The sequence below is a fragment of the Elephas maximus genome, chromosome 16 (genome assembly GCF_024166365.1).
Source record: "Elephas maximus indicus isolate mEleMax1 chromosome 16, mEleMax1 primary haplotype, whole genome shotgun sequence".
In the NCBI taxonomy this organism is placed as follows: Eukaryota; Metazoa; Chordata; class Mammalia; order Proboscidea; family Elephantidae; genus Elephas; species Elephas maximus.
Window position 1 is genome coordinate 3,532,013 of NC_064834.1, and position 288,358 is coordinate 3,820,370.

The window sequence follows — 288,358 nt, forward strand, 5'->3', positions numbered from 1 at the left end:
TTTATATTTGAGAGACAGTTTTGCTGGGTATATGATTCTTCACTGGTAGTTTTTTTCCTTCCGTGCTTTATGTAAGCCATCCCACTGCCTTCTTGCCTGCATGGTTACTGCTGAGTAGTCCGAGCTTATTCTTATTGACTCTCCTTTGTAGGTGACTTTTCAATTATCCCTAGCTGCTCTTAAAACCTCTCTTTATCTTTGGTTTTAGCAAGTTTGATTATATGTGTTGGTGACTTTCAAGATCTACCTAATGTGGAGTTCAGTGAGCGTCTTGGATAGCTATCTTCTCATGTTTCATGGTATCAGAGAAGTTTTCTGCCAGCAAATCTTCAACAATTCTCTCTGTATTTTCTGTTATTCCCTTCCTGTGCTGGTACTCCAATCACTTGTAGGTTATTTCTCTTGATAGAATCCTACATGACTTTCAGGGTTTCATTTTTTAAAATTCTTTTATCTGATTTTTCTTCAAATATATTGGTGTCGATTGCTTTATCTTTAATCTCACCAGTTCTGCCTTCCACTTGCTCAATTCTGCCCTTCTGACTTTATATTGTCTAATCTGTGATTTTATTGTTAATCTTCTGAATTTCTGATTGCTGTCTCTCTGAATTCTTACAACTTATTAAATTTTTTCATTATGTTCTTGAATAACCTTTTTAATTTCTTCAACTGCTTTGTTCCTTGGCTTGTTTTGCATATTGCTTGAATCTCCTTCTCGATGTCTCTAAGAGTTCTGTATATCAATCTTTTTTATTCTGCATCTGGTAATTCCAGGAAGTCACCTTCATCCAGAAGATCCCCTTTTTTGGGGGGAGCTTGTTGAAGTGATCATGGTGTGCTTCTTTATGTGATTTGATATTGACTGTTGTCTCTGTGTCATCTATAAGTTGTTGCATTAGTTTGTTTACTTACTATATCCTAGTTTCTTGATGTTCTGTTTTGCTATTTCCAAATAGGTTGTTTGACTGACCTAGTTTATTTTCGCCTTCGAAGCACTAACATCCTGTCACCAGATGGCTAGAGCTACTACCAGGCATACGAAGCTGGGAGTCCATTCACTTTTCTTGTATGGATTCAGCTCAGGTGTCCAGGTAGCTGGTCATCAAGTGTGTGGTACAGGTTCTGTCCTACAGTCTTAGAGGTGCTGGGGTGATTGGTGCAGGTACTGGTTTTTGGTTGCTGCAGGGGTCACGCTCTGAGCAAGGCAGGGTGCTGACAGCCCTCCGAGTGTCTGTGGAAAGCACATCCCTCCTCCCTAGAGCACAGAGGTGGGTGGGTTCTGCAGATAGACCTTGGGCACCCAATGTTTTTGGTTGTAAGGACTGAAAGCTACCAGTTATCCTTGGACCCCTGTCACAGGTGGCTGGGTAATCTTAGGCCCCTGATGTGGGTGAGGACCCTGTTTAATAGGCAAAGTGGTGTCAAACATCAAACACCCAGCTCTCCAGTGCACAGCTGAAACAGTTGCAGTCTGCCAGCAAGGGCCTATTTTCCTGTCTCTCTTTGAATTCTTGCAGCTTATTAAATTTTTCATTATGTTCTTGAATAACCTTTTTAATTTCTTCAACTACTTTATCTCTTTGTTCCTTGGCTGCTTCTGTGTATTGCAAGATCTCCTCGATGTCTTTAAGAATTCTGTTTGTTAATCTTTTTTATTCTGCATCTGGTAATTCCAGGAAGGCAGCTTTGGGAGCTTGTTGAAGCAATTATTGTGTGCTTTACGTGATTTGATATTGAGTCTTGTCTCTGTCATCTGTAAGTTGTTGTATTAGTTTTTTTCTTACTATATCCTAGTTCCTTGCTTTGTTTTGCCATTTCCAAATAGGCTGCTTGACTATTTTATTTTTGCCTTCGAAGCTCTAACATCCTGTCAGCAGATGGCTAGAGCTGTTACCAGGCATATAAGCCTGGGAGTCCATTCACTTTTCTTGTATGGATTCAGCCCAGGTGTCCAGGTAACTGGTCCTTAAGTGTGTGATAGAGCCTCTATCCTACAGTCTTAGAGGAGCAGGTGTGATTGGTGTAGGTACCGGTACCCAGTTGCAGTAGGGGGTCATGCTCTGAACAAGGCAGGGTGCTGACAGACCATCCCCCAAGTGTCTGTGTGGAAAGTGCATCCCTCTTCCCTAGAGCGCATGGGTGGGTAGGTTCTGCAGACGGCCCTTGGGCACCCAGTGCTTTTGGTTGTAAGGACTGGGAGGTACCACTTATCCCCGGACCCTTGTCACGGGTGGCTGGGTAACCTGAGTGGAACCACTAGTTCTTAGGCCCCTGACGTGGGTAGGTGAGGACCCTGTTTAATGGGCAAGGCGGTGTCAAACATCAAACACCCAGCTCTCCACCGCACAGCTGAAACAGTTGCAGTCTGCCAACAAGGGCCTATTTTCCTGAAATAGGCTCACACAGGTCCATGCAAGGGGAGAAAGGTAGTCAAAGTCCATGGACCGTGTATGCCTGGACAGGAGCCACTTCTGTCCTGAGCTCCCCAGCCTAGTGGAGGTGGCAGATGATCTTTTCTCCAGTTGTGAATTTATTCCTTCTCCAGTGCCAGAAGAATGGCTCAGGCCCAGGGAAATCAATAGCCACTGAAGCTGGCTTGAGGGCTTGGGGGTGCAGTAAAATATACGGAAGTACTTAGGTTTTACTGTGAGAGCTGTTCTTCTCTGGTTCCGGATATATGAGTAGGCTGTGTGGCTAGCTGCTTCTCCCTGAGGAAACTGTGGCCAAATGCTACCACCAGCCCACTGAGCCGAGGGTTCCCAGTGATTCAGGTCCAGCAACTCCTCTCTGCTTCTGAACCATCTCTCCCTCTCCCTCCAGGTCGGTCTGTTTTCTAAGCTTGCTTTTTATATTCAGGGCTCCTAGCTTGCCATAATCATTTCACTTGTTTTTTTGGGTCTTTGTTGTAAGGGGGTTCACTGGAAGCATCTGACTACTCTGTCATCTTTCCCCACCTCCCTTCTCTGTCATTTTGATGTATGTGTGTGTGACATGCCAGTCAAGTCTTTAAGACATACTGATTTACAGATGAAATATGTCTGGGATAAACTTCAAAATAATTTGGGGTGGGTAGTGGATAAGAATATGGAAACAATGAGACTTTGCATGAATTGATAGTTGCTGAAATAGGTGACTCGTAAATGGACGTTCATTATTATTTTTTTTAATGTCTGAAATTCTCTTTAAAGAGAAAACAGAAAGAAAGCCATTTCCTGACCACCCAGTTTAGGTCGTATAGAGGCTTATAATTATCACCATTTTATCTACAGGCATTGTATTTCACACTACAGTATAAACTTGATAGCAGGGACCCAGTCTACCTTGGTCATAATTATAACTCCAGAGCCTAAAAGCGACTGGTATATATTTCACACTCGAATTATCAAGTTTATTCACAACTTAGATTCCACATACTGTAAAATATAGCTTTATTTATGTGCCATTAAGAAAAACCATGATATACTATCAAATTTTAGTATTTTTGATTTCAGAAATGCTACATTGTGAAAACGTATTCATTGTAGAACTGGTGAAATATCTGTGGAATAAATTAATTCTGTGATATAACGTAAGGTCAAGATCATGGTGAAGATGCCTTCTTACATGTTCAGGAGGAGACTAGAGTATATTTTTGAGGTGACCAATTCCCATTTCTACAGTGGATATATTTCTTCCCAAATACTGAAAATTTATGCCCAATTTTCTAAGTTACTGCTACAAATCTTAATAGAAAATGCAACATTCTGACATGATTATCTCTAGCCTTTCACCCCCACCAAGGTCCTCGTATTTTGAAAAACTTTCATAGTAAGTAAAAGTCATTTGTTAAGCTAGTATTTCTTTATCTGTCAATTACACACATACTATTCAGACTGAGGTAATATCATTCCAGTCAAAGTAAACAAAACAAAACAAAACAAGACCTGACCTCTTACCTAGTCTGTATGGACACACTGGAGGGAAATGTAATATTTCCATCAGGAAATCACCATTTAACCTACAGTGCTGCTTCCTCAGAGCCTAGGGACCCACAGAATCTGGTTCCTGGATTCCTATATTAAGTCAAGAAAGGGCATTTGGTCAGCCCATCTTATGTTATTATGAGTTAGGCCGCTTGCTTACACAGTTTTCAACAGAGAACATTTTGTAAAGGAGTTCAGCATGGTGCAAGCCCATCCTACTCATGTTTCCAAATTGAGAGCATAAAAATTCAACTGGGTTTTCTAGGTGGAACTGGAACAGAGTAGTGAGAAGAAAAATACTGTTTGTGGGGTTTTAGAGCTCAGTGCAGGAGGTAGGTTATTCACCTATACATCCCCTGAGCACACAGCTAAGTGAGCAGCCTGGAGAAAACACTCCTAAACGTCTGTGACTATGTGAGAGGGAGGAAGGACAGGGCTCTTACTGTAGTAGAGCCGTGGGTTGAACAGTGGTCTTCAGGCCCTTCAGGACATCTCTGTCCCTGATTCCAGCTCTCTTGAGAGAAGATGAAAATTAGGAAAAGGGAATGAACACCAGAAAGACAACAGGCCCTCAGGGACCTGGCAGGGAAGAAACACTAATGCAGGCGGAATTCTCCATACCTTTAGAAAGTTCCTCATAGCAGTGACTGTCTCTACATGCCAGGCTAACATCTAACGGGGAATAACAAGTCTACACACAAAAGCTTTCACCACATCTCTAAGGCACGCTCTCAAAAATTTTACATGACGGCATGTATATGAAACCTCAACTGAAAAGTGGCATTATAATTTGAGAAAAAAAGTAGTGACGAGATCAGGATTTCTTTATTCTCTTCCTATAAAAATCATGTAAACATTAGCACAGACTTCTCCTTACCGCCAAATTCAAAACCATTTTGACACATTAACCCTAAGTTTAAAATAAACAGTCAGGAAGAACAAAACCAGCTATCAGATGAACACACAGAGTTTTGGTTGTCTTGATTGGTTTGGTCAATCTTTCATTCTGAAGGCTTAGTGCAGTCTGTTGGGGAGGCAGTAAGGGCACTCTGCTCCTGGAACAGAGAATACCAGTGGTTCAGCGGACTTCAGCCAGCATCACATTGTGGCACACCCCCTCTCTGCTGCCCTGAGAAAAAGGACAGGATTAAATACTCTGAGCTTAAGTTTCAGCAAGGGCAGTCTCCCCTTTCCCTCCAGCCGCAAGGTTGGGGGCATTATCCACAGGCGTGAGAGAAGAAGTATGGGTCCTCTAAATCACAAAGTGGATACACTAGATTCAGGCCATCCTTGTATCAGAAAAAAGCCACGAATATGCAGCCACACAGACTGGAGGAGAGGTTAGAATCTTTGCAACTGCCTCTCTTCCTGTTAAGGACGTTTTCAAGAATACAGCCCAACGAATTCTTTGTCCTAATATATTTTTGGAGTGGGACAGCTTAATCAATATTTGGCTTCTGAAGCAATATATATTGGTAACAAGTACCTGGTATAGCAATCATGGAACTTGGTTAAATCTCCATTTCCATCTCCCTTTTAAATACCAATTTGGGTGTACCTGCCATAAATGTCACTTTAGCCAACGAGAGATAAATCTCTCAAGAGACAATTTAATGCACCCTGCTGGTAACTAGTCACTCATGATGAAGAATAAGCCATAGCAAGAACCTGGCAGAGAACGAAGTCAGGCAGGGCCTTTGCTCTATTGAATCCTGACAGAGATGACAGTTAAGCCCCCTTTTATAATGAGCTCCAGGAGCCCAAGATGGTGTACCCTAACCCTGGAGTGTCAGTTAACTCATGAAAAAGGGCTAAAATACATAAAGCATATTTCACCTAACATACATAGGTGCTCCACAAATGTTTCCTGATCAACTATGATAATAGTGGACATTTACTAAGCATCAACTATGTGCCAGACCCTGTATTCAGTGCTTTACATAAATTATCTCCTCGTAGGTGCTACTAGCTCATTTTCAAGATAGTTAACCAAGGATCTGAAATTCAGTTTATTCAGACAACATCAAAATGTTACCTAGGGGTGTGGCTAGCATTTGAACCCAGCTTGTCTGATTTAAAATCCTATTTCTTTCCATCTACTCCACATTGTTTCCTGAAACAGTTATTGTACATTTGTGTGAGCCAGAGAGTAAAAAGCAAGTGAACTATATTAAAAACCTAAGAACTCTAAAAATGTCCTTTTATGCCTTGGTAAATTAAAGAAAGGAGGGATAAACAAAATGAAATACAACAGTAAATCTCAAATGAAAGAATAACAACGTGCTGTTAAAGAACTCAGAGTAATGCAAATGTTATTTAATGTCTGATTATCCCTCCCCAGAAGGGCGCTTGAGAAGCTAACCATGTTCTACCTACCTTCCTCTCTCCTCAACAATGGACATTAAGTATGCCCAGCCCCAGAAACACTGGGATAAAGAACTAGTCAGGTCTTATTCATGGAAACCCCTCAAAAGCAAGAAGGCAGTTTGGTAGATTGCCTAGTTGCTACTCCTATTTAGCACCAAGAGCCAAGTCTTAGCTTCTATGTTCTGGAATATTAGGTTGGGTGGTCTTGTTACCTGGATTGATGGTTTGTCTACCACACAAACCATTGTATATTTTAAAGAACTATTGACTTAGTCTTGAGACTGGATAGAGAGGAAGGATATGGGGATGGAACACATAAAGAAATGCAATATAATCTTGAATGCTTAACCAAAGGATAGAATGGCTTAGAAAGGAAAGAGAAAATTTTGGTGCTAGCAGAGATGAAGCCAGACTCCTTGTGCTTTGGAAGATGATTAAAAATCTTAGTTTCTATGGTAAACAACTTGTCATTAACAAGTAACTGCCTTTAAGTGCCAAATTCCTCTATCCTTGCAATCTCTACACCAACAAAATTGCTACAGACACTGGCCAAGGCCCCATTTTTCTTTTCCAATCCTGGTAACAGGAGTTTGGACCATCCACCATAGCTCTTTATTAATATGAGTTGACTTCTATTAGCTTTTCCTGATGGTAAACTGAATTTCAATAGTACGTTTAGGATTATTCTGGAAAACTGAGTCAGTGCTTTTAAGATAAAATTCTATTCTCAAATAACACAGAATTGGTACTGGCTTATACTTTAACCCCTGAAAGACATAATTATTTATGTTCGTTGTCAGTTTTAAATGAACACAATTGTGAATAAAGAATTTTAAGCAGAGTTCCTAATAAAGCCTAAACCTAATCATTTTCCATCACTCCAGTTTTATTAAGATTTTACGTGCTTACATGTAGACACACTTAAAGAACATATATTTATATATATAAAATTTAAATGATATGGGAATTTCTGACAAATGACTTGTTAATAAAAAATTTATTAACTATATAACCTTTCAATACCAGAGAAACATCAATATGTACAAACCAGCATGAAGTTCCTAGTTCTCATACTTTGGTTATGTGAATATGCCTTGAGCACCATGGAACAAACATTAATCCTAATTTAAAAAGAAAAATAATCCCAACAAACCAAAAAACCCTTCAACTCTCTTGAATCTGTTTTCTTTACACCATATGGAAAAAAATCCTCTTTTATTTTATTTCCTTTCATCTTGGTCAGTTTCCAAAAGTAGTATCAGGAAAAATTGATTGGAGGGAAAAAGGCAGACCATTAAAGGTAATGGTGATGTCTCAAACTATTTCTGGCAATTCTTTTTTTTTTTTAAAAAACTGTTTTAACCTAGAAGATTTCCTTATGCAACAGGTATGAAAAATTAAAAAAAAAAAAAAGAGTAAGCCCATTATTTTCAAAATTAAAAAAAAATAATGCAATCACAACACGAGTTGGGGTAAGAGGCGCACAGGGCAATCTTCAGCAAACTCAGTTAAAGGGCTTTTTGGGTTACAGCTCATTCCCTCATCTGCTAACTGTAGAGGCAACTGGTATAATATATAGGCATCAAAGAGAGACCAGATGGGACTGAGCAGTCTTTCATGTGATTTCACATGAACTCGGATGGGTGAAAGAAAGAAAAATTAAAGAATGAAGACTGAGACAGAAGAAAATGGAAACAAAACCTAAGTATGTCATGTAAGTCAGGATGGAGAGGGCTTTGACATACAAACTGAAAATCTCATGTATGCAGAATGGATTGTATCCTTGACTACAAATGTGGATTATATACACATTTATATTAAGTTAAATCAGTTCATATATTACACCTAGCAATTCAAATAGAACATTTCTGGTGAGAGGTGGAAGGAGGCACCATTCCCTTGGATCCTTAGGTCCCTGTCCTTTTCCCAGGCTGATCGAAGGCCTCTGTGCAGGACTCAACAGCATGGTATATGAATGGATAAAGCTTGATATCTGGTCCGGGGGTGGAGCAGTTTCTGCATTCTTCATTGTAATATCGTAGCAACAGCTTATATACTTCTCCTGGAGAGGCAAACCAATTTGCACATTAAAGTATATAGATGGAAAAAACTATAAGAAATAAGAAAACACTCTAGTTTTATCTTAATAAATAGCATATGCTCAAATTTGGCTTTTGAAAATATAGCATGAATTTCATATGCCTGGAAGGATTTCCTGACATAAAGCTAAATTTTTAAAAACACTCCTAAAAAGCTACTTAATAGCTCATGATTAGAATTGGCTATATGTGGTGCCTCACCTTGTTTGGGGAGCTCATGGCAACCCTAATGATACATTCGGCTCCCTAGGTAGTAAGGCCTTTCAAGTCCAGCTGAAACACACTGTATGTGCATGTTGGCGTTATCTGATAAATACGACTCAGAGTGAGGCCTCTTAGGTTTGAATTTACCCTTGCCAACTTCCCCCTTTTTGTTTTCTGTACACACCAACGCAGAAACTCCAGCTTCTTTGCCTTATTTTAATAAGCTGACATTCTCGTTCAAGATGGCAGATGGAACTCTGCCAGAGTAGAGAAACAGGCCTCTGCAGCTGTTTACCCTCCAAGAGCTTTGCCCTCCCCTCTCAATGTCACCTTCCATTTCTTCTGATCCACCCAGATCCATCCAGATTTGGCAGGTGCTCCTCCTGGATACTGCACTATCCATCTAGATACCAAACGTGAGGACGATCTCCTACTTACCAATGGTCAGTTTCCTCTCAGTAAGGAAAGTGTGCACGCTGTAAATGTCTCTCATCAATTCTGAGTCCCCAAAGGTGAAATAAACCACATCTCGTTCAGCTGCAGCCGCTGCCAGTATCTGTATTAAGGCTGTGGCAAAGAGAAAAGACAAAGTTATATATGACACTTCCCGTCAAGATACCTTAGGTCTTTCCCGGTGTGCCACAGTTTGATCCCAGATTAAAGATTTATACACCCAATAGACATGTTATTAGAAATGCAAAATACACGATGGGTATAAATCATGTCGTTGTGTGACTTCAGATATGCTGTTGAAAATATCATTAAACTATGGGATTTCCACACAGGTGCTTTCTCTGAGTCACAAATAAGGGAGGGTGCATCTGAGCACAACCAAGTCACTGAGGTGGTATTTTTTTCACTTATATTAATCCAGAACTAAAATTTTTTTGTTTGCTTGTTTGATTTATTTTAATTATTTTGTCTTATGTAGTAGGTGGTCTTCTGTATCACAGGAGCTCCCTGCCTTCCCTTGACCAATGTATGTGGAAGGTTCTGGTGCTCTCATGGATGCCACAGCCACACTCTCAGAGTGGGATGAAGAGCACACTCTCGTCCCTCCTGCACGCCCACCTCCACGCCAGTTACTGCCACACAGGGGCAATGTGACTGAAGACACGCCCAGCAACTCCCTGATGCGCTGGAATAGATTGAGAGTCACTGTGCCCAGGAATCAGAGTTAAAAATCACTGAGCCTAAGGTATGTTTCCAAAAAATTAGGTTCCTTTAAAATCATAATCTCAATATATAGAATTCATTTTAAATAAGAACAACAAAACTGAAGAGATATAATCAATGCCCTTCTGCTAGTTACATTTCTTTTCCTTTATAAAGTGGGAAGCGGGAATCAAAACATCACGGAGGCTATCTTTTTGTAGTGTTTGACTTTTAAGAGCACGTTAACATTCTACATATTCAAACCATGAAATTCAAACAGAATGAGTGTGGAGGTGGGGCCAAGATGGCGGAGTACTCAAATGCTTCCAGTGAACCCTCTTATAACAAAGACTAAAAAAACAAGTGAAATGATTATATTATGACAAGCTAGAAACCCTGAACATCAAAAGCAAAGATAGAAAACGGACTGCGCAGCAGGGGATGAGAAAGTTCAGCAGTGGAGAGGACTTCCTGGACCTGAATTGCCAGGAACGATCAGGCTGCAGTGCGCTGGTGGTGGCGTTTGGGCGCAGTTTCCTAAGAGAAAAACAGCCAGCTGCACAGCCTACTTACATCTACGGAACCAGAGAGCAGCGCTCTTGGCAAAACCTGAGTACTTGTGTATATTTTATCGCACCCCCCAGCCCTCAAGCCGGCTCTAGTGGCTATCGATTTCCCGGGGCCTGAGATAGATTCTGTTGTGTGTCCTGAGCCATTCTCCTGGCACTGGAGAGGGAATAAATTCACAACTGGAGAAAAGATAATCTGCCAGCTCCACTAGGCTGGGGAGCTCAGGACAGAAGTGGCTCCTGTCCAGGCATATATGGTCCATGGACTTTGACTACCTTTCTCCCCTTGCATGGACCTGTGTGAGCCTATTTCAGGAAAATAGGCCTTTGTTGGCAGACTGCAACTGTTTCAGCTGTGCGGTGGAGAGCTGGGTGTTTGATGTTTGACACCGCCTTGCCCGTTAAACAGGGTCCTCACCTACCCACGTCGGGGGCCTAAGAACTAGTGGTTCCACTCAGGTTACCCAGCCACCCGTGACAAGGGTCCGGGGATAAGTGGTACCTCCCAGTCCTTACAACCAAAAGCACTGGGTGCCCAAGGGCCGTCTGCAGAACCTACCCACCCATGCGCTCTAGGGAAGAGGGATGCACTTTCCACACAGATACTTGGGGGATGGTCTGTCAGCACCCTGCCTTGTTCAGAGCATGACCCCCTACTGCAACTGGATACCGGTACCTACACCAATCACACCTGCTCCTCTAAGACTGTAGGATAGAGGCTCTATCACACACTTAAGGACCAGCCACCTGGACACCTGGGCTGAATCTATACAAGAAAAGTGAATGGACTCCCAGGCTCATATGCCTGGTAACAGCTCTAGCCATCTGGTGACAGGACGTTAGAGCTTCAAAGGTGAAAATAATCAAACTAGCTCAGTCAAGCAACCTATTTGGAAATAGCAAAACGAAGCAAGAAACTAGGATACAGTAAGCAAACAAACTATTACAACAACTTACAGATGACAGAGACAAGACTCAATATCAAATCACATAAAGAAGCACACCATAATTGCTTCAACAAGCTCCCAAAACAAACAAACAAAAAAAGAGATCTTCTTCATGGAGGTGCCTTCCTGGAATTACCAGACGCAGAATAAAAAAGATTAACATACAGAATTCTTAAAGACATTGAGAAGGAGATCAGACAATACGCAGAAGCAGCCAAGGAACAAAGAGATAAAGTAGTTGAAGAAATTAATGAGACAAAAGAAAGTCAGAGGAGCAGATATTGAGTGAGTGGAAGGCAGAACTGGTGAGATTAAAGATAAAGCACTTGGCAGCAATATATTTGAAGAAAAATCAGGTGAAAGAATTTAAAAAAATGAAGAAACCCTAAAAATCATGCAGGATTCTATCAAGAGAAATAACCTACGAGTGATTGGAGTACCAGCACAGGAAGGGAATAACAGAAAATACAGAGAGAATTGTTGAAGATTTGCTGGCAGAAAACTTCTCTGATACCATGAAACATGAGAAGATAGCTATCCAAGATGCTCACTGAACTCCACATAAGGTAGATCTTAAAAGAAAGTCACCAACACATATTATAATCAAACTTGCTAAAACCAAAGATAAAGAGAGGTTTTAAGAGCAGCTAGGGATAATTGAAAAGTCACCTACAAAGGAGAGTCAATAAGAATAAGCTCGGACTACTCAGCAGTAACCATGCAGGCAAGAAGGCAGTGGGATGACTTACATAAAGCATTGAAGGAAAAAAAACTACCAGCGAAGAATCATATACCCAGCAAAACTGTCTCTCAAATATAAAGGCGAAATTAGGACTTTTCCAGATAAACAGAAGCTTAGGGAATTTGTAAAAACCAAACCAAAACTACAAGAAATACTAAAGGGAGTTCTCTGGTTAGAAAACCAGTAATATCAGATACCAACCCAAGACTAGAACACTGGCGAGAGCAATCGGATGTCAGCCAAGATAGGGAAATCACAAAAATAAATCAAGTTAAAAAAAAAAAAAAAAACGCTCAGAACAGGGAAACAGCGATGTCATTATGTAAAAGAAGACAAGAGTAAAACAAAGAGGGACTAAGAAATGTAGCCATAGATCTTTCACATGGAGACGACAAGGCAATCCAAGGAAATAAAAGTTACATTTAAACACAGAAAAATAGGGGTAAATATTAAGGTAACCACAAAGGAGACTAACAATCCTACTCATCAAAATAAAGTACAAGAAAAAAATAGAGACTCAGCAGTAACAAAATGAACAGTAACAAATAAGATGAAAAGACAATATATAAACTACTCGGCACAAAAAATTAAGTAGCCAAAAGAAACTGTCAACAACACACAAAAAAAGACATCAAAATGACAGCACTACTATCCATAATTACGCTGAATGAAAATGGACTAAACACACCAATAAAGAGACAGACAGTGGGAGAATGGATAAAAAGACATGATCTGTCTCTATGCAGCCTACAAGAGACATACCTTAGAGGCAAAAACTAACTAAAACTCAAATGATGGAAAAAAAATATATCAAGCAAACAACAATTAAAAAAGGGCACGAGTGGCAATATTAATTTCTGACAAAATAGACCTCGAAGTTAAATCCAACATAAAGGTTAAGGAAGGACACTATATAATGATTAAAGGGACAATATACCAGGAGAATATAACCATATTAAATATTTATGCACCCAACGACAGGGCTGCAAGATACATGAAACAAACTCTAACAGCATTGAAAAGTGAGGTAGACAGCGCCACAATTACAGTAGGAGACTTCAACACACCACTTTCGGTGAAGGACAGAACATCCAGAAGAGAAGCTCAATAAAGACATAGAAGATCTAAATGTCACGATCAACCAAACTGACGTCATAGACCTATACAGAACACTCCACCCAACAGCAGTCAAGCGTACTTTCTTTTCTAGTGCACACGGAACATTCTCTAGAATAGACCACATATCAGGTCATAAAGCAAGCCTTAGCAGAATCCAAACATCAAAATATTACAAAGCATCTTCTCGGAATATAAGGCCATAAAAGCAGAAATCAGTAAAAGAAAAAGCAGGGAAAAGAAATCAAACACTTGGAAACTGAACAATGCCCTACTCAAAAAAGACTGGGTTATAGAAGACATCAAGGATGGAATAAAGAAGAGTCTGGCGAGGTTGAAAACACTTCCTATCAAAACTTTGGGGACACAGCGAAAGCAGTGCTCAGAGGTCAATTTATATCAAAAAATGCACACATACAAAAAGAAGAAAGGGCCAAAATCAAAGAATTATCCCTACAACTTGAACAAATAGAAAGAAGGCAACAGAAGAAACCCTCAGGCACCAAAAGGAAGAAAATAATAAAAATTAGAGCAGAATTCAATGAAATAGAGAACAGAAAAACAATAGAAAGAGTGAACAAGACCAAAAGCTGGTTCTTTGAAAAAATTAACAAAATTGATAAACCACTAGCCAAACTGACGAAAGAAAAACAGGAGAGGAAGCAAATAACCTAAGAAATAAGATGGGCAATATTACAACAGACCCAACTGAAATTAAAAGAATCGTGTCAGATTACTATCAAAAATTGTACTCTAACAAATTTGAAAACCTAGAAAAAATGGGTGAATTTCTAGAAACAGACAGCCTACCTAAACTAACACAAACAGAGGTATAACAACTAAATAAACCCACAACAAAAGAAGAGATAGAAAAGGTAAATAAAAAACTCCCAACAAAAAAAAGCCCTGGCACGGACAGCTTCACTGCAGAGTTCTAGCAAACTTTCAGAGAAGAGTTAACACCACTACTACTAAAGGTATTTCAGAGCATAAAAAAGGACGGAATACTACCAAACTTATTCTCTGAAGCCAGCATATCCCTAATACCAAAACCAGGTAAAGACACCACAAAAAAAGAAAGTTACAGACCTATATCCCTCATGAACTTAGATGAAAAATCCTCAATAAAATTCTAGCCAATATAATTCAACGACATATCAAAAAATAATTCACCATGACCAAGTAGGATTCATACCTGGTATACAGGGATGGTTCAAAATTAGAAAAACAATTAATGTAATCCATCACATAAATAAAACAAAAGAGAAGAACCACGTGATCATGTCAATTGATGCAGAAAAGGCATCTGACAAAGTTCAATGCCCATTCATGATAAAAACTCTCAGCAAAATAGGAATAAAAGGAAAATTCCTCAACATAATAAAGGGCATCTATACAAAGCCAACAGCCAACATCACCCTAAATGGAGAGAGTCTGAAAGCATTCCCCTTGAGATCAGGAACCAGAGAGGAATGCCCTTTATCACCACTCTTATTCAACATTGTGCTGGAGGTTCTAGCCAGAGCAATTAGGCTAGATAAAGAAATAAAGTGCATCCAGATTGGTAAGGAAGAAGTAAAAGTATCTCTGTTTGCAGATAACATGATCTTATACACAGAAAACTTACTGAAACTAAAAGAAGACTTCAGCAGAGCATCAGGATACAAGATAAACATACAAAAATCAGCTGGATTCCTGTACACCAACAAAAAAGAACATCAAAGAGGAAATCACCAAATCAATACCATTTACAGTACCCCCAAGAAGATAAAATACTTAGGAATACATCTGACCAGAGACGTAAAAGACCTATACAAAGAAAACTCCAAGACACTACTGCAAGAAACCACAAGAGACCCACATAAGTGGGAAAACATACCTTGCTCATGGATAGGAAGACTTCACATTGTAAAAATGTCTATTCTACCAAAAGCCATCTATAGATAAAACACAATTCCAATCCAAATTCGAAGGACATTTTTCAATGACCTGGAGAAACAAATCATCAACTTCATATGGAAGGGAAAGAGGCCCCAGTAAGTAAAGCATTACTGAAAAAGAAGAACAAAGTGGGAGGCCTCATTCTACCTGATTTTAGAACCTATTATACCACCACAGTAGCAAAAGCAGCCTGTTACTGGTACAACAGATACACAGAGCAATGGAACAGAATTGAGAATCTAGACATAAATCCATCCACATATGAGCAGCTGATATCTGACAAAGGCCCAAATTCAGTTAAATGGGGAAAAGACAGTTTCTTTAACAAATGGTGCTGGCATAACTGGATATCCACCTTTAAAGTAATGAAACAAGACCCATACCTCACAGCATGCACAAAAACCAACTCAAAATCAATCAAAGACCTAAATATAAAATATAAAACAATAAAGATCATGGAAGGAAAAAAAAAAAAGGGACGTTAGGAGCCCTGATATATGGCATAAACAGTATACAAAACATTACTAACAATGCAGAAGAGAAACTAGGTAACTGGGGGCTTCTAAAAATCAAACACCTATGCTCACCCAAAGACTTCACCAAAAGAGTAAAAAGATTACCTACAGACTGGGAAAAAGTTTTTAGCTATCACATTTCTGATCAGCGTCTGATCTCTAAAATCTACATGATACTGCAAAAACTCAACCATAAAAAGACAAATAACCCAATTAAAAAATGGGCAAAGGATATGAACAGGCACTTCACTAAAGAAGACATTCAGGTAGCTAACAGATACATGGGGAAATGCTCATGATCATTAGCCATTAAAGAAATGCAAATCAAAACTACAATGAGATTCCATCTCACTCGAACAAGGCAGGCATTAATCTAAAAAACACAAAATAATAAATGTTGGAGAGGTTGTGGAGAGATTGGAACACTTATATACTGCTGGGGGGAATGTAAAATGGTACAACCACTTTGGAAATCAATTTGGTGCTTCCTTAAAAAGCTAGAATTAGAACTACCATAGGATCCAGTAATCCAACTCCTTGGAATACATCCTAGAGAAATTAGAGCCTTTACACGAACAGATATATGCACAGCCATGTTCACTGCAGCATTGTTTACAATATCAAAAAGATGGAAGCAACCAAGATGCCCATCAATGGAAGAATGGATAAATAAATTATGGTATATTCACACAATCGATAAAGAACAATGATTAATCTGTGAAACATTTCATAACCTGGAGGAATCTGGAAGGCATTATGCTGAGTGGAAATAGCTGCAAAAGAACAAATATTATATGAGACCAGTATTATAATAACTCCAAAAATGTTCTAAACAGAGAAGAAAATATTCTTTGATGGTTACAAGAGCAGGGAGGGAGGTAGGGAGAGGGGTTTTCACTAATTAGACAGTAGATAAGAACTATTTTAGGTGAAGGGAAAGACAACACACAATAGAGGAGAGGTCAGCACGATTGGACTTAACGAAAAGCAATGAAGTTTCCTGAATAAACTGAACACTTCAAAGGCTAGGGTAGCACCAGTGGGTGCTTGGGGACCATGGTTCCAGGGGACATCTAAGTCAACTGGCATAATAAAATCTATTAAGAAAACATTCTGCATCCCACTTCGGAAAGTGGCATCTGGGGTCTTAAATGCTAGCAAGTGGCCATCTAAGATGCATCAATTGGTCTCAACGCACCTGGAGCAAAGGAGAATGAAGAACTCCAAAGACACAAGGTAATTATGAGCCCAAGAGACTGAAAGGGCCACATAAACAAGAGACTACATTAGCCTGAGAACTGAAAAACTAGATGGTGCCCGGCTACAACTGATGACTGCCCTGACAGGGAACACAACAGAGAATCCCTGAGGGAGCAGGAAAGTGGTGAGATGCAGACCTCAAATTCCTGTAAAAGGACCAGACTTAATGGTCTGACTGAGACTAGAAGGACCCCAGAGCTTCTGTTAGCCCAAGAGAGGAGCCATTCCCAAAGCCAACTCTTCACACAGGTATTGGACTGGACTATGGGATAGAAAATGATACTGATGAAGAGTGAGGTTCTCGGTTCAAGCAGACAGATGAGACTATCTGGGCTGTTCCTGTCTGGAGAGGAGAAGAGAGGGCAGAGGGTGTCAGAAGTCGGCTGAATGGACACGAAAATAGAGAGTGGAGGAGGGAAGGAGTGTGCTGTCTCATTAGAGGGAGAGCAACTAGGAGTATATAGCAAGGTGTATATAAATTTTTGTATGAGAGACTGACTTGGTTTGTAAACTTTCACTTAAAGAATAAAAATTAAAAAAAAAATCAGTCAAAACCAAATTAAAAAAAAATATATATGTATGAAGGGGAATGGGAGAGGAACCCACAATTGAAAGCAAACGTCACTGAAGGGAAAGGAACGGAAGAACTGATCCAAGTCATTTATGAACAAAATATTTGATTTTATACCCTCAGTGATGGGGAAGGAGCAAAGAATTGCTAACAAATCCCCAACTCTTTTCACTACGTTTATCATGGTAGCACAGGGAAAGCAATTCTGGAGCTACCTGTAAATGTAGTAGAGGGCTGTGCAAACGAGGGAGAGTATTGAAGTTGTTGGGAACCAGGATTCTCACTGTACAAGGGGCATACAAACATGCAAGGAGGAAAGACAAAAAGGGACTCCATGGGGGTAGACTGAAATGGTGCATACTCATGACATGTACATTTGTGTGTGTGTGTATATACATGCATGCCTTTCCACGCTTAGTCTGCTGACAGGGCTCAGTAAAAATGAGTACACCTAGCACCCACATCTTGGTCTCTAATGCCACCCCCCACTTAAAGGAACTCAGTTCCTTAAGAAATGGCTGATTCAATAGCTGGGACAGGACAAGTACAAGTCCAGAATACTTTGTTATACCATAAAGAAGTGCTCAAAAAAAATTACAGAGGATAAATTGATGGGAGCTTGTCACAAGGATACAGGAGCCTACTTTAAAGGAGCACCCATTAGCCAAATCTGGGACAAACTGAACAACAAAACATTAAATACAGTAATGAAGTACAAACCACTGAAAATAAATGAAATCCTCAGTCCGCAATGATAACACATAGATAAATAAACACAGGTAGAGGGGCAGGGGCTCTTGCTCACAGTAGACCACCAAGGAATCACTAGTAAACGTGGAGGGAGTGCTGGAATTGAAACATCTTTCTGCAACCCTCATGATAAAGACTGGGCAGGCAAAAATCATTAAGGGGTGCTAAACCTAGGGGAAAGAAACTTCTTAAATTGTGCTTTAGGTGAAACTTTACAGAACAAATAGGTTCTCATTCGACAATTTATACACAATTTATTTTGTGACTCTGGTTGGAATCCCTGTGATGTGTCAACACTCTTGCCTTCCACACCCCAATTCCCCATTTCTGTCCGTCCACTTTTCCTGTCCCTTCCTGCCTTCCTGTAATTGGTTTTGGGCAGGTGTTGCCCTTTTGGTGTCCTATACATGACTGAACTAAGAAGCAATTCCTCACATGCGTTACTTTTTGCTTTACACACCTGCCTAAACTTTGGCTGAAGGGTGAACTTTGGGAGTGGCTTCAGTTTGGAGTTAAAGGGATGTCTGGGGGTCATAGTCTCAGGGGTTCTTGTAGTCTCTGGCCCCTTTTTTCTGTGATTTTGAATTTTGTTTTATATTTTTCTCCTGCTCTGTCCAGGACCCCTATTGTGATCCCTGTCAGGGTGGTGGTTGCTGGTAGCCAGGCACCATCTAGTTCTTCTGGGCTCAGGCTGGTGGAGGCTGTGGCATATGCAGTCCATTAGTCCTTTAGACTAATATTTCCCTTGTGTCTTTGGTTTTCTTCATTCTCCTTTGCTCCAGGTGGGATGGGACCAGTAGATGCATTGTAGATGGCTACTCACAAGCTGTAAAGACTCCAGACACTACTTACTGAAGTTGGATATAGAACACTTTCTTTATGAACTGTTATGCCAACTGACCTAGATGTCCCCCACAACCACGGTCCCTGGCCCTCAGCACCAGTAATTCAGTCCCTCAGGGTGTCTGAATGCATCTAGGAAGCTTCTAGGACTTTGCCTTGGTCCCGTGGAGCTGATTTCCCCTATACTGCCTACTGGCTTTCCCCTCACCACAGTTAACACTTATCTACTACCTAGTTGATGATTTACCCTCTACAACCCTCCTCTCTCGTAGTCATCAAATATTATTTCTTTCTGTGTGTAAACCTTTTCTTGTTTTTATAACAGTGGTCTCATACACTCTCATACACTATTTATTTATGACTTATTTCACTCAGATTCATCCATGTTGTGAGATATTTCACGGATTCATCATTGTACTTTATCACTGCATAGTATTCCATTGAGTCTATGTGCCATAGTTTGTTTATTCATTCACCTGTTTATGTACACTTAGGTTTTCATTTCTTTGCTTTGTGAATAAATGCTGCAACGAACATGGGTGTGCATGTCTATTCACGTCTTACTTCTCTAGGAGACATTCCTAAGAATGAGATTGTTGGATTGTATGGTATTTCTTTTTCTACCTTTTTAAGGAAGCGTCATATTGTTTTCTATAGTGGCTGTGCATAAGAGTTCTAATCTCGCCACAATGTTTTCAAAACTTTTTTTTGTTTTAGTGCCAGTAATGTCAGGGTGAGATGGTATCTCAATGTGGCTTTGATTGGCATTTCTGTAATGGCTAGTTGGGAAGCCCTGGTGGTATAGTGGTTAAGAGCTCACTCAGGCTGCTAACCAAAAAGGTTGGGAATTCAAATCCACCGGCCTAGCCTCTCTTTGGAAACCCTACAGGGCACTCCTACTCTGTCCTATAGGGTTGCTATGAGTTGGAATTGACTTGATGGCAACAGGTTTTTTTTTTTTTAAGGTTAATGATTGAGAGCATTTCCTCATGTGTCTTGTTAGCCACCCAGATGTCTTCTTTGGTAAGGTATCTGCTCATACCCTTTGCCATTTTTTAATTGGATTATTTATCTTTTTGTTGTTGAGGTGTTACAGTATCTTATAGATTTTAGAGATTAGACCCTTGTCAGATATGTAGTAGCTAAATTTTTTTTCTGTCTGTAGGTTCTCTTTTTACTCTTTTGGTGAAGTCTTTTGATGAGCACAAGTGTTTAATATTTAGGGGCTCCCAGTTATCTAGTTTATCTTCTGATGTTTGTGCACTGTTATGGTTTGTATCCTATTTATGTTGTATATTAGGGCCTCTATTGTTTTCTTTTTTTTCTCCCATGATTTTTATATCTTCAGGTTTTATATTTAGGTCTTTGACCCATTTTGAGTTAGTTTTTGTGTATGGTGTGAGGTAAGGGCCGTGTTTCATTATTTTACAGATGGACATCCAATTATGCCAGCACCATTTTTTAAAGAGACTGTCTTTTCTCCATTTAATGGACTTTGGGCCTTTGTCAAAGATCAGCTAACTGTAGGTGGATGGATTTATGCCTGGCCTCTGAATTCTGTTTCATTGGTCTGTGTGTCTCGCTGTACCAGTACCAGGCTGTTTTGACTACTGTGGCTATATAGTAGGTTCTGATATCAGGTAGTATGAAGCCTCCTACTTTGTTCTTTTTTAATAATGCTTTACTTATCTAGGGTCCCTTTCCTTTCCATATAAAGTTAGGGATTAGTTTTTCCATCTCATTAAAGAATGCTGTTGGTATTTGGATCAGGATTCCAATATATTTATAGATGGCTTTGGGTAGAAGATTGACAATGTTGAGTCTTCCCATTCATGACTATTGATAAGCATTGTATATTTTTCCATTTACGTAGGATTCTTTTTGGTTTCTTGCAGTAGTATTTTGCAATTTTCTTTGTATAGGTGCTTTACATCACTGATCAGATGTATGTATGTATGTATGTTATTTTTTTACTGTCAATTATAAATGGTATTGCTTTCTTGATTTTCTTTTTGAAGTTCTCTTTGTTGGTGTATAGGAATACAACTGACTTTTATATGCTGATTTTGTATCCTGCTACTGTGCTGAATCTTGTGGAATCTTTGGAGTCTTTATGTATAGAATTATATCAACTGCAAATAAGGATAGTTTTACTTCTTTTTCAATCCAGATGCACTTTGTTTCTTTTTCTTGCTTTACTGCTCTAGCTAGAACTTCCAGCACAATGTTAAATGGGAGGGGTGATAAATGGCATCCTTGTCTTGTTCCCTTTCTCAGGGGTAATGTTTTCAGCCTCTTTCCATTGAGAATGAGGTAAACTGTTGGTTTTGTATAATAGAAGGCAAATTCTTCAACATAATAAAGGGCATGCCCTTTATTATGCTGAAGAATTTGCCTTCTATTCCTATTCTGCTGAGAGTTTTTTTCAGGAATGGGTGTTGGGCTTTATCAAATGTCTTTTCTGCATCAACTGAGATGATCGTATGATTGTTTTATTTATGTGGTGGATTACACTGACTGATTTTCTAATGTTGAACCACCCTTGCAAACTTGGTATGAATCCTGCTTGGCCGCAGTATATTATCTTTTTGATATGATGCTGAATTCTGTCAGCTACAATTTTGTTAAGAATTTCTGCATCTGTATTCACGAGACATACTGGTCTGTAATTTTTTTCTTTTCTTTTCTTGTGGTGTCTTTGCTTTGGTATAGGGTTACGCTGGCATCACAGAATGAACTAGGAAGTATTCCTCCATTTCTATGCTCTGAAATAAGTCTGAGTAGTACTGGTGTGAGCTCTTCTCTGAATGTTTGGTAGAATTCTCCAGTGAAGTCATCTGGGCCAGGTCTTTTTGGGGGGAGGGGAGGTTATTACCTCTACAATCTCTTCTTTCCTTATGGGTCTGTTCAGTTCTTCTACCTCAGTTTGTGTTAGTTTGTGCGGGTAGTGTGTTTCTAGAAATTTGTCCATTTCCTCTAGGTTCTCAAATTCGTTAGAGTACCATTTTTCATAGTATTCTGTTATGCTTCTTTTTATTTCAGATGAGTCTGTTGTAATTTCCCCCATCTCGTTTCTTATTTGCGTTATCTGCTTCCTCTCCTGTTTTTCTTTTGTCAATTTGGCCAGTGGTTCATAGATTTTGTTGATCTTTTCAAAGAACTAACTTTTGGTCTTGCTGACTCTTTCAATTGTTTTTGTAGTCTCTATTTTATTTATTCTGCTCTAATCTTTATTATTTCCTTTCTTCTGGTGGTTCTAGGCCTCTTTTTTGCCATTCTCTCTTTGTTCAAGTTTTAGGGCCAACATTTTGACTATGGCCCGTTCTTTTCTGATGTGTGCATTTATTGCTATAAACTGACCTTGCCTTTGCTGTGCCCCTATTATTTGATTTCTTCTATTACCTAGTTGTTTTTAAGCAAGATGTTATTCAGTTTCCATGTATTTGATTTTTTATCCTTTTTTTTTCCTGTTATTAATTTCTACATTTATGGTGCTGTGATCAGAGAGAATGCTTTACATGGTTTCGGTATTTTGGATTTTACTGAGAGTTGATTTGTGGCTTAAAATGTAGTCTATTCTGGGGAATGTCCCATGTGCACTGGAAGAGAATATGTACTTTGCAGCTGTTGGGTGGAATCTTCTATATATGTCTATGAGGTCCAGTTGTTCGATTCTGGCCTGTAGATCTTCTCTGTCTCTGCTGAATTTCTTTCTAGATGTTCTGTCCTTTACCGAGAGTGGTGTGTTGGAAGTCTCCTACTATTATTGTGGGACTGTCAATTTCTCTTTTCAGTGCTGTAAGTTTGTTTTATGTATTTTGGGGCCCTGTCATTGGGTGCACAGATATTAAGGTTATTTCTTCTTGGTAATTGCCCCTTTAATCATTGTAAAATGTCCTTCCTTGTCTTTTATGGTAGATTTTGCCTTAAAGTCTATTTTATCTGAGATTTGTATTGCTACTCTTGCCATTTTTGGTTACCACTTGCTTGATATATATATATATATATATATAGCATATATATCAAACAAATGGTATATATTATATATATATTTCCATCCTTTGATTAATAAACTTATATCTTTGTGTCTAAGATATGTGACTGTAAACAGCATATTGATGGGTCGTGTTTTTTATCCATACTGCCATACTTTGTCTCTTTATGGGTGCATTTAAACCATTTACATTCAGTATGATTACTGATAGGTATGGGTTTCTTGCTGTCATATTTTGCCTTTTTTTTTTTTCCTGTGGTGCTGACGTTTTGTTTGTTCCTCTTACTTTCCTGAGCTGAGTTCCTTGCTTTTGTGGATTTTTTCTTTGGCTACTGTAGATTTTTTGTTTACTAAATCTTTGTTTTTCTTTTTTATTCCGATGAGTATGTTTGTTAACTTTGTTTGTGGTTACCTTGAAATTTACCCTTATCTTCTTAAGTTTGAACTGTCTCTTATTATTTGATATCACCTTGAATTCCTCTCCATTTGAAAGCTACACAGTTTTATTCCCCCTTTTATTTTGATGTTTTTGTCATTTACAGATTGAGGTCTCTGTTTCCCTGTTATAAGCCTTTTTGCTTTGTTTTATTATTGATAGTTCTTTATCTAGGTTGGAATCTAGAGATGCTGTCTTAGGCTCCGGTTGTTGTCTGATGTTTTTAGTTCTCTAACCAAAGGACTCCCTTTAATAATTCTTGTAAGTTTGGTTTGGTTTTTGCTAATTCCCTTAATTTCTGTTTATCTGGAAATGTCCTAATTTTGCCATCATATTTGAGAGAGAGTTTTGCAGGATATATTTTTCTTGGTTGGCAGCTTTTTCCTTTCAAGGTTTTATATATGCCATCCCACTGCCTTTTTGCTTACGTAGCTTCTGCCAAGTAATTAGGGCTCAGTCATATTGTTTCCCCTATGTAACTGACTTTTTGCTTCTTTTGAGCTGCTCTCAGGATTGCTTGTGTTTGGTTTTGGCAAGGGTGATTATTATGTGTCTTGGTGGCTTCCTTTTAGGGTCTATGCAATATGGGGTTTGTTGAGCTTCTTGGGTGTTCAGCTTTTTGTCGTTCATGATATTTGAGTTTTCTCCCAGCAAATCTTCAGTAATTTTCTCTGTGTTTTCCATTTTCTTCATCTTCTGGAACCCCAATAATGTGCATATTTTTGCTCCTGATTGTGTCCCACATCATGATTAGTTTTTCTTTATCCTTTCCTCTGATTTTTCTGGGAAGTGGCATCTATTGATTTGTCTCCAATCTCGCTGATTGTGTCTTCCATCGTTTCAGATTTGCTCCTAAAACTTTCTATTGAGTTGTCCATTTCTGAGATTTTGTTATCTTTTGGATTTCTAGTTTCTGTTTTTGCATGAATTTTAACTGTTATTTTCATGTTTTGTTCTTGTATTATTTTCCTGAATTCTTCTACTGCTTTGTCTGTGTTTTTCTTGATTTTGGCTATGTTTCCTCTGGTTTTGTCTGTATTTTCCTTATCTCTTGGACAGCCCTAAATATTAGTGCTTTGAATTTCCTATCAGGTGGTTCTACTGCCTTTTCTTCTACGGAAGTTAATCTGATTTTTCATTTTGGTCATTTGCTGGAGACGTCTTCCTTTTTTATATGTCTTGGTATTGTCTGCTGTCTCTGAAACATTAAGGTATTATTTTCTTTATTTAGTGACTGTATGTTTGTTTCATCCTGCTTTTCTGTTTTGTTTTGATACATCAGGGAGGGTGGGCCAGGTGTGTGTTGCTGCTTGCTTGTCTGTGGGCATGATAGTTCTTACCACCTTGTTTGGGTGGGCAGGGCAGCAACAGGCAGGGTGAGCCTGCTTCACTGTACAATGGTTTGGGGAGTTGGCTGAGGGCAGACTAGGTGAGCGCTGTCTCTCTCCTGATGTTGGTCCAGTAGTGTGGGAGATTTCTCAGCCCCTCACCAGATAGGAGTGGGTGTTGAATGGGAAGTGGTGTGGACTTGCTTCCCACTGTTCGGCCGCCGGTCAAGTGACGGGATGGTCAGTGCAGGCCCGGCATGGTGGTTAGCACACTGCGGATGCTCTAGCTTTGGTGGCAAATTGGGGCCCGTGGGAAGGGGTGGCAGCGTATGGAGCTATTTGGCGGGGAGAAAGAAAAGATTAAAAAAAAAGTAGCCGACAGGTGGGGGCTGGGTGGGCATAGAGGCCGCCAGGAAAGGCAGGAAGGTGGCGTACGAGGCTAGGTGGGAGGTAGATAGCAAAGGAAAAAAAAAAAGAAAAGAAGTGGAGGTGTGGCGGGGTGGGGAGGTGGCGTACGGGGCTAGGTCCGAGCAAGAAGGAAAAGGAAGAGAAAAGAAAAAAAAACTGGCAGCACACTGGGGGCTCGTGGGTGGGGGAGGAGCAAACCCAGGGAGGCTGCATGCTGGTGGCTCTCTAGCCGAGCAGTGCAGCATGGCCCATTGAGAAGGGGCAGAGCTGGCATACAGGAATTGGAAGGGAGAAAGAAAAGGAAATCAGAGAGAGGAAAAAAAAAATATGGCACTGAGGAAGCCCATTGGTGGGGGGCAGTGGGGCAGACTGGGGGTGATGAGGAGCCAGTGTTTCTCTCACTGAGTGGCACGGCACGGCCTGTTACGACAAGGCAGAGGCGGCATACGGGGCTAGGTGGGAAGGAAAAACAAAGGGAAAGAGAAGAAAAAAGGAAAAAAAAATACAATGCTGAGGGAACCAGTCAGTGGGGTTGGGGGAGACCCGAGTAGTGGTGAGCCAGTACGTCTCCAGCTGAGTGAAGGGTGGAGGTGGGGCACAGGGCTAGCTGAGAAGTAGGAAGAAAAATGAAAAATAAAAAAGGCATGGTGGGAGTCGGCTGGTGGGGAGAGGGCGGATGTGGGGCAGCAGTGAGCTGGTGTCTCTCCAGCTGAGTGGCCATGGCCTGGTGGAAAGCAGGAGAGGCAGCGTAAAGGGCAGATGGGTGGGGGGGTTACATATTCCTTTGGTTACTGGGTGCTCTGATTCCTGTTGGGAGCTCTGTGAAGTTGCCTTCTTGTACCTGTTGTCCAAGGTTCTTCCTGGCTGTGCTCCAGGATGGCAAACCTGTGCCATATTAGCTGGCAGGGAACTTCCATTACATAGCTCTCCTCGTTCTCTGTTCTCTGCCAGTCTTTTCTTCCATCTGGTGCTTGATCTAGTTCTTTATCCCTTCATTTCATGCTTATGGTTCCAGGATTGACGTTTTGTATCTGTTTTACTTAGATTTTGCTGTCTTTGCTGCAGAGGAATGGCATGGTACTCCCATCTATAGCGCCATGCTGGCTCTGCCTCTCTAGGGGAAATTTTGTCTTAAAGTGTCTTCCCACAGATCGGTCATTAGTTGCAAGGGAGAAAAACACTAACTATACAGTTGAAAAGTAGGGCAACACCTTGACTGGGTGACCAAAATGAACGTCCCCATAGGGTTGGATGGGCACCAAGTGCCTCCAGATGTGATGTCATGAGAAGGACACGACACCACCTGTGCAGGGTGTGACTGAGAATGCACAATCTCAACCTGATCATGAGGAAATATTAGACAAACGTAAAATGAGGAATACTGTATTTTTCTAAAATATCAATGCTTTGTCAAAAGACAAAGAAAGGCTATGGAAATATTCCTAATTAAGAAGGAGGCTAACGTGTCCCCCAGTGGTGTAAATGGCTAAGTGCTAAGCTACTAGCAGAAAGGTTGACAGTTTGAACCTACCCAGAAGCCACCTGGAAGATATGACTGGAGACCTGCTTCCAAAAGGCCACGGCCTTGAAAATCCAACGGAGCAGTTCTACTCTGCAGACATGGGGCTGCCATGAGTAGAAATCGACTCAACGGCAAATAACATGGGAGTCTTACTTATCCCTGAGTTTTATAGCTAGCAAGGTACCTGATACATAGTAAACGTTCAATAAATACTTGGTAAAGGGAGGAGACTAAAAGACAAGACAACTAAATGCAATACCTGACCTAGACTAGACCCAGGAGTGCAGGGGAAAAATGCTACAGAAGGTTTTGTTAGGTAATCTGAAAAAACTGGAATATGAGCGACAGATTAGATAAGAGTGCTGTATCATTACACATTCATAAATTTAATAACTATACTGTGTTTATGAAAGAGAATATTTTATTCTTAGGAAATACACACTGAGGTATTTAGGAAAAAAGCATAATAAAAATTCTATGTATGTATACATGTATGTATACGTACATATATGCATAAAAAATAAAAAAAATTTTTGGCATAATTAATTTTTTTGAAACATTTCATAAATTTGAAATTATTTTCAAATAAAACATTTCAAAAATTGTGGAGGAAGGCATTTTTTTTTTTTCTTCTAAGTTCATTGGTAAATTTGAAATAGCTGAGCAGTCCCCAGATTTAGGGGAAAAATCTGTGACATTATAATGGAGGTAAGACTCTAAAATAGTATCCAAGTATTTCCTAATTTCCAAACTAATATTTATGGAATGTCTACAACATGTGAGGTACCATGACTAGGCCTCATTAATCTCAGAGTGTTGAAAGAAATTCATCTCAAAATAGAGATAGGTTTTAATTAAAACTGCTCAACCAACTTATGCACACATTAAAGCTTCAGTACACTGAATTTTAAAAGGTTCCTAATTAACCTAAACTACACATAAAAATGGAAACCAATGGTCATCCTCCTCTGCCAAGAGGTATCATTTCTTACCTTTTAGTGAAAATTTGGTTTTAAGTATCTCCTACTAAAAAAAAAAACAAAAGTCCTTTTAGTCCTATTTCCTCTTCTACATACAGAATTATTAGACCCCTGGGTCAGCTGCCATTTATGAAAGTGTAATATTAGTAAAAACATTAGAAATTTATCTTCATATAGAATTTATTTTTAAAAAATCCTCCACAGACCATACTGTCACCACGGGCAGGTTCTTGTTAAACTTGAGGCAGCTACTGAAAAGGCTGGATTTTAATCCTATATAGATCCTAATATGAGAAAAGTACAAAGTAAAACCAATTCACATTACATTCTCGATTCACATCCATTTCTGTGTGGGCACATGGTGTGACACAGACATGTGTTACAACAACTGGGATGGCTACTACCCAGCTGTGTGCGCTCAGCCAAGTGACTTAGCTCTCCTGGCCTCATTCTTCTCCGCTGTGCAATGAAGGGGTTGAATCAGATGATTCCTAAAGACTCTTTCAGATTTTAGGATTCCATAATCTCTGTTGTAATTTTTCTCTTCACACTGGACTGACTCCAAGTATGATATAAAAGCATCAAATTCTAACTTTGAGGACAGCTGGGTGCCAAGATAATCACTTAAATTAACCTGCAGGGAGCTTGGTTTTAATTTTCTTTTTGGCATCGGTGTTAGCTGTGAAGAAAATATAAATACGACTAACATAAAAAATCATTTCATAGTGTCCTGCTGCAACAATGAGCCAAACACAAAATGTGTAAAAGGACGGATACTGCTACCACCGGTGTGGTCTGGAGACACTGGTACGGCAAACTGAGCTCCTGGAGCATGCTGAACACTGATCCAGGAGCTTCACGAGCCCCAACTCAAGATCTGCAGTTACTAATACGTTTTTCCCTCGCAAAAGTGACTGAAGTAATTATTAGTATTCTCATTTTGAAAATAAAGAAAATTGGGCACTAAAAGGTTGTTTATATTATTTAAATGCATGCTGGCAAGGAGGCTAGAATAGTATGGATTTAAAAGTACTACTGATGTCCTGGAGCCTTGGTGGCACAGTGATTAAGAGCTTGGCTGCACACTAAAAGGTCAGCAGTTCAAATCCACCAGCCACTCCCTGGAAACACTATGGAGCAGTTCTACTGTCCTATAGGGTTACTGTGAGTCACTCGACAGCAGCGGGGTTGGTTTTTTTTGTTTACTGATGTCCTAGTGAAAGCCACTCTTTCATGAGCACTTATCCCCTTGACCCTGCAGGCTCCAGCCCTGCTCACCAGCCCCTTACATACCAAAGGCTTTGGCTTGTTGTTTCCACAGCACAGCACTACTCCAGGTCCTCTTATTCTTTAATTGGTCTTGTGTTCTGGCTACTGTCCCTAATTTTGACACCGCCTGTCCCTTCCCCCATCCCACTACTACTTACGTTACTAAAGGTTCAAGCTTTGGTCCTCTGACCTACTTCAAATACATCCTCTCTTTAAAAAATTCAATCACCTTTTCTAGAATGATGAATTGGGAATCTAGACTCCCAAGTCCAGATGCAGATCTAGAGCACACAGCCAATATGGATTAAATGATCAAGAGCACAGACACCTGAGGTGAGGCTGCCTGGGCTAGAATTCTGGCTCTGCCCCTTGCTATCTATCTGTGGGACCTTCAGCTAGTTACTTACCTCTCTGTGCCTTGGGTGTCTCACCTATGAAGATAAAAATAAAAGCCCACCTAATAGGCTGTTGTGAGCTAATACATGTAAGCACTACATTTAATACAATGCCCAGAATATAGCATGTACCCAACATGTTCTTAGCTAATAATAATAATAGGAAAAATATGTTAATTAGCTTTTCAGGAAGACAGGGCCAAGTTTGGAGGCTGGTTCTGATACTTAGCAGCTGTCTCTCTTTGGACAGCTTGACTTAAATGCTCTACAAATCTTGGATTCCTCGTCTTAAAAACTGAAGGGTAACTGCAATCTAAACAAGAAGATACAGGAATTCTTAGACCTGGCTGATCATCAGCAACTCCCAGAGAGTTAAACAAAAATCCCCAGAGTCAGTGCCCAGATCCACTAACTTGGCCACATCTCCTGAGGGGCTGATAACAAACATTCACTTATTCCAGAAGGCTCTGAAAACATACTATCGTACAAGGCCCCATTCTAGGTGTTGGGGCCACAGAAAAGGGCAATACAGAAACATTAAGGAAGAAATACTCTTACTTGTACATATAGGAACAAGTCTAGGAGAGAGATGGAGAGTGATCTGTTCTGATAGAGGGGGACAAAGTGATGAGGAACCTGTGGCAGACAAGCTGAGGGGACTGGCCCACCAGTCTACTCCTCTATCTCTCATTTTTGGTGATGGTCATCCCTTCTGCTCTTCTACAACCATGCCTCCCACAAACCCCAGCCAAAGAGGTAGGCCAGGCCAATCACAGACTAATAGAAAGTGGTGTCTTTGTATTGTCTAGGTCCCACATCTTAGATTAATGATATTCCTAGAGTTTGGCTATCTTGATTCCAAAATAGCAAAACAACTCACAAAGATATTACTTAGATTCAATATAAATGGGATCACCAGGTATAGAAGAAAATGGATTTATAAGAAGCTTCTACGTCTCAGAAAATCTTTCATTTAATACAAATACATCACAGAAATGAATTGGAAATCCCCTTAATATCAATCTCTCATTGATTCCCTAGCTGCAATGATTTGGTTCAAAGGATGGGAAAGCGATCCAAGTCAGTGGAATCAGAGTACTTCTATAGGAGTTTATAAACCAAGGAGTCCTTTTTCCCTCTTGGGTCACTTGGCTACACAGTTCTAAGCCTGGAGTTATTTGCTCCTGTTTTCTGACATGTGGAGATAACCTGATGGAACAGAAGAGAACAGGGCCATCATATCGAGAACACAGCAGGAAAGGGAGGAACCAGTGCACACACTGACTAGAGGGAGCATCCGATCCTAGGATCCCGTCTTTCCTGAGGCCAACTCTGCCCTTCTTGGTCACATCAGCCAGTTATGTCCTTACGGGGTAAGCTGTAAGCTACATTAGTGTCTCTTGCAACTGAAAGAACTAAAAAGAATCCTAACAAAAAATTTTGGGGGACAGGGGGTGGGTGAGGAGGGTTAGGAGACTTTCTGGAATGGTTAACACTGGAGTTAAGTCTTAAAAAAACAAAAACAAATAACAACAAACAAACAAAAAACCCAGAAGGAATCAGGCAGATAAAGATAGGCAGCTTCAGAAGAATGTGCAAAACCCTAGATTAGTTAATGGCACATAGAGGTTGTTGAATAAATTTGTCAAATAGAAATTCATTGAGTAAATATTATTTACAGGAAACCCTGGTGGCGTAGTGGTTAAGTGCTACGGCTGCTAACCAAATGGTCAGCAGTTTGAATCCGCCAGGTGCTCCTTGGAAACTCTATGGGCAGTTCTACTTTGTCCTATAGGGTCGCTATGAGTTGGAATCAACTCGACAGCACTGGGTTGTCTGCGTTATATATGATTTACAAGTCACTTTTAGGTACCGGAGGTAAGGAGCAGGGATAGAAAAGAAAACAAAAAGGACTACAATTGTTTTAATTATGGTAAACTGGCAATGGAATAATCCTTTCTACAAGTCAAGTAACATACTATGGAGATGTAAAAGAAAATAAACACTGAAGGAAATGCATGAAGAAATTAACAAAAACACAAAAGAGAGAACTTTAAAGCAGCACTCAGCCCTTGACAAACAAGCAGATGAAGTGAAAATAAAGAGGGTCTGATTTAATAGGTATAGAATCTAATGGACTAATAGAATCTAAGTTCTACACCTTTCAGAGGCATCTTTACAAGTACCAATGTAATATCTTCAAAAATTGACTATGCTAGGGCACAAAGAGCTCAAAATATTCCAAAAAAGTAGAAATGTTATTATCTACATTCTTTGATTACAATAAAATTAGAAATAAGAGATAAAAGGAACATTTCTCAAAAACAGTCAAACATTTAGAAATTTAAAAATCTCCTTAAAATCTCAAGGGTCAGAATAAGGTAAGGTGGGGTCTAGTAGTGCACTTGAGGCAGGAGCCCACCCCATAGCCTCTGCTGAGTTGGGATATAAAAAAGAAAACAGCTGCCATCAAGGCGACCCTAGCTCCTGGCCACCCTGTATGTTTCAGAATAAAACTGCACCACAGGGTTTTCAGTGGTTCCTTTTTTGGAATTAGATCACCAGGCCTTTCTTCTGAGGAATCTCTGGGTCAACCTGAACCACCAACCTTTTGGTTAGCAGCTGAATGTTAACTGTTTACACCACCTAGGAGATGGGATGCAGAAAACTGCAAACAATGTTGCTCTCATCCTTACTGGAAAAAGTCAACTTCCAGGCAACATGGTACCACAGATAAAAGCACCATGCTGTCCCTCCACAACAAAGACCCAAAAACTAAGTAAAACGGACACAAACGTCATTCCTGGAACCCGAAGCGTCAAATGAATAGATAAAGAACTCAGCCAAACACTGAACGGAGTAAGAAACTGACAGAGAACAGTGAGGAGAGACATGTGCGGGGGTCCACTATCAGCTACCACAGCGTGATTCGCCGTCTGGGACTCCTGTCAGGGACTGGCGGACAGAGCGCGGGAAGGCAGATGTACAGAGCTCCCACCCGGCAGGAGGCAGCACCCAGTAAGCAGCAGATGTACAGAGCTCCCACCCGGCAGGAGGCAGCACCCAGTAAGCAGCAGATGTACAGAGCTCCCACCCGGCAGGAGGCAGCACCCAGTAAGCAGCGACACACGCTTTCCCACGCCCCATCCTCTCCCTGCTGCTCTAACTCCGCGGCGGGTCGTGGCTGGCAGCGGTGGCTCGGCCGGCCAGGAAATGCAGCATCCGTGCCGCCTGGATTCACCCTCCCCACACTGGAGGTTAGCAGACAGGGAGTAGGGTAAGCAGCTTCATGAAGCTCCAGCAGGAGACAGAGCCCCTGACACCAGAGATACACGCTTTCCCTACCTCCCCACGCCGGCCTCCTCTGCTTCCTACCGGCCACCCTCCTGCTTCCGCCCTGGGCCGCTTGGGTGCACCCCACCCCCAACGGCCGGCTCTCTGAGTGCCATTTGTCCGTCGCTTTTCCTTCTGGTTTCTTCCATGCCTCCCACCACCTCCCCCGTTCTCTTGAACACCTGGCTGTGTGTGCCGTCTATGCCTCACCTCGAAAGGCTGTGCAGTGCCGCTCAGCTGGGGAACCACCGCCCTAGCCCGCGACCACACTGGTAGGATCCTGGTGCTTTTTTTTTTTTTTGCTTTTTGCTTTGGTTTGTTTTTCTTTTTGCGGCTTGGGAGCCTCTTTTAGCCAGACTGCACTGCACGGCTTAGAAGCCACTTCCTCAGTCTGTACAGCCCCTGGGGGCATTTCTTTTTTCTCTTTTTGTCGTTTCAGTCTTTTTTCATGTCTCAGGTCTTGTCTCTCTATACTTACTTTCTTTTACTGTCTCCTTAATACCTGCTGCTGTGTGACATCTATACCCCTTCTAGCAAGGCTATACCATGCAGCCTGGAAGCCACTTCCCCGGTCTTTGCCGCCGCACTGGTGGGACCACTGGGGGCTTTACTTTTCTTTCTCTTTTCCAAATTTTTATCTAGTTTTTCTTTTTTCCTTTAGTTTTTCTCCATTTCTCAGTTTCTCATCTCTCCACTCCAATGACAAGCTCCCTTAGCACTCTTCTTGTTTTGTTTTAGGCTCCTGTTTTTCTCCGTCCTTTCTCCTCTTTCCTATACCCATATTAGCTCCACACATCATAACCTCCTCCCTCCTTCCTGCCTACCTGCACCATGTGTGGGTTATCACACCCCCTAGCAGCACAAGCACAGCCTGCCGGAACCTGTCCAGCACTGATTCCCCACCCACGCTGTCGGCCCTAGTACATGCCACAAACAACCCATCCCAGCCCCTCCCCTTCAGCTGGGCCTGCCCTGCTGCACCACAGCAGAGCAACTGACCCTGCCCATTGGACAAAGAGGTAAAAAGGATCGTGACCACAGACTAGCAAACAACAAAGATTCCACAGCCCAGCTCCCTAGACATAACCAAATAAAACAAAAAAGCAGGATAAAACAAACATCTACAATCAATAAATGAAGAAAATAACTACTGAATGTCCCAAAGACAGCAGACAATAACAAAACATACAAAAAACAGGACAGGATGGTTCCAGTAGGCATCCAAAATAAACCACCAGATGACTTTCCTGTAGACGAAAAGGCAACAGAACTACCTGACAGGCAACTCAAAGCTCTAGTATTCAGAGCGATATAAGAGTTGAAGCAAAAACCAGACAAAATGAAGAAAAAACAGACAAACTCATGGAAAAGGCAGACAAATTCATGGAAAATGCAGACCAAAGAAGCTGGAAGAATTCAGGAAAATAATACAGGAACAAAATGCCAAAATAAATTCACAACTAGAAATCATACAAAAACAATTAGAAACCCAAAAGATAAACAACAAGATTTCAGAAGTGGACAGTGTCACAGAAGGGCTGAGGTGCAGATGTGAAATGATGGAAGACAGGATCAGCGAAATTGAAGACGAACATTTGAATACAACTGTTTGAGAAAAAAATTAGAAAAAAGAACAAACAAAAATGAAGAAACCCTGAGAATTATGTGGGATACAATCAAAACCAAAAATCTGAGAGTGATCAGAGTGCCAGAGCACAGGAAGAAAACTGAAAACAAAGACAGGATCACTGAAAAATTGCTGACAAAAAACTTCCCTAATATCATGAATGATGAAAAGCTGACTATCCAAGAAGCTCAATAAGCCCCATATAAGATAGACCACATGCTAGCATAACTGGATATCCATCCGCAAAAAAATGACATAAGACCCATACCTCACTCCATGCACAAAAACTAGCTCAAAATGGATCAAAGACCCAAATATAAAATCTAAAACGACAAAGATCATGGAAGAAAAAACAGGGACAACGTTAGGAGCCCTAATACATGGCATAAACAGTATAGAAAACATTATAAAGAACGTAGAAGAAAAACTAGATAACTGGGAGCTCCTAAAAATCAAACACTTATGCTCATCCAAAGACTTCACCAATAGAGTAAAAAGACTACCCACAGACTGGGAAAAAGTTTTTAGCTATGATATTTCTGAATAGCGCCTGATCTCTAAAATCTACATGATACTGCAAAAACTCAACTGCAAAAAGACAAATAACCCTATTAAAAAATGGACAAAAGATATGAATAGACACTTCACTAAAGAAGACATTCAGGTAGCTTACAGATATATGAGGAAATGTTCATGATCATTAGCCATTAGAGAAATGCAGATCAAAACTACAATGAGATTTCATCTCACTCCAACAAGGCTGGCATTAATCAAAAAAAACACAAACAAATAAATGTTGGAGAGGCTCTGGAGAGACTGGAACACTTATATACTGCTGGTGGGAATGTCAAATGATACAACCACTTTGGAAATCTATTTGGCACTTCCTTAAAAAGCTAGAAATAGAACTACCATACGATCCAGCAATCCCACTCCTTGGAATATATCCTAGAGAAATAAGAGCCTTTACACGAACAGATATATGCACACCCATGTTCACTGCAGCACTGTTTACAATAGCAAAAACATGGAAGCAACCAAGGGGCCCATCAACGGATGAATGGATAAATAAATTATGGTATGTTCACACAATGGAATACTATGCATCGATAAAGAACAGTGAGGAATCTGTGAAATATTTCATAACATGGAGGAACCTGGAAGGTATTATGCTGAATGAAATTAGTTGCAAAAGGACAAATATTGTATAAGGCCACTATTATAAGAACTTGAGAAATAGTTTAAACTGAGAAGAAAACATTCTTTTGTGGTTACGAGAGGGGGAGGGAGGGGGGTGGGAGAGGGGTATTCGCTAATTAAATAGTAGATAAGAAGTACTTTGGGTAAAGAGAAAGACAGCACACAATACAGGGGAGGTCATCACAATTGGACTAAACCGAAAGCAAAGAAGTTTCCTGAATAAACTGAACGCTTCAAAGGCCAGCGTAGCAGGGGCAGGGGTCTGGGGACCATGGTTTCAGGGGACATCTAAGTCAATTGGCATAATAAAATCTATTAAGAAAACATTCTGCATCCCACTTTGAAGAGTGGCGTCTGGGGTCTTAAATGCTAACAAGCAGCCATCTAAGATGCATCAATTGGTCTCAACCCACCTGGATCAAAGGAGAATGAAGAACACCAAGGACACAAGGTGATTACGAGCCCAAGAGACAGAAAGGGCCACATGAACCAGACACTACATCATCCTGAGACCAGAAGAACTAGATGGTGCCTGCCTACAACTGATGACTGCCCTGACAGGGAACACAACAGAGAACCCCTGAGGGAGCAGGAGAGCAGTGGGATGCAGACTCCAAATTCTCGTAAGACCAGACTTAACGGTCTGACTGAGACTGCAAGGACCCTGGTGGTCGTGGCCCCCAGACCTTCTGTAGCCCCAGGACAGGAACCATTCCCGAAGCCAACTCTTCGGACATGGATTGGACTGGACAATGGGTTGGAGAGGAATGCTGGGGAGGAGTGAGCTTTTTGGATCAGGTGGACACTTGAGACTAGGTTGGCATCTCCTGCCTGAAGGGGAGATGAGAGGGTGGAGGGGGTTAGAAGCTGATGAAAAGGAACAAAAATGGAGTGGAGGGAGAGAGCAGGCTGTCTCATTAGGGGGAGAGTAATTGGGAGTGTGTAGCAAGGTGTATATGGGTTTCTGTTTGAGAGACTGACTTGATTTGTAAACTTTCACTTAAAGCACAATAAAAATTTAAAAAACAAACAAAAAAAGATACACCACAAAAGAAAATCACCAAGACATGTCAAAATCACACTTGTTAAAACCAAAGACAAAGAACCCTGAGAGCAGCTTGACAAAAACGAATAGTCACATACAGAGGGCAAACAATAAGACTAAGGTCTGACTATTCAGCAGAAACCATGCAGGCAAGGCAAAAAAGGGATGACATATAAAATCTTGAAAGAAAAAAACTGCCAACCAAGAATAATATATCCTGCAAAAATCTCATCCAAATATGATGGTGAAATTAGGACATTTCCAGATAAACAGAAATTAAGGGAATATGTAAAAACCAAAACAAACTTAGAAGAATTATTAAAGGGAGTCCTTTGGTCTGAGAACAAAAAACAACAGACCACAGCTTGAATCTAGGATGCAAGATTGCACCAGCCAGATACCAACCTAGGAAATAAACTCTCAAGGACTACTCAAAACCAGAAGAATTACAACAGGGAACCAGAGATGTTAATCTGTAAATGACAATAACGTCAGAACAATAAAAGAGGGAATAAATGGTGTAGGTATAGAACTTTCTAATGGAGAGGAAGGCAAGCCATTACTGAGTAATTATAGACTGATTATAGGAAGATAACGGTAAACTTCAAGGTAACAAACACAAAGAAAGTTAACAAGCCTACTCATCAAAGTAAAAAAGAAAAACAAAGTCTCAGGAAAAACAAAATCTACAAAAACAAAAGAAATGAAAAACAAAAATTCCACAAACAAAAGGAATTCAGCACAGGAGAGAAAGAGGAACAAAGAAAGTGTCAGCACTGCACAATGCCGGCAATGAACCCACACCTCTGAGTAATTACACTGAATGTAAGTGGCCTAAATGCACCCATGACAAGACAGAGAATGACTGGATGGATTAAAAAAAAGCAGAATCCATCAATATGCTGTCTAAAAGAGATACACCTTAGAAACAAAGATGTAAATTTATTAAAAATCAAAGGATGGAAAAAAATACATCAAGGAAACAGCTACAAAAAGAGCAGGAGTAGCAATACTAATCTCAGACAAAGTAGGCATTAAAACAAAATCCGCCATAAAAGACAGAGAAGGGCACTATATAATGATTAAAGGGACGATTGATCATGGGTACATTACCATAATAAACATCTGTGCACCCAATGACAGGGCTCCAACATACATAAACTTTAACAGCACTGAAAAGAGAAACTGACAGTTCAACACACCACTCTTGGTAAAGGACAGAACATCTGGAAAGAAACTCAACAAAGATACAGAAGAGCTAAAGGGCACAATCAGCCAACTTGGCCTCATAAACATATAGAGAACACTCCACCCAACAGCTGCAAAGTACACATTCTTTTCCAATGCACGTGGAATTTTCTCCAGAAAAAACCACATCTTAGGCCACAGAGCAACCCTCAACAAAATCCAAAACGCTGAGATAATAATAAGTATCTTCTCTGATCACAGCACCATCAAAGTAGAAATTAACAACAGGAAGAACAAAAAACAAAATCCATTACATGGAAACTGAGTAACACCCTGTTTAAAAACCAGTGGCTAATGGAAGAATCAGAGATGGAATAAAAAAACTTCTAGAATCAAACGAAAATAAAAACACATCATACCAAAACCTTTGGGACACAGCAAAGGCAGTCCTCAGAGGTCAGTTTATAGTAATAGATGTACACATCAAAAAAGAAGGGACAAAATCAAAACATTAACTACACAACTTGAACAAACAGAAAGAGAACATCAGAAGAAGCCCACAGCCACCATAAGAAAGGAAATAATAAAGATCCAAGCAGAAATAAATGAAATAGAGAATAGAAAGACAATAGAAAGAATCAACAAAACCAAAAGCTGGTTCTTTGAAAGAATCAACTAAGCCAACAAACCACTGACCAAAATGCCAAAAGAAAACATGAGAGGATGTAAAAACCCAAATAAGAAATGAAATGGGGGACATTTCAACAGACTCAACTGAAATAAAAAGGATCATAACAGAGTATTACAAAAAACTATACTCCAACAAATTTGAAAACCTAGAGGATAAATGAACAAATTTCTAGAGGCACACTACCTACCCAAACTAACACAAAATGATGTTGAAAATCTGAACAGACCCACAACAAGAGAAGAGATTGAAAAGGTAATAATACTAATAAAAAAAACCTCCCAACAAATAAAAGCCATGGCCCAGATGGTTTCACTGGAGAATTCTACCAAACATTCAGAGAAGACCTTACACCAGTACTACTCAAACTATTTTCAAAACACAGAAAAGGAAGCAGTACTTAAGAATTTATTCTATAAAGCCAGCATAACCCTGATACCAAAACCAGGCAAAGACACCACAAAAAAAAAAAAAAGAAAATTACAGACCAATATCTCTTATGAATATAGATGTAAAAATTTTCAAAATTCTAGCCAATAAAATTCAGCAGCATATCAATAAAAAATACACCACAACCAAATACGATTCATACCAGGTATGCAAAGATGGTTCAATATTAGAAAATCAACCAATGTGATCCACCACATACATAAAACGAAAAAAAAGAATCACATGATCATCTCAATAGACACAGAAAAGGCATTCAACAAAGTCCAAAACCCATTCCTGATAAAAGCTCTTAATAAAATAGGTATAGAAGGGAAATTTCTTAACATAATAAAGGGCACCTAAGCAAAACCAATGGCAGAGAGGCTCAGAACATTCCCCTTGAGAAGAGGAACAATACAAGGATGCCCTTTATTGCCACTCCTATTTAACACTGTGCTGGAAGTCCAAGCTAGAGCAATAAGGCAAAGAAATAAAGGGCATCCAAATCAGTCATGAAGAAGTTAAACTGTCCCTATGTGCAGATGATATGATACCATACATAGAAAACCCTAAAGACTCCATGAGAAAACTACTGGAACAAAGATTCAGCAGAGTAGCAGGACACTAAAAAGTCAGTTGAATTCCTATACACAAATAAAGAGAATAAAAAGGAAATCAGGAAAACAATACCATTTATAAGAGCCCATAAAAAAATAAAATACTTAGGAATAAATCTAGCAAGGGATGCAAAAGACCTATACAAAGAAAATTACAAAACACTACTGTAAGAAACCAAAAGAGATCTATGTAAATGGAAAAACATAGCATGCTCATGGATGGGTAGACTCAACATTGTGAAAATGACAATTCTACTTAAAGCTATTTACAAATTCAATGCAATCCTGATCCAAATACCAAAAACATTTTTTAAAGAGATGGAAAAATGTATCATTAACATTATATGGAAAAGGAAGAAACCCCAGATAAGTAAAGCACTATTGAAGAGGAACAATAAAGTAGGAGGACTTGCACTACCTTACCTGAGAACCTACTATACAGCTACAGTAGTCAAAACAGCCTAGGTTTGGTACAACGACAGATACATTGACCAATGGGACTGAATTGAGAACCCAGATGTAAATCCATCCATGGCCACCTGATTTTCAACAAGGGCCCAAAGTCCATCAAATGGGGAAAAGACAGTCTTTTTAACAAATGGTGTTCGTAAAACTGGATGTCCATCTGCAAAAAAAATGAAACAGGACCCATACCTCACACCATACACAAAAACTAACTCAAAATGGATCAAAGACCTAAATATAAGGCGAAAAACTATGAAGTTCACAGAAGAAAAAAATAGGATCAACTCTAACCAAAACCAAAACCAAACCCAGTGCCGTCGAGTCGATTCCGACTCATAGCGACCCAATAGGACAGAGTAGAACTGCCCCCTAGAATTTCCAAGGAGCACCTGGCGGATTCGAACTGCCGACCCTTTGGTTGGCAGCCGTAGCACTTAACCACTACGCCACCAGGGATCAACTCTAGAGGCCCTAATACACGGCTTTAACAGGATACAAATCTCAACCAACTACACATAAACTTCAGAAGATAAGCTAGATAACTGGGATCTTCTAAAAATTAAACACTTACGCTCATTAAAAGACTTCACCAAAAAAAGTAAAAACAGAACCCTCAGACTGGGAACAAAATTTTGGCTATTACAAATTGGACAAAAGCCTAATCTCTAGAATCTATAAGAAAATCTAAAACCTCTAAAACAAAAGACAAATAATCCAATTTAAAAAATGGACAAAGGAAATGGACAGACACTTGAGCAAAGAAGTCATTCAAGGGGCCAACAGACACATGAGGAAATGCTTGGGATCACTAACCATTAGAGAAATGCAAATCAAAACCACAATGAGATAACATCTCACCCCAGTGCCACTGGCACAAGTCAAAACATCAAGAAATAACAAGTGTTGGAGAGGCTGTGGGGAGATCTGAACTCTTATGCACTGCTGGTGGGAAGGCAAAATGACACAACCATTTTGGAAAACAATATGGCACTTCCTTAAAAAGCTAGAAATAGAAATACCATATGATCTAGCAATCCCACTTCTAGGAACATATCCTAGAGAAATAAGAATCGTCACACGAACAGACATATGCATACCCATGTTCACTGCAGCATTGTTCACCATAGCAAAAAGATGGAAACAACCTAGATGCCCATCAACAGATGAATGGATAAACAAACTGTGGTACATACACACAGTGGAGTATTATATTATGCAATGATAAAGAGCAGCGATGAATCTTTGAAGCATCTCATAACATGGATGAATCTGGAGGGCATTATGCTGAGTGAAATAAGTCAAGCACAAAAGGCCAAATATTGTATGAGACCACTACTGTAAACACTCATGAAAAGGTTTACACACAAGAAGTAATCTTTGATGGTTATGAGAGAGGGGAGGGGTGGAGATGGAAAAACACTAAATAGACAATAGATAAGTGGTAATAACTTTGGTGAAGGGTAAGACAGAACACACTACTGGGGAATCCAGCAACAACTTGTACAAGGCAAGGTCATGGAAGCTCCACAGATATACCCAAACTCCCTGAGGGACTGAATTGCTGGGCTGAGGGCTGTGGGGTCCATGGTCTTGGGGAACATCTAGCTCAAGTGGCATAACATAGTTTACAAAGAAAATGTTCTACATTCTACATTGGTGAGTGGTGTCTGGGGTCTTAAAAGCCTATGAGAGTGGCCATGTAGGATACTCCAATGGTCTCACCCCTTCGGGTACAAGGAATAATGAAGAAAACTAAAGATACAAGAGAAAGATTAGTCCAAAGGACTAATGGATTACATCTACCACAGCCTCCACCAGGCTGATTCCAGTTCCACTAGATGGTGCCCAGCTACCACCACTGACTGCTCTGACAGGGATCACAACAGAGGGTCCCCTACAGAGCTGGAGAAAAATTCAGAACAAAATTCTAACTCAAAAAGAAAGACCAGACTTGCTAGCCTGACAGAGACTGGTGAAACCCTGAGACTATGGCCCCCAGACACCTTTCAGTTCAGTAACGAAGTCACTCCTTAAGTTCACCCTTCAGGCAAAGATTGGACAGGCCCATAAAACAAAATGAGACTAACAGGGTGCACCAGCCCAGGCGCAAGGACTAGACCGCAGGAGGGGACAGGAAAGCTCGTAACAGGGAGCCCAAGGTTGAGAAGGGAGAGTGTTGACATGTTGTGGGGTTGTTAACCAATGTCACAAAACAATATGTGTACTAAGTTTTTTATGAGAAACTAGTTTGTTCTGTAAACCTTCACCTAAAGTACAATTAAAAAAATAATAAATATTAAATATATATATATATATGGGAAAGGAGAATGTGGGTGAGGGTATAGATGAAAAAATATGTCTCTGAATTGATAAATTGTTGAAGCTTGGTGAAGGGTAAATTGGGATTCATTATACTGTTCTGTTCACATTTATATGAGTTTGAATTTTTTCATAATAAAAGGATTTAAAAAAAGAAAAAGTCAAATAATCTACAGTATCAAAACATCTCCTTACAGCCTAGGAAACACTACTGGGCAGTTCTACTCTGTCATATAGGGTTGCTATGCGTTGGATTTGACTCAATGGCACAAAAACAACATTTATTGAGCACTTGCACAGTGCCAGGCCTTACTCTAAATCAGTGGTTCCCCACCATGGGTGACTTTGTCCTTCCAAAGACATCTGGCAATGTCTGGAGACATTTTTTTGTCATCACAAGTGGGAGGAGAGGGAGGAGTGGTACTGGCGTCTAGGGCTCAGACATCAGGGATGCAGCTTAACACCGTCTCAATAAAGAGTTATCCAGCCTAAAATGTCAATGGTGCTGAGGTTGAGAAACCCTCTTCTACATGAATAAACTCATTTGATCTTGTAAAGTGACCATTCTTTTTATTCTCATTTTACAGATGAAGAAACTAAGGTACAGAGAGCTTAAATAGCTTGCACAAAGGTCACACAGCTTGTAATTGGCAGCCCTGGGATTCAACACCAGGAGTCTGACTTTGGAGCTCACTTTCTTAACTATTATACACTGTTTTCTCAATAAAACATAACCAGAAAATAGATAACTATATAAAAATGTGGTAACGGTTAAGTTGGTAGAGTATAACAACTAAATGGAACAGTATAAACATTATTGTTAATGTTTATAAAACAGTATAAACAAATTACAAAATTCATGTACAAGCATATGAAATATATTTAGCCATATTTCTAATAAAATACAAATTAAAAAATTTACACATGCATATGTTTCCCCTCCATGAAAAAAAATTTTAAAACATAAATATCTGTTATTTTAAGTAAAACTGAGGATACAAAATTACATGTATATGATCATTATAAGCAGATAAAATATGAGGGAAAAGGGAACTATGTGATGTTTGAGTAGAGGGATAACATTTCTAAAATTTTACATCTAGTCTAGGGTCTAGAACATAGAAAGCTGTAATGCTGTATTTTTATGCTAATAACACGTGCCTTAAAGCTTGTTTGCCAACCATGCCCCTCCCCTGGTTAGGTATTTTTGTAAGCATGTTATACTGATTTTTTTACAGCAACATACAAAAAAAAAAAAACTGGTACAGTGGCACTTATGAAAATATCTTGTGGGGGGGGCACATATGGCAAACAAATGTAGAAGGCGTGTGTTATTTGCATGAAAATACCGTAAATGTCTAGTGAATGAATGAATTTATGAACAACCTTCTCTTAATAGCCGTCACAATAATGTACAATTATAGCAGTTCAAAATTAAATTGTTTCAAATTACAAAATTCATGTACAAGCATATGAAATATATTTAGCCATATTTCTAATAAAAGAAATACAAATTAAAAAATTTATACATGCATATGTTTCCCCTCCATGAAAAAAATTTTTCATGATTTTTGTTACAAAGATATATGCTCACAACAGAATAATACAGTTAAAAAGAAAAGGAATACCTATATCACCCACAAAAAGACAACCATAGTTAATCTTTGACAGCTCTGGGCTGGGTTAGTTAATCTTTGCACACAAACAGGTACTGTATTTTTTACAAATATCATGCCCATGGAAATAACACACCCACCCATATAATGCTTAGGAAAATAACGTGAGGAGTGAGGCAGGGAGGTGTTGTGCCATTAGCAAAAAATGTGTTACGTGCCCATTATTGGCATATAGATACGGTAAACATAGAGAACCTTGAATTTGTGTGTGTGATAGTATATACTCATGATTGAATTTTAGAAAAGTGGTTTACATGACATATATGGTATTCTTCCCCATCTGGTGATATTCCAAGAACATCCTTCCAGGTCAACAGATATACTTCTGCAGTGGTTTTTAATGGCTACGTAATATTTTATTACACAGATGTACCATAATTTCTTTCTTTTCAGAATCACAATTTCAGTAACCATTCCCCCAGTGAAGGATATTATGACTGCTTCTAATTTTTAAACGATTATTCAGGTAATGAAGGGAGGGAATTGTCAAAAAGCCACTCCAAAGTTTTTAAAAATCTCAGTAACTGAGAAAATGAACTAGGTAATAAAAATCTTTGAATACTATGCTTGATAGTCACTAGAAGAAGCCAAACCGCAGTCTGAGACAAAGACTTTTATGTTATAAAGCAAAGAAACCAATACATTTATAAACCTTCTCCAACTGTCCATCAGGAATGACCAAGGCTTATGGCAGACCTGGTTTCTGGATTGATGACATGAATCTAGTCATTCGTTTTACTTAAGAGGAAAACAGAAAAAAAGTATCTGTCATAAGATCAATAAGCCCAGAATGAAAAACAGGTTTCCTCAAATTCAGGATGATAAGGAATGTCATAAAAAATACAGAAATTCTTTCTTTTACAGACTTTCAAAAAACAGAGAAAAGTATCATGCAGTTTTTATTTCTGAGCTTGACAAAAATGTAGGTGAAAGTCTTCAGAATAAGGGGATAGAAGAGATTTTTCTAAGCATGCCATAAAAATTCGAACACATAAAAATTAACTCTGTATAGCAATAACGTAACAGGTGAAATAAATGAAAACAAAACTGAGAAAAATACCTGCAACATATGACAGTTAAAAGATTAATTTTTTTTTCAATTTTTATTGTGCTTTAAGTGAAAGTTTATAAACCAAGTCAGTCTCTCATATAAAAACTTACATACACCTTGCTATATAATCCTAGTTGCTCTCCCTCTAATGAAGACAGCACACTCCTTCCCTCCACTCTCTATTTTCGTGTCCGTTCGGCCAGCTTCTGACCCCCTCTGCCCTCTCATCTCTTCTCTAGACAGGAGCTGCCCCCATAGTCTCATGTGTCTACTTGATCCAAGAAGCTCATTCTTCACCAGTATCATTTTCTATCCCATATGCAAGTCCAATCCCTGTGTGAAGAGTTGGCTTTTGGAATGGTTCCTGTCTTGGGCTAACAGAAGGTCTGGGGGCCATGACCTCTGGGGTCCTTCTAGTCTCAGTAATATTTCTTAATATGCAAAGAATTATTACTAACCAGTGAAAAATCAAAACTATACCCAAAGACATAAATGGGCACAAGAGGTGAAAAAGCAATTTTCAAAACAAACAAAAATAGCCAATAAACAAATGAAAATTGTTAAACCTCAGAGTAATTAAAAAAACCCATCTTGGTGACATTGCTCAAGCAGGGAAGAAAGGGTAAACTGACAGAGCCTTTCGGAAGGGCAATTTGCAACAGGTATAAAAACAGAAAGGAGTCCCAAGTGGTGCTGTTAACATGCTCACTGCTAACCAAAAGGTTGGTAGTTTGAGTCCACGCACAGGTGCCTCAGAAGAAAAACTTCATGATTTGTTTCCGAAAATCAGCCCTGGAAAACCCTACAGAGCACAGGTCTGCTCTGACACACGTGGGGTCTCCAGGAGTCCGAACAGACGCCACAGCAACCGCTTTTCTGGTTTATCAGAACAAAAACAGTCTGTGTCCTCTGATTCAGCCATTTACTCCTGGGAACCACCCCGAGGAGGTGAGTGTGTGTGTCGTATCAATCACTGTGCACTGCAGCACTGCAGGGTGACTGTAACACAAAGCAGGCAACCAACAGAGCAGCAACACACATGTACATGCATCAGAATACCACAGAGCCCTTAAAAAATACTGACAGTAAATCAGCATTTCTTGGTTTCAAAAGCTATCCACAAGATGGTAGGGTTTTCAAAAAGAGGAGGTTAAAGAATAGGATATATGATTTGATCTCATTAATGTCAGATGATTACAGAGATGTCCAAAAGGATGCCCACCAAAAAACCCACAGTGAATTCTAATGATTTTCACAAGCTTCATGGGATCATTTTCAGAAGAATAATGAAAAGTTTTTTAGGGGGAGGGAGAGAGGGTTTACATTATAACATACTCAACTGTCCTACCCCCAATAATAAGACGGGCTTTTTCTAGATCTACTTTGGCTATCGAGACCAGCTGGCTGTTTTATGTTGGCTTTTATTGTTGAATTGCTACTTTGGTAACCATTCTAACCAAGGACACAATACTTTTTTCTATAACCGACACTTTCAAAAGTAAAGCACAGGTCATAACCTGGTGAATGGCCAACAGCTTTTGGATCGGGTCTTGTGAATCTTCTACCATCACCACCCAAACGCTTCCTGACCTGCACTGCTGCCTCTCCCCCAAGCTAGACTCCCACGGCGCCACGCACAGGAAGGAAAAAAAGGTAGTGTCAAATATTCTTTTTCTTTGTGGTACCTTATTATGACAGAACAATGGAAACTAGGTTTGAAGGACTGACTTTCTTTCTCCAGTAAAAGTGCTGTTATCCTCCGTGTAACAACTCACTCACCTTTTAATCTAGAATCACCTCCAAAGGCCCCACAGCCCCAGTTTCCCGTGGCCACTGCAGAAAGATTCTCTGAAGAAACTCCAGGGCGGACAAATCCACAGTAAGCCTGAAGGATAAAGGAGACGTCAAAGCACGTGAGTGGACAGACACTAGCAGTGTTTCTGACTGATGTTCTAGGAGCGGTAGCCATTACCAAGTTTATGTTATTTCTTTCCTTTTTTTTCTTCAGGGACTAAGTAGAGGGAAAAACAGAGATAGAAAAGCCTGGAATTAGATAAAGATGAGATTAAGAAATGATAGATTCTAACATTTATTTGTTTACTGCTGGGCAAATCAAATACCTTACACCAATACCTGTCTCAGTTTCTTTTTTCCAATTCAAACCAACACAAATATCAGAGATAGCTTAAGAATTGATGGGATCCCAGCTACCAATTCCATGAGCCAAAATGGAAGGAAGGTGCTTGGGACAACACATTTGATGGCCATTTTCTCATCAAGGCAAAGAATTACTAATAAGCTTTCTCAGCACGCTCTCTCCCTGAATTACTGGGATTAGGTTAATAACTGTGATTAGTTTTTAAGGGTGTTTCCTGCAACTAACATGCTTAACAAAGAGCAAGCAACCACCTACTAAAAGGATTCTTACACTGAGTAAAAAAATAACCTTCAGATCCTTTCCAGCTCCAAGTCTCTGCTTTCACAGTTTTGTTTTAAGCTAGAATATTAAAAAATTTGTCGGTAATCTGAGAAAAGTGCAATACATCACAAGGATGCTGGCTGAGTATTATTTACATGAACAACTGATTTTGTATATGAGTTTATGGTCTCAAAGTGTCTGATTTCCATTTCTTTGCTGTCAGCCTAGTTGGCCTTTCTGCCTCCTAAGGGTTCCTAGTTTTCTGAAACTATCAGACTATATTAAAAGGTTTATTATAATAGCAAAGCAAATCTCCCCTGGGTTCTCTCAAGGACCAAATAAAGCCTAAAATATAGCTTACATATAACAGTAAATAAAATAAAAAGAATGATCTGTGACAAATGCTTCCAGGGAAAAACCCAGAATAAAGAAAGGTGCTTCTATGAAAGCCACACAGAGATACAGTAAATTGCTCTCTGAATTTTCCACAAAGGTATAAAAATTTATTTTACATCCTGTCTGGATGGATTAACAAGGCTATTCCTTCCACCTCCTCCTAGACCGTAAATCCTGACGGATATTAATTGTAAGCTGGTACCAGACCATTACTCAAGGCTTGTGTTACAGAGCTTACACAAGAACTCACAAATTACCTGCATAATCAGATGCATGGAGCTTCTGAAAATCTCTTTCAGGTCAAAAATATCAGAGAGCTCATTTTTTTTGAGCAGGTTCTTCAAAGATAAAGAGTTGCTACCATAATGCCCACAAGGGAGATAACAAACCTGCTGTCGGAACAGACACAACTTTGTCACTTCATTTCCTGTCAAGTTCTTCTAACTCGTCTGGATGAAGAGGAGGCTTGCTTAACCTCTCAGCTCATGTCTCTGCTTCATACTGTTAAAAATGCCTTTTCAGCCTTTTCCTCACTGCTGTCTCTAAGCAACTGGGCTAACTTTACTCCAACAGGCAAACACAGCTTAGTGAAACTACAGAGCAAAGGCAGGGAACCGTCTGACGCAAAATCGAATACAAAGTATTAACCAAGTTTTCCTGAAATGGTCTTGAAAAATGGCCATAACAAAAACAAACTACAGAACTGAAATTAAGCTATATTTAGTGTTCTAATCAAATAAAAGCAAATGAAACTGTGAAAAGTTAATCAAATAGAAATAAAAAACCAAAACCACTGCCGTCGAGTCGATCCCAACTCATAGCGACCCTGTAGGACACAGTAGAACTGCCCCATAGAGTTTCCAAGGAGCGCCTGGCGGATTCGAACTGCCAACCCTTTGGTTAGCAGCTGAGGCACTTAACCACTACGCCACCAGGGTTTCCTCAAATAGAAATAGAGGATATAAAAACGATGGCAGGATAGTTAGGTGTAAACAGTAAGTGGTTGTAAATTATTAAATACAAGATTCTTTCACTCTGCTAAAGGCAAGCATTTCTAAAGTCAGAAATAAGAGACAGAGAATCGGTAAGCTTCTCTGAGTCCCCTTTAAAGGGACAACCAAGTCTTGTTCCTTCTAGTAAGAGGCGGTATCTCTTAGATGCCACCACCTGGGCAGGCCATGAGTCAGGGATCATTTCCTTTTACGGTGGGAACTGAGCTCCTCGCTGAGGAACAAAGGTCAGATCAAGGTACTGAGACCTCAAAAGAGCTGCCAGGTTCTCACTTCATAGGAAAAGGTGCTAGGAGTTCTCAAGAGCTCTGCACTGATCCACACAGTTCTTTTCCCTCACCAGAGCCAGAGTACTTGAGGACAGTGATGGGAGGGGTGAGAACAGGGGAAAGCCAGCTCCAGCTCTATCCACCAATGCTAGAGCAACTGATTTTCACTAATAACTTTAAATGCAGGAAAAGCAGCAGCAATCAAACCTCAGAATAGTAAGTAGAAGCTGCCAGTACCAACACACCTACATCTCACAGAGTTATACTGAAGAATGAGCTTTGACGGGGAGGGATAAAGAGGAAAACATCAAGCCACTCTGGAATCCTGAAGGAAGCCAGAGGCAGGAGGAAGATACCGGTATCCAGAGTTAAAAACTAGAGAACAGGAAATGGTTAAGACAGAGACGCAGGAAGGAAGCAAGAAATGTGGAAAAGGCACCAAAGAAAACAGGTGTAAAAACCTCCAGGCTCAGAAGTACCTACACATGCGTGCCTGTGTGTATACACACACACACACACACTCACTCGTAAGTAAGTACTCTGGCTTTGGTATGAATTTTAGAAGGCCCATCTAAATATAATTAAACTATGTCTTTCATTATCATATAAATACATTACACTGTTTGTTAGGTTAATAACTGAACAATTATTGCTCCTAAAGTGCTGCTTATTCATAGGAAATGACGATACTGCATTTGTCTAACTTAATACCCAGTTGGTACAGACACTGATCTCCTCAGGTTTTAGTATGCCATGATTTCATGAAACAAACATGATATAAAAAGGCCCTTAATGGTCTTTTGGAAGGTAAAGTAATATGAATCAAGAGTCTTAAAATTATCCTTGGATTCAGTATTAACATTTTTATACATTTTTTCTAACGATAGCAAAAAATGGTCAACTGTACAAAGATACTTATTTCTACACTATGAATGACAGAGAAAAATTTGCAACTACCTAATCATTAAAAAATAAGAGTTAAAATCAGCCTATACCAACTCAACCAATTTTATGATTGTTAAAATTTTATTATGAAGATTATTGGGAAGAGTGAAAAATATTTACAATCTAGCGGTAAATGAAATAGATAAAATACAAAATTACAGGAAACTTCTGAACACAATTATATGAAACTAAATATTCCTGAGCAAAGATCTAGAAAGTGAAGACCACGCGTCTGAAAGGCAGAATTTTAGGCCACGCGTCTGAAAGGCAGAATTTTAGGCCACCTTTTGGCTTTAAAATAACTGTAACATTAGTAAATTGGTTTTGCTGTGTTAAAATGCAATATAAAATGAAAGAACTATGCAGGCCTCAGTTTCCTCACGTGTAAAGAAAGTCAAAGACCAGATTAAGTACACAGTTGTTCTGACTCTGTATACTAAGGGACTAGGGAGACTCAAGAGATAATGACACGCTTTCAGCAAATATTCCTGAAAAGTAAAGTGACACATACTTTAAGAGAATATTATACATGATTAGATGTTGAACTTCTTAGAAACATCAGCAAGCAAGTATGATTACATTTGACCAAGGTCTGGTATAATAACAAGCCCTTTCCAAATCTGGGGTAATTTCAACAAATAACAACAAATCAATAAAAATAAAAAGCAAACAGGGGTGATTCTCTCCAGGGGCAGTATCAGCACTTTGTTTAATTCTGATCCAGAAGCCTCCATGAAATATATTCATTATTTGATCTTACCTGAATGAGCCTAGGAGCCCTGGTGGTGGAGTGGTTAAGGGCTCGGCTGCCAGCCAGAAGGCGTCAGTTTGAATCCACCAGCCTCTCCTTGGAAACCTTTTGGGACAGTTCTGTTCTGTCCTACAGGGTCGCTACGAGCGGGAATGGACTCCACAGCAAAGGGTTTGGGTATGGAAATGAGCCTAACATGGCTAAATACAACTCTTCAGAGCTGATTTCCTTCTTCCTGTGCAGAGCTATTTGCTGCTCTTGCAGGCGGGAGTCATCAATCCTTCCAACCACAAAGATAATTTTTGTCTAGTGTCACTTAGCTGATCGCTCAGACGACTGAACATTGCTCCACAGTTTCAGTCACAGAAAAGGAGACTGACTCCTCCCTTTTAAAATCAACTCTACTTGCAAGCCACGATGTGGGCCCAAGACACTACACAGCCTGGATGGAGCGACTCTTTGAAGAGGCAGTAAAGCACTCTGTGGGACTGCCCTTTCAATTACTATCTAGTGAACAATGCCTGGAAGTAGTAAACAGGCCTCAGAGCTCAGAAGTCCATACTGAATTCTGATGGTCAAATTGGTCTTACATACTGTTGCCTAGTGTAGAAAAATGCAGAGTTTCTATTCCTGTCCACTCTCTATCTAGCATGACAAAAAAAAAAAAAAAAAAAAGTAGAATTACACAAGTCGTCTCTGAAGAGATTTCACACAGACTTGTGCTTTAAACCCACATTTACAGACTGTAATGAGATGTACAGCATTTAATTTAGTATTCTCTCCAAGGTGTGCTGTCAGTTCATGGCAAGTTCCCTGTTGCTTGTACCAGAATTCAGAATTCCATTTTAATAGGTGAATTAATAAATTATGGGATGCTTTAATTTAGAACACCCAAAGTTATTTGGATTAGTTTTCTAATTAAGTTGTCAATAACAGTTAACAAAAATTATTTCTTGCTTTTTCCTTCTTCAATAAAAAAAATTAGAAAACAAATTCTTTGCTAACAGAACAATTTTTGGGTGAATAAAGCAGTGAATGAAAGGATACGCATCTATCAAATGCCTTCCCACGTGCCAAGTACTGAACTCAGTGCTTTCTCAATGTTAGCCCATGTGTTTAATAAGGCTATATGCCACCTGTGGTATGTCCTTGTCTCGTAGGAATTTAATAAATAGATTTGGGGGAAAAACCTTCAAATTTCTTTGACAAAGAAAATCTTCTGAACCCAGGATTCAAAGAGAAAAGAATAGCGAGGAAAGGATTTAACATGTACCTTGCTCACAGTGAAGAATATGACTGAAAGAAAAGAGATGACCCCAACATATGCTGGTAGGAAGGAGATCATGTGCTGACCAAATGCAGGGAATATTCTCAATGATTTGACTGAGCCAGGTGAAAAGTCTGGCTTTGTCACTGCCTAGCTGTGTAACCTTGGGCAAGTTATTTAGCTTCCTGAGGCTCAGTTCAATAAACTGAGTCTCTAAATTGGAAATAAGAACAGTAGCTACACCTCACTGGGTGACTAGGATTAACTCAGACAAAGTATTTAAAGTACTAAGTGACAGATATGGTAAGCAATCATTGAAAGACTGTGATTACTTTTACTATTGTTACTTCTATAACCAAAAGCTACCCCAAATTTACCTGCATTTGACTGAAAACAACGTTTTAAGAATTATAAATCAGACCTAACTGCATATTGACATAAATGATTGCAGGCTGAAAACAAATACAGAACTATATTACTATATATTAAACATCAACCCATCTGCTTCAGATGGTTTCGTCTGTTGTTACACACTTGATTTGACACTGGATTCATTTGGCTTATTCAGGACTGGAAGAATGTTGCTGTGGTGTGCCATCGAGTCCATTCCGAATCATAGCAACCCTACAGGACAGAACAGAACTGGGTTTCCTAGGCTGTAATCTTCATGGGAGCAGATCCCAGGTCTTTTCTCTCGCAGGGCTGCTGGGAGGTTCAAACTGCAGCCATGGCATCACCCGGGCTCCTTTTACTTGAAGAATAGAAATTATCAAACATTTTGTAACATTTGATGATTTGAGATAACGTACTTACATAATTTCCAAAAACTTCCTAAAATTGTGTTAGCTTTGTCTAAGAAGTTATTTAATTAATCACTGATCAATTCCTTTAACAAATATTTTTGAGAAGCTCCTACAAGCCAGGCAATGTTCTGGTCACTGACTACTCGAATGAGATAAAACTTCCTCTCTTGCCAGGTTATTTAGAGACTCATTCTTCTTGTATAGTGTGCATCACAAGGACTCTATGGTTTACAAATAAATGTTTTTCAATATTGCTAACATTTAAATTAATTTAACCGATTCACATATACCAAAGCTTCAAATCTTTAAAAAGCCTTGTGTCTTTGAGGACAGGTAACTGAAGGTCAGTGCTTTACAAGTAAATGATCTAGCTCCCACAGAGAGATATATGCAGGAATATAGACTTTATCCGTTAAAAAAAATCGGCATTTAAGTTTGTGTTAATGTGTGACTTTGGTAAAATATGTTATTTTCCTTTTCTTATATTTCACTCCAACCTACCTACTGCTTATGTAAATGTCTTCTGATATCAATGACCATGTGAAAAATTCATATGCATGCACTTAAAAAGTAACACTTTATAAGATAAACAGGATCACCAGAGAGTAATGTGCTCTCTTAAACAATCAACTATATGAGACCAATCGGTCAACATGTAGCCAAAAGCAAAGATGAGAAGGCAAGGATGGGGAGGGAAGCTAGATTAATGGAAACAGAACAAACAGAATGGAAATAATGAGAATGCTGGCACATTGTGAAAGCTGTAACCAACGTCACGGAACATTCTGTATAAAATTGTTAAATGGGAAGCTACTGTGCTATGCAAACTTTCACCTAAAACACAATTAAAAAAAAAAAAGTGACACCTGATGAAAATTTAAAGATAATCTTATTCTACTTGATATGCTATATCATAAAAACATCATGGGCTTGTAGACAACTGCTTTAAAGCAAGAGTTCTGGAATAGTGAAAGCAGGCTTGTGTTTAAAATGTACCTAATTACTAGCAAAAGATAACTATTCCGTATAAGCAAACCTCTGACTTTCAGAGTCAGGTAAGAGAGAGAAATCCAGAATTGTTGATATACCAAAGAACGGTGTTTCTGGATAGCTTTTCTGAGGAATTACTTTATTTTATTTTATTTTTAATAAAATATGTCTGGAAACTTTGGGAAATAACATATTATTCTTCAAGCTTTTTATGAAATTCCCTTAAGAACTCCAAACATTAAAACAATCTAATAAATTATATATAAGAAAACATGCCCAACAATGAATTAGATTCTCAAATGGATTAAAATGTAAGATAACATATATACCGTAATTATATTTAAAATACCTACTAAATAGTAAGTGTATTAAAAGCCTTTTTATATTATTTGTTTATTCCACTAACAACAGGCAAGGCAAGGCTGTTGAGTTAGGACAGCAGAGCGCCACCGACAGATTACTTTTGTGGTGAGAACCAGGGAGAAGATGTGAGGACGGTGTATTTACTGCCCGACTCGTCCATCAGAGAACTCTGGCAACCCCCCTGCTATGGCACAGTCCAGTCTGCTGTCTGTATGAGTCTTCACGTAGGGACTGACACATGTGGAGCCACGCAAAACCATAAACCTCATCATCTTAACAAATAATCTCATAACCAAATTCTACTCATGGGGGTTAAACAATGATTTTCAGAATTGGTCAGTCTTCTTGGCTGTAAGAGTATTTGAGGAACTAAAAAACAAAAAAGCCTCAAACGTCTTGTTAAGGCCCAAAATTCACACTCTATTTTTATGATCAAGTGTATTATGGTTAACGATAGTGAAAACATGAACTAACAATAGGTACAGCTCATTTTTGTATTTCTGTAATACAATTAAAACAAAGAAAATGATTATATTAGCACTAAGTGTCACTAAAAATCCTAGGTTCTATCATAAATATGCTAATAAACAATTTACATCTCTCTAGTGTCTATGGATTTTACTTACAACAGAGCAACATTAACTTGACTTTTCTGATTTATCTGTTTTCATCCTGATAGCATACCTTTTAGAGAAAATATTGTTGAGCAGGTCTGAAAAAAATTTTCAGGGTTCATTCATTTCTATACGGTTTTAAAATGATAATGTTCAAAAGCAGCTAGGAGTACTTGAGATAAACGTATGTGTGGGGTTTAATATCGAGCAGCAGTAAATCTGGCAGCCTCTGCCAGTAATCAAACAATTACTAAATGGGAAGTACATCTTGTACAAGCTGACACAGCCATTAAATCAGGAGAGCTGCTGGCAGACTTATTGACACTGCAAGAATGACCAGAAAGCATTAATTTCAACATTAATAAAATGGCAGCACATAGATGACAGCTGCCAGAGGAACTAAGAAATAAGGTTACCGGCCTTGTTAAGCTCGCGTCTGATTTTCTCAGGCACAAACTGATCGAGGTAGCGTCTGAAGTGAAGTGCGTCAATGGCAACAATCTCAGTGCAGCGCCTCTGCCAGTCGTCCCTGGACAGGACAGAGAGGAGAAAGACCAGGAATGGGTGAGGCCACTCACAATAATACCCTCACATTGCTTGGTTTTGAGATTGTGGCAGTGTTTGAAAGAGTGGAATGTTAAAAAGCCTTAAAAGAAAGAAACAAACCAGTGTCTACAGGTCTCAGCAAAACAGAAGGGCAGGAAGCACCATTTGATTTTTACATTCAGAGGCATACACATTGTGGACTGCCTGCCAGGTGTTAAAACAGTAAATGAAAAATTACCAGGAAGTGACACACTAGGACATGCTGTACACAGGTTCATTCCCTACAGTGAGTCTCAGGGCTGAAAGGATTCTGGGGCAAACAAAAGGAATTTAGTTATTTGTTCTCCTCTGATACTAAGACACGGCATCTGCATCTCAACAAGAGCCCACTGCTCTGCTTTTAGAGATCTGCTTCAAGTCACAGGGTTTGTAACATCACTACATATTGTCGTGGAAACGATTCCAAGAAGTCAAGTGCTAGAATGAACGTGTAATGACTCAACACAATATTCTACCTACTGTGGTCAACTGCCGACCATGAAAGACAATTTTTAAAAAAATTGTCAAAGATGGCACAGCAGACAATGACACATTGCCTGTGGAAACAGGAAGGTCTGGCTGAGATGATAATTTTAGAAATGTGAAATTCCAAATATTTCATCTCTTTATTAAGTTTCAATACTAACATGCCAACCAACGTTTCACACTGCAGAACAGTAGTGCAAACCTTCATGTTAGTCTGTAAGTAATTACCAGGAACAAACATCTGTGTAAATAATTGTTTGCTGCAACTGCATATTTTAAACAAAATAAAGGGGGAAAGAAACCAGGGTTTGGCACAGATACGGTTACATGGGGAAGAGCTGATTCCTTCTGCCGCTATGACATAAAAACACATGCTCTCGGGCAGCATTTTTGCAAAAATTTACCCCTAATGAAGTACACAATTTAGTGTGGAAGCAAGGAGGTCAAAGTATAAAAATATATTTCAGTAAGAGCTAGGAGAGGCAGCAGCAAAGTTCACTGCAGGGCCTGCCGTCAGCTGGTTTGTGGAATTAGGCAAATCGTCCCAACGCAGGTTTCTCCTGTTTACCTAATCTAATAGTTCTAATTATAACCTATCCTAATTAGATTTCAAAGTTAACCTCCACTGCTTCCAACTGGCAGCTTAGAGGTCAAGAACTATAGAGAGCCCTACCCTTATGAGCTGATTTCGATACGTTTTTGGTTTTTATTTTCCTTTTGGTATATGGAGAGGATAATGCTGTTTTAGCCAGCAATGAACCTGTAACAACGAGTTTAAAAAGACAGTTCAATGGTTGAGCTAAGAGTAGACGGAGACAGAGTGCACTCTGGGTCAAACCCACATTCCTTGTCTTATAGCCATGCAGTACCGAGGTCAGCACGACTCACCTCTCACCCTCGTCTTCATGGCTCCGCGCCCAGCGGTATGTTTCAGCATAGCCCGTGTACTCGCTGTACTGTTCAGTACCTGAAACAAACCATCTGTCACTATCTTTTTCACAGAGACTGTCCTTAAAAGCTGTGCCTTCTAAAGAGTCACTGTAAATAAACCTATTCCTCCCTTCTGAAATGATCTCATTGGCAAATGTCGATTAAAAAACAAAACAAAAGCCTGGTCTTAGTGACTTGCTATTATTTCCCTCAGACACCTCCAAAAGCCACGGTGACGTTCATCATATGAAGAGTGACTGACTGCATCCATCAAAGTAGAAAACAAAACACGCTCTGTCACAGTCACTGCTTTTCTTGGACGAGAAATGCATAAAAACCGTGTTTTATAAAAGCCCACTGTCTTCAATGTCAGTACCCTGATGGTAATACCTTATTTACATTGTTGAGAAAAGAAATTCTATACAAATACATTCCCTGCTAAGAAAAGTGACATTAAAATGAAGCCTAGGAGTTGCCTGCCAACAAGCAAGCTACTTTAAAAAAAAATAAATAAAGGACTTTGTAAAACCAGGATATTGTGGCCTGAAAGGTGAGGAAGGGAAATAAGCATCATTAACACTCATCTGATGAGAACACGCACCAAAGTCTCCACGCGGCACGGATCTCTAACTCACCAGGCCTGGGCCTGCCTACCAGCAGGGATGGCATGTAAGTGCTCCACTATCTCTGCATAAATGCACTCCTAACCCTGCCGTCAACCTAATAATCACTTGACTTTTCAAGAGTCAACAGCACAATAAAAACTGAAAACCCTCAGCAAGGTATTTTTCACATATCAAGAAAAAAAAAAAAGAGGAAGAAGCAAAGCAACATTGAGAAATATGATTAATGATTTTCTTTTTTTTAAGCACATTTGTCCTAATCCTGGCAATAAATAAAATGCAGGCAGACTGACCTTTTCAGAACTAGTTAAAGTTTCAAAGTATGTAAAATATATAATTAGAGATTAAATACAAAGCGAACAAAGAGTAACTTGACAGCGGAGAAACCTAGTCTTAAACTTTAACTGAGTCATGGCACCTGACACTGCAGCTGTTGGAATTGACTGCCATCATCTGTCTCCTCAAAAGATGTACTGGTCAGGACACATTATCACTCCAATGGAACTCCTGCCATAAATGAATTACCTACATCTAATTATGAAGAAACATTAGAGAAGCCAAAATGAGGCACAGCCTACAAAATAACTGGCTTATACGCTTTAAAAAATATCAAGGTGAACAAACACAAGGAAAGGTGAGAAACTGTTCCAGTTTAAAAGATACATGACAACTTAATGCAAGGTGTGATCGTGAATTGGATCTCGGAGTGGAAAACAGCTACAAAGGACATAATCAGAAATACCTGACAGAATTAGAATATTGACTGTCGTTGTCGTGTGCTGTCGAGTCAATTCTGACTCACAGGGACCCTACAGGACAGGGCAGAACTGCCGAGCTTTTGGTTTGCAGCCTGAGCTCTTGACCACTGTGCCACCAGGGCTCCTTAGCCATCCCTTAGCCATCCCAGTGGGAGTGAAATGTAGCTCACTGCTGTTTGATATGCAGTTCTCTGATAGCTAACAATGCTGAGGATCTTTCCATGTGTCTGTCGGCCATCGGAATATCCTCTTTAGTGAACTGTCTGTTCACGTCCTTTGCCCAGTTTCTGACTGAGTTATTTGTCATTTTGTTGTTAACTGCAGAAGTTTCTATGTATTGTAGATAGTAGAGCCTTGTCGGTTATATCACTGACAGCTTTTTAAAAATAATCCTAAAATAATTTATATCTTAATTCCTGTAAACTCAGCTAGAATTTTGGGCAAGATGTTCATATTACAAATCAAGAAAATAGCTACAAAATTCACGTGGTCTTCTGTGAAGTCTTTCCCGGCACCATAACTAGTGTCACTGTTCCTTTTCTATACTTCCATGGTACTTTCACATAACATCAATACAGCATTTAATATGTTAAACTGTTATCTGAAAATCAACTATATTTCTAAATGCTAGCAATGAATAACCCGTTAATCCATTGCTGAAGAGTCCATTCTGACTCAGAGCAGCCCTACAGGACACAGTAGAACTGTCCCATAGGGCTTCCAAGGAACAGCTGGTGGATTCGAATTGCCGGCCTTTTGGTTAGCAGCCAAACACTTAACCACTGCACCACCAGGGGTCCAATAAACAATCAGAAACTAAAATTATAAAAACTAAAATTTACAGTAGCAACAAAAAACATGAAATACTTAAGAATATATTTGAAAAAAAATGTACAAGACCTATACAATGAAAATTATAAAATATTGCTGAGTGAAATTACAGACCTAATTTCATTAGAGATATATCCTTTTCATGTGTTAGAAGATATAATATTGCTAAGATATCAATTCTCCCCAAATTTATCTACAGATTCAAAGCAGTCCCAATCAAAACAGCAGCCAGCTTTTTCGTATATATTGACAAATTCATTCCAAGATGCAAAGGAACTAAAATAACCAAAAGAACTCTGAAAAAGAATAAAGTTGGAGGGCTCACACTACTTGATTTTAAGAATTATTGGAAAGCTACAGTAATTAGAACAGTATAATATTAGCAAAATAACAGACAAATAGATCAATGGAGCAGAATAAAGAAGCTAGAGATGAGCCCACACATATGGAGACAACAGACTTCTGACAAAGGTAAGGCAGTGAAGAAACGACAGCTTTTTCAACAAAGGTGCTGGAAATATTGAAATAGCCAAATACAAAATAATGATCTTGGGTCCATACCTTGTACCACACACAAAAATTAACTCAAAATGGATTGTAGAGCCTAAATGTAAACCCTAAAACAATAAAAATCCTAAAAGAAAACATAGGAGAAAGTATTTGTTGGGCAAAGATTTCTTAGGTACAACATTAAAAGCGCAATCTATAAAAGAATAAATTGAGCTTCAAAATTAAACATTTTTGTTCTTCAAATGACACCGTTAACATCCAAGGCACAACGACTGGTCTCTACTCACCCGGAACAACAAAGCAAGAAGGAGAGTCAGAAATAGAAAGAAGATATGGAACGCAGGGCTAACTGACTCCATGAACAACTACTTCCTTTGCCATGAGACCAGGAAGAACCAGGTGCTGCCCCGCTTGCAATTACTGAACATTTTGATCAAAGGTTCCACAGAAGACTCCTCATCGACGGGGAAACTGCAGAACAGAATTTCAAATTCTCATGGACTCGAGACTTTCTGGAGCCACAGAGGGTGGATAAACCCCTGAAACTATTGGGGCGAGGGGGGTGACACTGTTAAGAGAATGAAAAAAACAAGATACAGACTGGGAGAAATTATTTCATTATTCAAAATTATTATAGATTCAAAATATACAAAGAACCTTCAAAACTCAATAAAAAAAAATAACAACCCAATTAAAAAATGGGCAAATGATCTGAACAGACACTTCAATGAAGATGAGAAAGTGGAGGAACTGTCACTCTTACACACTGCTGGAAGGAGCCCTGGTGGTGCAGCAGTTAAGTGCCTGGCTACTAACCAAAAGATCTGTGGTTTGAACCCACCAGCTGCTCTCCAGGAGAAAAGATTTGGCAACCTGCTCCTGTAAAGGATTACAGCCTAGGAAACCCTACGGGGCAGTTCTACTCAGTCACATTAGGTTCCTATGAGTCTGAATTGGCTAGATGGCATATAACAAGAGCAACAATATACACTGTTGGTGGGAATGTAATGGTACAGCCAATGTGGAAAACAGTCTAGCAGTTTCTAAAAAGACTAAACATGCTTCCACTATATGATCCAGTCATTGCACTCCTAGGTGTTTTCCCAAGAGAAAGAAAAGCTTATGTCTATACACAGACTCGTGTGCAAACATTCACTGCACCTTTACTTGTAACAGCCAAAAACCAGAATCAATCAAACGTCCATTAACAGATGAATAGGAAAAAAATTCTATTCCGCAAGAGAAAGGAATGGGCTACTGATATATGCAATGACATAGATCAACGTCAAATTAATTATGATGAATGAAAGAAGATGGAAGAATGTATTAACGCTATTATTCCATTTATGTTAAACTCTAGAAAATGTAAATTTCTCTGTACAACAGAAAACACACCAGAGGTTGCTTGGAGGTTGGCGGTAGGAAGGGGTGAGAGGCAGAGGTTATGAAGGGCCACAAGGCAACTTTGGGGGGGAATGGAAATAGGGCAAGTTAAAATGCCACAAAACTCAACAGTTCTTACCAAGGTTCAGCTGGTTTGCCTTGAACGAATGCTCCCTGGATTGCTGCAAGCCTTTGGTTAATTTCCATCAAAGTTCAGAAAAAGTTGATTCTGACCATTTTTGCCAGTGTTCTTATTGTTTTTATGGAGGAGACAATTTCAGAGGTGTTCACTCTGCCAATTTTTACTGATACCTCCATATCCTGTAAACACCTGCTGGTAAAGTGGCTTTTCACAAGCTGTTCTAAATCATTTAGACATATTATTTCTTAAAATCTCTGTGATTCTGTTGTTTTGGTGAGGTAAAACAAAAAATAAAAATTGTTAATTGTCTGTGTTTATGCTAGAAATTGGCTGGATCCTCAGCAAAGAAATTTCTTCTCGGATAGCGTCTCAGCTCCTTGAAATTAATGATTTGAAGCATTTCATCCAGAATGCTAAAGTTGTGATCCAAGTTGTATTAACTTGGAAAGACAAAACCCCTTTAGCCTCAACCTTGCCCAATTCACATATTGGCCATCTTTCTGAATTTGTTGTCTGTTATGTATGCAGATACAAAGGACGATTCAAGCACACTGGGGGCGGAGAAAGTGCAAGGAATTACAGAACAAAAAATTAAAAATAAATTGTAGCAATGCTGGGCAACTAAACTAAATACTTTGAATTTTGGTTTCATACTGCTGTAGGGAGCAATAAATAAGTCTGGAATGTGACTGTCCCCATCATTTGGTTATATCCAATACGACTTTAAAAGATTTTTAATTATGGGATCAAACATACAATAACAACTTGAAAGATCAGACAGGAAACTTAGGGGGCAGTGAGTTTATGTTAACGGGGGAGGAACAACTCAGAAAAGCAGGGTGAGAATGGTTACGCAACTCAAAGAATGTGATCAGTGACACTGAATTGCACATTTAGAAACTGTTGAATTGGTTATGTGTTTTGCTATGTATATTCTCAACAGCAACAAAACAAATAACATGTTTAAAAAAAGATTTTTTATTTGTAGCAGTTAAGCTAAACTTGAGCTGAAGACTCAGAATAAAAATATCCCATCAGTTTTTAAGATGAATTTACATCCTTGAAATTAAAAACCTGATAAATGCTGAGCATTTAAACTCCTAGCTAATTTGTTTTCTTTGCTTCATTTCTGCTTCACTGGGAAAGTAGTAGGTCTCTTGTCATCTGCCATTAATGCTGCTGAAAACAAAGGCTGTCATTTCCCCTGGGAACATTAGAATTTTTTTCTATTTTTAAAGATAGTTTGCCTCCAGCCTAAAAAAGGACCCCTCTGGAGTTATGTCTGTCTCTAACCTACCTGCAACCACTGTAAACAAACAGAAAACTGCAGATCCAGGACCCACCTTCAGATCTGTGGTTACCTCAGGCAAAGGACATTTGGGGTGACTTTTAACTCAGCATTTTTTTCCAAATCCACTTAACTTTATTATAGTGCCTCCTAATTAATATCTGAGATGTGATGTTCCCTTAATGGAAACGGCCATTTCATCATCTATTTGCTGTCTGGATTTCTGCCATCTCCCTTCTTAGGAGCCCCTCAACCATGCACTGCAATCTCTCTGCCTGGTCAACTCCATTCCTTCAGTGACGCACCCAGGCTCAGCTAGCTAATGGCTGTGACTGGGCTGCCTGAAACCTGTGGAATGGCTTGAGAAATTGGAAATAAATTAAATTTATCGTTATTGTGGGGCATCTGCTTGGTATCAGACTTTTAAATGAGTATGAAACAGGTCATGCAAACAGGCAAATGCTTTTAACCAGGCAGCATATTCCCTCTATTTGCTAGGATTCTCCTTGGAGTAGCCGTGAGTTAAATTCGTTCAGTAAGTATGCATAGAGGGGAAGGAATTAAAGCTCTAGACTTTACTTTTCATTTTCTTTTTCATCCCTCCATACCATCCAGCAAATAGCTTTAATACCAAACAGTGTAACAGTAGCTCTGGGTGACTGTTGTGCTGTTTGGAGAATATATAAAGCAGATACATAGACATAAAAGTTTTCTGTTTGGTGAATATATAACCCTATTCCCCTGGGCTGTTTCTTTAAAGCAATTACAGGCAACTGTTTAACGCTGTGGCCACCTGAGGCAGTTTGGGTTGGGACAAACAACTTGTTCTGTTGCAATCCTGTCGATTCCGACTCATAGCGACCCTATAGGACAGAGTAGAACTGCCCCACAGGATTTCCAAAGACCCCCTGCTAGATTCCAACTGCTGGCCTTTGGTTAGCAGTCATAGGTTTCCCGGGACAACCAACAGACTAATGAAAAACTTTAAAATGGAAAGCTAAGGAATGAGATGTCCATAGGAGGGTTTGAAAAGCTCTAAAACATTCCTGAGAATATAGACCAACAAGCTCAGGGCTGTGCTTACGATCAGGAAAGACCTGAGAAAATCGAAGCGCTCACCTCTGGCTGATCTTGACACTGTGTAATCAGGAAGCGAAGGCTAAGGCAGAGCTGTCAACTGCCAGGTAGAGTGCTGAAGGCATGCTCCAACTTGCAACACACACATATGCAAAGTCCCTTGGCAAAGTCTGGAAGACTTATTGGTTCCAGGCATTTAAGAAAATCTCTGTCCAATCATTAGCTGACACAAATCTAACCGCAGAGACTTCAGTAGCCACACATTACAAACAATACAGACTCTACAGACTTAGTTCAGGAAAGTCAATAAATAAACAGCAACAACAACAAGCTCTGGGAAGAGAGAAAAATCCGATTTCCACAGTACCACATTACATTATTTTAAATGTCTACTTTTCAACAACAATAAAAAAAATGAGACAAGCAAAGAAACAAGAAAGTTCTTGTTTATACCTAGGAAAAAAAGCAGTCAATAGAAACTGTTCCTAAAGAGGCCCAGATGTCTTTAAATCAGCTATTTTAAATATGTTTAAAGAACTAAAGGAAATTATATCTAAAGAGCTAAAGTATGACAGTGATGCCTCACAAATAGAAAACATCAAAAAAAGATACAAATTATATATTTAAAAAAGAACCAAATGGAAATTCTTAGAGTTGAAAAGTACAATAAATAAAAGAAAAAACTCACTAGAAGGGCTCAACTGAAGATTGCAAAGGGTAGAAGAATTAGTGAACTTAAAGACAGGTCAACTGAGATTATTCAGCCCGAAAACAGAAAGGAAAAAAAAAAAATGAAGAAAAATGAACAAAGTCTCAGAGACCTATGGCAAACTATCAAGCGTACCAACAAATGTATAATGGGATTTCTAGTAGGAAAGGAAAGAAAGAATATTTAAAGAAATAATAGCCAAAAACTTCCTAAATTTGATGAAAAACATTAAACATTTAAAAAGCTCATGAACATGAAGTAGGATAAAGTCAGAGTCATAATCAAAAGTCATAATCAAACTATTAAAAGAGAAAGAGAGAATTCTGAAAGCAAAACATAAGGCATAAAACTGGGCTACTCTTCTGAGGGTTGCTGCAAATGCACCCGAGGCAGAGTGTGACTTTAAGATTAGACCTTGGAGGTCATGGACGCTTCACAGACACATCCAAACTCCCCGAGGAGCTGAACTGCTGGGCTGTGGGGACCATGGTCTCGGGGAACATCTAGCTCAACCGGCATAACATAGTTTATAAAGAAAATGTTCTACATTCTACTTTGGTGAGTAGCATCTGGGGTCTTAAAAGCCTGTAAGGAGCCATCTAAGATACTCCATTGGTCTCGCCCCTTCAGTAGCAAAAGACAATTACGAAAACTAAAGATTCAAGGGAGATTAGTCCAAAGGGCTAAGGGACCACAACTACCATGGCCTCCACCAGCTGAGTCCAGTACAACTAGATGACGTCCGGCTACCGCCACTGACTGATCTGACAGGGATCAACAATAGAGGGTTCTGGACAGAGATGGAGAAAAATGTAGAACAAAATTCTAACTTACAAAAAAGACCAGACTTACTGGCCTGACAGAGACTGGAGAAACCCTGAGAGTATGGCCCCCAGGCACTCTTTGAGCTCAGTAATGAAGTCACTCCTGAGGTTCACCCTTCAGCCAAACATTAGACAGTCCCATAAAATAAAACGAGACTAAAGGGTCATACCATCCCAGGGGCAAGAGATAGAAGGCAGGAGGGGACAGGAAAGCTGGTAATTGGGAACTCAAGGTCAAGAAGCAAGAGGGCTGTTAACCAACGTCATGAAACAATATGTGTACTGTTTAATGAGAAACTAGTTTGTTCTGCAAAACTTCATCTAAAGTACAGTTAAAAAAAAAGTTTATTAAGAAAAAGAAAAAAAAAAAAAGAGATTAGACCTTGCAGTCTTAGTTTTGCCATATATCTCTTTGGAGGTTAACTTTGAATACACACTCAATATAACTCACAGGGAATGGTTTTCTCCCATTATGGTCTTTTGAAATAACAATAAACCGAATTTTCTGACCCAGGTGGAACTTTAGTCTCCTACACCTAATATCAAAGCAGGAACAGATTTCAAGATGAAATAAGAAACCCATTTTTGCAAGAAAAAAAAAAAAAAAAAAACACCAGCAGTAGAAGGCTGATTATGGTTTATATATAATACTTTTTTAAGCACTCAAATAAAAGGCTTAACTTACCTATGGTGGCCGATTAAGAGTCTCTTAAGAGCTAATTTTTTTTTTTTTTTTTAGTATCTCATTCACAGCAAAATACTCTAATATATTGACACCTCAATTTGGAGAAATTTAAGTGAAGAAAAACAATTTTTAGTCTCTATAACAGGCCTTAAGTATAAATTTAACTAAATTTCCCCCTTTTCTCCTCCCACATTAACTTAAATCAAGGAGCTGCAATAATATAATCACACTTTCTCTGTTAGGATGAGAATCAGGGTAAATGTAATACTGATTTATTTCCCTTTTATAAAGCTCACTGTTGTACTGACTTTCTTCAAACACTATAACTGAGCTTTTTATATTTATATCGTGTCTTCACACTGAAGTGTAACAAATGATTTCCCAAACGTAAAGGAAGAAAAATAGAATATATGCTCAAAGGCATGCCACTGTTCTTTCGAAGAGCAGTATTATATCACAAAATGTAAAACTGAAGGGTAACCGAATCATTTTTATCCCTAAAGATACCAAAAAAAAAAAAAAGAGTAGGAGTAAATGTCTTTCTCAAAATTAGGTTAGAAAAACAAGACTGTAACAATTTCAAAAGGCAGGAATAAATAAAAGAACGTTAAAATACTGACAACTAATGCCCATGGCAGAGAAAAGCCGTATCTGAATGGAGAAAACTAATGCATTGTCCAGACTTCCAAAAACTAACCTGTGATGATAAGACATTCATTGTGATCCAGCACCTCCGTGAAGAGTCGTGATACAATCAACTCAGGATTGATTAAAAATCGGATTTCTTCCTGCACAAGTCCTGCACTAGTTACACCACCTCCAACAAAACGATTTGCAAAATCCACCTGTATTTGGGAAAATGTGGCATGTTGAATGATGTTAAAAACTCACATACATGATAGAGAGGCACACTTCCTCTAAGCTCTAATATCTTCCTTTCCTCTAAAATACAATCCCTAAATTAGCAATCTTCCCAGGGAAGACAGGTTACTGTTGCTTGCACTCTTTCATCTCATTGCAATTAACATTTCTGTATGTTTCTCTGTACCCCAAAACTTCGGGAGGAACCTGGATAATGGAGCTTTTAGGTACTTTTACCTAGGAAGCCTCAATGTAGTTTATGAACTTCTACTTATAAGCCTTATTAGTGCCTCAGGAGCAACAAATCAAGGGAGATCTTTATCTGGGAAAGGTTTTAAGACCATTTCCCAATCACTCACTCAATTTCCCTTTATGTATTTCACATGACTTTAATATAATTATCTTTCTTACATAACATATAACAAACACTTGTCCTGTACAAACGAAGGTTCAGTGATTGATCTTTCCTTTTATAAGCTTTTTCTTCTGTGGAAGAATGAAAGAATAGAATTTTTGTCCTTCTGAATTTAGCTCCAAACCCCAAATTGTATGAACATTACAAGCTATATTTTTAAAAAACTATACCTTCCTCCCCAAAAAGGAAAGAAAGACAGAAAACCCAGTTTCACAACAACAAAGATTCAACTAAAATATTTCATATTTAGTTTAAATTTATACGTTAAGTTTCCTGTGGAGTGCTATGACAGAATCCCCAAGCCCCTACTAATAAAAGTGAGTTACGTAATCCTTGGTAGAAAGCAAATTCAACCCACCAGCATTATTTCAGTTTGCCTTAAACTTACTAAGCACTACAATATGTGTGATACTACGCTATGCCCTATGGGGCAATATATAAAGAATGGTTTCCATCTTTGCTTTAGATTACTCAATTTGAGGAGTGAAGATTATACACACACACAAAACTTGTGTATATACATAGTCATACACACTAATAAAACAATTTATTAAGCACAGCAAAGGGGGCTTATATGCTTTCAGACTCTTGTCAAATATAAGATTGCTTTAAGCTTAGTTGTGTTTCCTGAGGCAATTATGATACTAAAGGATATATGAAGCCTATTTTACAAAAGAGTAAAACAAAAATATGAATCTTTTGATACACAGAAATACATGTGAAAGACAAATTATTAGAAGGCAAAATAAAAACAGTCGTCTTTTACCAAAGCAGAATTTGGAAAACTGAAAAATACCACTGGTCAAGTTCTTGAAATGAGTTACCACAGGGAATAATATATTTGGGTGTATTTTCTGGGGTACTAAATCAATGCCAAAAAGAAGTAACTCTTTAGTGTACACAGAAAAACAATTTTAGCAAAACTAGACAGTTGATTAAATTAGTTATCTACTACATATGAAATCTTTATGCATTGGATCAACTATGGCTTAAACTGTTCAACAAATACTCACTGAGTATTGCGTGGAACCAGGGAAAACAAAGATGAATAAACCTGGTGCCTGGCCTCACAGCATTTACAGTCTAGATGGGAGTTGGCCACAGAAGCATAATGATGACTATTAAAGAATCTGATACTTTCCAAGTAATACAATTAATTGGAATTGGAATATGAAGGGAGCATAGGGAAGCTTTACAGAGAATGTGGCATTCAATCCAGATTTAGCTGACACGTAGGCTAAGGAAATAATATGCACAAGGACACAGAGAAAAAAACAAAGGTAAGTAGCTATATAAAAGGAATGCTCAGCGATTCCTCCTGCCTGCCTGCAACGCAGAGTATGCGGAAGGTTACAGTTGACAATGAGGTGGGAAGAGCGGTCTGGGGTCTAGAATGCCACGCTAAGAATTTTCTGCTTAATTCTGAAGGTTCTGGGAAAGACTCTAAAAAGGAAAGTAACAATTGGATATGTGTTTTAGGAAGATAATACAGGCAGGACTTTAAAGAATAGACTGGAAAAGTATAAGATGAAAAGCAAAAGGAATGGTTAGGTGACTACTGAATAGTTCAGACAAGTACTACTAGAATCTCAGACAGGCAGTGGGAAAGAAAGTAGAGGAAAGACAGGAGGCCTAGCGAAGAATTAAAACGGTCAGCACATGAGAACTAAGGCTGGCTGAGGACCTACTGTGAATGCAAAGCAGAAACAGAGAAGGTTTGGGATTGGCTAAACTTAATTTTTACTGGAACAAGGTACAGAACTAAAATAAAAAGATAAGCTCTATCCATCTTATGTACTACTTGGTAATGATCTATGAAATGCATTCAACGTGTGTGCTATTGTTCATTCTTTGAACAAAAAGGGCAGCATTCATTACTTGAAAAGTGTGCATAGAATAAACGCACTAAACTCAGTATGCCTCTAAAAGCAGGGGTCTTTTAGAAAATCGAAGTTTCTAATACTTAAAAAAGTTCTAATAAAAGGTTCTCTAAAAAAAAAAAAAAAAAAACCACAGGTGAGAAGCCTGTTCCAGTACATGAAAACAAGCATATAAATGCTTCTGTATTTTTAGCCAGTCATTTTCTAAGTCACTTTAAAGCTACTTGTTCAGATTACTTAGTTTCTGAATTATAACTTGATGAAAAGAGAGAAATGATAACACTGCTTAGAGAGGTCTTGTTGTTGCCATTCAGCATAATGTAATTTATATTCCACACAAGGAGCTTTGAGCATTGCAATACAATATCCCCTGATCTCCTGGGGATACATGGCATGGGCAGGGAGAACAATTAATAGTGCTAGCAGCCTTTATGGTATTCTTTTAATCTACTGAGGGCTCACATTTCATCTATAATTTATTCCAGGGAAGAGGGGAGAATCTCAACCTTGAATGTTGCTAAGTAATTCCTTGTTGAATTATAGTGTAATAAAAGGTCAGGATCTGTGTGGCGCTAACTAGCAGTGGTTTTGTTCACTTCACGTGCATTAAGACTCCCTCAGTTAATCCATGACGTTAACGTAGGAAAAAACTTCACCAAAAAGGAAATGTGAGAAGTAAGTGATATTCATTTAAGCATATTTCAAGCATATTTTTAAATAAAAGTACCCCTTTTTTTCAAAAGTATAGAACATTATTAATTAAGCTATCCTAAATACTGTTTATGAGCTCAAATTATCACTGGAAGAAGGTGATTTAACACAAAACATGCTTTGTCTCTTTGAAGATTAGAATTACACATACGTCTAAATTTTTTCTAAATAAAAGGCTATGCTAAAAAAAGAATCTATTTCACTAGACACTTGGAGCGTAAGTATAAATAACTAGCCAAAATACACAAATCAGTGTAGTCATTTTACAATATACATTATGTATTCAAACAAATCAGCCCGTTCTCAGGCAACTGCTTTCTCCAGCTTCTGACCTGATAAAAGGCATCAAATAAAGAGCTAAGAAGAAAAATCTGTTACTCCCAGTATAAATTTTGTGCAAGCTTTTTTCAATAAAAATTAAATTTACAATGCTCTTATAAATGGGACAAGAATACAAAACATTTTGTCTATGATTAGTGAATTTAAAAAAAATCACTGTAAAACAAAAGGAAAACGTGCTTAGGTTAGGTGTTGCAGCATTTTTTTACAGCTAGATAGGTACACAAAGTGTTCTGTTAACCTCTTTTTCCAAAAATATTTTTTTAGAGTAAAGGCAATAACACAAATTAACAGGAAAGATTTAAGGGTGGACAAAATTACCTGCTCTAAAACTAGGAAATGACGTTAGTAAGCACAGTTGGCTCTTGTACCTAAAACAGTTATATATGGGAGTGAGGCCTTTCTTATCAATCAATTTTAAACTGTCTGACTCTGAGACCTAAACAAGGCTGTTGGTGACAGAAAACATCTCAAGTTGGTCATCATTTGGGGAGAGCAGGAGCCTTTAAAGAAAAAGAACAAAACCGCCTGGTGACAGCTCGTCAAGACCATACCCTAGAAACTTCCTCCACTGTCAACCTACAATCAGTGTCTGAACCGAGAGGCCTGATGTTGTCCAGATCCTGGGATTTTCTGTCAAAGGTTCTTTTCAAGAGGCACATGTGAGAAACAGAGAGCGTGCACTGACAATAACTACATTACCAAGGCTGTCAAAGTGATCTGTTTGGTGTTTTCTCCATCCTGCTATTATGCTTCTTTGCATTAAATCAGTTTAGGAGATAAATAAACAGCTTCTCAAATTTTTTCTACTTTCAGAAGCTTGACAAGAGAAAGTCCCAAACGCACGCACACTGCTATGATTCACCTACCTGGAGCATGCCTTGGCCATTTCCTTCTATAGTGCCTTCATAAGTGACATGTAACCGAGTCAGGGGCTTCTCACATCTATAATTTAAAAAGATACTCCCTTATTTGTTTGTTTAACAGCAAGTAATTCGCTACAGAAAAATCTGAAATTATAGGTAACAATAAAAGAAAAAATGCAACCACCCAAATATAAAAACCAGAAATAGATGCCTGTTAACATTTTTGGTGTAGATTCTCCAAAGTTTTTTCCTACTCAAATATGTAAATATACACATTTAAGTTAAAATGGGATTATAAACTCTTTTGAAACCTGTTTTTCTTCTACATGATATCAAAGTTTCTCCTCTTTAAGATAGTTGAAAAACTTCTCAAAGTAGAAAAAAAATTAAGGTCTATAAAGTTTTATCATTATTAGCAACCTAAAAAAAGAGCCATAGGAAGATTGGGCAATGAATCATACATGATTCTCAGAGGGGCTCTCCTTTCAGCAATTTGCAGACGTGTATGTGTGTTCGTGGGGTGGGGGGGTTGATGAAAATACCTACCACAGAAATTCCAATCTATTTCTATATTAATAAGGTTGACAGATGAACTTAGTGCCTACAGAAGGCAGTTATTTTCTTTCCTTTTTATAAACTATGGTCACTAAGGTGTTTAGCTGGCTTACATTTAAATTGAAAATCAATTTCATTTTATTGACAGCATTTTATGACATTTTTCCTTCTTAGAGTTTTTCCCCTGTTCATTTACTGAATAAAAAGTATAAATTATAATTGAATATAACAGATGAGAGCTAAGCTAACCTATGGAAATTATACTAGGATGGTAATAATTCTAGGGGGGATTATATATTTTAAAACAATTTAGAAGGTTAGCTGAGGAAGCACTATTTACTCACTGAAATTTGTTCCCTTCCTGGTTTCAATGAGTCTAAACGCATTTCTGGCAAAGCTCCAGCCCGACTGACTGGTACCTTAAAGTCAGGAGATAATTCAGTACAGGTTCTGTTCAAAGAACTTCATTTGCATTAATTAATTTAATCATCACAACAACCCTATTTTTATCTCCTTTTACAGATGAGAAAACAAAAGCACAGAAAGCACTTAAGTAACTCGTCAAAGGCCGTAAACGAAGCCTGAGGATTTGAACCCAGGAAGCCTAATACCACGGTCCAAGCTCTTAACCACTATGCTACAGCTTCTGAAAAATTACTCTGCAAATCTCATGTAGAAAGTAGTACCCAAGTTTTTTGTTTCTTTTTTTTTTACTTCCTTTTCTTTAGGTCCTACTTCCCTAAGGATATTACGCAGAGGGAGATCTCCTATGAGGATACTACTGGAAAGATAAAGCACGATCCAGAAATCTCTGGTTGTCAGTTAGAACTTCAAGGCAGAATCCCATCTGTTGTCACCTGTTCCTCACTACTAAAGCTGGCAACTTGTACTGAAGTTGTCAATAAAATTATGAAACTGCTAGAAACTTTTTTTTTAAAAAACATCCTCCAACTTCCTGGTAGGTCTTCCCTTAGGATGGCAGCAAATCCCCCACATCCCTGCCCCAGGAATCAAAGACACACACTATTCTGGCTCTCAGTGATTACTAAGGCTGGCTAAGGTGTTTACTGAACAGTTAGGGTTTAACTCTAACATGCCAGGAAGCTCAGAATTCAGGAAAGCCTCAGATCTCCTGGCACCCATTTAGCCCCTTACTCTCAGAAACACCAACAATCCTCATCTCTTCTTCATCCTCCCTCTTTATGTGAATGCATGTTCTGGCTCAGTGGAGTCTGGGAGACTGATTTTAATTACATTCTCCAACTTACTTACGAAGCGGCTAAAACAAAAAAGAGATCAATGAAATAAAAAAGAGTTAGAAAAGGCATCAAGTTAAACTCTGTCTATCAAAGTCAAGGGGGAACATCTTGGTCTTACTTAGGGGCAAAGCTATGGCACCTTGCTGACACAGCAGCCTTGCTGGTCTCTGCATCTCTGCCTGTCCCTTCTCTCCCAGATGGTGATGTACAAATGGGCATCCTGCCACACTAAGCCAAAAAAACAAAAACCCGTTGCCATTAAGTCAATTCCGACTCATAGCACTCAGGACAGAGTAGAACTGCTCCATAGAGTTTACAAGGAGCACCTGGTGGATCTTAACTGCTGACCTTTTGGTTAGCAGCGGTAGCTCTTAACCACTATGCCACCATGGTTTTCATGCTAGTACCAAGTAACAGTCAGATGCAGAGTGGAGACCCTGAGCTGAATGAAAAATAAGTTCTCTGACTGATCTTTCAAGATCTACACCAAAGTGACGTGAACGTCTGTGTTCCTATTAGAGACTAACAGAAAGAGCTAAGGAAAACAATCCTCTGTGCTCTCTTCTGGTTAGATAACACAGTAGAGTGTTACTTTCAGTTCTAGGCACCATATCTTAACAGGGATCAATAAACAGGAGGCATATCAGAGATACAGTGTTTGGAATCTGTATTATACATGCAATAGAAAGAATAAGTTTAGTATGGAGAAGAAAGGACTGTGTATACTGGCAGAGGTAGGGCAGGTCCAGAAAGTATTTTTAAAGAATGTCTAACATTAAAAAAAAAAATTAGATTTATTAATTGTAGCTCTAGAAGGAAGAATCAGGAATAGTGGGGAAAGAGTCATTTGAAAGACAGACGTTTAGTAAATGAGAGAATTAGATAATAATACACACAGCTAACACTGGACTTTTTTTTTTTTTTTAACACTGGACTAGGCTGAGATAAAATGGTGAATTTCCCATCACTGGAACTGTCTAGTCTCCATCTGTCACAGGTATTACAGAGGCAGCTGATATTTTCAGTAGGCAGCTGGACCAGGTGACTTCCTGGGGTCTCTTTCATCTCTAATACGCCATGACTACAAAATGCTATACCTGTTCTCTTCCTTTCCTCGCTAGTTTTTTTTTCCTTCAGGTTGCTTAACCTTTTCTCTACTTTCTCTATTAATAATCACCTCAGCCATGCCTTCAGCCTCCTGAACTAAGGTACTTTGTCTTTCAACTCACAATTAAATATCTTTGATGGATGCCTTAAGAAAAATAAGGGAAATTAATTTTTATTAATTTCCTTCATCACTAATTTCAAACAAAACAATTACAAACTACGATAAAAGCTGTTAGCAAGTGAAAAGGAGAGGCACTGGTTAACATGAATGCACACTTAAATACTCATATCCTCACATGTTTGTAGAAAGTTTGTCCACACTTTCAGTGCACTGGGGATTTGCTCTAGGTTAGGAACCATGTGAATATTTCAGGGCACGAAGAATGTTTCAAATTTGAATTAAATCATATTGGTTATTGATATCCTTAGTATTTGCAGATAAAAAAATCCAAGAAAGAGCAAATTAGCAACTTCTATAAAATCTGCCAGTAGTACACATGGACAGCCAAATTTCAAAATCCTTGTCACTCTAGACAAGCACAGTCTACATCATTTTAGTTTAATAAAAAAGGCTTCCCAAAAACTGTATTACAGAAATAAAAAACAAACAGTAACCAAATTTAAAAAAAAAAAAAAAAAGAGTAAGGAAGAACATTTAAATATTGGTGTTCCATTTAATATTAGTATCTTCACACATCAAACTCCTCAATTTTAATACGATTTTGTTTCAGAAGAGCAAACTAAGTCAACAGGTTAGAAGTCAAAAGGTTGCAGACTTTCACTCAAAAGGAATGACTTCCAACTATGAGCACTGTCAATGAATCACTTATAGGAATGAACTCCATGGCACCAGGGCAATTAGAGATTGAAAGGGGCAGTAGGGTAGAATCCTCTCATGGTAAGACAGCCCTTCTTTTATGATTATTACCTTTCCCATTCTGGAAAATCTTCAAGACTCTGTCTTGTAAATGTCACCAACCCAGTAGGTTCTACAAAAGCAAAAAAAAAAAAAAAAAAAAACACTCTAAGTTTTAATTTTAAAAAGATTATATATATTCAGTAAAAGGGTTAAGTCTAACAATGGCTATAAAACTAGTCAAGAAATACCAAACCTAGTGCTGGAGTACAACAGAAGATTGACTTAAAACAGTATATCCTTACATTAGGTTTTTGTTTGGGTTCTATAAGACAGTAAGTCCTTGCTAAACAAAACCATACAAATAAAAACACCACGGTAGGATCTGATTGCCAGTACTTTCTTGTCATGCTTTCTAAAATGAATACACTTTTTTAAAAAATCCTTGTTTTTACAAAAAAGATGCATAATGGGTACAGGTTATGCAATTAAGACAAAACTGAATTCGAATGTGTAGATTCTTTGTCAAAGAAAAGCCTTAACCCTATGCCCAGAGACTAGTGAATGGATATACATTTACGTGATTTAAAGTAACGTAAAATAAAATGTTTACGATTACAAAATAAAATCATTGGCATGTTCTCTGGAGTTAACAAAGGAAATCATTAGCATGTCCTCTGGAGTTAACAAAGGAAATCATTGGTATGTCCTCTGGAGTTAACAAAGGAAATCATTGGCATGTCCTCTGGCGCTAACAAAGGAAATCATTGGCATGTCCTCTGGAGTTAACACAGCTAAATCTTGGGCTTAAACAATAAGCTGTTGCTCTACTTATCGGGAGACACCTTAGGCAGAAGGAGAGATTACCGTGTTCTAGGAGTTTATAAAAGAAAGATTACATATCTTTCAAGAAGCAATATATTTGAGAGGATCAAAATGAAATACTATTGACACAGCAAATAGTTTTAGAGGATAAGATCTTTTTTTTTTTTTTTTGGTTAAATTTATTTTATTTAAGCCAGTGGCAAAAACAACAAATAAATCAGCCGGCCAGAATTAATTTGTTTGATTCAAATCCGGGAACAAACTAAAAAGGCCAGGCCATTTCTGTTTTCTTCTGTTTAAAAGAAAGCTCTTAGGCAGAGAGGTATGTCAGGAACTATTAGTGATAACGGTGGTACAGTCCCAGTGAAAGACTTGCAACCATTTCATTCCTAAGGACAAGTCCTCATTTCTTTGCTCTCACTCACAACAATAACAACTCAAAAATGATATGGACTGTAGTTCTGGGAAGACGGCAGTGTAAACAGACCATCGTTTTGACCCTCCCCCACAAATATAACAGGAAACACAACAAGGAAATAGTGCTCAGCTTTGACAGACCCTGAATCAGGGAGCAGTGAGGAACTGCAGACAGCAAGAATCAGTGAATAAACAATGAGCTGCATATGGTAGGAATCACCTTTCCCAGCAGCCCTGCCTTTCCCCCCAGCCACACAGGCTGCTGGCTGCGGTGAACGGGGGGAAGTAGCCCCAGAAAAGGAGCCTGCTTCCCTAACCACCATAGTCCTTGCCTGTACAAAAAGAAAGCAACCCGAAGTTCTGCTCTAAAATGAACAAGACAGACCTCCTTGGGGGTCCGTTTGGAGTGTACAAGCACTTCCTACAACCGGACACTGTCGACTGCAAGTCTAAAGGGAACTGCTATACAGAAAGACCCTGCAGTGGAGTCTGCTCTCATAGTCATCACTCTACCTGCCTCCCTGTGTAACCCAGAGCTCAGGCCTCTGAAACCAGCAGGACAGCCCTCCCTGGGGATCAGTTTGGGTCTCTCTGTTCCCCCTTCCAGCTGATGACTGCTGACTGGGGCTGCTGTGTGTTAGGAAGCAGGCATTTTGAGTGAAGGCCACATCCACAGCCAACATACCATGGGGCGGGCTCTGACAGCAACAAGGCAGACCTCCCTTGGGGCCCAGCTGGAGTGTGAAAACCCCTCCCCCAACCAGTAACTGTTGGCTGCTGGACTGATATGAACTCCTACAGCAGGTCCCTTACCGTGCAGGTAGGAGGTGGGTCACCTAAGTGGAGACTGCTCCCTCAACCACCACAGGGATACTGGGGCTCCAAAACCAATAAGACAGATCTCTCAGAGACCCTTCTGGGGAGTGCCAGTCCCTCCTCCTCCTGAAATGGAGGGAAGTCTGCCTGTGCTTCCCCTGAATGCCAGCTCAGATATAAGCAGCCCCCACAGAGCAGGGAAAGAAGCCTCGGGCAAACTGGAGGGCAACACCCAGCCCTGAAGGGGGCTCCTTGGGTAGGGGTTTTCTAACTAAAAATGCGGTTGCAGAAACAGACAAGAGAGTAATAACCACAGAGAGGGGACTGCACCCACTGGTGGACAGACTAATTAGTACACAATATCTTGCCTGAATTCCCACAGAATCCTTCACTATTGCAACTCAAGGCTTGAATTTTTTCTTCAGTTCTTTTAGCTTGAGAAACGCTGAGCGTGTTCTTTCTTTTGGTATTCCATTTCCAGCTCTTTGCACATGTCATTATAATACTTTATTTTGTCTTCTCTAGCTGCCCTTTGAAATCTTCTGTTCAGTTCTTTTACTTCATCAATTCTTCCTTTAGCTTTAGCTGCTCTATGCTCAAGGGCAAGTTTCAGAGTCTCCTCCAACATCCATCTTGGTCTTTTATTTCTTTCCTGTCTTTTCAGTGCCTCTTGCTTTCTTCGTGGATGATGTCCTTGACGTCATTCCACAACTCGTCTGGTCTTCAGTCACCAGTGTTCGATGCGTCAAATCTATTCTTGAGATGGTCTCTAAATTCAGGTGGGATATACTCAAGGTCATATTTTGGCTCTCGTGGACTTGCTCTGATTTTCTTCACTTTCAGCTTGAACTTGCATATGAGCAATTTATGGTCCATTCCACAGTTGGCCCCGTCCTTGTTCTGACTGATGGTATTGAGCTTTTCCATCGTGTCTTTCCACAGATGTAGTCGATTTGACTTCTGTGTGTTCCATCTGGCGAGGTCCATGTGTATAGTCGCCGTTTATGTTGGTGAAGGGAGGTATTTGCAATGAAGAAGTCATTGGTCTTGCAAAATTCTATCATTTGATCTCGGGCATTGTTTCTATCACCAAGGCCATATTTTCCAACTACTGATCCTTCTTCTTTGTTTCCAACTTTTACATTAAAATCACCAGTAATTATCAAGTGTCGAGTTGCAATAGTGAAGGATTCTATGGGGAAAATATTAAACGACACAAAAAAGCACCAAAAGAAGATGGAAGGAATACACAGAGTCATTATACCAAAAAGAATTAGTCAATGCTCAACCATTTCAAGAGGTGGCATATGATCAGGAACCGATGGTACTGAAGGAAGAAGTCCAAGCTTCCCTGAAGGCATTCGCGAAAAACAAGAATCCAGGAATTGATGGAATATCAACTGAGATGTTTCGACAAACGGATGCAGCGCTGGAGGTGCTCACTCGTCTATGCCAAGAAATATGGAAGACAGCTTCCTGGCCAATTGACTGGAAGAGATCCATATTTATGCCTATTCCCAAGAAAGGTGATCCAACCGAATGTGGAAATTATAGAACAATATCATTAATATCACACACAAGCAAAATTTTGCTGAAGATTATTCAAAAATGGCTGCAGCAGTATATTGACAGGGAAATGCCAGAAATTCAGGCTGGTTTCAGAGGAGGACGTGGGACCAGGGATATCATTGCTGATGTCAGGTGGATCCTGGCTGAAAGCAGAGAATACCAGAAGGATGTTTACCTGTGTTTTATTGACTGTGCAAAGGCACTCAACTGTGTGGATCATAACAAATTAGGGATAACGTTGCAAAGAATGGGAACTCCAGAACACTTAATTGTGCTCATGAGGAACCTTTACATAGATTAAGAGGCAGTTGTTCAGACAGAAAAAGGGGATACTGATTGGTTTAAAGTCAGGAAAGGTGTGCACCAGGGTTGTACTTTTTCACCATACCTGCTCAATCTGTATGCTGAGCAAATAATACGAGATGCTGGACTATATCAAGAAGAACGGGGCATCAGGATTGGTGGAAGGCTCGTTAACAACCTATGTTATGCAGATGACACAACCTTGCTTGCTGAAAGTGAAGAGGACTTGAAGCACTTACCAATGAAGATCAAAGACCACAGCCTTCAGTTTGGATTGCACCTCAACATAAAGAATACAAAAACCCTCAGAACTGGACCAATGAGCAACATCATGATAAATGGAGAAAAGATTGAAGTTGTCAAGGATTTCATTTTACTTGGATCCACAATCAACAGCCATGGAAGCAGCAGTCAAGAAATCAAAAGACTCATTGCATTGGGCAAATCTGCTGCAAAGGACCTCTTCAAATTGTTGAAGAGCAAAGATGTCACCCCGAAGACTAAGGTGCGCCTGACCCAGGCCATGGTATTTTCAATCACATCATATACATGTGAAAGCTGGACAATGAATAAGGAAGACTGAAGAAGAGTTGACGCCTTTGAATTGTGGTGTTGGCAAAGAATATTGAATATACCATGGACTGCCAAAAGAACAAACAAATCTGTCTTGGAAGAAGTGTGGCCAGAATGCTCCTTAGAAGCAAGTATGGTGAGACTGCATCTTACATACCTTGGACATGTTGTCAGGAGAGATCAGTCCCTGGAGAAGGACATCATGCTCTGCAAAGTAGAGGGTCAGTGGAAAAGAGGAAGACCCTCAACCAGGTGTACTGACACAGTGGCTGCAACAATGGGCTCAAGCACAATTGTAAGGATGGTGCAGGACCAGGCAGTGTTTCGTTCTGTTGTGCGTAAGGTCGCTATGAGTCAGAGCCGACTCGACGGCACCTAACAACAACAACATCTTGCCTGAGTGGCAGTGCCAGCTGGTAGAGAGAATGACCACATTGTGTTCTCTGGTATGTTTGGGACAGATTGAAAGTTGAAAACTGAGACCTGCAACTTTCAAATCCTAATTATACCAAGGAGAGAGAACGAGCTATCACAGAGACGGAGAGGAAATGGTAAGCAAAGGCTGAAGGCTTTGCCCACCTAAGAGTTTTTTACAGAAAGTAGAATGGGCAAAAACATCAAATATTGGGGAAAACTGACAAAGTTAACACCCTTGAAAATTCCAATGCCCAACAAAAGATCATAAGACATACAAAGAACAGAGAAACAATGGCACATCCAAATGAACATGACAAAGGGAGTTAAAGTGCATCTAGGGATGACCAAATAATGAAAAAAATAAAAAAGGAAGACCACAACAACATTAAAGAACTAAGGGAAAACACAGACAAAGAGCTAAAAGAAATGACAAAAACTATGAAGAACAAAAGCAGGATCTAAAAAAAGAGATACTGCAACTGAAAGGGATGATAATTGAAAATGAGAAATGCAACAGAAGGACTTACTAACAGATTTTATCAGGCAGAAAAAAAGAATCGGTGAATAAGAGGATAAGATAGTTAAAATTACACATGCTGAGAAGCAAAAGAACAGAGGCTCAAGAGGGCTGAACACATTTTAATAGAATTATGGGACAACAACAAGAGACCTAATATATGCACCATGGGTATTCAGGAAAGAGATAAGAAAAAGGACAGAAGGAATACTTGATGAAAATTCCAATCTAACAAAGAACATGAATCTACAAATCCAAGAAGCTCAAAGACCAAAAGCAAGACTAACTCAAAGAAATCTGCACCAACGTGCATCATAGTGAGGCTCTCAAAAAGTAAAGACAAAGAGAGAATCCTAAATGCAATTAGAGAGAAGAAAACAGTCGCATGCAAAGAATTCCCAATAAGTACCAAATTCTCCTCAGAAACACTGGAGGCCAGGAAGAAATGGAATGATATATCTAAAGAGTGAAGAAAAAAGACTGTCAACCAAGAATACTATACCCAGCAAAACTATCCTTTAAGACTTAGGGTGAAATTAAAACATTTCCAGGCAAACAGGGACTGAGAGAGTTCATACCCACCAGTCCAGCCCTACAAAAAAAACTAATGGGAGTTCTGTAGATGGAAGGGAGAAATCACTAGAAAGTAATTCAAAGTCATAGGTAAAAGGAATAATCCCTAATAAAGGGAAATGCACGGACATATATAAGGGCTGGTTTTTTAATAAGGTATTCATGCTTAGTAATTCTAAATATTTTAAAAATTGTTTTATTTATTTTTTTATTGTGCCTTAGATGATTTACAGAACAAGCTAGTTTCTCACTGAACAGTTAGTAAACATTGTTTTATGACACTGGTTAGCAACACTCTCCCTTCTCAACCCTGGGTTCCCCATTACCAGCTTTCCTGTCCCCTCCTGCCTTCTAGTCCTTGCCTCTGGGCTGGTATGCCCCATTACTCTCATTTTGTTTTATGGGCTTGTCCAATCCTTGGCTGAAGGGTGAACTTCAGGAGTGACTTCATTACTGAGCTGAAAAGGTGTCTGGGGGCCATATCCCAGGGTTTCTCCTGTCCCTGTGAGGCCAGCAATTCTGATCTTTCTTTTTGAGTTAGAATAATTCTAAACGTTTTTTCCTTCATGTTTTTTAAGAATATATAAAAAGCAGGAATAAAATTATGTTAAAGGGCACATCAAATATAAAGACATAATTAGTGATAATGACAGCAAAAGAAGAGAGAGGAATAGTATAGAAATACCATTTCTTTTGTTGTTGAAGTTAAGTTGGTACCAACTTGCTCCAGAATGTTAAGAATCAAGTTGCTAAGTAAAAACCATGAAAATATATTACAAAATACACAAAAGGAGAAGGGAACCAAAAAGGCCCACTATAAAACAAACAATCATAAAATCAAGCAGTTGTAAAGGACAAAGAAAAGAGACACACAAAAAAGAAACAACAAAATGGCAGAAGTCACTTCTTATCAGTAATTACAGTGAATGTAAATGGATTAAATGCTCCAATCAAAAGGCAGAGAGTGGCAGAATGGACCAAAAAAAAAAAAAAAAACTATACCCTATTTACAAGAGATATACCTTAAACTCAAGGACACAAACAGATTGAATGTGAAAGGTGGAAAAAGTACTCCATGCAAATAATAACCAAGACAGCTTGGGTGTCAATCTAAGTATCAGACAAAGTAGACATTAAGAAAAAATCTGTTAGAAGGGATAAAGAGAGTGACAGTGATAAAAGGGTAAGTTAATCATATATATATATATATATATATATATATATATATATATATATATATATATATATAATAAATATATATGCACCCAACATCAAGGCACCTAAATATATAAAGCAAACGCCAATAGACCTGAAGGGAGAAATACAGTGCTACAATAGTTGGAGATTTCAATACACCACTTTCAACGTTGGACAGAGCATCTAAAAAGACGACCAACAAGGAGGCAGGGGACATGAATGATACTATAAAACAACTAGGCTTAACAAACATACATAGAACACTCCATCCCAAAACAGCACAATATACATTTGACTATAGTACACAGGGATCATTCTCCAGGACAGACCGTACGTTAGGTTACAAAGCAAGTCTTCATAAATTTAAAAAGACGGAAATCACACAAGGTATTTTCTCTTACCACAACGGAGTGAAGCCAGAAATCAACATCATAAAAAAACCTGGAAAATACACGAACATATGGAAATTAAACAACACACTATTAAACTACCAATGGATCAAGGAAGAAATCACAAATTTCCTGGAGTGAAATAAAAATGAAAGCTCAACATATGAAACCTTATGGGATGCAGTGAAGGCAGTATATGAAGAAGGAAGAAAGATTTCAAATCAACAGCCTAACTCAACAACTCCAGAAACTGGAAAGAGAAGAACGAACTAAGCTTAAACCTACCAGAAGAAAGGAAACAACAAAGATCAGAACAGAGATAAATAAAATTGAAAACAGAAAAACAAGAGAATCAATAAAACCAGAAGTTGGTTTTTTTTTAAATTGACAAATATTTAGCTAGACTGACAAGGAAAAGATGAAATAACCAAAATAAAAAAAGAGGGGATATAACTGACCTGATAGAAATAGAGAATTATGGCAGAATATTATGAACTGTATGGCAACAAAGTAGATAAATGAAATGGACAAATTTTTAGAAGCATACAACCTACTCAAACTGAATCAAGTGGAAACAGAAAGTATCAACAGATCCGTAACAAGTGAAGACAACATCAAACCAGTGATCAAAAACCGCGCAACAAGAAAACAGTCCTGGACCAAACGGCTTCACTAAGGAATTCTACCAAACATTTACAGAAGAATTGACACCAACATTGTTTAAATTCTTCCAAAAGACAGAGAAGCAAGGACTAGTCCCTAATTCATTCTATGAAGCAAACATAACTCTGATACTCAAGCCAGATGAAGACACCATTCTAAAAGCAAATTACAGGCTAATAGTTCTTATGAAAATAGATGTAAAAATCCTCATTAAAATACCAGCACACAGAATCCAACAGCATATTAAAAGAGCCGCACTCCATGACCAAGCGTGATTTATTCCAGAAATGCAGGGATGGTTCTACATTAGAAAATCAATCAACGTAATACACCACATCAACAGAACAAGGGAAAGGAACATTGCTACTTACACAGACGCAGAAAAAGCACTGGATAAAATCCAACACCCTTTCTTAGTGAAAACCCTAAAGATTGGAATAGAAGGGAAATTCCTCAATATGATTCAAGGCATATATGAAAAACCGACAGCCAACATTATACTTAACACAGAGAGAAAGACTGAGCGCTTTCCCCTTGAAATCAGGAACAAGACAAAGAGTGCCTGCTCTCGTCACTTCTATTCAATGTTGTATTAGAAGTCCTAGCTAGAGCAATAAGACAAGGAAAAGAAATAAAAGGTATCTAGGTTGGAAAACAGAAATAAAATTATCTCTATTTGTAAATGGTATGATGCCAAACATAGAAAATCCAAAAGAGTCCATAAGAAAACTTCTGGAGCTAATAGAACAATTTAATAAAGTTTCAGGGTACAAGGTCAACAAAGAAAAATCAGTTGGATTTCTATACACCAGCAATGAGAAATCTGAAAAGAAAATTAGGGGAACAATTATATTTACAATAATATCGAAGATAATAAAATGCCTAGGAATAAATTTAACCAGGGATGTGAAAGACTTAAACAATGAAAACTATAAATGCTGTTTAAAGACATTAAAGAAGACTTAAATAAATGGAAAGATGTTTCATATTCATGGATTGGAAGACTTAATATTGTTAAGATGTCAACGCTACCCCAAAAAAAAAAAGTGATCTATAAAAACCAAAGCTGTTGCCGTTGAGTCGATTCCGATTCATAGTGACCCTATAGCTGCAAGAAAACCCCAAACAGCTTTCTTTACAGAAATACAAAAACAAATCCTCAGGTTTATACGGAACGGCAAGAGGCCCTCAATGCTGAAAGAGAAGAACAATGTAGGAGGGCTAACACTTCCTGATTTTAAAACATACTTTACAGCTACAGTAATCAAAACAGCCTGGTACTGGTATAACAACAGACACACAGACCAATGGAATAGAACTGAGAGTCCAGAAATAAACTCACACATTTATGGCTAACTGATTTTTGACAAGAGTGCTAAGTCCATATGATGGGGAAAGAAGAGTCTCTTCAATAAATGGTGCTGGGAAAACTGGATTTCCACATGCAGAAAAATGAAGTGGGATCCATGCCTTACACCAAACACAAAAACAAATTCAAAACAGATTAAGGATCTAAATGTGCAAACTAAAACCATAAAATTCTTAGAAGTAAGAGCAGGGGTAATGCTGTCAGGTCTAGCTTTTAACAATGGATTATGTAATGTAATAACAAAAGTACAAACAGCAAAAGACAAAATAAATAAATGGGACCTCATAAAAATTTTTGTTCATCAAAAGACTTTACCAAAAAAGTGAAAAGACAAGCTACTGCCTGGGAGAATATCTTCGGGAACCAGATATCGGACAAGAATGTAACAATCAAAATACATATAAAACTTCAAAACTTAACAACAAAAAGACAAATAACCCAATCATAAAATGGGCAAAGGACCCGAACAGACATTTCACCAAAGAGGATATTCAAAGAGTCACCAAATACATGAAGAGATGCTCAGCGTTGTTAGCCATAAAAACAAAACAAACTTGTTGCTGTTGAGTGATTCCAACTCACAGTGACCCTACAGAACAGAGTAGAACTGCCCCATAGGGCTTCCAAGGAGTGGCTGGTGGATTCAAACTGCAAATATTTTGGTTAGCAGCTGAATTCTTAAAAACGGTCCCACTGGGGCTCCAAGAACTACCATAAAAAAAGAAACCCACTGCCATCGAGTCGATTCCAACTCATAGCGACCCTACAGAACAGAGTAGAACTGCCCCAAAGTTTCCAAGGAACGCTTGGCGGATTCGAACTGCTGACCTCTTGGTCAGCAGCCACAGCACTTACCCACTACACCACCAGGGTTTCCAAGAACTACCATATGACCTAGCAATTCCACTCCTACGTATATAACCAAAAGACTTGAAAGCAGAGACTCAAACAGATGCTTGCACGCCAGCGTTCAGTCCAACACTATTCACGATAGTCAAAAGGTAGAAACAACCGAAGTTCCCATCAACGGATGAATGGATGGATAAACAAAACGTGGTACATACATATGACAGAATACTACCCGGCCAGTAGGAGAAATGAAGTGTTGATACCTGCTACAATATGGATGGAGCGGAAAGACATGCTTAGAGAAATAATCTGTCACAATTAATAATCAATCACAAAGGACAAATATTGTATGACCTCGCTTGTATAAAAAGATAATAAAAGGCAAATGTATAGAGAACAAAGTTTATTAATCATTACCGGGGTAGGAGAAGAGGGAAACGGTGGGTTAAGGGTGAAGGAAACATTGCATTGATTAGGGGTAGGGATGCACAGCCAATTACTGTAATTGCTGTCAAAACTTTGTATGCCTGTAAAAAGTTGAACTGGCAAAAATTGAATGATAGAGATAGCTACAACAATGACAAAAAAAAAGAGTAGCTGTTGAGGCTACTTCTGTATAACCAAAAACCTCCTCGGATTTGGTTTCTTGGTTTGGAGGTTTAGGGTCATGGTTTCATGGGACAACCCAGTTAACTGGCCAAATAACATGTTTAGTGCTTCTGTTCTACCTTCCAGTTTGTTGTGTAGTGTCTGGGATTTTAAAAGCTAGCAAGCAGCCACCCACGGCACAACAATTGGTCTCTACTGGCTGGGAGCACCAGAGAAAGAAGGAGAGTCAGGAACAGGAGGAGGATATGGAATGTCTGGCTAATTGCCTCCTTTGCCACGAGACCAAAAAAACTGGATGATGCCCGGCTACCATTACTGAACATTTTGATCAAGGTTTCTACAGAAGAATCCTGATCAAAAGGGGGAAAATGCAAACAGAATTTCAAATTCTCATGAACTCTAGACCTTCTGGAGACATGGAGCCTGGATGAACCTCTGAAATTACTGTCCTGAGATAAAAATACCCCCTGAAGTCTTAAAACCAAACAATAGTTTAACTTAACTAGTAAAGAATCTCTGCCTTGAGGATCATGCTCTTTTAAGAACTATCTACATGGGATCAAACTGACAACAGCAACTTGAAAAGATTAGACAGAAACCTTAGGGGGCAGTGAATTTGTGTTAATGCAGGAGGAACAACTCAGAAAACGAGGGTGAGAATGGTTGGATAACTCGAAGAATGTAATCAACGCCAGTAAATGGCACATGCAGAGACTGTTGGTGTATGTTTTGCTGTGTATATTTTCAATAACAACAAAATTAATAAAATTAAAATATAAATAAATCACATGGAATATTTACATTAGAAAACAGAATTTGGTTAACATAAGTCTTAATACATTCTTTAGATATTTAACTTTCTTTAAAACCAACGATAAACCCAAAAAACCAAACCCTCTGATGTTGAGCTGATTACGACTCATAGCAACCCTACAGGACAGAGTAGAACTGCTCCACACCGTTTCCAAGGAGCGCCTGGTGGATTTGAACTGCTGACCTTTCAGCTTTTAATCACTATGACACCAGAGTTTCTAAGACAAATGATAGGCATAATTAAAAACTGACAAGTTAGAAAACTATTCAAACAATAGGGAAACAATCCTATTGGAAACTAATGTCAGTCTCACCATTCAGTAACTTAGCAGAGTAAGTAAGAACATTAAAGAGGTTCATACATATTAAGAGAGACCAAAAGTAATTTATCAATCGATGTTGCTAGCAAGGCAAGAGAAAAGGCAGAAGAACATAGTTTAGATATAATTATTAACAAAAATGCCCGGAAAGCATACCTGTTATCTTTCTTCTATATAAAAAGGTAACTTTCACTCCAGAATAGGGTATTTTGGCTAATCAAATATTTCTCTTAATCACAATATATACTGCATGTGGGTCACCAATTTTAAGAACTTTCTCTAAAAGACAGTTTAAAACTATACTGTAAATAATTTAACTCAGAAGGTTCTTTAAAATCTTTCCATCTCAAGAGTCTCATTACAAATATATAGATATTTGACAAGATTGAGAAGTTGGTCCTGATGGAATTAACATCTTATTTTATCAATCCTAAAAAGCATATTTGCTCATATATTCAATTTCTGAAACTGGGACACATCTTTTATGATTGAAGGGCTCTTGCCATTGCTGTTGATCTGGATTAAAGGAGGATTTTTCCAGAGAAGATGTACTACCTCTGCGTTTGCCAGTCATGTGGGAACACCACTGACCTGACGACAGTCCTAATCAAGTCCTCCGTGGCAGGATTTTGGGGACCACACTGGTGCTGTGGGTTCAGATACCAAACGGTGGCTTGTGGTTCAAATTCTCAGAGAAGGCTTCCTTTCCTCTCTCTACCAAGGCCAAGTCTGCGACCTGCAGGTTTTTTGGTTGTCCCGTTTCTGCGCGGCCAGGTTATTTTCTTCTCGCTTATCCTTAGACAAAGGGTACCAGCTTTGTACCAAAGGTCTCCTGTTACACTCCCTATCTTGAGTGGCTCTTTTTCCTTCTTAACGATATATAAAGTAATGGTACTTCTTACCATTTATGATGTCCTAGATTAGATGAAATACAGTACTTTAAATAGGTTTCTAGTGTCTATACTCTAGGCGCCAGAACGTCTACACAACGAATCATCACATTGTAAACTTTAATTACCCTTGATATTTTCTACTTAAGTCCTTAGCTTTACATCCTGAAAACCTACAGCAATGTTACACTACGTTTCTATAAAGAATTAACATGTATAGCGAAAAATTCAGAAAATGTTTATTTATAATTTATTTATTCCATCTAATTCCTAATACTAAAAACAAGATAACTTATGATGACTTTCCCAATTCTAATTTAAAAAACAAACTTTTAGCTTTTTCCTCAAAATACCTGGAATCTTAAAACTTAGAAAGGCAAGTTAGTTTTTAGAGAAGACATACTTGATTTGACTTTGAATTACAGAGTTATAACAATGGAAGCCATTCTGCAGTGAAACCCGTGAGAGCCGGCGCTTGATGGGACTGCCTTGTTTTTCCAGGTCTTGCAAGTTTTCTACCTTTGACGGGGAGCAGTCTTACAACTTTTCTGTCACTTGTTTTAGTGGAATATATTTGAGTTTTCCTTCTCTGACAGTTTTCCACCTTACCCAGGTTCTGGCTTTCACAGGTTTAACTGTATTTAAAATATCAAATGTGTTGTCATCTTTCTAACAAATTATTACAAATGAGACTACATTTTCGTTAATAATTCATTCAGTACAGAGGACGAAACTGAAACTCAGTAAGGTAAGAGATAAATACTCCTCACAAAGATGCATAGGATCATCCGCCTTAAATACCAAAATCTTAATAATTTATTCTTTCCGAAAACTTAAACTGTCCAAGAGCAATACATTCGCAAGGAAAAAATGCCAAGTACACAGTAATGCAACAGAATTACACAGCAAAGAAAGGATATGAGAAAAATGACCTCAGATTGGAAAAAATTGTGTGTTTTAAGACAATTCCACAATCTGGATGATCAGACGGGAAAGAACCCATTTCACTTGACCAGGGTTGACCTGTCCTACTTAGCAAAAGGAAATTTTTGAGATATTTTGGTTTCCTTTATAATCAACTTGCAGGAAAGGCCATCTTTGATAACAGCTGACATTTATTAAGTACATAACTTCTCATTAAATGTTTGCAAATACCCTACAGGATAATTATCATTATTATTTTATTATACAGATGAAGAAACTGAAGCGTAGAAAGGTTAAAAAACATATCCATGGCCACCCAGCTCCTAGGATAAAAGTGGCAATAACAACCTATATCAGCTGGTGACTACCATTACCAGTTAGACGTTTACCGCTATCGCCTCGGCTGCTGTGATTAGCCTCTAGGAAAGCAAGATGGTCAAGTTCCAACAGAGAAAGACAGACACGAAGACACCAAGAATAAGGGATCTACAAAGAGCTCAGAGGGGGAACAAACGACAAGGATGGGTAGGAAGGCAATAAATAGCTGACCTACACAAATCAACTTTAATTATTATAGTTAATGCTTCCTTAAATAAACAGCAGTCAAAACATATTTACCTATCAATGTACTTTCTTTTGAAAATATTAGATTTTATTCATTAACAATTCTGCCATGTATGTTACACTGGTTGGATTTCAACGTACATAAACCCCTCAGCACACTCACAGCACACATTTATGCATACACACAACACGTACAGATTATAATAGTGAATTATTACTGTTTAAACATGATTCGGGCTGAAGGTGTGTTGTGAACACACAATGTTCCTGACATGTCACTTGATCTGAACTGTCCCCATCAGTGAGAAAAATTATAATAAAAATAAAGGAAATTTACTTTTCTCTGTGACTCTTCTAAAGTAGCAGAAGAGTGTTTTAAGCTTCTCTGGTTTCCTTGATGATCGTCCTTCAAACAACCTGAAAGAGAATAAAAATAAACGAGAGTGGAAGATGATTTAAAATGCCTTAATGATTCAAAAAAAAAAACCTAAATCTATATTTCCAACAAGGAATAAAAGAAACAATTTTCCTAGAAGTCAAGTGTGTAACGATACAGAGCTAGAAACTCCTTTGGATTCAAATGGCATCTGGAGAGGTCTGAAACCAACTTCACAAAGGCTTCTTCAAAGTTGTTCAGGCCAGACGCTCTCTCTTAACAACCTCCTTTCTCCAATACAGTCTGCCCAGGGAGAGGCACCGTCTGGTCCCCCGAAGTCAATTAGGGTCAGCAAGTTAATGGATGGCTGTTGCTCAAAGGCAAATACTATTTATAATTCATAGTATTACTAGGTAGTTAAATGACTCAACAAAAATGGCACCTGAAAAAAAATCTGCATTTGTGCTGGACACAGGAGAAATGGGCAGGTATGACAAGATATTGGAGGACTGACTAGCCTTGGTAATTAAACAAATACGCCCTTTGCATGGTAACAAAAACAGCAAACAGGGCCTACCCCCTGCCATCTAGCTTCCAGAAACCTGGGCTTGCATTACTTAATTCAGTTTTCTTTGAAATGACAAGGCATTGTTATTGGTAACACATAATGCAATTTATCCTGAGGAAAGAAAAGCAGGGCTGTAGAAGCATGGGACCTGAGTAAGTAGTTCACTAAAAGATTTCAAACACAAAAGCGTGCTTTTGGGCCTAAGATCTAATTTTTCAAAGGCATTTAAAAACTACAGAGGGATTCAGGGGCTGTAAATGATGAAGTATTATTCATCTGCCTCTAGTCATACACTCTGGCTTTAAAACCAGAAACCCTCCAAGTCAAAGTCCACTTCAGTAAGTGCTAAAATGGGTAAAATTTTTCATGGTTAGAAAAACAAACTTATGTAACTATACAGAGAGGGAAAAACTAATTCCGTGAGCAAATCCTACTGAGCAACTGAAATGAATGAGGAAGGAAGAAAACGCAGCTTTCAGGTGATCTTGTTTTAATGATCTAAAATTCTGTATTGAGGGTCAACTTCTGAAAAAATAATTCCTAGGAATAATTATTTACTAAAAAGAATACTAACGTCAGATAAAAAAGATTTTAACCAAATCTAAATACTCAATACCTTAAACATAATGTAAGAGTGCCTGTGAAAATTTTTACTCATCTAAAAAAACTTATCTTTTAAAAATGTTTTACACGTATACTCTTAGAATCCCGCTGCCTGCTGAGAGGAAGGCTCTCTGAGAGTGCAGCTTTCAGTGTGGTGTCTTATGTAACGCGTCAACTAGAAGAGCGCTGAAGTCAAAATGAAGAGGCCACTTTGCAGTTTGACTGAACATCCTGTACCAAATAAATGACGGTTTACTAAACGAACACCTTGGGATCTACTGTAAAAGCCCTTTCTGGGCTTACTATTTAGTAGAGAGAAGCAGGATGGATATAAAAGCAGCCCCCACCCACGTGTAGAGATGAGCTGGTGGACTACGCACCTCAGTTAAGCGGAAAGTTGCTCCTCAACAGACCTGTTACCTGGCTGCTGCCCTGAAGAAAGAGTTTCCCAAAACATAAACAGAAAATACGTCCCTAGCTTCTCTGTGTGTTCAATCGTTTGTAAAATCACTTGGAAGTTCACATAAATCATAACCATGGTGAAAATTATTAACCTCAGGAGCCACTCAAGACTGCAGATTTATTACCCGAGCAATACGGACTTTACTGAAAGATTATGTGGCTGCTACTATCACTCACTACAAACGAGCACCACTGTTTATTTTGCAGGCCCTGGTTCTGGTAACCTGATAGGTAGAAATCAAACAATCCTAATTTATCCTGTTTACAGTTACTATAAGCCTAATTTCAATCATTACATAACCAAATATGCTTTCCCATCTTCCTAACTGAGCAGGGAAGTGGGGGGAAGATGGAGAGAAAGTTAGGGGAGGTTAAAACAAAAAACGAAAAAAAACAAACCAAACCCAGTGCCATCGAGTCGATTTCGACTCATAGCGACCCTACAGGACAGAGCAGGACTGCCCCATAGAGTTCCCAAAGAGCGCCTGGCAGATTTGAACTGCCGACCCTTTGGTTAGCAGCTGTAGCACTTAACCACTATGCCACCAGGGTTTCCTCGGGGAGGTTAAGTAGGTTTGAAACCCCATGCCAATTCTTACACTTGGTTGTCGTGAGATTTTAAAGTAGTACGTCTAGCCATCCAAATAAAATGAATTATCCTGGTATGCCAGTAAACAAAACAAAATAAAAAAGACAGAAATATGCAGGCAAGCTGCATGCATGAAAGTCTTACAAGGGAGATGTACTGTCTGAGGGACGCATATAGGGTGAGGGAAGAGGGGCAACACAGAGACAGGGGCTGAGAAGGGAGCCTGGGAAAGGGGAGAGACAGCCGGATGGGGCAGGGAAGACAGAGAGAGAGGAGAGAGATACAGAAAGAAAGGGGGGTGAAGACAGACAGACAGGTAGAGTGGGAGACAGAGGGACTGCATGAGAGACAAAAAATAAGACAGAGGGAGAGACACTCAGACAAGCACAGAGAGAAAGACTCAGAGAAAGGGAGAGAGTCTCATAATAAAACAAGCACCATCCAATTCTTTAACTTGCCAATGCCTTTTTGGGGATGTATATTTTCTGATTTCTGGGTATGTATGTTTGAAGACATGCATGTAAATATGCACATAAACTCAGGCCAGAATAACCCTTCTGCAGCTTGGGAGGACATTCTGGTATTTACCTGAATGATAATTACAGATTTTAAAAGAAAGTAAGTAGAAAAAGCCAGTCAGGCAACCTCACTATGTTCTAAACAAAGCTGTTTTTATTTTCAAGGGAAGAAGTCAATCAAGGGTCAGATACTTATTAACTGGTGTTTTCCTATTTTTCTATCCATACATATAGAGAAACATAGTTTAATAAAATCCTCCCCTGAAAGGAATATTGATAACATTACTGGAATTGGATTCTAGACACACACACACACAACTCCCATGTGATTTCAAGTTAAGGATTAATCTCATTACTACATAGTAAATCAAGCCCAAAGCACTATAACCTCCACTTTAAAATGGAAGCAAGTGATAACAGGAACCCAGCCAGAAAGTCGTTCCTGGCTTTTCTGTGAGGCACTCTGCCATATGGCCCGCTAGCATGTTCAATCCAGGGAAGAGGCAGATGTAAAAGCCTGCAATGGACAATTTATCTCTGACTATCTAGTTTCCAAGCAATCTCAGAAGCATCAATGCTAATCACATTGGAAGCCTTTATATGGATGCTTAGGCCCTGAAAAGCAAGCAGGGGAAAAGGTCAGGAGTATTTAACATAACTAAGGAGGGCTGGAAGAACACAACAAAAAAGGGGGAGACTTATTGAATTTATTGCCATCAGCCTCCCAGCACATATTCTTATTCAATCAGCTAGCCAGCCATACCTCTTTTCAGATTAAATATACTCACAAACACAACTCCCAGTGGTCAGAAATAGTAATCACAAAGAGCAACTATGCAAACAACAACAACAACAAAATCCTATATAGTCAGCTTACCAAATGGCTCATCACATTAGGTACTTAATCTTTCAGAGGCCACAAGACAAAGGACAACTCCTGGTTGCTTTTCATTTCTGGAACTCTAGCAGAGTGCTTTGCTTTTGAGAGCAGCTAGACACAATGGAAACTCTATGGGGCAGTTTTCTCTGTCCTACAGGGTCGCTGTGAGTCGGAATCGACTCGACGGCAGTGGGTTTAGAAACAATGGAAGGGTCCGAACAGAAGACAGTGTTCAACAAGTCCCAGTTCTGCTGACAAGTTGCTTATCCTCTTTAAACTTTATTAGTATAATATTAGCATACAAGCTTTCCTACCGAGAAACTTCACAGACAGAATCTAAGTGAGCTGACCACAGACAGCATCAGCGGTCACTTACAGTCGCTGCTTCTGGTGCTTGCTAGTTTCGGCTTGTTACAGAAGACACCGTCCCACAGTAAGAGGCAAGTGTTGACATCCTGGCACTGGGGATCCCTACAACTGGGGAGACGATCACAGGCTTGTCTGCCTTCATTCATGCTCAACGTTCTGGTGTCCAAAAGAAAATCGCAAGAGCCAGGAGGAGAATAGGTCTGATGTCAAATCTTCAACGGACCTACTAAAACATTATATGGCGAAAATGCTATTGGGATAGTGCAAGCTAAAATCCCTCATGGTTACTCTGGACTGACAAAGGACTCTGGTTTATTTTATAGATCAAGAACTATTTGTAAGAATAGTCCTAATTAGTAGTTCTAATTTCTGACTAGCTATGAGGTGAGAAGCACTAATCTAGTTCATTCAAAGGGAAGCTGTATAGCACACTGGTTAAAAGACATGGATTCTAGAAGCAGACTATATCCTGAGTTTGAATCTCAATTCCACCACTTACTATGTTAATTTGGTGATTACCTACCCTCCCTAAGCCTCTGTACTTACTAACTGTGTTAATTTGGTGATTACCTACCCTCCCCTAAGCCTCTGTACTTACTAACTGTGTTAATTTGGTGATTACCTACCCTCCCCTAAGCCTCTGTACTTACTAACTGTGTTAATTTGGTGTTTACCTACCCTTCCTAAGCCTCTGTACTTACTAACTGTGTTAATTTGGTGATTACCTACCCTCCCTAAGCTTCTGTCCCCTCATCTGGAAAATGAGAATCATAATAATACCTAATCCATACAGTTGATATAAGGATTAAGTAAAAAATGATTCACACTGGCACATGGTAAATGCTTAATAAACATTCGCTATTGTTTTATTGTTATTAGGAGATATTGTCATACAAAAATTTCAGATAATGCAGAGTAAGCAGAGGTGCTTGGACTGAGACAAGGCATTACAACATAATCAAGCCCAAACCCAGTGCCGTAGAGTGGATGCCGACTCAGCGACCCTATACATAAAAAAAAATACATAATACCCAGCAAAAAATCAATGCTCGTTTACATGAAATGCTTGCATTATTCTAATTCATATTCCCTTCCTTAGGAAAAATTGTATGGGCTCTTTTTCCATCAGCCTAATATGCTGACCTCAGAGCCAATTAGCTTTTGTCTTCAGGATAAATTACAATGGCACAATGAAAAAGATAAAGCACCAATACCAAGAAGTCCCAGCATTTTCCTGCCAGATTTTTTGCTGAAAAAAAGATATTTTAAAATTAAAGTATGCATTAAAATTAATATAAATTCTACTAACTGGAAGCAGAAACCAGGAAGCCACCAAAGTCAGGACTTCTCAAGACTTGTTGACATCTACCCGCCAGTCATCCCAAACCCGTGGGTCCATTTTATCATTAAGAAGGCTGTACACTAGGATCCCTAATACCTGGAATAAACATTATACAAAACATTACTAACAATGCACAAGATAAACCAGGTAACTGGGAGCTCCTAAAAATCAAACTCACATGCTCATCTGAAGACTTCAGCAAAGGGTGAACAGATTACCTACAGGCTGGGAAAACGTTTTTAGCTATGATATTTCCGATCAGCACCTGATCTCTGAAATCTACACGATACTGCAAAAACTCAACCACAAAAAGACGAATAACCCAGTTAAAAAAATAGGCAAAGGATATGAACAGACACTTCAGTAAAGAAGACATTCAGGTAGCTAACAGATACATGAGGAAATGCTCACGATCGTTAGCCATTAGAGAAATGCAAATCAAAACTACAACGAGATTCCATCTCACTCCAACAAGGCTGGCATTAATCCAAAAACACAAAACAATAAATGTTGGAGAGGTTGTGGAGAGACTGGAACACTTACACACTGCTGGTGGGAATGTAAAATGGTACAACCATTTTGGAAATCGATTTGGTGCTTCCTTAAAAAACTAGAAACAGAATTACCATACAATCCAGCAATCCCGCTCCTTGGAATATATCCTAGAGAATTAAAAGCCTTTACAGGAACAGATATATGCACACCCATGTTCACTGTAGCACTGTTTACAATAGCAAGAGGATGGAAGTAACCAAGGTGCCCATCAACGGAAGAATGGATAAATAAATTACGTATATTCACACAATGGAATACTAAAAAAAAACACTGTTTACAATAGCAAGAGGATGGAAGTAACCAAGGTGCCCATCAACGGAAGAATGGATAAATAAATTACGTATATTCACACAATGGAATACTATGCATCGATAAAGAACAATGATGAATCCATGAAACATTTCATGACATGAAGGAATCTGGAAGGCATTATGCTGAGTGAAACTAGTCAGCTGCAAAAGGACAAATACTGTATAAGACCACTATTATAATAACTGCAGAAACAGTTTAAACAGAGAAGAAAATATTCTTTGAAGGTTACGAGAGGGGTGATGGAAGGACAGAGGGAGAGGGGTTTTCACTGGTTAGATGGTGGATAGGAATTATTTTGGGTGAAGGGAAGGACAACACACAATACTGGACAGGTCAGCACAACTAGACTAAACTAAATGCAAAGAAGTTTCCTGATTAAACCGAATGCTTTGAAGGCCAGAGTAGCAAGGGTGGAGGTTTGGGGACCATGGCTTCAGGGGACATCTAAGTCTATTGGCATAATAAAATCTATTAAGAAAACATTCTGCATCCCACTTCGGTGAGTGGCTTCTGGGGTCTTAAATGCTAACAGGCAGCCATCTAAGGTGCATCAACAGGTCTCAACCCACCTGGAGCAAAGGAGAATGAAGGACACGAAAGACACAGGGTAATTATGAGCCCAAGAGACAGAAAGGACCACTAAACCAGAGACTGCATCGGCCCCAAACCAGGAGAGCTAGATGGTGCCCGGCTACAACCGAAGACTGCCCTGACAGAGAGGCGCAATGGAGAGTCCGAGAGAGCAGGAGAGCAGTGGGAAGCAGACCCCAAATTCTCGTAAAAAGACCAGACTTAATGGTCTGACTGAGACTAGAAGGACCCCGGAGGTTATGGTCCCCAGACCTTCTGTTAGCCCAAGGCAGGAGCCATTCCCAAAGCCAACTCTTCAGACAGGGATTGGACTGGACTATGGGATAGAAAATGATACTGGTGAAGAATGAGCTTCTTGGATCAAGTAGACACATGAGACTATGTTGGCATCACCTGTCTGAGGGGAGATGAGAGAGCAGAGCGTGTCAGAAGCTGGCCAAATGGACATGAAGACAGTCGAGGGAAGGGGTGTGCTGTCTCATTAGGGAGAGAGTAATTAGGAGTATATAGCAAGGTGTGTTTAAATTTCTGCATGACTGACTTGATTTGTAAACTTTCACTTAAAGCACAATAAAAATTTTAAAAAAGGGAAAAAAAGAATCCCTGTATATCACAAATAAATCTCTCTAAATAACTGGAAAAAAAAAAAAAAAAGACGGCTGTGAGCACTGCAGTCTCCCAGTTATCAGAGAACTCTCCTCTGAACAGGAAAAGAATGGAAGGAAGAGGTGCAGTGGAGGAACGGTAATGATGTCTATGGGGGTGTACTGAGGAAGGAAAAAGCTACTCTTGAAAAAGGGTCAGAAAGTCTGTGGGGGTCCATCCTCTAAATCAAATTACAATAATAACAAAGTAGAAGGATTCACATTTTCAGATTTCAAAACTTACTACAAAGCAACAGTAATCAAAACAGGGTGGCTACCGGCGTAACGACAGACATACAGATTAAAGGAACTAAATTGAGAATCCAGACAGAGATCTATATATCTATGACCAAGTAACTTTTGACTAAAGTGCTAAGTTCATTCCATGGGGAAAGAACCGTCTTATCAACAAATGGTGTTGGGACAACTGGATTTCCGCATGCAAATTAATGAAGTTGGACCCCCTACCTCACACCATATAAGCAAATTAACTCAAAATAGATCAATAACCTAAGCATAAGACATAAAACTCTTAGAAGAAAATATAGAGGTAAATCTTCAGGACTTTGCATTTGGCAATGAATTCTTAGATACAACACCAAAAGCATGAACAACAAAAGACAAAATAGGTAAACTGGACTTTGTCAAAATGAAAAACTTTTGCTCATTAAAGGACATTACCATGAGAGTGAAGCAATCATTTTCAGAATGGAAGACAATATTTAGAAATCATATGTCTGATAATGGTTTAAGCATCCAGAATATATAAAGAACTCCTATAGCTTAACAACAAAAAGATAAACCAACTTAAAAACAGGCAAAAGACTTACATAGACATTTTCCAAAGAAGATATACAAACGGCCAATAAACACATGAAAAGTTGCTCAAAGTCATTAGTCATTAAATTAGTCATTAGAGAAATGCAAATAAGACCCACAAAGAGGTACCACTTCACATCTACTAGGGTGGCTAAAATAAAAAAGATATACATTAACAAGTCTTGGCAAGGATGTTGAGAAATTAGAACCCTTATCCATTGCTGGTAGGACTGTAAAATGGTGTAGCCACTGTGGAAAACATTTTGGTGGTTCCTCAAAAAGTTAAATACAGAATTACAGCAATTCCATTCCTAGATTTATTCCAAAAGACATGAAAACAGGGATTAAACGAGATACTTGTACACCACTGTTTATTGCCAAAAGGTAGAAATGACCCAAGTACCCATCAACAGGTGAATGGATAAACAAAATGTGATGTATAAATACAATGGAATATTATTCAGCCGTAAACAGAAGTGAGGTTCTGATACATGCTATAACGTGGATGAACCTTGAAAACATTATGCTAAGTAAAAGAAGAAATACTATAGATCACATTTACATGAAGTATCTGGTGTTGTTTTAGGTGCCGTCAAGTCAGCTCCACCTCATAAAGACCCTATAGGACAGAGTAGAACTGCTCCATAGGGTTTCTAAGGAGCGCTGGCGAATTTGAACTGCTGACCTTTTGTTAGGTTAGCAGCCGCGCTCTTAACCACTACACCACCAGGGCTCCACAGGAATATTTAGAACAGACAGATGAGAGACTGAAAGTAGATTAGAGGTTGCCAGAGGCACAGGGAAGAAGGGATTGGGGAGTTACTGCTTAATGGATACTGAATTTCTATTCTGGGTGATACAGTTTTGGAAATAAATAGTGGTGATGGTTATAGGCCAGTGTGAATATAATTAATGATAGTATATTAAAGAAATAATAAATAATGACAGCATTAAATTTTGACTCATGGAATGAAATAAGTATCTCTGCATCCACTATGATATAAAAAATGGCTAGATAGGGACAGCTTCTTCCTTACGGTAGAATTCCAATTAATAAATGTAGGTGGAAAGAGGGAAATAGAAAAATCACAACAGGTAAGCATCACAGTAAAAACCATTACAGATAAGATCAACCAGTGGATGCTAAAATCACTAGAGGCAGGGAAGGGAGATGTGAGGCAAAACAGGATTTGCATAATACCAAAGTATCTCCCCCGAGACATTTATTAATCCCAAAGGGGAAGGCAGTAATTTTATAGTGGAAAAACTGGCAGACACCATCTTAGCCAAGTGATCACTGGTAACAAGACATATCCCTTGATTCACTGAGAAGAACATAACATCACTACTGTGGTATTCCTGCCAAAATGTAGAACCACATTCTAATTTTCAAAAAGCATCGTGAGGGACATTCTCCAAAACAGCTTATCAGTAACTTCAAGTGTCAAAGTCATGAGAGAAAAGGCAACAGAAAGGAAGAAATTGGAGGAGACTGAGAAAAACAATTAAATGCAACGTGGGACACTGGAAAAAATCATGGGACAGAAAAAGGCCAGTAGAAGAAGTGGCAGAACTGAAATACGCAGTTTAGTTAATAGTTTTGTACCAATGTTAATATCTTGGGTTTTGATAATTGTACTATGGGTTAATATAGGATGTGAAAATAAGGTGAAGCTGGGTAAAGTATATTTAGGCATTCTCGGTAGTATTTCTACTACTTTCCTGTAAGTGTAAAATAAAAAGTTTTTAAAGAAACTACATTTAAAAAAGTGAAGTAAAATATGTGCTCCACTCAGCTTTGAAGACAGAAACGGTATGGCAGCCACAAGTGTGACCGTGCTCTATGACAGGCCCTTCCCACTCTATAACTGCTCACAGGCAGGACTGCGTGGAGGAGGACACTCTGCATAACATACTGGGAAAGAGGGGTATATTATAATAACTTTCTGAAGACCCACCCCTGACATTAGGGAAGAAAACTCACATTCTGTTCACAGATGTTATAAAGACAATTCTTAAACTGAAGAAAGAAGGACTGAGATGGAAAAAGAGAGAGACAGAAATGATACTCATTTGCCAAGAAGCTTTCTTAAACAATGTTTCTGTTCAAGTAGGTGAAGGAGAGAGTACTCATCTGGGAAAACAGCTGGGATCTAAAACTTTATCAATATCCTCACAATTAAATAATTCAATTCTTTTAAATGGAAAATGGAAAAGTTGAGTTTCATTTTGCTTTTTATCTTGACAAGTGTATTTTTCAACCTTAGTTCCATGAGTCTCACAAGACAGTCAGTCTCATGACTATATACTCACATTTTTTACATTTTATAAGACCTTCACTTATCAAAGAGCTTTTACTCCAACTTTAACATTCTGTCAGAATATAAAGATTGTAACAAATAACAGATGTTCCCATGAATAATCAAACTGAAGAGGTGTAATGGATCCAGAGCACTCGAGGAGGAGGACATCTGCGAGGATGCAAAGAACATGGGCCTTGTAGTAGACGGCCCTGAATTAAACTCCATCACTGTGACTTATGGCTACTAGGTTCTATGTTAAGTTCTTCAACCTCCACGAACTTTAATTATCTTGTTTGCAAAATGGCAAAAACATCATTTAACTCACAGTATTATAAAGACCAAATGAGATAACTGTACATAAAATGCTTGGCCCATGGCCAATTACAATGTAAATATTATTAGTTCCTTCCACTCTTCTGTATTTCATTGTTAAAAAGGTGTTCTCTGAAAACATACCGATTGAAGTTAATATCTGGGTAACTAGAATACTCCGATTTCATCTTAGCATTTCGTCGTGGAAAGGTGCAGAAAAAAGCATTAGCTAAAAGGCTGGCGATCTGTTCCTGTGACATTGTGATGGAATGATTCATCTTCTGCTTCAGGAGTGGTAGTGGCTGACAGAGGAAACAAACAAAAAATACAGACGAGAAGAGCAATAATTAGTTTAGCAATTTCAAAAGCAGAAGCACCAAATTGCATTTGCTAAATTAGGGCAGAAATAATTTCGGGCCACTCTTGAATTCTTAAATCAGCAATACCATTAAAGTCAAGGGATGTTTATCAGGGATGACTGGAAAAATGTTCTTGTTTGACAAACTGCAGATTGCTAATCAATGATAATGATAGCAAAGAGAACACAAAACACTGCTTATTAGTGAAAAACAAGATTGCATTAGCAAGAAGTAAAAATATGTTGCACGTGTAATGCAAAATTAAAATGAAACAGAAAAGTGCAATACTGAGTTTACCACTGTTGCTTACACTAAATTTTGTTCTCACTTACATTAAAGATTGTCAGAAATTTTTCTACTTTACTCCTAAATAAGATGATCTAAGGAAAATATTCAATAAATAAGTCTTTCCCTCTTTTTCTAAAAATCACACTTCACATTGACAATTTCTTCATGAGACCCAAATCTAATTTTATTAAAGCAATTAATGGAACATGGGAAAACCATCAAACACAACTGGGTATAACCCGAAATAAGATGGGTATTCACTGAATACTCAAAACATTTCAAGTCAAGGAGGATTAAGGCATTTTCCTAAGAACTCTTTACATCTGAAGTATCTTCTAGTCGGGCCAAAGCCAAATTCACTGAGCCCCTTATTTTCAGCAGAATCCACAGGCCCTCAGCATTGGGCTCAGTGGGTCTTACCTTATTTTAAATGTATAAACCATAGGAAGATTTGATGGCAAAATCAAAGACCAACTGCCAGTTTACAGATCAATTAAGTTTCAAAACGCTCCAACATAATATTTAGAGATGCTTTTTATTCTCCTTTTCAGTCATACCAAGAAGTAAGGCTACTGGATATCCGCACTAATGTCAAGCAGCTTGTAGAGAGCTGTCCTAACCACACCTCGAGAACGAACATCCGCAATCAAACTGAGCAGAGGCGGGCCAGGCCATTCAAAGCCACAATGCCGTAACAATTAAGCTTCTTTTCCAAATAATAGGAAACACACATCATTGCTACAGTAAGAGTTTGCTAGGAAAAAGACATGGTTAAACTTACAGTTCAACCATTTCTCCTGGAAAAAATAAAAAGTAAACAAAAACAAGCAAAAAGTAAAGGATTTATTTTCCCTACCAAGAAAACCAAACCCATTGCCGTCAAGTCAATTCTGACTCACCGCAGCCCTACGGGACAGGGCGGAACCGCTTCGTGGGCTTTCAAGGCTGTACTCTTGTACGGAAGCAGACTGCCACACCTTCCTCCCGTGGAACAGCTAGGAGGTTCCAACCGCTAACCTTTTGGCTAGTACTCAAGCACGTAACCACTGCACCACCAGGGATCCTTATCTTCGCTACAGGACAGAGCAGAACCGCTCCGTGGGGTTTCAAGGCTGTAATCTTGTACGGAGGCAGACTGCCACATCTTCCTCCTGGGGAACAGCTAGGAGGTTCGAACCGCTAACCTTTTGGCTAGTACTCAAGCACGTAACCACTGCACCACCAGGGATCCTTATCTTCACTACAGTATCCAAAATTCTCTCTCCTTTCAGGTCTTAAGGATCACCATTTCTAAGAAAGAGGAAACAGCTCGTAACGGAAATCTCCACTTTCCACCCTATACATTTACTCACAACCCAGCACTGAATTTTAAAAAGGGGACAGTGTGTCAATGATTTAAAGCAAACTCACTTGGTTTCAGTGAAAATTGAGTTTTTTAAACTACCGTTTTCCAAGTTATCAAGGAAAATGACTAAAAAATTAATGGTGACTGTCATGGATTATGTCCCCTCCAAAATCAGTGTATCAGTTTGGCTGGGCCACAATTTCCCAGCATTGTGTGGTCTTCCTCCACTTTGTGATTATAATTTTACATTAAAAAGGATTAGGGTGGGGCAGTAACACCACCTGTACCCAGGTCACATCCCTGATCCAATGTAAACGGAGTTACCCTGGGGTGTGGTCTGCACCACCTTTTAACTTTCATGAGATAAAAAGGAAAGGGGAGCAAGCAGAGAGCTGGGGACCTCATACCACCAAGAAAGCAGCGCAGGGAGGAGAGTGCATCCTTTGGACCTGAGGTTCCTGCGCTGAGATGCTCCCAGACCAAGGGAAGACTGATAACAAGGACCTTCCTCCAGAGCCGACAGAGAGAGAAAGTCTTCCCCTGGAGCTGATGCCCTGAATTTGGACTTGTAGCCTACCAGACTGTGAGAGAATAAACTTCTCTTTGTTAAAGCCGTCCACCTGTATTTCTGTTATGGCAGCACTAGATGACTAAGACAGTGACTATTTTAGGTTTAATGAATTATAAGCACAAACATTTCTTGTTTCCCAAATAACCAAATATTACAATTTTAAATACAGTAAGTCATTTCTGTTCTCTTGGGGGAGGGGAAATGCCTGAAAAGCTTATGCTTGGAGAAAACGTGAGGATGCAAATCTTATCAAGATAAATAAGGGTCTAGTTACTATGAACCAAGATCTTTAAAAAAGTCCCTGTCCAATGCATCTAAGAGATGGTATGCACATATGTTCATATATATAATAAAACGCACAGGGGGCCCTGTTACAGATGCTTCTTAGACACAACCATACACCTTGAGGGATTAGATTTCTAGGTTTGTAGGATTAGGACCATAGTCTCATGGGACATCTCAGTCAACTGGCATAACATAATTCCTGTAGTTCTACATACTAGTTTGGTGAGTAGTGCCTGGGGTCTAAGAAGCTTGTGCACGACCTTCTAAGATACAACTACCGTTCTCTACTTGCTCCAGCCAAAGAGAAAGAAAGAAATCAAAGACTCAAAGAACATACTAGTCTACAGGACAAACAGCCTACACGAACCATGGCCTCACCTACTCTGAGACCAAAAGAATTAGATGATGCTTGGCTGCAACTGTTGACCATTCTAATCAGGGCAACAATAGATGAACTCAAAGAATGGAAGAAAAATGTAGAACAGAACATCAAATTCCTAAAAAATAAGTAAATAAACCAGACCTACTGGACTGGTTGAGACTGGAGGACTCCCTAAGACTACTGCCCTGAGATACTCTCCAGGCCTTGAACAAAAACTAACCCCTGAAGTCACCTTGTAGCTACATAACAAATTGGCCCCCAAAATAATATTATTCCTAAGTACCGCGCTCCTTTAAAAACCAACTATATGAAACCAAATGGTGAACAATTACTTAAAAGCAAAGATGAGAATGTAAGGGAGCAGGGGAAGCAGTGAATGGAAATGAACAGCCAAAACAGGACCAATGACAACGTTCATGCATTGTGAAGAATGTAACCAATGCCACTGAACAACTTGTGTAGAAACTGTTGAATGAGAACCTAAACGGCCGTGTAAATCTTCGGTGAAAACACAATAATATACTATTAAAAAAAAAAAAGAGTCCCTGTCCAAAATCTGTTCCCTTTAATTTCCTTTTCATAAGTCTAAAACTTACCTTTTGGATTTGGCCTAGAATACTTTAATGTGATGGATCACTGTATTTAAATTGCACTTTCACAGTAAAGATTTGTTTTTCAAGAGGACAGAACAGAGATTAAGATGTTTACCCCATTAATACACTAATGGGAAAACAGAGTTGTTCTAAGCCAGGAAGAAGATGGGGAGCCTTGAGTCTGATTGTGCTTCTACTGGGCTACTTGTTACAACTTAGAAATGTATATACTTTTGAATCAATATCTGTTTAAGTAAAATAAGGAAACTTTTTCTCCTAGGAATAAAAGGAGAGAAAAAGTGATTCATGTCTAAAGGTTGTATAACAGTGTCAATTGTGAACTATATATTAAATTCAAAAAACATTTAATGAATGTGTCCCATGTTAAACCTGGGGACACAAAGAGGATCTGCCTTCAAAAAGAATATAATCTAGTGAGGGGAGATATATAAAGACATAAATTACAAAACAAGGTGCTAAGTATGGTTTGAGTGATACAGGAGGGACTAATCTTGGCTGGCAGAGTCAAGGAAGGCTTTACAGTGGACGTAAAAATTAGGCTGAGCCCATGGGGTAGTGAGAGACTTCACTAGGTAAGAAAAAAAGCAAAGAGGGTAAGGAAAAAGAATGAACATGGAACATACGCAATCAACTAACTTCCAACATAAACAAGAAGATGAGTTTAAAATATATTTTCCCTTTCCAATAGAAAAATGTATTTCGGACACATGCATTACTGAGGTGAAATTAAACTCACCTGAAATTGGGAATACCACAGTAAAATGCTAACAAATATGGCACACTGAAAAGCATTCAGTGGTCTTTAGTTGGAGGTGGCATCTCCCCCAAGCAGGCATTTGGACATGTTGGGGTGTTGGATTCTGCATCCCCCAATGATAGTGCTTGTAGTTTTTGTGTTGTTCCAGTGACATACTGCAATGTGCAGGGGCATCCCACACATTAAGAAATTGTACCACCCAAAATGTCCATACAGTGGGTCCCTGTGGAATAAGAGTGTTAGCAAAGCCCTAGCTAACATTCATGCAGCAAGAGGGTTTGCCCTAGAAATAAAAGACGAAGGCAAATTCAAGACATCTAGCCACTGTTGTAAAAGAAAACTATGAAAAGCAAAACAAGCAGCCCCCTATGATGGTTTGAAAATATGTCCACAAGTTCTTTCACATTCCACCCTTTAAGAGGTGCAATCTAATTCCCCTACTCTTGAGTATGGGCTGGACTTAGTGACTACCTTCTAATGAATAGTGGAACTGACAGTGCGTGATTCAGCAACTAGATCATAAACACACTGCAGCTTCCTCACTCAGAAACTAGGTCATAAAGACACTGCAGCTTCCTTGCTCTCTCCCTTGCATCGCTCACGCTGAGGAAGTTAGCTGCCATGTTGTGAGGATACTCAAGCAGTCTATGGAGCAGCCCATGGCAAGAAACTGAGGCTGAGAAGTGGGCTGTCAAGTCTTCAGAGGACTTATACCCCTGGCCAACATTTGACTGCAAGCACAGAGAGATGCTGAGCCAGAATCACTCCATTAACCTGCTCCCGAATTCCTGACAGACAGGAACTGTGAGATAATATACGTTTGTTGTTTTAAGCCACTAAACTTTGAGGTAACTTAATACATAGCAATACGTAATTAATATACTGCAAATAAAAATGAAATAATAACAGATATAACTTCTTCTATTTTAAAAACTTAAGAAAATATCATGAACTCATTTGTTATATGACACACCACTTTGGGGGGGCATTAGGAAAGGCTGGGTGGGTGATCTTGAGGCATTTTGATGACTCCCCCTCATTGCCAGTGAGTCATTCCAACACATAGCAGCCCTGTGAGGACAGAGCAGAACTGCCCTATATGGTTCCCGAGGCTGTGATCTTTACAGGAGCAGACTGCTAAATCTTTCTCCCAAGGAGCAGCTGGTGGGTTAGAACTACTGACCTTCCAGTCAGCAGCTGAGTGCTTTAACCACTGTGCCACCTGAGCTCCTTATTTTGAAGAAAAAATGTTCTAAATCCATTAGTACGTTTTGAAATAACAACTCCTTTTTTTTAAAGTTAAGAGATTATTTAAAGAGAAAGAGAAGTCTGAGTAAGATAACTTCCACAGTGTAAACTGAAGCTCAGAAATTGAATGTTGCATTTTTAATGTCTTTCGCAGCATTCTTTCTAGCCTCTAACCTTTTCCTTAATATAGCAAAATTGCCATACTCTTTGGCAAAAGCTGTTTCCCATCTCTCTCTCTCTCTCTGACCTTGGCCATTAGAGTTTAAAGAAATTCAGCTGTTTTTGAGGCTCAAGAAAGCTACTGAGGAAGTTATATCCACTAACCTGGGTGCAAATACTGGGCAGACAGAGTGCAATTTTCACCATATCAGGCAAAATGGACTGATATAAATGTTGAGCTTCTGTTTCTTCAAGTACCTGAATAATCAATAAAATATGTTGCCGGTGAATGTTAACCAGTAAATAAATGTTTATTATGAAATTAAATTACATACGTGCTTTTCATAGACTACCGTAGGCACACTATCAGCATCATCAATCACACATAAAACTACACTTAAAATCATACTAACAAACTTACAAATTTCATTTCCACATGTACGTAATTCAACTTAATGCTCTCTGAACATGAATGAAGTATTCTAAATATCAAATACCTCTCACATTAACATTCACAATTAAATAAAATACTCAAAAATGAAGAAGAGCACATTCTGCCCTTGCCTACATCAACTAAAAACCACTAGACCACCAAGGACTCACTCAGAAGCCTTCAAGGACCCATCTAGAATTTTTAAAAATCACCATAAAAGCCACACTAATTATTTCAGAGCATATTGTATGTGTCAAATCTAACCTACTGGGGACTAAACAATGAGGTTTTCTAATGACCTGAGAATTTTCTCTTCTAGGAACCCTTAGGGTCACTATGAGTCGGAATCGACTCGAGGGCACTGGGTTTCTGGGTTAGGAACCCTTGGGAAGTTAACATCACAATTCCCATATCATAGCTTGGAGTACAACGAAGGCAACATTCATGGTCCATTTTTGTCTTTTATAACTTCCCATCTCTACAAGGCTTTAGAAATTACTTCAGGCCTTTTAAAACTCCAATTTTTCTCTAAACATCAGGGTATTTCTTTAAAGGTACTGAAAATGACAACATTCTTAATTTTGAAATACTACATACACTGTCAGGGTTGAAGTAAATCATTTATCTACTTGAAATTATATTCGGACTAGAAGAGGTCTCAGTTATAGTCCATCTGATCCTGTCATTATTACAGAGAACAAAATATGGAGGCCAAGGAAGTTACCTGATCTTCCTAGGCTGATGGGGTCGATTAGCAACAAAGTCAGAACTAGAAGCCCCAGTGTTCTGGCCTCTACTCGATGGCTCTCCCCACTTCCCTATGTAACCAACATTTGAGATTAATGAAGATGCAGACTCTTCACAAATACCTACAGATTTTCTTTGCTATTCTATCAGGAGATAAGCTGAAGTAAAGGAATCTTTGTTCATTTATCTATGACTGGATGAGGTGTATGTGTAAACAGAAATAGTTATATAGAAAATGTACCTTCACTCTGGTTTACAGGCCAGTTTCAACACTAGAATTTTCTTTACACCAAAGCTCTAAAACCTCCCTCTTTAGGTTAGGATAATGGGAAAGGTGATATTCACAATGAATAGAAAGATGTTTGCAATTCAGAGTTTGGGGTTCAATTAATCATAAATATATAGGAATTTGAGGAAAACCTTCCATGAGATGGATTGACATGATGGCTGCAAAAACGAGCTGAAATATACAAATGATTGTGAGGCTGGAGCAGAACTGGGCAGTTTTGTTTTGTCATACACAAGGTCCCCATGAGTTCACATCAACTTGACGGTAACTAACAACAGCCCATAGAAAACTAAGCAAGAGGAAAACATTAAAAAAAAAAATGTTTTTTTTAAAGCAAAAGAGTTCAAAGTGGTTAAGTAGTTGCCTTTTATAATAACCCTCTTTAATTGTGATAAAAATCAAAACTAAATTAAAAAAACTCATACATTCACAGAAGGTATTCTACTATTTTAGAGGCATGCACTAAAGATACTTGCCTTCCTGGACCTGAAGATACATAAACCATGTTAGTGTATTTGTTTAAAATATTTGAACTTTCTGCTTATGACTTATTTTTACTTTTTAAAACTTTTTACTTTTGAAATAGATTCACAGGAAGTTAAGAAAACAGTACAGAGGTCCAATGTACCCTTCATCTAGTTTCCCCCAAATTTATGTAACTACAGCACAATATCAAAACCAGGGAATTAGTACCAGTACGTGTGTGTACAATTCTATGCCATATTACCTACTGTATGTGTACATTTGGGTAATCACTACTGAAACTGAGATACAGAACTGCACCATTACCACAAAGCTCTCCTTCCTGCTACCCCTGCATTGCCGTGCCCACCCTTTCCTCCCCGCCATCCCTAACGCCTGGCAACCACTAATCTCTTCCCCATCTCTATAATTCTGTCATGTTATATACATGGAACCTTACATATCCTTTTAAGATTGGCTTTTTTCACTCAGTGCAATGCCCCTGAGACTCACTCCGGTTGTTGCAAATATCAATAGTTTGTTTCTCTTCATTGCTGAGTAGCATTCCATGGTATGAATGTACCATAGTTTAACCATTTACCTACTGAGAGGCATTTTAGTTGTTTCCAGTTTTTGGCTATTACAAGTAAAAGTGCTTTTCCCATTCAACCTGCCTACATCCTTATAATAATTTCTTGTAGACTGCATGTAGTAGGTGTGTTTTTATTCGCTTTGTAAATCTCTGCCTTTTCAATGGTATTTTTAGGCCACTTATATTTAATGTAATCTTTGACCTGTTTGGATTTAAGTCTGCCATTTTATTTCTTTCCTCTGTTTTCCTTTTCCTGCCTTCCTGTGGGTTACACAAACATTTCTTAGAATTCTATTTTTATTTAGTGTTTTTGAGAACATCTCCTTGAACAGATATTTTAGTGGCAATTCTAGGCATAACAATATATATAACTTAGCCCCACCTACTGGTGTCAACATTTTACTAGTTCCAGTAGAATATAGAAATCTTACCTTCCTTTAAGTCCTTTTACCTTCCTCCAGTAATTGTCTTAAATATTTCCTCTAAATACATTGAGAACCACAACAGACAATGTTATAATTTTGAAAGCAGTGAAAGGGAAATGTCAAACTCAATTAAGAAAACTTAATAAGTCTTTTTTATTTACCCAGATATCTACTTTTTCTCTGTTGTTCTTTCTTCCCTCCTGATGTTCCAAGATTCCTTCTTTTTTCATTTTGTTTCAAGAACTTCTGTTAGATACTCTTTTATGGTAGGCCTGCTGATGGCAAATTCCCTTACTTTTCCTTCATCTGAACATGTCTTAATTTCCCCTTCATTCCTGAACAATATTCTCCCTGGATATAGAATTCTGGTTGACTATTCTTTCCTTTCAGTCCTTGAAATATGTTCTTTCACTTCCGCTAGTGTCGTGCTTTGTGACAAAAAATTTCACTGTCACTTGAATTGTTTCTCTCTTCTAAGGTGCCTTCCCTCTCTTAGCGCTTTCAGTATTTTTTCTTTACCCTTAGTTTTAAGAAGTTTCATTGTGGTATGTCTTGGAGTGGATTTCTTTGGATTTGGGGGTTATCTCAGGTTCTTTAATTTGTACGTTTGTGTCTTGCCAAATTTGGAAGTTTCCACCATTATTTCTTCTAATACTTCTCGGCCCCACTCTCTTTCTGGAAAATCCAATGATAGAAATGTTAGATCTTTTGTTACACTCCTACAGGTTCTTAAATTGTCTTCATATTTTTCTTGTTTATTTTTTCCCTGTTTTTCACATTAATATCTATTTTTCTTTTTCAAGCTCACTGATTCTTTCCTCTATCCTCTTCATTCTCTACTGATCCCATCCACTGAGTTTTTAAATTTTTAGTCATTATACTTTTCAGCTGTAAAATTTCCATTTGGTTCTTCTTGATAACTTCTTGTTGGGACTTGACGTTTTTTTCAATTCTTTCAAGCATGTTTGTACTTGCTCATTGAAGCTTTTTCATAATGGCTTCTTTAAAAATCTCTGTCAGGTAATTTTAACATTTTTGTTAAGTCAGGGTTGGTGTCTGTTTACTGTCCTTTCTCATTTAAGTTGAAATTTTCCTGGTTTGTGGTATGACGACTAATTTTTTATTGAAATCTCGATATTTTCAGTATTATGAGACTGGATCATATTTCAATTTTTGTTTACACCAGTGATGGACAGAGAGGGCACCACATTATCGCCAGCTGGGGTTGGACATTCTGGTTCCCCACTTGGCCTTTGTTGACCCCAGGGGCAGGGAGTGGGAGAGGCACCTTCTTACTGCTGGGTAGAGGTGAGAGTTCAGGCTCCCCACTAGGTCACTGCTGACACTACTTTGATACCCTGTGTTTCCTGTGAACCCATAGTCCGTAGCTACTCTGCCTTCTTTCTCCACATATCAGAGTCTTTTTATGTTTGTTTTACATATATATTGTACAGGACTTTTGATTCTACTTATGGAGGGGGGTAGGGAGAATTGCCTATCTGAACATATTTAAACATATTTATCTGAACATACCGTTGGGTATCTATCCTTGTCTTTTAAAACGGACATATGAGTAGCTGGTGCCATGCTTTGCTGACTGTCCCAAGCTTTACAATATCACTTATTTATCTAGTGAAACATTACTGCATTGACCTTTCTCACAACTGTCAACACTTCAGACCTGTATTTAAGGCTTTTTTGGAAGTGCAAAGGAGAAAAAAAGACATGGCATTCAAGAACAGAACCAATTCAACTACAGTTTAGGAGAGAATTAATAATTTAACAAAACACGACCTTATGCCTTCTAACATATTATTAGTATCTTTGTGAAAATCTTACCTTTTACCAAGTTACTTATTAATCTGTAAAATGTATTAAAGAAGTAAAAAGTTTCTTAAAATTACAAATACTCACTTAACTTTATGAGAACCATAAGCCCTTGGTCAAAAATGGTATAATAATTAAGAAAAGTAATCATTCATTATTTATTATAATAATTATTATAAGAAAAATAAGTATTTAGATGATGGTAAAAAGCAAAGCTTCATTAAATTCTCCCAAAAAGGCAGAACAAGATGATGACGTGAGTAGATGGTCCCATTTACTCCCCCAGCAACTAACACACTGAACGACAAATAAAAAGACACACAGAATGAGATCTCATAACTCCAGGCAGTAGCTGGGGTGTTGGGAGAACTGAGGTGAGTCCAGAAGCAGGGGAGAAAAGGAACAGGGATGGCACAAAACCTGGGAGAACCTATGTGCTAACACTGGAAGTACTCACTCATTGCAGCCATTTTGGGATGGGCTGGAAAACACACCATACAGAGAACACAGAAAGGCGCTAATCTGAGGAAGCTGTAGCCTGACTTTGTTAAGGCAGTGCAAACTGGTAGTGTGAGCTTGCAGGCTGTACAACTGGGAGGGGGAGAAGGGAGACTGTGGTGCTATGAAAGAGTTTTGTTGAATCTCACTGAGGCCTGAGATGGATGGGCACTAGGACCAGAAGGACCTGCAAGGGCAACAGGGCAAGGGGAATACTTCAGACGGACAGATGTCACAGAGGGAAACGTCAGACTCCCTGCCCACAGAGGGACACTGTGGGAAAGCCTACACAGGGATGCCCATGAGGGAAAGATACAGAGAGTCCCTAGCCTTTGCCATAGGGAGACTGAGCCCTACTACTTAAGTCAGTGTCTGCAACCAAATAACTCTGCCCTCCTGCACACACGTATTGAATTCAAGAGCTCACGCACCCAGTATTCCTGAATCAGCACTGAAAAAAGCCTAAGGCTAAGAGTACTCGCTAATGGATCTCAGGAGATGATACCAAGCCCACTGCCACTGGGTCGATTCTGAATCATGGCGACCCTGTGGGGCATAGTGCAGTTGCTCAGTGGGATTCCCAGGATTATTTAAGTCTTTGCAGAGGTGGGCTGCCGCATCTTTCTCCCACAGAACGGCTGGTGGGTGCAGGCTATGGCCTTATGATTGGCAGCTGGGGGCCTGGCTGCTGTGCCATCAGGGAGCCCAACCAGAAAATTTTTGAATGAAAGCCAGCATACAAAATTTAAAGAAAAAAAGATAAGAAAATGACCCAAGTTCAACAAAAAACAATATCATACAAAATCACAATAAAAGAAGGACCGATCAAAAACAAAACATGATGAAGAGGAAATTTCTTCTGTGCAGGCCAGACTAACTCAAATCATCGATGATTTTCAGACTATGTGCTAAATATGATTAAAGAAACCAAAAACACACAGGAAACAAACTAGCGGGGATCAGGAAACAAATGGAGGCACAGATTGAGAGACTCAACAAGGAAATAGAAAGCATCAAAAAACAAAACAAAACAAAAAACCCAACAAACAAACAGAACTACTAGTCCTCAAGAATAAAGCCAACTGAAATAGATAAGAGAAACACTAAACAGTAGAGTCAAAGAGAAAATAGAATAAATGAACTAGAAGACAAAAAAACTGACCTTATCAGGTCTCAAGAGAAAAGAAGAAAGAAAAACAAAGAAACACAAAAGGAAATACGGAATTCAATTAAGAAATCTAATGTTACAATTACCAGAATCTGGAGGCAGGGCCAAGAGGACACTTTCTATGGTCCCTCTTACAACAAAGACTCAAAAAAAAAACAAGTGAATCAATTATACATGACAATCTGGAAGCCCTGAACATCAAACACAAAGTTGAGGAATCTGAATGAGTGGCGGGGGGCGGGAGAGATGGTTCAGAAGCAGTGAGGAGTTGCCAGACCTGACCCGGTGGAACTGGCACCTTACAGGTCGGATTGGTTGGTGCGAGCAGTGAGGCAAGCAGTGGCACTGAAGATGCGTTTTCCATATCGGGAGAGACTGAGCAGTAGAGAATCTACTCAAGCCTCCAGAGCCACTGAAAAGCTGAGCTCAATCAGCAAAAAATAAGTACATGTGTCCAACCTACTGTTTGGATCAAAAAACACCCCTTGAACACCAAGGACACAAGGTAATTAAGAGCCCAAGAGACAGAAAGGGCCACATAAACCAGACGCTACATCAGCCCGAGACCATAAGAACTAGATGGTGCCCGGCTACAACCAATGACTGCCCTCACAGAGAACCCCTGAGAGAGCAGGAGAGCAGTGGGATACAGACCCCAAATTCTCATAAAAAGACCAGACTTAATGGTCTGACTGAGACTAGAAGGATCCCAGAGGTCATGATCCCCAGACCTTCTGTTAGCCCAAGACAGGAACCATTCCCAAAGCCAACTCTTCACACAGGGGATAGACTGGACTCTGGGAGAGAAAATGATACTGGTGAAGAGTGAGCTTCTTGGATCAAGTAGACACATGAGACTATGTGGGCAGCTAGTGTCTGGAGGGGAGATGGGAGGACAGAGGGGGTCAGAAGCTGGCCAAATGGACATGAAAATAGAGAGTGGAGGGAAGGAGTGTGCTATCTCATTGGGGGAGAGTAACTAGGAGTATATAGCAAGGTGTATACAAATTTTTGTATGAGAGATTAAATTGATTTGTAAACTTTCACTTAAAGCACAATAAAAATTGAAAAAAAAAAAAGCACCCCTTTGGGAAAAATCTCTCTCCCATTTACCTGCCCCCTCCCTGCTCTGCACTGGGTCCCAGGCCGGAAACACAGATTGCTGTGTCCCCTGGCCTAGAAGTAAGATCCATTATGTGCTCTGAGCCATTCTCCCGGCCTTGGAGACAGAACAAAGTAACAAACAGGAAAAAATAATCTGCCAGCTCCCCTAAGCTGCCTAGGCACAGACGTAAGGGGTAAACAGACTTTGAATGCCTTTCACCCCTGCGTAGACTGTGGGCCCACTTCAACAATGTAGGCCCTCATTAGCACAGTACAACAGGGATACGCCTGAAGCCTAACTTCAATTGTATCAGCTATATTGAGTGGCAGGTTCGTAACATTTGACACCGCTCTGCCTATTATGCAGGGTCCTCACCTACCCACATCAGGGGCCTGAGGACTGGTAGCTCCACTCATGCCACCTAGCCACCCATGACAGGGACCCAAAAGTAAGTGGTGCCTCCTAGTCCTTACAGCCAACAACATTGGGTGCCCATAGTCCAGATGTAAAACCCACCGACCTGGGACATACTTTCCTCATAGACACTCGGGGGGGCTGTAAGACCCCTGCCTTGCTCAGTGTGTGACCCCTAATGCGATCAGATACCTGTGCCCATACCAATCATCCCTGCCTGTCTAGGACTGTACGTGAGAGGCTGCACCACAAACTTGGTGACCAACTACCTGGACACCTGAGCTGAAGCCATACAAGAAAAGGAAACAGACACCTGGGCTCACATACCTATTAACAAATCTAACTACCTGGTGACAGGTGCCAATAATCAAACTAGCTCACAAAAGCAGCTTATTTGGGCATATCAAAACAAAACAAGTAAGTAAACATACAATAAATATAATAACTTATTGATAGCTCAGAGACAACAGTACCTAATCACATAAAGAGGCAGACCATGATGGCTTCAGCAAACTCCCAAGACAAAGAATCAAGAAATCTTCTGGATGAAGAGAACTTCCTGGAATTATCAGAGGTAGAATACAAAAAATTAATACACAGAGCTCTTCAAGAGATCAGGAAGGAGGTAAGGCAAAACCCAGAACAAGCCAAGGAACACACAGACAAAGCAACAGAGGAACATAAGAAGATTAGAGCAGAGCATAATGACAAATTTAACAGGCTGCAAGAACCCAGAGAGAGACAGCAAACAGAAATCCAGAAGATTAGCAATAAAATTTCAGAATTAGACAACTCAATAGAAAGAGGGACAGAATTGAGAAGAAATGGAAGTCAGTGTGATACTGAAGATAAAGCACTTGACACCAACTTATTTGAGGAAAAATCAGAAAATGAAGAAACCCTAACAATTATGTGGGACTCTATCAAGAGGAATAACCTACGAGTGATTGAAGTACCAGAACAGAGGAGATAACAGAAAATACAGAGAGAATTGTGGAAGATTTGTTGGCAGAAAACTTCCCTGATATCATGAAAGATGAGAAGATATCTATCCAAGAAGCTCATTAAACCCCACACAGGGTAGATCCCAAAAGAAAGTCACCAAGACATAATCAAACTTGCCAAAACCAAAGACAGAGAATTTTAAGAGCAGCTAGGGATTAACAAAAAGTCACCTACGAAGACAAAGGACAGTAAATAGAATTATTGGAATCCCAGAGTACCACGACAGTAAAAGTAAAGAAACAATTTTCCAAGAGATAATCAGAGAGAATTTTCCAGACCTGAACAGAGGACCAAGCCTGCAAATATAAGAAGCTACACGAACCCCACCCAGAAGAGACAGAAAAAGATCAATTCTGCACCATATTCTAATAAGATTCTTGAAAACCAAAGAAAAGGAGAGAATTCTGAAAACAGCAAAAGAAAAAACACAATATAACATACCAAGCCCTTTCATAAGAAAGAATGCAGATTTCTCCAAAGGAACTTAAGAGGCCAGAAGATAATGGAAAAACACATGTGAAATACTGAACGAAAACAAGTGCCAACCAAGAATTTCTTCACCCAGCAAAGCTGTTAGTGAAAAACAAGGGGGAAATCAACAAATGGACAATCATAAGGGCCAAGTATATGACAGTCTCAGGGAATAAACTCAGTAACTAAATCCCATAAACAATATAACATCAAGTTTGTAGGAAGTAAACATCAACGTAAATTTACTGAATATAGGTTATATATTGATGTTAATGGAGACACAAACAAAAATGGGGGAGGGAGAAGCATATCAGGAATAGATTTATTACGTTAAAGTTGCATGGTAATTGCTGTTCATGTTAGACATTGTTGCAATTGTAAGCTCTGTATTGTAATATCAAGAGAAATCATTCAGAAGAAAAGAAGAAAGCAAAAGGGCTCATTATAAGAAAGCAGCCAAACACAAAGAGAAAAATCAGAATAAAAAAACAATAAAGACGTAAAACACTCAAAAAACAAACAGCAAAATGAGTTAGGTAGACACTTTGTTTTCAGTAATAACCTTAAATGCAAATAGTCCAAATGCCTCACGCAGAAGGCAGAGAATGGCAGAATGGATTAAAAAAACCATGATCCATCTTCTTGCCATCTATAACAAGCACACCTTAGACGTAAGAACACAAAACCCAAAAGAAACCCACTGCCGTCGAGTGGATTCCAACTCATAGCGACCCTACAGGACAGAGTAGAACTGCCCCATAGAGTTTCCAAGGAGCGCCTGGTGGATTTGAACTGCTGACCTTTTGGTTAGTAGCAGTAGCACTTAACCACTACGCCACCAGGGTTTCCGTAAGAACACAGGCTGAAAATAAAAAGATGGATAAAAATATTCCATGTAACCAGTAAACAAAAAAGAGCAGGTGTGGCCACACTGATAGCAGATTAAACCAAAAAAAAACCAAACCTGTTGCTGCAGAGTAGATTCCAACGCAAAGCGACCCTACAAGATAGAGTAGGATTGCCCCATAGGGTTTCCAAGACAAGGCTGGTGGATTTGAACTGCTGACCTTTTGGTTAGCAGCTGAGCTCTCAACCACTAAAATAGACTTTAAATCAAAAACTACTACAAGAGATAAAGAAAGACATTAAATAATAATAAAACGGTCAATCCAGCAAGAAGACATAATAATTATAAATATATATGCACTTAATAGCAATGTACCAAAATACATGAAACAAATACTGGCTAATATGAAAGGAGAAATATAGACAAATCCACAATAATAATAGGGGACTTTAACACGCCACTTTCAATTATACACAGAAAATCTAAAACGAAGATCACTAAGAACGCTGAGAACATATATAAAACCATAAACCAAGCGGACCTAACAGACAAATAAAACATTCCACCCAGCACCACAAAAATAGACATTATTCTACAGTACACAGGGATTATTTTCCTGAATAGACCATATGTTATGACACAAAACAAGTCTTGACAAATTGAAAAAGAGTGAATCATACACAGTAGCTTTTCTAACCAAAAGCACGTGAAGCTGGGAATCAACAATAGGAAAAATAAGGGGAAAAAATACATGGAAATGAAATAATACACTACTAAAAAATGATTATTGGGTCATAGAAGAAATCAAAAGTGAAATTAAAAAATTCCTAGAATCAAAGGAAAATGAAAACACAACATGTCAAAGCCTTTGGAACATAGAAAAAGCAGTACTCAGACAGAAATTTATAGCAATAAATGCCTATCTTAAAAAGAAGATCCCAAATCATCAACTTCAACAAACATAAAAGGAAGAACAAAAGAAGTCAAAAGCAACCAAAAAAAAATAAAAGGAAATAATAAAGGTCAGGGCAGAAATCAATGAAATGGAAAAACCATAGATCTTAAGAACCAGCAAAACCAATAGCTGGCTCTTTGAAAGGATCAATAAAATAAACACACCACTGGCTAGATTGACAAGAGAATAAAACCAAAAGAGGCAAATTTAAGAAATTAAATTGGAGGCATTCCAACCTATCCATCATAGATAAAGAAAACTGTAACTGATAACTATGAAAAATTGTACTCCAACAAATTTGAAAACCTAAATGAAATGAATACACTCCTAGAAACATATTACCTATGCAAACTAACACACACAGAGGTAAAAAATTTAAATAGGACTTGAAGCACTTACTAACGAAGATCGAAGATCACAGCCTTCGGCATGGATTGCACCTCAACATAAAGAAAACAAAAATCCTCACAACTGGACCAATGAGCAACATCATGATAAACAGATAAAAGATTGAAGTTGTCAAGGATTTCATTTGACTTGGATCCACAATCAACAGCCATGGAAGCAGTCAAGAAATCAAAAGATGCATCGCATCGGGCAAATCTGCTGCAAAGGACCTCTTCAAAGTGTTGAAGAGCAAAGACGTCACCCTGAAGACTAAGGTGCGCCTGACCCAAGCCATGGTATTTTCAATCACATCATATGCATGTGAAACCTGGACAATGAATAAGGAAGAGCTAAGAAGAACTGATGCCTTTGAATTGTGGTGTTGGCGAAGAATACTGAATATGCCGTGGACTGCCAAAAGAATGAACAAATCTGTCTTAGAAGTACAGCCAGAATGCTCCTTAGAGGCAAGGACGGCGAGACTGCGCCTTACATACTTTGTACGTGTTGTCAGGAGGGATCAGTCCCTGGAGAAGGACATCATGCTTGGCAGCGTATACGGTCAGCAGAAAAGAGGAAGACCCTCAATGAGGTGGACTGACACAGTGGCTGCAACAATGTGCACAAGCATAGCAACGACTGTACGGATGGCGCAGGACCGGGCAATGTTTCACTCTGTTGCGCATAGGGCCGCTATGAGTCACAACCTACTTGATGGCACCTAACAACAACAACAGGCCCATTACAAAAGAAGAGACGGAAAACATCATCAAAAAAACTGCCAAAAAAAACTCCCAGGACCAGGTGGCTACACTGGAGAATTCTACCAAACATTCAGAAATTCAGTACACAGCAATCCTACTACTCAATCTCTTCAAAAACACAGAAAGAGCAAACACTAATGAACTCTTTCCATGAAGCCAGCATAACCCTGATACCTAAACCAGGCAAAGACATAAAAAGAAAATTGAAGACCAATATTCCTTCTGAACATACATGGCGGAAAAAAAAAAAAAAATCACACACCGTGATCAAATGTGATTCATGTCAGGATTACAAGGGTGCTTCAACATTAGAAAATCACTCAATATAATCTATCACATACATAAAACAATGGAAAATAATCACGCAATCCTATCAATTGATGCAGAAAAGACATGCGATAAAATCCACAACCCTTTCCTGATAAAAACTCTTGGCAAAATAGAAACGGACGGGAAATTTCTCAACAAAATTAAGGGCACGTATGCAAAACCAAAAACCAACATTGTATTCAATGGAGAAAGGCTAAGAGCCTTCCCTTTGAGAATGGAAACCAGACAAGGATGCCCAGTATAATCTCCCTTATTCAACATTGCACTAGAAATCCTAGCCAGGGCAATAAGACAAGAAAAAGTGTCCAAATCAGAAAGGAAGAAGTAAACCTATAGTTGCAGATGGCATAATCCTATACGTATCCGTTGCCATCAAGTCGATGCCAACTCAGAGCAATCCTACATACAACAGAATGAAACACTGCCGAGTCCTGTGCCATCCTCACAATAGTTGTTATGCTTGAGCCCACTGATGCAGCCACTGTATCAATCCATTTCGAGGGTTTTCCTCTTTTTCACTGACACTCTACTTTATCAAGCATGATGTCCTTCTCCAGGGGCTGGTCCCTCCTGATAACATGTCCAAAGTATGTGAGACAAAGTCTTATCATCCTTGCTTCTAATGAGCATTCTGGCTGTGTTTCTTACAAGACAGATTTGTTTGCTCTTCTGGCAGTCCACGGTATAATCAATGTTGTTCGCCAACGTCATCATTCAAAGGCATCAATTCTTCTTTGGTTTTCCTTATTCATCTTCCAGCTTTCACATACATATGAGGTGGCTGAAAACATCACGGCTTGGGTCAAGCACACCATGTTTGCTTCTTAACACCTGAAAAAGATCTTTTGCAGCAGATATGCCCCATGCAATGTGCCGTTTCCTTTCCTGACTGCCCTTCCATGGGTGTTGACTGTGGATCCAAGTAAAATGAAATCCCTGACAACCTCAATATTTTCTCTCTTTACTGTGATGCTGCTTATTGGTCCAGTTGTGAGGATTTTTATTTTCTTTATGTTGAGATGTGATCCATACTGAAGGCTGTGGTCTTTGATCTTCATCAGTGTTTCAAGTCCTCTCCACTTTCAGCAAGCAAGGTTGTGCCATCTGATAACGCAGGTTGTTAATGAGTCTTCCTCCAATACTGATGCCACATTCTTATTCACATTGTCCAGCTTCTCAAATTATTTGCTCAGCATACAGATTGAATAAGCATGGTTAAAGGATACAACCCTGACCCACACCTTTCTTGACTTTAAACCACACAGTATCCCCTTGTTCTGTTCAAACAACTGCCTCTTGGTCTAAGTACAGGTTCCTCATGAGGACAATTAAGTGTTCTGGAATTTCCACTGTTTGCAACATTATTCATAATTTGTTATGATCCACACAGTTGAATGCTTTTGCATTGTCAATAAAACACAGGTAAACATTTTCTGGTATTCTCTGCTTTCAGCCATAATTCACCTGATATCAGCAATGATATCCCTTGTTCTACATCCTCTTCTGAACCCAGCTTGAATTTCTGGCAGTTCCCTGTTGACGTACTGCTGCAACTGTTTTTGAATGATCTTTAGCAAAATTTTACTTGTGTGTGATATTAATGATATTGCTCAATAATTTCTGCATTCTGTTGGATCACCTTTCTTTGGAATGGGTACAAATATGGATCTCTTTCAGTTGGTTGGCCAAGTAGCTGTCTTCCAAATTTCTTGGCAAAGATGAGTGAGCACTTCCAGTGCTGCATCTGTTTGCTGACACATCTCAGCTGGTATTCCGTCAGTTCCTGGAACTTTGTTTTTTGCCAATCCCTTCAGAGCAGCTTGGAACTTTTCCTTCAGTACCCTCGGTTCTTGATCATATGCTACCTCTGGAAATGGTTGAATGTCGAGCAATTATTTTTGGTAAAGTGATTCTGTATATTCCTTCCATCTTCTTTGGATGCTTCCTCCATTGTTTTAAGTCAAGCATGTAAGGACAAATGTTGCATGATCCCTCTTTTATAAGAATAGATAAATACATAAAGAGACTAAGAGTCACTGGTGGTTACGGAGCAGAGGGGAAAATACACTTTAGATCATAGACTTTTTTTTTTTTGGTGATGGGAAAAGTGGCAACGAACGTAGATGTAGTGAGCACAAAACAATCAAAGTAAAAACGAGTGTTTGAGCGCATACGGGTGGCTATAGGCCTATTGATATATGGGTAGGTACAAGTATGTACATAGGCAAGAACAGAAAGAAGTATCTATAATTAAAAAAACGTACAAATACAAATATCTAGGTGCAGGCACATATATTCTTTGAAGACACAAATATAGATACTACATAAACATAACTAAACGCCTTCCAAGACTGGTTTTCTGGGTTTGAAAGCTTAGGACCACAGTCTTATGGGAAAACTCAGTCACTCACCTAACGTAGTTCACAAAAATCATGATCTCTATCCTAGTTAAGTGAGTAGAGTCTGGGGTCTTAAAAGCTTGCAAGTGGCCATCTAAGACACAACTACGGGTCTCTAGTCACCAGGAGCAAACAGTAGGAAGGTAACCAAAAGCTCAGAGAAGAAACAAGTCTATATGAGCCACAACCTCATCTACCCTGAGGCCAGAAGAACTAGAAGGTGTCCAGCTACCACCACTGGCCTTTCTGAGCAGAGTCACAATAGATGGTCCCAGACAGACTGGGAGAAAAATGTGGAGCATAGCTCAAATTCTAAAAAAAAAAAAAGAACAAAACAGACAAACTGGAACAGTAGAGAATAAAGGCTATCTCCCTGAGACACTCTTTAAACCTAGAACCAAGCCTATTCCCTCTACTGAAACAGCAGAGTGGCACACACAAAAAAAGGATATTACCTATAAGATCAGTGCTCTACTTAAAAACCATCAGTGTAAGACCAAAAGGTTAACAATCACTTAAAAGCAAAGATGAGAAGATAAGCGACAGGGAAATTAGAGTACTGGAAAGGGAACAAACAACACAAACAGAATGTTGACACACTGTGATAAATGTTACTAATGGCAGAAATTGTCAAATGGCAACTATCTCAGCTATCCAGTGCTGCTACAACAGAAATACCACAAGTGGATGGCTTTAACAAAGAGAAATTTATTCTCTCACAGTGTAGGAGGCTAGAAGTCTGAATTCAGGGTGCCGGCTCCAGGGGAAAGCTTTCTTCCTCTTTCGGCTCTACAGGAAGGTCCTTGTCACAAATCTTCCCTTGGTGTAGGTGCTCCTCAGCGCAGGGACCCCAGGTCCAAAGGATGCACTCTGCTCCCAGCACTGCTTTCTTGGTGGTAGGAGGTTCCTCTGTCTCTCTACTAGCTTCCCTCTTTTGTATCTCAAAAGAGATTGGCTTTAGCCAAAACTTAATCTTGTAGATTGAATCCTGCATCTTTAACATAACTGCCAATAATCCCACCTCATTAACATCATAGAGGTAGGATCTATAACACATAGGAAAATCACGTCAGATGACAAAATGGTAGACAATCATTTAATACTGGGAATCACGGCTTAGCCATGCTGACACATATTTTGGGCGACACAATTCAATCCGTAACAGTAGCCTACCTTCTTGAATAAACTATCACCAAAAATTCAATTAAAAGAAAAAAATACTCCCACAAGTAAAGCCCTGCCCTCTACTGGATGGTCTACAGGGTTCTGACAGGGTTCTGTTCCAACCACTCCATCATAAGTCAGTTCTGACATAAGTGGAATACTTTTTTTTTGAATTTTTATTATGATTGCCTTTCATTACCAGTATCTTTACAAATCCGATCTTTACTGTGTTTGGAGTTTGAACACATTACATATAAACGTACAGATTTATTTTAATACATACATACATACAAAAATAAGCAAATCATAAAAATTTACTCTGACAATGAAGAAGAGTTGGCCGATGGTGCTATTTTGTCAAGTGTAGTAGTAATTCCACTTGTTGACGTTTATGGATCATCTGGATTATTCCTGGGAACACAGATGGTGTTTGTAGCCAGAAAATCAGTGAGAGTTGTCTGTATGGTCCTTTTCTTTTTTCATGTATTTTGTAGCAACATCTCACTGCTTCCCAAATCTGCCTAATCAACTTTAGCAAAGTGAACAGCATTTGGGTCCATGTTTTTAAGCAACTGAAGCCTCTGATTCAGTTTAGAAAAAAACTTCAGCTAATCCTTTCACTAGGAGCCCTGGTGGCACAGCAGTTAAAGCACTCTAGTGCTAAAAGGTCAGCGGTTCGAACCTATCAGCAGCTGCACGGGAGAAAGATGTGACAGTCTGGTTCTGTAAAGATTACAGCCTTGGAAACGCTATGGGGCATTCTACTCTGTCCAACAGGGTTGCTACGAGTCTGAATAGACTTGATGGCAGGGGGTTTGAGTTTGAGTTTGAATCCTTTCACTGTAAAAATTTTTGACGACTTCTCTCCTTCCTCTTCCTCATTGTTTCCTTCTTCTTCAGCATGTCTTTCATCTTCAAAATACAAGTCCTGATCTTTCAATTCCCCGTCTTCAAGATACATGAATTGTCCCACACTGGTGATATCAAGTTCTAAATTCAGCATTCTTGCCATATGGATGATTTTTCTACTGATCTCTCCATTATATTATCCTGATTAAATGCTTGGAGCATGTTCACAAAACTCAGCAATTTTTTTCCAAATCCCCGGCATGCATTTTCCTATAACTTCCTCCCAGGAAGATGCAATGATCCAGGTACAGTGAAGAATATTACAATGAGGTCAAGTCAATGTCGTAATAATGAAGTTAGAGTCATAACAGCTGTCAAGCGTGCACGCAGTTCAACTGTCGTATGTTGCTAGAGTTGAACACTGCCCCACTTTCTGTTACGACTCCCTACCCTGTTACAGACACAGACTTCATTGTAGGCCAGGCCATACACCCTGCTACACAGCAGTGTTTCGAACGGTAAATCATAACATTAAACATCTGCAAGTGACCACCTGAGAATGATAATATCACCATATTATGTGCGGCAACACTGTATGTAGTACATATTACCAATGATGAGATGTACCAAGAAAAAAAAACCAAAACAACTGTCATAAGGGTGGTTTGTTGTAAGTCGAATATGTGATAAGTCGGGGACTACCTGTGTATGTATTCCAGTCCCACAAATTGATTATGTATGTTTCATTCAAAATCGATACAATGAGTTTCAAAATTGTCATACTATTTTGCCCATCTCCTCTTTTTAGATTATAGGTCTATTCATTCATTCAGCTGACCACTCAATAAATGTTTCAGTATCTATATTTCAAGATCTATCCTGAAGTACAACACTGTCAGTAATAGCATAATATACATACACCTACAAGGGAGCCTAGTTAATATGACATTATTTAAATTCACCCACCAACCACTAAGGCCAAAGATGAAGAAATTGAAGACTTTTATGAGCTTCTGCAGTCTGAAATTGATCGAACATGCAATCAGGATGCATTGATAATTACTGGTGACTGGAATGCAAAAGTTGGAAACAAAGAAGAAAGATCAGTAGTTGGAAAAGATGGCCTTGGTAACAGAAAAAATGCTGGAGATCGAATGACAGAATTTTGCAAGAACAACTTCTTCATTGCAAATACTTTTTTCACCAACATAAACAGTGACTATACACATGGACCTCGCCAAATGGAACACAGAGGAAACAAATCGACTACATCTGTGGAAAGAGACGATGGAAAAGCTCAATAGCATCAGTCAGAACAAGGGCAGGAGCCGACTTTGGAACAGACCATCAATTGCTCATATGCAAGTTCCAGGTGAAACTGAAGAAAATCAGAGCAAGTCCATGAAAGTCAAAATATGACCATGAGTATATCCCACCTGAATTTAGAGATCATCTCAAGAAAAGATTTGAAGCATTGAACACTAATGACCAGACGAGTTGTAGAAGGACATCATACATGAAACAAGAGGTCATTGAAAAGACAGGAAAGAAAGAAAAGACCAAGATGGATATTAGAGGAGACTCAAACTTACTACCAAACGTCGAGCAGCTAAAGCGAAATGAAGAAATGATAAAGTAAAAGAACTGAACAAGATTTCAAAGTTGAGAAGACAAAATAAAGTATTATAATGAAAAGTGCAAAGAGCTGAAGACAGAAAACCAAATGGGAAGAACATGCATGGCGTTTCTCAAGCTGAAAGAACTGAAGGGAAAATTGAAGCCTCAAGTTGTAACAGTGAAAGATTCTATGGGGAAAATATTAAATGACGCAGGAAGCATCAAAAGAAGATGGAAGGAATACACAGAGTCATTATACCAAAAAGAATTATTCAACATTCAACCATTTCAAGAGGTAGCATATGATCTGGAAGCGATGGTACTGAAGGAAGAAGTCCAAGCTGCTCTGAAGGCATTGGCAAAAAACAAGGCTGCAGGAGTTGACAGAATATCAATTGAGAAGTTTCAACAAACAGATGCAGCGCTGGAGGTGCTCACTCGTCTATGCCAAGAAATATGGAAGACAGTTTCCTGGCCAACTGATTGGAAGAGATCCATATTTATGCCTATTCCCAAGAAAGGTGATCCAACCGAATGTGGAAATTATAGAACAATATCATTAATATCACATGCAAGCAAAATTCTGCCGAAGATCATCCAAAAACGGCAGCAGCAGTATATCGACAGGGAACTGCTAGAAATTCAGGCCGGTTTCAGAAGAGGACGTGGAATCAGGGATATCATTGCTGATGTCAGATGGATCCTGGCTGAAAGCAGAGAATACCAGAAGGATGTTTACCTGTGTTTTATTGATTATGCAAAAGCACTCAACCGTATGGATCATAACAAACTATGGATAACACTGCGAAGAATGGGAACTCCAGAACACTTAATTGTGCTCATGAGGAACCTTTACATAGATCAAGAGGCAGTTGTTCGGACAGAACAAGGGGATACTGATTGGTTTAAAGTCAAGCCTCCTGCCCAAAGATACTCAGATCCTCTTGCTCCACGGGTTGGCAAGCCCACTGCAGCCGTCTTGGGATAGTCTCCTGTTTCCCGCTGTATCTCACCATCTTTAGTATTACAGCTGTGTCCCCTGGGTCTAGGGGGTTCTCAATGCAGGGACCCTGGGTCCAGACGATGTGTTCTACAGGCTCTTCTTGATGATAATGAGGTCTCCCTCAATCTCTGTGGGACTGGCCCTTTTATAACCTTACTGCTCCCACCAAGACTATGAACTGACCAATCCCCTTGGAATGCCAATCACCTAATCTGCATAGTAATTGACCAATCCCTGCTCCCTTATAAGGAACCCCTGCCCCACACCATCAGGCTACCACTGTTCTAAATTTTTTCACCATAGATTGGTTTTGCCACTTGTAAAACTTCACATATAGGAAACATACAGCATATACTCTTATGTAAGCTTTTTTTTATAAACTCATCACGATGTTTTTGAGATGCATCTACAGTCATGTGTTGCTTAACATTCACGACACAGTCTGTGAAATAGGACATTACATGATTTGGATGTTGTGTGAACACCATAATATATGCGGCGTAGAGTTGACCTCAAGGAATGGCTGGTGGAAGGGATCTTCAGTCTGCATGGAGAACATACCCCACACATCGAGTGTCTATCATAGGTTATTCTCCGTATGGGTTGGTCGGACCTCAAAGGCAAGGCCTAGATCTTGATATCTGGGTGGATGTGATAACAGAAGGACCTAGTCAAGATGATCACGAACTTGGCTGGCTAGCACTGCCAGCCCCAGGTACAAAGCTCAGAGAAGGGCCCTGCTCCAGAGAGCGGCACCCATCAGGCTCCAGAGGCAGCCCAGGAAGCCAGCACTCAGCAGGCTCTGGATACTGCACAGGTCTGAGTTACCAAGCTTTAAAGGTAGTTTGTGCCTCAGGGTAGGAGCCATGCAGAGGTTAAAGTGGAAGCTTTGCCCTGAACCCTGTCCCGCTTCTACTCCCTGGGTTAAAAATGATGGGGTGGGGTTTTGTTTTTTTTTCCTGTGTTAAGTGTTTGCAAACATAAATTTAAAGAGTTCTAATAAATAATCAAATTTCAAAACAAAAAACGATATATCTATATGGAGTCAGACGTTGCCTGAACAGACGTTATGCGGCGCATAACTATATCAGTAAGGTGTTTCTGGGTTTTGGCTATTATGAGTGAAGCTGCTCTCAACATTCTTCTAGAAGTCTTTTTGTGTACATGTACTGTCATTTCTTTTGGGTAAAACAGATAGGAATGAAATTAATGAGTAAAAAACCCAGAATGGATAAAAGGGTAGGTATATGTTTAGTTTTCTACAGAACTGCCAGGCCTTTTTCCAAAGTGGTACTGCCATTTTACACTTCCCAAACAATGCATGAGAGTTCAGTGGCTCCACACCTCTGCCCACATGTGGTGTTTTTAATGTAAGCCTCCTGGGTAGGGCCTACCATCCATCTGTCAGTTTGTCTTACTGTGGTGGCTTGCATGTTACAGTGATGCTGAAAGCTATGCTACCAGTAATTCAAATACTAGAAGGGTCACCTATGGTGAACAGGTTTCATCAAAGCTTCCAGACTAAGACAGACTAGGAAGAAATGCCCGGAGATCTACTTAGCCCATGAAAACCCTATGGATTACAACAGAATATTGTCTGACTCACTTGCCTTGGACATGTCATCAAGAAGGACCAATCAGTAGTGAAATATTAGGTGAAGCAGAGGGCCAAAGAGGGCATGGGAGACCCTTGGTGAGATGGATTAGCACAAGAGCTACAATAAGGACTCGAACATGTACGTGATGGTCAGGATGACACATGACTGGGCAACACTTTGCTCTGCTGTACATAAGGTCACCACAAGTCAGGGCTGTCTCCATGGCAGCTCTACCTCGTGTACATGTATGAATATTTCTTTCTAGATACAAATAAACATTTTGTAAAAATTTTCTCCCTATCTTTGGCTAACCTATTCATTTTATTAACATCCTCTGATGATAAGTTTTTACTAGTTTTTTCCTCTATGGTGAATGCTCTCTGTGTCCTAAGAAATTCTTTGCCTACCCCTAAGATGTTTTATTCTAGAAGCTTTAGAATTTTCTATGCTTTCTTCTAGAAGCTTTATAGTTTTAGCTTTTACATTTGGAATTATTTTCTGTATGTGCTATGTGGGGAGGGTTGAAGCTCAGTTTTTTCCTTATATGGATATCCAGTTTTTTCAGCACCACTCATTTCCCACTGGATTGCTTTGGCACCTTTGTTGAAAATCCAACGATTGTAAAAGCATGGATTTCTTTCTGGGTTCTCACTTTGTTACATTGATCAATTTGATTTTTTTTTTTTTATCAATTGGATTCTTAAGCCAGTACCACACTGTACTCATTTCCTAGGGCCGCCCCAACAAAGTACCAAAAACTGGGTGCCTGCAAACAATAGAAACTTAATCTCTCTCAGTTCATATAGCCAAGAAGATGGGCTGGATTGAAGAATGTGACATCAGGATTGGAGGAAACCTCATTAACATCCTGAGATATTCAGATGACACTACCTTGCTTGCCACAAGTAAAGACAACCTGAAGCACTTACTGACGAAGGTAAAAAGAGTACAGCCTCCAGCATGGATTATGTCTGAACATAAATAAAACAAAAATCCTTACAACTGGACCAATGAACAACATACGAATAAACGGCGAAGAAACTGAAGTTGACAAAGATTTTATTCTTCCTGGATCAATACCCATGGAAGCAGCAGTCAAGAAATCAAATGATGTATTCCATTGAGCTAATCTACAGCAAAATACCTCTTTAAAGTGTTAAAAAGCAAAGATATCATTTTGATGATTAGGGTGCACCTGGCCCAAGCACGGTCTTTTCCATTGCCTCATAAGCATACAAAGCTGAACAATAAAAAAGGAAGACCAAAGATAAACTGTCACATTCAACTGGTGGTGTTTGCAAAGAATACTGAATATACCATCAACGGTCAGATGAATGAATAAATCTGTCCTGGAGGAGGTACAGCCAGAATGCTCCTTAGAAGCAAGGATGGCGAGACTTCTTCTCATTTACTTTGAACACGTCATCATGAAAGACCAATCACTGGAGAAGGACATCATGCTTGGTAAAGCAGATGGTCAGCAGAAAAGAGGGAGATTCTCAACGAGATGGATTAACACAGTAGCTGCAACAATGGGCTCAAATATAGCAATGATTGATTATGAGGATGGTACAGGACTGGGCAATGTTACGTCCTGTTATATATAAAGTCCCTACGAGTCAGAGCCAATTCAATGGCACCTAATAACAACCGTTTTGGAGACTAGAAATCCAAAATCAAGGTGTCAACAGGGCCATGGTCCTTCTGAAGGCTCTAGGGAAGAATCCTTCTTTGTCTCCTCCTAGCTTATGCTGGCTCACAGCAATCCTTGGGGTTCCTTGGTTTATAGATGTATCACTCCGATCTCTGCCTCTGTGTCTGTCTCTGTGCTCTCTCCTTTTTTTTATAAGAACACCAGTCTTTGGATTTAGGGTCCACTCTAATTCCAATTTGGTGGTGTAGTGGTTAAGTGCTACGGCTGCTAACCAAAGGGTCGGCAGTTCAAATCCACCAGGCGCTCCTCGGAAACTCTATGGGGCAGATCTACTCTGTCCTATAGGGTCACCATGAGTCGGAATCGACTCGACGGCACTGGGTTTGGTTTGGTGTCTAATTCCAATGACCTCCTCTTAACTGATCACATCTGCCTGCAAAGACCGTACTTCTAAATAAGGTCACATTCTGAGGTTCCAGGTGGACATAAATTTTGGGGTGGAGGGGACATTATTTAATTCACTACACACATTGTCTTGGTAACTGTAGCTTTATTGTAAGTGTCCAAAGCAGTTGGTGTAAGTCTGCCAACTTTGTTCTTTTTTCAGAATTGCTTTATATATACTAGCTCCTTTGTATTTACACAGAAATCTTAGAATCAGCTTTGCATTTTCTACAAAAAGTCTGCTTGGGAGTGCATATGGGGAGAACTGATATCTTAACAACATTGAGTCATCCAGTCTACAAGCTAGGCATATCTCCATTTATTTGGATTTTCTTTCATTTGTCTCAGCAATGTTTTATGGTGTTCAGGGTATAAGTCTTGTTAAATTTTTTTTTTTCTATTTTATGTTTCTTGCTGCCATTTTAAATGAATTTTTTAGATTTCATTTTCCATTTATCGACAGTATACAAAATTACAGTGCTTTTTTTTTTTAATTGTGCGTTAAGTAAAACTTTACAGAGCAAATTAGTTTCTCATTCAACAATTCATACACCAATTTTCTTGTGACACTGGTTGCAATCCCCGTGATGTTTCAACACTCTCCCCTTTCACGCCCCAGTGTCCCGTTTCCATCCGGCCATTTTCCCTGTCCCTTCCTGCCTGGCTCATCGTGGCTTTTGGGCAGGGGCTGCCCTTTGGTCTCGTGTACACGATTGAACTAAGAAGCATGTTTCTCACGTGTGTTATTGTTTGTCTTAAAGACCTGTCTAATCTTTGGCTCAAGGGTGAACTTCACGAGTGGCTTCGGTTCTGAGTTAAAAGGGTATCCAGGGGCCACAGCCTCAGGGGTTCTTCCAGTCTCTGTCAGGCCACGTAGTCGGGTCTTTTCTGTGTGAGTTTGAATTTTGTTCTACATTTTTCTCTTGCTCTGTCCAAGACCCTCTATTGTAATCCCTGTCAGAGATGGTGGTGGTGGTAGCTGGGCACCATCTAGTTCTTCTTGGCTCAGGGTAGTGGAAGCCGTGGTAGTTGTGGTCCATTAGTCCTCCGGACTATTATTTCCCTCATGTCTTTAGCTTTCTACATTCCCCTTTGGCTCTGGACGGGATGGGACCATAAGATGTACCTTAAATTGCTGTTCACAAGCTTTTCATATTCCAGATGCTACTCACCGAAGTTGGATGTAGAACACTTTCTTTATGAATTTTGTTACACCAACTAACCTAGGTGACCCCATGACCATGGTCCCCAGCCACCACACCCAGTAATTCAGTCCCTCAGGATGTTTGGATGTGTCTAGGAAGCTTCCATGACTTTGCCCTCGTCAAGCTGTGCTGACTTTCCCTATGCTGTGCGCTGTGTTTCCCTTCACCAAAGTTGACACTTACAATACAGTGAATTTTTATATATTGACCTATGTCCTTATTAATTCTAGTAGTTGTCTTCTGGATTCCTTAGGTTTTTCTATGTAAACAATCATGCCAATTGCAAATAGAAACAGTTTTACTTCTTTTCTGATCTTTATATGTTTTATTTCTCTTTCTTGCTTTATTGCACTGGCCAGGATGTCTAGCATGATGTTGAAAAAAATGAAGAACATGGGCATCCTTGCTTTTCCCTCCATCAGCATTCAATATTTCACCATTTAGTATGATTTTAGTTGTAGGTTTGTCATTGATGCTCTTTATGAGATTGAGATTCCAGTTCCAGTGTGCTTACATCTTTATCGTGAATGCGTGCTAAATTTTCTCAAATGCTTATTGTATAATTACTGGAATAATCTTTTGGTTTTTCTCCTTTATTATATTAATACAGTAAATTACATTATTTATTTCCAAATATGAAACCCACCTCACATGTCTGGGATAAGTTTTACTTGGTAATGACACTTTTTTGCATATTGCTGGATTCAATGTGCTAATATTTTATAAAGTCTTTGTCAGATACTAGCAACAGGCATTCATTGGTTTCATAAAATGAGTTGGAAAGTGCTCCTTCCTCCTTTATTTCATGAAAACGTTTGCATGAAACTGGTGTTATATCTTCCTTAAGTATCTGATAGAATGTTTCAGTAAAAAGATCTGGTGGTAGCCTTTTTAATTTGGCGTATGTCATATGTGTTAAAATACCCTCCACTATCTGTCATGAGATCATTATTCAATTATCTTTATTTTTAATATCTAGGATAAGTTGTTGTTGTTGTTAGTAGCCATCATGTCAGTTCTGACTCATGGTGAATACCACATGTATAGTTTCAAAGCACTGATCCTTTTCCAGTTCTATCTTTAGCCGTTCTGACACCTGTGTGCTATACTCTACCAAGACTGAACTACATGCAAAAAAAAATCCAAACCCGTTGCCATTGAGTTGATTCCGACTCATAGTAACCTTATAGAACAGAGTACAACTGCCCCACAGGGTTTCCAAGGAGCGTCTGGTGTATTCAAACTGCCAGTCTTTTTGGTTAGTGGCCATAGCTCACCCTAGTTCTTAGGCACTGCGCTGCCAGAGTGCTGCTCCCTGATGTATATCACACTGACTTCATCACTCACTGTGGTCAAATCCTGTCCTCTCTGAACTCGTTTTGACACCCGTAAAATGAAAATACCTATCTCGCAGGAGTTGTGGTCAGAATTAGACGGACAGAGAAGCTTTTCAACAAATAGTAGCTACTATTTTTTTTTTTTTTTTATTATATTGGTGGTACATATTTTACCCGCTGCCTTGTATAACATTTTACTACAGTTAAACTGCTCATTAAGCTTTAGGACTCAGTTCACACTTCCCTGTGAAGCCCTCCCTGGCCTGCCTAATTGCCCCTTCCTCTGTGACTATACAGCCACATGCACTTATTAGAGTTTATTATAACCAGGTACATATTTTTTTCTCCTCTCCCCTAATCTGTAAACACTGCAAAAGCAGGGATTCTGTTTTTTACACCTTGTATTCCCGCTACCAAGCATAGTAATTACTACTCATTTATTTGCCGAACAAAGAGTTGGTGGGAAAAAAAAAATGTTTTTATCCTGGAAGTGAGACTGAAAGGATAAGGACATCTGAGGAATCTCAAAGAAAGTAAAAGAAATCTCACATTCAAAACACTAGTGGTACACTCAGGGACTAGATGCTAGGGCTTTTCTTCTCAGATTCTCAAGGAAGGGTGTTTTAGAGAAATGGTTGTGGTGCATGAGCACCGGACAAAAAAAACCCGCAAGGCCCAGATCTGCATTTACTCCATGTTAACACAGAAAAATCCCTAAATTCTTTATTTCTTCATCCATAAATAAGGATAAGTGTACTATAACTCTAACTTACGGGGTTGCAATGGCTCAGATATAGCAGTGTTTTATGAATTCTAAAGCCTCATATACAAAAACAAAGTATTATCATCTAATGGGCCAGTTAACTCATAACCTTTAAGGAGCCGCCTTCTTTCATCACCCCCACATTCAATTAACTGCCAAGTTCTATCGACTAATCCAGCAGGGCCTCACATACTCATTACCTCCTCTTAATTACCACTAAGCTACTCTGATTCCATCCCTCATTCAGTCTTACCTAGACCGGGACAATGACCTAACTGCTGCCCTGCTAGTAGCCCACATTCAGCGTCTGCTCAAGCACACCCTGGTGCATCCCTGCTCCCCTTGAGGGCTTTCACTGCCTTTCAATACAGTACAAACGCCTTGAACTAAAAGTCAAGTTACCTGGCCTAGATGCTTGTCTGCCTTATGTAACATATATACACTACCTTCTATAAACCTTACACAATAGGCAGCTCAGCAATTCACTCTTCTCTAGCACCTACTTGTACTTCTAGTCCTGGCTTTCCTTCTCATCTCTAAAATTTACCTAACCTTTTCATGTCTTGCTCAAACAACATTTTTCTCCGAAGATGATCCAAATTTCCTCCTGCTTCTAATTTATCCGTATTTTTTTCATAAGACACTTAAGACTTTCTGCTTTATGTTATAGTTATTTATGGACATCCCTTCTAGCCCTTACTAGAAGTTCTCTCAAAACAAAATTTACTGTTAATTTTTCAGGCCTAGAACTAAACCAAACCAAACTCATTACAGTCGAGTGGATTCCAATTCATAACAACTCTACAGGACAGAGTAGACCTGCCCCATAGGGTTTCCAAGGAGCAGCTGGTGGATTCAAACTGCCGACCTTTTGGATGGCAGCCAAGCTTTTAACCACTAAGCTCCACGCCTACAACAGTGATACTCACATACAACAGTCTCAGTAAAAATACTTGTTGAATTAACTGACACTTTCTATCCCGGTTTACTGATTTTACGAGGCTCATCTTCCTCTTTTCCACTACCTACCCTAATCTCTGTTGCTTAGCAAAAATCCCAGTTTTTAAAAAAGTAAATTAAATTAAATACAGGCTGAGGTTTTTATAATATGCCTAAAGCTTACTGGAGCTACCTCTAAGGTTTCCCAAGCCGAAGAGACAGGCTCATATTTCAAAAAAATAAAAGATGTAACCTAAGTCGGATTTATTAAGGTCTTCCAAATCCACCTATTCTTCAGGTGTGTTTTTGACAAAAATAAACAAATAAATAAACCTTAGAGGAAAAAGAAAAATTATAATACTAAATGATGTAAGGGTAAAAAAAAAAAAAACTGGAGAAGGTGAATGTTTCTAATACTTATCTGTGCATGACTCAGGCTGACACTTTGAAAAGAATGTGACAACTTACAAGAAAACAAACTCACTTATTCCCCTTAATTTCTGAAGGCTCATGCCAGTCTGACAGGCCAACCACAGGGTAATCTCTCATGTGTATCATCCATGACAATTATGGCTTCAATAAAAATGTTCTCCAAATTTTAATATTGTCAAATTTTAACAAAGTCCAAATGGGTTTCAGGTAATGGTCTAAAGCTTTCATATTTAAGAAGGCATATTTTACAAATTAGCAGCTAATTGGTGGACCTAAATAATACTGTCCAAAATTTTTATCTTATGGCATCAAAAGACAAACAAAATTAATTTGGTGGCAGAAGACAAGGTGATGTGAAAGGCTGAGTAGTTAGCACGGGCCAGCAGCAGTGACACAGGGAAAAGAACCATGCTGAGCTCTCCTTGCTTCTTCTGGTTTGGTTTTGTTCTTCAAATAGCTATTAAGAGTTTCCCTATGAATTTTCAAAGTGCTATGAAAACAGTGATAAAAATCACAGCTTATTATAAGCATCTGAAATGATTCGTTCTAAGAATGACAAATGAGATACACAAAGTCTTTAAAATACTTGTGCTGTAACTTACACTAGCAGTAATATGCATTTGTCATTATGTTAATGGGACAGCTGTTTAATGTGGGATAAGTCAGGTTCCTACAGAAACTTCCAATTCTTCCCCAGCACTAGTTGCTAGCAAAAAAGAAAAAGGAAAAAGAGTGCTACGTGATGAAATTTCGTTTTACTTTTAATCTCCACTCCCGTAGCCAAGCTCTCATGGGCCAGCACAGGGAAGAGGAAGAAGGAATGAAAAGAGAAAGAAAGAGTCTTTTGCCAGTCTTCACCCAAACCCCACTTCCAATTTCTGCCTACCACTCTTCTGTTTCCAAGGACAGAAATCTGCACTAGTCTCTCACGTCAGAAAACATGCTGGTGGTGACCTAAAATTTGCAGGCTTTTGTGGATGGGTGTGGAAATTTCATCATCACGTCCTCCTAATTCCAACTAATTAACAACTATCAAGGAGTCCTGGTGGTGCAAATGGTTAAATGTTTGATTCCTAGGCAAAAAGTCGGCAGTTTGAACCCATCCAGAAGCGGCTCAGATGACAGGCTTAGAAATCTGCTTCTCCAACGTCACAGCCTTGAGAACTCCATGGAGCAGCTGGACTCCGCACCCATGGCAACTAACAACAATAATCCGGGAATACAGCCAGTTTGGGAAGAATATCTTTACCCGGTTTTTGAAACAAAATATGCCTCTAATCAAAACCAGCCACACTATTTCCTACAAAAAGTTTCATTAGATTAAACACGGAAGAACAGAACTGTGTAGATTTATGAAACGAGGGAAGCTCCTCTCTAAACATATTTACTGCGTAATCATTCTTTTTCATGCTAATAATAAAATGCAGGGCGTATTCTCACCTTAGAAAAGATAAAACATTATAATACACCCTCATTATTCTCTGTCTCTGATGAAGAATTTACTTCTCAATACCGCTAAGGTAAATGATTATTCTTTAGCGAACAAGCCCACACTGCCACGAGACGCTCTGAGAGGTCTTCCCACCTCGCCCTTCTCTTACTGTGTGACTACATGGCCGTATCCATTAATCGCCTCTGCAAACACCACCAAACCACAGTGCTATTATATATATATATAAATTATATATAAGCCCATAAAAAAAAATTTTTTTTTACTTTCAATACCATATACTCACACTATTAGCCATCTGCTATAGACAAACTCAGCCTGACAAGATTTCAGAAAAATAGCTAATGGTAATGGCCTAGAAGCAAAATTGATTTAACCTGTCCAAGAAATGCAAGTGAGCAACTACTTTAATCTTTTATTAGAGTTTACATTTCCAAATTTAATGAGAAGGGTACTGAACTATAAGAAATGCTTCAAAATTCCTCAATTTTCTAAGTAATTTTCAAGGTAGTTCATAGTTTCTCATACTCACAAAACTAGAAAAAGAATTTGCCATACAAATCAAGTAACATGCATACATACGTGTACTGAATTTTTAATTTACTTCTTAAATCATCCAGTATAAATTATCAGTATTGTAGTCCAAACTTCACTCTTAAGGCTAAAACAATTTTCCCAAAGGTTTTAGGGTGCCCCCTGGTGGCAGATTCTTTGAAGAAAAAACAAGAATAAAAACGAATTACTAGTTAAAACAAACGCTGTTGTAATAAAAAACTGACCAAATTCTACTCAGCAACCCACTTTTTTCAGATAATATCCAATCTAGGAAAAAAAATCAAAATACGATTTAAAAAAAGTGATGAGAATTATCCGATGCTTCCTGTCAGGAGGTCTGACCTGTAGTTTCTAGGCAGAAAGATGTCAGACCCAAAAAGGGTGTCAAAGGTTACCGATTCCAGTGCTACCCCACAGGACGTTCTGCAGTATGTTCTAGATCTGCACATTTTCTGCTGCAGAAATTTTTTTTTTATGGTGCCTTTCATGTAATCAAAGAGCATCTCAGGCAACAAGATACCATGCCACTCAGCTTAACTAAAAACTTCTTTAGCTCTTTAAAGAACAGTGGCTCAGCTGGTAAAAATCTCACTGCATCACGCAGTTAATCATTAGCCATCATTACTAGAGCAATAAATCATGGATGAGTACTTTTCACTACTAGGACCGGCACTCAAACATCGAGAAAGACAATCGGCTCAGTCCTCCCTGGATGCAGCTACCACGGCCCTAATGGTGTACTCCCTGCATCAAGAGGATAATGGAGCTGTTTAGTCTTTTCAGCTGAGTGTACTGCTTGTCTATACAGGCTACATGTAGAAACAGTATATAAATTTGAAAAACAGATCTAACATTCTGTTTTCATTTACTTATTACTTTTATCTTCAGATAATATTAACCACAGTAGCCCTTCCTGTGTTAAATATGTGTTAGAAGTTTATTCATAATACAGAATTTATTTTTAATGAGTAGGGATATAAGAACAGTAAATGTAAATTAATTTAGCATCATGTCAAATTGTGTAAATAAAATAAAAAACAAACAAACCAGAGTTAGTTGACAGAGAGATAAATCACGAGAGAGATTAAAATATGGAATGATGATCGCTCTGCTAACAGCAGATTTCTGGATAATCAATGCCACGGCTACACTGAAAAGGAACGGTTCCCACTGCTATTTGAATCTAACGAATAAATGAAAGGCTGGAGTTACAGGACTTTAATGTACTAGTTTAATTTCATTATTAGAATACACAGGGTGGGTTTTCACTTGTGGGTATATAAAGCTTCCACCCTCCTCCACACCCACAGTGTTTCACAAACGTCAGACAACCCAAAATAACCACTCTAATTTCATTAGTGATACCGTGCACGGAAGGCTCAGGTGGGGCTGATTCTCCACAGTAACTCAGAGAGTTTATACAGCAAGGCGTCTCTTTCCCACTGAAGCAATCAGTCCCATGAGACACAGCACTATCTAAAAGCAATCATACGTATAAGAACCTCAACATACGCTCCAATCCAAAGGCACACGGTGACTGAATCAGAGGGAGATATTCCACATATTTCATACGAATCTAAAAGGCACGTTCAATCTGTTTTAATATTTTAGTGACTCCAATCAGCTCCCTTTGCCTCTTAAATATCTCATGAATTAAATCGAGCTGTAAAGTAATGCAGACCTCATGAATTCCAGAGACTGTGAGTCACCAAGAGAAGATGTCCAAAAAGGTTCAATTTCCACTGAACTCTCAAATCAGAGGTTTGAAAGCTAGAGAGATAAAGACATTAGCTGTAGTCTTACGAGACATTCAAGGCTGCTTTCATTTGATTAGGGGTCTGCTCCAGGCTCTTTACGGCAAATGCAACAAGGACACTTTAAACTTTTTAAGCTTTGAAGAAAGACTCAGAAAACAGATTAACTATGAAAAACTCCAAATCAGAAGCTAAAAAGCAATGTTTCTACATATATTCGGAAACTTACTTTTGCATTACCATTCAAAAAAAAAAAGAAGCTGCCACAGAAGGCCATGATCATCATTGATTACTGGCTAAAGAAATCCGTTCTGTGATTTGAAACAGTGCTTACAAACAATTGCTGCCTTATGTCAGCCTTTCCCAAATGGTTCTAAAGAACGCTGATGTTCCATGAAATGTTTATAGAGATTCTGATAGGGGAAAAATGAAAAGAGATGAGAAATGAACAGGAAAAAAAAATTCCCTAATATCTTTGTTCTAAAATGTTTAATATAAAAAAACAAAGTACATCTGATACAGTTATTATTATCATCATGAGATGAGCTTCCCTTAGTAGTACCCATGCTCCAGGAAGCGAGGACGCCCACGCAGCACCGCTCATGCGTGGACACACTGGGTGACGCTCTAGTGATACAGAAACACACAATTGCGCGGTATGCTACTTAATGATAGCTGATTTCTATGATCTCTGCCTAATAATTTCAATGCACTACAATTTAACTTTTAATTACATAAAAAGATGAATCAAAGCTAAAACACCTTCTTCTATCCAGTGATTTATGTACATGATAGATACAATCTACGGTCATCTCTTTTTATATAAGCTTACACTGTTTTTCCTGAGTTTCTACTCATGTTCTTCTGTCAATATTTTATACTTTTTAAAGTTTTCATGGTCACATGGGTTCAAAACGTGTTATTTTATTTATTCAGAGGTACAGAAGTATATGACTCCATTTCTGGAACAATGAGTTATGTTGTACCAGTTTTCAGAAATTAAGAACCAAACATAAAGAACTCTGAAGGAAAAGATCACTTAGGTGCAGTAATTTGCTCCACTGAATTTATATACTTCAAAATTCAATATGACCCTATTTACCTTTTAAAATTAAGTAGCAGATATACAAGAATGCAAGCTCATTACTGATAGATTTACACACCCTCACTTAAGGGAAAGAGGCTGTAAAAGCCATTCTCTGACAAATCACAGGACAGCGGCTGATATGACAACACACAGTTAATATTTTCACAACCATAACAAAGGCAAAAGATGCATAATTTCTAAGCTACAATAAGGAGCTTGTTTTGTGTGTCTGAGGTATAGACTACATGCTATAAAAGTAGAGCACACATTCACAGACTGTACTTACTTAAAAAGCTGTGGCTTCCAAAGAGTACACGTTACTAGCCTAGTCACACCACAGGAGCTCTTGTGGCACGACGGTTAAGCACTTGGCTGCTAACTGAAAGGTTGGCGGTTCGAACCTACCCAGCAGGCCCAAGGGAGAAAAAGACCTGGCAATGTGCCCCTGTAAGGATTACGGCCTAGACGACCCTACTGAAGGAGTCCTACTCTACCACATCAGGTCGCTATGAGTTGAAAATTGACTCAGTGGCACCTAAACACCAAGTCACACCAATGAAACCTTTCTACTTTAAAGTCTAAATTTTTCAGTTCTTTATTTTTAAATATTTTCTTATTACTCTACTCCTGTCTCTAGCCCTCTACTTCCAGCAGCCACAGACACACCAAAAAAAAAAAAAAAAAAACCAAAAAACTCATTTAGCTATTTATGGCAGTCTTTATGGATAAATAACCAATAGAAGGAAGAAATAAGATGCCTATTCATTCCTATCTTTTAGATGCCAGGCATAAAACTAAACATAGGAAGCAAGATGAAATAGTCATTAAAATTCTCAGTGTGGACATAGCCCTTACTATTCTATTTCTAGGTTTTCTTTCAATAACTAATCTGTTTGCTGAAAACATTTGCTATGCAAATCAGTTTTAGAACATAAAGCTCTTTATACTAATTTAACATTGTATATTTATTATGAAGTACATAAAATACACATGTATAATCTAATGAATAACTATAAAGCAAATACCCATTTTTTTAACTACCATCCAAGCAAGAAATAGACAACGGCATCCCAAAGACAAAAGTAGCCTGTCTCTAACACCACCTCCCTGCCATTCTTCAATCACAATAGCTTTAATGCACTACCTACAAGTTAATTCACTAAGGAAAAAAAATAGTACTACAGGTGTCTTTAAAATACCTCTAAAATGCATTAATAGAAAACCTTTTCTTATATATGAGACATTTTGTTAAACTTTCCCGTGAAAAATGCCAACAGTAAGTGTACTGATTCATTTAGAATATAAATTATAGACAAGTGTTTGTTTGGATTTAATTTTGCGGAACACCACACAGGAGGGCCATAAAACAAAGATTATTTGTTCCTAGCACTTCCAACAGCTGGCAGTGAGGAAGACCAATATTAACACTCAAGATGCAAAAAACACCAAATAACTGCCAGTTCAACTTAGTAGCACCTAAATATATAACTTAAATTACAAACTAACAGATCGATCTTGTGATCTTTGCTTGGCTCCAGCAAAACAATACAAGCTTAGGGAATACTCCTCACCTCCGCCCCAAATGAGGATGCCCAGAAGCAGGCATAGAAGAATTCCTGGTCTTGTACTTCCTGTACTGGATATTAGTGTGTAGGCAGTAACAGTAACAGGGAATGACACGGTTGATGTTAATTCCTCAGGTTTTAAGTAACTCTGAATTACAAAATCTCACAGAATTCATGAAAAAAGGTGTTAAGGAGACAAATACCAACAGTCCCCAAATAACTGCAAAATGTTAACCTTGATATTATGTTAAGTTTGAACTTGATTTTTTTTTCCTTAGCAAAGCAAGTCACTCAGAGTTGAATGTGGCATTTAAGTAAAGAATTTCCAAATTCTGTTACTAATACTTAAGAATCCTTTATAAGGAAGCACTCTTACTCCAGAATGTGGACATAGATAATGCAAAGCAAAGACTGACCTTCTCTTCACTTACTGACTCGTTCGTTGTCCAACATTTCACATTTACGACAACAGTAAAAAATCTACAATCCAACTAATTTCTGCATTAACGATGTATGTCTGGCAGTAACGGACACCGAGGTACAAGGCGAGAGTAATGTCGCCTGTGATGATTAAGGTTATGTGTCAACTCGGCTGGGCCATGATTCTCAGTGGTTTGGCAGTTAAGTAATGATGTAATTTAGCAGTCAGGTAATGCAGTCCTCCTACATTTTGCGATCTGACGTTGTCATCCTCCACGCTTGCATAACGTCCATTTTGCATAACGACCTGGTCTTTGAAACCCAACCATGTCAGTAAGTGAGGAGAGGCTATAATTCATTTACCATTTAAAACCTAACGAAACAACTGTTTCCGTTGTATTAAACAACTCCTTTTCCTTTCTCCAATCTCACCCACATATATGGTCTAACAGTGGGTGGAGAAGCAGGTTTACTTCATGTCAGTATTCATTAGCTCCATCTCACTAACCAGGTTAAGCTTGGGCAATACTATCCCCAGGGGCCGTGACCTGGCAAAGTTCTATATTAATATTCTGGAGATTTAACGGGCAGGACAACACAACTGAATTAAACATCCAAGATCTTTTGTTCAGCACACTGACAATGGTAGAATAGCAAAGAGTCACAGGGAAAAACAACCTTGTTACTATATACAAGTTACACAAATCGATTTCCTTAAATCTCTAACACAGGAATGGCTGAGCAAATGATATATTAATTTGATGGAATATTACAGAACCATGAATAACTAGATAACAGAAAAATTTTATGTCACAGCAACATTTAAAATATACATGTGTACCTAGCTATAACTATAAAATACTATGTATGTGGGCAAAGGCTGAATAAAATGAGATGAATATGTGGTACAATTGTGGGGGCTCCTCCAACCTTCTGTATGTTTATTAAGTAAATAAAAATCAGAAGGTCAAAAAAGCAATGACTCTTTCTCTAAAAACCTGTAAAACTATCATCAGCACCTTGGTAATCGCTTCATATTTATGATCTACATTAAACATACCAAAACTTGCTATATATCACTCTTCTGGACAAGGTCACTAGCTAAAGGAGAAACAAGGTCCTGTCTGAGTTATCTGATTAAGAAGAGGGGAAAAATGACTCCTTTATCTCACAGCAAGGTGACAGAGGTATTTTAAAAAGTAGCATGTTTTATTGCCATTTCAAGGTACCAAATTTAATATTTCTTACTAAAATTAACTACTGCAACCAGTGGTGTCACTCAGGGACCACATCGGGTGACAGTATCAGAGGGGGTCTCACCAAAATGACTGCCTTTTTTGTGCGATCTTTCAAAAGAAATTCATTATTTTTTATAAAAATATCCCCATAGTTTCCTGTAACAAGAAAAACTTTTTTTGTAAGCCCAACCTACATGTATCAATATACCTAACAAGGCTAAGACGCCGTGCTAATTTACATATTTAGCCTTCTAATGCACTCCAGCCAGAGCTGTCATTAGTACCCAATTATAATGACGGGCGAAGCACGTGGTTTCGTTGCACGCACTACAAGTATACATTGTTTCCACGGCTGCGGGTATGTTTGTAGCCGCACATTTAATAGGAGGAGGTCCATGGAAGGAAGGGGTGACACCACCCCTACTGACACCACTGACCGTTAACCAACTTAAGCCCAGGAAATTACAAAATGCAAATGGATTACCTATGTTCTATTCCAATAATCCTAGTGACAAAGAAGAGAGCAGCGGTTTGGTCAATATTCAGTGCATCAGGAGTTACATCTATGTAAGACTGTGGGGCGTGCAGGTTCAAGGGTACTCTGAGAGTCTTTTTCGTTATCCAATCTCCTGAGGCAGGCAAAGCGTTCCATCACTTTATGACTGCCTGTAAACACCGCAGGGTTGAAAACCCAGTAAGGCGACCCTGAAATTACTGGTACTACACCAAGACATAGAACTAGTTTGGATTCTACTAACATAATTATAAAAATTGCTCTTCACAGCTAGCTTTTTTTTGCATAAATTGACAAGTCGACCCTAAAATTCAGATGGAAAGACAAAGGATCCGGATTAGCCAAAACAACCTAGAAGAAGAGGAAAGCTGGAGGTCTCACACATCCCGTTTCAAAGCTTACTACAAAGCTACAGTAATCAAGACTGTTTGGTATTGCCGTAAGGACAGATATACAGAAGAATGGAACAAAATTGAGAGAAATAAACCCTCACATTTATGGTTAACTGATTTTTAACAAGGGTGCCGAAACAATTCAATGGGTATAGCAGTGTTTTCCACAAATGGTGTTGGGACAACTGGATGTCCACATGCAAAAGAATGAAGCTGTACCTCTACTTCACACCATATACAAAAATTAACTCAAAGTGGATATACATAGAAAAACAAAATTGGACTTTTAACTCATTCTATGTACAAAAATTAACTCAAAATGCACCATGGACCTAAATATAAGTGCTAAAACATAAAATTCTTAGAAGAAAACACAGGAGTAAATCTTTGTAGACTTGTAGTAATTTCTCAGACATGACACGAAAACAGAAATGAGAACAGGAGAAAAATGTAGAACAAAATTCAAATTCATAAAAAAAAGGCCAGACTTACTGGTCTAACAGAGACTTGGAGGAAGCCCCAAGACTATGGTCCCCAAACACCCTGCTAACTCAGAACTGAAGCCACTCCCGAAGTCCACCTTTCAGCCAAAGATTAAACAGCCCTATAAAACAAACAATAACACATGTGAGGAACGTGCTTCTTAGTTCAATCGTGTATACGAGACCAAATGAGCAACGCTCGTCCAAAAGTAAAGAAGGCAAGAAGGGAGGGGAAAACTGGATGAGTGGACATAGGAACCAGGGTGTAAGGGGAAAGGGGGAGACTACTGACACACTGCGGGGATTGCTATCAATGTCACAGAACAATTTGTTTATAAATTTTTGAATGAGAAACTGATTTGCACTGTGAACTTTAACCTAAAGCACAATAAAAACAAACAACAAAAAAACAGAAATGAGAAAAGAAAAAGAGATAAATTAGACTTCATCAAAATTTTTAAAAAATTCTGTGCTTCCATACACCATTCAGAAAGTGAAAAAGACAACCCAAAGAAAGGGAGAAAATAATTTGCAAATCATATACCTGATAACAACAACAACAAACCTGCTGCCACCTAGTCGATTGTGACTTATGGCGATCCGACAGAACAGAGTAGACCTGCCCCATAGGGTTCCCAAGGGTGTAAGTCATCACAGGAACAGACTGCCACATCTTTCTCCTACAGAGCAGCAGGTGCGTTCAAACTGCCCAATTTTAACAGTTAGCAGCCAAGCACTTAACCACTGCACCATCAGGGCTCCTACATATCTGATAAGAAATATAACAAACCATTACAATTCAACAACAAAAAACAACCCAATTTTTAAAAGGACAAAGAATTTGAACCGACATTTCTCAAAGAAGGCAGACAAATGGCCAATAAGCGCATGAAAAGATGCCAGAGAGACGTATTTCAAAGCCATTATGAGCTACTACTTAACACCCGCCAGGATGACCATAATCGCAAACACACCCTTTAGCATCCACGGCTGAGGATGTGGAAGAACAGAAACCCTCACACACTGCTAGTGGGAATGCAAAATGGGACGGGCACTTTGGGAAACATGGCCTCATCTCAACAGGACAAAAACAAAAATCCTCACAACTGGACCAATAAACAACATCATGATTAATGGAGAAAATACTGAAGTTGTAAAGGATTTCATTTTCATTTTACTTAGATCCACAATCTATGATCATGGAAGCAGCAGTCAAGAAATCAAGCGATGTATCGCACTGGGCAAATATGCTGCAAAAGATCTTTTTAAAGTATTAAAAGGTAAAGACGTCACTTTCAGCACTAAGGTGCACCTGACCCAAGCCACAGTTAGTGAATAAGGAAGACCAGAGAAGAACTGATACCTTTCAATTACAGAGTTAGTGAAGAATATTGAATATAGTGTGGACTGCCAGAAGAATGAACAAATCTGTCTTGGAAGAAGCACAGCCAGAATGACCATCAGAAGCAAGGATGGGGAGACTTGGTCTCACATACTTTGAACATGTTATCAGGAGGGACTGGTCCCTGGAGAAGGAAATCATGCTCGGTAAGGTAGAGGGTCAGGGAAAAAGAGGAAGACCCTCAATGAAATGGACTGACACAGTAGCTGCAACAATGGGCTCAAACGTAACAATGACTGCGGAGATGGTGCAGGACGGGGCAGTGTTTCGTTCTGTTGTGCACAGCGTCACTGTAAGTTGGAACCAACGTTCAGAGCCTGAGAATTCATGTCATTTAAATCAGAGAACTCTCTTATCCCCCACCACCCTAGCTGCTGGAAAATTACTTAATCCTAACCAAAATCTGGAGTCCCTGAGTGGTGTAATCAGTTAAGCACTCAGCACTAGGTCGGCAGTTCAAACCCACCCAGAGGCACTCTGGAAGAGGCCTAGAGATCTGCTCTGGAAAAATCACAGCCTTGAAAACCCCATGGAGCAGCTCTGTTCTGCACGCGTGGGGTCGCCATGAGTCGGAAACGACTCAACAGCAACTAACAACCACCACCACCACCAAAACTGGCTTTTCCAAGAGCTTTGAACATCTTACGAGTACACTTTCTTAGGCAACAAATTTAACAAACATGTTTAGCCATCACTCTATACAAGGTACTACATTTTTACGTACTACCACATTTTAGAAGAAAATATGCTGAGGATGGCATGATGAGAACTGAAAACCAGAACAACCTTCCAGGAAGGTGCAATGGTGGTATGTATCAAAGGACTCAAAATCAACGTCCCTTTTGGTTCAATAATTATATTCCTATGAATCTATTTTAAGGAAATAATGATACCAAAGATTCAGGTGCCAAGATGTTCACTGTAAAATAATAACAAAACAATCAATTCAATATGTGCAAGGGAATAGAGTTACATTTAAAAAAATAGTAAGAGTGATTACTTCTAGGTGGCAAAATCATGGGTAACTTTTGTTGTAGTTTTTTGTATTTTGCAAGTTTTCTGGGCTTCAGTTATGTTAATGGTGAAAAAAATTTTATTTTTTTTAAAGAGGCAAAGCCAACTGATTTCAGAAACTGGAACGTTACAATGTATTTGATTATCACTCTAGGCTTTTGAAAGTTATTTCAGAAACATTAGTTGGCAGGGTCCTTAAAACATGCTGGCAAGATAAAGGTCCACAGGTGGTGCAAACAGTTTGCACTTGACTGCTAACCCAAAAGTTGGGCCCCAATCCACCTAGTGGTACTGCAGAAGAAAAGTCCTGACAACCTGCTTCCATTAAGACCATAGCCAAGAAAACCCCACGAAAAAGTTCTATTCTGTAAAACACGGAGTCACTATGAATAGGAATCAACTTGACAACTAGCAATAACAACAAGGCAGATAAGGTAGTTACTTTGCCCATTTAACAAACGAGAAAACTAAGGCTCAGAAGTCATGTGACTTACCCATGGCGACCCAGAGTTGAGACTAAGAACCCATAATCCTCATGCCTAATTCTATGCTCTTTCCTCCACCAGTGCTGCTCCCCAAGCCTGCAGCAGCAGCAACACACGTGGGAACTTGTTAGAAATGCAAAGTCTCAGGCTCCACCCCAGAACTACTCAATCAGAAACTTGGAGAGGGTGACAGGCAGCAATCTGTGTTATAACAAGCCTTCTAGGGGACTCACACACACGCTTAGATCCACTTCCTTTCAAGGAAGCCTCACAAACACTTTGTGAGACAATCAGACATTTCTAAGAAAAAAAGAAGGGGTTTTTATTTCCACCACTGTCAGCTGCATTTTTACATTTTCAGGCTCCTCCAAATTAACAGGAGGTATTAACAACATGGATTCACAAAAATCTTAATGTTTGATTCCTACCAATGAAATTAACCAACCACTTTTCTTTTGAATTAAATTATTACCAGCAGTCCTGGAGGAACAGCACAGCAAGGTCATAGGAAATGAACTGATGAAAACCCTGGAACGTCACTGGCTAAAATGCTCCGAGAAGAAGGAGAATGTTATATGTGGAGGTGTCATTTGCATGGACAGGGAATGGGGACAGGAATTGGAAACATAATTTTTATTAACTTGGACCATTACTTCTAGAAAACGTTCTCCTGACCTTGGTAACCCTGAAGACCAATGACTGACTGATCTCCTGTTGAAATCAAGTCTGTAAATATTTACTCAGCACTTCCTAAATATAAGGGACAGTAAGTGCTATGAGAGACACAAGCTGTGTATCACACAGTCTCCACCCCCAGGAAACTTTTAATCTACTAGGTGATAGTAATTTTTCAGGAATAAAACTAGGCAAAGAGAGGGAGTACTACAAGATAAATAAAAAAAATTGTCATGGAAATTCAAAGAAAGGTGACACCTCATCTTATTCAAAGAAAGGGGCAGACAGGGAAATGTGAGTCTACGGAGATGGAATTTCAAAAGAAAAAGGTGGAGGAAGGTGGCAGATCAGATTTTCATCCCCAAAGGAAATGCAGGGTGTGTTTGAGAGTGTCGTCACCTCACGACTGCATCCAACAGCAGGAAGGACGACTGTCTCAGACTGCCTCGCCACTGACAGACCATATCACCTCCGTCAGGAAACTTCACCTCCAAATCACAACTTACTCATTTGTGAAAGAGAAAGCATAATAATTACCTATCTATCTCAAGGTTATCGTAATTAATGAGACAGACCACACAAAACCATTACATACACCATAAAGCATTACAAAACTCTGACGCAGAAAAAGGACAGAGAGGGAAATGCCCTGACATAAAAAAAGCATAAGACTTGTTCAAAGCTCAATTCTCTGTTACATAATCAAAATTGCACCATACTGACAATGTCTCAGTTCGGAATGTTCCCATTTCCAAAGTTACTTTCGGTTTTTAGTATTAGCAAATGAGGCATAAATAATTTAGAAGACTAAAAATAATGTGAGATGAGCAGAAGAATCAAATTATAAAAATTTTTAAAAATCAGATTAGGTTACATCCTACTTTGGTATGCAGTGTCTGGGTCTTAAAAGCTTGCGAGCGGCCATCTAAGATACATGTATTGTTCCTATCATGTTTGGAGCGAAGAAAACCCAAAGACACAAGGGAAATAATTATCCAAAGGACTAATGGACCACTTGAACCAGAGCCTCCATCAGTCTGAGCCCAGAACTAGATGGTGCTCAGCTACCATCATCAATTGCTTTGACAGGGATCTCAACGGAGAGTCCTGGACATAAAAAAAAAAAAAAAGCGGGAGAAAAATACAGAACTAAATTCAAATTCACAAAAAGCACTAGACTTACTCGTCTGACAGAGACTGGAGGAATCCCTGATACTACGGCCCCTGGATACTCTGCTATCTCCGATCTGCAACCACTCCCAAAGCCCACTTTCAGACAAACATGAGACAGGCCCATAAAACAAATAATAACACATGTGAGCAAAGTGTTTCTTAGTTCAGTCAAATACATGTGACCAAATGGGCAACTCCTGCCCAAAAAGCAAAACGAGAAGGCAGGAAGGAACAGGAATTGGACGAATGGACACAGAGAACCTGGGACGGAGAGGGTGAGAGTGCTGTCACATCACAGGAATTGCAAAAAATGTTACAAAACATATATTTGAATGAAAAACAAACAAAAAAATGGATTCTGTATACAAGTATTCTTTTATTTTTACTTAGCAAAATTATATCGTCATTTATTCAGCCAGTCTGGGAAACATTTTGGCAGTTTCTTCTAAAACTAAAAATACACTTACCATATGGGCAGCAGTTTCAGTCTTGGGTATTTACTCCAGGATAATAAAAACCTATGTTCACACAAAAACCTATACACAGAAGTTCAAAGCAACTTTAGTTGTAGCAGCCCAAAACTGGAAACAACCCAAATGTCCTTAAACGAGTGGATGGTTAAACAAACTGTGGAGTACTACTCAGCAATAATAAGGAACAAACTCCAACTATTGCTACATTCAACAATTTGAATGGAATTCAAGGAAATTATGATGAGTGACAAAAGCCAATTTGGAAAGGTTAAAAAAAGGTTAGAACAGATGAGTTGCCTGCCAGGGGTTAGGAGGGCGTGAGTGTGGCTATTAAAGGGTGGCACCAGCAAACGATGCGGTAATAGTTACATCAAGACACACTTAGGTGCAACGTAACCACACAGAACTGCGCGCACGCACACACACACACACACACACACACACACACGAGTACTTATGTAACTGATGAAATCTGAACAAGTTCTAATGTCAATGTCCTGGTTTTAATATTACACTATACTTATGCAAGAGATCAACATTGGCCAAGTGTGCTGAGGAGTGCACAGGACCTCCCTGTACATTTCTTTGGAATTTTTTGTGAATCTGTAATTTCAAAAAAAAATGTTAAAAAAATACATACATAAACTGACATTTTTTCAAAATGGATAATACCCATTCTACTAAAGGCATCAGGAAAGTAATATTCTTACCCACTGCTGGCAATATGGTAAATTACCACAAGCCCTGTGAAAAATGATTTTTCAGCATATATCCAGCACCATGAATGATCTGAGTCCTTTGACTCAGCCATCTAATTTCTGTAAATCACCTAAAGAAATAACATCAAATATGGAAAAAAATATATGTACACATATGTAAAGACGCTACTTAGGAGCCCTGGTGGCACAGTGGTTAAGCGCTTGGCTGCTAACCCAAAGACTGGTGGCTCTGAACCCACCAGCAGCTCTGCAGGAGAAAAGACCTGGCAATCTGCTCCTGTAAAGATTACAGGCCTATGGGGCAGTTTTACTCTGTCATATAGGGTTGCCATGAGTCAGAATCAACTTGACTGCACCCAACAACAAAGATGTTACCACTGTAATTTAGGTCAGAGCAAAACTGGATGCAACCTGGATGTCTGAGAATGTGCAAATTGTTAAATTCTCAAAATCTAGTAAAAAAAAAATTTTTTTTTTTTTTTTAGTCATGGGATATCATGTGTAGCCATTGATAATGGTACAAGAATATAACCAAAAAATGCATTCTATGAGAGAATAATGCAAAATTTAAAACTAATTCCTAATTGTATCTACTTAAAACATGCATATAAAGTAAGTAACAGGAAATTCACAAAAATAAAAACGAATAATTGTTTTTGGTTATTTTTTCCAAACTTTCTTATACAGTTGTCATACTATTTTCATAGTTAAAGAAATAAGCATACTTTTACCTTATCCCAGAAATCAACCAAAGCTGTAAAGTCCCATTTCTTAGAATATGCCACATTGTATTTCAGTATAGCGTCCTATGGAAAGAGCATAAATAAAATCTCATAATACAGCCAAATGAAATCTAAGGTATAGCGTGTCTTCTTTATGAACTACTTCCAGTAAATTTCTTAATGCTAGACAAGCTTCCTCTTATAATTAGCTACTCCATGTCAGTAGCTGTGGACGTGTAAAATGCACACGAATTCATTATTCGCTTAAGAAAAATGAGATTAGAAAGGTCAAGTAACAGGGGAAAAACATCATAATTGCACTGAAGCATGCATTCTCAATGGAATATTATTCCAATCAGATAAAAACTGTCTCTTGGGGGACTTTAAAAACAAAGAAAAAAAGCAAACAAGAAAACCCCACGGAACTTAGTTCAATGTGCTCCAAAGGGTTACACTACATATACAGATAATTAGTATATTTGCAGTACTAAAATTTTAGGGGAGGGGGCAATTAGAAAAAATTGTCTAAAAAGACTCCTGTGGGGAGGGCAATAATGAAAAACAGACTGAGAAACACAGCCGTAAGGCATAAAATGGGTCTCTTCCCTTTATTACCAGCTATGTTCATAAGCTACATATAAACAGTCGTCATCCACCAGCAGTTCACATCGTTACTATTTGGGAAAAATCCGAATAGTGCGCCATCTACCGGTGTAACTTCTAACTGCCTGAACAGGCCAAGAAAACCCCCTGGTTTCCAGAGAGGGGTACGCATAAGACAAACCATCAGGTGTGCAGAAAGCACTACTGTTTATCATTACATTTGATCTCATCCTTTTTAATTTCTACTTTGATCATATTTTATAACATACATATTATATGAATAAATAATAAACATGAATTTATAAACAACTATTTGTATTGTCATTACACACTCAAAATTTTTTTTACTGGGAGAATACACAAGTCTGAAAATCACTGCATTAGGTTGTTACTGTGAACCTTCCCATCTTCCTCATCACTGATAGTTTTTGGAAACTAACACTCTGCCAAAGAGCTTCCTCAAAAATACTGCAGGCCATAAAAATAATCACGAAGCATCTAGTAAAAAGAAAAAAAAAACAAACAAAATATATATTAATTACTTGGAATCAGGGAATATACAAATTCCTTCAGAAAGGAAAAGAAAAAGTATGGACCATAGAGCAGCATAGCAAGAAAGAGCTTTTATTTTTCTCTAACAAGCCATAGAACAGAAGTTTCCATAAGAAGCTAAAAGATGTTAAGTAATTTTCCTATTCTGATTTCAGAACCTCACATAAAATATAAACCAGCAACGTCCATCAGCAGGTGCACGGATGAACAACGCACACACCTGAACGCCTACTACTCAGGCGCATGGATGAACAAAGCACACACCTGAACTCCTACTACTCAGGCGTACGGATGAACAATGCACACACCTAACGCCTACTACTCAGGCGCACGGATGAACAAAGCACACACCTGAACGCCTACTACTCAGGCGCACGGATGAACAATGCACACACCTAACGCCTACTACTCAGGCGCACGGATGAACAAAGCACACACCTGAACGCCTACTACTCAGGCGCACGGATGAACAAAGCACACACCTGAACGCCTACTACTCAGGCGCACGGATGAACAATGCACACACCTGAACGCCTACTACTCAGGCGCACGGATGAACAATGCACACACCTGAACGCCTACTACTCAGGCGCACGGATGAACAATGCACACACCTGAACGCCTACTACTCAGGCGCACGGATGAACAATGCACTCACCTGAACGCCTACTACTCAGGCGCACGGATGAACAAAGCACACACCTGAACGCCTACTACTCAGGCGCACGGATGAACAAAGCACACACCTGAACGCCTACTACTCAGGCGTACGGATGAACAACGCACACACCTGAACGCCTACTACTCAGGCGCACGGATGAACAACGCACACACCTGAACGCCTACTACTCAGGCGCACGGATGAACAAAGCACACACCTGAACGCCTACTACTCAGGCGCACGGATGAACAATGCACACACCTGAACGCCTACTACTCAGGCGCACGGATGAACAAAGCACACACCTGAACGCCTACTACTCAGGCGCACGGATGAACAACGCACACACCTGAACGCTTACTACTCAGGCGTACGGATGAACAAAGCACACACCTGAACGCCTACTACTCAGATGTATGGATGAACAATGCACACACCTGAACGCCTACTACTCAGCAGTGAAAAAGAATGAACTCAACACGGGTGAATCACAAAAATCTTCATTCTGAGTGAAAGAAGCCAAACACAGTAACGTTCCTCCCATATCACTGTTTCTGTGAAATAAACTAATCTACGGTGAAAAAAAGCAGATGAGTGGCCACCTGGGGCCAGTACAGCAACAGGGATGGACTGCAAAGGGGTAAGGGGAATCACCGGGGGGCTTTCAGGTGTACGGAACTGTCAAAGCTCATCAAATTACACACTGACAAAGACGTACTTCCTCATGTGTAAGTACTTCTCAGCGCTGATGAGGAAATAATTCTAAACAGCTTTCACACTAATTCCTTAATGGGGTTTTACAACTATCATTAACTTCTAACTAATAGTATTTACTTTTACGTCAGTCTTCAAGTCTCAAAGTAACTTACCATGAGGTCTCTTGTCATTAGAAACACTATTCTGTATTCTTAGCTATCTACTATTGAGTCTTTTTTAGTTCATAACTCATAATAAGCACATTTAGTTAAAGCACAAAGAAGTTCGTTCTGTGTAAATTATCAGACATATCATTTATAAAAATATTACTGTTTAAATCAACTTTGAGGATACTGTTTTCCTTTCTTAAATTCTGAAAGGATCTAACCTCTCTTAATCTAACATCTAATGGCATGTAAACAGCACAAAGGCGATCCTAGTCAGTGAGATTTAATGTTTCCCCTCCCTCTCAGCAAAGGAAACAATTACCATAAGCAGATAGAAGAAAATCTGGATGGATTACTCTGTTCTACCGTAAAACAAACAAGAAAGGGAAATTCAGATTAAAGCAATTACCCCTTCCTAAAGCAATCATGGGGCACTAAGGAGGAGTTACAGAGCTGAGCTGACTAGAATTTAGAACAATACAATTATTCCGTTCATGCTTAAAGAAAAAAACACCGCAATTCTTTAAAATAAACCCTGCTTATAAGGCCATAAAGGCCCAAAGACACTGTTTCTCAAAAAAAAAAAGTCTGGGCAATATTTTCAGGTGGTCTGCTTTTGCATTTGTGAATTTATAATTGGGGTTTTGGAAAACCAAAGCTAAATGACAACACACTGTCAGAATAAAGAATCGGTACTCCAGACACGTGAAAACAGTGAAAAGACAGGCCATCGTAACATACACTGCGGTACAGGGATGTCAGGGAACCCTAGTGGCACAACAGGTATGTGCTTAACTGCTAATCAAAAGGTTCCTGGTTTGAATTCACCAGCCACTCTGTGGGAGAAAAGGCCTAGCAATCTGCTCCCATCAAGATTACAGCCTAGGAAACCCTATGGGGCAGTTCTGCTATCATATAGGGTTGCTATGAGTTGGAATCAACTCAACGGCACACAACAACAACAGGACATGTCAAATTCTATAAAGTCTGGATCAGAGTGGTCAGCACCACGTTTATTTACTGCATTCAGATTACATCTTTGCATCCACCGACAGTTCATCGTTAGTAACAAAAGTAGTAAGTACAAAATAAATACATTTGTCTTTATACGGTAGTTTTAAAAAATCTCTCAGCTTACTATTTTGTGGTTTCGATCAATGGTTAAAAAGAACGTCGGTTGCAAAAAAAGGCACACAGAACACAAATTGTGTTTGGTGTGATGAAGAACACAAATCGAACAATGGCTCATCATGCTTAAAGTTGAAAAAAACCAAAACGATGTAGCTGTATAAGCAGTACGAGCACGAGGAGTTTACATTTAGTTTTATGTCTGCACACATGTAATTAACATTATACTAAAGATAAACAAACCCTGACAGACCTTGAGATTTTTTTTTTTTCCACTTAAAAGTTCAGTTAAAAGAAGTACAACACAAGATCGAGAAATACCCTCCCTAGGAAATGAAAACATTCGAAATACATTATGGTACAACATCAATGTTATTCACGTTAAAAAAAACAGAAGACACAGAAAGGTATAAGTATAGGTGGAAAACATCGTGTAACCCCAAGAAACTATATACGACAACCAAGGCTCTCAAAGAAAATGCTACCCATTTTTAATGAAGTACAGAAAATTCTGTTACTGTTTATATTCATAAAAAGTTTGAAATTTTACAGGGTCACAATCAGCATAACAACAATTGTAAGGATGGCGCAGGACCAGGCAGTGTTTCGTTCTGCTGTGCACAGGGTTGCTATGAGTCGGAACCGACCAACGGCACCTAACAGCAACAACATGGTCACGATTATGACTTTGAATTATGGTTGCTGGCAGGGAATATTAAATATACCATGGACTGCCACAGAAGAATGAACAAATCTATCCTGGAAGAAGTACAGTCAGAACGCTCCTTGGAAGTGAGGATGGCGAGACTTTGTCTAATGTACCTTGGACATGTTATCAGGAGGGACTAGACCCTGGAAAAGGATATCATGCTTGCTAAAGTAGAGGGTCAGCAAAAGAGACGAAGACCCTCAACGAGCGAGAGAGACTGACACAGTCGATGCAATGATGGGCACAAACATAGCAACGATTGTGAGGATGGCGCAGGACCAGGCAGTGTTTCATTCTGTTGTACATGGGGTCTCTACGCATCGGAACCAACTTTACAGCACCTAACAACAACAACATGGTGCCACAAAGAAAAAAATTCATATTTTAGATACTAGAAAAACAATCTAATGGTTGCCCTAGAGTCTCAGACAAAATATTTTTTAAAAAATCAAAAAATACTGCCAAAAGAAAAGATTAGTAAGTAAATTATTAAACTGCTAGAAGCCAAATTAAGAGCAAAAGAATGCTAATGTATACTTTAATCACTAGGAAAGTCAGCTTCCCTCTGGGCAAATACTGCTGAAGCCATAATTCTCTCCTGACTTATATTTAAAAGCATTTCGGCAACATGATAATTTTAAAAGAAAAATAAAAGAGAAGCTTGGACTGAAGGAAATTGGATGGGGAATCAAGAAACTGAGGTGTTATTCCCGGTCGTCGGAATTATTCTGTGTGGCTCCAGGCAAGTCATTTACAACTCTCAGTTCTTCTACTCATTTCCCTGTGATGGAATGGAAACCCAGAACGTCTCTAAGGAGAGTTCCTCCAGGAAGCAAGCACCCTGAATATAAACAATACTGTTACTTGAGTCTATTAAAAGCAAAACATCTTTGAGGGAGGAAACATAGGGCCCACCTACAGGAACTTTGTTTCACAGACAGGCATGGCAAAAAGAACATACCCTCAGGTTTTGGGGCCGCGTAAATTTGTTGAGAAGTGAGGTCTGAATGAGCTCCCACCGGCTCCCTGCAGTTCGCTCACCATTCTTTTAGGAAAAAGAAAAACAGGAAACCACATCTAAGTTCATTTGCTTCATAGAATCAGAAGTCAAAAAGGTTAAGTACTAAGCCATCTTTCAGAGACTAACAGAGTATCAGTTTTGTTCTCACCTCATCTTCCACAGGGTACAAGTTTTGTTCTGAACAAGGCATTTTAATGTGCTTGCTGTCCCACAAATCTTTATAATGTGTTGGAAAAGGTTTAGGAACTTCTCCTGCTCGCAAAAGATCCACCTGAAATAGAGGGTAAAAAAAGAACATTTTAAGTGCATAAAAATTAGGAATATCTTCTACAAAATAATCTACAAAAGTAGCCGATACAAATGCTATACTATAGTAGAGACCAGGCCCTGGGGAAAGCTCCGAAGTCCTCTTGCCACTGCTCCCACCTCCTGCCTACACTGAAGCAGTTCCCAAAGTCACCCCATCCAGACCCAGGGCCCTCAGCAACCCTTGCCTGCATCACTGTCAGTAACCTCCTACCCCTCCCCCTAACTCCAACTGCTCCCACCGACATTCATGCCCTGGAACCCACCTCCTTGCTGGGGAACAACAGTAACTTCCTAAAGTACTCACAGGTTTCCAACCCTTTGATGGCTACCCTCTCATCCTCTGCCTCTGTGTAAGATTCCATACTGACTCCACACGACGTTCCTAGTTTTTCAGCACGCTCTTACCCAAATGCTCTTCATTCTAGACAAGCCGGCAGACTTATAATTTACTGAATACAGTAAATTCATTTTTGTACCTACATGCCTTTATCCATAATATTCTCTTCTTGATATCAGTTCTACTAACTACCACCTCCCCAATACCCCTTTATCTGGTTAAACACCTATTTTGACCTTCGCAGCTCAGCTCAATTTAATTTCCTCTAAGCCGTCTACAGAAACTTTTTTAAAGACAGTTAGTTTACTTTCTCCTATTTTATTTCATCATTAAGTTACTATAGCGCACTTGTTTTTCATTTCCCCATAGCCTTTAAACTTCTTAAGAAAAATAACTATGCTTACTTTGTATTCCAAATATTTAGGCCAGAGCCTGGCATACATGTATTTATATTTATGTGTGTACATATGTGCACATAAATACACACATGTGCTACTAATAAGTATTAATGTTTGAGGAAAGAGATGTTTTAAAACATAAAAGTTGTAAATTTTGTCTATTCTGAACATTTCATATAAACGGTCCTTTGTGTCTGGCTTCATTCACTTGCTATTATGTTTTCAAGATTAGTTCATATCGTAGCATATGGCTTTACAGTAATTTTTACTTATTCTAACCAGGGCTTCCGATCAGTTTGCCCTTACTTAGAATCTTTTATCCAAGGTTTCATATTACCTCTTTCTGCTCCCAGTGTATCCTCGCTTCAGTTCCCCTTCCACAGAGCTGTCTGATGCCCTTGCTATAGCACAGCTACTGCCTATACGACTATTGCCTACAGGCTCAAGTCCAGTTCCCAGTGGCTGAAGTCCTCTAGGACATGGCCCAAGCCACTTTTCAACTCTTCTCTCTCACCATTCCCCATCCAAATTCTAAGCTCAGGCAAAACTACTATTTTACATTTTTGAAACAAATACTTGACAACTCTATAGCCTTTTCTTATAAAGCTTACATATCTATCTGAAATTCTCTTATCTTCCGACCTCAAAAGTTTCTGCTCATCTTTTAGAGTTCAGCTCAAACTTCACAACCCTGTTCAATATTATCCCACCTCTAAACATGAGAAAGAATTCTGAACTTCAAAATACTTAATCCAGTATGATATGCATGATAAAGGGATCATGTCGTATTTTTTTAATTCCTATGAAATCTAATTGTGAGTGCCTTCCAATCCCCCACGTGTCTGTCAGTTTGTCATATTGTGGGGGCTTGTGTGTTGCTGTGATGCTGGAAGCTATGCCACTGGTATTCAGATACCAGCAGGGTCACCCATGGAGGACAGGTTTCAGCTGAGCTTCCAGGCTAAGACAAAGAAGAAGGACCTACTTCTGAAAAGCATTACCCAGTGAAAACCTTATGAATGGCAGCGGAACACTGTCCAATATAGTGCTGGAAGATGAGCCCCCCAGGTTGGAAAACACTCAAAAGATGACTGGGGAAGAGCTGCCTCCTCAAAGTAGAGTCGACGTTAATGACGTGGATGGAGCAAAGCTTTCATTTGCTGATGTGGCATGACTCAAAATGAGAAGAAACACATGCAAACATCCATTAATAATCAGAAACTGGAATGTACGAAGTATGAATCTAGGAAAATTGGAAATCGTCAAAAATGAAATGGAATGCATAAACATTGATATCCTAGGCATTAGTGAGCTGAAATGGACTGCTATTGGCCATTTTGAATACGACAATCATATAGTCTACTATGCTGGGAATGACAACTTGAAGAGGAATGATGTTGCATTCATGGTCAAAAAGAACATTTCAAGATCTATCCTGAACTACAGTGCTGTCAGTGATAGGATAATATCCATACGCCTACAAGGAAGACCAGTTAATACAACTATTATTCAATTTTACGCACCAACCACTAGGGCCAAAGATGAATAGAAGATTTTTATCAGCTGCTGCAGTCTGAAATTGATCGAACATGCAATCAAGTTGCATTGCTAATTACAGGCGATTGGAATGCGAAAGTTGGAAACAAAGAAGGATCAGTAGTTGGAAAATATGGCCCTGGTGACAGAAACAATGCCAGAGATCGAATGATAGAATTTTGCAAGACCAACGACTTCTTCATTGCAAATACCTTCTTTCACCAACATAAACAGCGACTATACACATGGACCTCGCCAGATGGAACACAGAAATCAGACTGACTACATCTGTGGAAAGAGACGATGGAAAAGTTCAATATCATCAGTCAGAACAAGGCCAGGGGCTGACTGTGGAACTGACCATTAATTGCTCATATGCAAGTTCAAGGAGAAACTGAAGAAAATCAGAGCAAGTCCACCAGAGCCAAAATATGACCTTGAGTATATCCCACCTGAATTTAGAGACCACCTCAAGAATAGATTTGACACATTGAACACTAGTGACGGAAGACCAGATGAGTTGTGGAATGATGTCAAGGACATCATCCTAAAGAAAGCAAGAGGTCACCGAAAAGACAGGAAAGAAAGAAAAGACCAAGACGGATGTCAGCGGAGACTCTGAAATTTGCTCTTGAGCGTCAAGCAGGTAAAGCAAAAAGAAGAATTGATGAAGTAAAAGAACTGAACAGAAGATTTCCAAGGGCAGCTCAGGAAGACAAAGTATTATAATGACATGTGCAAAGAGCTGGAGATGGAAACCAAAAAGGAAGAACATGCTCGGTGTTTCTCAAGCTAAAATAACTGAAGAAAAATTTCAAGCTTCGAGTTGCAATAGTAAGGATTCCATGGGGAAAATATTAAACGACACAGGAAGCATCAAAAGAAGATGGAAGGAATATACAAAGTCATTATACCAAAAAGAATTAGTTGATATTAAACCATTTCAAGGGGTGGGATATGATCAGGAACCGATGGTACCGAAGGAAGAAGTCCAAGCTGCTCTGAAGGCATTGGTGAAAAACAAGGCTGCAGGAATTGATGGAATATCAATTGAGATGTTTCAACAAACAGATGCAGCACTGGACATGCTCACTTGTCTGTGCCAAGAAATGTGGAAGACAGCTTTCTGGACAACTGATTGGAAGAGATCCACATTTATGCCTATTCCCAAGAAAGGTGATCCAACCGAGTGTGGAAATTTTAGAACAATATCATTAATATCACACGCAAGCAAAATTCTGCTGAAGATCATTCAAAAACGGCTGCAGCAGTATATCGACAGGGAACTGCCAGAAATTCAGGCCTGATTAAGGAGAGGACGTGGAACCAGGGATATCACTGCTGATGTCAGATGGATCCTGGCTGAAAGCAGAGAATACCAGAAGGATGTTTACCTGTGTTTTATTGACTACGCAAAGGCATTCGACTGTGTGGATCATAACAAACTATGGATAACACTGCGAAGAATGGGAATTCCAGAACACTTAATTGTACTCATGAGGAACCTTTACATAGATCAAGAGGCAGTTGCTTGGACAGAACAAGGGGGTACGGATTAGTTTAAAGTCAGGAAAGGTGTGCGTCAGGGTTGTATTCTTTCACCATACCTATTTAACCCGTATGCTGAACAAATAATAGGAGAAGCTGGACTCTATGAAGAAGAATGCGGCATCGGGATTGGAGGAAGACTCCTTCACAGCCTGCGTTATGCAGATGACACAACCTGGCTTGCTTAAAGTGAAGAGGACTTGAAGCACTTACTAATGAAGATCAAAGACCATTGCACCTCAACATAAAGAAAACATAAATCCTCACACTTGGACCAATGAGCAACATCATGATAAATGGAGAAAAGACTGAAGTTGTCAAGGATTTCATTTTACTTGGATCCACAATCAACAGCCACGGAAGCAGCAGTCAAGAAATCAAAAGACACACTGCATTGGGTAAATCTGCTGCAAAGGACCTCTTCCAAGTGTTGAAGAGCACAGATGTCACCCTGAAGACTAAGGTGCGCCTGACCCAAGCCATGATATTTTCAATCACATCACATGCATGTGAAAGCTGGACAACGAATAAGGAAGACTGAAGAAGAGGTGACACCTTTGAATTGTGGTATTGGCGAAGAATATTGAATATACTACGGACTGCCAAAAGAACAAACAAATCTGTCTTGGAGGAAGTGCAGCCAGAATGCTCCTCAGAGGCAAGGATGGCGAGGCTGCATCTTACATACTTTGGACATGTTGTCAGGAGGGATCAGTCCCTGGAGAAGGGCATCACGCTTGGCAGAGTAGGGGGTCAGCAGAAAAGAGGAAGACCCTCAACGAGGTGGATGGACGCAGTGGCTGCAACAATGAACTCAAGCATAGCAACGATTGTAAGGATGGCGCAGGACCCGGCAGTATTTCGTTCTGTGGTGCGTAGGGTCGCTGTGAGTCGGAACTAACTCGAAGGCACCTAACAACAACAACAACGATGAAATCTAATAGAGACTACTTAACAAATAAGATGGATATTTTTAAAAACACAGTAAGTGAGGGAGATATTTTAAAACTAGATTATGGTAATAGATGCATGGCTTAGTACATTCACTAAAACACATCAAACACTCAAAATGAGAAAGTTGATAAACAAAGAACCTAATGTTTTCTTTAAAATACTGAAAAATTAAATTTCACCATCAACTGATGATTCATCTTGATTCGTTAAGTACCGTATTAAATAAGCTATCAGTATATTTCTAAATTCTGAAGACTTCTCAGTACTGTACATATACAAAAAAGAGAAGAACTGTTTATGCCTTTGTCTCTTTTTCACTTTAATAAATACCACAGTAAACCAGAATTTCAGCCTCCTCTCTTTTTAGACAAGAAGTAATACCCACACGAACAGTTACTGTGTGATTGGCAGAGGGTCTCAGGAGAGGCAGCCGGGGTCCACACCTAGGCATCCTCCTCATCTCCTCAACAGGAGTTCCAAGCCATTTCTTATCTGGAGAAAGGTGAGGCGGAACGTATTTAGGGATCTTCCTTTCTGTTCTTTGATGTCTGATTTCACACTGTTCTTTTCTAAGACCAAGAAAAATGTTATCAATCACAAATTATTTATTGTTTAAATTCCCATGAATACACAAATACAATCTTACCCAGAACTTTACTGTTAAGCAAGCTGAGCTGGCTCTCTCTCCTGAGTTCTGTTTACAAGCAAAAGTAAAACATAAAGCTTATAGTAAAACCCAAGGACTTGTTCTCAGTCTGTAGAAGGATAATTTCCAAACCCGTAAGAATATGGACACTGTCAGGTAAGTCATGGTTCCCTGTATCCACTGCAGATGCTGAGCTGTCTTTCAGGCCCCTAAGCAGCAGTTTTAACTGACGTGAACTTTCCACCACGTGCTAGAAAACTCTCAGAATTATGATTCTGAGAATGCATTTTAAAATTCCATACGGGTTAACAGCAAAATACAAGCTTTGTAATCAGACAGACTTGGATTAACATCCCAGCATCACCACCTACAAGTTATACGATTTCAGTACATTCTTTAACCCAAATCTACGTTTTCTCATTTGTAAAGTGGGTACAGTACTAACCACCTGGCAGGGTTGTCAGAGCATTAGAGGAAATGTCACTTGCAAAGGCCTGTGAAAATAGCCCAGCCACTACGATCAATCTGGAGTCCCTGGGTGGTACAAACAGTTAAGTGCTCCACTACAAGCCAAAAAGTTGACACTTCAAACCCACCTACAGGTGCCTTGGAAGTCAGCCCTGGCAATCTGCTTCCAAAGGTGACAGCCTTGAAAACCCTACACAACAGTTCAACTCTGCACGTATGAGGTTGCCATGAGTCAGAACTGACTGGACAGCAACTAACGACAACTATCAACCTAATATTTTCACGTTCTGACAATTCTATAAATTTTAGAAAGAAGCTCATGAAACTAAAAAAAAATCTGATTTCCAGTATTTATCTTACCTCTTGTTTTCGGCCTTTTTAGAATTTAAAATTTTGAGTCTACATTTAAATTAGCATAGACAAAACAAGAAACCCAGCTAAGTATTTTTTTGCTTCACTATAAACCAAGACTTTGTTAAACCTCCTTACAGAATTATAAAATGAATTACACTATTGGAGAGAGATCCCTGATGGAAAAAATTACCTTTTGTCCTCTGCTTTGGATGTTCTTGGAAAATGATCTGTGATTTTAGAGTCCTTTTTTCCATGTTGCTTAGAATTTCTACATTCTACATTCAGACTAGGAGTACTTCCAGGTAGTCTGGTGTTTAAATCGTTGATTCCAGGGCGACTCTCTCCACCTTCGAACTGGAAATGTAATCTTACTTCCCCTCCCTTAGTAGAGTGCCGCTTCTTCGTTTCAGTGTCAGTTTCTCTTGCTGGAAACCTTGAAGGTTTATGTGCTGTTTGGGAGGAAGGTCCGTCTTCCTGTTCATCAAAACCTGGACTTGTCTCTTCATCTCCTTCGGAGTCCTGACAACTATTTTTGGAGTTATCTACATCCATTGGTGAGTCGGGTTCACTTTCCTTTTCAAGTGGAGGAGAATTTCCTAGGCTACTTTCCTGTCCACTCAATTTTTTGGCATTTTTCGGTCCAGTACCGATGTCCTCTGAACCAACACCTGACAGTGGACTCTCTGGCACGTCGATCTCTTCTTGCTGACAGCTGGCACAATCTTCCACAGCATGGGAAGACTTGCTGAACTTCCGGCTGATTCTGGCTCCTCTGGCCAGGTCATCTTCAGCAGTCTGCTTTGCATTTGCAAGCTTTACAGGTGTCAAAAATTGTTGATTATCTCTATCTTCTTCACTGTCCGTGTCACTGTGGTCATCGTTTTGAGGTGACTGACCAACATTAGCATTACTGAACTGCTCTGGTACCAGAGTTACTGTTAGAGGTTCACCCTCCAAAAGCTGCTCCGTATGCTTGCCTTCATTTTGCCACTTACACACAGTTGCGGTCTGATGCTGGTTCAAATACTGTGTACTTTTTTCAATGGGTGACTTAGCAAGATTTAACTGAGAGACGTTTTCTAATTTTTCCATGTTATGTCGGTAAAAGTTATCTTTTTGTATAGAACTCATCATGGATTCTACTCTCGTATTGTTGTTCTCTTTACTACGCAAGCTATAAGAGAATAGAAAGAACTAAAAACGACTCATGGTACAAGAAGGATCACTGGCCCAACCACACCCCCACAATGTCCCAGCAATAATTAAACTGTGTGTGGTTACCTGGTGGCGTAGCGGTTAAGAGCTACAGCTGCTAATCAAGAGGTCAGCAGCTTGAATCCACCAGGCACTCCTTGGAAACCATATGGGGCGGTTCTACTCTGCCCTATAGGGTAGCTGTGAGTCGGGATCGACTCAATGGCAACAGGTTTTGGTGGTTACCTGAGCTCATATCACGCCCAATCATGACTCCATGTCTTAGCACATGGGCTATAATGCCCTTCCCCCAACTGCGAGCCTGGCAAACAGCTGCCCTTCCTTCAGGTCTTAAACATTGCTCACTTCCTTGTGCAGCCTTCCCTGATGGCCCACAGGTAAAGCTGATCATTTCTTCTACATGCTAACTACCGCTGTACCCTGTTCATACCTTTACTGTTGCACATAACATACCATGCAATAATCACGTGTTTTTGTGTCTGTCACCACCACTACACTGCAAGTATCTAGAAGTCAGAGACTATTCCTCTGTCATCTCTGTACCCCAAGGATACTGGGGAGTCCCTGACACATAGGAGACTCTAAAAATTTATTAATTACAAATTGAAAGAATGAATGAGATAAAAAAAAAACGGGAAAGCAAAAAGGAGAGAAAACAGCATAAAGCCAAATAAAACATTCACGTATGACATTATTTATTTCTCTGTATAGGCTCATTCCTATACCTTTCTGATTCAGCACTCTTGGTTCCTCTAGAGTCCATCCAACTGGTAATAGTCGTTTGTTTGAGAACTGTTTAAAAAAAAAAAAAAAGTATATGTATATATCCCTTTAAAGAGAAAATATACGATATTACACATGCAAGGTACTGTGCTACGTTCTATGGATAAAACAAAGATTAACCACACCCTTCCACACTCACCCCCATGCATCTATCAGTTTGTCGCACCACGCTCAAGTAATACGAGCTGAGACAGAAACACAAACATAAGTATATGTGGCACAGGGTGGAAAGTGGCCAGCCCTGAAGAGTTGGTATGGTCTAAGGGAGAAGAGCACGGGCTCTGGAATCAGGCCACTGGGATTCAGATCCAGGTTCTCCCACCGGCTTCCATCTTGCGAGAGGTCATTTCTGAGTCTTAGATTCCTTATCTGTATAACATGCAAATTAGCAGTACCTGTCACGGTTATTGTGAGGTTTACATTAAATAATTCATGTAAAGTGTCTAGGGCCCTATCCAGTCAGTATATGTAAGGTACTCAGTGAACTACTTGTATTATTAAAAGAAGTCCTAATGAGGGATTAAGATATTTCTGAGGTAAAGACTTTCTCTGTTCTGAGGGCACAGGATTAAGTGGGGATAACTGGTTAAGGTTTCCTGGAAGAGGTGGTGTTTGAATTTTGCCTTGAACAATAAGCACGTAGTCAAATAGGGAGAAAATCATAAGCAAAGGCACCAATGGCAGGGAAATACAAAGAATTTAAAAAGAAAGCAACAGTAAACATGGTTGAAAAGGCAGGAAGGACCATATGACAGAGATTCTTGGATGACTTACCAAAAAAAAAAAAAACAAAACCAAACCCAGGGCCGTCGAGTCGATTCTGACTCATAGCGACCCTACAGACAGAGCAGAACTGCCCCACAGAGTTTCCAAGGAGTGCCTGGTGGATTCACACTGCTGACCCTTTGGTTAGCAGCTGTGGCATTTAACCACTACGCCACCAGGGTTTCTTGACTCACAAAAGGAGGTACAAAATAATGTTGGAAATCACACTTAGAGTTGTGATTCCAGAATTGAGATCTACAAGCCCCACAGCCATGTATAAGACAGAGAGCCTGGAGAGCAAATCTGTGGGGCAAGAAGGAAGAGCCTACTGTCAGAAACTACTGCCCAAGCTACGGGTCTGAGCCAGTGGTTCCCAAACCATCCCAATCAACAGAAGACTAATAATATAAGGATCCCAGGGCCTCACCCCAGATCTGCTGAACCAGAATGTATATGTGTATACACGTACAGAAGTATGTGAGGAGTATGGGATAGAAGTATGTGAGGAGCGGAAATCTGTATTTTTTCAAAAAGTGATTCTGATGCCCAGTTAGGTTGGAGAACTACCGGCCAAGGACCAAAACTAGTTCCTGTAAGAATGGAAAGCAAAAACTGAGAAGTGAGAGTAATTACAGACTTCACAATGATAGGAGAAGTTAAAGATGTTACTAAGCTTAGGCTCAAGAGACCTGAAGGATGGTGACGGCATTAAGTAGAAATTCAGAATACAGGAGAACTGAGTTTGGGGGAAAATATGACTGGGTCAATTCTAAACATACTGAATTTGAGATGTCAAAGAGATAGCCAGATAGAAATGACCAGCAGACAGCAGCAAAAGTAGAAGTGATGCTTCAGGAGAGAAAGAGGCAACACAAATAAGTACATGCCCCATTTCATATGAGCATCAGAAATAAGTGTACTGTCAAAATTTAATACACTGGATATGGATTAAATGTATGTAACATTTTAGAAGAAAACACAAAATCCTAAGCATTCTTAACTACTCTTCAAACTGCAATGTAAGAATCTAGGCACCTTCTCAGGTCATAGACTCATTCTTATTTGCCTGTGTCTCCTCAAACACCAAAACACTCCTCAAAATAGATTCTGACTCAAACATGAAAATCAACAGGTTACAGATCACTGAGATAACGGCAAAATTAAAATGAATTTCATATTTGGGGAGAATCTTATACCAGAAAGACATTCAAGTGCCATATCATTTATACCTTTGACAAAATACTAATATTCCAACTAGTAAAAATATTTCATTAGTATTTTTAAAATAGCTTCTAACAAAAGAATACTGAACTTGATGTTTCTCGATTGTTAAATACTACCACCCTAGTGATTGTTATTGATTCTGTAGCAAACCACGCTTCAAAGAAAAAATTAGCTTTACTCAAAAGGGAGTAAGAAAGCAGATGAACCACTCGATTCTGAGACTTTTTCTATAGTTGCATCTTTTTATTTTTATTATTATCAAACACAAGGAGCCCTGGTGGCGCAGTGGTTAACTGCTCGGCTCTTAACTGAAAGGTCAGTGATACTGACTCACCAGCAGCTCCACTGGAGAAAGATGTGGCAGTCTGCTTCCATAAAGATTACAGCCTTGGAAACCCTATGGGGCAGTTCTACCCTGTACTATAGGGTCACTGTAAGTCGGAATTGGCTCGACAGTAATGGGTTTTGGGTTTTATATCGAAACAGCAAGTACAGTTCAGAAAAAAATCTTCAAATTATAAACTGGTAGTATGTCAAAAATTGTATTTTCGAGTCAGTTTAGAACGTAAAAAACATTTTCCCTCAAGTGTAAGGATTAAATACCATGCAGAGGCTACTAGGTTCCTAACATGCCTGAGAAGCTACAGATCCCAGTGACTACATACAAAGTTAGTTCATAATGAACTGTGATGAGTGTTCCAGTGTGGTTCAGGAAGAGGGTCTCTCCTGCAGCCGACACTGAGAAGCTGTGCTCTCTCTAGCTTCAGACCTCCTGTGATGATTGCTAAAGCCCAAAAAGGGCATGGAGGAGAAGGAAGAGATGACAAACTGACATATTCTGCTGATAAAATGTTTCTCAGTCTAGGCAGTCTTCCCTTCCTCTTGAGGGTCCCAGAGGAAGAGTCACCTACTTCTCTTTCCAATACCACTACTCAGGCTTCCAAGGGTTTTCTTTCCCAACACAACATACAACCATTTTACAGACTTATCTCTCTTATCCCTGAAGCAAGCATAATTATGCAGAGGATTCCTGGAGTTCTTGTCTTAACTAGTCACTACAAGTCAGAATTGACTTGACAGCAGTGGGTTTAAACCACAGCAAACAAAAACGGAGGCACTAGGAAGTGATGGAAAAGATACCAGGTCTAGAATCAAATAATCTTGAAGTCTTTCCTCAGACACTTAATAGCACCACCTCAGTCAAGTTATTACAATACCTCCTTCCAAGGGTTATGTGAACTAATGAGAAAAAATATTATGCGTATCGCCTCAGGAAGCAGACACTGAACAAATTTCTACCCAATCTCTTTCTCACTGAGATCAATAGTTCTCCAATTTTATCCTGACTTCCCACCATTTACACATACCCTTATCAGTAACATCACTCAGTAACCAGAGTATTTCAATGAGCAAATCATTCAATTAGCCACTACAGACACAGGCAAAAGGCACACATGCAGTAAAATTCACCTGCATTTCAAAGGAATACCCAAACTCCAGTCTCTTTTCTACAGCAGCAGCAACAGCCAAGAAGGGATGTGGTGAGACCAAAGAGCAATGGAAAGTGGGAGAGTTTTAAGATGAGGAAAGGAGTCTGAAGATGCTTTTAACTGCACTGAGGCCCAACTGCTGATAATGGGATTGTGGCCAAGCCAGCTGCCACCCTGCCACCACTGCCTGAGACCAGGACCATCTCTGGAGAGGGTAAAAAAAAAGGGAGGGAAATTCTAGGTAGTTGTGACAGACAGAAAATAACTGGGTAAATCATTCCCCGTTATAATGTGACTAGAATGCTGAGTTCTGTCTATACGCAGATTTACAGATTTCAATTAATACAAGAGACATACCCAGAAGGATAAATAATACAAAATTTAAACATGGCTGAATAAACATCCATTTGCCTACTTCACCCACTTCTCCTTGGATAATCACATATTCTTTCTTATTTTTAAGTAACCAATTCGTAAAAGAATTCCAAGATACAAAACAATAGTTTCTGATGCCAATTTAGACTTTGAACATTCTGTTAATTGGTGTCCTGTGCCAGGTATACAGAAAACATTTACACGTGTGAAATACAGCCCAAGTATTAATTTGGTTCTGCTTCTGCAGAAAACTTAAGAACCAACAAGTGAGGACTGACTGACAACCTTCCCATAACTAACTCCTCCTCCTTTACATACAAATAAAATCAATGGGACTACAAATCACATGGTCTCAGAAGTCAGATACAGTGCCTGGAGGTCTTCCTCAGTTACCCTACTCCTACATTCTTCTTCACCAAGTCCTCTGAAATCTACACCCTAAGTCTTCTATTCTTCCTCTCCATAGTCAAAACAGTACTATCATTAAAAAAACAAGTACATCACTTATCGGACAGCTATATTTGTTTCCTGCATCTGGTCCTCCCTGTCTACGGTCTTAATTTCTCTAATTCATAAACTACAAATGACTAGAATTTTTCAATTGAAATAATACAATGTAAGAATACATAATATATAGTAAAGACATTATTTCATAAAGCATCTGTTTCAGATATAAACATAACTTACCATGAGATTACATATATATATATTTCTTACTCTGTACCAGATAAAGTGTATGCTGTGGACTGCAGTCAGAAAGGAGCCCTGGTGGCAGAGCGGTTAAGAGCTCGGGTGCTAACCTTTTGGTTATTCGGCAGTGTGAATCTACCAGCTGCTCCTTGGAAACTCTAAGGGGCAGTTCTACTTTGTCTTATAGGGTCCTTACGAGTCAGAATCGACTTCAACATCAATGGGTTGGGTTGGGTTTGGATTTTGCAGTCAGAAAAGTCCAAAAGGTACTGCCTAAGCCATACTTTCTAAAATATTAATCAAATGGTAATTCCATGCTTAAAAACTCTTTAAGGGCTTCCCATAGCCACAGAATAATGACCAAACTCCTTAAAACAGCACTCGAATTTGTCCATAATCCCACCTTCCCAGCTTCATCTGACTCTCTATTGTCCTATGCTCTAGTCTACCAAACTTCACATGTGCTGTTCTCTCTGCCCCTATAATTTTCTCCCCTTGATTTATTCAGTAATTCTGCTAATTCTTCAAGGTTTAGTTCAAGTCTACTCCCCACTGCCTCTTAGTCATGACAGACCTAAGCGTACACTCCCCAGATGACCGCCTAACCTCTGCCCAGCTCCTTACACTGTTGAGTGATGCATTCTTATTGAAACACTTCCCTGCCTGACACAACACAGGCCAGGTTTTCCTACCTCTCTGACCACTCCTATTCAGTCTACCCTTAAATGCTGGTGTTCCTAAAGGTTCTTTATTAGGTCGCCTTTACTTCTTTCTACACACTTTATATGATCTTATCTAATTCCACAGCATTAATCATCAAGTTTATGCCAAGAACTCCCAAGTCTGTATCTTCAGCACATTTATAATTCTTCTGAGGTCTTATAGAATAAGATATCCCATTCTCTCCTGAATCCAAGGCCCACATCCACATCTAAGCCACCTTATCTCCTGTCTAGACTAAGTCCTTAAGTAGTCTTGGCCTTCCACTTCTGCTCCTTTCCAATCTGTTCTTGATTTTCCACACACCAGGCACAGGGACCTTCCCCCGTCACTCTCCCTCCCCTCCCCACCCCCAGAAATCTGATGAAGTCACTCCTGTACCTAAAACCCTTTGATGGCTTCTCATTGCCTTTAGAGATAACGTTCAAAATCCTTACACAGGCCCAGCATGAGCTGACGTTTACAGTTCCATCTCTCACTACTCTTCCCTGTCCATTCTCTGTACCAGCCAAATTCCTAGAACACTTTCCCACTTCTTCTGACTTCCCTCCCTTCATCTAGCTAACCGCTACTGATTCTTCAGGCCTCACCATAGCATCTCATCTTCTGGGAGACTATCTTTGATCCCATAGTCTAGGTTAGGTACTCCTCCTGACTCCTACCATAACGATTCGTGTTCTGTACATCAGAGCACTCATTACCCTTTATTATACTAACCTGTGTAACTGTCTTCCTGTCTTGATAGATTTTAGGATTTAAAGACAGAGGTCAAGTTCCTCTCATCAAGTACTGTACACAGGAACTAATACAATGTCACCTAAGACCTACAGCTCTGCACCTCAAAAAAAAAAAAGGGTCCCAGAATCTGAATGAAGCTTCAACAGCTTTTTACCTACAGGCTGAGGCACACCGCTGCTTCACATACACAATCAGACCTCCTTGACCCCTAGGGCAATCTCTCAGTCAAACCAGAAGAAAGCAAACAGGTGGAGTCTTCTGCCACTTTCCGCGCTATGAACGTTTGCTCATCAGGGTTTCTCACACTACCAATCTTACCAAGAAAAATACGGTCCCATTTCCCCACTAGTGGCCTTGTTGGCTTAACAAGGGGACCTCAGAGTGATGCGTGTTTAAGACCAGAAAGGAGCAACTGGAGCCCCTGGGTCCTCGGACTGAGGTCAGGAAGAGGTTCGGGCCGGGGCGAAGGAACAAGACTTTAATTTCCCCACGTACCAAGCGAGGTGGTGCTGCCTCTGTGCGGTCCCGCCCGCCCGGGGACGCAGCCTGGCGAGGACGGTGGGGCCCTGCACTGCACGGACGCGTCCCTGGGGTCGAGGACGCGCCCCTGCCTGCCGGGGAAGCTCCGGGCGTCCGAGCGGGCCGGCGGAGAGCTTGCAGCGGCGCCCCAGCGGGGTCGCTTGGCGCAGGGCTCCCAGCCGGGGCCCGCGCTCATGCTGGGATCCGCAGCACACAGTCCCCGGGCCGCCCGGGCAGAGCCTCATTCACAAACCCCGAGAGGGTCGGGCTGCGCCTCCTTCTCGGCGCCTCCCCGCACCATTCCCTCTCCGCCACTGCCCGCTTCTGCAGCTGCTGCTCCGCTGGCCTCCCACGCCGGGCCCCAGCCAGCCGCCTGCCTTCCCTCGTCCACAGGAACCCCACCTGCCTGCCTCGGGACGCGCCGCTTACAGTCTGCCTTCCTTCACTTTCCCACCACCGGAGCGCTGCCGTCAGGCGCTTCTGGCTTCCGGGGCGTGCACTGTCGCAAAACGGAAGTGTGGTGCTTAACGGGCGCCGTCCCCCGGAAGGTCAGCGTGTGAGGGAGCCGGTGGTAGGCCGGAGTTCCCCGCGGTTACTGAGGGGCCGCGGCCGAGCAGACGACGCCGGCCTTGGGGGTGGCGGAAAGCAGACGGGAAGGGAGCTGCGACACCATGGAGGGCGGCGGGGGAAGCAGCAACAAAACCACAGGGGGCTTGGCCGGGTTTTTCGGAGCCGGGGGAGCAGGTTACTCGCACGCAGATTTGGCCGGCGTTCCCGGTAAGTATCGGGCCTAGCCCGCGAACATTTCTGACTGGTTTCTGCGGCGACGCTAAACATGCCGCTCCTCCTTTTTCTTTCTTTCCTTTTTTTTTTTTTTTTGCTGTCGTTCAAAAGCCTCAATCCCGTGGTGGGGTCAGGGTGTCAGCACAGCAGCTATTTCAAGACCGAACGAGCTTTGAGGGCCGTGAATTCACGAGGTGTGCTTTCTGAGGTTGACCTGGACTCACGAGATGCAGCCTGAATTCTTCCATTTATATCCAAGCATCGTACCTTTTTCCTCACACACATTCCTTGTGTGTGGGGCCGTGTACTTGGCCCTGTATTAAAAGCAGGGTCCGGCTCTGCAGGTAAATGCATCCCATATGTCGGCCTCGTAGTTATTAGCACAAAGTTGCATGTTTTAAATCCCAAAGTACTCGTTAGAACAAAACTTTCAATATTAATGCATCTAGGAGAGAAAGAAACACGATTTGAAACATACTAGGAAAATCTGGAGGTGCTCAAAAGTGAGCTGAACTTCAAAGGTGGATTATAGACATGAAGAAAAAAGCCAGTTAAGGGTGCTAGAAAGGGAAGTGCCCAAGCTCAAGAGTGCAGAGACATGAATATCCTAGCTGTGCCCTGTCCTTAACCCTAGCAATATGTATTCCAGGTCTTGGGACTTTATGGCAATAGGTGTCCAACTGGAAACATAGAAGCTGGACCTAAAGACAGTAGGAAGTTGATGATAGATGGGCCCTTTGCAAAAGTGTTTTCTTTTTTGAGAATTTTTTATTTCTGTTGACCTGTTTCTGTAGAACATTATGCTTAAGAAAAACAAAAAGCCGTTTTATAACCATAGTGTCACTTGTGTCAAAACTGGGTCTAGAATATGGTTTATCTATAATGAGTCTTAAAAGCTCTGAGTTTTGGAGCACAGAGAAAACTAATATGACAAAATATTGTTGCATTAATTTGATTAAGATTTGAAGATAAATTGAGGGTTTTTGAGAGTGAACACCATTCATTGAGCACCTACAATTACCGAGTGCCTTTCTGGGTTTGGAACTCACAGCAGTTTATAAAAAAGCTATTATGAAGCATGCATCCTACAGAGGTGAGCCAAGTAACCTAAGTAGAAAACGTTTTAGTTAGTGATAAGTGCTAAAAGGAAGAAATCAGGATCATGAGGTGGAGGTGGAGGGGGGAGCATTTTAGAATGGCTGGTCAGGGAAAACAGCTCAGGAAAGTTGACACTTGAGCTTTGACCTGCATACAGACCCATCTGAACAGTTTTTATAGCCTAGTGTGTCTGCAGTTTTTAAGGATGTTGGAGGGGGTAGGAGATAATGAGGTCAGAGAGGCAGGGAATGGCAGCCGATGTAGGGTTTTGTAAGCCACAGTAAGGAATTTGGATTTGATTATATGTGTAGAGGGAAGCCATCAGAGCTGATTTCCTTTTCTTAAAAACCGCTCTGTTTGCTGTGTAGAAAATACATTGAAGGAGCAGGAGGAAGTAAAGAATCCAGTTAGGTAGGAGACTCTTGTAGTTAGGTTGAGACTTGGTGGTAGGACTAGGGTAATGGCAAGAGAGATGGTGATAAATATCATAATTAAAGAAATACAGTAAAACCTGCAAAAGCTGAAACCTGTGTAAGGCAGAAAACTGTCAGAGAAGGAAAACTCAAATATTTTTCACTAAAACAAGCAATAGAAAAGTGGCAAGGCTGCACCCTGTCAATGGCAGAAAACTTGTGAGACCAGGAAAAGCAAAGTTATCCCGTCAAGCTCCGGCTCTCACAGGTTTCACTGTGTATTAAAAGTAGAATTAACAAGACTTTCAATTGATGAAAAGATAAGAGGTATGGGTACTATATAGATCTGCAATCAACTGATGTACAGAAGGATCCAAAAATTAAATTTAAAATTTAGGAAAGTTGGTTTTCCTTGATACATTTTTCTCTTTAAGATTAGTAGAATTCAGGTCTTGCCCTCTGAAAGTTTGCATTCTCTTTTGCCCCCAACCCCAATCCCTATAATAATGACCGAAGAATTCTCTACCTTGCCGTGGTAAATCAAGGCAGCAACTGTCAGCACTAAAGTCTAAAGGAACTGCCTTGAAATATTTATGTACAACCAAAAACCCGATCCAACCACTGTTGTTCCATGGAATTTGTCTCTTGTCAGTGTTATTTTGCAGTTTGTATAATCGTCAAGCATTTTTTCAGTAAAGTAGAAAGGAGTTAGCCTTATAATTCACTTGGGCTATGCTTTCTGCTACTTTGGTATTTAACCTGTGTTACTACCAGTATCTTCATGGTATGAGACTCTGGGCTACCATCTGACTCATGGTGACCCCAGGTGTTACAGAGTAAAACTGTTCCATAGGGTTTTTTTGGCCATAATCCAGAGGCATCTTGGAAGACAGGCCTGGAGATCTGTGACCAAAAGATCACAGCCTTGAAAACCCTGTGAAACAGTTCTGCTCTGCACACCTGGGGTCAGCATGAGTTGGAATTGGCTCGATGGTAACTAACAACAACAACATTTTTGGAAGCTGATTGCCAGGCCTTTTTTTCATGGTACCACTGAGTGGGTTCAAAACGCCAACCGTTCACTTTGTAGTCCCGTGCAAACTGTTAGTGCCATCTAAAACCACTGCCATTGAGTTGATTCTGACTCACAGCGACCATATAGGGCAGAGTAGAACTGCTCTGTAGGGTCTCTAAGGCTGTAAATTCTTTATGGCAGCAGACTGCCACATCTTTCTCTTGCACCATAAAGACCTTGAAACTGCTATGCAGGGAGGATAGGTGTGGGATGAAAAATTGAAAAAAATTCTTATTCTGTGAGTCTGTAAATCAAAATTTCAAAGACATGTAATAGTCAGGAGCTGAATTAACTGTAAATGCAATGACTTTAAAGGATTTTGTTGTAATATGACATTTTGTTTTCTCTCTAGTAACTGGTATGAACCCTCTTTCTCCTTATTTAAATGTGGACCCTCGATATCTTGTGCAGGTAAGATTAAGACTAGGCCTTTTATAATTTTCCTACTGTGCTGCTTTATCTTACCATTTAAAAATACAGGTAGTCCCCTGTGTGTTCTAGTTACGATGACCACGCTTACAACCATCCCTTTTTTTTTTGGTACATCTTATCGTTAGTAATGTGTTGCAGCACTTAATTTGCTGATGTTATCATTCTCAGATGTTCAGTTTTATGATGTACTGTTCAAAACACTGCTGGATTTATAAAGGTACTGATGATAAAAGGTAATAACAGTGAAAACCTAAAAAAAAAAAAAAAATGAAGTATTCAACTTACACCAGAACTGACTTAAAATGGAGTCCTTAGAATGGAACCCCATCATAAGTTGGGGACTACCTCCACTGCCAAGTACTGTGTGATGACTTTAGGAGACACCAAGTCTCTGGTCTTCGTTCCCCCTTTTCTCACAAACTGTAGCAAAATCATTTGATTAACTCCCTTTAGAGGCTTATTTGTTTAAAACCAACAAGGATTTAAAAAGAACAAATATTGGGATAGGTAGGTACAAAGTTAGAAGAAATTGTTAATCCCAAGTTAAAGGTAAATGAGGATGTAATGCTGAAGAGGCTTAATATTACTTAGAAGTCTGTGAGAATAAGAGTAGTCTGATGAACTCAAAGATTTGACAGTGGAGTTAAAGTTTTAAGGTTTACGTTAGGCTCAGCATTCTAGCTTTTTTGTTTTCTGGGTGTTCAGTTGAAAAAGATCCTGAATTACACAGGTAAAGTTGCAAATGGCAGATTTTTTTTAAGCTCAGTTTGTAATATCAGGGTACTGAACTAAATTGATCCAGAAGATTCAAAGAATAACGGTCAGCTGTCCCAGGAATGCAAGGTTGATGGAATATCCAAAAATCAGCATACTTTACCGTATCAGTATATGATAAAGGACAGAAACCACATGCTATATCAGTAGGTGCTGAAAAAGCATTTGATAAAATCCAACACTGCTTTATGATAAAAACACTCAATAAGCTAGAAATAGAAGAGAACTTCCTCAACCTGATAAATGGCATCTATGAAAAATCTGCAGCTAACATACTTAATGGTGAAGGACTGAATGCTTTCCTCCTAAGCCCAAGAACAAAACAATGATGTCCACTCTCTTTACTTCTGTTCAGCATTACACTGGAGGTTCTAGTAAGGGCGGTTAGACAAGAGATGAAATCAAAGGCATCTAGATCAAAAAGGAAGAAGTAAAATTATCTTTATTTGCAGATAACATGATCTTGTCTATAAAAAATCTTAAGGAAACCAGAATATAAGATCAGTATATATTACAGTGATATTTCCACGAATACTCTGAAAATAAAAACAATTCCATTTAAAGTAGCATCAGAAAGAATAAAATGTTAGGAATAAATTTAACACAAGTGTAAAACTTATAGTGAAAACTATAAAACATTGAAAGAAATTACAGAAGACCTTAAAAAAATGGAAAGACATTCTGTATTCTTGGATGATTTAATATTATTAAAAAGGCAGTACTCCCCAAATTGATCTACAGATTCAGGCAGTCCCTATCAAAATCTCAGCAGAAATCTTTGCAGAAGTTGACAGGCTGACCCTAAAATTTATTTGGAAATGCAGAGGACTCAGAATAGCCAATAGTCTTAAAAGTTTGGAAGACTTACCTTTCCTGATTTTAAATCTTACTACAAAGCTGTAGTAATTAAGACATGGTGATGTTGTCGTAAGAATATATATATAGGTCAGTGGAATAAAACTGAGAGTCCAGAAGTAAACCTTCACATTTATGGTAAGTTGGTTTTTGACAATAGTGTGAAGACCATTCAATGAGGAAAGAATATTCTTTTCAACAAATGGAGCTGGGACAACTGATTATCCATATGGAAAAGAGTGGGGTCGAACCCTTACTTTGTACCATATACCAAAATTAACTCAGAATGGGTCAAAGACATAAGAGTTAAAACTATAGAATGTTTAGAAGAAAACATACAAAAATCTTTGTGACCTTGGAATAGGCATCAATTTAGGTTTGACATGAAAAAACAAGTAATAAAAAGCTGGTAAATTGGATTTAATCAAAATTTAAAACTCTGGTGCTTTGGACAGCACCATTAAGAATGGGGAAAAAGACAGCCTACAGACTGGGAGAAAGTATTTTAAAATTGTGTATCTGGTAAAAGACTTCTATCTACAGTATTTCCTTAAAAAACAATAATTCTTAAATCCATCCATCTGTGGACAGCTGATCTTTGACAAAGGGTCGAAGCTCATTAAATGGGGAAGAGATAGTCTCTTTAACACATGATGCTGGCAAAACTGGATATCCATTTGCAGAAAATGAAACCAGATCCATACCCCACACCATACACAGAAACCAATTGAAAATGGATGAAAGACCTAAATGTAAGACCTAAAACTCTAAAGATCATGGAAGAAAAAAAGGGAACAACTCAAGGGGTCCTAATATATGGCATAAATACAATACCAAACATAACAAAAAATGCACGAACAGCAGAAGGTAAACTAGATAGCTGGGATCTCCTAAAAACTAAATGCTGATGCTCACCAAAAGAGTGAAAAGGAATTCTACAGACTGGGGAAAAATTTTAGCTGCTACATATCCAGCAATGGTCTAATCTCTAAAATTTATAGAAAACTTCAACACCTCAACAACAAAAAGACAACCCAGTTAAAAAATGGGCAGAGGACATGAATAGACACTTTGCCATTCAGGCGGCTGACAGACAGATGAAGAGATGCTCGTGATTGTTAGCTGTTGGAGAGGTGCAAACCAGAACTACAATGAGATATCGTCTCACCCTGGCAATAATGACACTGATCAAAAAAACAAAACAACAGATGCTGGCAAGATAGTGGGGAGATTGAACTCGTGTTGCTGGTGGAAACGTAAAATGGTACAACTACTGGAAAACAGTATGGCATTTCCTTAAAAAACTAGAAGTAGAAATACCGTATGAACCAGCAATCCCACTCCAAGGCATATATCCTAGAGAAATAAGAGCCATGACAAGAATAGACATAAGCACACCCATGTTCATTGCAGCAGCATTCACAATAGCAAAAAGATGGAAACAACCTAAGTGCCCATCGACAGATGAAAAAATATGTGTCAACTTAGCAAGGCCGTGATTTCCAGTATTATGTGGCTGTCCTCTATTTTGTGATGTGATGTAATTATCCTGTGTGTTGTAAATCCTAACCTCTATTATGTTAATGAGAGAGGCCACAGTCTACAGGATTAGGTGTATTTTGAGTCAATCTCTTTTGAGATATAAAAGAGAGAAGTGAGCAGAGAGGAAATGGACCTCATACCACCAAGAAAGAAGAGCCAGGAGTGGAGCACGTCCTTAGGATCCAGGGTCCCTGTGCTGAGAAGGTCCTAGACCAGGGGGATATTGATGATGATGATGACTTTTACTCAGAACCAACAGAGAGACAAAGCCTTCCTCTGGAGCTGGCACCCTGAATTCGGATTTCTAGCCTCCTAAATTGTGAGAGAATAAATTTGTTTTTTAAAGCCATCTGCTCACGGTATTTCTGTTAACAGCAGCACTAGATAACTAAGACACTGTGGTACATACAATGGAATACTACACAACAATAAAGAAGAATAATCCGGGAAGCATCGCACAACATGGATTAATTTGAAGTACTGAGTGAAATAAATCTACCTCAAAAGAACACATATTGTATGAGACCACTGTTATAGTCAAGAAAAGGTTTACACACAGAAAGAAACATTTTTTGATGGTTACCAGGGGTAGAACAGAGAGAGGAAAAATCACTAACTAGAGAGTAGACATGTGTAAACTTTGATGAAGGGAAAGGCATTACACAATTTGGAGGAAGACAACATAGTCAAAGCAAGGGAAGACACAGAGGCAAACAAGAATAAAAGGCAGCAGAGATAAGAACAACATACACATTCGTGCAACAACAGTAATAATAATTTATGAGTGGGTACATATATACTGAAAGCGTGTGGGAGGGCTTATGGGAGTACACCCACGTGCATATATGGATTTGTCTGTGAATATTTCTACATATGTGTTTGTACGTGTTGCATATATATAACAGAGCACACAGGGAAGTCACGGAAACAGCCTAGACAACATAAGTAAACACCTCACGGGACTGAGCTCCTAGGAGGACCATAGTGTTGGGGGACATCTAGGTCACTCGGCATAACACAGTTCATAAAATGGTGTGTATCTTATTTTGGTGAGTAGCGTCTGGGGTCTTAAAAGCTTGCAGCGGTCCATCTAAGGTACTGCTGTTGGTCTCTCCATTCAGAGCAAAGGAGAGTGAAGAAAACCAAAGACTCAAGGACCTTAACAGTTAGTCCCAAGGACTAATGAACCTCATGAACCGCAGCCTTCCCTAGCCCGAGACCAGAAGAGCTAGATGATGGTTGGCTACCACTACTTACCACTTTGACCAGGATCACAACAGAATGTCCCCATTAGAGTTGGGGCGGGGGGGAATGTACAATAAAACTCAATTCCATAAAAAAGACCAGATTTACTGGTCTGAGAGAAAGAGACTGGATGAACACCTGAGACTGTGGCTCTTAGACACCCTTCTAACTTGGAACTGAAGCCAACCCCAGAGACCACCTTTCACACCTGTAGATAAACAACACACATGAGTAAAGTGCTCCTTAGAACAGTCATCTACACAAGACCGAAAGGACAGCATATGCCCAAATCGAAGATGAGAAGGCAGGAAAACTGGATGAATGGAAATGGGGAACTCGGGCTGATGACAGGGAGACTGCAGACACATTGCAGGGATGGCAGCCAATGTCATGGAACAACTTATGTATAAATTATTGAGTGGGAAAATGATTTGCTCTGTAAACCTTCACCTAAAGCACAATTAAAAAAAAAAGAACTCTTACAACTCAATAATAAAAAGACATCCCAATTTAAAAATGGACAGTGGATCTGAATTGACATTTCTCCAAGAAGAAGAGAAAAAAAATCAACGTTGTTGTATGCTATCAAGTCGATTCCGACTCATAGTGATCTTGTATGACAGAGTAGAATTGCCCCGTAGAGTTTCCTAGGCTGTAATCTTTGTCTCAGCTTATCGCCAGTCAACATGAGGGAAATGCAAATGAAAACTGAGTGAGATACTACTTCACACCACTAGGATGGCTTTTTTTTTAATGGAAAATGACACATATTGGCCGGGATGTGGAGAAATTGGAACCTTCATGCACTGCTGGTGGGAATGTAAAATGGTAAGGCTACTTTGGAAAACAGTCTGGTAGTTTCTCAAAATATTGAACTTGATTGACCATAGATTCAGCAATTCAGCTAAGCACATACCCAAGAGAAATGAAAATGTATGTCCACACAAACACTTGTGCATGAATGTTCATAACACCATTATTCATAATAACCAAAAAAGTAGAAACAAATGTGGTATGTCTGTTCTAGGGAATGTTACCTGGCAGGGGAAAGGAATGAAGTAATGATACCGGCCTGGCACAACATGGATGAGCCTCGAAACATTGTTAGGTGAAAGAAGCTGCTCCCAAAAAACTGTATTATATGCCATTTATATGAAATGTCCAGAACGGGCAAAAAAGTAGATTAGTGTTTGTCTCAGTTAAGTGGAGATGTGGAGGTGACTACTAACGGGTATGGGGTTTCTTTTGGGGGAAGAAAAATGCTCTAAAATTGATTGTAGTATTGTTGCAAAAAAGAGTAATGCTGGAAATTATTGTTGCCAAGTTGAATTACTAACAATATCTGACAGCTGCATTCTTTAATTAGGAATTAAGGCATTTGCATTTCCCTTACAGTGTTGAACATCTTTTCATCTGCTTACTGGCCATTTTTATATCTTCTTGGAGAAATGTCAATTCAGGTCCTTTGTCCATTTTTAAATTGCAAAATTGCAGTGTCTTTTTATTACTGAGTTGTAAGAGGTTTTGGTGTAGTGGTCAAGAGCTACAGCTGCTAACTAAAGGTCGGCAGTTCAAATCCACCAGATGCTCCTTGGAAGCCCTATGGGGCGGTTCTACTCTGTCCTCTAGGGTCGCTGTGAGTCGGAATTGACTTGATGGTAACGGGCATAACGGGCAAGAGGTTTTTGGTTTTTGTTTCCAAATGAAGGTAGGGTGATGCTGAGGATCTTGCCGGTTTAAAGCTTCATTGTCTTGCAGGAAATGCTTTTCAGGCATTATCTCTTAATGCTGTGTGTTCATTGATATTATTTTGAAATTATCTCTCTGTCATTTATTTACTCAAAATTTCAGGATTAATCACATGTATTTTGCTTCAGCATTGAATGCAAACTGAAGGGTTATACCCTAGCTCCAGTTGTAAATATAGTGACATTGTTACACTGCATTGGCAGGTGGGGCTTACTAAGAGAGACATAAAAGTAGATCCTGTATCAGCAAAAAGGCTGTGGTTCATTTCATTTCATTGCAAACATTTATACTAGCATTTTCCATTGGAATTCTAGAGGGACTTCAAAATTGAAGTGTTTTCTCAACTTCACGGTGTCTGTTGTAAATAGCTGTGGAAAGCTTAAATTTAAATAACCATACATTAATAAAAATTACGTTTTGTGAAACATTTTTTACGTACTTTTGAAGAATGCACACATCTTAAATCAACAAATATAGTGATAATTGGCAACAGCTTTTATCTGAAGCGCTGTTTGTGGTTTCTCTTGCTTGTGCTTTTGTATTGTCACTGCTTTTGCATTCTGACAAAATGCTTTAAATTATGTTAAGTAATAAAACCTCCTCTTGCTAGCCCAGCTGAGCGTCTAGTATAAAAACAAGGGGAATTTAAAGATTTCCAACATTCCTAGTGTCATCAAATTAAAATTGTAAAGATTTCACATAATCTTAGCCTCCTGTTTCCAAGTTGGAAACAGGAAGGATTGGTAGTTGGAAAATAAGGCCTTGGTGAAAGACACGATGCTGGAGATAGCGTGATAAAATTTTACAAAACAAATGACTTATTCACTGCAAATACCTTTTTTTGTACAACGTAAATGGCGACTATACATGTGGACCTCACCAAATGGAATACACAGGAATCAAATTGACTACAGCTGTGGAAAGAGATGATGTAGAAGTTGAATATCATCAGTCAGAACAAGGCCAGGGACTGACTGCGGAACAGACTATCGATTGTTCATATTCAAGTTCAGGTTGAAGCTGAAGAAAATTAAAACAGGTCCCCAAAAGCCAAAATGCAACCTCAAGTATATCCCACCTGAACTTAGAGACCGTCTCAAGAATAGATTTAATGTATTGAATAATAATGACTGAAGACCAGACAAGTTGTGGGATAGCATCAAGGACATCATACAAGAAGAAAGCCAAAGGTCATTGAAAAGACAGAAAAGAAAGAAGAGACCAAAATGGATGTCAGAAGAGACTCTGAAACTTGAGTCTTGAATGTAGAGTCCAAAAAAAGAAACCAAATGCAGTGCCGTCAAGTTGATTCCAACTCCTAGCGACCCTAATAGGACAGAGTAGAACTGCCCCATAGAGTTTCCAAGAAGCGCCTGGCGGATTCGAACTGCCAACCCTTTGGTTAGCAACTGTAGCACTTAACCACTACGCCACCTGGATTTCCGAATGTAAAGTAGCTGAAGCAAGAGGAAGAAATGATGACATAAAAGAGGTGAATAGAAGATTTCAAAGGGCAGCTTGAGAAGACAAAGTATTATAATGAAATGTGCAAAGACCTGGAGTTAGAAAACTAAAAGGAAAGAACATGCTTGGCATTTTTCAGGCTGAAAGAGCCGAAGAAAAAATTTCAAACCTCAGGTTGCAATATTGAAGGATTCTATGAGCAAAATATCGAATGAAGCAGGCGGTATTAAGGGAAGATGGAAGGAATATATAGGGTCACTGTACCAAAAAGAATCAGTCGAAGTTCAACCGTATCAGGAGGAAGCATAATGTCAAGAACTGATGATACTGAAGAATTCTAAGCTGCGCTGAAGGCATTGGTGAAAAATGAGGCTCCAGGAGTTGACAGGATACCAGTTGAGATGTTTCAGCAAATGGATGCAGCTCTGGAGGTGCTCGCTTACCTGTGCCAAGAAATTTGGAAGACAGCTGCCTGGCCAACCAACTAAAAGAGATCCATATCTGTGCCCGTTCTAGAGAAGGGCGATCCACACGATGCATAAATTATCGAATAATATCATTAATATCACGTGCAAGTAAAATTTTGCTGAAGATAATTCAAGATTACACCTCAACACAAAGAAAACAAGAGTCGTCACAAGTGGACCAGTAAGCAACATCCTCATAAACGGAGAAAACGTTGAAGTTGTCAAGGATTCATTTTACTTGGATCCACAATCAACGCCCATGGAACCAGCAGTCAAATAACACGACGCATTGCATTGGGCAAAACCCCCAAACCCAAACCCACTGCCGATGAGTCGATTCCAACTCATAGCAACCCCATAGGACAGAGTAGAAGTGCCCGATAGAATTTCCAAGGAGCGCCTGGCGAATTCAAACTGCCGACCCTTTGGTTAGCAGCCCAGCCGTAGCACTTAACAATTACGCCACCAGAGTTTCGCAAAAGACCACTTTAAAGTGTTAAAAAGCAAAGCTGTCCATCGCTTTGAGGACTGAGGTGCACCTGACACAAGCAATTGTGTATTCATTTGCCTCATAGGCATGTAAAAGCTGGACAATGAATAAGGAAGACCAAAGAAGAATTGATGCCTTTGAATTAGGGCGTTGAATGTAGACTGCCAGGGAGAAAAAAAAAAGAACCAAACCAAACCCACTGCCCTTGTGCCGATTCCAATTCATAGGGACCCTAGAGGACAGAGTAGAACTGCCCCATATGGTTTCCAAGGAGTGCCTGGTGGATTCGAATTGCCAGCCTTTTGGTTAGCAGCCGTAGTTCTTAACCACTATGCCACCAGGGTTTCCATACTGCCAGGAGAAGGAACAAATCTCTCTTGAAAGAAGTACAGCCAGAATGCTACTTAGAAGGGAAGATGGCACGGCTTCATCTCACGTAGCTTGGACATAGTATCAGGAGGGACAAGTCCCTAGAGAAGGACATCATGCTTGGTGATACAGTGGGTAAGTGAAAAAGAAGAAGACCCTCAGCAAGATGGATTGACACAGTGGCTGCAACAATGGTCTCAAACATAGCATCAAATGTGAGGATGATGTAGGACCAGGCAGTGTTTCATTCTGTTGTACGTAGGGTTGCTGTGAGTCAAAATCAACTAGATAGCCCCTCACAACAGCAGCCTCCTGACTATATCATTGGGTTCATTGCTGCGCATTCTTGGATTCATTTCTCTTCTGTATTTGAAACAGCGGTACTGACGGTATTTTAATGGTCCTAGGGTCACTAGGAGTCAGAATTGACTGTATGGCAATGGGTTTTTTTTGTTTTTGTTTGTTTTTTGGAGTGTCTTACAGTGCCAGTAGCACAAGTTTAACATTAACTTTTGAATGTAGCCTACGTGCAGTGTATTAACATACTTTGATATCGACCTGTTAGGTGTATATTTCTTGCAGGTTTTAATTTGGCTTGCCTTTCTTCCATAATGTGAACTGTTAAACATATTTTTAAAGAAACCAAGAGCCTTAATTTGATGTAATATAGTTTAGCCAGGGCCCAATTGTCTTTGCAGATTTTTCCTAAATGCAACTTGGTACATTTTTATTGCCTTAAAAGTTGAGCCGTATGACATGTAACCTTCATGTTGTTTTCAAGTAGCTTTGTATGTGAGTTGATACACGTTTGCTTTCAAGCCCCATAGCATTTTAATTATGGTTGACGCTAGCTGAAGAGTGAGTTGGTGCTGATAAGCATCTGTGCTTGATAATTTTCATCACAGCCATCTTTTTTTTTTTAATTTCCTGTTTTTAATTAGCTATCCATTTCTGGATTGAAAGATAGTTACTTACCTACTCTGATGAACTTTAGAATTTCTAAAAACCCCCGGCAAGAAGTACGATTTGATTAACTTAATTACAAATTAATTTGAAAGTCAGGAAGCACCCAAAATTTACAAAATTATGTACATATAAGTATCAGGTATCATGACGTGAGGTCTTTTCTGAGTTCGCTTGTTGTTCCCCCACCATGGCTGTGTGATGAGCCTAGACATGCTTGTTCACTTGTGGGATTATTTTCGGGGAGGATGTACGCACACTCCAGAAGTCAAAACCGGCACCGAGCTACGATTTCCTAATCAGGAGTGCTTTTTCCAAAGTTTAGTAGTTGCCAAAGGATGTGGGAGAAATGTTACTCTCTAATGTGTTAAATTTGACACATTTGTGTGTTTTTTATTGGGGGGGCTGTGGTATGGAAAGCTTGGAAAAAATATATTGTGTTCTGCATAAAAGTGTGTTGACTCTTCCAGTTCAGTTGCCATGTTATACTCTTAGAGTAGCGTTTCTTTTTTTCTTCATTTAGGAGTTTTTATTTATAATTCATTTCAAAACAATAATAAGCCCATTTTTGGTTTCATCATGTCCTAAACCCATGATTACATAAACATTTTTAGTGAAAAATAACCATTCCAGAACAAACAATATTTAGTGAAAAGAGAGTGACATGTTTGCTTTTTTGCAGCTCTTTTTAACGAATGGTCTAGTAGACAATTGCCTTTTCATGTATGCTTCTGTGATCATTGAGTTACAGTGTTATTTGGGAGAAATACATGAAGAAAGTACAGCCTTACACTAATAGCTGAGAAAGAAGCCAAAAACCAAGCCAAACCCGTTGCTGTCAAGTCAATTTCAACTCTAAAGGAGTGTTTTATTAGCCTTTGCAGATAATTATGGATACTTTTTGACACTACCCTAAAACTTAACAAGTCACATTTTCTTAAAGGTTAGTTGCAGTATAGAATCTCAAACTATATCAATGAGCTTTTTGTACTTTGTCGTAGTAAAATCCGTTGCTATGTCTTGCATTTTGATTGGATTTTTTACCCATACATAATTTTATGACATCATGCATAGGTCATTTGAAAAATAGTGGTTTGTTGAATTCCGCACAGCTTCCAACTGCTGACATTTCATTATTTGATACTTAAAAAAAAATCACATGTTTACTATGACCATTGTGCTGTGAAGGTTAACTCCAGCAAGCTTGGAATTGGCCTGAGCTCTTTTGCAGTGTGGTAAGATTTTTGGGTGACCTTCAAGGGCTTCGTGACAACTTTTGTGTTTGCATTTACTAGAAAGAGGATCAGTAGTTTTCTCAGGTTCTCAAAGGGTATATGACCCTCTCCCCCAAAGAATTAAAACTGCTAAGATTATTTGCCCTTACATAACTAATCCAAACTGCTGTGCTTTTATGGTTTTTGCTTATTTTTTTTATGAACAGTTGCTCTTAAAAAAAAATTATTTTATTTTATTTTACTCATAGTGAAATGGTGCCCTTTAAATAGTTACTACAGGATGAAGGTTATTTTCTCCTTCCAGACTATTAGCTGTTCCTTCTCGTAGCTTTCAGTGGACCTTTCTCTAGAGGACCGTCTGTTTTCTCTTTCACTTCAGATGTATCTGTAGGTCAGGCAAATGACATACCCTCTCTGAGACTTAGATAAGGAGACAAGTTCTAAATGAGAGTCCTTCCTCAGAACTGAGAACATCACTACAAATGTATACTTAATTTCATTTTGATTCAGGTGTTGCTGTTATTGCAGAAAGTTGTTCTTATTTGGTTAAGCAGAGTTTGAGTTAATTTAAGGTTTTTACTTACTGTGAAAAATTATTTTGAAAAATTAAAAACCACTTTTTTTTTTTTTTGCAAGTATTGTCTTGAGGGGGGCTCAGCTCAGTTTTTATTATTACCGCTTTAGGATACAGATGAATTTATTTTACCGACTGGAGCTAATACAACCCGGGGCAGATTCGAACTGGCCTTCTTTACCATTGGAGGGTGCTGCATGACAGGTGGGTTCAGTAATCTTTGTTTAATTGCTCTCAATCTAAGTAGTCTGAGGTGCTTAAAATTAAAAAAAAAAAAAATTTTTTCTTTAATCAAAAACAATTAGAATATGTTTCAGAGTTCTTAAATCATTATTTTTTTATATTGAAAAAAAAAATGCTGTTTGTGAATATAAGAATGTGTATTTGGATGAATGTTGTTATGATTTACCAGGGGCTGCATTTGGGGCGATGAATGGTCTACGGCTAGGATTGAAGGAAACTCAAAACATGGCCTGGTCTAAACCAAGACACGTACAGTAAGTCTTATGTCATTATCTGATGTAGTGATGTTTGAATATTAACCTCTGTTGGTTTGATGAGTACAGCCTTGAGATTACAACTGTTTAGAGTGATGGCTTATATTTTTGTCTTTTTTTTTTTTTTTTTTTTATCTCACTCGAAAGGAACTAAGGGAACAGGGTACTGAGTCCAAGCTTTTAAAAGGAGTGGTGTTTTTAGTCTCTCAGTGTCCCTCAATTAGCTAGTGCTACCGCAACCCAAATTCTCAGCTCAGCGACACCTGTTCCATTTTCCGGGCCTGTATGGCATGCTCATAAGACCACCTCACAAAGAAGGAAGTCCCAAGGAGGTGCCTAGTAGGATGGGTATTTGGATAGTTCAAAGGGGCATGCAGAACCAAAGGGTGTGATAGTAAAGAAATAAGCCTGTAAGAGTGATTGCTACATCTGCTGTCATTTGACTTTTTTCTGACTGACTTCATCCACCATTTCTAAAATGGAGAGCTGCAGAGCATTTCCAGGAAACTCCTAGAGCTCAGAGGTGACTCCAGAAGAAGAGTCTTTTCTCAGGAAATTGAAGTTAGTGTAAAAGGGAAAGTTTACAATCACAAAAGGGTTGGAAAGCATATATAATGTATATGTTCACCTTAAGAAATGAATGAAACGTGACCAGTTGCTGTTGATATTCCCTAAGTAACATTTTTTGGCTTTGCATTTTTATTAATGGAGTCATGTGGTATGTATTCTTCAGTGGCTTATGGTTTTGTTTTAGGTCAATTTCTAAAAGTCCCTCTTCCTTACACATTGTTTAGCCAGCAGATGGCAGCAGGTGTGCTAGTATTAGACCTGGGCAACCCGAAAGCCAGTCAGGTTTTTTGTTACGTGGATCCATATCCTGGCTTGACCACCCCAGATCATTGGGTATTTTTATATTTATATTTCTAATATTTCTTGTCTATTACTCCAGTAAGTTTTTTTGAACTTTTTATGTTACAGACAGTTTTTAATATACACAACAGTAGACAGAAGAGTCTAATGAGCACCTATGAATCATCACCCATCCCCAACAGCCGTCACCTTGTGGCCAGTGTATCTCATCTACTACCATCTATATTATTGTGAAACAAACCCCCATTTCATGTCATCAAATTCTTAAATGTCTATTTGAAATCGAAGGTCTCCTAAAGCAGCTAACCTGCTCTGTTTCTTAATAACAGTTACTAAAGTATTTCAAGAAGACTGAATTGGCTGTCTTTTTTAAATCAAATCTTTTAAATCTTAATATACCATTTTTGTATAATTCTGATCTGCCAGCATGTAGTAGTGGAAAGATGAGGTTTAAGCTTCGAATCGTAGCTTTATCACTTACTGTTTTGTGACCTTGACCAAGATTTCTCTCATCTATGCGTTCAAGGGTTATTGAGAAGTGATAGAGAGTGAGAAGAAGGTGAGGGACTGCTAAATGGAGCTATGTTGCCAAATTGCATTCCAAAGAATTTTACCAGTTTGCAGGGCCACCAGCAATAAATACATTAATGAAAATTAAGAATTTTAAAAGCAGGTTACAAAAGAAGAAACAATGTGCTGAAAAGAAAATATATTAATAAACATGTAACATTAGAAACAACGTACTTCTTCCAGATACACTTTTTAACAAATACAAATTTCTGTCATGTTGGCGCTTCACATGAATTAGGAGTTTTTTACTCTTTGTTGTTATAGCTCCGTAATTTCCAGCAGTAGTCAGCTGTCCGGACAGACCCATTGCTGTGATGGTGTTACATTGCTGGGAGAAGAATTTCTTGTCTTCTTCATCTGGTTGCCTTTGTCACTGTTCTGGTGGCATCTGGCACTGGTGAGAGGCAGAACTGTGCTTCCTCGAGAGTGTGCTAAGCGTTGGCCTTGGCTGCTTAGTTCTAGTCTGGGAGCAGACACAGATTGTGTTTTCTCTGTGCATAGCAGTTGGATGGCTTTTACTTTCTCTTTGATGACTTCTGATTCTCTTTATAGGCTACTTTCATATTCTAAACTTTGACTCCACTTTATATTCTAAGTATATGCTTTATACTCCTCTCCCAAAAAGAAAATCAAGCTGGTTTGTCATAGTTATAATGACATTTCTTACATAGATCAATTTCTGTAAACTTGTTTATAAAATATCTTCTAGGCTGTCATTCACAGCCACTGTAAAAAATCTGCATATACCATGAAACCTGTGAGAGCCGAAACTCAACGAGACTGCCTTATTTTTCTGAGCCTCAGGAGTTTTTCGCCTTCAATAGGATGCAGTCTCAGCCTTCTTCTATTGCTCATTTTAGTGGAAAATATTTGAGTTTCTATCTCTGACAAGACTCCGCGTTACATAGGTTCCAGCTTTCGCAGGTTTTCCTATATTTAATAAGAAGACTTTTCCTCAGTTACTGCCCAAAATGGTGGAAATTTTAACCTAACCTTCATGTATATACAGTGTAAAAGCCATCTTTATTGAATTCCAAGAAGGTATTAAGATTCATTAAAAATTAAGGAAAATTTGGGGCTTGGGTTTTATATATTTTAAAAAGCTGCTGTTATGGTTTGGAAACCCCGGTGGCATGATGGTTAAGTGCTATGGCTGCTAACCAAAATGTCGGCAGTCCAAATCCACCAGGCGCTCCTTGGAAACTCTTTGGGGCAGTTCTACTCTGACCTATAGGGTTGCTATGAGTCGGAATCGACTCAGCGGCAACAAGTTTTATTATGGTTAAAAAATTCTTGAGAAATAATCATTCTAAATACAGGTTCTTCCTCTTTCTTCCCTGGTAGGATTTTGAATATGGTGACCAGGCAAGGGGCACTTTGGGCTAATACTCTAGGTTCTCTGGGTAAGTAGAGAGATGGCTTGATAATAAATTGTCAGTGGAAGGAAAGAACGTGTAAGTATCATAAACAATTTAAACAACCCAAATTCTGGTCCTAGGGTATGAAAAAATTGTTTCAGCCCACTCTGGTGACTAGTGTAGATGCTACTTAGGAAAAGACCGTGAGCTGCATAATGAGATAATTCCAGGTGCTAATGCCATACCAAAATCCATCAAGTCACTCCTGACCCACAGTGACCCTATAGGACAGAGTAGAACTGCGTCATAGGGTTTCTAAAGCTGTAAATCTTTATGTAAGTAGAGTGGCTGGTGGGTTCGAACCACCAACCTTTTGGTTAGAAACCGAGCACTTAACCGCTGTGTCACCAGCGCTCCTTTTTGCTGATACCATACCATACCTTTTTAATCTTTTTAAAAACTATATACCCTTCTATCCAAACACCAAATAAAATCATGTTTTCAGTAAAGGAAAGCCAGATAATTTAGGCCAAGGCAAAAGGGCTTTGTATGCTAGGAGAGGTTCAAGGTCCTGTAATGAGACGTGACTGAGTAATTGTTGTTTTCCTGATAGCCTGTTCATCAGTCTTTTTACAGAGTAGATTTCCCAGGCCTGATTGCTGGGTTGCAGTAGGTCCTTTGTAGATAATAAAAACATTTGCGGTTCCAGGCAAAGGAGTAATTGAGTTGTACTTAGTGCATAAGTCAGAACCCAGTGTTTTCATACCATGTTATTTCTTATGAATGATTGGCTCGGGCTCTTTCAACGACTGATGACTCACAATAGACCGATTTGTGGCTCTTAGGCCCTAAAAGCCGAGTGTTCTTTGTGAACTTCGTTGAAAGTCTGAAAATCTTTTAATTGGGACAGATTAAGTAAGAGGAAACTTAGACATCTCATTAAAAAGATAATAAGAGCCTCCATAGTGACTCTAAGACCCTACCCTTGTCACAGGATTTGGAAGCAGTACATTTTCACACCATAAAGCCAGATTTGCGTTTTGGGTCCTAATAGGTGGCTCCTGCCATATGCTGCCGACACCTGGCTTGCCCTTACTGCTTTGTTCCTTTTTGTTTTCTTGTTTCTTGTTCTGCCTGGGACTTTCCCAATTTTAGCACTGAAGGTTTAGCATCCCAAGAAACCACTTAGCCCTGGGCAGACCAGGATGGCTGGTTACCCCTGGGTGTTCCCCTTGTAGTATGATTACTCACAGTGTTCTGGTCACGTTCAGCATCAGTTAAATAAGTTGAAACAAGTTGAGCTTTTACAGAAGTACAAAAACATCACTACAGGAATGGTAAGGCTGAGCTTGGTGTAATTTGTCAGGGGGTCAGATTGGCTACAATTGCGAGGAAAGGTTTACTGCATTCATTGCTGATAAGAATCTTTAGAGATGCTAGGAGAAGAGGGTGGTTTGGGGGACAATCCTATTAAAACTTAAATAGTACTAGTGTTACAATTTTTAAGTATATGAGAACCAAACCTTATATTTTTAAAAATAATGTTTATAATGTATAAATTATATTTATAATAAGTATAAAGTTTTTAACCCAAAGTACAGCCATTTTGGGTAAAATGTAAGTGAAAATTAAAAATATTCTTTCTGAAACTCCCCAGTGGTACTTTCCAGTAATAGCTACTATTAATGTTCCTTCCAGATTCATTCTAGACATTTATGTTCCATAGCCAGAGTCATGTACACGTGCATGTACAAGTCCAACCTACCTTAGTGAATTTAGCGCTTCCTGTTTTGGTTTGGTTTGGTTTTTAAGTGAGCGTATAGTATTCCATTATATGGAAACCCCTTTCAGCATCGATCCCTTCTTCATGGGAGTTTTATTTATTGCCAGGTTTTTGCTCTCACAGCATTCCAGTGATCATTCCTTATGTATCTTTGGATTTTTATAAATGAATATCTGTAGGGTAAACTCGTCTGAATGATTGCCCTGCTGACTTTTCATCACTGTTCGTGACTGATGCGTTCCGTTTCCCTGATAGCTTTGCTCTATAGTGCGTTTGGTGTCGTCATTGAGAAAACGCGAGGTGCAGAAGACGACCTGAACACGATAGGCGCGGGCACCATGACAGGCATGTTGTATAAGTGTACAGGTAGGTACTGCTGGGTGGAGAGCTGCCGTTTACTACACAGGGAGTGTGCTTTTACCCATAGTTCTCAAAGGAAACTTTGTGAGCATAGTATAATCTGGTGTTCTCTGAAAGCACGTGTGGTTTTGTGACTTAAAAAGACATAAAATTCTTTTCTATACTTTTTGGTTCCTTTTTTTTTTTACTTGATTAACGTGATTTATTATTTTTTTTTAAACATTACCTCAGCCTTTGAGACCAGCGTATTAAACTATTATAAGACATAGACAAAGCCAAAGGCCAGGAACAGCTCCCGTTCGGTCAGTTGACTGGAGCCTGTTATTCTTGTGAGAACATTACTCCACCAGGAAGGGAACGTCTGTGGCTGTCATGGACACAGCTGGTACAAGGGTCAGGTAGTTCTGTGTGTAAGTGCTTACCAGTGTGGAAGGAGATGTCCAAATAAATGCCTGATGGTAATTTTTTAATTTGTTGATAGATCTTTGTTCACTTTTCCTTAATTTCTATCAAAGTAATCCGTGTATGTAATTTTGAAAGTCAGATTAATACTAGAGGATTTTAGTGACCCACAGTAGTCTGGTAGAGTCACCATCCACACCCTTGCTCCTAGTTCCCAGAGGCAGCAGCTTTACCTTTTTGCTGTTTATCTTATCTTCATGTTTCTAAATAGCCTGCTTGCTATTTCTGAATTTCTTAATTGTCTATTGACTTTAAATACTGGGAAAACTATGTTAAGTGCTGTAAGAGTTGCACAAAAATGTACTTATAGGGCAAGGAAAGTCACTTGTTGTATATGGGTTATCTTATTTACAAGTCTGTGAGATGAATAGAGGTCATCCGTGTCTTATAGATAAAGAAACAAATTCAGGCAAGGTCACTAGAAGGCTTGTTTTCTGCTTCATTGTTTAGTCTCTGTGTTTTGTTGGATTGTGAAAGCAGTACATGTCAGTTAGCAACTGGCTGTTCCGGGTGTCTCTCACCACTGCCTTACTTGCAGTCCCAGTTCTTCCAGGCATGACTAGGCTCACGAGTGGGGAGTGTCCCAGATCCCTTTGAGATTCTTATGGAACTTTAAAGGGTTTATAAATCCTGAATTAACGTCTCCTGGGTTAGACTCTATTCATAAGAAGGATGGAAGTTTAACTGTCTGGAAGTTTAACATTTTAAAGCTTATGATGAAATGAAAATGTCAGTATTTAGAAGGTGAAAATAAGTCCAGAAAAACCTGTTGCTGTCAAGTCAATTCTGACTCGTGGCAACCCTATAGGACAGAGTAGAACTGCCCCGCGGAGTTTCCCGGGAGCGCCTGGTGGATTTAAACTGCCGACGTTTTGGTTAGCAGACATAGCTCTTAACTACTGTGCCACCAAGGTTTCCGATCAAAGTCCAGTTAAGCCAGATTCTGTACAGCGGCCTTCAAGGTTCTGTGTTCTATATGACTTGTTCCCTTGTGGCCTTTCTGATTCCAGATTCCGCTCCTCCTCCCATTGCCTTTGCACGCCACTTCCGTGCCTTTGTTCTTGCCGTTACCTTTTCCTAGAACAGTCGTAGACATCAACCGTGCATGCTCCCTGGTCTGTCTGTCTGTCTTTGTTCTATCTTCTTTTTGTTCAGATATAACCTCTTGCTTGAGGCAGTTCTTAAACACATACGTACAGGTTTGCACGTATTGCTTCCCTGTAGGATGCCAAATTGCCCTTCAAAGTACTTGCTTATCTCTGCCAAGATTAAGTGTTATCTATCATCACTTTTTTTAAGCTGGTTGGTGAAAAATGTTATCTTAATGTTTTGTATTGCATTTCTCTGGCCATTAGTGAGATGAAGCAACTTCAGTTGTTTGGTGGCCATTTGTATTTCTTCCCCAAAGTGCTTTGTAATACCCTTTGTCCAGTTGTTGGTTTACCTGATTTGCCTATAGTTACATAAATTTTTACTTCCTGAAAGAACATTGATGCCAGTAATAGAAACAAAGAAGTCATCAAAAAAAAAATCAAACCTGTTTCTGTCCAGCCAATTCCGACTCATAGCAACCCTGTAGGACAGAGAACTGCTCCCATAGGGTTTCGAAGGAGCGGTTGGTGGATTCAAACTGCCTCCCTTTTGATTAACAGCTGTAGCTCTTATCCACTCTGCCACCAGCGCTCCAAAGAAGTCATCAAAACATTCTTTATGGTGTGTGAAGTTTAATAGTGAGGGTCTGGCATTCTGTTTAGATATTGATAAATAGAACCTTGTAACAATAACTGGTGATAAGTGTTTAATTTGGAGAATGAGATTTGTATATAGGGTCACTATGTGTCGTTATCAACTCAGTGGCAATGGGTTTGGGTTTTCGTGTTTCGTTACCTTACTTTTATAGGCCTACTTTATCACGAAGGCGTAGAATTAACAGCTGGCATCTTTTTCAGGGGAGTCGGGGTTGGAGGGTTACATATAACTCTGTTTCTGAAGCCTTGTTTCCTGGAGATGTGTGACCAGGCTTCTTAAGATTCTGGATGATAGTAAAGCTAAAAATATTCTGGTAGGATTTGGTCATTACTAAATGGATTCTTGTATGCCACAGGGAATCTAACAATGGCATTTGTTAGCCTCTGAAGAATAATTTACATGACTTATTAAATACAAGCATTAGACCTGAACTAAAATCCCGTCATCAGAGTTCTTTTTAAATTTAACCTCTTTCTGGCCTGACATGACAGCTAATCTTCTCGTGTGTTTTTCCTCATGATTTTTCTACTAAACTAGTTCTGTGCTTGTAGGTGGAGTCATACTGCTTTTACTCTAAGCGCTCTTCCTTTTTTGTTGTCTCTATTTTTGAAGAGTAAATTGGTGACTGGAAACATTTTTGAGAGGAATTAGCCATTCCCTAACTGTAAGCTTCTTAACAGTTTATGTTGTTAGGTGCTGTCGAATTGATTTCAGCCCCTAGTAACCCCATGTGGAGAGTAGACCTGTCCCATTGAGTTTTCTAGGCTGTAATCTTTACACGAGCAGATTGCCAGGTCTTCCTCCCTTGGAGCAGCTAGTGGGTTTGTATTGCCAGCCTTTCGATGAGCAGCTGAGTGCTTAACCATTGTACCACCAGGGCTCCTTTGGTTCATGTTGACTCCGTATTAAAACTATCATCTAATTAAAGTTTTGAATTCTTTTGTCCAGCCCTGAAGACTTTCAATGTGGACGTATTTTTAAGTGTTTAAGAAGGTTTTTCTGTCTATGCCAAGGTGAAATTTTCATAGCCGTAAAAGGTATTTAACTCTCCTCTTTTACCGGGAGCTCTGCTCCTGGGACATGTGCTGCAGGCAGCATTGTGAGCTCTTAAAAACAAAATTCCAAAGGCAGTGGATCTGTTTCAATACAGAAAAGCCTGTCACTCTTAAATTACAATTTTTTTCAGGAAAACTTGGATTTTATAACCCTCTGGAGACTTCTCTCTTAGGGAGTAAAAATGCTACCTGGTAACAGTATTTGTGATGGGTGCATTACTTAAACACAGGACTCAGGTGTCTAATGCATAATACAGCAATCAGGTGAGTAAAGCTAGCTTTCCGAGCATGATTTTGAAAGGTGTATAGTTAAGCAGTGGTTTATATATATATATATATATATATATATATATATATATATATATATAGTTAAACAGAACAGTTAAAAGGTTAAAAAATCTAATTTAAAAAAGACTTGAATTGCTGTCACTGGCTGTGTGACTTTTTGAAAAAGATCGTAATACTATGCCCATCTGTAAATGGGATGTGATGGTTATCATCACAGGATTGTGACGAGTTTTAAGTGAAATAAGGTACATAAAGGCCTTACTGCTGGGCATATAACCATAGCTCATTTGAATGTTAATTCTTCTTCCACATCAGAGAATTTGGTATTTGATCTTTACCCAGGCTATTTTGATCCAACTCTTAGAGCTTTGATTCTTCTTTCAAACTTGAACGGTGTTTGGTAGCCGTCTCTCTGTAGGTAAGGCTCTTCCTGTAGAGCAGGGCTCTCTGCAAACTCTTCCTGCCAGTCACCTCTCTGCTTACTGCCTGAAGGTTAAGAATGTTTTTCACATTTTTTAAATAGTTTAAGTATCTACATACTAGCCTTTGGCCCTCAAAGCCTAAAATATTTACTCCTTGGCCTTTGGGTAAAAGAAAAAGATTTGCCAAACCCTGTTCTAAAAAGTATAACCCATAAACAAGGCACATAATTTTGTGTCCTAGGCCTCATTTTATCTTTATAAGAGGTTGTATTTGCCCTGTCTCTGTGGAAGAGTTGTGTAAGGATCCAAAAGATAGAAGATAAAACAAACAGGAATCTCATGTTTGTTTCGCTTTATAGAGACTGACCATTGGCCTCATTTGGTGACTGTGTCCAAAGCAAGTTTATTTGCTGATGTCCTTCCTGTGCTTAGTTGGACAGAAGTTGTTTAAGTATAGAATTCCTAAAGCAGAGGCTCTTAAACTTATTAACAAATCAAACAGTTGAGAAACCCTGAAATTAGTGAGAAGAGTTAAATCATGGCTGATACGTGATAAAAGTCTACCTTTGAATTATGGCTATGTGACAAGTAAAGCAAACACTGTATATGTCTGTTCTTGGATAACTTTTTTCCAGCCTTTAAAGAAGTAACTTCAGTAGTCAGTACTAAACACGTTTCATTCAGTGATCAGAAAGTAGAAAGCTTTTGGGGGAATAAATTTTGCTAAAGGATCATTTGGTGTGCCGCTGATGTCCCAAGAATCTTACAGCCTTACCGTTTGCATCTTTATTGTTTCCCCCTAGTGCCTGGGCCAGAGAGGATGCCACAGGACGCTGTTACTTGATAACTGAGAACTCATGTGAAAATTCTTCCAACTGGAAGAAAGGGCTTGCAGCTCTTTCCAAACCAGTAGGCAGACGTGAGCCCTTTCCACCTGTAATGGGCTAGAGGTCCAGGGGAGTTAGTCTGAGGTTGAATGTTCAGTCCCTGGAAATAGTGCCTGCAAAATTACTGCGCTTTGAATTACCTGCCCGCCATTGTTTCTCTGCTAACAAAGAGCAGTGAGGGTGCCCTAGTTTTTTGCTTTGTTTTGCGTTTATTCAGAAGGGAGTTATTACATTTTGGTTAACCTTTTGAAAAAACCTGTTAAAGTCAGAGTTTAGGTCTAATAACTGAGCCGTGTTGGTGCCATCTTAGATACTTTAGTGATGTTTATTCTCCTGTGCCTCTTAAGAGTTTATTTTTCCTGTTTTTGGAATTTGGGCTCATTATAGTTCACTTTCTGCTCCTGTAGCTTTTTACTGACTTGTTTGTCAAAGATTGGAAGTTGAGTCTTACTAAACTGAACAGGTTGTTTTAAGTTAGCAGGTTAAATGTATATTATTTTCCAACTTTTTAAAATTTTCAACCAAATTCTAGTGCCCTGCCTACAGTCTAGATATGGTAGGATGATAGAAAGAAATGGTGTGCATTTCAAGGAGAAATCTCCCATTTAGTTTAATCAATAAGTTTGTTTTAATGTTTCTGATCCCTACACCACGTATTTGACAGCTGTTGATAAATGACGTCTGCAGTTTTTCTTTGGGTGTGTTTAAGAGAGATAATTATGTCACTTCACAGCCGAAGCCAGAGAAGAACCAAAGCAGGCTAGCTATCAGAAGTCTTCCACCTAGAAAGATTCCTGGAAGGAGTGGCCCTTTAATCTATCCGCTGCAGACATCTGGTGGGACATTCAGTGCAGAAGGAAGTGTTCTAATTCAGCAGAGTCAGTGAATTGACTGACGCAGAGCTAAAGGGCCTCGCGTTAGCACTGGGACCACAGCTCCACTCCATCTTTGCCTGACACACGACTTGGGACAGATACTCCCAGTTATGAAGTCGACCTGGATGTTATGATCCTTACTTGTTTATGGAGATGGTAGAGAACATAGGAATTTTTTTAAAAGCTGTTTTGGGCACCCTTGTTCCTGCGGGGTTTTTTCTTAACCTTGCCTTCTCTTCACATAAAGTTTACAAGACTGACAATCTGTAACCACAAGCAGTTGGGGCATTTTCTGTTCTGAGAACTTTATTCGCAGCTTCCTTTTTTTTTGTTAGATTTGGGTCTATTTCAAATAACTGGTTGTTTTTGTTTCTGCATTTCACCAAATGTCTGTTGCTAATGTGTTCTTGCACATGAAAAATTGCTCTTTTGTTGTCAAGCAGTAGTTCCAAGTCTACTCTTTGAATTTTTTTTCAACTAGTGTGATGATGCTTAGTGGCCATTAGTTGTGGATTGTCTCACACGTCAGTGAGGGAGGGGGAGGTCAGTGCTGCTTCAGCACCCAGCTCAGCTTGATTGTAGCCTTCATGTCCCCCCTGCTTCTTGGCTCTTCAGAGTTGATACATGATGGGCCTATTTGGAGTGAGTTCAGAGGCTGTTGTTCACTGTTTCCAAATAGGCTGTCACCTTGTTTACATTACAGCCTTAAATCTATTCAGAGTGCCAGTCAAGCTCTACAGCTACAGTCATGCATCACTTAAAGATGTTTTAGCGTATCTGAAAGTGTTTCACATATTTTATGTATTACACCATTATACGTCTGGCAACACCATCGCTTTGTACACCGGAGATAGGAGATGCACGTGTTGCCTGCAGGAAGCTGCTCTGTTTACTACGTCCCGTCCTCCAGTCGCAATTTCTGAACTTACAGGACCACGAGCATATATGCGAATGGATGGTATGCAGCACATGCCTGTGTATGGCTGCTTGAGACTCCAGTAATTACAAGCACATGATCTTGTAAAACTGCCGAAAGAACAGGTCAAATTGAGAGAAATCGAGAAATCATTAATGCTGATGATCTTAGATACAAATTATTTCTGAAATTAAAAGTGAAAAAACAAGATCGTGCAAAGAGTTAGGAATAGGAGGAAATGGAACATGTGGCTAGTTGTCTCCGTGAGCAACTACCTCCTTTGCCATGAGACCAGCACTGCTTGGTGCCCAGCTACCATTACTGAACATTCTACAGAAGAATGCTGATCAAAGGGGGAAAACCACAGAATAGAATTTCAAATTCTCGTGGTATCCAGACTTCCTGGAGACACTGAGCCCGGATGAACACCAAAACTATTGCCCTGAGATAACGAGATAATCATTAAATGTTAAACCAAAAATACCCGTATGTCTTCTTTAAACCAAACGTTGTTGTTGGGTGCCGTTAGGGTGGTTGGTTCCCACTAGGAGACGATGAGTGATAGTAGAACTGTCCCATAGGGTTTTCTTGGTTGTAATCTTTACAGAGCAGATCACCAGGTCTTTCTCCCACAGAGCTGCTGGGTGGGTTTGAACTGCCAATCTTTCAGTTAGTAGCGGAGCACTTAACCATTACGCCACCAGGGGTCCTTAAACCAAACAATGGTTAAGTGAAAGGCCAGCAGTTCAAATCCACCAGCCACTCCACGGGAGAAATAACCTGGCAGTCTGCTTCTGAAAAGATGACAGCCTAGCCAACGCTGTGGGGCAGTTGGGCTCTGTACCTCAGGACCGCTGGGAGCCAGACTTGAGTCCGCAGCAGCTAACAGCACAACAGGAGAGAATGTCTGTCTGGAGCATTGCGCTCTTTTAAAGAACTAAAAAAAAAAAACTAGAGGGGATCAAATTGACTCCAGCTTCCGATAAGGTTAGATAGGAAGCTTGGGGGCAGTGGGTTTATGTTAATAGGGGAGGGGCAATTCAGAAAAGGAAGGTGAGAATGGTTGTGCGACTTGAATACGGTCACTTTTGCCGAATTATACATGTAGAAGTTGTTGGTATATGTTCTGCCATATACATTTTCAACAAAAAAAAAGTGAATATGAAAATATAGAGTAATTAAACAACTGATTTTGGGAATTTGTTTCCTGGACTTCTAGTACAACTTTGTTTTATTTATTAAAGTGTGTTTGGGATGAAATATTTCTAAAGATGAATGGCATCTCTCGATTTTGACTTTGTTTAATCTTTTCGTGCTAGGATACTATGGAATACAAGGCTGTCTCATTTTTTTTTTTTCCTTTCTTTCTTTCTCTCCCAGGTGGTCTTCGGGGGGTAGCACGTGGTGGCCTAGCAGGACTAACACTGACCAGCCTCTACGCACTATATAACAACTGGGAGCACATGAAAGGCTCCTGGATCCAACAGTCACTCTGAAGACTTTGCCAACATGTGGATGGAGGACACTTAGTAGTCAGCCAAACCAATTTATAAGTCTGGAGGTGGTCTCTCTTCTACCTGCAGTTAGTTTAAAAAGTTGGAGATTGTTTTTGCTGTGATGAAGATCACTGATGGTTACCAGGACTGGCAGTCTAGCCATTTGTGAGTTGGAGCCAAACTTCTTTGAAGGCTCCCTGAGTACTATGGTTCTCTTCTCCTTTGGAGACCTTGCACACATTTCTCCTTGAACTGGAAAACCACTTACTCCCAGAATTCAGGTCATGTTTATCAGCAAGTTTGATTCAGTGATCCTAATGTTATCCTGTATTCCCAATAAAGGGTGAAAACAGAACCGGAGTCATAACTCCAACATAAATACAGTGGCTGTCTCCATTTATAAGCATTCCCTGGACATTACTCTTGGCACTGTTTCTGTCCCAGCAGGTCTAAAACATGTTTTCATGTTTGTGTTGAAATGAAGGACTACCGTTGGCATTAAAAGGTAGGATAAGACTTTTCCCAAGGTTATTTCAGGTTAACCATTCTACAGTTAGAGTTGTGCGTTAGCATAAATCTAACAGTCGTGCTTAAATCTGCATGCATTAACTCATCTCCTTAATGGGGATAATTAGAAAAAGACAAAATAGATAAGAGCTAGAAGCTTCTCAAGGAAGCCTTGGGAAGGCTAAACAAAGGACAAATTACCTTCTCATCTAGAAAATGAAGTTAATCAGATATAACTGGACTGCAGGTTACACGTATACGTAATACTACACTGGTGGCTATTAGGACTGGAAAAAGCAAACTAGGACCTTTTGGATATATCTGGGAGGGGGAATCAGGCAGAAAGGCACTCAGCAATCAGCTGAAGTCCCCTATTTAAAGATATATACACACACCCATACATAGACATATGTGTGGTTTTAACATGTTTTATCTGCAACAGAACAGATTCAAAATTAAAAGGGATGGATGTAAAGAGTTTACAGGGAAAAAAGATTGAAAATTAAAGTTGTTAATGTGACTTATTTGCTAATTTAAGATTCATAAAATACATTTTATTTTAGTAAATATAAAAACAATTTGTATGTATTCAAGTCATTTCTCAGTTATGCTCCTAACCAAAGGTTATCGCATTTTTAAAATGTGCTAGCATGCTATGTGACAAGGTAGTTTTACAAATACACGCAACAACTATGGCTGTTAGGATTTTCATGGAGAGAGGTATTAAGATGCATCAGTGCAAGAGAATGTTTTACACGTTAGCACAGTAACTCATCTAAGTTTAGGAACACACAGCTGTGTTACACCTCAAAAAAGAAAACTCTACAAACTAGTTTCCTGCAACCTGTGATGTGGGATAGGCTCCTTAAGTTGTTTTTACCCCACACCTTTGTAACTCTAGCTCTAAATGGTATCTGGGGGACTAAAGGACACATGAGGCTCTCTTCAGCTGTGGTCAAAGAACTCTAGTGAAGCCATGATACTGTGAAGTTTCCCCCAAGGGGCTTTTGAGTTGACCACATCACAAACTTTTTAACAAAAGTATTTCCAATAATACATAGGCAGTTAAGTGGCTTAACAGTTTAAAACCCTGGACAGAGGCCAAGACACCTCATTTTAGAGAACATGAAAACACTATAAATCCCATTTTTAAAGCACAGACATAACTTTAAGGATGATGAGGAAAACATCAATAGTTTTTATAAAGCTTCAGCAAACACCCCAAGGCACAAGTGTTCGAGACGACCTGTTCACTAAAATGTCACTGCATTGTACTCAGAGAGGTGCAGGTGTATGCTGGGCTTCCAGGGGGACAGTTCATTTATCCCTAGTTAAAAAGCACCAGGTGTCGAGTTCAGCTTCCATTCACACGGGACGCACCAATAATCTCTAGGGTAGTAAATGGCTCAAGCACAATATTTTCAACATGCTTTTGTCTTTTGCTCTTTGATTGGTCAGCACTGGGGCTCTTGCCTGCAGAATATTTTGAAAGAGGCTAGGACTACACTGAAGGTGGTCTTGAAACAATACAGAGCCCTTATAAAAGAGCTCATCAGATATTTTAATAACATTAAGAGATCAACAAAGAGTTTGCAATAGTTGAATTTCTTTCAAAAGGAGAATAAATATAGAATTAACATGTACGTTAAATGTGCTTTATAATTGTCAGAAATTGCCAAGATGATTAATACACATTTCAGTAAGGAAAAAAATCACTATGTTGGCAAGGTAAATTACTCATGGAAAATATTAATATATATTAATTAAACAGTAATCATTTCAGACCACTAATGGAAGAAAACTCATAGCAAAAGAAGCTTCTAAAGAAGAACAATCAAAAGGCTAGGAAAGTTTACTACCTTTAAACACATCAATACACTGTGATTACAGAAATCATTTTAAAACTACAGTGCTTTAATGTACTTCTATTAACAATCTAAGGAGCCACGGAGGCTTACGGAAAAGCCCTGTCCACCGTGATGCTGTGTTTCTAACGCAGGGCTGAATGAAGTCATACTTCTCTTAAGAAGGAACTGAACCTTCTCAGCATCAATTTAACAAACATCCTTTTTCTTTTACATGGTAACTTGTAATTTGATGATTTGTTTCTCTTCACTAGTTCAAACTGAGGCAGGAAAGGAACTAAGCTGACGGGTCAGATCCAGAAACAATGATTTGGCAAGGCGCGGTCACTCGGCTCATGGGTGTGCGGTGATCTGCAGAGAAGGTGCTCGACTCCCATTTTCCATTCCTTCACATCTGTAAAGAGAAGCCCACAGACAAAATCACCTCGCTAGGATCAAACTGTACTTTTCCCACCTTGGCGCTTTGACTCCTTTCTCAATAAGCTACTAGAATTTCCTTGACAGCTGTGTTATCTTGAAAGGTCATTTTTTGAGTATGTCCGAGATTTTTCCAAAGTTGAAATACATGACATTTTTTATGATCCTCTCCCCTTTCTTTACTCTCACTGCCTAATATATGTAATATCAACAGGAATAGGGTTCAATGGACAAAGTATGAATTCTTATCTAAGATAAAATATTTACTTTGTAAGCAGCTAAAACCAGGAGCAGTCACACTGGTAGCCCATACCTGTAGAGGAGTTCGATACAACCACTTTTCCTTATCAACTTTAAGCTGCATACAGGCAAAGAGATCACAAACTGCTGGGAGGCCGTAACAGTCTGGCGGAAAGTTATGTTCCTCCTGTAGGGGTGAATTAAGTAAGACTTCCTGTAGGTAGACAAAAAGGGTGGGTTACTATATGGTAACTCGGAGGCATGAGACCGACTTCTCTCATCTTCCAAATAGTCTATAAAGAATAAATGTTGGCCATTCCAATAACTAAGAGCAAAGGTGACAATTGCTTCTTCCACTCCAAATCTTTTCCATAAATAACAGTAAAACAGGCTGGGTTTTCTCTTTCCCTGCCAGGATGGGGAATAGGGACCTGGAAAATATACAGAAATCTCAGACTGAATGATCATAAATTAACCACACTGGTAAATGTCAGTGTGCCCTCCATTCTGTTGCTAACGTAGCACCAAAACTAATACCTTAGCCACATTTAGCATTTAAATGTCTGAGATTAAGAGTCTAAGAATCTATCAAAAGTATTCCTAACAGTGCAATTCTGATATCTGCTCACCTGGGCCTTTTTTCGCAGTAACCACTTGTCTTCTCCAGAGGATGCCTGGCTGAGCTTTCCTGTGTTCTTTCCTGGCAAGACCCAGTCAGCTGTGTTGAAGGGACACCAGGAAGTGGCCGTGGGACTCACAAGCTTTTGTTTGCCAGCTTTGTCCTCGGTACTAGGCACCTCCCTGGGACTTCCTTCTTTGCGAGGTGGTCTTATGAGCCACTCGGACAAGGGGCTGTTCCTTATGACTTGAAAGGTATCAGCAACTCTGGAAGGAGCTGTGGCCTTTGGTGTCTTAGCTTCTCCTGCCGCCTCTTTTCTGGAAGGACAGAGCCACATAGTCAGTGACTCTCTAAGCTTCTCGAGCTCAGGTTTTGGATCCACAGGCATCCCGTTTTTATCTTTTCCTTCTTTCTTCAGAAGCCATGTACACAGAGCTTCCTTCTCACAATTTTCATCACACACACACTCTGAAAAGCTTGTGCAGGGCTCGTTGGCTCTGCATACCTCTTCTACTTTATAGGGTTCTTGATGGTTCTGGACAAGCCAATCCATGGTAACCATGCTGGGGGGGGATGGTGGTTTCTTAGCCTCCAGGTGGTCATTCAGGCACTTCAGATTGCTTAGGTTTTCAATCTCTACACCTTTGGGCTGGTTGCCCTGACAATTGGTACAGGAACTGGGCTTGACAAGCCAATCGCTCACATTATAGGACTCCTGGAAAACCTGGAACAAGAGCTTAAACTTCTCATTGGTTTCACAACTGCCATTCTCTGGCTTCTCCAGCTTTTGGGGTTTCTGGGGAGTCAGCAGCCAGTTGGAAAGGTCCACCTCATCTTGATCAAGAAGCTCCAGATCTCTGACCTTTTTAACATCAACGGAGGAAGAACTGGTAGAAGAACAGCTGTTAAACTTTTGGTAACTTGGTTTTTCAGGAACTTCTTGTTGCTGACTCTTGAGAAGCCAGTTTTCCAAGCCCTTGAGGTTACCCCAGACATTACTGAAGAAACTGCCGGCTCTGGGAGAAGTCTGCACGAGAAGTTCACAGTATTAGTTCACCAGAACAATGATGACTGCTTTTGGGATTCAATAAGAGTTTTGTTTTCATATTTACTGGATTGTTTGATGTTTCTAAATTTAAGTACACCAAGGCCAAGAGGCAAGAAACGAAAAAAATATTTGTGGCGTATCTGATAGAAAACTGGTTGGTATCTCTTACATGATAAGCCTTTACAAATAAAGAAGACAAAAACGAATAAAGGGTATATCACACAATTCATCAGTGAAGGCTAATGAACATAAAAAATACTTAACCTCATTAGTAATCAAAGGAACTCAAAGGAAAAAAAACCTTATAAATGATCCCCCTGGTAAGAGAGGGTTCAGGAAGCAGCACCCTCAGTATTCTATGGGAAGAAACAAACTGATACCAACTGACTAGAAAACCACAGTGACATTATGTATCAAAAGTCTTAAAAGGCTCTGTAGAATTATAATTTAGGAATGCAATTTCTGGGAATTTATTCCTAAGGAACTAATCGATAATGTGCACAAATAAGCTACTGGGTGTTTAAGGAACCTCTGTTTATATCCAGAAATACTGGAAATGAAGTGAGAGCCAATCAGAAAAATATCATATACTATTAAAACTACTACAGAAGAAATTAAATGGCAGAGAAATACATTCATGATGTATTAGTGAAAAAAATCTTCCAAAACAGGACTTACAGAATAATTTTTTTCAAGTATATGTATGCATAAACAGAAATGTGATAGTGGGTCTCTGCATGGGGAGATTACGGTTTTGTATTTCTTTTATAGTTATTTTCTATGGAAGAGGCGTCATTATTATAGGAAATAATTATTAAATGTTTCCAGACTAGAACTAAAAACTAAACAAAGACATATACTAGTAGTTACTAGGAACTAACCACATCTACTACTACATTTACCTTAGAAATAATACGTGCGAAAACATACCTGACTATTCTCTAAGGTCTGCTTTTGGGTGAGCCAGTCCTGGGGGTTGGTGCTGGGTACATACAGAGCCCGATGACCACTGGCAGGTTTGCTTCCAAGGAGCCATTCACTGAGAGGGACGGCTGTGGTGCCGGATGATGACTTCTGCTAATCACGTAATACTCTGTTACTAATAAGCAATGTCAATGGCAGTAGAAAGTTCACTAGGAAAGCAGGAAACCCAAGCTCTCTAATCTTGGCTTGACATTAACCCTGGGTGAGCCTCAATTTTCACAATTATAAAACAAGGAGTGTACTTGATCTCCAGAGTTCTTCTGAACTCTAAAAGTCTAGCATTCTGTATTCACACTGCCTTTAGAAGTCAGTCATCTCTATGAACTATAAAGAGAAGGATCCCCAAAGAGAACCAACACCAACTGATTGTTCCCTATGAACTATAACTAGAAACACGTTCTCTCAATCTACACCTACAAAATATTTCTATTTGACATTCAATTCCAAGAGAAGTATTTGATTCCATAAATTTAACTCATTACCACTGGTGGCTTTTTATAAATAGATGCTACCAAAAAAAAGAAAAAAACATTGCCGTCGAGTCGATTCCGACTCAGCAACCCTACAGGACAGAGTAGAACTGCCCCGTAGAGTTTCCAAGGAGCACCTGGTGGATTCAAACTGCTGACCTTTTGGTTAGCAGCCATAGCACTTAACCACTACGCCACCAGGGTTTCCAAATAGATGCCAAGGAAAAGGGGGGCGGGGAGAGTTAGTCAAAAGAAATCTAAGCCAAGTAGTAACTCATTTAGCAGGAACAAACCATTTTACCTGCTCTGGCACTGGGATATAACCCCTCTTCTCCAAGAAGGGTCCAGTACTTGATGAATTAGCATGAGCCATCAGGTGCTCAGGAATTTGCTACAAAATTAAGGTGATTTAATCATGTTATTTTTGTTTCATACCAAAAAGTCAGATTTTAATTCCTAAATTTCAAAAGCATCATGCTAAGCATCACCACTTCACTAGAATATTCAACACACTAAACCCAGTGACCTACAAATCAGTCACCAAATCTCAGAAGTCACTCCTAAATAATGACCATCATATAAGAAATATTCACCAGAATTGGTAGTAAAACATTACTACTTTTAACAAGACCAAATGAAACAATTTTTGGTTCTCTATTAAAGACCATTCAAGCCACAAATTTAGTAAAACTATATCAAAAGTATTTAAAGAGAAACAAGAAAAATTTCAGAGACCATCAATGAGTACCACAGTGCAAGAACTACCAAACTCATGCTCTAACTATAGACTTAATCAGAACATAAAATTTCTGAAGTTTAACAAATTCTCAAGAAAATCACTATTCAGAGTAAAAATGTGGATTTTTTTTTTTTTTGAAGACCATCTCTCAGGCCATGGGCCTGAGAAGCGCCCCAGGAACCACCTGAGACCAACGTTACTCACCATGGTCTTGAGGGTCCCAAATGTGGTGATGGTCTGACGCAGTGCAGTTGTGTCTGCTTCAAAGAGCAGGACAGTTGAATCTTCTGGTTTAAGAGTCAAACTGCCCAGTCTGGGAAAAACATAAAACTTGGCTACTTTCCAGGAATATCTGCTTCGACTTCATCCAAAACAACAGCCAAATGGTTTTCAAATGATTATACTTATCCAAGAAACTATGGCTTAATCACTTATTGGCAGATATAATATTACATATATAAAGCAGCATGATCTTATCACAGTAACAGAGAATTCAATTTAAATCAACACATGTAACGAGCTCAAAAATGATTTTTTTTCCTTAATATACCAAAGTCAAGGAGCCAAAAAGTCAAAACAAGCAGAAGTGTCTTTACCTCTCCAGGCACACAGAAACTTGATTGGCTAGATCTTTGTTTTGGGAGCACTCCAGCTGATGAATGAGACAACTGAACTGGCCCAATAACTATTAAAAAAAAAAAAAAATGAAACCATCAAGCCACTAAACGATACAAAAGCACCAGACGTAGCCAAGCTAACAAACTGCCCTTGAGATTCAACTCTGATCTATGTAACGCTCCCTTACAAGGACGGTGTCCTCCAGAGACCAGTTCAAACCAACCAGAGCCAGGCAGCCTCATTACCCAGTAGAGCTGCTGGGCTTGCTGCTGCAGGGTCTCCTCTTTCAGCTGATAGATGAGGTCGACTTGTTCATACAGCCACACCTCACGGCTTCGAAGGCATTCCAGGTGACGGCTTATGCAGCTGTGAATCTGAGCTTTGACCTAAGAAACACACAGGTGTTAGCCTCACTAGTATTATAAGCCCGAGAATGGTATTTTTCCCACGGAACAGTGAGGTTCTTAAACGTTTGGGGATCACAAATCCTTCTGATAATCTGATGGCATCTATGGAGGATCTGCCAGGAAAACACATACACTAAAAATGTTCCTATAATTTCAGAGTTTAGTGTCCCAAAGCCTAGCCACAATCCCAACAAAGCCCCAAAGACCCCAGTTTAAGAACCGCAGCCAAAGAGGCATATACCTAAGCTCTAAAATTCTCCTTCAGTACCCTGCCTCTTAACAGGATCGAGTTTATTTTCGGTGCCCTAAAGTAACCAAGGCAAAAATATAAAAATGTGTCAAGAGATACTGATTTCCCCTCCCTCAGTTTTCCATATAATTTTAAAACCTACAGCTTTGCAAGTTTTCCAGTGGAGCAGACAGAGAATATTCTGCAGTTATATTTAAAAAGTCAGTATCTAACAGCTGGCCCTTATCTCTCTTCCCGCCCACGGAGGGAGCCGTCCTATGACACTGCGCCAACTGCGTAGAGACGCGCCACTACGTCCTGTCAATGACACATGATGACGGGAGTTTAAGAAGAAACTGTTTCTGAAAACAGTGATTCAAACGGGGGCTAAACATAAAAATCCCAAGACCTCCCCCGCAAAAAATTATAGCAGGTATAAATTATCCACGAAAATCCACATAAGAAATTATATTTTTTAAAACACATTTCTCTGTACAATAAAATTGTGCTTCAAAATGATCTAAAATTCAGTCTACCCCATCACCAACAGATTCTTATTGACGTAGATGCCATCAGGTCAATTCTGACTCATGGCGACCCCAAGTGTGCCGAGCAAAGCCGCTCCACAGGGTTTTCAAGGCTGTGACCTTTCAGAGTCAGATCACCAGGCCTGCCTTCCAAGGCGCCTCTGGGTGGGTTCAAACTGCCAACCTTCGGCTGTGCTGGTTAGTCGAGCACTTAACCATGCGCACCACCCAAGGACTCCAACAGATTACTATTAGGCTAATAGAACTAACATATTCCACTCTGGCTTGCCCTTACGAATAAAGTCATTTACAGTACCATGCCATTAAAACCATGACAACAAATGAAAAGATGCCTGGGGACGTGTGAAGTGCCAGCCTTTCAGCACCAAAAGGACAGAGCTGAGCAGTACAGCTCACTGGCTTAGTTATTTTTTATTGATGGCAGCACATGGCACAGGGACCACACAGAGGGGCAATCAAAAATGGATCCTGAACTGAATTTTCTGGACTGGTATCAAGTTTTCCAGACTCTTCTAACATCTGCCTTATTTCCCTTTGGGATCAAAGGCAGCAATATGTCAGGCCCTGACCAGGATTAAGCTCGCAGCAAGGCACAGGGTGAACCTGACTGGCAGTGGGAAGCCACACCCTCGGCCATGCTCTAATCAGCCCTGTGATGAGTCCAGACGAGGGAAGGGAAAAGCACACATCAGACCTCTCGAAGGTTATCTTTAATTTGCTGTTCAGCCCGGAGAACTCCACCAATAGCAAGCTCTAAGTCCCTTCGTGCTTCGCAACACCTCAAAAGGGGCTCTCGATTACTGGAGCAGCCACTCTGGTCCTGTGAAGTGCTCATTCTGCTCACTGTGCCTTCAAAAGGAAAACAAAATCAACAATCAAAATAACACTGTAATTACAACCAAGAATCACCTTTCAACCATCCCTCAAATAATTATTCCAGCCAGCTCCCAAGTACGAACTACTTAGTAAGCACTATACACTTAATAAATATTGCCCCCCCAACTGCGTTCCCACTGCAAAATTCTAGGCTTCTACTTCAGTGACACTTTACAAGTAGACATGTATTTTTGAAAAAACACATTAATTTTCCAGAATCAATACAGTAAAAGGTTAAGAGAACATGGGAGTATCAGTTTCTATGCATAACACAGTCACATGGGGCACAGGTTGCTGTTTTGCAGATTTAGAGATGAGACTAAAAAGTCTGGGAGGATCCGTAATTACTTTAAAAATAAGCTGCCAACTGATAATTTGACACACAGACTTGAGAACACTGTTTAGATCTGGCTTTTGCCTAAATCTATTGGGAGTATAGGGTCGCTATATGGATTTTTTTTTTTAATTTAGGAAGAAATCAGGGGTGCCTTCACAGCTAGGAGGCGCTCAATAATGTAAATCTGATGAAATACAGGATTCTGATGAGGATGATACAGAAAAAGGAGCTCTGGTGGCACAGTAAGTAAAGCGCTCAGCTAACGCAAAGGTCAGCAGTTCGAACCCACCAGCCATTCTGTGGGAGAAAAGACACAGCAGTCTGCTTCCATTAAGATTACAGCCTTGGAAACCCTATGGGGCACTTCTACCCTGTCCTACAAGGTCATTATCAATCAGAACTGACTTGACAGCAATGGGCTTGGGTTTATATACAGAGAATTCTCTAATAAGCTCAGACTTATGAGAGGTAAGAAAGAGTAGTGGAAAGAAGAGCACATAACCAACGACATAATGATAATGAGACTGGGACAGAAGAGTGTCAGAAAACCAATGAAGGCAATCTTGACAACACTGGAAGGACAATTTGTGGTCTGTCCTGGATAGATGTAGAATCAGAGATGGGTTTCTAAATGCTTAGAAAAGGAAAACAGCAATCACTGTAGCCAACCATGGGTTCCCTAAACCCTGGGAAACCAAAGTTATTTCCTTTTTGGATAGTTTCACTAAACTGGCCAGTCAATGGAATGCTGCAGACATAATGTACCTGGACTGCAGGAAGACTTGTGGCAAGGTGGTATGTTATCTTTGAGGACAAGGTGAGTATAAAATAAAGAGAAGTACAACTGGATCGAATCATAGGATTTTTTTCAAAAAGTACCCAAAGGTTAATGGACTGATGTCTAAAGTTTTTAGAGGCTTGTCTCTGTGTTACTCAGCTGTTTTCCATAATTACGTGGGTGAAAACAAAGAAGACATTAAAGTTGGGAGGTTAACACGGGACTGCCAAAATATTTACTTTCCATAATATAAATATTTAGATTCCAAAACAATCTCTACATAGCTGTTAAATCTAACAAAGTACAGATTTTTTTTTTTTTTGCAGTGGAATGGGGAGTACAAGGTGGAAAAGAATAAATTTTTTAAAGGAATGGAGAATTTTTTATTGAAAGTAAGCTCTATGTGAGTTAGCAGTATGCTGGGTCTGAGAAAAAAATAACTTACACCATTTGATGGTATTTAACAAAAGTGAGAAAAAAATAACTTGCACCATTTCATGGTATTTAACAAAAGTATAGCATCTGCCATGGACTAAGCTTGTTCCATGCTCATTAGAAACTAAATTTGAAGTTTATTTCTGAGGAACACTCTTTAGGTGAGGGCATTTAGAAGGGAAAAAGAGACCCCAAAACCACAAAAAACACCTCCAGGAAGAGGCTGGTTAGCCTAGATAAGTCTCTGGGAGGACATGATTACTATTCTCAAATACCCGGAGAACTGTAAGGTAGAAGAACAATTAGACTTGTTCAGAACTGTCCCAAAGGGGAAAAAAGGATTAATAGGGGGCATTTCAAGCAATATATGAAAGGACTTCCCCACAGTCCTGAAGGAAATCACCAGAGAAGCCAGGCAAGATCTACCCCGTGTTGAGTCCTCCAAGTGGCCAACTGCGAATGTGAGATAGTGTGGCTGGTTTGGCCCAGCTTTAGGGTCCAAGTGGCCAGCTGAAAGCAGGATGGGGACAATGCCATGTGAGCACCACCGTCAGAACAATGGGAAAAAGAAGCTACCTTTTGACCACCTCAGCAAAAGATTCCGATTCAGGAACTACAAAGTTCCCATATGAAACTTAAAGATTCAGGGAACTTCCCACTTCCCCTTGTTAATTTTGCTATCTCAGTCTGTTTCCACATAATGGTTTGGAAAAAGGAAGGGTTCCTTAATCAGGCTTGATAGGAAATCCCTGTGGAAATGTGTTCTAATACTTGGGACACCAGCTGTCACTGTCTCCTACCTTCTCTTTCACCGTCAGCACTGTTTCAAGGACAGACATTAGTGCGTACCTGGTGCACACCGTGGGGAGTGTGGAAAAGAGCTGCATAAACCAGGTGAAATCCTGGCTCGGATCTGGAGAGCCAGTGGCTCAGATCCCTACCACACGGTGCTTAACTCGCAGTCAGTCAGTCAGTCACACAAAGCCTATTTAACTATCTTTTAAATGTATTAGCCAACCTTCAGCTGTGCCAAATGTCCTGCCCTCAGGTTCTCACCCTTTGTGAGGAATGCCACAAAGCCTGGCACAGTGTAAAACTTGTCAGTAAAACTAAGCTCAAATGTCACTCTGCAACGTCAAAAACTCCAGAGCTCTGGATCAGATAGGAGACAATTCAAATGCATCCAGCACTGACTGGATCCCTAAAGCCAGCCTCTCAGTTCAATCACAAGGACTACATAAACCCTAATAAGAGTGGAACAGGGCAAAAGACCACAAATTGGATTTTCCTCTTATCAGCTATGGCCAGAACAGCAGGATGAGATTAACAAGTTACAAAACTGATCCTCCCCCCTCCCTCCCATCCCCACCCCCACACTTTTCAAATTCAGATGAACGTTATCCTTCGAAAAGAGTCAACTTGCTGAAACACTTCCTGTAAGGACCTTTACGGGGCCCATCTGTCAGCCACTGAAACGGCCTGTTTTGTTTCCTCATAACCAGTCCCAGGAGGCTTGTCCCTCTGCTGCCCTTGTCTCTGTCCCTCCTTCTCCTGGAGGGGTGGTCAAGGGGCGTCAGCCTTCACGACTCAAACCCGGAGAAAGGCTGTATGTGGCAAGGACCAGGGTGATCTTAAATCAAAATGAATTTAAGCCCTTATGAATCCCTGTGTAGCAAGGATTACAGATCACTCTGGCTGGGGTCTGACTAACTTGAGTTCCAGGCTGCATATGCAAGCTTGAGACCCATGAGCTAGTTACTTTATCTCTCTGAGTCCCAATTACCTCTGGAAAAATGGAGACAATGGCAGCAGCTACAAATGGCTGCAGGGAAAAGTAAGACATTATCTCTCTATAGTCATTTAACCCTGCATGCTGCATGTTACTTTTTAACATTGCTATTATTGTGAGCAGGTTTAGCTGAGGGATGGAGACCTTAGGAACCTCCACCTTAGTGGTACACAAATCAGCACAGATGCTGGAAAATGTTTTAAGTGAGGAAACCCTGACTCAGGTAGTCAGAGCTATGACCTTGGACCACATGCACTTACTGAACCTAAGTTCCTAATTTGTGAGGATGGCAATATCCACCTGACAGATTTATGGGTAATGACCTGGTGCTTGTTTAAAAAATATTAACTCCTCATTTAGTCTTTCACTATACAACATAGCAAAAGGCAACTTTTTATAGCAAAAATACAACCTGTAATATATACCAAGTATGCACACTTCTGGAGCGGGGTGGCACAGTGGTTAAGAGAACAGTTGCTAACCTGAAGGTCAGCAGTTCAAATTTACCAGTCTCTTCTTGGAAACCCTAAGGGCAGTTCTACTCTGTCCTATAGGGTCGGTATCAGTCTGAATCGACTTGATGGCAATGGGTTTTGTTTTGTTTTGTTTAATGCACAATTTTGTCTGTTTTCTTGCCTGTAAAAAAGATTGGCTCAAATCAACTGTTAAGTCTAAAATTCAGATCAATGAAAGATGATTAAAAATGCCTTATCTTCACCTTTATTATCCAAACTCCTGCCCTACCACCTTCAAAAGGGGATCGCCTTCATTTTTATTTTTTGAGACAGAGTTAAAAATTTAAGTACCCTCTAAAATTTCTCTGCCTCTAGGATCCATGTTTTAAGTTTCAGAATGAAAAGAACAAGGGGGTGGGGGGAGACACACACACAGAGACGCCTCTCAAACAAAGAACAGAACCTGGAGCTCTCCTCAGAGAGGAGGAGCGGAGCCCTACAAACTGTATGTGCTATACTTGCACACTCCTTTGCGCAAATCTAGTTACAAAGTCCAAAGATCATGGAAGAAGAGCTGAACTAACCACAAACGAAGCTGAGTCGTTATCTTACAGTTTAACAAAAAAACTTTCAAAGAGCTACAACCTCTTATGACCCACATAAGCCACAATTTAAAGCGGGGGGCGGGGGGATTGGCATCTATTTAGTATACCACCCTCATTTAATAGATGAAGACACACAGACCCAGAAACATTAAAGGTGACCCACCTAAACGCAGATTTGGGTCTAGAATGAAGGTTTCTAAGTCCTAGTCCTGGATTCGCTCCGCTACATTGAGCTTGTTCTTCCTCTAGTGTATTATCAACCATAAATTATTTTATTTCCCAACATGAGTTTAAAATTGACATTCCATTGGAATAACTTCCATCAGGTTTCTCAGTCTGTTTTCACAATCCTCTTAATAAATTATATCCACAATTTTTCAGATCCTTCTTGCCTGAATAATGTAGCAAAAACAGTGCTCTGCATGACCTGATAGCCATAGGATAATCGAAACACTGACGAATACCAGGGCCAAGTACAAAGAAGCAAGAGCTCTGCATTCTAATCCCACATCTGTATCACAGCCACTGGTCCCTGTCTGTCCGAATGAAGGCTTAAACTACATCACCTCTAATTGCAACTTCCAACTCTCACCTTCCTTGCCACCTGCCCAGGGCCCCCCACCCAAAAACAAAAAGAAAGATGTCTACTCTTATTTTCCTGGTGTCTGAATCACTGCTAGACAGTCAAGCCCCTAAAAAACAATACATAAGAAACTCATGGGTTCTGTGGATTACTGAATTCAAAATACTGCAAGTTTGTGTATCTTCCACTAGACATCCTATACTGTATAAACTTTCTGTTAAAAAGAAAATTAAACAATACTGTAATTGACATTTCACATTCAATTTTACCTTGATTTACTCTTTACTTCACTGCTCTTGTTAATTAAAAATTGTTTTTGATCTCATAATTCGTCAACACAAAAATTACATATATCTTACCCTATTCTCAAACCAAAAAAAAAAAAAAAAACTGCTGCCGTTGAGTCAATTCCGACTCATAGCGACCCTATAGGACAGACTAGAACCGCCCCCTAAGGTTTCCAAGGGGCGGCTGGCGGATTCCAACCGCCGACCTTATGGTTAGCAGATGAGCTCTTAACCACTGCGCCACCAGGGCTCCACCCTATCCCCGGCCCACTTTAAATGCTTTATAGTCATCTCTGAAATCCAGGCTACAGCTCTCCATTTTTTTTAAGTATGTAAATAAACGTTAATGTCTAAAAAGAACTAAACAAAATAATTACAAATTGACCAGAGCATATTTTAAGGTTACAGCACTTCAGAGCCTACTCAGCTCCGGTGTGTCCACCTTTAAACAGTAAAACTTGCGGAAGCCAGAACCTGTATAAGATGGAAACTTGTCAGAGAAGGAAAACGCAAATATTTTCCACTATAACGAGTGCTAGAAAGTCCTAAGGCTGCACCCTATAAAAGGCGGAGAACCTGTGAGACCCAGAAAAACCCTGCGAGCTCCGGCTCTCCCAGGTGCACTGCACATACAACTGACTCCTGAGTCCCAGGAATCCCAGGACATCAACCTCCCGAAGCTGTAACTAACTGGCCGCTGGCCACGGAATTTCACCATCTAATGACACGTAAGGCTTTTCTACTTCCAAAGCTCCCGCGGGTCACGCCGCCTCCCAGGCTTCCCAGAGACACGGTGGTCCGGGAGCCCGGCGGCCGCACGAGGCCTCGGCCCGTCCTCTCCGGAAGCCGCAGCCGTCCGCCCCGTCGGGGCCCCGAGCTGGCGGCCCGCCGGCGGCGCACCCTTTCCGGCCCGGCGCCGCGCTCCCGCGGCGGCCCCGCGCGCCCGACCGACCTACCGCGCACGGCAGGTCCCCAGCTGGCGGACGGGACGGCGAGCAGGCGGCCGCCTCAGGCCGCCTCGGGCGGGAGGAGCGCCGAGCCCCAAGCCCCGCCCCGCCGGCCCCGCCCCGCCCCGGCGGCCCCGCCCCGGCGCACGGGAGCGCGCGCGTCGAACGCGCACGGGAGCGCGCACGTCAGCGCCGCGAACCCCACCAGCGACGGCTCCGCCCAGGCCGCACCTCCCGGCCGCTGCGCTTCCGGCCTCCGACGGCTCCAGCGCCCCCCGGGCACGAGGACCCAGCGGGGGCCCGTCCTCCCCGGGGGCCACTGTGAGCAGCTCCCTGGGCAGCGCCCCGACACCTGCCTGCGGCTCCCACCTGGCCGCTCCGGTGAAGGCAGCTCCCGGGCTGGGAGGAGCGAGACCACATGGATGGATGGGCACAAAACCTGGCTCTGCCGCTTCTGTTCTGTGTAACCTTAGGCAGGTCACTTAACCTCTGTGCCTCAGTTTTCCCATCTGTAAAATGGAGACGATAAAAATGGGCCCACTCAGTGAGGATTATGTGAATTAGTACACGTAGAATGTTTAGGACAGTGCGTACCCAGTAGAAACCCCAGTGTCGTCGAGTCGATTTCGTAAGTACCACCTGTCTGATAATTACCATTCTCATAGTACTTCTAGTCTGATGCCCCTTTCTCCTGAGAGAAACAATCCTGTAGAGACTGAATATCCAATCAGGCCAGAAGATGAAATCTAGACAGCACTGTCATTCCTTTCAGTTTTTTTAATGTAAAATTCTTGCTCTTGTCTATGCATATGAAGTTATTTTCGTAAATAAGAGTAAAGCCAAACTACATGCAAAAAGCAAAGAACACTAAGGGCCATCATCCTCAATTATACAAAGATAGAAATAAAACTAGACATACCTCTCAATGATGAAGTTAAAAACGTATGGCCCTTTCAGAGACAGGGAGGATAAGTACAGTATGAAGTATGTAACCGCTGTCAATGAACTCTACATGTAAAAATTGTCAAATGAGTGTTCTGTCATGTATATTTTCACCAAAAATAAAAAATACAAAAAAGTTTATGGTCCTTTGTACTTTATGTCAATGGCTGGAAGAAATTTTTAGTCTATTGAAACATAATTGAGGTCAAGAACTTTTCAATTATTTTATGGGCCCCTACAAAATGGTCACGATATAAAGACAGCAGAAAACGCAGGCTTATCACCTACTTAATGATCTCTATTCCCTCTCCAAAAGACATTAACCAATGCCCCAGCAACTAATTGCTCCAGCTACTCCCCATCACCTACTTAATGATCTCTATTCCCTCTCTAAAAGACATTAATTAACCCCAGCAACTAATTGCTCCAGCTACTCCCCACTTAAATCCTTACAGAGTTACACAGTTACCAAGAGTCCCTTGTGTTTGCTCTCCAGTGTATTCCAGCTTTGTTACTATGATGACATAATACTTCTTGTGTTCCATCCAGTCAATTCCAGCTCATAGACATCACAGCATCTATGACAGAGTAGAAGTGCCCCACAGGGCTTCCTGGGCACAGGGCTTCCTGGGCTGTAAATCTTTTTTTTTTTTTTAATTGTACTTTATATGGTTTACAGAGCAAACAAGTTTCTAAACAATTAATATACATATTTTGTGACATTGGTTGTCAACCCCATGACATGTCAACACTCTCCCCTTCTTGACCTTGGGTTCCCTGTGACCAGTTTTTCATTCCCCCCTGCCTTCTAGGCCTGGCCCCCGGGCTGGTGTGCCCCTTTAGTCTCGTTTTATGGGCCTGTCTAATCTTTGGCTGAAGGGTGAACCTCAGGAGTGACTTCATTACTGAGCTAGAAGGGCGTCCAGGGGCCATAATCTCAGGGTTTCTCTAGTCTCTATCAGACCAGTAAGTCTGGTTGGTTTTTTTTTTTTTTCTTTTCGTGAGTTAGAATTTTGTTCTACATTTTTCTCCAGCTCTGTCTGGGACTCTCTATTGTGATCCCTGTGGTGGTAGCCAGGCACCATCTAGGTGCGCTGGACTCAACCTGGTGGAGGCTGTGGTAGCTGTGGTCAGTTACTCCTTTGGACTAATCTTTCCCTTGTGTCTTCGGCTTCCTTCTTTTCCCCTTGCTCCAGATGGGGTGACACCATTGGAGTATCTTTGACAGACACTTACAAGCTTTAAAGACCCCAGAAGCTACTCACCAAGGTAAAGTAGAACATTTTCTTTATAAACTATGTTACGCCAATTGAGCTAGATGTTCCCCGAGACCATGGTCCCCACAGTAATTCGGTCCCTCAGGGAGTTGGAATGTGTCTATGGAGCTTCTAGAAACCCTGACGGTGTGGTGGTTAAGTGCTACAGCTGCTAACCAAGAGGTCGGCAGTTTGAATCCACCAGATGCTCCTTGGAAACTATAGGGCAGCTCTACTCTGTCCTATAGGGTCGCTATGAGTCAGAATCAACTCAACGGCAACGGGTTTGGTTTTTTGGTTTATGGAGCTTCCATGACCTTACTGTGGACAAGTTGTGCTGGCTTCCCCAGTATTGTGTGCTGTATTACCTTCACCAAAGTTACCACTTGTCTATTGTCTATTTAGTGTTTTTCCTTCCCACCTCTTCCCACCCTCGTAACCATCAAAGATTGCTTCTTTTTGTCTGTAAACCTTATCATGAGTTTTTACAGTAGTGGTCTAACACAATGTTTGTCCTTTAGAGATTGACTTATTTCACTCAGCATGTTCTCCAGCTTCATCCATGTTGTGAAATACTTTGCAGATTCATCATTGTTCTTTATTGTTGTGTAGTACTCCACTGTGTGTATGTACCACAGTTTATCCATTCGACGGTTTATGGGCATCTAGGGTTGTTTCCATTTTTTGCTATTGTGAACAATGCTACAATGAACATGGGTGTGCATATGTCTATTCACGTGATGGCTCTTATTTCTCTAGGGTATATTCCTAAGAGTAGGATTGCTGGACAGTATGGTATTTCTGTTTGTAACTTTTTAAGGAAGTGCCATATCCTTTTCCAAAATGGTTGTACCATTTTGCATTCCCACCAGCAGTGTGTAAGAGTTCCAATCTCCCCACAGCCTCTCCAACGTTTATTATTTTCTGTTTTTTTTTTATTCATGCCTAGCCTGTAAATCTTTACAGGAGCAGATTGCCAGGTCTTTTCTCCCACAGAGCAGCTGGTGGGTTTGAACCTCGTATCTTTTGGTTAACAGCCAAGGGCTTAACCAATGTACCACTGGGGCTCCCAGCAATTAAATACTACATAAACATAAAAAGACTGGGGAGAAAAAAAAATCATAAAATTCTGGAATTCTGCACTCTGACCACTTTGCAAGTCCCTCTGACTTCACTGTTGTTAACTGCTGTCCAGGCCCTCTTGACTCATGGCAACCCTATGTGTGGAATACAGAGGTGACTCTGTATTCCACAGGGTTTTCAAGGTGTGACCTTTGGATTTTCAGGCCTGCCTTCCCAGTGCCTCTGGATGGGTTCAGGCCACCAATGCTCGGCTGGTAATCAAGCGCTCAACCGTCTGCACCACCTGGGGACTTCTCTGACACCATTAAGCTGGATTATTCGCCCTAATGTCTAAAAATGTTTAGGTTCTAAAGGGGGAAAACTCATAACGGATTTTACCTCAGTTCTGCTTCAAGAATTCCTACACTGTCTCAAAACGATAGAACCATCTATCCTACTAGATCACCTCATCATCGAAAGAGGACATGAACTCTAATTCTCCAGTCTCCCCACCACCTACAGGCCTTATAAAGACAGTAGGCCTCTACTCCCTGGCTTCAGCCCGACTCTCCTGTCTCTCTCTCCCCAGCGCAGCCACCACGCCCCTGGTCTGCTGGACAGCTGTTCCACGCAGTCCTGGCTGGCTCACTTGTCCAGCCTCGGCTCTCCCAGCTCTCTCTGCCAGCAGTGCCAGTCCCTTCCCTACTTTTAGGAGGATGCTCGAGTCACCACCACTATAAAGCCTTTCCTGATCAAGGAGCCCAATCCTCCACAGAGTTGGCAGCTGCCTCTTCTCTGCCCAGTAACCTGTACAGGTTTCCAGCACGACACCTGGCACACATGCTGCCCTCACTCCTTCCTGCCTGTCTCCTTAGCCTGGGAGCTCCCTGCGAGAATGGCCGTGTCTTGTTTGACTTTGTAGACTAATTTGAACAGACAACCTGGCATTCGGAATCCATTCCCCTTCTGTGTGTGCTACGGAATCATCGTGAAGAGAAGGGCATTCGTGGAGTCGTGCAATGCTGTGGCACTAACCCTATCAGAAGCTTAGGACATGTTTGCTAAACGGACGGATGAGTAAGTGGTAAGTGAGTGCTCAAGCTCAGACTAGCCGCAGGAAGTACGGTGCAGACACTCATCTTGAGGTCTCACTAAGGCCTGCATTAACTCAGGGAGGTTTTTCAAAGGAGATAGGAGTTTTCTAGCCCAACCTACTTTTAGTTTTCCTTCCAACAAGACAAAACTTACAAGGGTATTGCCACTGAGAGTGTTTTCTTTGATCCCAAGCCTGCCAAAGCTTCGCTCCAAGATTCACAAGCACCACAGGTTTGTGAGGTAAAGGAGAACCATTAATGTCTTTATAGCCAACTTTGTACAACTACCACCTCATCCACAGGGGATATGTTCCCAGACCTGTGGAGGCCTGAAACCAAGGGTAGTAATGAACCCTTTATACACTATGTTTTGTCCTATATACATACCTATGATAAAATTTAATTTATAAGCTAGGCACAGTAATAGATTAACAACAATAACAATATACTGTAATAAAAGTTATGTGAATGATGGAGGAGAAGAGGGTGAAATTTCATCATGCTAATAATCATTTAACATTTCCAACTATGGTTGGGTACCTGAAACCTGGGAAAGTGAAACCGCAGATAAGAGGCGGCCACTGTGGTTTCTTCTCAGACTTTGCAGCACCACAGAAATCCCAACTGACACCAACAGTTTGGGGGGGCTTTCAGAACTAGGGCGGTGTCCTCTCTCCAGCTTTTTACCATAATATAGGATAGGAAAACATGTGACTTACCACCAGAGGAATAACACCATTTCATCCCAGATTTTATACGGTAAACACCTTATGGTTTTCCCCACAGAAGTAAACAAGTGATAAAGTATGTTCCCTCCTCTAAAGCCTGGGGGACTACAAGTAATGCCAAACCAAAACACCTGTGATTATGTTCTTACAAAATCTATAATTGTCTCAGTATTAAAAGACTTCAACTTCTTATGACTAAACTGACAATTCAAACAAGAAACTGTTAGCCTATTTTGTCAGTTATTCACTCCCTTCACTGAATTGTCACATTTGTAAAGCACTCAAGGCAGTGCTGAATAAGAGGAATATTAAGCCTCAAAAGTGCCCCAAACACAATCCTGGCCCCAAAGAGGAATATAACACAGCCAAGCAAAATTAAGGATGATGACTTGAGATAAGAATGGCTAAAAGAGCAGAATGGATAATTCATGTCAGAAGTAAAAGGAGCACCCTCAAAATAATTATTTTGTTCACCTGCCAGTAAATCTAATTCAGAAAGTATTTATGACACGCAAGGCTTTGAGCTATTGTAGGGTTGAAGGTAGGAAGAAAGGCCTGGCAATCTACTTCTGAGAATCAGCCAAGGAAAACCCTATGGATCACAATGGTTTGATCTGCAGCCAATCATGGGGATGGCACAGGACTGGCCGTGTTTTGTTCTGTTGTGCACGGGTCACCACAAATCAAGGACCAATTCAACGGCAGCTGACAACAACAGGGTTGAAGATAAACTAATAAATTATGACTGCAGTGTTCTGATTTAACAATCAAAAAAGAGATACAGAGAAGGAACATATGGCAGCTCCTCTGACAGTATATAGACACTATCAAAGCTGTTCACCAGAGCAAAAGTGGTCAACTCCACCCCAGCTCCAACCAAGTTAGGCCCAGTCATTGCACCTCTCCACCACATTGCTCACGTGATTCCATGCTGACTGCAATGTCTTTAAATGTACCTATAATGACTTTTTTTTTTTTTTTTTATAATGACTTTGAGCATTGTGCTCTTTTAAGATCTATCTATATGGGATCAAACTGACAATAGCAATTCGAATGACTGAACAGGAAACTCAGTGAGTTTAAGTTAATGGGGGAGGAACAGCTCCTAAAAGGGGGGTGAGAATGGTTACACGACTGGAAGAATGTAATCAATGTCACTGAACTGTACATGTACAAACAAACTGTTGAATTGGCCTATGTTCTGCTGTATATATTCTCAGCAACAATGAAAATAAAATATAAAAAACATAAAAATAAATGTACCTATAATGAAAACAAAGACAAAATGAAAACCCTGGACAAAAATGTTAAAAGAGCTAGAAAGGAGCAAGAAGATGACTATGCCACCAACATCTACAGCTGCCCTTCTGAAAAAGAAGTTTACCCGTGTGCACAGCGGTCAACAGGCCCCTAACTAGTCAGTTTAGACTTGCCTAGTGCAACCTCACTGGCATGGAAGGAGGAACTGACTTCACTGCTGACTTCAGTAATGCTTCAGAGAATGCTCTCTGAACCAGGGGCTCAGTCCACTGTATATCTTGAATAGTGATGTCTTCATTCTCTGAGGTTGGGTGTATTTTTTTGGAAACTGTCCAAGATTAACATATGTAAAGCACTTAGAATAATGCCTGTGACACAGGAAAAGCAATGGTTAAGCACTCCACTAGGCTGGCTGTTCGAATCCAACCAGTGGCTCTGAGGGAGAAATAGCTGATTATGGGCTTCTGTAAAGATTACAGCGAAGATAACCCCATGGGCAGTTCTACTGTCTAAGACTTGGGGTCGCCGTGAGTCAGGATTGACTCAACAGCACCTAACAACAATACAAAAAAAAAAAAAACCCAGTGCCGTCAATCCCCATACAACAGTACAAGTATTACCTATTTTTATTATTTTTAGTCAGAATATGGAGTGTGACAAGACATTTACACAGCTCATCCATTTAATAAGCCACCATCATCTCTCCCCTAGATTCCTGCACAAACCTCATGACTGCAGCCCACTCCTCCCCTCTTTTTCTCTTCAATCCAGCCGTAACGGCCTCCCTGCTGCTCCTCCAGGACATCAAGGATGCTTCTGCCCAGGGTCCTTTCGCTCTCCTCCAGATACCCTCACAGCCCCCTTCTTCACTTCTATCAGGTGTCTGCTCAAAGGTTATCTTTTCAGTGAGGCTTTTATGAACATCCTCCATACAATAACCATTCCTTCCTCCACCACCCCATCAATGTGCTTTATTTTTCTCCATACTACTTCATAATCTTACATGTAGAAACTGTTTATTTTCTGACTCCCCTTCAGAAAACATACTAGAAGTTAGTTCCGTAAGTGCAGCGACTCTGTAGTATTCAGAGTTGTATAGTAGGTGGTCAAAAAGTATTTATTGACTGAATAAATTCAATAAATAATTACTTCTAGTCCCCTAAATGCCAGAACTATTTTTACACATTATCTCATTTAGTCTTCACAAACCTTAAAGTATTATCACCATTTTAAAAGGAGGCTTAGAAAGGTTAAATGTATTACCTACAAGCTTCCAAGAAGAGCCAAGATGTAATCTCAAGTCTGAGTCTAAGGTCCACAGCCACACAATTAATGTTGAAGAGATTGGGTGTTAAGATTTTACGTATTCACTGAAAAAATATTTATTGTCCCAAGTGACACACACTGTGATATCATAGTCCCTGAGGAACAATGGTAATCTTGCCACCTAGAGGAAGATTTGTGCTACTGATTCACCAAAAATACAAATTCTTTGGAATAAGAGTTAAAAAGTCCATCAGCACTGAACAAGAGGCTCTCAAATGCGGGGGGATCCACGTCAGAATACCACGTAGAGCTCTATGAAACTCCTGCACAGGCTGCTGGGATGCCCGCGCAGCTGTTTTGGCGTTTGGTGCTGTCACGCAGGCTCCGACTCACAGCAGCCACACGTGACAGAACACAGCTGTCCCACAGGGCTTTCCAGGCTGGAGTCCGCACCGCAGCAGATCACTAGGCCTTTCTCAGAGCCGCTGGGGAGGTTCCAACCTCACCACCCTTCAGTTATCAGCTGAGCTCTTAACCACTGCGCCACCAGGGCCCACAGTGATCTAATAAGATGGCAGAAGCACTGTGTAATTTGAAAAAAAGAAAACCTCTCAGGTAATTCTAAAATACAATACCCCCGTCCCACCTTGGAGAATCACATTTTCCTTTCCTCACATAGCTCAATGTGCTTTTCCACTTTTGAAATACCTGTGTGCCCTAATGTAACTGGAGCGGTTTACTTAAACACAAACTATCATAAAACTTTAAATCCGTAGGATTTTGCCTAGAGACCCAAGGACAAAGGTTCCATGGAGGAGACAGAAGGAGAAGTAAAATGTAAGGAACATCGCTGTGCCAGGCTTTACACACATTCTCTCATTTACTTTACAAATCTGCAGAAGAGCAAATCAGCCTACCTGCAAACTAAGTAACCAAGGTCTAAGTCAAGGCAGTAAGTCAATCTTCCTCCAAAGAACATGCACTTTGCGAATAAATCCTCCTCCAGGGATCTCCCGCTGCAGCATCTGGGTCAGTCTGAGGGAAGGGACTGATGTTCTTCAAAGTTCACAATGTCACACTAGGGCCCCGGAGCAAAATGTAGGAAGTAACTCAAGAGTCGCTACAACCATATTCCCAAATCGTCAGGGGGTAGCGGAAAGCCAGGGCTAGCCAAAGGCACTTAACACCGCGATGAACTTCACCCTGATTAGAAAGGACACAAAACGGTGTGGTGGAAAATGCCCTGCCCTTGGGGTCGGACGGAAACCCTGGTGACGTAGTGGTTAAATGCTAGGGCTGCTAACCAAAAGGTCAGCAGTTCGAAACTGCCAGGCGCTCCTTGGAAACTCTACGGAGCAGTTCTACTCTGTCCTGTGGGGTCGCTGAGTCGGAATCCACTCGAGGGCACTGGGTTTGGTTTGGGTTTTGGCTGGGGTCAGACAGACTCCAACACTCTGACTTCAAGACATTCTTGATAAATCATCCCGTTTACATTCACACGGCGCTTAAGACTGCTGTTCTATGATTATCGTTGTCCCACCACGAGAATTTAGTCCCTTAAGGATTAGGACTTTGTTCTTTGTTTTTTTTTTTTTTTATCTCAATACAGCTAACACCTTGAACACATTAAAAAAAAAAAAAAAACCAGCTGCCGTGGGTTCGATTCCGACTTACAGAGACCCTACAGGTACAGCAGAACTGCCCCATAGGGTTTCCACGGAGCGCTCGGTGGATTCCAACTGCGGACCACAGTCGTTGGGGGAGCGAGTCTGGCCCCTGTCACCTCCCGCTCGGGGCGGCCGCCGCCTTAAAGGCCACGGGACGGGCCGCCGGGTCGGCCACACGGAGGGCCGGGGAAACACGAGCTTCTGCCGGGCCGGGCCGGGCCGGGCCGGGCCGGGCGGGCGGAGGGGGCCCCAGGGCCGGGCGGGGCTGTCACACCGGGACCGGGCCGGACCGGGCGGAGGAGGCCCCAGGGCCGGGCGGGGCTGTCTCACCGGGACCGGGCCCGGACCGGACCGGGCGGAGGAGGCCCCAGGGCCGGGCGGGGCTGTCTCACCGGGACCGGGCCCGGACCGGACCGGGCGGAGGAGGCCCCAGGGCCGGGCGGGGCTGTCTCACCGGGACCGGGCCCGGACCGGACCGGGCGGAGGAGGCCCCAGGGCCGGGCGGGGCTGTCTCACCGGGACCGGGCCCGGACCGGACCGGGCGGAGGAGGCCCCAGGGCCGGGCGGGGCTGTCACACCGGGACCGGGCCGGACCGGGCGGAGGAGGCCCCAGGGCCGGGCGGGGCTGTCACACCGGGACCGGGCCCAGGGCCGGGCGGGGCTGTCACACCGGGACCGGGCCCAGGGCCGGGCGGGGCTGTCACACCGGGACCGGGCCGGACCGGACCGGGCGGAGGAGGCCCCAGGGCCGGGCGGGGCTGTCTCACCGGGACCGGGCCCGGGCCGGGCCGGCGGAGGAGGCCCCAGGGCCGGGCGGGGCTGTCACACCGGGACCGGGCCCGGGCCGGGCCGGCGGAGGAGGCCCCAGGGCCGGGCGGGGCTGTCACACCGGGACCGGGACCGGGCCTGGCGGGCGGACGGAGCCCCAGCGCCGGGCGCGGAGAGGGGAGGCCAGGCCCCGGCCAGGAGGGCAGGCGGTCACAGCGCCCCCCGCCCCGACCGGCCCGCGGCAGGAGAGCCCGAGGACGTGCCCGCCCCGCCGGCCGCTCGCGCTCTTACCGCTCGGAGCGTCGTCCCGGAGAAGCGACCGGCCCTGAGGTGAACAGAAACTGCCCGACACACGCCAAGGGCCCACGGCGGAGCTCTCGCGAGAACGCAACCTTCCTCCCACGCCCTTCGCCGCGAGGCTGACGGTATCGCGAGATCGCTGCGCAGGTCGGCCGAAGGCCCTCGACCACCCTCTAGAGGGCGCAGGGCGCAGGCGCGCTCCCCCCGGGCCGGGACACGAGCCTTTCACCCTTCGCGAATAAATTAAGTGAAATTAAATGAGTGTGTATCGAAAGCAAACTCTACGCCGAGAACTCTCTTAAGTGATTCTTTCACCAAATGATCTCCCGAGGCACATATTCTTTGGCCTCAAATTACAGATGCAAAATTAAATGTCAGAGCCCAGATTGCAGGTGACGTGATTCTAACGTCAGAGGATACGCGGGTTTGCACTGTATCACCCCACGCAGTTCTCCACACGCAGTACCCCCTTCCTGCCCCTCCTTGCCCTTCTCCCCAGTGTGGGATTATGCGCATTTAAATTTTGTTTATTTATTTGTGACCACGTGTTAAATGGGATTCTCTCAGTTTTGACTGAGACCCCCAATACGCAGTGGCAACTGCCCCCCAAATTTCCCAGCAAGGCAAAGGACCATCAAAATAGGATTTGCAGAGGAGATGATCATGATAGGGCTTTATGAACCTACAAGGGTGACTCCTACAAAGGACAGGGCAACCTCAGCAGAAAGACAAGAGGCATAGATCGGGCTGCAGATGCCAAGAGTGCAGTCGGCTGGTGGTTGGAGGAGGAGCTGTGGAGAAAGGGGCTCAATAGGGGAAAGTCTCAGACACCCAAGAGAAACTGCTTAAACCCCTGCCACATCTGTGGCCACGAATCCGAGCTGCCTGCCGCAAAGCCAGTACTGAAACAGGAGGAGGTAAGCAGCAAGAGGTCTTTAATGAATACCGGTATTTAAGAGACAAAAAACAAAAGGGGGGTTAAATTCCTCTCAGATTCTAATTCTAAAGAGCTAGTGGGAGAGTTTTATAGGGGGAAGGTCAGGGTTACCTAATGTTTTTGAGCAGTAGTCTACAGACGGTCTTATACATCTCAGAACAACTACAAGAAACTCTCTTAAACTAAAGATATGTATGTCAGACATCTGGACTCTAATCAGTATGTTTGTAACAGGCTGAAAAAAACTCATATAAGAATCTCTCGGCTGGTGGAACTGTTCTGCCAAGTCCGCTCTGGCTGAGATAGGGAGCAAGAAAGAAAGTTGCAGATTAAAAATGTCAGGAGCTTTTCTGTCGTTTTGCAGGCTGAAGGCCATTTTTCAACAGAACAAAAAAGAGAAGACAGACCAAGGCCACAGGAGCTGAGAAAGCCCCACACCCCTTTGGAAGAGAGCGGTGTAGCTGGTGCAATAAAAAAAATGTTTAGAGATTACTTAGAGCATCATTATGGCGTTAGTCAGGTCAAGCTCTCAATCACCCATTTTGAATAGGAGAAAGCATGTTGTAAGGTATTAGGGTGTTTATGTTTAAGAGTGGAACAAGCTGCTCAGCCATATCTTGAACAGAACCTGCATCATTTTACAAAAACTAGACGTTAATCACAGCTTATACAGCTATACTAAAACAAACTAGAAAATATATTCTCTCTACTTTAAAACTCTAGAGAAAATGTATTTTCTCTAATTCACATCCAAGTCTGCGTCAGTGCCACTGAGGTAAACTCTGCCGGCCCTTAACTCCCCTTTTCCTCTACACCCCCAGTTCACGTGTAGACTCTTGAATGAGACATTTTTGTAATTAAAAGTGACCAAAGCACTTGTTTACTATCTGAGGTTAACTGAAAAAGTTAGTGATCTCACAAGGCAGATATTGTTTAGCCTGAACTTACAGATGCAGAATTAAGTATCTGAGCCCAGACTCCAAACACATCGTTCTGACGCCAAAGGATGCACCGGTTTGCACAGTTACCAGCCACGCAGTTCTGCACGGCGGGTGTACGTGGAGAGCTATCCGCAGAGCATGGCTGAACAAGTAGGGCTGGGGGCATGGGGGAAATGAAGCTGTTTACCAGTCGCCCACTGATTGTTTACCAGATGACCATTTGGTTGTTTATTATCTGTCACATACATACAGATAATATACACATACGCAAGATTATAAGCCCCAGGAGAGCAGGGACCTAGTCTCCTTGCTTCCCTGTATCCCCAGGTCGATAGCACTGCCTGGTCCAGGTGGCATGCAGTCACCTGATTGACTCAAGGTGAACAAATGTTCTCTAAAGCAGAAAGAGCAAAAGATAATTAATCTTGTCACTGTTTAAGTCATTAAGTTCTAGGATATGTAGCAACAGATGCTGGATACTGGAGCCCCATACCCAACAGTTCCCCACCAACAAGGCAGAACCCTTGGCTTGTTAATCCCCCCATTGGGTTGCCTATGGTTTGGGCAGTACTTCTTCCAGGCTTTCCGGCTCTAACCTCAGGCAGACACAGAGCTACGTGGGGACACAACTTGGAGGACACACCCTGAAGAAGAAGGTAGGATAAGCATGAACACTTCAAAGAAAAGAAGAGATGTGCTTTAAAAAAGACACATTTATTTCTTGAATTGGGGTACAGAAAAAATATTGTAACTTTAGTTCATTTTTTTCCTCCTTTAAATGTTTGCATGCTTTATAATGTACAATATATTATTTTATATATAATTTATGAATCAAAAGTATACACATAGGCAAGTGTTTGCTCAAAAAATCTTTTTTATTGATAGATAGGGCTGCACAATCCTAGTCTTTTGGATGCCACAAGAGAATGATGACCAGCCTGAGAGGGCCTCTGCTCTCTCAAAGTGGGAGTCCTGGGCCCCCCAGATGCACGTTACATTATCCACATATTGACGAAACAGCTCTTTTCTGGGTTTTCCCGCTCCACCACAGTATAGCTGCAGGTCTCCTTGTTGAGGATTCTCTTGCACTTGATGGTATTATAGCCCACAGGTATACGAGCACTGTTGTTGAGACAAGAGCAAGACCTATTAGAAGGGAAAAAACGCCCAGCCTCCCCAGGGCCAGCTCTGTGCAGGAAGCAGCCCACACTCCAGATAGCTAGGGTCCCCTTCACCAGGCCTGGGGAGCCCTATTCTGACCAGCATCGACCTGAGGGCAGTAGTTGGCTGGCAGCCACACAGTGCCTCCTGCAGGAACCTGGAACTGTCTGTACCAAACAGTCACATAGACCATCCCTCACAGCATTCTCAAGTTCCATCCTGGATGCACAGAGGACATCAATAAGTTCTAACAGGCCCAGAGGCAGGTCGATGTGTTCTGGGGTTGGGCAACCTATCCCCATACTCCTTGCTCAGGAACAGCAGCAGTGATGGGGCTGTAATGTGTGATGGGAACTGTGGCCCCAGTGGAGGCCTCTTAGAAGACAAGCTGGTGCAGCCAACAGGTACAGCCGTTCCAGTTCAGGGCCATGGAGCCCAGGGAGAGGCTGTTGAAAATGAGGGACCACCTCCCACACATCCAATTGTACAGGCAATTTTAGGACTTTATTGCCCCCTTGAAACCCAGATTTAAAATGCCTCTATCCAAAGTTTAAGGTCCCTGGGTAGCCCAAGCAGTTTTCTATCAGCTGCTAGCCTAAAGGTTGTCAGTTTGAACCCATTCAGCAGTAGCATGGAAGAAGAGGCCTGGCAATCTGCTTCTGTAAAGACTGCGGCCAAGAAAACCCTAGGGAGCAGTTCTACTCTGTAGCACCTGGGGTTGCCATGAGTCGGAATCAATGCCACAGCAACAGGTTTGGTTTTTACCCAAAGTTTACACAGAAACTGCCATCCCCAAGGACCTTTATCACCATGTGTTTTTTTTATCCAAAAAGTGGCCTTGAGAGAGAGTGGAGGGAGGGAGCGGGCTGTCTCATTAAGGGGAGAGTAATTAGGAGTATGTAGCAAGGTGTATATAAATTTTTGTGCGAGAGACTGACTTAATTTGTAAACTTTCACTTAAAGCACAATAAAAATTATCAAAAAAAAAAAAAAGTGGCCTTGACTTTTATTTTAACTGAAGGGAACATCTAAACCCTCATCCAAAAAAGGGAAATCAAAATGATGACTGGAAAAAGACTTGCCTGGAGCTGCTGGTGCCGAGCCTGAGTCCAGCTGAGAGAAGAAGCATCAGCAGACAAGCCTCAGCATCCACAGGAAGGGGCGGGGTGGGGGGAGCCCACAGTGCAAACCCTCCCTGACCCCACCCCACAGAGCTCCTCAAGGAGTTAGGACACAGGAGACAAGCTGATAGCCCAGAGGCATAGACAAGCCCACGAAGTGGTTAATTTGGCTTCAATGATGAGCTTTATTCTCATCTTTGTTTCTCCTGTCCCACATTTAAAATTGGGAATTTCACATAAAAAAATTTTTTTTTTTCTAGCTGCTCTTGGAAAATCAAAAAACATGACAAGTCTAGCTTGGTCTTCCCCCATGGCCACAAGCTGAGCCAGGCTATTAGGGAGATAGGGAAGAAACAGGGACTGAACCCCTAGGCAAATAGCCCTGCAACACCTGCAACTTGCAACTTAAAATACTATATGCTTGGCTAATGGCATGAAACACCCATTCTAGAATGTGTAATAAAGAATGAAAGAACAAACAGGGTACTCCTTGTGAGATGTTTTTCAGAAGGATTGGCCTGACCTGGTCCCTGTACAGACATCTGCAAGGTGACCAAGGTGACCAAGGTGACCGGCGGATGACTTCTGCCTGATGCAAGTACCTGAGACAGGAATTGAACCCGCACCACAGGAGGGACAAGGTGCACGCGCAGATAAGAAACTAAAGAGCCACGTCGGACTGCTTATACCAATAAAGGAATTATCTGAACTCTTAGCTGCTGATTCGCTAGTACCTCACTTCAGTATCGTGGCGAGCAATAAAAGCCCGAGACAGAGACTTGTGTGCGAGAGTAGCCTGCTAGAGTACTATACACTTGGCTGCTGCCCCTGGACGGTGCTTTCATTTTCTAATAAAGGCTTTCCTTTTAAAAGTCAGCCAAGTCTCCCCAGGCAATTCTTTTCTCGTGGGCAAGACAAGCACTTAATTTTCTGGGGTCCATGGGTCCCAGACTGTAATGTTACCATTGGCCTCACTGTACCCTGTCATTACCCAAGCCCACGCGTCACCGGCCAGTCATCATGGAGACGCACTGACATTTAATAGCAGAGAAATATTATCTGTGTCATGTCTATATGCAAATATATAAAAACCAATTATTAGTGCTCACCAGGGTGGGAGGGGTAGGGGGAGTTTTTCCGCAGGGGACATTGAGTTTATGTTAATGGTGGTGGAATACTTTGGGTAACAGTTGATGATGGAGAATGTAATCCATGTCATTGAATTGTACATACAGAAATTATCAAATTGGTGAACGTTTCGTTGTGCGGTGAAGCGACATAGGGTTTACAGTACAAGTCAAACTACAGATAATTTCTTAAGCTTCACATCCATTCCCTCTGCCTTTCCTCAGGGCCACTCCTGTTCCTGCAAGTTGCCACATACCAAGGCTGAAACAAAGGCCTGGCAAACTTCTGGGAGAGCTTTAGACCATTGGATGATGTTAGTGATTGAATTGTCCCCTCCCAAAACACATGTTGAAGTCGTAACCCCCGTACCTGTAAACATGATCCTGTTCGGAAATAGGGGTTTTCTTTCATTATGCTAATGAGGTCATGTCAGAGTAGCCCATTGCCCTTGGAGTTGGCTCCAACTCACAGCAGCCCTATAGGACAGAGTAGAACTGCCCCATAGGGTTTCCAAGGCTGTAAATCCTTAGGGAAAGCGACTACCACATCCTTCCTCCACAGAGCAGCTGGTGGGTTCGAATTACGGACTTTTGGTTAGCAGCCAAGCACCTTAACCACTGTGCCACCAGGGCACCTACCAGAGTAAGGTGGACCCAAAATCTAATAACTTCTAAGTGATGTCTTGTAAAAAGAGCAGAACAGACGAAGAGACAGACACAGGTACAGGACAGACACCAAGGAGCACCATGGAACATCAAGCAGCTCCTGGGGCTGCCGACCAAGGGCCCTCCCCCAAAGCCAATGCCCTGATTGGACTTCTAGCCTCCAAAACTGAGGCAAAAAACTTCTGTTCTTTAAACCCACCCATTTGTGGTATTTTATTTATTTATTTATTGTTATGGCTACACTAGATAACTAAGATGTCCTTTCCTGTCTTCAGCAACCCATCTGAATATAGGTATTTAATAGTAAAGGTATTTAATAAGTTTCAAAAGCAACTTGAAAGAATTAGGACTGAAAACTAAATCCCCCTGAGGGATGGGATTATGAAGGAGGGAATAGCTGTTTCCCAGAGAGCAGCCCCACAAGTGCCGTGTTCCCCTCTTGGGACTCACGTGTTGCAACACTGAATTCCATCTTCTCCGCAAGAACATGCCTCACAGTTCTCAGTCTTCCACTCTGAGTTTAGCTGGTGAGTAACTCCATTGATATCCTTGCATTCTAAAACAATGCATATGGCATCTTCAGTAGAGTCCCCAAATCACGCAACAGCAACAAGGTTTGTCAGGACATTGAGGCCATCCCCTGCCACCTGCACCCCTCCCACTGAGGGAGAATCTCTTGGATTTTTAAAGGCTGTTTAAGAAAAGTGCTTCTGTGTTCACCCATATTCCAGGACTGTCCAGTTTACACAGTTGATCATATTTTCTTATAGCAAGCCTAAGTCCTTCAGAATTTTATTTCAGAACAGACATTTCAAGAAAAAAATAAGGCCTTCCTCAGTCATCAGGTCACTATTATAAGCCTAAGGGGAATTTGAGGCCATTTTTTTTTTCCTGTTGGTTTATCTCTGAATAAATGCTTCGTTTCTCTGCTTTTCATTGTGTTGGAAAAATGCTTCTCAACCCTGGCTACATGTGTGAAACACCTTCGATACACAAAAAACAAAAAATCTTTACCTGGGCCCTGCCCGAGAGCAATGAAATCAGAATCTCACTGGGGAGATGAAGTCCAGAAATGGTGATGAGGGAGAGTAGATGGTTTGTTTTTAAGATGACCTAATACAGACTGAGACTGTCCACTTGACACTATCTCACAAATAGCCTGTCACTGGCTCTTCTCTCTTTCTGGGCCTCAGTTTCCATATTTTTAAAAAGCTCCCCAAGTGAGTCAAATATTCCGCCGAAAGTGAGACAGCTGCTTCAGACCCTTGATGGTCAAAGTACGGTTGAAATAGCAGCAGCGTCAGCATTACCTGAGGCCACGTTGCTGCTGCTGTTGTTGTTGTGTGCCATCAAGTCGATTCTGACTCCTAACGACCCTACGGGACAGAGTAGAACTGCCCCGTAGCGTTTCCTAGGCTATAGTCTTTAAGGAAACAGATTGTCACAGCTCTCTCCCACGTAGCAGCTGGTGGGTTTGAACCGCTGACCTTTCAGCTAACAGTCCAATGCTTAACCCCCGTGCTACCAGGGCTCCTTGGGAACCATGTTAGACACATAGACTCTCACACCCCACCCTCACACTCACGGAATCAAAACCTGCAATTCAGCAAGAGTCCCAGATGATGTGTCTGCAGATTAAAGTCTGAGAAGAGCTGCTTTGGAGTAATCAGTGGCTTAAAACCCTGGCTGCACATGAGGGTTAACTGGGGAGCTTTCAAACTCACAGATCCTAGCCCAGAGAGCCTTCTTTACCTGGCCTTGGGTGGGACCTGAACACTGCTCAGGTTCCAAAACTCTCCAGGTAATCTTCATACAGATAATTTGAGAACCACTGTTTTATATAAACTCAAGGGCAGATTAACCAGTAAGCAAGGTATGCAGGGGCTTTCAGTATGCAAGGTACACACAGGCTTACTTACTTACTTACTACTTACTTACTTACCATGCTCACATGGTTTCCCACGTGAAATCGTGTACTACAGAATGTGAAATTGTGCAGAACAGATTAGTAAGTAAGCAAGTAAGCTCGTGCATACCTTGCTTATTGGGTAATTTGTCCCTGTATAAATGGTAAATTGAAGTCCCTCATGTTACTCCATTCTATATTTGCCCAAACCCTCCCCCTCATGTGGATTCAAAATTTCATCTACCAACAGGGTCACAACTACCAGGCTGCCGTAACATCATAAATATTGAAAACCCAGGACTTACCAGTGGCTGATTCGCCTGGAATTTTCTCAGTGAGTATGACATAGCACTGGGCATTGCACAAAGTCACAAAGGTGGCAAAGACCATGACGAGGCTGCCCACAAGAGCATTCTGCAATGTAAAGAAAGGTGGGGATGGAGAAAGAATGAATGCAGACCGTATACACTGAGTGCCTGCTGGGCCCTGGAAGGTAGTTGTAAAGTAGAGCTTCTACCCTCAGGTAATGTAGCAAGGGGAACAAGACCTGCGTATACAAGTTGCAAAGATAAACTGTAGGCATAGCTAGATGTGAGCCAAAAGTCATAAGGCGCTAATGACAATCTCCTATTTTATTCCACAGAAGGTTCTGGAACCCCTTATGGAAAGGTAATTTTTAGCTCCTTTGCAGAATATGCAGAGTGTGAAGGACAAGGATGGGGGAGTAGAGGAGAGTTGATGGGAAGAATATAATACTAGCAAGGATATGGAGGCCAAGAAACATCAGAGATGTGGCTGGAAAGACAGGTTGGGGCCAGGTTGTAGGTACAGACCATGATGCTTAGAACTTTATTTTTCACATGACAAACAATCTTTGATGGCTGCATGAATAAGCCAGTTAATCTAGGCTGAAACTGAATCTGTAGGACAAGGAAAAGGATCAAGTTGCTCTTGTGGTCTTTCTGAGATACGCAAGCTAAGGAAGCAAACAAACCTTAATGTGGGAATTTTCAGAAACCTTTTAAAAAGGAAGATGTGGGTGAGGATACCGGTTCTGTAAGATGTTTAAAATTAATTATTATGTGACGCTACTTGGAATAGTGTGTTACTGATATAAAAATAGAAAGACAAATACATGGAACAAATTAGAAAATCCAGGAAGTATATTTATAAAGGTTAATTACAAGACAATCTTGGTTTGAAATCTGTGGAGAGTGATTATTCAGTAAATGCAGTAAATGGTACCAGAAGGAGTGGTAGACTATTTGAGGGAAGAAATAGTTTCCAACTTTACTCCCCCAATAAAAAGAAATCAAGGGTTAAATTTTTACAATGATATTATAAAATAATCGAGGAAAATAAAGGGAAATATTTATCTTATCTAAGCATAAAAGTGTCGGTATGAGTCGGAATCGACTCGGCAACGGTACGGGTAAGCATAAAAGTAAAAGAAGAGAAATAGATTTGCGTATATAATCTGAGCATATAATTTATAAATGAACATAAAATTTATAAAACCATAAACAAAATTAAAAAGCAATTGCCAAATTTGAAGAACAATATATAAAGAGTTTCTATCTATCAATGGAAAAGGAAAAATATCCTAGTAGAAAAATGACAAAAGAAGTAAAGTGGCATTCCACAGGTGCAAATAGAAATCACGAAGAAACTATTGAAAAAATCAACTTATTGACAATTGAAGAAATAAGATATCTAGATAAAATATAATAATAATGGGATGGCAAAAATAATTATTTAACTTAGAATACCAAGAGAGAAACAGAAACATATATGGGAAGTAATACGCACAAGGATCGTATATGTTGGAACAATTTTTATGGAGAGCAATTTGATAGTATGTAGAAAAATCCTGTCTATTGTGTACTGATATGACACTGGAAGCTATATCAAAATACCAGCAGGTCACCCTGGTGGACAGGTTTCAGCAAAGCTTTCAGACTAAGACAGACTAGGAAGAAAGGCCTGGGATCTACTTCCAAAAAGTATTCAGTGAAAACCCTATGGCTCACAACAGAATATTATCTGATACAGTGCTGGAATATGAGATCCCTAGGTTGGAAGGCCCTCAAATACACAGTGGCTGCAACATTCTTTTCTGTTGTACACGGGGTCACCATTAGTCCAGGCCAGCTCATGTTGTACACGGGGTCACCATTAGTCCAGGCCAGCTCATGTTGTACACGGGGTCACCATTAGTCCAGGCCAGCTCATGTTGTACACGGGGTCACCATTAGTCCAGGCCAGCTCATGTTGTACACGGGGTCACCATCAGTCCAGGCCAGCTCAACAGCAGCTAACAACAATGAAATCCTTAAAAATGTTTACAACATTCGACTTCACCTTTTCACGTCTAAGAGTTTACCCTAAGAAGGTTGCCATGCAGACAGTGGTAGCTTCTCCACAATGATGCTTACTGCAGTGGGAGAATGCAAACAGCCTACAAGTCCAACAACAGGAACGGATGAGAGCGTTGTGACTCAGAGAAAAACTGTTAGAATGACAGGGTAGGAGAATAGGAAATGACATGAGCAATGGTCACCATGTATCACTAAGTGAAATAACCCAAAAAATCCCAAACTAGTTTCCATCGAGTCGATTCCAACTCATGGTGACCCCGTGTGTTTCAGAGTAGAACACTGCTCCATAGGGTTTTCACTGGCTGTGATTGCCAGGGCCTTCTTCCAAGATGTATAAGCAGGTTACAAAACAGTTTGTGCTGTGTGATTCCTATGAAGTAAAAAGATACAGGACAGAGGTGCTCAGACACAGATTGAAGGTTATACGCCAAATTTAAACAACAGTCATTTTGGGTGGTGGGATTATGACAACTTTCTTCTATGGGGTTTTCCTTTTATTTTCTAAATTGTCTACAATGGAATGCACTAGTTTTATAATCAGAAAGAATAAATCAATTCTTAAAAAAAAAAAAAAAAAACTCAATACGTTTAGCTCACACCAGGCCTTGTGGCTGCACCTGCTCTCTCTCTGTTTTATTCTTCCTTCGTATAATCTTCAGCTCAAAATTACTGCGGAAACCTGAATTCCTGTCCCCCCCCCAAAAAAAAAAAACCGCCTCATTGACAAAACGTCAGCTCCCTTCATACAGAAAGAGGGTTCCTGGGGCTGGTGGTGATCATGAGACTCTTGGGCAGGGGGTTCCTTGTTCCATTGAGTAATAGGGACGCAGCAGGGTTGGGCCCTGGGGTGAGGGAGCTGCACAGATCTCCCATATGTTCCCCAGTGTCCGAGCTGCTCTGGAGCAGAGCTGTGAGCCTGGAAGGCAGGAGATGGAGTCCAGAAATGGTGATGAGGGAGAGCAGGTTATGTATTTTTAAGATGCCTTTATACAAACTGAGATTGCCTACTTGACAATATCTCATAAATAGAACTCCTTTCTCTTTCTGGGCCTCAGTTTCCTCGCCTGTGAAAGAGGGGTTCTCCCACTTTCGTGAGCACTGCAATCATCCAGGGAGCTAATAAGAAGCAGAGTGGTTGGAGAAAGATGGGGCAGGAGACTTTGTGTTTTCACTTACACACAACCACATCCACACTGCCCCCCCCCCCCACACACACACCCTGGGTGAGAACCACAGGAAACATTTCCAAAACCACTGGGAGGTCTTGTTAAAATGCAGATTCTGACTCAGGAGATATCCGGGATTTGTTGCTGTTGCTGTTGGTGCTGTGGAGTCAGTTCTAACTTACAGGACCCTGTGCACAACAGAATAAAACACTGCCCAGTCCTGTGCCATCCTCGCAATTGTTGTATGCTTGAGTCCATTGTTGCAGCTACCGTGTCAATCTATCTGGTTGAAGGTCTTCCTCTTTTTCGCTGACCCTCTGTTTTACCAAGCATGATGTCCTCCTTCAGGGACTGATCCGGGATTTAGGATTCTGCATTTCTAACAAGCTCCCAGGTGAGGCTGCTGCTGCTGGTCTGAGGACCAAGCTTAAGTAGACAAGCTCTAAAGTCCCTCCCTCCCTCTTTTCTTCCTTCCCTGCGTTCAATACACATGAGCCTCCGACATGTGCAGTTGGCATGGGAACAGCGCAGCGCTGAAGCAGGGTTTATAAGGGTGTTCTAGGTTGTATGGCATGGAGCTGGCTTTGGGGTGGAGCAAGCTGGCAGTGCCACTAGAAATCATGTCCCTTTCGGTAAGGTGCTGCTCCTTTCTGGACCACAACTCCTAAAAGGCCTTGTCTTGTCTCGCATGACCAAGAGCTGGGCATCCTCAATACTCTTTAGCTAGGGGGTTGGGGGAGGGGGTGCACATTGTCAGACCTGCAGTTTCCAAAGTTCACTCAGCTGCCCTGTGGAGGACGGATTGGATGAGGAGGCCCTGAGCAAAAGGGGGCAGGGTGCCACCTCCAAGCTTGCTCTACTGTTCTCTGCAATGTCCCAGGACAGCTTCTGCCCCAGACGGGGGCCAAGTCACTTCTCCATTACCCAGGCCCTTCTCCAAACTCCCTTGCTTCTCCCATTCCAGTGGCCAGGCCTTGCTCTTCTCTTCTCCTTTGCACCCTTTGAGAGCAGCCCAGTTTATTCCTGGGCATTAGGTTCAGCAAAGAATATTTTCAGAAAGATCAAGTTTCAATTAAAGAGAAGACAGGAGGCCTAGCCTGTTTTTTATAGATTTTGGTGCAAAAATTTTTCTTAACACAACGTGATACAGTGAAAAGCGCCCTGGGCAATGGCGCCCAAACATTATTGAACATTAAAATCACCTGGGCAGCTTTACACACACACACACACACACACACTCTCTCTCTCTCTCTCTCTCACAGATACATACAGACACACAGACAGACACAGACACACACTCCCATGCCCAGGTCTTACCACAGACTCATTACTCATTAGATCAGAGTGTCTGGGTGCGAGCCAGGTGTTAGTATGTTTTCAAGATCTCCAGATGATTCCACTCTGCAGCCAAATTTGGCAGCCATTAGCCTAAGGGCTAAGAGACAGGGACACCTGGGTTCAGGTCTCAGCACCTCCACCAGCTTGCAGTGAGACCCCTGCAGCAGGTTCTTCCTCCCACTAAGCTCATTTTCCTCATCTGTAAAATGATGCCGTGATTATAGCTCTGAGATTATGTTTACTTTCACAAATCATTCACTTCCAAAACCAAAACTGATTCCAACTCATAGCAACCCTATAGGACAGAGTAGAACTGCCCTACAGAGTTTCCAAGAGCATCTGGTGGATTTGAACTGCCAGCCTTTTGGTTAGCAGCCATAACACTTAAGCTCTATGCCACTAGGGTTTCCTAATCATTCACTTAGGGCCCCAGAATTAGAGACACATCAGATACCTGATTGGAGTCCCTTGTTGTTGTTGTTGTTAGGTGCCATCGAATTGGTTCCGAATCAAAGCGACCCTATGCACAACAGAATGAAACACTACCCGGTCCTGAGCCATCGTTACAATCATTGTTATGCTTGAGCTCATTGTTGCAGCCACTGTGTCAGTCCACCTCGTTGAGGGTCTTCCTCTTTTCTGCTGACCCTGTACTCTGCCAAGCATGATGTCCTTCTCCAGGGAATGATCCCTCCTGACAACATGTCTGAAGTATGTAAGATGAAGTCTCGCCATCCTTGCTTCTAAGGAGCATTCTGGTTGTACTTCTTCCAAGACAGATTTGTTCGTTCTTCTGGCAGTCCATGGTATATTCAATACTCTTCGCCAACACCACAATTCAAAGGCATCAATTCTTTGGTCTTCCTTATTCATTGTCCGGCTTTCACATGCATATCATGCAACTGAAAGTACCATGGCTTGGATTAGGCTCACCTTAGTCTTCAGGGTGACATCTTTGCTCTTCAACACTTTAAAGAGGTCCTTTGCAGCAGATTTACCCAATGCAATGTGTCTTTTGACTTCTTGACTGCTGCTTCCATAGCTGTTGATTGTGGATCCAAGTAAAATGAAATCCTTGACAACTTCAATCTTTTCTCCGTTTATTGGAGTCCCTGGGTAGTGTAAATGGTTAATGTGCTCTGCTGCTAATCAAAAGGTTGGAGGTTCAAGTCTACCCAGAGATGCCTGGAAAGGAAGGCAGGGCGATCTGCTTCTGAAAAATCCATCATAGAAAACCCTGTAGTCACCTTTCAGCCAAATAATTGATTGGCTTATAAAATAAACAATATTATCTGTGAGTAATGTGCTCCCTCAAACAACCAACTCTAAGAGACCATGGTCAACATTTACCCAAAAAGCAAAGATAAGAAGGCAAGGAGGGGAAGGAAAGCTGTATTAATGGAAATAGAATGAACAGAATGGAAATGATGAGAATGCTGACACATCGTGAAAACCGTAACCAATGTCACGGAACAATTTGCATAAAAATTGTTAAATGGAAACCTAAGTTGCTATGTAAATTTTCACCTAAAACACAATAAAATATTATTTAAAAAAAAAGGAAAGGAAGAAAGAAAGCCCTTTGGAGCAGAGTTCTACCCTAGTGTACATGGGGTAGCCATGAGTCAGAGTCAACTCAGTGGCAACTGGATGAAGCCAGTCTGAATCCGAGAACTACTGGAAGGGAACAAAGCTTAGATCTTAGAGGACAGAAATTGTGCTAAATTCATTCAGGTTTTCCCAGCTCCCAGACTTTCATTATACTCTACCCACCGAATTGCAATTCATATACAGAAGAATCCTAGCTACATCACAGTTACCTACCATTGTGACCGAGCAGGACTCTTCACGGGAATGTGTACCTGCGAAGAGTCACGGCAACCTTATATGAGGGACAGGACTTCAGCCTGCATCATTAGGACAGGTGACATGCCAAGAACTCACTGAGTGTTGACAGAGGGTTGACCATCAGCAGGAAACTATGATTGCAGGTGACTTATGAGTTATTCATAAATTAGGTCTCCACCCCAATTATGTGTTTACCCTTGTCCCCACCCCCTCATATGCCTTTGCCCTTGATCTGTAAAACAGAGGAGAAAGGAACTCCTATTTACTGAGCCTTCACTCTGTGCTGGGGAATTGCTAGCCATGTTACATGTAATCTTATTTGATCCTCACAGCAGCCTATGATGTGAAGATTATAAATTCACTTCACACACACAGACACAGAGGCTCAGGATGCCAGTCACATAGCAGGAGGTGAAGTTAGGATTCCTGAAGGCCTAAGAAAAGCCCAGTGGGTCAGCCCAGTGGGCCCACCAGGCTTAGGGCTGTGGCTAGAGGGCAGAAATGTGTCAGGTCCCCTCCATGACATGGGGGAGCGGCACCCAGCAGCCCAGCTTTCCCCGGACAAGCCACTGGGGCTCAAACAGCTGTTCTAAAATTATTCTTGAATCTTCTGTCTTTACTCTCTGCTGCATCTAGCAGGCCTTCCTTTTCTTTGTTCAACAATGACTGCCTTCCAAAAAACCCTATTTGCCTTCATTATGCCTAAGATGGCCTTTGGAGAGCATTGACAAACAGAGCCTCCTGGTATATTTGAGGGACTTAGCATTTTATCCCCAAATACCACCTGCACAACTCGCTACAGTGCCTGAAATCCCACCATTGCCTCCCTCCGCCTGCAGATTAGAGCTCAGACCTCTAATTTCACCACCTGGCACTGAAAGCTCCTCATCAGCAGGCTGCAGTGATCCTACCAGTACCATCCTCCTCCACTCCTGAAACCAGGCCTCCTCCCACCCTCCCCACTCCAGCTTGGGTGAGCTCACTGGCTCTCTTGTAGACCTGGAGAACAGGCTGCCTCACCACTTGCCACACATTCTGGCCCTCCTCTGCTTCCACGTCCATATGGCTAAACTGCCTATAGACCCAGGGGGTCAGGAGGTCTACTTTGCAGCCCCTCAGTTTCTTTTGAAACACCAAGTTTGATGAATTTCTCATAGTATGAGTTCCAGCTTACCTAGGCAAAAGCTAGAAACTTACTTTCCCACTGTGATGGTTAATTTTATGTGTCTACTTGGCGAGGCTGTGGTGCCCAGTTGTTTGGTCAAACACTAGTCTAGATGTTGCTGGGAAGGCATTTTGTAGATGTGGTTAACATCTGGAAACCCTGGTGGTGTAGTGGTTAAGTGCTACGGCTGTTAACCAAGAGGTCGACAGTTTGAATCCGCCAGGCACTCCTTGAAAACCCTATGGGGCAGTTCTACTCTGTCCTATAGGGTCGCTATGAGTCAGAATCGACTCGACGGCAGTGGGTGGGTTTTTCTGGATTAACATCTGCAGTCAATTATCTTTAAATAAAGGAGTTTAAGAATTCTTGATGGAGCAGGAAAGCAGTGGGATGCAGACTTCAAATTCTCATAAAAGGAAATGACTTAATGGTCTGACTGAGACTACAGGAACCCTGGAGGTCATGGTCACCAGACCTTCTATTGGCCCAAGACAGGAACCATTCAAAAAGCCAACCGTTCAGATAGGGATTGAACTGGACTATGGGATAGAAAATGATACTGGTGAGGAGTGAGCTTCTTGGCTCAAGTAGACACATGAGACTATGTGGGTAGCTCCTGTCTGGAGGGCAGATGAAAGGGCAGACGGGGACAGAAGCTGGCTGAATGGACATGGAGAATACAGGGTAGAGAGGAGTATGCTGTCTCATTAGAGGGAGAGCAACTAGGAGTATATAGCAAGGTGTATATAAATTTTTGTATGAGAGACTGACTTGATTTGTAAACTTTCACTTAAAACACAATAAAAATTTTTAAAGATTAAAAATAAAAGAGGTTACCCTAGTAATGTGGGTGAGCCTCATCCAATCAGTTGAAGGCCGTAAGAGCAAAAACTGAGTTTCCCTGGGAAGAAACTCTGCCTAAACACCGTATCAACTCCTACCCGGGTTTCCAGCCTGCTGGCCTGCTCAACGGATTTCTGAACTCAAGATTTCAACATCAACTCTTTCCTAAGTTTCCAGCCTATCCCTACGGATTTCAGACTTATCAGTCCCCACAATCATATGAGCCAATTCCTTACAATAAATCCATCAGTGAAATCAAACCGCCCCTTTTCACTTCTCTTCCACTTTTGTTCTGACACCAGCTGCACAAGCAGCCCTTCCTCCTCTGGCCCTAACCACCCAGAATGAGGTCAGACCTCGCAAGTAAAAGGCACAGTCCTCCACAAAGCCAGGCCAAGATCTCGGGTACCAGTCATAAGCTGGGGAGTTCCCAGGGCTCCTCACTTCTGACTTGCTGATTATAAATTTGGGGTTTTCAAACTATCCCTTCAGGATGCCAGCCACAATCTGCAGGACCCTTCCCCTGCCCCCCCCCCAGGATCCCTCACGTCCGATCTACTGGCTACAAATTAGGGGATTCCCTTTCCCTTCTCAGGATACCAGCCATAAACTCAGGGGTTTCCAGCCCAATCCTGACCAGCTGGATCCCACTACTCCCTCAGGTTCAATAATTCGCTGAAACAATTCACAGAACTCACAGAAAGCACTATACTTACAATTTCAGTTTTATTACAGCAAAAAGGATACAAAAGAAAAGATGCGTAAGACTAGATCTGCGAGGGTTCCCAATGCAGAGCTTCCATACCCAAGAAGGGACTCACTACCCTCTCTTGTGCATCGAAGTTGTTCACCAACCAGGAAGCCCATGGAGCTTCCATGTCCAGAGCTTTTATTGAAGTAGTCATTATGAGGTGGTATCACAGTGTGCCCTCTGATCTGGCCAGCCCCTACCCAAGAGTCACCTCATTGGCATAACCTGTCAGGTCTGGAACCCTCTTAGATAACAAAGACACTTCAACTACTGGGGAAATTCCAAGGTTTTAGAAGTTATCTCTCAGGAACCAAGGACAAAGACCAATTTCTTTGGGTAAAGTTGATAGTAAACTCCATGATGTTGAAAGGGTTGTAGTAACTGTAAAGTGTTATGCAGATGGGAGGAGGAAGCTGTTATCACAAGGCTGTTGGCTGATAGCCTTTTTGTTCACTAGGTTTCTTGACAAGACACAGAATTTGTTAATTGTTTGGACCAGCTTCTGGGTCTCAGTAGAGCTGCCAGCCTATCATAGAATAGCCCAGGCAGATTATTTTGTCCTAAACAGGACACAAAGCTTCTGCTCTGTGTTCTGCCCAGACAGCATGTGTTATAAGTGCTTGTCGAGGAGCACTTGCTCTCCACTTGGTCTCAGTCCTCTGTCATTCTGATGCCCAGCCTCCTCCTGCACTGGCTTCTGTGAGCATTTGTGACACCATCACTGGCTCAAACTATCAAGGGACAAGATATTTCATTATTCTCCTTTGAAGATGGTATTCAAGACTGTAAGGTTGTCCCAGGCTATTTCACATTGCTGTGGTTGGAAAGGGCAAAGAGAAGAAACCCTGATGGGAAGCTGGCTTGTTATGCAGTAAGGAAAGTAGTGTCCTGCTGAAGATAATTAAAAATGGGTTCTAGTCATACATCAACAGGAAACTGCCAGAAGTTCGAGCCAGACTCAGAAGAGGATGTGGAATGAGGAATATCATAGCTGATGTCAGTCAGATGGCCTTGGCTGAAAGCAAAGAATGCCAGAAAGATGTTTACTTGTGTTTTATCAGCTATTTTAAGGCATTTGATTGTGTGGATCATAACAAATTATGGATAATATTATAAATAATGGGAATTACAGAGCACTTAATTGTGCTCAGGAGCCCTTGTGGCATAGTGGCTAAACACTCAGCTGCTAACCAAAATGTCGGCAGTTCGAATCCACCAGCCTCTCCTTGGAAACCCTATGGAGCAGTTCTCCTCTGTCCTATAGAGCTGCTATGAGTTGGAATTGACTCGACGATAATGGGTTTGGTTTTTTGGTTTGATAATTGTGCTCATGTGAAACCTGTATGTGGATCAAGAGGTAGTTGTTCAAACATAATAAGAGGATACTGTGTGGTCTGAAATTGAAAAAGGTGTATGGCAGTGTTGTGTCCTTTCACCTTAATTCAATCTGTATGCTGAACAAATAATCCAAGAAACTGGACTATGTGAAGAACAACACAGGATCAGGAATAGAGAAAGACTCATTCACAACCTGTGATATGCAGATGACACAACCTTCCTTGCCACATATGGAAGACAACTTGAAGGACTCACTGCTGAAGGTCAAAGACTATAGCCTTTGGTATAGATTATGCCTAAAAATGAAAATTCCCACAACTGGACCAATAACAATATCATGACAAGTAAAGAAAAAACTGAAGTTGTTAATGATTTCATTCTACTTGAATCAACAATCAATGTCCATGGAAGCAGCAGTCAAAAAATCAAATGATGCTGCATTGGGCAAATCCAGAGATAGTTCTAGTTCTTCCGGTCTCAGGCTGATGTAGTTTCTGGTTTATGTGGCCCTTTCTTTCTCTTGGGCTCATATTTTCCTTGTGTCTTTGGTGTTCTTCACTCTCCTTTGCTCCAGGTGAGTTGAGACCAATTGATGCATCTTAGATGGCTGCTTGCTAGCATTGAAGACCCCAGACATCCAACGGCATTTTTTAATGACATGGAGAAACAAATCACCAACTTCATGTGAAAAGAGAAGAGGTCCCTGATAAGTAAAGCATTATTGAAAAAGAAGAACAAAGTGGGAGGCCTCACACTACCTGATTTTAGAATATTTTATACTACCACAGTAGTCAAAATAGCCTGGTACTGGTACAACAACAGGTACATAGACCAATGGAACAGAATTGAGAATCCAGACATAAATCCATCCAGATATGAGCAGCTGATATTTGACAAAAGCCCAGAGTCTGTTAAATGCGGAAAAGACAATCTCTTTAACAAATGATGCTGGCATAATTGGATATCTGTCTGTAAAATAAATGAAACAAGACCCATACCTCACACCATGCACAAAAACTAACTCAGAATGAATCAAAGACCTAAACATAAAATCTAAAATGATAAAGATCATGGAAGAAAAAATAGGGACAATGCTAGGAGCCCTTATACATGGCATAATCAGTATCCAAAACATTACAAACACCAGCAGAGAAACTAGATAACTGGGAGCTCCTCAAAATCAAATGCTTATGCTCATCCAAAGACTCCACCAAAAGAGTAAAAAGACAACCTACAGACTGGGAAAAAAATTTTGGCTATGACAAATCCAATAAGCATCTAATCTCTAAAATCTACAAGAAACTGCAAATAACCCAATTAAAAAATGGGCAAAGGATATGAACACGCATTTCACTAAAGAAGACATTCAGGTAGCTATCCGATATACGAGGAAATGCTCACAATCATTAGCCATTAGAGAAATGCGAATCAAAAGTACAATGAGATACCATCTCACCCCAACAAGGCTGGCATTAATCCAAAAAACACAAAATAATAAGTGTTGGAGAGATTGTGGAGAGACTGGAACACTTATACACTACTGGTGGCAATGTAAAATGGTACAACCACTTTGGAAATCGATTTGGCACTTCCTTAAAAAGCTAGAAATAGAAGTACCATATGATCCAGTGATCCCACTCCTTGGAATATATCCTAGAGAAATAAGAGCCTTTACACGAACAGATATATGCACACCCATGTTCATTCCAGCACTGTTTACAATAGCAAAAAGCTGGAAGCAACCAAGGTCCCCATCAACGGATGAATGGATTAATAAATTATGGTATATTCACACAAGGGAATACTATGCATTGATAAAGACCAGTGATGAATCTGTGAAACATTTCATAATGTGGAGGAATCTGCAAGGCATTATGCTGAGTGAAATTAGTCAGTTGCAAAAGGACAAATATTGTATAAGACCACTGTTGTAGGAACTCAGGAAAAGGTTTAAACACAGAAGAAAACATTCTTTGATGGTTATGAGGGTGGGAGGGAGGAAGAGGGGTATTCACTAATTGGTAGACAAGAATTATTTTAAGTGAAGTGAAGGATAACACACAATACAGGGGAAGTCAGCACAACTGGACTAATCCAAAAGCTAAGAAGTTTCCTGAATACAACCAAACTCTTTGAGGGACAGAGTAGCAGGGGTGGGGATTTGGGAACCATGGTTTCAGGGGACATCTAGGTCAAGTGGCACAACAAAGTATATTAAGAAAGCATTCTCCATCTCACTTTGGTGAGTGGCGTCTGGGGTCTTAAAAGCTAGCAAGCGGCCATCTAAGATGCATCAATTGGTCTCAACCCACCTGGAGCAAAGGAGAATGAACACCAAAGACACAAGGAAAATATGGGCCCAAGAGAGAAAAAGGGCCACATAAACCAGAGACTACGTCAACCTGAGGCAGGAAGAACTAGATGGTGCCCGGCTACCACTGATGACTGCCCTGACAGGGAACACACCAGAGAATCCCTGATGGAGCAGGAGAACAGTGGGATGCAGACCTCAAATTCATGTAATAAGACCAGACTTAATGGTCCGACTGAGACTGGATTAACCCCAGAGGTCATGGCCCCCGGACTCTCTGTTAACCCAAAACTAAAACCATTCCTGTAGCCAACTCCTCAAACAAAGATTAGGCTGGACTGTAAGACACAAAATGATACTGTTGAGGAGTGTGATTCTTAGCTCAAGTAGACACTTGAAACCATGTGGGCAGCTCCTGTATGAAGGTGAGATGAGAAGGCAGAGGGGGACAGGAGCTGGTTGAATGGACACGGGAAATACAGGGTCAAGAGAAGGAGTGTGCTGTCAAATTGTAGGGAGAGCAACTAGGGTCACATAACAATGTGTATATAACTTTTTGTATGAGAAACTGACTTGAACTGTAAACTTCTACTTAAAGCACACACACACAAAAAGAATATATGTATAAAGTGTTCAGTGCAATACATAATAAACTCATTTTTAACCTATGGCCAGTACCATCTAGCAATAGCAACTTGCTACATCCCTCTCCCTGGAGGAGAGCCTGAAGCATTCTCTATTCTGGGAAGTCTAGCAATGACATGCTTAGTCCTGTCGCTGTGATGTTCCCTCTATCTTCAGTCACAAACCTGAGCCTACACTTCACTGTAAACACACCCTGGCCATTGTGTGATCTGCAGCTGGTGATCATGGGGAAAGGAGAAGGTGGGAGCAGCTACCTTCTCTAATGGCTGTTCTCACTCATTACATGCAGGTCTTCACTTGCCAGTTTCTTCTCCAGGGTGCCTTCAACTTCACATTGTATTAGTACCTGGTGACATGCCTCATACCTGCTGGGTGAGCACCTTCCCTCAGGATGATTCCCAAGCCCCACTTCTTTGTTTTTGTCATCTTTTGTAATTTCACAGATAGGCCTTTGAGAAAAGATGGACTAAGTATTACTGCACGTAGGAATTTTGACTCATTTATTTGACATGAGTACCTATTCAACAACTTTCGATTGTACAGCAATCTTTCCGTTTAATTCCAACCCAGGATTATCTTATTTTGAGGAAAGACAAAGTCCCATAATTTAACCCACAGGGATTTGTGTTTGCTAAATTGATAGACATCTGGTCTCTACATTAAGTGAACATGAATTCCTGCTCCCTTGGGAGACAGATGCTCCAAAAAAAAAAAAGAAAAACTCTGCTGGCCCTTTTTGTGTATCTATTGTTTTGCCAACTCAATTTTACAACCAAGCCTTTAAAATATTTCATTATAATAAACCATACTATACCGTTAAGGAGCCCTGGTGGTGCAATGGTTAAAGACATCAACTGCTAACTGGAAGGTCAGCAGTTCAAGAACACCAGCCGCTCCTCAGGAGAAAGATGTGACAGTCTGCTTCTGTAGAGATTTACAGCCTTGGAAACTCTATGGGGTCGCCATGAGTCAGAAGTGACTCAATAGTAGTGGAGTTCGGGGATACTGTTAAGGAGCCGTGATGGCGTAGTGTTAGCGCTCAGCTTCTAACCGAAAGGTCAGCGGTTTGAATGGTTTGAACCCACTAGCTGCTCCACAGGAGAAGGATGTGGCAGTCTGCTTCTGTAAAGATTACAGCCTTGGAAACCCTATGAGGTAGTTCTACTCTGTCCTACAGGGTCACTATGAGTCAGAATCAACTCGGTAGTACACAACAACAACATATTGTTAAACAGCAACTGTTGTAATCATGACATCTTAGATCTGGAAGGGACCTAAGAGGAGTATGTAGCTTAAATTCTGATTTAAGGCAAGAGAAGGAAAGTGGAGGAGTTGAGTGACTTGCTAGTAAGTTGTGGAGTCTATACATTGCCAGAATGTCCAGAAGCCTGGGAGTGTACCAACATTCTCAGGAAGCAGGGCAGAAGACTGTGAACAACGAAAGTGGTTGAACTGCAGTTCTATTCTGAAATATAGAAATAGTAGGACCAGCCTACTTGCCTCACAGAGCTATGGTGAAGGCTCATGGTATAAAGAGTAAATATAAACCACCATATAAATGAGGCTTTCATTGCTATAATTATGACAAAGAATTTTCAGGAGTTCCTTGTGGACAACTACTGGTCTAATTTTTCATCTCTTAGGATGAACCATCCTTGAAATGCGAAATACTGCTCAGGCCACAGAATATCACTCCCAACGACCTGTGATTAGTTGGGTGTTGTCCTTTATCACAACCTAAAATCTAATGGGCTGCAAGGTACAACAATTGGTCTGTATTCACCTGGAACAATGGAGGAAAGGAAAGAGTCAGAATAGGAGGAGGATATGGAATGTGTGGCTAATTGCCTTCATGAACAACTGCCTCCTTTGCCATGAGACCAGAAGAACTGGATGGTGCCCAGCTACCATTACTGAACATTTTGGTCAAAGGCTCTATAGAAGAATCCTGATCAAAAGAGGATAAAAGCAGAACAGAATTTCAAATGCTCGTGGAATCCAGACTTTCTGGAGCCACTGAGGCTGGATGAACCCCTGAAATTACTGCCCTGAGATAATCTGTAAACCAAAAATGTCCCCTGAACAATCTAGTTAAACTAGTAAAGAATGTCTCCCTTAAGAATTATGCTCTTTTAAGATATTTCTATATGGGATTAAACTGACAACAGCACCTCAAATAATTAAACAGGAAACTTAGGGGGCAGTGAGTTCATGTTAATGGGGTGGAACATCTTGGAAAGGAGAGTGAGAATAGTTGCAGAAATTGTTCATGTAGAAATGGAAGGATTGGTGTATGTTCTACTGTGTATATTCTCAACAACAACAAAAATAAAATAAATCAGAAAAAATTAAAAAAAAAAACCTATTGGACTGTTTTAAGAAGGACTTTGGATGCTGGGCTGGACTTTGGAATTTTAATAATGGATATTGTTCCTGTTGACACTTTCTCACAGAGCCTACAAAGCCAAACAAGCATGCTCACTGAGAGGATGGTGCACTGTCACCGTTCCTGGTTCCCTGCATGCTTCAAGCATGCCATTTCATCTTCTGTGCCACGGGCTCTGGGAATTGTGGTTACTGTGGTGAGAGGCATCGTCTCACCTGACTGAAGTTTTCCACGCAAAGGATGGTAGACTCCAATATGGTATCATTCATAATGAGGGTTTCCTCAGCATTTCACCTTCCAGGGCACCCACCTGCCCCCATGTCGGCATCACCCCATGGGCCTATCTGCTGCACGGGCCTGTCTGCCTTGCTCCTGCTCTGGCAGCTTAGCCACCACAGACTCACGCAACCCTTGCACTGCTGCCGCGGCAGAGTTGCAGTGCCCAGTACCAGTGGGCCCCACTCACTCGTCTTTAAGCTAATCCCTTTTCACCGATCTGTTCCCTCTTTCATCTTTCTCCAGACCCTTCCAAATCTTTATCACTTCTCTTCAACCTCTACTCAATATACTTACCCCCAGATGATAATCTCATTTCTTACCTCACAGAGAGACTAGAGATGACAATTGACCTTCATCCCCTACACATTGACCTTCAATCTCTGCTATTTCTTCACTTTTCCCTTTGGGTCCCTTCCCCACCGAGATCTGTGGTCTGGATCCCAGTTCCCCCACGCTTTCCCAGAGACAAGTTCGTAAAGACCAGCCTCCATGGTGAACAGCGAACATGAAGGGGCAAATGGAGAAGAATCCAGTACTTCAGGCTCCCCGAGTCCCCAGTCAGGGAGATTCAATCCTCACTGGAGGCCCCCTCCTCATCAGCTTTACATTTTGGAGTTCGATACTTGCATTGCCTGGCAGCAGGACCAGTTCCTGTACTAGTCAGGACTCTAACCGTAAGTGTTAGAAAACAACCCCACACAAGCATAGGCCAAAAGGTAATGGTTTTTGTTTGTAGTGTAAAGCCCAGAGGTGAACCAGTTTCTGGATTCAGGGCCTCAAACTTTGTTGTCAGGCCATATGACAACTTTCTCTCTCCAGAAACCAGGAAAAGGGAGGTAGTCTCCATTTCATGTATTAATTTCTTCATAATCAGTGTTCCATTTTCTTTTAAAATGCAGTAAGATAAATTCACTTCCCTATGCCACAGGCCTAGCAGAGGGTCTTTTTCCAGTGTCAGGGACACCAGGCAGTGGGCCCTGCCCTGGGCATGGGGGTGGGGTGGGGGTGGGATAGACTCTGCAGTTCCAAGGCAAAAAGCTAAGGTGGAAATGGAAGGCCCTGGTAGAAGAGCGGAACCATCACAGATGCGGTTCCCAGGTGGTCCAGGGATGCTGTAAATGCCATGAGCCACGTCTACTCTGGGCAGGTGTGGAAAGAATACACTTGAACCTGACAAGCCAGGGAACAGGAAGAATATAATCTTCGTTATTTTCCATAAGAACATTTGAAAACACAACCAGGGTGTGAAAACAACAGATAAACCACTGAAACAAAGAGATGGATCTAAACCAAACATGTCTGGGGTTAAGCATTGGTTCTGAGAAAACACAGTTTTGTTCCAGAGAAGAGAAAACCCAGGCACCTCTCTGGAGGCCAAGTAGTCATGTTTGTGCAGTGATTAAAGGCTATTTGTTCAAGGAGCATGTGTTTGCAGCTGGAGCAACTGTGCAAAGAATCGAGTAACCACCTGGCTCTCTAACTTTGGGGTTGTCCCAAAGACCTCACCCTGTTGAAAGTCAGTGCTTGCCTTCTTTTGAAGACAAAGAGATGGCAGAAGGCTTGGTGACAGGTAGTTGGTTCCTTCTATCTGGCATTCAAAATGTGTGACAACCTGTGTGGCTGGACCACCGACGGGTCAGTACCTTCACCAGTCCTAGGGATGAGGGTCCCCTGCTGGGCCTGGTGTTACCCCTTCGGTTTCTGGATCTTAATGAGGTCTACAGGGGCCAGGATATTCAGTGTGGCTAGTGGGGCACTCAGGGGTCTCAGGGAAGCAGCCTCTTGCCTGCCGGCACACCTGAACCTGTGCATACCAGCATCACTAGCCCTGACTGTCTCTCCTCATAGAGCACCCGCAAAGTAAATTCTCTCCAACATCAGAGAGAAGACAGTAGCCAACAAACTTCACAGTCTCACTCCGTGCTGTGCCTTCCAGAACCTCTGTAGGATTCATGGCTGAGAGGTAGGAGTGGAGTGGGAGCCAACGTGTCACATCATGTCACCACGTCACGTTGCTTTATGTCATTGTCTCATTGAATTTTCACTGCAAAACTACAAAATCAGCATTGTCACCCTCATTTTACTAATGGAATAATTAACATTTCGGAGGATGGAGAACTATATCTAGAATTCTCAACTTAAAGAGAAAGAGCCAGAATTTGAGCCCAGGCCTGCTGACTCAAAGCCTGTGCTCCTTTGATGGCCTGATGCTGCCGCCCTTACATGCCTGCCTGAAGGGCCTGCATCATCTGAATGCCAGTGAACAGAACTAGGCACCATTAAGCCGGGGCACCAGGATGGCAACTGCCACCATGATGGGCCTTCAGCCCACAGAGTCCACCACCATCCTCGTTCTCATGCCCTCTCCAGTGAAAACGTGCTCGAGCCTCCCATGACCTTGGGCACCAGGAAGTTTCGACAGATGCTAACCAACCTAGCCATTACAACAGAGTTAACAGCCCACGTGTTTTTATTTTTAATTTTATACAAGCCACCCTCCCTTATAGGTGTTCATTGGGAGGAAAATAAGTGCCTGTCAACCGTGATTACACATCTTCGCCAAGGGGGTAAGGGACTTGCTGCTAATTCATTGTGAGGCCTTGGGCAAGCCTCTCAGCATCCCTAGGTCTCAGAGTCCTCATTGGTAAATGAGGGGGGCAGCCCTCCATCAGAGGCGGCAAGCTCAAGGCAAGGGCTTACAAGGACAAGCCAGGTAACAAACAGGTGCAGTGGGTATGGTGTTTATATGTTAAATGCATAGTAAGGGCTTTTACTTTCCCCAGGAGATATGCTGTCTTCCGTTTCTCTTAAAATGTCCATCACTCCCCACCTGTTTCTCTTTATCCCAATTTTGACAGAGACATACGTATAATACTTTTTTACTGTAAGCAGGAACTGTACGACTGTAGTAATAAATGCCTGCTGATCCCTGGCCCCAGTTTTAGAAGAGGGGGCTGGAGTGGAGGCAGTAAGAGCTTCCTTCTACCTGCACATGTGGTCCACCAGTCAGGGACCCCGTCACGGACACCTCAATGTTCCTTAATGCCAGATGTACATCCTTAATGCTCTAAATAGTCAGACAGTAGATTTTTTAGTAGTGTTGTAAATGCGAAATGTCAGGTAACGAGATAGTCCATAAGTGAGGAGTTGTTGTTGTTAGGTGCCCTCCAGTCGTCGGGGCCAGGATGCTGCCCAGAGGGTCCTGGGTGCCCACAAGGAGGTGAGGCTGGGGCAGCAACAGGGTCTTGAAGGTGGGCTGCCCTCGGTGCAGGGAGGGAGTAGGGCCCCAGCTCCCAGCCCCAAGGTGCATCAGGGATGGACCAGGCTGAGGTCAGAAGGAGTCGTGTGATGGGGCACTTGGGTGCCTGGGGCCCACAGAACCCCACATCTGACAAGCACCTGTGCAGCCCCTTACCCTTCCTCAATGTTCTCTCCTGGCTGGGCACAGGTGAGGGTGGGGTGGGCTACCTGGGCAGGGGTGGGGTCAGTGGGTGAGTGGCCAGCAGCAGGTGCAGTTTCAGGTCAAGGGCAGAGGATGGGCCTGGCCGCCATGGCCTCAGAGAAAGCTCTAGATTGTCCGTTCTCATGGGGACATGAGGCCGGAGGGGAGCAGGGCCACCCAGCAAGAGTGGGGGATGTTCAGGCAAAAGGCAGGCAGGCAGACCTAGTGAGCAGGGTGCACCCCTTGCTGTGACACCCAAGCCCCTCCATCCAGACAGGGGGCCCCTTCCCTGACAAAGCCACCAATGGCCTTTTGGGGTCATTGAGGGGATGAGCCGAGGCTACCCATCTTGAAAATACGATGAGGGCAAGAGAGGGAGGGGGCCCCAGAGAGCCCCGTCAAGTCGATTCCGACTCATAGCCACCCTATATGACAGAGTAGAACTGCCCCGTAGGGTTTCCAAGGCATGGCTGGTGGATTCAAACTGCCCACCTTTTGGTTAGCAGCTGTAACTCTTAACTGCTGCTCCACCAGGGCTCCCAATTTATTGACAGCAATTACAATAATTGGCTGTGCAGCCCTACCCTTAATCAATGCAACACTTCCATCACCATTAACCCTCTCTTTCCCTCTCACTCCTGCCCCTGGTAGCCACTAATAAACTTTGTTCTATATACATTTTCCTTTTCTTGTCTTTTTATAAATGATGTCATAATATCTGTCCTTTTGTAATTGGCTTATTTCACTCAGAATACTGTCTTCAAGCTGCATCCATATTGTAGCATGTATGAAGACTTCATTTCTCCTACTGGATGAGTAGTATTCCATTGTATGTATGTACCACATTTTGTTTTTCCATTCATCTGTTGATGGGGATTTAGATTGTTTCCACCATTTGGGTATTGTGAATAGTGTTACAATGAGCACTGGTGTACAAGTCTCTGAGTCTCTGCTTTCAAGTCTTTTGAGTATATACCTAGGAATGGAACTGCTGGGTCATATGGTAGTTCTATTTTTAGTTTTTTGAGGAATGACCACACTGTTTTCTACAAAAGCTGTACCATTTTGCATTCCCACCAGCAATGGGTAAGGGCTACAATTTCCCCACATCCTCACTAACATGTTATTTTCTTTTGTCTTATCCACCCTAAAACCCAATTCGTTGCCAAAGAATCTAGTCCAACTCATAGCGACCCTATAGGACAGAATAGAACTGCCCCATAGAGTTTCCAAGGCTGTAATCATCACAGACGCAGACTGTCACACCTTTCTCCCATGGAGTGGCTGGTGAGTTCGAACCACTGACCTTTCGGTTAGCAGCCAAACGCTTAACCACAGCACACCAGGGCTCCTTTTAACCGTCCTAGTGAGAGTGAAATGGTATCTTATTGTGGTTTTGATTTGCATCTCTCTGATGGCTAATGACGAGAGCAACTTTTCATGTGTTTGGTGGCCATTTGAATGTCTTCTTTGATGAAATGTCTATTCAAGTCCTTTGCCCACTTATGATTGGGTTATTGGTCTTTTTGTTGTTATCAAAGTTTATATGTATTTTGGTTATTAGATTCTTGCCAGACATATGGTTTCCAAAGATAGTCTCCTAGTCGGTAGCTTGTCTTCGCATTTTTTTGGTAAGGTCTTTGGATGAACGAGGGTTAGGTCCCATTAATTTATTTTGTCATTTGCTATTTGTGCTTTTGTTATATTAGATAATCCATTGTTAAAAGCTAGGCTTGACAGTGTTGTCCCTGTTTTTCTTCTAAGAATTTTATGGTTTTAGTTTGCACATTTAGGTCCTGAATCCATTTTAATTTTTTTTTTTTTTTATGGTGTGAGGCATGGATACTGTTTCACTCTTCTGCACGTGGAAATTGAATTTTCCCAGCACTGTTTATTGAACAGACTCTTCTTTCCCCATCCAATGGACTTAGCACACTTGTCACAAATCAGTTGACCACAGATGTGTAGGTTTATTTCTGGACTCTCAATTCTATTCCATTGGTCTATGTTTCTATTGTTATACCAGTACCAGGCTGTTTTGACTACTGTAGCTGTATAGCATGTTTTAAAATCAGGAAGTGTGAGTCTTCTTACTCTGTCTTTTCTTTCAGCATTGCTTAGCTATTCAGGGCCTCTTGCCATTCCATATAAAGTTGAAGATTGGTATTTCTGTTGGAATTTTTATTGAGATTGTGTTGAAGCTCTAGATCGCTTTGGGTAGTATTGACATCTTAACAATATTAAGTCTTCCAATCCATGAACATGGAGCATCTTTTCATTTATTTAAGTGTTCTTTAATCTCTTACATCAGTGTTTTGTAGTTTTCATTGTATAAATCCTTCACACCCCTAGTTAGATTTATTCCTAGGTATTTTATTCTCTTCGATGCTATTGTAAATGGAATTGTTTCTCTCATTTCCCTTTCAGATTTCTCATTGCTGGTGCATAAAAACCCAACAGATTTTTCTTTATTGACCTTGTACCCTGCAAGTTTGCTAAATTCCTGAATTAGCTCTAGAAGTTTTCCTGTGGAGGAGACACAGGCTTGATTCCTGGCCAAAGCGCCTCATGTGCAGCCACCACCACCGTGGTGGACCTGGCAGTACCATTCCAGAGGTGGTTTTCTCAGGGAGAGACAGCAAGCCTAACAACCTACTCACACCTCTGGAACCAGAGAAGACTGGTGCTCTCAGCAAAAGCAAAGTACTTGCACTTATTTTACCATGTCCTCAGGCCCCAAAGCTTGTGTGTTGCTATGATGCTGAGTAGGTTTCAGTGGAGCTTACAGACTAAGATTACTAGGAAAAAAGGCCTGGAGATCTACTTCTGAAAATCAGCCAGTGGATCAAAATGGTCTGATGAACAACAGATCGTGCAGATGGCGCAAGACCCGGCAGCCCTTTTGCTCTGTTACATATGGGGTCACCGTGAGTCAAGCCCAACTCGACAGCAGCTAACAACAACAATATATGATCAGTCACTCCTTCCATGGTTCTTCATGACACTTACAATATAGCCCAAAGTAATTACCAAGCTCTCTTTAAGTTGGCCATCATTTACCTCTCCAATCTTAGGTTTTATTACTTTTGCTCTGGTTACTCTGATCCTGCACTTTGGCCTCTTTGTGTTCCTCAAACAAACCAAGAAAATTCCCACCTCTGGACATGCACTTGCTGCTCCCTCTGTCTAGAACACTCTTTGCCCATTGCCTCAACTCAGGTCACAGCTCAGACTAGCACACCACTCCTTTACTCTGCTTTTTGTTCACAGTGCTCATCATTGTTTTGTGTATTTATTTATTCATCATCTGCCTTGTCCACTGAACTCCAAACACCATGAAGGCAGACACTGTATTGCCAGCAACTAAAATAGTGGCTAACACAAAGTAAATGTTCTTTAACTATTTTTTAGAAAATGAATACACAAATAAACATTAGCAATAGTTCCTCTGGGGAGAAGGGCTGGAGCAGTGAGAATTGGGGGCTTTTACTTTTCATTTTATACTCTGTACCATTGGAATTTTCTGATTTTGTGCATATATTCCTTTTTATAAATATCTATAAGGGTTATGTGGATTACGAGATTTAGGACTAAGTTTTTTTCTTTATATATTTCTATAAGTTTAAGAATACTAATAAAAGAGACAGGGCCAAGATGTCAGAGTAGTCAGATGCTTCTGGTGATCACTCTTACAACAGAGACCCAAAAAAACAAGTGAAACAATTATATTTATAACAACCTAGGAGCCCTGAACATCAGAAGCAAAGTCAGAAAATGGACTGAGTGGCAGGGAGAGGGAGAGACAGTTCAGAAGCGGAGAGGAGCTGCCGGACCTGAATTGCCAGGAACCCTCAGGCACCATTCCCTAGAGAGACCGTGGTGGCCCTGGCAGTACCATTCCAGAGGTGATTTTCTCAGGGAGAGACAGCAAGCCTAACGACCTACTCACACCTCTGGAACCAGAGAAGACTGGCGCTCTCAGCAAAAGCAAAGTACTTGCACTTATTTTACCATGTCCCCAGGCCTCAAGCAGGCTTCAGTGGCTGTCGATTTCCCTGGGCCTAATATACACCCTGCTGAATGCCCTAAGCCATTCTCCTGGCGCTGGAGAAGGAACAAATTCACAATTGGGGGAAAAGATAATCTGCCAGCTCCACTAAGCTGGGGAGCTTAGGACAGAAGCAGCTCCTGCCCAGGCATAAATGCTCTGTGGATTTTGAATACCTTTACCCCCTGCATGGACCTGTGTGGGCCTATTTCAGGAGAATAGGCCCTTGTTTGCAGACTGCAACTGTTAAAGCTGTGTGGTTGAGAGGTGGGTGGTTGATGTTTGACACCGCTTTGCCTATTAAACAGGGTCCTCACCTACCCACATCAGGGGACTAAGGACTGGTGGCTCCACTTACACCACCTAGCCAACCACAACGGGGGTCCAAGGATGCCTGGTATCTCCCAGCCCTTACAACCAAAAGCATTGGGTGCCCATGGTCCATCTGCAGAACCCACCCACCTGTATGCTTTAGGGAACAGGGACATGCTTTCCACAGAGACACTCGGGGGATGGTTGTCAGCCCCCTGCCTTTTTCAGAGTGTGACCCCCTGCTGCAACCGGATACCAGTACCCACACCAATTACCCCTGCCCCTCTAAGGCTGTAGGAAAGAGCCTGTACCATGCACTCGATGGCCAACTACCTGGATACCTGAGCTGAATAAGGAAAGTGAATGGACTCCTAGGCTCATATACCTGGTAAGAGCTCTAGCCATCTGATGATAGGACTTTAGAGCTTCAAGGGTGAAAATAATCAAGCTAGCTCACTCAAGCAGCCTATTTGGGTATATCAAAACAAAACAAAGCAAGAAGCTAGAATACAGTAAGCAAATATAAAATATATTAATACAATAACTTATAGATGGCTCGGAGACAACACTCGATATGAAATCACATAAAGAAGCAGAGCATGATCGCTTCAACAAGCTCTCAAAACAAAGAATCAAGGGATCTTTTGAATGAAGGTGCCTTCCTGTAATTATCAGATGCAGAATACAAAAGATTAATATACATAACTCTTCAAGCCATCAGGAATGAGATTAGGCAAAATGCAGAATAAGCCAGGAAACACACAGATAAAGCAGCTGAAGAAATTAAAAAGGTTATTCAAGAACATAGTGAAAAATTAAATAATCTGCGAGAATCCATAGAGGGATAGCAATCAGAAATTCAGAAAACTAACAATAAAATTAGAGAATTAGACAACTCAATAGAAAGAGCAGAAGAACTGAGGAAGTGGAAGGCAGAAATAGTGAGACTGAAGATAAAACACTTGTCACTTATTTGAAGAAAAAGCAGATAAAATAATTTTAAAAAATGAAGAAACCCTAAGAATCATGTGGGACTCTATCAATAGAAATAACCTAGGAGTGTTTGGGGTACCAGAACAGGGAGCGAGAACAGAAAATCCAGAGAGAATTGTTAAAGATTTTTTGGCAGAAAACTTCCCTGATATCGTGAAAGAGGAGAAGACATCTATGCAAGATGCTCAATAAACTCCATATAAGGAAGATTTCAAAAGAAAGTCACCAAGACATATTATAACGAAATTTGCCAAAACCAAAGATAAAGAGAGAATTTTAAGAGCAGCTAGGGATAAATGAAAAGTCACCTACAAAGGAGAATCAATAAGAATAAGCTCCGATTACTTGGCAGAAACCATGCAGACAAGAAGGCATGAAGGTAAAAAAAAAAAAAATGCCAGCCAAGAATCATATATCCAGCGAAACTGTCTCTCAAATATGAGGGCGAAATTAGGACATATCCAGATAAACAGAAGTTTAGGGAATTCATAAAAACCAAACCAAAACTACAAGATATACTAAAGGGAGTTCTCTGATTAGAAAATCAATAATATCACATATCAACCCAAGACTAGAACACAGGACATAGCAACCAGATGTCAACCCAGATAAGAAAATCACAAAAATAGATCAAGATTAAAAAAAACACTCAAAACAGAGAAACAGCAATGTCATTATGTAAAAGAAGACAGCATTAAAACAATAAGGAGGGACTAAGAAATGTAGCCATAGATCTTTCATATGGAGAGGAAGACAATGTGATATAAAGAAATAAAAGTTAGCTTTAAACTTAGAAAAATAGGGGTAAATATTAAGGTGACCACAAAGGAGACTAACAATCCCACACATCAAAATGAAATACAAGCAAAAAACGGACTCAGCAGAAACAAAATCAAAAACAACAAATAAGAGGAAGAGACACTACATAAAGATAAACTACTCAGCACAAAAACTAAGTGGGAAAAAGAAACTGTCAACAACACACAAAAAAAGACATCAAAATGACACACTAAACTTATACCTATCCATAATTACGCTGAATGTAAACAGACAAAATGCACCAATAATGAGACAGAGAGTGGCACAATGGATTAGGAAACATGATCTGTCTATATGCTGCCTACAAGAGACACACCTTAGAGACACAAACAAACTAAAACTCAAAAGGTGAGAAAAAAAACACATCAAGCAAACAACAATCAAAAAAGAGCAGGAGTGGCAATATTAAATTCTGAAAAAATAGAATTTAAAGTCAAATCCACCAAAAAGGATAAGGAAGGACACTACATAATGATTAAAGGGACAATATACCAGGAGGATATAGCCATATTAAATATTTATGCATCCAGTGACAGGGCTGCAAGATCATAAAACAAAGCCTAACAGCATTGAAAAGTGAGATAGACAGTTCTACAATTATAGTAGGAGACTTCAACACACACTTTCAGTGAAGGACAGATTTCCAGAAAGAAGCTCAATAAAGACATGGAAGATCTAAATGCCACAATCAACCAAACTGACCTCATAGACATACACAGAACACTCCACCCAACAGCAGCCAAGTATACTTTCCTTTCTAGTGCACATGGAGCATTCTCTAGAATAGACCACATATTAGGTCATAAAGCAAGCCTTAGCAGAATCCAAAACATCGAAATATTATAAAGCATCTTCTCTAGCCATAAGGCCATAAAAGTAGAAATCAATAACAGAAAATGTAGGGAAAAGAAATCAAACACTTGGAAACTGAACAATACCCTGCATGAAAATGACTCGGTTACAGAAGGCATTAAGGATGGAATAAAAAAAATTCATGGAATCCAATGAGAATGAAAACACTTCCTATCAGAACCTTTAGGACACAGCTAAAGCAGTGCTCAGAAGTCAATTTATATCAATAAATACACAAATAAAAAAGAAGAAAGGGCCAAAATCAAAGAATGATTTCTACAATTTGAACAAATAGAAAGAGAGCAACAAAAGAAACCCTCAGGTACCAGAAGAAAGCAAATAATAAAAATTAGAGTAGAATTCCATGAAATAAAGAACAGAAAAACAATTGAAAGAGTTAACAAGACCAAAAGCTGGTTCTCTGAAAAAAATTAACAAAATTGATAAATCATTGGACAAACTGACAAAAGAAAAACAGGAGAGGAAGCAAATAACCCAAATAAGAAATGAGATGGATGATATCACAAAAGACCCAACTGAAATTAAAAAATCATATCAGACTACCAAGAAAAATTATACTCTAACAAATTTGAAAACCTAGAAGAAATGGATGAATTTCTAGAAACACACCACTTACATAAACTAACACAAATAGAGGTAGAACAACTAAATAAACCCACAACAAAAGAAGAGATTGAAAAGGTAATCAAAAAACTCCCCCCCACAAAAAAAGCCCTGGCTTGTACGGCTTCATTGCAGAGTTCTACCAAACCTTCAGAGAAGAGTTACCACAACTACTACTAAAGGTATTTCAGAGCATAGAAAAGGATGGAATACTCCTAAACTCATTCTATGAGGTTAGTATATCCCTGATACCAAAACCAGGTAAAGACACCACTGAAAAAGAAAATTACAGACCTATATCCTTCATGAACTTAGATGCAAAAATCCTTAACAAAATTCTAGCCCATATTATTCAACAACATATCAAAAAAAATAATTCACTATGACCAAGTGGGATTCATACCAGGTATGCACGGATGGTTCAACATTAGAAAAACAATTAATGTAATCCATCACATAAATAAAACAAAAGACAAGAAACCACATGATTTTATCAACTGATGCAGAAAAGGCATTTGACAAAGTTCAACGCCACTCATGATTAAAAATTCTCAGCAAAATAGGAATAGAAGGAAAATTCCCCAGCATAATAAAGGGCATTTATGCAAAGAAAACAGCCAACATCATCCTAAATGGGGAGAGTCTGAAAGCATTCCCCTTGAGATTGAGAACCAGACAGGGAAACCCTTTATCACCACTCTTATTCAATATTGTTCTGGAGGTCCTAGCCAGAACAATTAGGCTAGATAAAGAAATAAAAGGGATCCAGATTGGTAAGGAAGAAGTAAATCTATTTGCAGATGACATGATCTTATGCACAGAAAATCCTAAAGAATCCTCAAGAAAACTACTGAAACTAATAGAAGAGTTCAGCAGAGCACCAGGATACAAGATAAACACACAAAAAGCAGTTGGATTCCTCCACACCAACAAAGAAAGCATTGAAGAAGAAGTCACCAAATCAATACCATTTACAGTAGCCCTCACGAAGATAAAATACTTAGGAATAAATCTCACCAAAGACGTAAAAGACTTATACAAAGAAAACTACAAGACACTATTGCAAGAAACCAAAAGAGCCCTACACGAGTGGAAAAACATACCTCGCTCATTGATAGGAAGACTTAACATTGTAAAAATGTCTATTCTACCAAAAGCCATCTATAGATACAATGCAATTCCGATTCAAACTCCAACGACATTTTTTAATGAGATGGAGAAGCAAATCACCAACTTCATATGGAAGGGAAAGAGGCCCTGGATAAATAAAGCATTACTGAAAAAGAAGAGCAAAGTGGGAGGACATACTCTACCTGATTTTAGAACCTATTATACCGCCACAGTAGTCAGAACAGCCTGGTACTGGTACAACAACAGATACATAGACCCATGGAACAGAACTGAGAATCCAGACATAATCCCATCCACATATGAGCAGCTGATATTTGACAAAGGCGCAAAGTCAGTTAAATGGGGAAAAGGCAGACTCTTTAGCAAATAGTGCTGGCAAAACTGGCTATCCATCTGCAAAAAAATGAAACAAGACCCATACCTCATACCATGCACAAAAATGAGCTCAAAATGGATCAAAGACCTAAATATAAAATCTAAAATGATAAAGATCATGGAAGAAAAAATAGGGACAATGGTAGGAGCCCTGATACATGACATAAACAGTATACAAAACATTACTGACAATGCAGAAGAAAAACTAGATAACTGGGAGCTCCTAAAAATCAAACACCTATGCTCATCCAAAGACTTCACCAAAAGACTAAAAAGATTACCTACAGACTGGGAAAAAGTTTTTAGCTGTGACATCCGATCAGCGCCTGATCTCTAAAATCTACGTGATATTGCAAAAACTCAAGAACAAAAAGACAAATAACCCAATTAGAAAATGGGCAAAGGATTTGAACAGGCACGTCACTAAAGAAGACATTCAGGTTGCTAACAGATACATGAGGAAATGCTCACAATCATTACCCATTAGAAAAATGCAAATCAAAACTACAATGAGATCCCATCTCACTCCAACAAGGCTGGCATTAATCCAAAAAACACAAAATAATAAATATTGGATAAACTCTGGAGAGATTGGAACACTTATACACTGCTGGTGGCAATGTAAAATGGTACAACCACTTTGGAAATCAATTTTGCACTTCCTTAAAAAGCTAGAGATAGAACTACCATATGATCCAGCAATACCACTTCTTGGAATATACCCTAGAGAAACAAAAGCCTTTACACGAACAGATACATGAACACCTATGTTCATTGCAGCACTATTTGCAACAGCACAAAGATGGAAGCAAACAAGGTGTCCATCAATGGACGAATGGATAAAAAAATTATGGTATATTCACACAATGGAATACTATGCATCGGTAAAGAACAATGATGCATCTGTAAAACATCTCATAACATGGAGGAATCTGGAAGGCATTATGCTGAGTGAAATTAGTCAGTTGCAAAAGGACAAATAATTCGTGAGACCACTATTATAAGAACTCGAGAAATAGTTTAAACAGAGAAGAAAATATTCTTTGATGGTTACAAGAGTGGGAAGGGAGGTAAGGAGAGGAGTATTCACTAATTAGATAGTAGATAAGAACTATTTTAGGTGAAAGGAAAGACAACACACAATAGAGGAGAGGTCAGCACCATTGGACTAAACCAAAAGCAGTTTCCTGAATAAACTGAACACTTCAATGGCCAGCGTAGCAGGGGTGGGGGACATCTAGGTCAATTGGTATAATAAAATCTGTTAAGAAAACATTTTGCATACCACTTTGGAGAGTGGCATCTGGGGTCTTAAATGCTAGCAAGTTGCCATCTAAGATGCATCAATTGTTCTCTACCCACCTGGAGCAAAGGAGAATGAAGAACACCAAAGATACATGGTAATTATGAGCCCAAGAGACAGAAGGAGCCACATAAACCAGAGACTGTATCAGCCTGAGACCAGAAGAACTGGATGATGCCCACTACAACCGATGACTGCCTTGACAGGGAATACAACAGAGAATCCCCGAAGAAGCAGAAGAGCAGTGGGGTGCAGACCTCAAATCCTCATGAAAAGACCAAGCTTAATGGTCTGACTGAGACTAGAAGGACCCTGGAGGTCATGGTCCCCAGACCTTCTGTTAGCCCAAGACAGGAACCATTCCCAAAGCCAACTCTTCAGACAGGGATTGGACTGGATTATGGGATAGAAAATGATACTGGTGAAGAGTGAGCTTCTCGGCAAGTAGACACGTGAGACTGTGTGGGTATCTTCTGTCTGAATGGGAGAAGAGAGGGCAGAGGGGGTCAGAAGCTGGCTGAATGGACACAAAAATAGAGGGTCTAGATAAGGTGTGTTATGCCTCATTAGGGGGAGAGCAACTAGGAGTATATAGCAAGGTATATGTAAATTTTTGTATGAGAGACTAACTTGATCTGTAAACTTTCACTTAAAGCACAATAAAAATTAACAACAACAAAAAGAATATTAATGAAAGGTATTTTTAAAATGAGACCACAAGACTAGGCATCATTTCGTTCTATCATACATAAGGTCGTCACGAGCCAGAGCCAACTGGATGGTGCTAGCAACATGTTGTTAAATGGTATCCTCTCTGTTTCCAACGAAGCTCCGTATGCAGAGCTGTTTGGAGATGAACAACAGGGTATAGATGAGTGCTGGCGAGTGCTAGATGTGGGAGAATAACAACTGTGCTGAGTGTAAGCACTGCTCCCACCGTGTTATGCTTTTAGACAGTTAGAAGCCTTCTAACTATATTTGGTTCATTATAAACTCCTGCAGAAAGAGTTTACAATGAACCATGATCAGCTGTTTGCAAATACTGGGAAATCATACCAGCGGTTTACACCACTAGAAAACAAAACGGATTTGTCTTAGACAAAGGAAAAACCAAAATGAAGAAGGTAGTTTCATTTTTGAAGTTCAATTAGTGTCTGACGTAATTAACAATAATTATAAGTCTTATAGCATTAACATCTCCTACATATCATATTTTGTGGTTTCTCACAATTAGTTACTCATGGTTTGTGATTCCTGACAAATATAAAAGTTTCTATTTCAGAGGTTTTTTTTTTTTTTTGTTTAATGTTTTTGCATTGAATGGCAGAAAAATATGAAAGAGAAAGATTGGCCACCTAATGATAGATTAAAGTTCAGTCTTAGTTGAGCGTTGTTTCAACTTATTAACTTAGTTAATAAATAAATTTTAGTTAATCAATGAATTTTCAGCCTAGCTCCCCAGGTTTAAATATTCTGTATTCTCAACAAGGAGAGGTGATTTACAACAGGGTACTTGTAAGTATTATCCAGTTCAAGTGATTTGTTTTATGGTATTCTTTTAATTAAACATTATTAAACCTTTCTTAAAGAATTCATTTATTTTTTGTTTTGTTTTCAAAGACAGGACGTGCTTTATTCTTCTTACAATTATTTACTATGCCCTTCAAGGAAAGCACCTTCTTTTATACTTTATGTGTATCAATCTCATTAAATACTCACAAAACCCTGCATTATAATCTCCCCTTTACAGAGATACTGAGGCATAGTTTGCTGAAGGTTACATGGCTACTAAAAGATAGAGCCGATATTTAAACTCGCCAAACTAACCCCAGAGCCCAAATTCTTAGCCACTGTCCTCTCCTGCTTCTCTGTGAGTTTAGGGACTATCCTTGGCCCTTGCTGCTCCGTGCTACGGTCCTTACTGTCATACAAAGATTGTTTCCCAGGCTTCTGCTTCCACACCTCACAGAGTCTTTTCTCAAATATTTAGCCTTCCCTGCTCCCTGAGAGGAATGAAAATGTGTGCTGACTTTAGCTACAAGAGAATGCTGTCTTCCCGCCCTACCCCCATCCTTCGCCATTCCTCCAATCCCTACAAAGCAAGGCTGCATAAAAAAGACACAATACATAAGCATGCAAAAGTAGGATAATGAAAAAAAAGGCAGAAGAATTGTGTTCAAACTGTTATATTGTGAAGAATATTAAAAATAATGTGGTCTGCCAAAATAACAAACAAATCGGTCTTAGAAGAAACACAACCAGCATGCTCCTAGGAAGCAAAGATGATGAGACTTCCGCTTGTTTACTTTGGACATGTCATCAGAAAAGATGAATCACTAGAAAAGGACATCAAGATTGGCAAAATAGAGGGCCAACAAAAATAAGGGAACCTCTCAACGAGATGGACTGACACAATGGTGCCAACGATGAACTCAAAGATACCAAAGATCATGAGGACGGGCAACATTTTGTTCCGCTGCTGAGTCAGAGCTGACTGGAGGGCGGCTGACAATGGTGACAAGATAAATGTTTGTCCAATTTACGCGTGTTTCCAGAAGAAGTTTCTTTGGGCTTGTTAAATCCTGGGAACCTTCTATGTGAACATAATTATGAGTTTATAAGTTGCTTTCACATACACCTGGCTCATTTCAGTCCCGTATCAAACTGCATGGGTTGATAGGGAAGGTATTATTTATTGATAAATAAGTGGCCTTAGAGAGAAAGTACAACTTACCAAAGTTTAGACATCTAGCCACTCAGCGTTCAGAAGTATAAAGAGTGTATACTAAGTCCATCAGACACAACTGGGTTCAAATCTTGGCTCTACCATATATGACTTTGTACAGATAACTTAACCTTTCTGAGCCTGTTTCCTCATGTGTAAAAGAGGTGCATTTATGGCTATTTATCAGGATTGTTGAGAAGGTTAAGATAATACAGATAAAGCTCCTACTCATTGTACTCCACAAATTGCGAATTTCCTTTCATTTTGACTCCAAGTCCAATATCTTTCTCAGAATATCAAATGGCCTCTCTAAAAGATGAGCCTAGGTTCCACCAAATAGAAGCTTGTATATATAAACAGCTGGGAAATTTTTAACACTTAATTGTCTTTAACAAGAATGTAAAAGCAGACACACACATAAAAACAAGGATATGCATCGCTGTGCGGATGTGAGTGTACAAGGAGTTGGCAGGTAGAGGTGATATTCTCTTTTACAAGTTTTAAGTAACCTAAGACAAAATTGTAAGCATAGAAAGAGAGCTTAGGAGACAAATTCAAGTGTGTGAACCTTTTTGCTAGCTTAAATAGCAATGGGAGTTAATACAGTACTTTGTTGTTTCATCTATGTTGTCTTTTTTTTTTAATTCAGTTGAGCAATTATATCCATTCTGCAAATGCAGATGCTCAATGACTTTCTGCAGCCTCTAGCAATTAGAGACTCAAATCCAGTTCTCTTTTTTCCAAAACCAGATCTCCTTTTAGACCCTTCCGTTCTGCCTCTCACCCATTACATTCAAGCGCATAGAGATCCTTCTCCCCCGTACTGTTTATAGCGATACCCTGGCTCTCCCCATACAGAAATGGCCTGTTCTTTATGAAGATGTCACAATCACTAGAATCAAGACTACACCCCTGAGGTCTGGGGTGGATATTAAGAAACCACCCATAACGTTCTGAGAAATGTCAAAATGGTATTAGAAAGAAACCAGAGAAGGGCTCCCATATCTGTGGCACAATCTCGCAGATCTAGGTTGAGGACACTGTCTTCTTTTCTCACCAGGTGGTCTCACACTATTTGGTCAGCACGTGAATCAACTTCCACGCTGCTTGAAGAGATACTTCCCTTTACCTTGCAGCCCAGTGTTCTGTTCTACGAAGCCCACCTACGCTGTGCCTTCTGTAGATCACAGGGTCTAATCCTCTACTGCTTCTTCCAGCCATCTTGAGTTTACCTTTGTCTCCTTCCCCACCTGTCACACTACCACAAAAGAAAAATGAAAAGCAAATAAAGATATTTCCTTATCTTGTTTGTCCTCGCATTGATAGAAGAAGGTACTAAGGTAGATAAATATTTATTTAATAGAGATAAACATGAAGTCCTGTGTTTATCTCCCCAAAATCAACTGCACAAGAACACATAATGAGATGGTGTTGACAAGTGTTAGCTAACGAGGTTGATCCCTTCCTCCTACCCTCCTCTATTTCCTGGTACCCTCGAGCTCCAGTCCCAGCCCAGGTATGTCCCGCATCCTTGCTGGGCTCAAGCTACACTGCTTCCTGCAGTAATCAAGAAAAAAATGTCTCAATGCTCAGCTTTTAATTTCAAAATAAACCTTTGCAGTCTATGGCAGAGACAACAGCTTTAGGAGAAAGCAACTTTTTGAGCATTAAGTCCAACTTTAATCTGAGCATTAGACATAAAAGAATACATAATGTCCACCTAGACTAGATGAAGGCCAGGGGAAAGAATAAAAAGTTGGAGAGGTGAGCAATCCAACAGTTTCAAGGCCACTGATGTGGGTCTCTGAAAGGGAGCCCTGTGCCCTGACCATCATGCCACTTGGGCTGGCTGTAGAGGAAAGCGTTCAGGCAATAGAGCCCCCGAATCGGTGGGAGGATCTTCAAGCAGGGGAAGGAGACCTGTGCTTGCTTCTGGGTGAGACCCAGGGAAGGCAAGCAAGGTTTTAGGATGCCCCCATGCCCAGCGTGTGGTGACAGTAGCAGTCTGGGTCAGGCATAGGGGGCCGTAACATGTTGGGACAGAGTGGGCCCGTGACAGGCATAGTGCCGCTCCACCTGTAGGGCTTCTAGACTCTGAGTGACTACAATTGAAAGCGCCCCTGTGCCCCAAGAGAGTTCCCTGGACCTGAATGAGCCTCACAGTAAGGACAAGGGGAACACAGAGTGCATGGAGGGGTGATGTGGAATGTTTCCACATGTGTTGTCATGCCCTATTGTTGCCTCTTTGGTCTCCCATCCATTGAGTCAGGGAGGAATTGGATGCCACCTTGAATGAAGAAGCCATTGCTCAGCTTTGGACCCCAAGGCTGGCTTCTGTTTTGAGTTTCTAGCAAGACAGTGATCTTAAGTTTATGCAAGCCTACAGGACAGAGTAGAACTGCCCCACAGGGTTTCCAAGGAGTGGCTGGTAGATTTGAACTGCTGACCTTTTGGTTAGCAGCTGAGCTCTTAACCACTACACCACCAGGGCTCTCAGAAAGAGAAACGATATAAAATTCCTCAAGGATAGGCTAACACATGTCTAGGTTTATGTCTATAGTCTGACAATATTATTAAAAAGTGCCCCCTAGAGTTACTGCTTAATGGGTACAGAGTTTCTGTTTGTTGTTGTTGTTAGGTGCCGTCCAGTTGGTTCTGACTCATAGTTTGGAAATAAATAGTGGTAATACATCACAACATTGTGAATACAAAGCCACTTAAAAATTATTAAAATGGAAAATTTTATGTTGTATGTATTTTAATACCCCAAAACAAAAAACAGAACAAAAAACTCAACAGTTTTAAGAGCTAAAAAAAAATATTTTTAATTCAAAAAATAAAGTGCCCCCTTTCAACTTTTTTGGGGTGATGAAAATTTTTATCATGGCTATTTTTTTTTTTATGGTACATAACTGTACATGTTTCTCAAAACTCATTAAACTGTACTCTCAAAATAGATGAATTTTACTGTATGTAAGTTATACTTCAAAGTCAATGTTTAAAAACAATACAGGAGGCAGGGCCAAGGTGGTGGAACAGCCAGATGCTTCTGGCAATCCTTCTTACAACAAAGACCCGAAAAATCAAGTGAAACGATTATATTTATGACAGGCTGGGAGCCCTGAACATCGAAGGCAGGGTTAGAGAGAGGCGGTTCAGAGGTGAAGAGGAGTTGCCTAACCTGAATCACTGGGATCTCTCAGGCACCATTCCCGGGAGCAGCAGCAGACTGGTGGTAGTGTTTGGCCACAGTTTCCTCAGGGAGAAGCAGCCAGCCACACAGCTTACTCACACCTCTGGAACCAGAGAAGAGCGGCGCTCTCGGCAAAAGCTAAGTACTTGCATATATTTTACCGCACTAGCCCCCACAAACTGGCTTCAGTCGCTATTGATTTCCCTGGGCCTTAGATAGACCCATTTGAGAGCCCTGAGCCATGCTCCCAGCCTCAGAGAAGGAATAAATTCACATCAGGGGGAAAAGATAATTTGCCAGCTCCACTAACCAGGGCAGCTCAGGTCAGAAGCAGCTCCTGTCCAGGCATAAATAGTCTGTGGAATTTGAATACATTTCCCCCCTGCATGGACCTGTGTGGGCCTATTTCAGGAGAATAGGCCCTTGCTAGCAGACTTCAACTATTTAAGCTGTGCGGTAGAGAGGTGGGTGTTTGATATTTGACACTGTTTTGCCTATTTTTTTTTTTTTTTTTTGCCTATTAAACAGGGTCCTCACCTACCCACATCAGGGGCCTAAGGACTTGTGGCTGTATTCAGGTCACCCAGCCACCCGTGACAAGGGTTCAAGGATAACTGGTACCTCCCAGCCCTTACAACCAAAAGCACTGGGTGCCCATAGTCCATCTGCAGAACCCACCCACCTGTACACTCTAGGGAACAGGGAAGAACTTTACACAGAGACACTCGGGGGACAGTTCTCAACCCCTTGCCTTGTTCAGGGTGTGACCCCCTGCTGCAATCAGATACCAGTACCTACACCAAACGCCCCTGCCCCTCTAAGACTGTAGGACAGATCCTGTACCACACACTTGATGACCAGCTTCCCGGACACCTGAGCTGAATCCACACGAGAAAAGTGAGTGAACTCATAAGCTCATATACCTGATAACAGCTCTAGCTGCCTGGTGACAGGACTTCAGAGCTCCAAAGGGGAAAATAATCAATCTAGCTCACTCAAGCAGCCCATCTGGGCAAATCAAAACAAAAACAAAGCAAGAAACTAGGATACGGTAAGTAAACATAAAAAAGATACAGTATGCTAAAACTAGTGAATGAATGTTTAGTGAGGAATAGGATATTACATAGTCTCAAAGAATCTCCCCCAAATTGCAAATTAATTACTAAGGGAAAATAATATTTTTTCAATAGATTAATTTAGCAATATCACCTTAACCAAATAATCAAAGCTAATCATAGGGTTGCTATGAGTCAGAATCAACTCAACGGCAGTGGGTTTGGTTTGGTTTTTAATCAGCAAAAATGGGGCAAAACTGCACCGCCAACTCTTATAATGCCCTGAGAAAGAGACACATCTTTTTTTGGGGTGTTTCTGCCCCCAAATACCTAACTTAATCTAATCACAAGGAAATACTAGACAAACCTATTGTACAACATAAGAAACCCACAGTCTTCAAAAATATCTAAGCCATTAAAAATCAAGAAAGGCTGAAGAGCTGTGTAAGCTAGTATTGTCAGAAGTCGCCTAACTTCAGGAGGAGGGATGAAAATCGAGATCAGCACAAAGCTGATTCCTGTGAGGTGGGGGTCGGACATACCTCCACTCTCCATTTTTTTCACCATTTCTGACACCAGCCATCCTTCTTATGGGACTCTTCTGAGTTTGGTAATTAGTTGTAATGGCCACACACAACTCACAGACCATACTCAAGACTGTGAGGTTTATTAGGGTTATTAACTTGGGATGAGGATCGACATGGAAGTAACAGGATGCAACACGGGAGACAGGAAACAATTTTTTAATCAGAACAGCTTGCCAAAACAGCTCTCAGCTGTGCTGGCCCCCGGGCCTTCTCTAGGCCTCTGCCCTTCTCAGGCAAGCATTACAGCTCTTTGGCAACACTGACAAGTAGTGGGAGGCACCCCACTCCACCAGCAAACCTCTAGCCTGAAGGCACTCATCTCTTTCTCCCTCTGTGATTCAGCTAGTCCACTACAGCCGCCTCACACTGGTCTCTTGGTTTCCGGGGCTCATACTGCTGCTGCCGCTGGTCTCTACCACAGTTGCTACCATTTCTTGCTGTCTTGTGCCATCTCCAGTGTTACACCTTTCTCTCTCTCTCCTGTGTCTAGGAGGTGCTCAATGCAGGAACCTGGGTCCAAAGAATGCATTCCACAACAGGCTCTTCTTGACGTCCCCCTCAATCTCCTTGCAATTGGCCCTATGTAAGCCTACTTCTTGTCAATTTCAAGTCATGGTCCTCCCACCAGGATCACAAACTGACCAATTCCCTTGGGAGGCCACAGTGACTTAATTTGCATAATAATTGACCAATTCATACAAGGTTATTTAATCCTATTGGACAGTTTTTCACATCCTATTTGCATACTAGACTGACCAATCCCTGTGAGGTACATAAAATAGACCAATCACAAGGCAACCTACAGTCCAACCAACTATTTTTGACAGAATTATAAACCCAAAGTTAGAGAAACCATACACAAGAGAAACCCATTGCACTGCAAGCTGCTTCAGATTAAAGAAATATGACAATCTGTGCAGTCTGTGATCTCAGCTTGGGCCCTGCACTTAAATCTAGAATATTAGGATAACTGATAACATTAGAATATAAACTATGTATTGCACAACATTGTTTTATCAGTGTTAAATTTCTTGATTTTGATAAATCTGTGGTTATGTAAAAAAAAAATCTTTATTCTTAGGAAATTCACACTTAAGTGTTTATGGATAAAGTGCCATTATGAATGCAAATCACTCTCAAATTGTTTTTTAAAATGTGGCAATAGATAGATGGATGGATAGATAGAGAGAGAGAGAGAAAGTGAAGGGGAGATGTGATAAAGCAAATGGGACAAAATGTTAACAATTACTGAATCTGGGTGAAGGATATGAGAGTTTTTTTTAAAAACTATGTTTCTGTAAGTGTGAAATTATATCAATATAAAAAAAATTTTTAACTGTCCTCTTAGTGACGTATGGAAACCCTGGGGGCGTAGTGGTTAAGTGCTACGGCTGCTAACCAAGAGGTCGGCAGTTCGAATCCGCCAGGCGCTCCTCGGAAACTCTATGGGGCAGTTCTACTCTGTCCTATAGGGTCGCTATGAGTCGGAATTGACTCGACGGCACTGGGTTTGGTTTGGTGGTTTTAGTGACCTAAAAGCACACGCAAGGATACTCAATGTTGTTAGTTATCAGGGAAATGCAAATCAAAACCACAATGAGATGTCACTTCACACCCACTATGATGGATATTATGAAAAAACTGGAAAATAACAAGTGTTAGCAAGGATGTAGAGAAATTGGAACTCTCATTCATTGCCGGTGGGGGAAAAAAGCTACGTTGGAAAACAGTCTGGCAGTTCCTCAAAAAGTTAAACATAATTTAACTTATTAACATATGACCCAAAAATTTCACTCCTAGGTATATGCCCTCACCACTTGTCTGTTAGTTTGTCGTACTGTGGTGGCTTGCATGTTACTGTGATGCTAGAAGCTATACCACTGGTATTTCAAAGCCCAGCAGGGTCACCCATGGTGGAAAGGTTTCAGTGGAGCTTCTAGACTAAGACAGACTGGGAAGAAGGACCTGGCGATCTACTTCTGAAAAAATTGACCAGTGAAAACCTAATGGATAGCATTGGAACATTGTCTGATATAGAACCTGAAGATGAGCCACTCAGGTTGGAAGGCACTCCAAAGACAACTGGGCAAGAGCTGCTTCCTCAAAGTAGAGTCAGCCTTAGTGATGTGAGTGGAGTAAAGCTTTCAGGACCTTCATTTCCTCATGTGACATGACTCAAAATGAGAAGAAACAGCTGAGAATATCCGTTAATAATTGGCATGTGGAACATATAAAGTATGAAATTAGGAAAATTGGAATTGTCAAAAATGAATGCTCGAAGATAGATGTCCTAGGCATTAGTGAGCTGAAATGGACTGGTACTGGCCATTTTGAATCAGACAATCCTATGGTCTACTATGCCAAGACCCAGATTTGTGTCCATTCCAAAGAGAGATGATCCAAGAGAATGCAGAAATTATTGAACAATATCATTAATATCACGCACAGGAAAAATTTTTCTGAAGGTAATCAGAAAAACTGGTTGCAACAGTACATCAACAGGGAACTGCCAGAAACTCAAGTACCATTTGGAAAAGGACATGTAACAAGGGATATCATTGCTGATGTCAGATGGATCCTGGCTGAAAGCAGAGAATACCAGAAAGATGTTCACCTATGTTTTATTGATTATGCAAAGGCATTCGAGCATGTAGATCATAACAAATTATGTATAATATTGCAAAGAATGAGTATTCCAGAACACGTAATTGTGGTAATGAGGAACCTGTACATAGATCAAGAGGCAGTCATTTGAACAGAACAAGGGGATACTGTGTGGTTTAAAATCAGGGAAGGTGTGTGTTAGGGTTCTGTCCTTTCATCATACTTATTCAATCTGTTTGCTGGGCAAATAATCCGAGAAGCTGGACTATGTGAAGAAGAACATGGCATCAGCATTGGAGGAAGACTCATTAACAACCTGCGTTATGCAGATGACACAACCTTGCTTGCTGAAAGTGAAGAGGACTTGAAGCACTTACTAATGAAGATCAAAGACCACAGCCTTCAGAATGGATTGCACCTCAACATAAAGAAAACAAAAATCCTCACCAATAAGCAACATCCTGAACCTTATTGTAGAAGATGCTATTGATGTCTGTTTCATATCCCTCCAGCCCCGCTCTGAGCTCATCTGTGACTGTGAAGGACAGTTCCTTTCATGCCAGGAGCCTCTGCTTTTTCCCATTAGCAAAACTTCCGATTATAGGCAAATCTCTTTAAAACACACACACACCACTCGAAAGTAGACAAAAATATTGCATTTTCAGATCTCAGATTTGGGAGGCAGGAACTGACAAACAGTGCTTTGAATTCAAGGAGTAACTAGCCTTAGGTATTATCAAGAAAAAAAAAAAAAAGAACCAAAAACTTTAACTCATTAAAAAGAAAAATTTGTACTTGTATTTTCCATGAACAAACTTTCATCCTCCTGTGGTATAACATGACTGGACACTGATATGTAATCACCATCCTCCCAACCTTGTATGCCCACAATTTTAGCTTTTGGGATTCTTGGGACAAAGTCAGACATGAAATACATTGGGCAAACAGGAGTTGATGAAAGAAGGAGGAAATTCTTTACAAGCATTGGGTGTTTATATTTTAGATCTTAATTGTGGCATACACATATTGGTTTCTTCCTTAATCACTGGCTTGTAGCTGAAGGTCATATTGATAAAGGAATGTACTTTCTGTGCAAAGAAAGACAACTCTGCTAATTTCCTGCTGTAGGGCAGGCAATTCTGGTATGCACCAATTCCGGACAGTAGTCTACACTCCATTCTGACCTTCTGAGTGCCCTCCATGAGATGTTAGACCAGGGTTAAGGCCACAGTCTTCAACTATGAATTGGGCCAAGCTAAGTAAGTAACATACATGATTTATCTCATATCTTTTTCCAAAGGGATTCTAAACAAAATTTAAACAAAGGTCATACAATGAAGCTAATTAAATAAAAATGGAAAATCAGGAAAGGAAAATAGAAGAATTCAAGAGAATGAAAGGACCATTATAGCTGCATTTATAACATTAGCTTCAAGTCTCCTGGTTTCCAGGGTAGCAAAGAAAACAAACCAAGTCACATAGTGCTCACCAGAAAGAAGGCAGCAATCTAAATACTTAACAGAGATAATTTTTTTTTCTCCTGGCAATAAACTCTAAAATAAATTTCTCATGTGGAATTATACATTGCAGATATCGAGTGATATAATGCCTCAAAATTTTGCAGCACAGATAGAGGTGAATTTTCTATGATTCCTTCACCTCTTATGGGGGAAGAACATGGGTTTTGTTTTCAGGAGACCTGGGTTTGAATAGCAACTCCACCCTTCACTATTTGAGGGGTCTGGTGAAATTGCTTTATCTCTTTGAGGTCCAGTTTCTGATAAAGTCTCATCACAAGGTTGTCATAAGTATTAAATGAGATGACATATGCAAAACTCAAATAGTATCTGGCATTTCAGAGAGATGTTGTTTCCTCTCCCCTGCCAACCTCCCTCTTTTCCTATCCTCTTCTTCCTTGGTGTATCAGTCAGAGTCCTGTCAGGAAAAAGGTGTAACAGGTAAGAAAGGAACTGTTTACAAAGGTGTTGGCATGTTACAGGGTGGCTATGCTCCCAGAGACCAGCAAATAACAAGGAGACGTTATCATCTTTAGGCCTGAAGGAGTATGGGGTGGGACTGGTTACCAGAATCTGGGGAGAGGCCGCAGCAGAAGACTTTTGTAAAAGATCACCGCTATTGTTAAAACTGTGGCCTGGCAGAGAAGAAGCCTGGAGACTAAAACCTCAGGCACTCTCTGCTCCTCTGATCTCTTGCTGCTACCTTCATTGCCCAAACCCAACTGGAAGCCAGAGAGAGAGGGAATCAAAACGATGCAATCTGTAATGTCAGCCTGCCAACCACAGCATAGAGTGGGGAAGGGTGGACAGTGGCTCTAACGGGGCAATCTGAGGATATCTAGCAGATTTGGATAAGAACCTTGATACAAATGACAAATGTATAGCCAATCTTCATTTTCTGCAGTAGTTACATTCCATAAAATTGCAGAAAACATTGAATTAGTAAATACTAAGCCATTACTCCTGAGGAAATACAGAGTTAGATTTCTGTGAGCCTCTGGTCACAATATTTTCATCAACCAATTAATAAATAACTTGTTTTATATCTGTTTCTATTTAAAGATACCTTATTCAATATATACTTCTTATAATTAATTATATGCATTATTCTCTATAATAAAATGCTAGCCAAGAAAAACTTAACATTTTCCTGATCTCGCAACAATACTGTCCAATAGGCTTTTTTTTATTGGCCGTCATCCCGTGAATCCACAAATTCAGTTGCTTTTCCATCTTTCACAGCTTCATCACACTCTATCTGCAGGTGTCACTACCACAGTTTCTGGAGTGGCTTTATGTACCTATTGATGAATTTCCTCTCCTTTTTTTGGATGCACCGTAGTTTTAATTCATTGGCATTGAACTCACAGCCAACGGCACTGTAACTCACGCCTGAATGAAGTTTATCTAGCACACGTATTTTCTCCATAAGGCACATCACAGCCTTCTTGCACTTAGGAACACTAGACAGCAGTTCAGTATTATGCTTGGGGGCCAGTTTAAACAGTGAAATCACCCACAAAAAGCACAAAAATGCAAAAAATGTGAGACTAAATAGACCACAAAAAGATACTTGCTTACAGAATGAGAGCTGAAACAAGAAAGCAGAGCATTGTCTTGTACAACCTCTGCTAGGAACATACGCATGGCGTGACTCAGATTTTCACCACCCTGTGTGTGTCCACAAACGGCTGTGAAAGTCCATGAGCGCTAATTTTGGGGTTACAAATAAATTTTAGTGAACTGGCGAAGTCACAAATACAGAATCCGCAAATAACGGTCCTGTTATAAAGGTCGATTACTGTGCAATCTATTTCACTTCTCACACTAACAGAATGAAATCAAAGCCCACTTCCCTGACACCAACGAAACTGAAGGACTTCAATTCCAATTCCAATCTATTCGATTCTGTTCCTAACTGCACACACAGTACTTCTTCCTCTATCCTAAACACCAGAGCTAGGTCAGATCTCACACCATTAAAAGGACACCATTAAAAGTCCTCCAGGCTGTGAAGTCTGCCTAAGACTTCAGATGTCAGCTGCAAACCTGGGGGTTCCATGACATCCACACTTCTGATCTGCTGGTTACAAATTTGAGGTTTTCGCACTACCCCTTCAGGATGCCAGCCGTAAGATTAGGGGCTCTAGGCCCCCTCACTTCTGACCTATTGGCTTCTACTACTCCCTTGTGTTTAATAATTTGCTGGAACCACTCATAAAACTCACAGAAAACTACTTATGACTGTAGTTTTATTATATAAAAAGGATACAAATGAAGAAATACATAGGTGAGATCTGGTAAGGTTCCCACCACAGAACTTCCATGTCCCTAAAAAGGATGTGCTACCGTTCTACATGGGTGGAAGTCTTTCATCAACTAGAAAGCTCATGGAGCTTCCATATGCAGAGCCTTTACTGGGGCCTCATTACATAGGCATGACTGACTGAATTATGCCTCCCTCTCTGAGGTTGGCACGGCCAACCCCCACCTGAGTTGCCTTGTTAGTATAACCTGTGGTGGACTCAAACCTCCAACCTTTCTGTTAGTAGCCTAGCACTAACTGACTGTATTATACAGGAACTCCCCATATCCCTTGGACTTTACCTTGGACTTGACTTCTAACTGCAGTATTTTCATCTCTGCGCCTGAAGGCCTTTTCTGGAACCACAGAAAGTTTCTGACTTCATGTAAGGGAGGCCAGCAGGAAGTGTAGGGTAACTGTACCCCTACCCCACCCTTCCAGCCCTCATCCATGACTCACAGTGATCGGGTATATAAATATCCCAGCTCCCTGAGTGGGATAATTCTAAGTGTGTTTTGTATCATTTTCCAGAGATTCCCTAGGGGATTAAGCTCCAGTCACCCACTGTAGAAGCTGGCTCAATAAGGTTACTCTATTCCCTTTGACACAGTGGCTGCGATGACAGGCTCAAACATAGCAACAATTGTGTGGACAGTGCAGGACCAGGCAGTGTTTCATTCTGTTGTACATAGGATCTCTTTGAGTCAGAACTGACTCGAGGGCACCTAAAAAAAACAACATTCCTTTCCCTGTCTAATTTCCCCACTCCCCGCTGTCTCCAAAAATAAATCACTGACACTAAAATCATTCGACTCCATTTATATAAAGCACATAAATGAGTGAAATTAATTTATGCTATTAGAAGTCGGGAGCCCTGATGACGCAGTGGTTAAGAGCTGGGCTGCTAACCAAAAGGTTGGCAGTTCGAATCTGTTGCTGGGTGGAAACCCCAGGTTCTGCTTGGCGTGACTCCTCTCAGCCAACAAACAAGAGATCGAGGTGGGAGAGTGAAAAAACGCCTTTGTCTCGTTACACAGGGAAAGGAAGCAATTGGGGCTGCTGCTGCCAACACTGCTCAGCAAAGCAAGGGGAAAGGTCACTTTTAAGTGGTTTACAGGTAGGAAGTTCATACAAGTTACATCAGCAACATTCTGAATCACATTACGCAGGCGCAATGGGATTTACATGTAACTTAATGCATTGTGTGTTCAGAAATTGGAGGTTAAACTCCACGAAGAGGAGGGAAAGTTACTACGCATGAGACTTAAAAGGTTATCCTGAATGTCGACATGGCACCTCAACAGGTTTCTGCCAATTTCCTCTGGTTTTGGGCAGCAGTTAGGGAGAGGGGAACCAGGATTTTAATGTAAAGCTATGGGGGGAGAGGGGGAGGTGCCAAGTGAGCTGCTTGAGGCAGTGGAATTTTCCACAGACTGGTGACTTCTGTCTTAAATCTACCAGCTGCTCCTTGCAAACCCCATGGGGCAGTTCTACTCTATCCTATAGGGTCATTATGAGTCAGAACAAACTCAGTGGCAATGGGTTTTTGGTTTGGATTAGAAGTCAGGGTAATCGTCACCACTGGGTGAGAGCGAGGTAGTCTGGATGAGGACAGATGGGAGCTCCTGGGATGTTGGTAAGGTTTTGTTTCTTGATCTGAGTACTGAAGCTTTGAAAACGTATCAAGCTATATAGTTACAATAAGCACACTTTTCTGTAGGCATATTGCAACTCGATAGAAAGTTTTTTAAAAAAATAGAATGCTAATAATTTTGCAAGATGCAGGAGATTTTTTTTTTTAGGAATTGTGAAAGTTTTTACTCATTGGCTTTTACATTTGAAACAGGGACAATCACAACTAGATGGTGACCGGCTATTACCACTGCCTGTTCATGATAGAGAATCCCGGACAGAGCTGGAGAAAAATGTAGAACAAGATTCAAACTCACAAAAAAAGACCAGACTTACTGGTCTGACAGAGGCTGGAGAAACTCTGAGAGTATGGCACCCAGACACTCTTTTAACTCAATATTGAAGTCACTCCTAAGGTTCACCTTTCAGCCAAAGATTAGACGGGCCCACGAAACAAAATGAGACTAAAGGGGCACACCAATGCAGGGCAAGGAGAAAAAGGCAGGAGGGGACAGGAAAGCTGGTAATGGGAAACCCAAGGTCAAGAAAGGGAGAGTGTTGACAGGTTGTTGAGTTGGTAACCAATGTCACAAAACAACATGGGTATTAATTGTTTAATGAGAAACTAATTTGCTCTGCAAAACTTCCTCTAAGGTACAAAACAAAAACCCAGAGATAATCTAGCTGTATTTAGAAAAACAGCATATCATTTTTCTGTCACCGGTTTTCTGGTCCACACTGTGATCAGAAAATGGGAAGAGACAGAGGTCAAAGAGATGAGAAGCGAGGCTCAGGAGGCAAAGGAGAACACAAGAAAGAGAAGAGATAAAGATGGCAAAGTATACACAGAACAAGAAAGAGATAAAAAGGAAGCAAACAACAACATCAAAAAATTAATAGAGAAACACAGATATTTTTATCTCCATACTGCCAGAATGGGTTGTAAAGATATTTCTATAAAGCTTAGAAGCACAGCCATTCTTAAAATGACCTCTTTCCCCCTACATTTGACAAATAAAAATTCCTAATAATGTTTTCTTACATTCAATAAAGAAAGATTTCTTTTAAGAAAATCACAGGGTCAATTTCAGTTTACAGAGGGAAAAGTGCATCTCTTTTCACAGATTCATGTTTCCACCTTGTGGCCTTTTAGGATATCATTGCCCAAGGGTTCAAGATTTGCAGCCTAGGCAGAGAGGATATTTCTCCTTGGCCTCCGTCCCAAAGTTGGAAAGTTAAACCCAGGCCCCAGATGGGAGGGTCTCATCCTGTTGTTTGGAACGTACGGTTAGACACACAAAGAGATATCTTAACCAACTCTGCGAATTTCATTTTAGGCTGCCATGAACAACACCATTCACATAAAAAGCAAGCATATAATCATAAGGTTTAAATGCTTTGTTAGTGTCTTCCCTTCAGCCTTTCCAACAGATATTAATGGAGTCCCTGGGTAGCACAGTTAAGTGAGATCAGCTTGTTGTTAATTGCCAAGGAGTTGATTCTGACTCATGGTGACCCCCTGTATGCAGAGTGGAGCTTCTCCATAGTTTTCAAGGCTATGACCTTTCAGAAGCAGATGTCAGGCCCGTCTAACAAGGCACCCCTGGGTTGATTCAAACCGCTAACCTCTCAGCTAGTAGTAGAGCACTAGTTGTAAAGGCTGGCAGTTCATATCCACCCAGATACACCTGGTGAAGTGCTTCCGAAGGGCCACAGCCTTGAAAACCTTATGGAGCAGTTCTTCTCTTCATACTTGGGGTCACCATGAGTTGGAATCAGCTGGATGGCAACTAACAACAACAACAAATATTAATGTCCCTTTTTTTCCAACTAAACAAATTAAATTTAGCAGGGAATATTCCAGATTGACCTATTATAAATTAAACTTATTTACTGTGGTAACCCTAAAATATTTATTGCAATAAGTTATAAAACAAGTTTAAATGCCATAACTCACACAACCACCTATTCTGAACTCATATGTGATATTCTCTACTCTCTAAGATAAAGAATAAAAACTTTGCTAAGATTTTTTAAGTGTAATTTAGGGCTCTAACATGGTGTAATAAACAGGCTGAAAGCCACCCTCTTTCATGCTACACAGAGGCAAATGACAGAACACCTATAGAAAACAAATTACTGACTATATAGTCAGGCTTGAAAATACAAAGGGCAGTGCTTGAGAATGCAGAAACACCCAGACCCAGCCCAGTGCCGTCGAGTCGATTCCGACTCATAGCGACCCTATAGGACAGAGTAGAACTGCCCCCTAGCAGAAACAGCAAGTCATCCTAAAAGACCCAAGCTGAATAAGAAGGCCACAGCTAACCTAAGCCTGCACCCACGTGGGAATGCTGCTGAGTCCCAGGACTCAGGTGGGGGAATTCTAAACCAGAAAATGAACACACGATCAAGAAGCACCGAATGTCTGTGGAAGGCCGCTGCCATGAAAAAAAATAACAAGCTGAGCAAATGGAAGATCTTATACCTGATCGATAGATCACTTAAAATAAGTAATCTTCAGCAAAGTGAAAACAAAGGATCATGAGAAAGAGTCAGCTAGAGATCCCATAAATGAAAGTCAAAATGGTTAAAAGAAAAAACTCAAAAGACAGGCTGAACGACAGAATGAACAACCTGAAGTGTGAATTAGCAAGGTAGAAGATTAAACTGAGGGAGCCCTGCAGAACTCAGCACAGAGAAAAAAAAGAAAAAGTTAAAAGACATAAAGGACGGATGAAGTTGGTCCATCTTTTAGCTGGTCAGAATTCCGAGGGAGAGAATGGGAAGGTAATATTTAATCAACGGCCAAGAATTTTCCAGAAGTGAAGAAAGCTATCAAATTTCAGAACATCAAATAGAAAAACGTGTAAAGCCACTAAAGTGGAAAGATAGTTTAGCCTTAAAGGAATAAGATTCAGATTTTCATCGCACCACTCATTAACATCATATACAAGATGATGATGCAATATTGTCAACGACCTATTGAAAAATAACTGCCATTTTAGAATTCTACACCCAGCTGTAGTATCATCTAAGAGTGTGAGTGAAACTAACGGATTTTTGTACCTTCAGGATTTATGAACGTTTACCACCAAAAGAGTCTCTGAAAGAACCGTTCAAGCAAAGAATAAAATGAAAGGAATCCAGAGGAAGAAGCAGTATGAAGAAGTAATTTTTATTTAAGTTATCAGCAAAATCTTATTGTTTCAAACTTAGTAAGTATGATTGTCAAAAATGTTTAAAATAATTTTGAAGTAGAATTCCAGATGATAGGGAGTTGGGAAACAGCAGAGGGAAGTGAAAATTTCTTGTCTTGTTTGGGAAGAGTCTGAAACTACTGATTACCTTTAGATTTTGTTGGGCAAATATAACTTTATTTATGGATATAAAAAGTTAAGAGTAACCATTAGAAAAATAGCAATGGAATGTAAACATTTTAAACCAATAGAGGAAAAAAGATGGAACAAAGAAAATTCAATCAACCCAGCAGAAGCAGGAATGGGGACAAAGAGAGACAAAAAGAGACTACAGTATATAGACAACAGGAAGTAAGATAACAAGGTTAAGTCCAAACAAATGAGTGCATAATAAACATCCAATAAGAAAAAAATGTAAATGAATAGAAAATGAGCAATTCATATGAACATGTCATTCAAAGAAAATTAAAATTATGGATAAGCATAGGATGCCCCGTCTCACCAGTTGTCAGAGAAATACAAATAAAATAGCACTGAGATGCCATTTTTACTGTTCAGATTGGCAAATATTTTTAATTTTGATATCAATTATTAGCAAGGAAGTTGAGCAAACAGGCACCCTGATATTCCAACAGTGGAAACGTATATTGGTGCAGTCAGTTTGTAGGGCAATTTAACAGTATCTTAAAATAAAAAAAACATTTGCATATGTGTGGAAGGAAGTATGGTCAAGGACATCATAGCAACATTGCTCATAACACTGAGATACTGGAAATACTCTAAACCGGAGAACAACTAGATAAACCACGGTATGTTCATACTGCTGAAAATGAGTAATTTAGATTCAACTGTGATAACATGGATAGACATATATGAAAATTTAAAAAGTTGCAGAATGAAAGAAACGAATTATTTTATATATGTAAAACCACATAAACAATACTGCATATATTTTTATAGATACATATACGTACATAAACTCCTAGAAAAAGCTCTGAAAATTTAAACATCAAACTCATAATTGAGATAGCCTTTAAAGAGGTGGAATGAGGCCAAGAGTGGAGCATGTGGTGTGTGCTGGTTTGGGGGGAAAGTTTAACAGAAGATGCAATGGATTTAGTCTTATTTGTAGTTCAATTTTATATTAAAGCAAATTGTTTATGTATTATTTTGTTGAATGAGTCTGATTAAGGATCAGTTCCCCTCCCCCCACCCGGAAAAAAACGGCAGATTTGCTCAAGTGGCCGGGCATTTAGGAAATGGACCATGTGGGCAAGAATAGCCTTCTGAACAATCGGATTTATGACCTCTCCCTCACTTCCACCCTACAGTACTCACCAGATGCCAGAATCTTAAGGAATGAAAGGGGCCTGCCATACTTCAGCTGTGGATTACCAGTAGTAGTGCCAACTCTTAAATAAACAGGTTCCTAGGACCCTAGAAAGAGACGCAGTGTCCGCTGGGAAGCCCTCCTTTTATGTAAGTAGAATGGAATAATTACACCCTGGGTTAGGTTTCAGGGACAATGAACTCTACAGCCTCTAGGCTATGAAACCACTTCCGTGACCTCCCCTGAGCGCTTCACTTTCTGAGCAGTTATATATAACACCAAGAAAAGAAGGGAATGAATTTCCTTTTCTCTAAAGTTGGCCAATGAAAAGTTGGAAACACAACCACAACTCTTTATGTTGATTGCTCCCAGTTAGTCATAGATTGACGCATTTTGCTATTCAAAAATTCTTCATTGTTTTGAGTCAGTCGCTTATAAATACTTTTGTTTTGGTAAGGGGGGGAATTTAATTAGGGCCTTTCTAAAATGATGCTGTTGTAAAACACTCATGACAACAACAATAAAAATCCTTTCTAATGATCAGAGTTCTACACTACAAAGAACAACGTAATTCCTTTCTTTCTTTCTCTGGCTCCCACAGCCTCAGAGCTTTCTCCATGCTCTGAAATCCCAGTAGGAAGTTATAATCTGTATGAACTATTTGGCAGTTACTGTACAGAATTCTTGGGAACCCTGGCGGCGTAGTGGTTAAGTGCTACGGCTAAGAGGTCGGCAGTTCAAATCCACCAGGCGCTCCTTGGAAACTCCATGGGGCAGTTCTACTCTGTCCTATAGGGTCACTATGAGTCACAGTCAACTCGACAGCAGTGGGTTTGGTTTTTTGTTTTCATACAGAATTCTTAGGAGCCCTGATGGTGCAATGGTTAAGTACTCAGCTGATAACTGAAAGGTCGATATTTCAAATTCACCAGCAGCTCCACAGAAGAAAGACGTGGCAGTCTGCTTCTGAAAAAATTTACGGCCTCGGAAATCCTATGGGGCAGTTCTACTCTGTCCTATAGACAACGGTGGGTTTGGTTTTATATAGTATTCTTACAGTATTGCCTATTATAGTGTACCACTGTTTTTTTCTATTTTTTTTTTTCACTCCCTTGAAGTTCCTAACGTAGTCTTTGACTGGTTACTTGATTAGTTAGAATCTGGAAGGAGTTGGTGTATAATTCTCATCAATTCTTGGTTTTCCAAGCCAGCATTGGCACAGTGCCTGGGACAGATTCTGGGAAGATCCTTCATCTGCTCCTCTGTAGTCTGTCTGCCCAGGATACTGCAAAGAAGCTATGGTGAGTCCTGAGAAGTCTGGACCTTACCAAAGCTAGCAGCCCAAGGGAGGACGGCTTATGCTTGTACCCATAAGCACATTTCTTTCAAGCACCACCCATTCAGGGATGGCCCAAAATACACTCCACCCCCATCCAGGATCAGCTACATGTTTTGCAAAGCCCAGCGTGAAATGAAAATGTGGGTCTCCTTGTTAAAAAATTATGAAGAATTTCAAGAAAGTAACAGCAGAGTGTTAAACCAAGCAGGACCCTTCTAGTGCAGGGCCTCGTGGACTACACAGATTTGTATGCCCATGAAGTTTGCCATGTTCCCACCCTCTGCTCTTCTGCTTCCATCATGACCCTCCAGAATCAAATCCTGGCCTCTCTTTCCCTGTGACAGGGATTGGGGAGACTAGCAGGAGTCAGATCTTTCTTAGTTACCTTCCCTATGACACAAGGACACACTAGCCTCAAGGCTGGCACTGTGGAACAGTGCTGCTCACCAGGAAACTCTTAGCTTGGCCCTTTACACCAGTGTTCTTTGGCGTTACCAACCAGGCATTACCTAGGAGCTTGTTAGAATTTCAGATCTTAAGATCCACCCCAGACTCCTGAATCAGAATCTGCATTTAACTAGATACCAGGTGATTCCTTTTACACATTAAAGTGGTTATGATTCTGGGCCTCACATATCCCTGATATTGTTGAGGAAGAATAATTAAAAATAAGATCTCCTACCAATCCAGTAAAACCGCTTCATAAAATGTAGAAAAGACTGAGTTTTATTCTTGAATAAACAGATTGTGATGTGTATCACAAGCAATCACCAAGACTGCAAAGAAAGAAATCTTACTCTTTCACATAGCCAGGAAGATACAATCTATCGTACGCATGTTAATTGTCTTTATCCAAAGGTATAATAATAAAACTTCTCATATTTTTGATAAGCAGGGAGTTACAGCTTGGAGCTAGGTGCCTGGGCTAAACTCCCACATAGACAGGGAGACAGGGTGTTACCTTCATCGATGTTCTTGTTTCAAAGATGGCTCCAAGGTCCCCAAGAAAGACATTCCTGCAATGCAAAACTGGCACAAGTCTTAATCAGCTTTTAAAAAGATTTACATACACCTCAAAGAGATAAGGAAACCCTGGTGGTATAGTGGTTAAGAGCTACAGGTTGCTAAACAAAAGGTCAGCAGTTTGAATCCACCAGGCGCTCCTTGGAAACTATGGGGCAGTTCAACTCTGTCCTATAGGGTCACTGTGAGTTGGAATTGACTTGATGGCAACTTTTTTTTTAAGAGATAAAGAAATCATTTACAATTCCAAGTTTTCTAAAGGAAATGTTAAAGGGTATGGGAGGCAGTTCTTTTTCCCTTTCAGAACAAGGAAATTTGTTGTTGTTGTTGAGAGTACACACAGCAAAACATATATCAATTCCACAGTTTCTACATGTACAACTCAGTGACACTGATTACATTCTTCAAGTTTTGCAACCATTCTCACCCTCCTTTTCTGAATTGTCCCTCCCCAATTAACATAAACTCACTGCCTCCTAAGGTTCCTACCTAATCTTTTGAGTTGCTTTTGTCGATTTGATTCCATATAGATAGTTCTTAAAAGAGCATAATGCTCAAGGCAGACATTTTTTACAAGTTAACCTAAACTATTGTTTGGTTTTAGGAAGACTTCAGGGAATATTTTTAAAGATTATCTCAAAAGAATGGATTAAAAAACATGATCAAACTATATGCTGTTTACAAGAGACACACCTTAAACTCAAGGACACAAATAGATTGAAAGTGAAAGATGGAAAAAAAAAATCCCGTGCAAATAGCCAAAAGAGAGCTTAGAACAGACTTTAAGACAAAATCTGTTAGAAGCAATAAAGAACGGCAGTAAGTATTGATCAAAAGGTCAGTTTATCAGAAGATTTAACAATCATATGTACACTCAACACTGGGGCACCTAAATGTATAAAGCAAACACTGATAAAATTGAAGGGAGAAATAGATGGTCCTACAATAATAGTTGGAAACTTCAACACATCACTTTCAATATTGGACAAAACGTCTAGAAAGGAGATCAACAGAAGATTCTAATGACACCATAAACCAACTAGACTTAACAGACATAGATAGAACACTTCATCCAAGAACAGCACAATATGCATTCTACTCCAGTGCACATGGATTATTCTCTAGGATAGGCCACATGTTTGGTCACAAAGCACATCTTCATACATTTTAAAAGATCGAAATCAT

At 40.4% G+C, this 288,358-nt stretch overlaps 4 protein-coding genes, 1 long non-coding RNA gene and 1 other non-coding gene across 16 annotated transcripts; 2 read left to right on the forward strand and 4 right to left on the reverse strand.

The window, feature by feature from the left end:
* Positions 1-7,720: 7,720 nt before the first annotated feature.
* PARG (poly(ADP-ribose) glycohydrolase) lies at positions 7,721-171,706 on the reverse strand. Of its 7 annotated transcripts, none has more exons than XM_049854648.1 (18): positions 171,622-171,706; positions 164,637-164,703; positions 162,887-163,870; positions 161,614-161,797; positions 156,295-156,417; positions 156,087-156,170; positions 150,619-150,693; positions 106,532-106,624; positions 100,503-100,660; positions 89,453-89,532; positions 74,591-74,651; positions 70,745-70,820; positions 66,367-66,514; positions 56,798-56,876; positions 55,259-55,367; positions 46,791-46,896; positions 9,071-9,199; positions 7,721-8,391 (listed from the first exon to the last, which is right to left on the reverse strand). In XM_049854648.1, exons 2-18 carry the CDS (start codon positions 164,672-164,674, stop codon positions 8,237-8,239), a joined length of 2,682 nt encoding a protein of 893 aa, XP_049710605.1. In that variant the 5' UTR covers positions 164,675-164,703; positions 171,622-171,706; the 3' UTR covers positions 7,721-8,236. The 7 variants fall into 7 exon arrangements, 6 of the variants coding, with proteins under 6 accessions (XP_049710605.1, XP_049710604.1, XP_049710601.1 ...); XM_049854647.1 differs by having other exon boundaries at positions 171,618-171,706; XM_049854644.1 differs by having other exon boundaries at positions 171,192-171,692.
* On the reverse strand, positions 150,729-156,080 carry LOC126059150 (uncharacterized). 2 transcript variants are annotated; one of them, XR_007513386.1, is made up of 3 exons: positions 152,599-156,080; positions 152,423-152,510; positions 150,729-152,378 (listed from the first exon to the last, which is right to left on the reverse strand). It is a non-coding gene; the product is annotated as an uncharacterized LOC126059150 (long non-coding RNA). The 2 variants fall into 2 exon arrangements; XR_007513387.1 differs by having other exon boundaries at positions 152,423-152,554.
* A 48-nt stretch (positions 171,707-171,754) lies between the features above and the next one.
* LOC126059318 (mitochondrial import inner membrane translocase subunit Tim23) lies at positions 171,755-201,353 on the forward strand. Its single transcript, XM_049854984.1, has 7 exons — positions 171,755-171,992; positions 174,937-174,995; positions 186,854-186,947; positions 187,156-187,240; positions 190,025-190,083; positions 192,077-192,187; positions 200,216-201,353. The coding sequence occupies exons 1-7, from the start codon at positions 171,887-171,889 to the stop codon at positions 200,329-200,331; spliced, it is 630 nt and encodes a 209-aa protein (XP_049710941.1). The 5' UTR covers positions 171,755-171,886; the 3' UTR covers positions 200,332-201,353.
* On the forward strand, positions 188,955-189,158 carry LOC126060072 (small nucleolar RNA SNORA74). The gene has a single exon (XR_007513535.1). It is a non-coding gene; the product is annotated as a small nucleolar RNA SNORA74 (small nucleolar RNA).
* A 1,378-nt stretch (positions 201,354-202,731) lies between the features above and the next one.
* NCOA4 (nuclear receptor coactivator 4) lies at positions 202,732-226,552 on the reverse strand. 4 transcript variants are annotated; one of them, XM_049854981.1, is made up of 11 exons: positions 226,449-226,550; positions 224,640-224,925; positions 209,717-209,871; positions 208,084-208,224; positions 207,817-207,905; positions 207,425-207,533; positions 206,783-206,872; positions 205,958-206,104; positions 203,990-205,006; positions 203,434-203,574; positions 202,732-203,097 (listed from the first exon to the last, which is right to left on the reverse strand). In XM_049854981.1, exons 3-11 carry the CDS (start codon positions 209,855-209,857, stop codon positions 203,092-203,094), a joined length of 1,881 nt encoding a protein of 626 aa, XP_049710938.1. In that variant the 5' UTR covers positions 209,858-209,871; positions 224,640-224,925; positions 226,449-226,550; the 3' UTR covers positions 202,732-203,091. The 4 variants fall into 4 exon arrangements, with proteins under 4 accessions (XP_049710938.1, XP_049710940.1, XP_049710937.1 ...); XM_049854983.1 differs by lacking the exon at positions 224,640-224,925 and having other exon boundaries at positions 205,958-206,101; positions 226,449-226,552; XM_049854980.1 differs by lacking the exon at positions 224,640-224,925 and having other exon boundaries at positions 226,449-226,552.
* Positions 226,553-229,230: 2,678 nt separating this feature from the next.
* On the reverse strand, positions 229,231-241,039 carry MSMB (microseminoprotein beta). The gene is made up of 4 exons (XM_049855952.1): positions 241,023-241,039; positions 234,622-234,730; positions 232,861-232,966; positions 229,231-229,457 (listed from the first exon to the last, which is right to left on the reverse strand). Exons 1-4 carry the CDS (start codon positions 241,023-241,025, stop codon positions 229,328-229,330), a joined length of 348 nt encoding a protein of 115 aa, XP_049711909.1. The 5' UTR covers positions 241,026-241,039; the 3' UTR covers positions 229,231-229,327.
* Between the last annotated feature and the right edge of the window lie 47,319 nt (positions 241,040-288,358).

Excerpts from the sequence above, each read along its gene's own strand:
- PARG (XM_049854644.1), bottom strand. The coding sequence starts at position 171,411 with ATGAGCGCGGGCCCCGGCTGGGAGCCCTGCGCCAAGCGACCCCGCTGG. Across the intron at positions 150,694-156,086 it reads CGCGGCCCCAAAACCTGAGG|GACGCTATACTGAAATACAA; the intron begins GTATGTTCTTTT and ends CTCTTTCCATAG. Across the intron at positions 70,821-74,590 it reads GATTTTCCAGAATGGGAAAG|ATGTGAGAAGCCCCTGACTC; the intron begins GTAATAATCATA and ends TTTAAATTATAG.
- MSMB (XM_049855952.1), bottom strand. Across the intron at positions 232,967-234,621 it reads TCCAGGCGAATCAGCCACTG|AATGCAAGGATATCAATGGA; the intron begins GTAAGTCCTGGG and ends GCATTGTTTTAG. Across the intron at positions 229,458-232,860 it reads GGAATTCAGTGTTGCAACAC|TGCTCGTATACCTGTGGGCT; the intron begins GTGAGTCCCAAG and ends TCTCAACAACAG.
- LOC126059318 (XM_049854984.1), top strand. The coding sequence starts at position 171,887 with ATGGAGGGCGGCGGGGGAAGCAGCAACAAAACCACAGGGGGCTTGGCC. Across the intron at positions 174,996-186,853 it reads ACCCTCGATATCTTGTGCAG|GATACAGATGAATTTATTTT; the intron begins GTAAGATTAAGA and ends TTACCGCTTTAG. Across the intron at positions 192,188-200,215 it reads CATGTTGTATAAGTGTACAG|GTGGTCTTCGGGGGGTAGCA; the intron begins GTAGGTACTGCT and ends TTTCTCTCCCAG.
- NCOA4 (XM_049854980.1), bottom strand. The coding sequence starts at position 209,857 with ATGAGCACTTCACAGGACCAGAGTGGCTGCTCCAGTAATCGAGAGCCC. Across the intron at positions 208,225-209,716 it reads TTAAAGATAACCTTCGAGAG|GTCAAAGCTCAGATTCACAG; the intron begins GTCTGATGTGTG and ends TGTGTTTCTTAG. Across the intron at positions 206,105-206,782 it reads ATATCCCAGTGCCAGAGCAG|CAGAAGTCATCATCCGGCAC; the intron begins GTAAAATGGTTT and ends TTACGTGATTAG.